This window comes from Leptopilina boulardi, unplaced genomic scaffold (genome assembly GCF_019393585.1).
Source record: "Leptopilina boulardi isolate dan_hultmark-lab unplaced genomic scaffold, ZJU_Lbou_2.1 LbouV2_64, whole genome shotgun sequence".
In the NCBI taxonomy this organism is placed as follows: domain Eukaryota; kingdom Metazoa; phylum Arthropoda; class Insecta; order Hymenoptera; family Figitidae; genus Leptopilina; species Leptopilina boulardi.
In genome coordinates this window covers 243,570-506,707 of record NW_026138010.1, presented here as the reverse complement: position 1 = coordinate 506,707, position 263,138 = coordinate 243,570, and the positions used below count along the sequence as shown (strand labels likewise).

The 263,138-nt window shown below is 29.8% G+C and overlaps 24 protein-coding genes across 57 annotated transcripts; 14 read left to right on the top strand and 10 right to left on the bottom strand.

The window, feature by feature from the left end:
* Positions 1-876: 876 nt before the first annotated feature.
* Positions 877-2,183, top strand: LOC127290398 (39S ribosomal protein L4, mitochondrial). The gene is made up of 3 exons (XM_051318922.1): positions 877-1,311; positions 1,441-1,849; positions 1,931-2,183. Exons 1-3 carry the CDS (start codon positions 1,003-1,005, stop codon positions 2,071-2,073), a joined length of 861 nt encoding a protein of 286 aa, XP_051174879.1. The 5' UTR covers positions 877-1,002; the 3' UTR covers positions 2,074-2,183.
* On the bottom strand, positions 2,176-4,770 carry LOC127290397 (centriolar and ciliogenesis-associated protein HYLS1-like). The gene is made up of 4 exons (XM_051318921.1): positions 4,510-4,770; positions 2,807-3,493; positions 2,431-2,612; positions 2,176-2,350 (listed from the first exon to the last, which is right to left on the bottom strand). The coding sequence occupies exons 1-4, from the start codon at positions 4,607-4,609 to the stop codon at positions 2,303-2,305; spliced, it is 1,017 nt and encodes a 338-aa protein (XP_051174878.1). The 5' UTR covers positions 4,610-4,770; the 3' UTR covers positions 2,176-2,302.
* A 358-nt stretch (positions 4,771-5,128) lies between these two features.
* Positions 5,129-11,319, top strand: LOC127290395 (uncharacterized). Its single transcript, XM_051318919.1, has 5 exons — positions 5,129-5,187; positions 8,747-8,911; positions 9,011-9,196; positions 10,537-10,785; positions 11,160-11,319. Coding segments are annotated over exons 1-5 (654 nt in total). The 5' UTR covers positions 5,129-5,135; the 3' UTR covers positions 11,162-11,319.
* Positions 11,167-13,482, top strand: LOC127290396 (U-scoloptoxin(20)-Cw1a). Its single transcript, XM_051318920.1, has 3 exons — positions 11,167-11,319; positions 11,584-11,661; positions 13,288-13,482. The coding sequence occupies exons 2-3, from the start codon at positions 11,613-11,615 to the stop codon at positions 13,467-13,469; spliced, it is 231 nt and encodes a 76-aa protein (XP_051174877.1). The 5' UTR covers positions 11,167-11,319; positions 11,584-11,612; the 3' UTR covers positions 13,470-13,482.
* On the bottom strand, positions 13,451-15,834 carry LOC127290394 (uncharacterized). The gene is made up of 4 exons (XM_051318917.1): positions 15,595-15,834; positions 14,878-15,307; positions 14,604-14,774; positions 13,451-14,527 (listed from the first exon to the last, which is right to left on the bottom strand). The coding sequence occupies exons 1-4, from the start codon at positions 15,668-15,670 to the stop codon at positions 13,873-13,875; spliced, it is 1,332 nt and encodes a 443-aa protein (XP_051174874.1). The 5' UTR covers positions 15,671-15,834; the 3' UTR covers positions 13,451-13,872.
* A 1,161-nt stretch (positions 15,835-16,995) lies between these two features.
* Positions 16,996-17,447, top strand: LOC127290376 (uncharacterized). Its single transcript, XM_051318881.1, has 2 exons — positions 16,996-17,162; positions 17,232-17,447. The coding sequence occupies exons 1-2, from the start codon at positions 17,097-17,099 to the stop codon at positions 17,445-17,447; spliced, it is 282 nt and encodes a 93-aa protein (XP_051174838.1). The 5' UTR covers positions 16,996-17,096.
* A 1,319-nt stretch (positions 17,448-18,766) lies between these two features.
* LOC127290409 (polycomb protein eed-B-like) lies at positions 18,767-20,871 on the top strand. The gene is made up of 3 exons (XM_051318947.1): positions 18,767-18,802; positions 18,871-18,983; positions 19,343-20,871. The coding sequence occupies exon 3, from the start codon at positions 19,356-19,358 to the stop codon at positions 20,637-20,639; it is 1,284 nt and encodes a 427-aa protein (XP_051174904.1). The 5' UTR covers positions 18,767-18,802; positions 18,871-18,983; positions 19,343-19,355; the 3' UTR covers positions 20,640-20,871.
* On the bottom strand, positions 20,831-32,404 carry LOC127290408 (sedoheptulokinase-like). Of its 6 annotated transcripts, none has more exons than XM_051318942.1 (9): positions 32,277-32,404; positions 31,939-32,071; positions 23,618-23,851; positions 23,295-23,536; positions 22,888-23,156; positions 22,679-22,816; positions 22,469-22,606; positions 22,208-22,403; positions 20,831-21,328 (listed from the first exon to the last, which is right to left on the bottom strand). In XM_051318942.1, exons 2-9 carry the CDS (start codon positions 31,978-31,980, stop codon positions 21,154-21,156), a joined length of 1,434 nt encoding a protein of 477 aa, XP_051174899.1. In that variant the 5' UTR covers positions 31,981-32,071; positions 32,277-32,404; the 3' UTR covers positions 20,831-21,153. The 6 variants fall into 6 exon arrangements, with proteins under 6 accessions (XP_051174899.1, XP_051174898.1, XP_051174901.1 ...); XM_051318941.1 differs by having other exon boundaries at positions 32,145-32,377; XM_051318944.1 differs by lacking the exons at positions 31,939-32,071; positions 32,277-32,404 and adding exons at positions 24,602-24,924; positions 25,926-26,067.
* LOC127290406 (inhibitor of nuclear factor kappa-B kinase subunit beta-like) lies at positions 28,228-31,888 on the top strand. 3 transcript variants are annotated; one of them, XM_051318934.1, is made up of 12 exons: positions 28,228-28,270; positions 28,347-28,668; positions 28,792-29,147; positions 29,376-29,593; positions 29,663-29,767; positions 29,837-29,966; positions 30,135-30,332; positions 30,404-30,615; positions 30,699-30,977; positions 31,058-31,204; positions 31,284-31,550; positions 31,618-31,888. In XM_051318934.1, the coding sequence occupies exons 2-12, from the start codon at positions 28,548-28,550 to the stop codon at positions 31,679-31,681; spliced, it is 2,097 nt and encodes a 698-aa protein (XP_051174891.1). In that variant the 5' UTR covers positions 28,228-28,270; positions 28,347-28,547; the 3' UTR covers positions 31,682-31,888. The 3 variants fall into 3 exon arrangements, with proteins under 3 accessions (XP_051174891.1, XP_051174892.1, XP_051174893.1); XM_051318935.1 differs by lacking the exon at positions 28,228-28,270 and having other exon boundaries at positions 28,302-28,668; XM_051318936.1 differs by lacking the exon at positions 28,228-28,270 and having other exon boundaries at positions 28,569-28,702; positions 31,618-31,887.
* A 119-nt stretch (positions 32,405-32,523) lies between the features above and the next one.
* Positions 32,524-36,693, bottom strand: LOC127290405 (translocation protein SEC63 homolog). The gene is made up of 12 exons (XM_051318933.1): positions 36,414-36,693; positions 35,961-36,063; positions 35,653-35,767; positions 35,458-35,563; positions 35,071-35,294; positions 34,831-34,992; positions 34,405-34,633; positions 34,181-34,326; positions 33,943-34,090; positions 33,392-33,872; positions 33,031-33,322; positions 32,524-32,951 (listed from the first exon to the last, which is right to left on the bottom strand). Exons 1-12 carry the CDS (start codon positions 36,535-36,537, stop codon positions 32,811-32,813), a joined length of 2,271 nt encoding a protein of 756 aa, XP_051174890.1. The 5' UTR covers positions 36,538-36,693; the 3' UTR covers positions 32,524-32,810.
* Positions 36,694-37,040: 347 nt separating this feature from the next.
* LOC127290407 (phosphatidylinositol 5-phosphate 4-kinase type-2 alpha) lies at positions 37,041-44,982 on the top strand. 3 transcript variants are annotated; one of them, XM_051318937.1, is made up of 9 exons: positions 37,041-37,397; positions 39,238-39,335; positions 39,797-39,907; positions 40,609-40,797; positions 42,507-42,645; positions 42,768-43,067; positions 43,157-43,335; positions 43,399-43,541; positions 43,627-44,982. In XM_051318937.1, exons 1-9 carry the CDS (start codon positions 37,263-37,265, stop codon positions 43,812-43,814), a joined length of 1,482 nt encoding a protein of 493 aa, XP_051174894.1. In that variant the 5' UTR covers positions 37,041-37,262; the 3' UTR covers positions 43,815-44,982. The 3 variants fall into 3 exon arrangements, with proteins under 3 accessions (XP_051174894.1, XP_051174896.1, XP_051174895.1); XM_051318938.1 differs by lacking the exon at positions 37,041-37,397 and adding an exon at positions 37,485-37,649; XM_051318939.1 differs by lacking the exon at positions 40,609-40,797 and having other exon boundaries at positions 37,042-37,397.
* On the bottom strand, positions 44,983-50,318 carry LOC127290404 (kinesin-like protein KIF23). Its single transcript, XM_051318932.1, has 15 exons — positions 50,118-50,318; positions 48,953-49,534; positions 48,650-48,820; positions 48,340-48,538; positions 48,076-48,214; positions 47,798-47,997; positions 47,610-47,714; positions 47,408-47,493; positions 47,185-47,315; positions 46,819-46,922; positions 46,488-46,592; positions 46,233-46,379; positions 45,950-46,126; positions 45,504-45,740; positions 44,983-45,398 (listed from the first exon to the last, which is right to left on the bottom strand). The coding sequence occupies exons 1-15, from the start codon at positions 50,126-50,128 to the stop codon at positions 45,210-45,212; spliced, it is 2,583 nt and encodes an 860-aa protein (XP_051174889.1). The 5' UTR covers positions 50,129-50,318; the 3' UTR covers positions 44,983-45,209.
* A 2,840-nt stretch (positions 50,319-53,158) lies between these two features.
* LOC127290399 (transportin-3) lies at positions 53,159-59,291 on the bottom strand. 2 transcript variants are annotated; one of them, XM_051318923.1, is made up of 17 exons: positions 59,013-59,291; positions 58,054-58,257; positions 57,814-57,971; positions 57,676-57,748; positions 57,370-57,507; positions 56,938-57,294; positions 56,622-56,768; positions 56,309-56,538; positions 56,059-56,210; positions 55,791-55,982; positions 55,487-55,728; positions 55,266-55,406; positions 54,964-55,175; positions 54,688-54,844; positions 54,442-54,609; positions 54,269-54,381; positions 53,159-54,201 (listed from the first exon to the last, which is right to left on the bottom strand). In XM_051318923.1, exons 1-17 carry the CDS (start codon positions 59,130-59,132, stop codon positions 54,141-54,143), a joined length of 2,865 nt encoding a protein of 954 aa, XP_051174880.1. In that variant the 5' UTR covers positions 59,133-59,291; the 3' UTR covers positions 53,159-54,140. The 2 variants fall into 2 exon arrangements, with proteins under 2 accessions (XP_051174880.1, XP_051174881.1); XM_051318924.1 differs by having other exon boundaries at positions 56,059-56,198.
* Positions 59,292-60,356: 1,065 nt separating this feature from the next.
* LOC127290423 (WASH complex subunit 3) lies at positions 60,357-61,203 on the top strand. The gene is given in 4 exon segments (XM_051318965.1): positions 60,357-60,581; positions 60,715-60,879; positions 60,962-61,108; positions 61,111-61,203. Coding segments are annotated over 4 exon segments (456 nt in total). The 5' UTR covers positions 60,357-60,530.
* Positions 61,204-61,419: 216 nt separating this feature from the next.
* On the bottom strand, positions 61,420-62,916 carry LOC127290426 (60S ribosomal protein L44). 2 transcript variants are annotated; one of them, XM_051318968.1, is made up of 4 exons: positions 62,757-62,916; positions 62,175-62,348; positions 61,833-61,949; positions 61,420-61,503 (listed from the first exon to the last, which is right to left on the bottom strand). In XM_051318968.1, the coding sequence occupies exons 1-4, from the start codon at positions 62,757-62,759 to the stop codon at positions 61,483-61,485; spliced, it is 315 nt and encodes a 104-aa protein (XP_051174925.1). In that variant the 5' UTR covers positions 62,760-62,916; the 3' UTR covers positions 61,420-61,482. The 2 variants fall into 2 exon arrangements, with proteins under 2 accessions (XP_051174925.1, XP_051174926.1); XM_051318969.1 differs by lacking the exon at positions 62,757-62,916 and adding an exon at positions 62,492-62,703.
* A 1,264-nt stretch (positions 62,917-64,180) lies between these two features.
* LOC127290424 (prothymosin alpha) lies at positions 64,181-70,877 on the top strand. Its single transcript, XM_051318966.1, has 3 exons — positions 64,181-64,393; positions 67,703-67,877; positions 67,955-70,877. Exons 1-3 carry the CDS (start codon positions 64,196-64,198, stop codon positions 68,017-68,019), a joined length of 438 nt encoding a protein of 145 aa, XP_051174923.1. The 5' UTR covers positions 64,181-64,195; the 3' UTR covers positions 68,020-70,877.
* Positions 70,878-71,626: 749 nt separating this feature from the next.
* LOC127290425 (CDGSH iron-sulfur domain-containing protein 3, mitochondrial) lies at positions 71,627-72,895 on the top strand. The gene is made up of 2 exons (XM_051318967.1): positions 71,627-71,990; positions 72,445-72,895. Exons 1-2 carry the CDS (start codon positions 71,922-71,924, stop codon positions 72,796-72,798), a joined length of 423 nt encoding a protein of 140 aa, XP_051174924.1. The 5' UTR covers positions 71,627-71,921; the 3' UTR covers positions 72,799-72,895.
* Positions 72,896-76,989: 4,094 nt separating this feature from the next.
* On the top strand, positions 76,990-104,211 carry LOC127290422 (histone acetyltransferase KAT7). 2 transcript variants are annotated; one of them, XM_051318963.1, is made up of 13 exons: positions 76,990-77,216; positions 77,439-77,901; positions 78,116-78,355; positions 78,427-78,672; positions 78,772-78,945; positions 79,572-79,860; positions 80,073-80,367; positions 80,457-80,701; positions 80,797-80,983; positions 91,260-91,353; positions 102,178-102,324; positions 102,403-102,509; positions 103,377-104,211. In XM_051318963.1, exons 1-13 carry the CDS (start codon positions 77,199-77,201, stop codon positions 103,497-103,499), a joined length of 2,628 nt encoding a protein of 875 aa, XP_051174920.1. In that variant the 5' UTR covers positions 76,990-77,198; the 3' UTR covers positions 103,500-104,211. The 2 variants fall into 2 exon arrangements, with proteins under 2 accessions (XP_051174920.1, XP_051174919.1); XM_051318962.1 differs by having other exon boundaries at positions 76,991-77,216; positions 78,427-78,684.
* Positions 104,212-141,892: 37,681 nt separating this feature from the next.
* Positions 141,893-150,028, bottom strand: LOC127290400 (UDP-glucose 4-epimerase). 5 transcript variants are annotated; one of them, XM_051318926.1, is made up of 8 exons: positions 145,011-145,093; positions 144,685-144,772; positions 144,315-144,446; positions 143,651-143,769; positions 143,293-143,583; positions 143,023-143,203; positions 142,656-142,940; positions 141,893-142,570 (listed from the first exon to the last, which is right to left on the bottom strand). In XM_051318926.1, exons 3-8 carry the CDS (start codon positions 144,442-144,444, stop codon positions 142,503-142,505), a joined length of 1,074 nt encoding a protein of 357 aa, XP_051174883.1. In that variant the 5' UTR covers positions 144,445-144,446; positions 144,685-144,772; positions 145,011-145,093; the 3' UTR covers positions 141,893-142,502. The 5 variants fall into 5 exon arrangements, with proteins under 5 accessions (XP_051174883.1, XP_051174884.1, XP_051174886.1 ...); XM_051318927.1 differs by having other exon boundaries at positions 145,072-145,090; XM_051318929.1 differs by lacking the exons at positions 144,315-144,446; positions 144,685-144,772 and adding an exon at positions 150,021-150,028 and having other exon boundaries at positions 145,072-145,093.
* Positions 150,029-150,703: 675 nt separating this feature from the next.
* LOC127290388 (protein 4.1 homolog) lies at positions 150,704-199,089 on the top strand. Of its 4 annotated transcripts, none has more exons than XM_051318897.1 (15): positions 150,704-150,909; positions 153,308-153,481; positions 153,590-153,737; positions 154,197-154,491; positions 154,858-155,196; positions 155,411-155,583; positions 157,116-157,249; positions 172,551-172,637; positions 173,042-173,266; positions 174,002-177,631; positions 182,080-182,190; positions 186,585-186,695; positions 190,980-191,084; positions 196,653-196,862; positions 196,938-199,089. In XM_051318897.1, exons 2-15 carry the CDS (start codon positions 153,323-153,325, stop codon positions 197,115-197,117), a joined length of 5,907 nt encoding a protein of 1,968 aa, XP_051174854.1. In that variant the 5' UTR covers positions 150,704-150,909; positions 153,308-153,322; the 3' UTR covers positions 197,118-199,089. The 4 variants fall into 4 exon arrangements, with proteins under 4 accessions (XP_051174854.1, XP_051174853.1, XP_051174855.1 ...); XM_051318896.1 differs by having other exon boundaries at positions 157,110-157,249; XM_051318898.1 differs by lacking the exon at positions 172,551-172,637 and having other exon boundaries at positions 157,110-157,249.
* Positions 198,948-205,212, bottom strand: LOC127290391 (protein phosphatase 1 regulatory subunit 42-like). 7 transcript variants are annotated; one of them, XM_051318908.1, is made up of 10 exons: positions 204,875-205,212; positions 203,781-204,485; positions 202,579-202,691; positions 201,476-201,733; positions 200,532-200,822; positions 200,103-200,408; positions 199,792-200,026; positions 199,616-199,723; positions 199,296-199,421; positions 198,948-199,220 (listed from the first exon to the last, which is right to left on the bottom strand). In XM_051318908.1, exons 5-10 carry the CDS (start codon positions 200,670-200,672, stop codon positions 199,132-199,134), a joined length of 1,005 nt encoding a protein of 334 aa, XP_051174865.1. In that variant the 5' UTR covers positions 200,673-200,822; positions 201,476-201,733; positions 202,579-202,691; positions 203,781-204,485; positions 204,875-205,212; the 3' UTR covers positions 198,948-199,131. The 7 variants fall into 7 exon arrangements, 5 of the variants coding, with proteins under 5 accessions (XP_051174865.1, XP_051174866.1, XP_051174867.1 ...); XM_051318909.1 differs by having other exon boundaries at positions 200,532-200,771; XM_051318910.1 differs by lacking the exon at positions 203,781-204,485.
* A 1,397-nt stretch (positions 205,213-206,609) lies between these two features.
* On the top strand, positions 206,610-211,104 carry LOC127290389 (lon protease homolog, mitochondrial). Of its 2 annotated transcripts, none has more exons than XM_051318900.1 (10): positions 206,610-207,161; positions 207,270-207,500; positions 207,582-207,754; positions 207,950-208,257; positions 208,338-208,529; positions 208,613-208,917; positions 208,998-209,137; positions 209,206-209,488; positions 209,556-210,459; positions 210,543-211,104. In XM_051318900.1, the coding sequence occupies exons 1-10, from the start codon at positions 206,914-206,916 to the stop codon at positions 210,765-210,767; spliced, it is 3,009 nt and encodes a 1,002-aa protein (XP_051174857.1). In that variant the 5' UTR covers positions 206,610-206,913; the 3' UTR covers positions 210,768-211,104. The 2 variants fall into 2 exon arrangements, with proteins under 2 accessions (XP_051174857.1, XP_051174858.1); XM_051318901.1 differs by having other exon boundaries at positions 206,611-207,161; positions 208,001-208,257.
* Positions 210,887-223,495, bottom strand: LOC127290392 (gonadal protein gdl). Of its 6 annotated transcripts, none has more exons than XM_051318915.1 (2): positions 223,397-223,495; positions 210,887-211,856 (listed from the first exon to the last, which is right to left on the bottom strand). In XM_051318915.1, exon 2 carries the CDS (start codon positions 211,793-211,795, stop codon positions 211,274-211,276), a length of 522 nt encoding a protein of 173 aa, XP_051174872.1. In that variant the 5' UTR covers positions 211,796-211,856; positions 223,397-223,495; the 3' UTR covers positions 210,887-211,273. The 6 variants fall into 6 exon arrangements, with proteins under 6 accessions (XP_051174872.1, XP_051174871.1, XP_051174868.1 ...); XM_051318914.1 differs by lacking the exon at positions 223,397-223,495 and adding an exon at positions 214,926-215,079; XM_051318911.1 differs by lacking the exon at positions 223,397-223,495 and adding an exon at positions 212,576-212,808.
* LOC127290390 (uncharacterized) lies at positions 215,222-258,689 on the top strand. 3 transcript variants are annotated; one of them, XM_051318903.1, is made up of 11 exons: positions 215,222-215,380; positions 227,645-227,750; positions 232,980-233,136; positions 250,604-250,768; positions 250,839-251,067; positions 251,164-251,480; positions 253,017-253,390; positions 253,504-253,695; positions 254,116-254,443; positions 254,518-254,811; positions 254,890-258,689. In XM_051318903.1, the coding sequence occupies exons 2-11, from the start codon at positions 227,674-227,676 to the stop codon at positions 255,121-255,123; spliced, it is 2,367 nt and encodes a 788-aa protein (XP_051174860.1). In that variant the 5' UTR covers positions 215,222-215,380; positions 227,645-227,673; the 3' UTR covers positions 255,124-258,689. The 3 variants fall into 3 exon arrangements, with proteins under 3 accessions (XP_051174860.1, XP_051174861.1, XP_051174859.1); XM_051318904.1 differs by lacking the exon at positions 227,645-227,750 and having other exon boundaries at positions 215,250-215,380; XM_051318902.1 differs by lacking the exon at positions 215,222-215,380 and having other exon boundaries at positions 227,062-227,750.
* Positions 258,690-263,138: the final 4,449 nt, after the last annotated feature.

Genomic DNA, 263,138 nt, shown 5'->3' with positions numbered 1-263,138 from the left:
TTGCTATCTATTTCGTCAGTGCTTTCCATTTCAATTTCATGTGAAGAAGAAGAAATAAATTTTATAAGATATTAGTAATATTAGCATACTAGTAAATGTCATCGAATAAACTTTTTATAGTTCATACATAAATACTCCTTCCAAACGTAAATATACACATTAATAAACTAAGGATTCCACTAAGAATTAAGCGGAAGTTTTTTCTTAGATTTTTTAATTTTTCTTAGTTTAGAATAAAAATAAGATTTTTTGGTTATGTTGTCATTTTTTAATTTAAAATACATGAAGAGGATTTTATTTTTTAAAATCAAAAGTATATTTTTATGAATATTTAAGATTAATAAAGATGTCAATATCATTTGTTTACACTGAAATGTAATCTTTTACATGTATTTTCAATTAAAAAATAACAAATTCATTTTTATTCAAAAACATTAAACGGACTTGCCCGGATGAAATTATGCTTGAAATGAAAAGCACTGACGAAATAGACAGCAACAGGATCCAACAGAATTGTCATATTTGTGAATGACCCTTCAAAAAATCCACTTTCCACAAGTGGCACGAACTAACGAACTTGCCACAAGTTGGACGGACTTCGTGCCACTTGTGGTACGAAACACCGCCACTTGCGTCCGAAACGCTCGTGAGCCGTACAGGCTTCCGTACTTCCGTACTTTTACCCATCTCTGCTTGTAAACATTTAGGAATCTATTGGAGAAAGGCCTTAAGGCCTAAGCAGAATAGTTTCGCGAAAGACGTTCGCGAACGTGAAACATGAGTTGGAAAAGGACAGAGATATATTTGTATCATTTTCTATCTCATGCATCTCGTTCGCGAAAATATTGTGCGTTGGCCTTTACGTACTCGACTCAGTTGTACTTAGGCCTTAAAGTGATTTAGTAATTCAAATCGTGTTTTTCATAATTGAGGTTATGTCCTTTGTGATTATATAGTTTTTCGTTTTTTATGTTTAAAATAAATATGTTATATTAAACAAAAATGTCACTACTCTATCGTAATATTTTTAATAAATTAGGAAGATGTGTAAATATAACTTCTAGATTTTGTACAGTCGTTGAAAATCAATGTTTAGAAAGAGAAAAATTTGAACCCAGAATTTCAGTAACAGAGGCTATTGAAAGTGGTAAATTTTTTCATAATCCTAGACAAGTATGGATAGAAAGTTTAAAAACAATTCCAGGCAAAAAATTTGGTATCGCGCATTTACATCCTGATGTTTTTGCTGCCCAACCTCGAGTAGATATTATTCATGAAAATATTAGATGGCAAAGAATGTTTCGATTTGTGGTAAGTCTTTGATTTCTGTTGTCAGTTATTAAAGTTTTATAATAGTAAATAATAATATTTTTCAAAAAATCTCAGCAATTGACCTACTTTATGTATGAAAAATGATATAATCCATTTAATAAATTTTAGTCTTATGCACATACGAAAACTCGAGCAGAAGTCAAAGGAGGAGGAAGAAAACCCTGGCCGCAAAAAGGCCAAGGAAAAGCTCGACATGGAAGTATACGGTCTCCTTTGTGGCGTAAAGGAGGAGTAGTTCATGGACCTCGTTCACCAACGACACATTTTTACATGTTACCTTTTTACAAAAGAGTCTATGGCCTTACATCTACACTGACGGTAAAGTTAGCTCAAGACGATTTACACATTGTAACAGATCTTGAAATTCCTTCTGAAGAAACATCCTACGTTGAGGATATTATTAATGAAAGAAATTGGGGTCCATCTGTTCTATTCGTTGACGATATGGACTTTATGCCAAGAAATATTTCCATAGCTACTGAAACTATAAAACACGTCAATTTAATGCCTGTTTATGGTACGTTCCTTTTACCTTGTTTTGCATTTATTTCAATAAGTATTATTTTTTTATTTTTTTAATCAAACTTTCTTTTTTCAGGATTAAACGTGTATAGTATGTTGAAGCATGATACTCTAGTCTTAACTGAACGAGCTGCAAGGCTCATTGAAGAGAAATTACTTTATCAGCTCAACAGAGCAGACGAAAGAAAAGTAAACTCCAAATTCAAACTTAACCAGTAATAAGGGTTCTGAAAATTTTTATACTTTAGTTTCCATTAAAAATATTGGAAAATAAAAATGTTGTAATTATTGACAATATTTTGATTTAATATAAGTTTAGTATAAGTATATGTATATGATTTATTGATTATAACAAACATTATGTAAGATTGAGCGACAATTTTGACGCATAGTTAATTCGGCTTATAAAAAATTATTAATTTACTCTAAAAAATAAACTTATCTATAGTCATCTTTTCTTCAATGCCAATAAATGGGAAGATTTATAATCAGCAGGCTGAAAAGGAAAGATTGAAATGAATAATATATACTACTTAAGAATAAGCACATTGTGAAATAGATATTCTAAAAATATACTCTAGGGTGAGGATCACAGCCCATCATTCGTTCGCGAATCGCCCATCGAACATCCAAGTGTTTATCTTCTCCCGGAAGAGGAAATTGCTTCCATTCTTCTTGATATTTTTGATAAAGTGTCACAGGATCGGATTTCTTCCAAGGTTTTTGAGCGTCTGGTTGTAGCCTCCAGGGCCTTATAACTAACGAAAAAAGTAATTATTTCATTAACAAGCAAAACATTCTTTTACATTAATTTCAAATTGAACAATCATTTATATGGACAAATAATATTGTAGTGAAAATTTGATCTTAGATTTGTGCAAATGTTGAATTTCAATTGAATCTGCCTTCATTACAAATACGAATCGAAATTTACAAATAAAAAAATTCCTACATGATTTGGGTTGCGATGAAACAGAAGTTCTTGTAACAGAGCAACTAATGCTTTCGCCAGGATCAGAAAGTGTACTTTTTGTTTTAAGATGAAGAATCTTTGGATTTGATTCAGAAGCACTTGCAGGTCTTTTTTGTGCTCGGAACTTTTCACATATGCGTGGTGTCTTTCGTTCAATCTTTTCAATTTTTTCTCTTGACTTTAGACATGAAACGCTTTCGCTGTATTCTTTGGAAGACTCCATTCGAGACTTTTTCAATCCATCCGTTGAACTTTCTTTAGATTCAGATTTTGAGCGATTAGTGTAATCTCGACTAGATGCGGTTTTACTTGATGCACATATCTGCTTATGATCATTTTGAAATAAATTTTTCATCCAGAAATCACATTCTCGTTCTTTTGGTACATCTGATCTTTGCGTATTTGAACGGCTTTGTCTGAAATTTTCTTTTTCAGCGTTTTGTGTGTCTCTAGGTGAATATTTTACCTTCACTTTAACCATTGCATCTGTTTTTCGTGGAGTTTCTGGTAAAATTGTCTTCTCTGAATGACTATACTTAGTGGACTTTTCTTGTTCTTCAATGAATTCCACAAGAGATTGTTTTTGCTTGGTTAAAATTTTCCTCTTTATTTCCTCTTTCCACGCTTCACGTTCTCTTTCTTTTATTTTTCTGTACAGTTTGAGATCTGAAAATAGTATGTTTTTTAATTTTTGTTTTGCTTCATTATCTAATTAAATTAAGTAGAGCGTTAACTTTTTAAATTATCGCCTAAATTTTTCGAGTACTTGAGTAAGCAATATAATACACGAAAAGCATTTTATAAATATCAATTAGGACTTTTACAATAATATTAAATTTTCGAAATAAACCCACCGGAATACCACAGGAGGTATCTCAAGAGAGTTCTCTACAAAATATGTACACATATAGGGCACTTTTTGATAGGATTATTATCAAATCACATGTTTGTCCTTTTTATAATAGGATATGCTATCCATTAAAAAATTAAAATCATCCTTATAATATTATGTCTTACAAGCTTTTTACTTTACCTTTCTTTTACCACCATTGGTAAAACAGTACAATAAAACCACTGCTAAGTCATACAATGAAAAAAAATGTATTTGATTCAAAAAATTGGTTACTTGACTTTCCTATATTATTAAATAAATATTTATTTGAATTCAATAAACTATACAGGGTGTTTTAAAAGTATGGAAACTTGCAAATATCTCGAAAAGTGCGCATTTTCGTGAAAAATGTTCAACACAAAAGTTGTTCCCAACAAATAAATCTACATTTTTGAACCCAAAAAATGTGAGGACCTTCAGTGAAAAAAGAAGTATCACGAAAATAAATTAAAATTTATTTTGTATCTTTTGCAAAGTAACCAAATGAACCAGTACTAAAATCAACTTCAATCCTAAATAAACATAATCTCGTCAATTATTGTATTATAATATTCAATAATATTTCTTTTATGTATTAAAAAATTTTAATGTTTAAAATCTATCTTTGAGCCATCCTGATAAAATAAGCTATACCTATTGGATCTTCTTGTTTCTTATTTTTACCAATATTTAGTTTTGGCAACTTTGCTCCCATTTTGAAATAGATAATAAAGTAAATGAAAAGAAACATTAAAAGAAGCAAAACTAATGACATAAGTACATATTTGCTTTTGTGAAATATGTTGTTTACCTTTCATAAAAGACTTCAACTGAGAAGCAGTAACACCAACAAATCCAAGAGAGTTTAAAATGGAAAGAACTTCACTTGGATCATCTTTTACTTCTGCCATTATTATTAATACACTTAAAATAATTAAATAACGTAAATTTTAAAAGTTTAAAAAACTTTTTATATCATATTTAACGCATAATAACCATTAGAAAAATCAGTGAAACTAAAACTTTAATGAACACATCATTTTAATACTTTTTAGGTTAAGTTTGCGCCCAAAGTTATAACGATCAATTTAAAAAGCGCCAAATTTAAAATACCTATATTGACGTAATATAAAATAAAAACAGTCCAACTAAAAATTATTTCTTACACCTATATTTTTATATTGATTATAAAATAGTTGAATTTAAAGTTAAGGAAATAATTTATATTATCAAAGGCAATAAAAACAAATCTTGTTATTACGAAAATTTTCAATCCAGAATAGAAAATTTTTAAAATTAATGAAGATGAAAAAAATTGAATAAAAGTCGAGTGACGTTAAATGATGAAATCATCTATTGTATAATTACAAAAATATTTTAATTCAATATAATATCCTTCAAACTTATATTTCTACCAGTTTCCACTTACTATTAGAGATGTTAACTTCAATAAATATTTATCTTTTAATAACGTCAATTATCTTGATTCGTTTGTATTACACTTTTTATTTATTTTTTTATTAATTATTAATATTAGTATTATTGATTATTTTTCTTTTAATTATGACAATATTGTGTCAATCCTTTAAAATCCACCCGTAATACTTTGAGGCTTTTTTAGAAAAATCAGATCCGTACAATTCATTTTTGGCAATTTATTATTTTATAAAATTTGTTATATTTATCTTAGAATTTGAATTTTATTTCAGTTACTAAAAATAAGGTGCAATGAATTGCAGTTTTACAAAACCACTTGCATTTTAAACTTTAAATTCTTTTTTAGAAACAAATTTTTCATATTTCTGTACTCTAAAATTAAAAATATGTTAAATTTTGACGTTTCACAGGTAAGTTCAAAAATCAATTTTCACATAAATTTTTTAACTTTTTTATCTAATAATCAATCAATATAAGTAAATTAAACTATGTCGAACAGTAATACCGAGCGCATGATTATTCCATAAAAATTATATATTAGTTATAGAATTCTCATTTTTAAATTTTTATTAGATATAAATAGATATAATTATTTTTTAGACGAATTTTTATTTCACAGAATTTCTCTTTATGCAACTTTTTATATAAAAGAATTTTAAGTTGATCGAATTTTAATTTTTCGCAAAATTTTATTTTACGGAGTGGCTATTTCGCCCGTCGCGGGCGAAATAGATACGACTGTGTGAACTGGCTATTTCGCCCGTCGAAATGAATGTGTTTTAGAAGACGGGCAAAATAAGAAAAATAGATTATTTCGCCCGTTCAAGATAAAATCGAGTATCTGGAAGACGGGCGAGTATATTATTTCGTCCGTTAAGTATAGACAGTTGTTTTTTAGATAATGAGAAAAAATAATTTTACTTTTTTTAAATATAACAAATAAGATGGATAGAAAAAAGACGTCTGAGTATAGGTCTAATATTATTTATTTATATCTTTTGGAGTATTTGGTTTAATAAAATAGAAGAAATTTAAAGAAAAAAAAAAGTTCTTAAAAATTCTTTAAATTCTTAAAATTAATACTTAATTATTTTCTATTTTTTTTCAAAAAATTTTATTAATTAAAGTTTTGAGAATATTTGTAACATAAAATTTGTTTGTAATTATTAACTTGAAGATTTTTCAAATATTTATTTTACGCGTTTTTGAGACGTGACTTTAAAGAATAATAATTATTTTATCTAAGAAATTGTATTGGAAAAAAAATTAATATATTTATAAAGGTATTAATTACTCTTATTAAATAATTTAAAAAATTTAATATTTTATAGTAATGGTAAACAAATATAATTAAAATTATAAAAAAATTAATCTAATATTAAAATTATAAATTATAATTATTAAATTTAACTAATTAAAATTACGATTTTGAAGTCGAAAACAATTAAAATTGATCGTCATCGATTTAAAAATATTAATATTTTTTCAAATAATTAATAATATTTCTTAATATTTTTTATAAATTTTTCTTTTAAAAATTGTTGACGAAAAAATTGCAAAAAATTTTTTCTTAAAAATTGAAAAAATCATTTTAAAAAATTTTTTTCATGAAAAATGAAAAAAAAAATTTTTTTAATTTTGTTTATTAAACTTTGGTAATAAAAATTGTGGATTTTAATTTTGTAATTTAAATAAGAATTCAAAAATCGACTATTTCTGAAATTTTTGTATATTTGCATCTCTAAATTCAACGAGTAAATAAAATTGAAGACTATCAAAATAAAGAATGTCATATGAACTACTTTCGATACCAAATAGATTTTCAAACAACGCACCGTCGTTTTCAATATTTAAAGAATATACTATACGGAGTATAATCTCACATTGATATATAAAACCATGATTCTGCTGAGAAAGAAATCAGAAAAACCCTTTTTTTTATCGAAACACAAAAAATTAATGAGACCATCAAATTTGTTTATCAAATATATGATATTTAACATAAATTGCAAAATAAAAGTTAAAATAATTTTAGTTTGTAAATTGAAATATACAACAGCTGTTTATACCTAGCGGGCTAAATATTGTATTTTGATTATTTCACCCGTTTTTGTTTAAACATTTCACGGACGAAATAATATACTCGCCCGTCTTCCAGATACTCGATTTTATCTTGAACGGGCGAAATAATCTATTTTTCTTATTTTGCCCGTCTTCTAAAACACATTCATTTCGACGGGCGAAATAGCCAGTTCACACAGTCGTATCTATTTCGCCCGCGACGGGCGAAATAACAGAAATGAATTAGTTCGCCCGAGCGGGCGAAATAGAAACAGCCTTTATTTTAACAGAATTTTAAGTGGTTAGAATTTTTAAATATCAGAAATTCTATAATTCATCGACTCTTTATTTCTCTATTTTGTTTCTTCGTGGAGGAAACTTTGTAGTCTTCATTTATAAAATTTTTAAAAACGGTCGAAACAAATTTTCCTCTATATACATATATAAATATGTTTGAACAATTGTCCGGATGTATGTACTCTCTAAATCTGAATTAGTAGTTTTCTACTAATGAAAGAGTGCGGGTTCGTTTAGTTTTGACTCTTTTTTAGTAGAAAACTACTAATTTATGGAGTAAGTCGTATTTTTTACTATTTCAAATTAGTAAGCCGATTTACTCCATGATTTAGTAGTTTTCTACTAGAAATTAGTAGTTTTCTACTAAAAAAGAGTCAAAACTGTTACTAATTCAATTGGTAAACGAATTCGCACTCTTTCATTAGTAGAAAAACTACTAATTCAGATTTAGAGAGTATGTGTGCGGATCCCGTTTTTGGTAAACACGATATCACTTTAACAGGTTTTAATGAATTTGGGTAAAATTTGGTAGGCTTATTTATCACTTTAATATCTCAAAATAGACACAAGGATTTTAAAAAATACGCCCCCGAAAAAATGTTATCTTTTTTTTCAAAAAATTTGTTTTTAATCAAAAAAAATTTTTAACAGCAAAATTTAAGGTGATATATAAAAAAATCTTATTCCTTACGTCAAGACGAATCGATTGGTATACCTACATAAAGTATATGTTTTACCCAAAATTAATTAAAATTTTTTTAGTTTTTAATTTTTCAAAAAATTTAATTAATTAAAACATTTTTCAACTCGAAATGTTTTACATAAACCAATTTAAATCAATGAAATGAATTAAATAAATTTTTTGCTTCACACATTATGAGGAAGCAAAATGTTGATGTTTTTAGTTGATAGAAATCTTAAAAATAACAAATCTTTATTTTTCTGAAATAATAATAATTATAACAATTCGTATAAACAAAAATCGGACAAATAAAGATTTGGTGAATTGAAAATGCTGACATTGAAAAATTCGAATCGAATTCTGTTGAATGAGAATTATCAGATTTTTTTAAAAATAGACCTCAACTAAACGACTGTGGATGATATAGTATAATTGATTGACCCTAGTGCATTTGCATTTATTTATTTGCAATTACTTTATTTTCAATGTAGTCTTCAATTAAATATAAATATATGTATAACGGATGTTTAAAAATAAATTTTTTAAATATTTTAACCACAATATTTTATAGCTGGTTATGGAATACGAATCAAAAGCCTTGAATTGCCAACTTTGCTGCAAACAGGATCACATCCCGTGAAATTTATTTGCGTCTATGAATTATTAAACACTGATTCTGGGATAGTAATAAAATGGTATCACAATGAAAAACAAATTTATGAATGGATTCCACCCTGTAAGTGTTATTTACAAGTAACAACTATGTATAATATTAAAAATAAATGTGTTTTTATATTAAACGTAAATATAGGATAAATTTTTTAAAATATTTTAGTAGCTCCTCGAGATATGGGAATTATGAATGGATTAATCGAATATCCTTGGGAAAATATTAATCGACCTCATTCTCATTCTATTTTAGAAATTAAAAATATAACAACCAATCTCTCTGGAGTATATACTTGTAAGATCAGTACTTTTCAAGATGAGGATTCAAAATCAGCAAATGTCACTGTTTATGGTAATTTATATTGTTATCTATTATGAACATGATTTTTAAAAAAATAAAAATACTTGAAACTTTTAGATCTTTAACAATAAAATTAAAAACGAACGTCAAAATCAGGAAATGAGATAATTAATATAAGGTACTTAAGTGAAGGAAGGGATAGCCCTCAAGTTAATAAAACAGTCAAGTTTTAAACAGAAAAAAAATTTAACAAATATTGTCACTCAGTAAAATGATAAGAAAAAGTTTTAGAACATGAAAAAGTAAAAAATTAGTTTTTCTACACGAATTTTTATGAAAATAGGTAAATGAATTTTAAAGATAAATATTTTGAAATTCAAATTTGATGATTATAATCATAAAATTATTTTAAAAAATTTTAATTTAATTTAAAATAAAAAATTAAATTATTTAAATTAATTACACTACCTACATTTATAATGAATTAATAGTTATTTACGTTAAATTAGTTAAATATTCAATGCTTTTGAAAAACAAAAGACGTTTTTTTACATTTTAATTTTCTGCTTAAAATGTCAACTAAAAACTTATATTTGAAAATCGAACTTCTGAAGATAGTTTAAGTGTTTCTTGAAAATCTTGCTTGACTCTTTTAAGTGATTAGGTTTATGATCCTATTGAGTTAAAAGCTCTGCCTCTGCACTATAACGGTAATCGTGAATTAAATAACCAAGGTCTGATTTATTCGCATATCTCAACAACTGCATCCGGCAAATAAATTTACACTTGTTTTCATAAAACAATTTATTAAAAACAACAAGAAATAATAATGATTCATTTTATATTATTAAATATGATCATAGTTTGAGATAACTCTCTCTTCAGATTTTATGATTATTATTAGTCACTCTTTTCTCTAAAAGGTCGTTAAGTTTTATTATAAGAATGAAAATATTTTATTTTATTATAATCAATGAAAATAATATTTAAAAAAAAAATATTATTTTAACATCTTTATGCATACATATACTCTTTACACTTATATACGTATTAAAAGTTATAAATAATATAATAAATGTATTCCTATATAGGTATAATTTATTGTTATTTGTACCACACATTTTTAACAATTCACAAAATTACAAATTTTTCTTATGGAAGTTATTTCAAAATCGAAACTATGTAGGTACTATGTATATAATCTGTGTCTTTTCAAAATATTATTTTAATTTTTCTAAAAGCACTGAGCATTCTAGAAAAAAAATTGGAAACTGCTTTTAGTCAGGTAATGCGGTAAAAAATTTGGCATAAAAATTAATATGTAAAGCAGCTAAATATAAAAATATCAAGAGGAAGGAAATGATTTATTATCTAAAATTATTCTTTAAAAGTTCCAGTAAACAAAGTGATGATAAAAACGGCTATTTACAATGAAACTCACCTGAATATTTCATGTGAAACTTTCGGTGCGCACCCTTCTCCAAAATTAAAGATTCTTATCAATGGATTAGAACTCGAGGGAGAAACTAATTATGCCAGCAACTATCATGAAAATCCCTGGACTAGTCATCATTTATTAATGAGTAATCCTAAAAATTCGTCTCTCTTCGAATGTGAAATAGAAATTCCAGAAGTAAACTGTAAGCAAGCAGAAAAACTTTTTTATCATTCCTGTGTCAAAAAGTCTTCCAATTTGATTATTTCATATGTTAACAACACAAACTCCTGTACAAAATTCTGCTGTTGAAATTGAAAATTTCAATTAATAAAAATTAGTGACAAAATGAAAAATTGTGATTTTTCAACAATAGTAATCCTAACAATAATAACATCATAGAAATAAATAATAGTTCATAAAGAATTTATTATTAATTATTCTATTCCATAAATAGTAACGTTTATTATTTATTTATGAAAAAGTAAAAATAATATTATCTGTGATAAAGTGAAAAAATATTTTAAAGTTAATTGAAACGTTAATTTCTTTAATATTGAAGAATAAATATAAATATAGGACATCAGAAGGGTTTTGCGAATGCGCCAACATCTTTCGCGATAATGCGGGGGTGAAAATCGTCTTTAAAGGCAGAGGGGGAGAATTTCTAGCTGAAGAGCAACAGGCGATTTCCTCCAGATTATCACAAACCACTCATATCATCCCCCGTTTGTACCAAGTGAGTATAAGTAATAAAAATTGTTTTTTTTAAATTTTGCAAATAATTTTTTTTTTAAATATAAATAATACCTAAAGAAATAAAATAAAAATTTAAAAAAATGAAAAAAAAGAGTACAATTAAAAAAGTAAAATGAAAAATTGTTTGAAATTTTACCTAACTATTTCAGTTCTATAAGTAATTCAAAATTGTCATATATAGTTATACATACGTATTAAATGTCACAAAGTAAAATAAAAAAAACTGTGTGCTTAATATTTTCAGTAAATTCGACAAACAAAAATAATAATTTGATGACAAGAGAAATGGGACGCACCATCTACATTATTCTATTAATTGCAGGTAAAATTCTATTAATATTATATTACTTTCCTAAATTCTAAAAGTGACAATTTGTGATAAAAAATAAATTAACATTAATAGTATAATATTTTAGAAAAGCTCGTCTATATTTAGGATTATAGTTTTTTTTATATATATATATAGATATATAAATTTCGCGGAACAAAAGAATTTCATTTTGTCGGAAGGAAACTTTAAAATCTTTATACTCAAAAATAGCTTAGATATAGAATTGATCTCATAAAATGTCTCAACTTGATTAAATTGCGTTTTTGAAGGAGGCGGAAACTCTTTCCTTCTAATATTACACGGTCTTAAGATGGATTTAAACCTTTAATTAAAAACGACGAAAAGTATATGACAAAAGATGATTTGCAAATCCACTTTTACTTTAAAGACTTGATAAAAATACCATTTTACAAATGTGTTATTAAAAATATGTACATGAAAAAATTTCAAAAACAAAAATACTTTTTAAAAAAGATTTAAAAGGAATTAAAATATTTAAATTAATACTTTTTCATACCTAGTCTGATTAAATTATTATTTTAGCAAACTATATCAGTTTAACTATCACACATTGAAGAGGAATATATAGATAATCCTCATAAGATTCTCAAAGGAACTTCTGATTATTGATATATTCTTGATTCTCTAATTATACAATAATTAGTTTAATAATTACTTCTTACTTCAACATTTATGCAAATTGTAAGAATCTGATTTAACTTTAAAAATCTATTATTCGCTTATTAATTAAATCAATTTTAATAATTTAATTATGGTTTAGGGTAAATTACTTATTTAATTATTGATAAAATAAACATTAAAAAAGAATACAATGAGGTTGAATTTTTTGTGGCATTTAGGATCATTAAAATTTCTTTTTTTGTAAGACATTTCGATCTTGTTTTGGGTCTTCTTCAGTTTTTATTATTTTCTGTAAAAGTACGTAATTTGTTTGTAATGACAAAAAATTCAACCTCATAATTAAATTGAGTGCCGCCCACAGGCTGTCACTGCTACTTGACTGGTAATAGAGCGTTCGTCCGAGCGTCGGTCGAGATATTTGATCGGGACACTCAATTGGATCAGAAAATAACGTCAAAATTTTTAAAGAATACAATCTTATATTTATCAGGGTAGATAAAAATCATACTGGCTTTTCGTACGCAATTTTTATTCAAATATTTGTGCAATTTTCTTCGAAAATAAGTTTAAAACTTAATTTTTTATTTAAATCCTTTGAGTTTCCTAAGTAATTATTAAACTATTGCTGCATAGAATATTAAGCTGAGATATAAAACATGAAATGAATAATAAATGTAACCAAGTATGATGAAGTTAAGAAAAAATGGTAAAAGTTTCCAAAGTCATGCATTGCAATGACCGGGAAGTTCGACATCAATTTGTAATCACTTGATTAGTATTTCTTATAAATCTTTAAGAATTTTGATCATGTACAAGAATACTTTACATGTCTCCCTTGAGTCTCATGACATTTATAAGCCTTGACAAACTAAACAAGAAATAGAATTTTCAATAATTTTTTATTATCAAAGTTTAATTTGGAGAAACATCTTAAATTGACATAAACCAATGCATTTGATTTTATTTATTTGACAGTTTGTGCGCTTTGGACTTTTGGTGAGGCACTTTCTTGCGATCAATGTGGCAGGGAATGTATGAAAATTTGCGGAACTCGAGGATTTCGGGCTTGTTGCTTCAACAATTTAAAAAAGAGAGTGCCCGCTGTTGGACTTTGGGTTGATCCTCCAAAACAAACAGGTCATTTTCATCTCATTTAATCACGAAAAAAGTACATTTAATATTCAACTTAAAAAATGGCCACATTGTTTTAAGAATCATTTAAAAAGAAAAATATAATCATTAAAAACTTACCGAATGAATTAATTTTCTTATCTTGCGGAAAGAACAACAATAATCTACTCTTCGAAATATTTTGCGTTCAAAAAAATATTCCTTTCTTTCAACTTGTACGTCTGAATAATCGATTATTTATCTGTATACGATTTAAAAAAATGAGATATTTCCTACTTCTCTTATTAAATTATACATGTACATGGAGTAATAATCTTTCGCTTTATGTAACAAGAGAATAAAAATATTAATTTCGAAGGCTATTTTTTATATCTCCTGTTTATTATATAATAATATTAAAAGAATTAGAAAAAAATATTCATGTGTAAGTTAACTTATCCATTCTCGTATTTTTTTAAATACCATTTTTAGTTTTTTTTTCTTCGATACTGATTCGTTACTATTATTAATATCCACTAAAAATTGTCTGACGCTTTTTTTAAGCTTTTTCCACTCAAGTTTGTCCATTCCTGGATATGATTTTTGTTTTAAAAATAAAATTAAATCATTTTCATTTTTAAAATTCTCTGGCGTTAAATTTTTTTTTCTTTTATCTAGTGGCATTTCATCACAAGAATTTAAAACGTATTTTAATTCTCTTCTTGTTTTCATATTTTGCTCACGCCTCCCTACTGATTCATCTTCACTTTGGTGCGATTTCAAATCTTCACAATCTATATTTAACTTCTTTTTTTGAGATTGTTTTTTAAGTAATGAGTTAAATGCATCGCGAGATATCTTTTGTCCTACATCAGTAACACCTAATGGAAAGGACGTTAATTCTTGTAACGATTTTCTGTTCTTAATCTTTGAAATTGAAGTTTTTTCAATTATTTCAAACTTTTTTACAGTTAAAGTTTCTTTGTTACGTTTTAAAATTTCGTCAATATTTTCAATATCAAAGATTAATTCAGTTTCAGAATCATCATCGTTAGGTTTGATTAAATTAAATATGTTTTGCTTCATTTCTTCGTGTGTCGAAATACTGAAAAAAAGTATTTTTAATTATATAAAGCTAGTTTCAGTTATAATCAATATCAAAAAGAAAATTTCTTACTTACTTTGGTAATGCTTGATCAATCCAAGGCAATTTGAGCCAACATTTTAAATCTAATGGTAGATTATAATTTTTTGGAAGCCATTCTGCACCTAAGCTCTTGAAATTGAGAGTAAATTCATGTAATGTATTGTACCAATCACAGGATTTTTTTATTAAATGTCGAGAAAGAACCCTAGAATAAAAACTAAATTTAATTCAAGATAACAGTGATAAGTGTTTATATTGCGGTGTTTTCTTATTTGAAAATAAAAATTTTATAAAATTATTATACGTACCAAATTCTACTGATGACTGATAAAGCAATCAGAGAAACTTCCCAGGAGTGTCCAGTAATGATTCTTGAGTTAAGAAAACCAGCAGCCTCTTGGGAAACACTTTCGATACGACACATCAATTTTGCAAAGCTTTGAGTTTTAACTAATGTGTATTCTATCAATTGTCGTGTTGGCAATGTAACATCATTTGAATAAGAATCAATCTCTACGCTCTCTTTAAGATATTTATAATCATTTTCTAGGCAAAGTTTTAAATAGTTTAAAAGAGCTCGATTTGTTTTTTCCATATTTTTTAAACCTTTATCGCTTCTAAATTTACATTTCATACGGTAAATTAGTCTTCCAAGAACCGCTGATTCGAAATGTAACATTTCTTGAGACTCTAAGTCTTTTATGATTTTATTTACTTTCAGCAAAAAACTTTTTGCATCTATAAAGAAAAAATTGATATATATATATATATATATATATCTATTTGCATCGATCTTTAAAAATTTATTATTTATTAACATTTTTTAAATGTTTTTCCTAATTTAAAGAAATTTCTTTGATAATAATTATAATAAAATATAGAAAGTAAAGAATAAATGAAGATAAATAAATATGTAACGTTATTAACCATAAATAGTATATTATCCAAATAAATACATTAGGAAAGTAAACAAATATTAATTGTTATTCATAAACTATAACTTAAGGTTATGTATGTAAAATTACCTATTTCACATAAAGAAACTTTAAAAGTTAAAGCAGTTGGTCGTTGTAAATCAAGTTTATTCCATAAAGCTTGCATGTTGGTATTTATTTTTCACTTTTTTATAAAAAAAGAAAATGTTTCTTTAAAACTTAAAAAATTTAAATTCGGTGCTTGCACATACATGATCACATGGAATCCGCATGGTTCGTTTTTGAGAACAGGCATGAAGGTGCTTCTACAAAAGGTGCAAAAGCCAAGTACAAGTGCAAGTCCAAGTGGCAATTTCATGAGTGAGAAAGTCTATCTATCTCTCTTGCACTCATGGGATTTGCACTATAGGTGCAAAAGACAAGTGCAAGTCCAAGAAAAACATCAGTTCAAGAGAGATAGATAGTCTAGCTATTGGGAACGGTGGTCTAGTAACAATCTAGTAACTTTGACCCATTCTCTCCCTCCATTTTGTTTTTTCTACTCTTTCTAACCTATTAGTTGAAGAGAGACAAAGAAAGAAAATGGAGGGAGAGAATGGGTCCCCACCAGATGGCGTATTGCAGTTTAGCCGATCCCAATCTATCTTGCACTTATGGACTTGTACTTGTGGTTGTAATCGTAATCGCAAACGCAACCGGAAGAATGAGTTGGAGAAGGACAAACAATATGTCTATCCTTCTCTAACTCATTCTTCCGGTTGCGTTTGCGGTTAAGTTTCTATTCTGGTCAGGCCTTTATTGTTGAAATTAAAAGTTACTATAATGCTGATTCTATACTCACCGAAAACTGAGCGAACGGTCCGCTTTTCCGTCACGCTTCCCATATTCAACTATATCTATATATATATAAAAAACGTAACGCAAGTACGGACCGCTCGCGCAGTTTTAGGTGTGTGTAGAATCAGCATAAAGTCATTAAATTTTCACTAGAGCAAGATGTGGTAGCTGACGAGAATTACGACAAATGGCGAGTGGGGACAATGGAAACCAACCTTGTCTTTTTCACCTATTGTAGAACCTCCTTGTTGAATGGGAATTGTACATACACTCGTGGACAGATATTTTTGTCCTTTTCTAACGCACTTGTTGCCATGACATTTGGGCACTTTCCGAATTGGGATTTTTAAGGTACGGTCACACGACTTTTGGAAAAACCATTCTTGTCTTTCTCTCTCCTAAGACAGAGGCATAAGATTGTCTCACTCTGCATTTTCTTACATTTCCCAAAGACGGAAAATGCAGAGTGAGACAAACTTATGCGTCTGTAATAGGAGAGAGAAAGACAAGAATGGTTTTTCCAAAAGTCGTGTGACCGTACCCTTAGTGCATACTTGATAAAGTGTTTTCTTGGACTTGCCTTTTGTGGCTATTCTGTATTCACCTTAACTGTGCAACCCTAGTTCGAACGCAATCTTTCAATTTCCGAAGTTCCCTGTGGAAGCGCCGGTCACATCTACAACATCTATTGTGGAATGAGTATTAAGTGATATGATGATGATTTAAAGCCGGTAAAATATTGGGAATTTGTAGAAATGGCGGGAGTTCTGAGAAGCTGTGGACAAAATGTAACCAGAAATGACTCTCTAATTTCCTTCTTGGTGTGTGTCTTTTTATTATTTATATATTATTTAATTAATTGATCCAGGTAAATAATTTGAATTGTTTAGGTTGTTAGTACGAGTGATTTGTGTGAGAAAGTTTCGGATGGATTGCTGCAGAGTGCAAAAGAGAGAGATCGTCGCGTAGTTGTGCATCAGTGTGAATCTATCATTCAAGTACTTCGATTTAAGCCAGACACTAGTATAGATTTTATTATTTTTGCATACGACGGACACGTTACTAATGTTCTATCAGAGGTGAGTTTGAATTTTTATTTACAGTAATTAATAAAAAAAAATTTCCAAGCACATAGTTATGCTGTCTTAACCCTTAAGTGAAGAGTCGTAAATTTGTTTGTGTTTCTCTTATTTGCCGAAACAATTGTGTATGCAATAAAATATGTATTATGCATTTCATTTTCACTTAATTTATTATTTTTTTAAGGCCCATGTTACAATTTTAAATAATTAGATACAATAACTTTTTGCTAAAATTGAAAGGTTATGTTTCTATTGTTTGGATTTAACAAACTAAAAAATATTTTGTCTCATTCAAATTTTCTCATTGTAAATATACAAAAATCTGTAATAGTATAACTTTCAATATTGAGAATTTACACAATTCACTGTAAACTTAATACTTTGAAGGTACCCCTACTGTTAATTCCCATATGAGATCCTTTGTAAGATCGCTTATGGTTTCTTATATAAGATTCTATACAAAATCTTAGAAGGACATCTCGTAAGAAGAATCTCATCAGTGTCCATATAGGATCCCATATGGGGTCGAAATTTGAAAAATAAGATTTGTTAATATCTCAAAAACGGTAAGAGATACGTAAAATCGGGCAAAATTTTGAGTTCATTTTATATAAAGCAAAAGTATTTTGTGTTTAAAACCTAAAATATGTCTCATATTCCCATGTGGGATCCTGTGGGAGATCTCATATAGTATCTCATATGAGAAACCATAAGTGATCTTATACGGGATCTCATACGGGAATTTAAAATAGGGACCAGTTTGACAACTTTTTGTAAATTTACCACTTTTAAAGTGGGTAATAAAAGGAGTCTATTATTACCTACTTTAAGAGTGATGAATTTACAGGTGCAGGACCCTCTTGAGAACCTTATTTTTATATATAAAAGAGAGACAGCATTATATGGATTAAATTTTTGTAATAGATGATCCCCCAAGAACCTTGTCTGGATCCGCCTTTGTTCTAAAGTATTAAGTTAACAATAAAACTGTGTAAATTTTCAACATTTCTATTATAGATTTCTGTAAATTTACAATTTGAAACTATGAATAAAGTAAAATATTTTTTTACAGTGCAACCTTGTGGTTTTATTATAGAAAGTTTGAAATTCTATATTTTTAATTACCTTACCTTTCTTTTCGTTGTCAAAATGTTATAAGAAATGTATCAGGAAACAAAATGATAAAATTAATATTAACTATGTTTAACTGTTTTCAGGTAGAAGAAAATATTAGTTTGATAGATGATCACTATCCAATTACTACTCGAACAATTTTGATACATTGCGACGATACTCCTAATATTCGCAGCCCTTCCTTTGATAAAGCGCGCTTGCTTTGTGACAAATTTAATTTACATTTTATGTCAGCTAATATCTTTGTAAGTTACTACAATCCTAACAAAACACTTGCTCACTGATGGTAAATAATAATTGTTAACTTGTTTAGGATCCAAATAATTGCAAGCTAGTAGGAAATAGAGTTCTTAACCTTGCTGAAGTTATCCTTGGATTTAACAACGGCATCCCTACAGTAGTTTGAATTTGAATTCAAAAATAGAGGTAATATATTCACTTGTAAATAAAGATATTGTGTTATTAATTATTTTCCAAAATACAGCTAGGTATTTTCATATTTTATTGAAATGTGTAATTTTTACCCTTTTCAAGAATAGATACTGCGATGATTATTCAAACATTCATAACTCTTGTTAACTTTTCTTTTCCCCGATAAAATGATTGACATTTCCAAAATTAAACATTTAAAATTCCATGTGTGTCGAATTTATCATTTATTTTATTCTTCTTTAGTTGTAATTTTTGAAAAAAGCAAATCTCATCTCATTGCGGGTGATTCGCTATTTTCATAAATCCTAAGAAAAATCTATAAAGATTGAAATTGAATATCACATATTTTACAGACTTAATAAAACAATGAAGAAACTGTCGACGAAATCACTGGCTTACACCTCGAGTCAGGAGGAAAGTGAAAACGACAGTGATGAAACTGAGTGCAGCATTGGAAGCAATTCAACAGCAGGCACTCATCGCAGTGACACTCCGACGCGCAGCGCTCGTTATAAACGAAAAGGTCGTCGTCGAAGTAAAACAGGTAAAACTAAAGTCAGCAATGACAAAACCCTCTATAAATATTGCTCGAGTTATAAAGAAGATCATGGACAACCGTTGTTCGGAGTGCAATTCAATCACAACTTGAAGGAAGGAGAACCAATGATATTTGCAACTGTGGGTAGTAACCGAGTCAGTATTTACGAATGCCCAGAAGAAAGTGGAATTCGATTGCGACAATGCTATGCCGACCCCGATCCCGAAGAAAATTTCTACACTTGTGCCTGGACCTATGATGATTCTGGGAAACCTTTACTTGCCGTTGCAGGATCTCGAGGTGTCATCAGGATTATCAGTCCTGCGACAATGACGTGTGTCAAACACTACATTGGTCATGGTCACGCGATCAATGAACTGAAAGTTCATCCTCGTGATCCCAATATTTTACTCTCTGCCTCGAAAGATCACGCTTTAAGACTTTGGAATATAAAATCGGACGTGTGTATTGCCATTTTTGGCGGCGTTGAAGGCCACAGAGACGAAGTACTGAGCGCAGATTTCGATATGAAGGGTCAGAGAATTATTTCTTGCGGAATGGATCATGCTTTGAAACTCTGGTCTCTCGAGAAGGCTGACATGCAAGAAGCAATCAAGCAATCGTATTTTTGTAATCCGAGTCGAAATGGCAGGCCATTTGATTCAGTTCTTCAGCATTTTCCCGACTTCACAACGAGGGATGTTCACAGGAATTATGTCGATTGCGTCAAGTGGTTCGGTGATTTCATTCTAAGCAAATCTTGTGAGAATTGTATCGTCTGTTGGAAGCCAGGGAGATTGGAAGATTCCCATCTACGAAATAATGAAACAAGTGCAACTGTTTTGCATCGGTTTGAATTTAAGGAATGCGATATCTGGTTTATTCGATTTTCCATGGACTTTTGGCTGAGAACGATTGCTCTGGGTAATCAAGTGGGTCGCACTTACGTTTGGGATCTGGAAGTCGAGGAGCCAGGTCAAGCTCGATGTTGTTCTCTTCAGCATCCTCGATGCACAGCTCCTATTCGACAGACGAGTCTCAGCAGAGATGGAACGGTCTTGCTTTGTGTATGTGACGACGCTACAATTTGGAGGTGGAATCGGGACACATGATAATATTCTTATTTTCTATTATGCTATACTGTCATATGAACAGAATTTATTTTTTTTCACAAAAACTCCACATTTTAAATTAGGTGTGTTTTAACTTTTCTTTTTAATTTCAAAAATTAATTATTTTATATTTTTATTAAAAATCTTTATTTCGTAGAGTCGATTGAAGAATTTTATTAAAAATTAAGAAATTGTCTTGAAAAAGTTGAATGTTTTATTGCGTCATTTTATACACATCACATTGCACATTTTTTAAATACGTGCAATTAAATTAAAGGACAGGTTTTTTAATATATATAATATTTTTTTATTTGTGTAATTGTAAATAATTTTGTGCTACTACGATTGGATGGTGTAGTTGATGAAAGCATGCATTGAATACGTCAATCTTTTGACCCTATGATATTTGAAAATCTTTAATTTTTTTCTAAGGCAAGAAAATAACAATACAAAAAATCTAATAAAAATTTAGAGTTTAAAAAAGAAATGTTCTTCTTTAAAAGGATTTACTATACTATAAAGTGGCAAGGGCAGCTCCTAGAGCTGCGTCTCCGGAATGACCCAATTCTAATGGTAATTGATACCACCTTGAAACTTCTTTTTGCAATACGATATTACGGACCAAACCCGATCCGTTTCCTACAATTCGAGATATTTCCATTTGCTTTAGAATTTCTTGTGGCATCATGCTGAAGATAAAAAACGAACAATTTTAATTGATGAACAGAAAAAATAAATTTATAATTTAACTGACGGATCGTAGAAGGGCACACACCTGAATTTTTAAATTTTTATCTCTTATTTACTTGCAAAAAAGTTATTTTTTGAAAACGTTAAAAAAAATTTCACAATTTTTTATTTAATAAAAATTATAGTTTCCGAAAATAACAACTGTGCTGTCGCAACGTAAAAGAATTGTGTTGTTTTTATTTTCATGACTCGGAGTGATCGTTAATTTTGCTGTTTATTGTAAAAAAATGACCGAGTGAAAAAATCATTTTTACTTGCATTATTTATATTAAGATTCAAAAAAACGAAAACTTTTCAATATTTCTAAGGGAAAAAGTTGTATTTATGTACATACATAATTTTCGTTTTAAAAGCAAGCTTTTTCAAAAAATATGAAATCGATTGAATTAAACTACAAGTTTTTCCAAAGCGAAAATTAAGTATAACTTTTTTTGTTTGCAGCTATTGAAACGTTTTTTTGTGCTTTATATTATAAGTAAATTAATAAAAATTTTATTATCCAATAAAACTTATTTATTGTTTAACAGACAGTTATTCAAATTTGTCATCAAGATTGTAATTTAATGTTTTCAAAAAGCAAATTTTTTATCATTATTCTGAAAATGATTTAATATGAGATAAATAGTACTTGCATCGACTTTGTTTTAAAATATAAAATTTCCTTTTAAATGTTCATGGGTCGATTTAATAAGTATAGAGACTCACACGTGTGCCTTTATACGTTCATTTTTTTTTTTTTTTTTTTTTTTTTAATGACTAGAAACTATTAAGGCTGTGAAATATTACAAGTTTGATAGAATATCATTTAAGAAACTTACTCGTGAAGATTTTTTATAATTCCGGAACAAAGGGAACGAAAAATTTGTCCTAAATTTAAAGTGTCTAGAGTTATTCCATTAACACTGGCAGTTTGCTCTGGTGCGAATCGTTCTCCAAGAAGTGTCGGTATTATTTTCATATCATTAATTGCAGAATCTTCTTTCCCTAATGCTATCAATTTATCCCAAACTTTAGCTGTAATAAATTTATCCTTCATTATGAGAGTTGTGTAAGATGCATAAATATAGGTATTTACTTACATTGAGGTACTGAAAATCCTAATTCCAACGTCCACTGTTGAAGGGATTTAACAAAAGCTGCCAATGTGTTTCCTCCATTCAATGAAGCTGCGACCGCAATATATTTTCCATCAAAATAGGGAAAGTACTCTATTTTACCTGATATTATTGTCAATTTTAGTTTCTATTCAGTCAAAGTCATTAATATTGTTTAAAAATTAAGTATTATACCCGATTCTAAATTTGTTTTAGGCTTGAATGTGGGATGAATATAGGCAAGTTGAGCAGATGTTGAAATATTAAGAACTGCATCTTTAGAATCTTTCAACAAGGCGTAGACAGAACTCTGTAAATCTCCTAAAGCCGCACCTAAATTATTAATTAATAATTTAAAAAGAAATTTATATACCTCTATTATTTCTTTAGCATCAAGTGTTCACCTATTGCTGTGCCCTCTGGGATTCCAAACCAACTTTTCGTTAATTTTCCTGCATTTTCTCCGGGTTTCAAAATTTTCGAAGGTAATAGTCTCAAAGGGAAGTTTCCTTTGCTTAATGCTTCTTTGTCCCATTGATTTTCTTCGGTCATGAAATATCCCCATCCTGCCGCATTTTGTGTGCTCATTTTCACTTCATTTTCCCCACACAATAAACTAACTACTAAATCTTGTACAGTTCCACATTTGTCGTATTTATTTAATTTTTCGGGTCTAAAATACAAAACAATATCCAAAAAATCTCCCCAGAAATTAGAAACATGCAGGAAAGAGAAAATCTAAAGCGATTAACATGAAATGTTCCTTTTTTAAGATTAAACGCATTTTCAAAAATGTTCTGCTAAGACTCACTTGTTTCTAGAAAACCAAAAAAGAGTGGCACAACCAAACCCTGTATGAATTGCAAGATGACTTTTGGATTTTGGTAAAGACTTCAAAAATTCTGGATCGCAGCGACCATCTTGCCAAGTGTATAAATTTGAAACTTGGTCCCTGTTGATCTCTAATTTGAAGATTCCTTCTTCTCTGCTTTTTTCTATATTTCTCCAAAAAGTCACTCCGTGCATTTGTCCACAAACTCCGATTCTTATGACCTTTGATTATAAAAACGAACAGTTACACTGAAATTAAGACTGAAATTTGAAAGTAAGAAATATACAAGATTAAACTCTGACCTGTCGAAGAAGATCCTTTGGAAGACGAGAAACACAGTTATGAACTGCAGACAGAATCTTTGGCACATCTTGTTTATTACCTTCTATTCCTAAATCACTAGGCACATTAGCTTGAGTATCTTTAGACTGTCTTGCAACTATTTCTTTCGTTTTCTTTGAAACCACGACTACTTTTACAGAAGTTGTTCCTATATCGATTCCTAAGACTAATTCTTGGTGCGTCATGATAAAGATCTATAAAAATGTTCTCATCATTATCCATTATCAGTTTTATCAGTCTCAGTTGAGATTATAATTTAAAGTTTTTAAAAATTATTTTATTATTAGATTCATTTTATGATGGTAAGTATTTTTATAAGACCTTTTACCGACATTTTCATGTTAAATACTTAAATTAAGTTTAAATTTAATCAAGAATTAAAATTAAATTAATGTTAAATTCCTCGAGTTATTAGAATGAATTGTTGATTTTTTCGTTTAAATCGCTTTAATTTATTATTTTAAAACATTAACTCGTAAAAGTTTTGAGTAACTCAAAATTTTTATTTTTAATAATTAAAAAAAATATGCACACATTCGATGATATACAGCACTGAATTATAAAAATTGTCAAAGACCTTATCATCTCTGGATTGCATCACAGTTTGGCAGTTTTTTAATGACGTTCAAGTTCTCAGCATGCACGTATACATTTATTCTTGCGATACAGTAATTTTTCTATTACGGAACATGCATTACTTGATCGGCTGAGTTAAGTAATAACTCGGTTCTCCAGCGGATCCGATTTATGCGACTCGTCACGTAACAATATGCATATTATACGGAATATCAGTTTAAAATTTTTCAAATTACCAACACTCTGAAATTCACTTTTCGCGCTTTAACACTAATTTATCTTATCTCTCTACACTAAATTATCTTTATCCCCTCCCTCAGGCAAAAGTAAATATATTTGAAGATCAATAAATCGCAATACTTTATTACCTTAAAATAATTCTTCTGTTTTTTACAGCTTTTCAAGACTCTAATTCGAAATAGCTCTGAATCTGGTATATTTAGAATTTCGCTCGCTTCGGGTTATGCATGAAATATTTAAGATTGTCTCTTGTTCTGGCCATGCGCGTTCTTCTCCAAAGTGCAATATGTAGCTTGATGAACTTTATTGCAATATGGATCTCTGAACCCTTCTTCAACGGTTACACGATTATATACTGCACTTCTATTGGTTGTGCGAATATCATATGATTTTGAAATATACCGCCAAACACTATTCTTCTCAAATAAAAGCAAGCATGTCTTCAGAGTTACTTCAAAAAATATTCAACTTGAATTATTAAAATATCCATCAGTATACTAATAAGAAATCAAATTTATTTTTCATCAAATTACTTATTAATAATAATTATTTCTTTTATATAGCAAGTACATGAAAAAGAAAATTTTATTTTAAAACTTTTACTGTTTGAGGCTCAAATTTTATTATTTTATTATATGTAATATTTTGTATGTTTACACATTTTCTTGAAATTGAAGTTGAAATGATTATTAAAATATAATTTAAATTATTTTTTTTAAATAACTTAGTTAATTAACACTGATCCAAAGACACTAATGTTTAATGTTGAATGTTGAATGTTCATTTGAACTGTGTTTTCTGCTATAGTCCTGAAAACCTCCTTTTTTCTACTCGAAAACTAAGATAAAAATGATATCTCCCTCTACTTTTTCTGAATGATTGATTTCAATAAAAACATATTAAATCGATCGTACGGTAGAGCTAAAGAAAAACAGGTTTCGTATAAAATATTAAAGAGGGGAAAAAAGATAAATAGACTGAAGGGAACAATCTTTAATTAAACTATACAAATCAGATTAATTATATTCCAGTTCGTTTTTAAGAATATGAAATAAAATTCGTTATAGGTAAGAAACCTATTTGGAAATAATATTTGTTAGTACTATTCAAGCGAAACTTCAAATTATTTTATACTCAATCAATAAAAAGGGTGTGTTTAATAGAGTGAAAAAATTCGACTGTTTTGTATATATCTGTATTTTCTTCTCAATCAAGAGGAGTAGAATAGGAAGCCTGCGGATTGAGATTTTAATAGAAATCCGTAATTCGACTTTTCTATTCAAGTGTATTTTCCAATAAAATTCATTTAAATGGGGCCACTATATAAAATCTAATTCTTTCTAAAATATGTATAATTAAATTATCCTCTTTATTTATGATGAATATTCTTAAATTTTTAAAATTCTTATTAATTACTCAATCAAAAAAAAAATTGTTTTTTTCTCTACTTACCTATAGGTATAACACAATTAATATTTTTTTAATAGAAAAAACTATCAAGTTTTATTTCACGAAACATTTTCGGAATAAAATAATTCTGAAAAATATTCATCAAATGAAAACACAGGAAATGGTATTTCCTAAAAAAAATAAACTGATCATTTGATTCTGTGAGAAATACTATTTGTTTTTATTTACATTCTTACAGAGTTAACAATTATTATTTGTTTAGAAAAGGATAGGTATTTATCAGTGAGGTAACAGATGGTTTTTTTCGAGAGAATTGTAGAATTTAACTTAAGTTCTCTCTGACCCACTGCTTCGAATTTGTGTGTATACAATTTAAATTAAATTAAATGAATAATTGTCTTTATTTTATGTTTTCAGTCCATATATGTATACGCACATAATATATTGAAGGATTTGAATTATGTACGTTGTGTAGCTTAACATTTTCAATATGTCTAGCGGTCAGGGTAGTCGAAGGGAAAAGTCAGGTTTAATTCAAATCAAGGAACTTTTAAAAATTTTTATCCGACTATAGATACTTATAAATGAGTATTTATTTCATCATTCATTACATCCAAAATGAGAAGATGCTTAAAGTTTTGACAATCGTGGTAAATTTAATTATAATTAGTAAATGTGTAAATTTTAACACGAAAAATTTACAATGGAAGAAGATATTTTGCAAAATCTCAACCATATACTAAAAAAAAAGAAGTAGGTGCTCACGAGATATCGAGCACATTGTTGTCGAAAACTTGGTCGCCATCTGCAATTGCATCTCCGTTTTTTTTTGAAATTTTTTTTTCTTTTAGTACTAATTGAGACTATCTTTCATGAATTTTTTCAAATTTTTTTAGCAAGCCGTTTTCGAGATATGAATTTTTCAAAAATTTCAGAATTTTAATGACTATTAATTTTTGAATGCTCATACCTAACTTCTTTAAAAATGCATCAATTTTAAAAGATTTTTTTTCTAAATGTGTGTTTTTAAACGTAGGTACTTTTCAAAAAAAAAAAATTGAAAATTTTTTTCAAATGATATTATCAAATTTTTAAGTTTTAAAGAAAAAAATTACTTCCTTTTACAAAATTTTTAAGTCTAGGTCCGATCGTGGGCAAGAAATTTTTTCAATATTTTTGTTATTTTTAAAAAAATTTTGAATTTTTCTAAAAATGTTTTTGGTTTTTTTCGTTTATTGGGTAAAAAATCGATCAGTACGTCAATTGAGAAAAATGACTTTTTAAAATTTGATAGTGAAATTCATATCGAAATATGAAAAATTCATATCTCGAAAATGGCTTGCTAAAAAAATTATTTGAAAATTATAATTATATTTATACAACAAAATATCCAACTTTTTATTTAGTACTAATAAAATGAACATTCCAATTAAAAATTAAAATTTCATTTCATTTTTAAACAACATTCTTTTTTTTATTAAAATCAAGGTATTTATTTTAATTGTAAAGTTTTTATAAAGAAATGTAATATTAATCAAATTATTTTTATTTCGGTTAAACTTTTGTATACAAAATGTATATTTATTAATTTTTTTTATTTATCTTACAACAAGTCTGTTTGCAAATTAATCATGAAATTCCAAACTTTATAAATATATGTAACTTTTCGTTTTCGAAGCTCTTTATTATTAAAAATAATTGTTTATTATAAAGAAATTAAAAAAATAAACGTATTCTGAATAACTATATTCAATTTTATAAACAAAAGCTGAAAGAGGATTAAGGATTGATTATCAACAAGAAAAATTTTTTGAAACAAATAGTTTATCAATTACGAATTTTTTTGTAGACGCTCGCAATTCCGTGCAATACGTCTGACTGAATATCGTGCGCAGCACCGTATACATTTTTTAATTTGTATATAATTTGGAAAGTATACTTTTTCAATTTTTTTAAATTTCGCTTGTAAATTTAAACCTATATTCAAAAAGAAAAGATGTTCATAATAATAAATGACCATCGCCAAAATCCAAATATGTATATTAAATCATTTATGATTGTTGATGGACTGATCTTCCTTTTCCCTTTCTATAAAAGGGAAAAGGAAGATCAGGCCATCAACAATCATAGACTTTTTCATGCTGATCGTTCTGTCCTTATCTAGCCTAGCGCATACAATGACGCATGAGTTGGAACTGGAAGAGGACAGAATGATCAGCATGAAAAGTCAGGGAATTTTTTTTTCTAATCGTAGATACCCCAATGGAGATCTTGATTTTTATATAGTTGGTATTTCTGACATGACTAATATACAGACAAGTTCACTTCACTTCAATTATCAAATATTATCAATTTCAATTAAACAATTTTTGATTTTATATAATTAGGTACTTAGTATATTTCTATACATTCGAAAATGACAAATTTTTATAATAAAAAAAGTAAAATTAAATTTTTATGTAGGTAGATACTTATCTTCAAGTGTTTTTTTAAGGGAAAAAATAAACTAACTTTTATACCAGTATGACATATGTATGGAATGTGTCAAATGTATACATATATATATACATAATATGTATGATCAAGTGTAAATGTTTAAATAATATATTTTTGTACTAGACTGTTATGAATTGACATATATATAAAAAAATTATTCATATACATATGATGGCTAATAAGGAAACAAATAAAAAGTATGGAGATTGGATTCATGAACGTAATTTAGGTTCTGGCGGATTTGGCATAGTCCAATTTTGGAAAAATTGTCGAACTGGTAACAAAATAGGTTCGTTTATATTATGTATTTCACTTTATAATAGGTATATAAATTTTTTAAAAGTTATATTTCAATACTTGAGATTAATAAACTAGTAATGCTAATAACAAGCTATAATACCAAAATTTCCAGCAATAAAGAAATGTAAAGCTGCATCAAGTTTGTCAGATAAGCAAAAACAAAGATGGTATCACGAAGTTTTAATAATGAATCACTTAAAACATGAAAATCTGGTAGCGAGTGTCAAGTTACCAGAGGAGTTACAGTCCATTCAAACTGTAGTGCCAGTGTTATGTATGGAATTTTGTAGCAAAGGAGATCTAAGGAAACTACTTAACAATTTTAAAAACGTTTTTGGATTCGAACAATTCAAAGCAGTGAAAATAATCTCTGACGTTTCATCCGGAGTAGAATTTTTACATCAGAATAAAATTACACACAGGGATTTAAAACCAGAAAATATTGTCATAAAAGAGCGAAACGGAGAGGTAAAATTCAAATTAATTTTTAATATATTCCAATGTCATGTTAAGTTTAGGTGTAAATAATGCTTATAATTAAGATTTCACAAAATAGTTGTACGACAATTAAAAATGTTTGTCTGGAACTATGAACTACTTTATTATGTTTTCTGAAAATACATATACAAATATAAATTTTTGTTTATTCCTCTTATTTGGAATTTGTTAACTTACCTATTTAAATGAAAATTACAGATTACTTGTAAATTAATAGATCTTGGTTACGCGAAAGAACTTGGACAAGACAGTTTATACGCTTCTTTGGTTGGAACTTTAAATTATGTGGCTCCAGAATTATTTTGGAATAAAAAGTATAGTTGTTCTGTAGATTATTGGAGCTTAGGAATTCTTTTCTATGAAGTTCTAACCGGAACGAGGCCGTTTTTGCCTTACATGAAACACACCGTGAAATGGTATAATCGAAAGTACCATTTTCTTAATATAAAAAGTTTTAATAATACAATTTCTATACATTTTTGTAGGATGGAAGCAGTTCAAAGAAAAAAGTATGATCAAATTTGCGCTCATCAAATAGGAGAACAGATTTATTTTTACTCCGAGATAGCGGATCCTACAGATTTATCAGAGTAAAATTCCATTTTGAAAGTCATTATTTTTAGAAAGCAAAATTTTTCTAAATACAATTTGTTTTTTAGATTCTTAAGGGATAATCTAGTAGAATGGTTTAGAGTTTCTTTGCAATGGGACCCGAAAAAAAGAGGAAAAATAGACAATACGAATGAAATCGTTCTGTTTGATTTATTGAAAAAGATTTTATCAAAACAGGTAATTACATAATAATCTGAGCTATGTAGTTCATTTATTCTGTGGAAATATAGTAAAGTTGAAAGCTTTTATTATAAATTTTTCAAAAGGTTATTTAGTAATGTTACAAAATTAAATAAGTAATTATTATTATAGGTAGAAATAATTATTTTCATTTTTGATGCTTAGGAGTTACATGCGTTTGTAGTATCACAATATCGAGTAGTTACCTTTCTTGTGAATGAAAAAACTACACTGGAAGATTTGCAACAATGGATTGAAGAAAAAACTGATATTCCTATTCATCAACAAACTATTACTGCTTTTGAGTGTAGAATATTAAACAACAACGAACCTGTACTCTCTCAAATTAATATTCAATCTAAGGTTTTTATTCAAAAATTAGATTATTAATTACTTATTTTGTGTTTAATTTAAAAATAAAAATAATTTTTCAGATTCCTCATATTTTAGTTTTCAAAACTGGCAATTTACACCTCGAAAAGCTTCCTAACCAAAAGTTACCAAAATCAATTGAAAGTGTTATAGAAAAACCTCATGAGAAATTTGAATATTGCCAAAGAATCAAATTCATAAAAGCTGTTATGTTCTTTATTAATCAAGAAATTAGGCTCTCTAAGTGGTATCAAATATCGTTAAGTATCAAAATGTAAGTTTCTTTCAAATTAATTTCGAAAATTAAGTTTCTAACATTCAAAATATAAATTGTTTCGATAATGTGTATTATTTTAGAGACTTATTGGATCAAAGATCGGTAGAACTTGATGAAAACTTGAAATCTGAAATAGAAAGTCTGTCAACACTAAAGTTTGCAGTCGAAGAAACTCTGAAGACAGAAACAAAATTTACGGAGAAGCAAAAATTGGCCTTTCAACAAATAATTAAAAAAATTGATGAAAAACCTTTGAGAACAATCACTCAAATGGCTAAAAGATCAAAAATATTGAATCAAGTCAACCATGAGTTGAGGACATTTTCGGAAATTAATTGGATAAATGATTTTTCCACTTTGTGAGCTTATAGAAATAAATAAATTCTACTATTTTAAATCCTTTAGTAAAATAATGATAAAATTAAAATTTCGCTTTTAGATTTGACAAAGTTGCAGACGTTTTTATTAGTGAGGATCATACTTTAATAAAAAGTGATGTTGAATCAACGACAAAAATATTTTTCCGATTTTTAGAACTTAAGTCTTTAAATATCGAAAAGAATAAAAATATTATTGAAGCCACCGAGTGAGTTTGATGTTAACAAAATTAATAATAAAAGTAACGAGTAATCAAAATATTGAATAAATAATACAAATATTTTTAGGAGAATCTCATTTCTAGAAGATGAACTATCAAAATTGGAGAAATTTTCGAATTCAGCGAATGTTTTGAAAAAACTTTATACATCTGAATTTGAAACACTAAAGAAGAGTTTAGAATCGACCCAATTGAGACATTTAAAATCTGAAGAGGAATCAAAAAAACTTAGAATTTCTAGTTTTTCTAATAATTCACTCAACACAAATTTTCAAACTCAATTATCAAATGAAAGCGATAATTTAATTCGCGATAGTTTAGTTATTCGTTACATGTAAGTATAATAATCTTGCATTAAAAAATTTGTAATCAAGTTATTTTTCATTTTACGCTTTTTTCAGGATGAGTAATTTAGTATCAAAGCTTCAAGAAGAAGTACCCATCATGTTAGATTTGGACTCATAAATTGAAAAAAAAGAATAAACGAATCTGTGATTTATGCAATTTCTTTAAAAATATTTAATGTAAAATTAATTTTATACTGCAAATATTTACTAAAATTTTAATAATAAAATTCAAAAAAAGATAAGAATTTACTTAATTTTTAATGTGAAAAAATTTGTTTAATTAAAACTAAAGAAAATAAAATGAAAATTTTATTATTTAAAAAATGAAATACATAATAAAAAAAATATATCACTCGATTTTATTAAATTTCTTACCATTGAGTTTTCGGTCTTGGAATATAATGTCTCACTCCCCATTTGATATTAGCATGATCATCAGTTTTAACAAAAGTGAATACTGGACCATTAAAAATAAGACTCGGATCCCTCAATCGTTTACCAGCGTCAGCTACAATATAAATATTATTTAAAAATGAATTTCATCAAAAACAAAATACAAAAAAAATTATGTCAAATCTCACATTTACTGTTAGCAAGTAGAAGAATTCCAAAAAGTAAAACGACTTTCACGTAACGTTTATAAATCTATAATAATTTAAGAAACTTATAAATTGACAGCATGTAAAAGATTTTTTTCTCTATTAAGTACTTACGAATTTTAGAATATCCATTCTAAAGAACCTTCTTGTCTCTTATTTACTATGTAATTGACTCAAACCTTTTGATTCGTGTCTATAAGAAAGTTCTGCTCCATAGAGTATAGGAACTTTCTCTAAACCTACTTTTGATTCGTTTTACTGTTTTTCTCTGAAATTTTTTTTCTGATAATGCGCATTCTTATAAACATATATTAATTTTCTGAAAATGTTGACTGTCGGAGAAAACCAAATTTCTGGTTAATTAAACGTATAGACAATTTCATTTTATTAAAAAGTTGTGCATGGGTAGTTTCTAAGATCAATAATCGAGCAACAATGTTAAAATAAATATCATTTTTCATTCACGATTAATGACCTTTTCTGAGAAATGCTGAATGCTGCACTAATCTCACATTATGCACCAATTATACACTATAGTTCCACATAAAAAACACCCTTTCAGTCTAATATCAGAAGTAAAAAACATAAAAATTCACAATCTGGAGGACCATTCCCAATGGAGCCTTGATAAATGTTATTTTTTTATATTTATTCATTGTCACTGACATCCTCGTCAGTTGTAAACTCGGAATGTTCATCGACGTTGTCCACATCTTCTGCCGTTTCTTCATCAGACATATCCCATTGAGGATGCTCAACCGGAACTTCGGGGGCTTCTTTTACGTCCAACTATAAATTATAACATTAGAAATAGAAATATTATTTCTTCAATATGAGAAGATTGAACGTTATGAAATGAAAATCGAACCTTGATGTCCTGAGCTTGGTCAAAACCAAGATAAGAATCACTGCGTAGACAAACTGTAAAGGTGTACAAATTTGGCCATCTTGGAGCGGTAAAACGAAGTTGAATTTCTTCAGTGTCAACTAAGGAGGTAACATGTACAGGTGCTGTCAATAGGGTGCGACTTTTTCTGTCGCAGATATAAACCCACCAATATTCCTGTTTTACATCAGGAAAATAGGGACAGTGCACTTGGTGCGATAAATTACTTCTACCTTCCAAAACTTTGTCTCTCTTCTTTGATCTCTGCTGAAATCTGTTTCAAGAATGTTTAATGTTACTACCTAAATGATTTTTACATTTCAATCGACAAATGTTTATTTACCTTTCCCACTCGATATCATCGTCATCAACAGTAGAGTCTTTCTTCTCTTGAGTACTTTCCTCATCATCGCTTCTCTCGCTGTCCGCCTCACTGTCACTGACATCGGAGCTCTTTTCCTTAAGTACTTTATTTTCAGTTTTCTTTCTTTCGTTTGGTGCACTGTTTTGCTGGCTTGTGTGATTTTCACTCGGGGCCTGTGGTACTATTTTGGCAGTGGGTACTTTCTTATTGCTTCCCTTTTTATTGTGGGATTTTTTCTGCCCCTTTTGCTGCTTAAGCCAAGCGGGACGTTTCACACTTTGATTTTGCTCGTCAGGCGTTTCTTTTTCCTTAACAACTTCCACTTTGGTTTCGTCGATTATTGTTTGCTCCTTAACTGTCTCGTCACCGAACAAATGTTTCATGTCTTTACGAGTTAGTGTCACTGTTACTGTTACTATTGCTCCAGCAGTGTAAACTGTTGGATTCTCGTCGTCAATAACTAAAATAATAAATGTCAATAAACATGAAAATAATTTGGAAAAAGAATAAGTTAAAAAGAATAATCGAACCTTCTGAACGAACTTTAAAATCGACAAAAGGCAAACTGCCGAGGACTTTCATTACGTCATTGTATTCACTTTCTGTCAAATTTCGTAACAATTGTCTCCTATCTTCTCCTTTCAATTGCGCTAATTGTTGAAGACTTTTGATTTGTCGCTGAAATAGAAAATTCCAATTAAAAACTTAACTAATTCCTTTCGTACATATATGTATAGATAATTAATTTTTAGCACAGTCTTGACAAACCTTCTTAGCTAAGAAATGTTTAAGATGTTCTTCCTTAATGTGAGGAAGTTGAAGAAGGGGATTCTTATGTTCCCAGAATCCTTGAACCACCATGGGACATAATTTCATACAATTTTCTATAGTTTCTATAGTTGGTAAATGAGCGACTGAAAACAAAAAAATTCTTAGTCATATTCTAAACTTTATTCTAAAGAATAAAATTAAATAAATTATTCGACACTTACTTCGTCTAGCGTAAGCTAAAATTATTAACTGATTAACGGCAGAAATCATTTCTTGAATTAGGTATGGACATTTTTTAATAATATACTGTCTATCTTTTTCCAAAGTTTCTGGATTAAGTGAAATGCGAGATAAGTGTGCATGCAATATTGCTCTTGCTTTTATTGAATATAAATGACAAAGTGGAGCCTCTTTATTTTTTTCTCGCAAGTCACTCAGTTGTTTAATAAGCTAGAAAGATATTTTGCCAAATTGTAACATTCATTTTACAATAAATGTTATTTATTATTGAATCAACAGAAATATTAATACTGCCCTACAACAGAAAAACATACGTTAGTGATACGTATTTACATATCACTAACGTATGCTTTTCCGTTGTAGGGCTGAATATAAATGTATATTTTTTATTTTTCTAAAATACTTACCACAGGAACTTCCTCATTGTCAGAGAGTCTTTCGACAATTTCAGCATTAAATCTCTTTGAAAACTCAAAGGAAGCTCCAAGGACCATAATTATCCTTTTTATTGACATTGTCGGGGTGTGAAAGAAAAATGAATAATAAAGCTCAGTCGTTGAGAGTAAAACCTGCGAAATAAAATATTGAGAAAGGATATGAATATTTGTTAATTTTGTTTAGCTAAGGAAAGCAGAGTATGTATTTACTTGATCGCCAGTGTAGCGAATACTTTTGTACCACCACATCCCGACAACTGTTGGTAAAGCGACCATAAAAACCAACGCATATAATCCCAAGACCCAAACTGAATTTTCTTTTTCAACAATCCAGGAAGGTAAGGCTATTCCGAAACTCATTGCACCCGGACCATCTGGATTCCCGTATTTTTCCCAATTCTTTCGTGCTTCATCATCCGTTAACGCCTGATAAGCTATTTATTTAAAAATCATGTAAAGCCTTAAACATATTAATATACTCAATGTGTGTGTGTGTGTATTATAATTATTATTATTATTATTAAGTTTTAACTACATTAGTAATTTGTGTTATGTTGCAAGCAAATGCAGCAATAGCTTAATAATCGCTTGACATACCTTTCGTTAATTTCATAAACGCCTTCTCATTCCCCGTTTCTTTGTCAGGATGCAAAATAAGTGATAATTTGCGATATGCTCTCTTTATTTCTGCTTGTGACGATCCCTACAAGAAATTTTAGGAATTTGTATTTTTCATTTATTAAATTTTCTCTTAAATTAAGAGGCATTGATTTTTGGAACATGTGTTTTTACCTGTGAAACGCCGAGAATCTCAAATGGATCAAAATTTGCCATTTCATAATCGAATTGCGATACTTTATATGCTAAGAAAAGTAATGTTATCCATCCGAATATTATTAAAACTTTTCTGAAAATTTATAATTCTATTATAGATGAACGTAAAACAATTTAATAAATAAATTATCTTATTCCTTGTTTTTTTATTATTAATAACGACTAAAATACGTAATTGGAACAAATTTTTTTTACCTTTTAGTTTTAACTAAAAAATTTGGAAAAAACTTTCCAAATGCGTACTGAAAACCACAATAATTACTTACTTGGAAAATGCTCTCGTTTCTTTCCAAGGATCATTCAATTGCAATATTTTCTTTTTCTTTTTACACCCATCGCAGTTACACTCTTTTGCCAACTGGTTTGGATCTGTAAAAATATTAAGTATTTTCAAAAAAATTACAGCATACCAATTCTAATAAGTCTTTAAACTTTACTACAATATTTGCTCTCAATAAAAAATATTTTTATTCATAAACTATAGGAATTTTTAATATACTTTTCAAAAATATTACTAATTTAAATTTAAAACATGTTCACTTTTCAATAATCAGTTGGTATTTTTTGTTTATTTTATTTTATAAGAAGGTTAAAGTACATAGGTACTAAAGCAGTAAACAATATATTAAAAACAAATTTTTAAATACTTTTTAATAAATGAAATGAAATTCACACCCATATAAACTATGGATGTGAATTGGAAATTTTAAAAATCTAACCTGGTTTTGAACAACGTGGCCACAAGTAATAAGTTGCAGGTACCAAAAGTAATGCCAAAAATGAGAGAAGAAAGTAGAAAAACGTTCCACCACTCTCGTCATATTGAAATTTTTGTCCACTCATTGCTCATAAGTATTGCTTTAACTTTACTTCAATTTTAAGTACAGGCCAAAATCTCATAGAATTTTTGTGCTTTAAATTCACCGAATATTAAGGTTATAAAATTGATGGATTGTCATCTGCCAAAGTGCCAACACACAGTCACACACAACTTACAACAATATTGCCAACGCATCAGAAACCACCGTTATAATCAACCAACAACAATGAACAACGAAAAACTTTTGTCACGTGACACATTTCTCCATCACAATTCACTTTGGCGGGAATTCAAGTATCAACACGTTTTCAAGCATATAAAAACATTTCATTACATGCTAGTTTATAAATTTTATTTTTTAAAAAATCAAACAACATTTTTTATTTTTCAAGGGATAAAAATATATATAACATATTGCATTATTAAATATAGAAAAAATAAATTTTCCACATTATTGTTTTTAAAATACCCGCGAAGAATTGTTGACGCGAAGAAACTTCAGATCGTTGATTATCGCCATTTTTAAAGGGCTTTCAGTCACTGACAAACTGTGGTTGTGCGAGGGTGGATAATCATCTTCCAAATTTTCTCTTGGAATATTTCCTGCCCGCCAATTTGCATATCGTTACATGCAAGACATTTTTCTTTTTCGCAATGAGACTCGAGTAAAGTGAGGCACGCGACAGTTAAAATCGTCCGTGGAAAAGTAAATTGCGAATTGTTGATCGATCGTTAAAAAGTAGCAAGAATGTCTAGTGCGCCGCTGTCTAGCGGATTGAGTAAGCTCAAAAAGAAACATTTTCGCGTTAAGCATCAGAAGGTTAAACTTTTTCGTGCAAATGAGCCGCTTCTCAGCGTTTTCATGTGGGGTGTCAATCACACGGTGAGGCAAATATTATTGTTACATCTTCCAGTCCGTTTAATCAAGATAAGGAAATTGAATTTTTTTTCCACTTTTCAATTTTGTGCCAGTTTCCAGTGGGAGGGGAAAAAATATTGCAGTCCAGAGATTCGTGATCGTTTTAGATTGGAAGTAATAATTTTCCTCGTACACCACAATATAGTGCATAATTAATCACTATATTCTTTCCTTATGTTGTCATGTAAAATGGACATGAATATTAGAGTGTCAAATGTATGTGAAAATTTATCTCTTAACGATATTGTTATCTCTTGTTAGAATCATATACTTATACTGATTATTTGAATGTTAATTATATATATATATTTATCAAAAAAAGTATACTGTGTTTTTAAAATTTTATACATTTGTTTGAAATTTTACAGGTAGATAAACTTAATTTATTTAAATTGCAAATTTTTTGACAATGCCAATAATTGAATAATTATTTTTTTTGTTAAAAAATCAAATGTTTTTTAATATGTAGAATATTTATTAAAGATTTAACAAGTTTAAATTTTTAACACGTTCATTGAAAACAGCCTATTTTATTTATTAGGTAATTTAACTTTCTTCAACAATAGAGAGAAGATGTCTCTTTAATTTTCTTTGTTTTTTCTGATGAGGATACAGAATACTGTGTCGAAACGCGTCCAATTTTGATGTAATTAAGTAAATATAAGCCAATAGGCCACAAAATTATAAAGACATCTTCTCTCTATTAAAAATGGCTTAAAATAAACAAGTATTTACTTCATACATTTTTTTCTTCAACAATTTTCATTATTAGGCACAACTATATAAATACTTTAGTGGACATAAATATGCTGACATCTCATTTATATTTCTAATTGCCAATTCTTGTTTTTACTTATAGGTATAAGCTGGCATACTTATTCAATGTTTTGCAAAAAGTTTATTGCCTTAATTATTTTAGATTTGTATACAATAAATCTAGAATTATAATAATATAATTTTGTATATTAAAAATGGAGATTTAATAGGAACATGTTTAAGTAAAATCAATTTTTTCATTATTATCATAACTTCAAATTTTAATGTTCATAAATAGTCCTATACTTTTCTATGACACATTCATGACTGTTAATATTGAACTGATCGTAGTTGTTTCGTCTTTTTAAATCTTTCTAAACTAAAAAAATCCAAAATTATCCAAACTTACTTTTGTCACATATCGAGAATATCTCTTTTTTATATCATATTTTCAAATTTAAATTCGCATCATTTATTTCATTATAATAAATAGCATTATAAAAGTAGAAATACATATTAATTTGTTTTTAACTATTTGGAATGGTTATCATCTTTTTTCATTGCCAAAATTGAAAAAAATATAAATTTTTTAACTTTACCAATTTTGAGCATATTGTGATATTTTTCTGAAAATTTTTACTAATTTTTTTTAATACTTTTATTGACTTTTAAATTGTGTCTTTCAGGAAAAAATAGAATAGTTTTAGTAAAACTTTATTATTGGGATTATTCGTAAATATTTTATAGATCTAAAGTTACATTTTAAGTTATTATTGAATAATTAAGCTATTTAAATACAATTTAGAGAATAAAGTTTTTAGCAATTTTTGATAAATCGTTAAATGTTTATAAAATATACATGGGTTTTTTTCCTAGTTTTTAATTTCCTAAATTAAAAGTTTTTATAAAAATAGTGTGTATATAAGTAAATTTATGAAGAACATTATGAAAATTTGACAAATTTGATAACTTTTAAAACGATAAAATGTTATATTTATTACTTGTAATCTTTACTGTATATCTATACTGGAATTATTTTTTGTTGCAGATAAATGAACTCAGTCATGTCAACATACCAGTGATGCTGTTGCCAGATGACTTCAGAGCGTACAGTAAATTAAAAGTTGATAACCACCTCTTTAATAAGTGAGTCAGTATGTCATTTACTAACAAGTCTCTCCTTATTTAAAGTGAATTTATTTTTCTTCTGCTGCACAGTAAATAATTGAACAGAGTCCAACAATGAAGCTGCCCTAAACTCGTATTTCATAGGAAATGCATATTCCAATTAAATAAAATTGTAATTAATTGTAATTGCGAAAAAAATTTATTTGTTGGTTTACGAAAAAACAAGAAACTGAAAATCATTTATTTCAAATAAAAGAAATAAAGTATTGTAGTTGATATTCTAAATATAAATCAGGATTGATGGACGGTCACTGTTTTTAATAATAGAATCAATGAAGGTCTTTTTGGCATCTGTTTGTGGTGGTCTAACTAAATAAAAACAATAATCATTTCCTCATTCTCGAGAAAATGCAATCCATTCAAAAAGATGAATATTATTTAATTACAATTATAATGAAAGTTTTTTAATTCTTTTCTAGGGAAAATATGCCTTCACATTTCAAAATAAAAGAATATTGTCCTCTGGTTTTTCGAAATTTACGTGAAAGATTCGGCATCGATGACTTGGATTACAAAGAATCAATGACCAGGTAATTTTAATTTAACATTGTTTAATATAATATAATATATTATATGTATATGTATAGACAAGATCCGATTTTTATCAAATTTAATTGGATAACTTCTCTTTATAGAAGTTTTATATATCTATTTCATATATTTTTAATTACATTTTGAAGATAATTTCACCTGCGTAAGTCTCTGTCAAAAGTTAATTCTGAAAATTAAATATATTTAAAAAAAAAAAAATTAATTTAACTTAATTTTTAACAAGTAAAAATTGTTGCAATCTACAGTATTAAATTTTATCAGAAACTAATGCAGGTACCTGAAGTATGCACTTTTCTTTTTCTATGATAGATTTAAGGGAATGAAATTCTCGATGTTTTTATTTGAATGCACAAATTGCTTGCATGATGTTTTAAGAAATGATAGTGGACAAAAAATATTAGTTTTGCGGTGTTTATTTATGCTAGTACAAAAATCGAACTGAGCCGAATAAAATAAGAAAAGGAAAGAAAAGAAAAGAAAAGAAAAAAAACTAATGTTGCAGATGCTTTTGCTTCATATATTATTGTTGTGCTAGTGTAAATGAATGCTTATTCGTAGGATTGGGAAGTATAGAAGAAATCGCAAATTGGAATTAGAAAATCTTAACTCGCACCGAATTAATTAAAGAAAAAAAAAGTAATTGGGATGGGTATCCGTAATACGAGAATTTTGCCAATAGATGTCGAGCATTTAATCCTTCAAGAGCAAAAAGGCGTTCAAATTTAATGGCTACTTCTGGAAGGAATCATCATTTGGTACAACGTTCTGCCACTGTTCCTTCGATAACAATATCCCCTCCTACTATTTCTCAAATTCCAGTTTCAAATAAGCAGCATCGAACCTACAGTTTTAAGCCAAAGCGACTGAGGTTAGATAGATTTGATTTTCTCAAGTCTGTGCGTGTCGTTTGTGGCTAACACAATAATTAAGGATCCGGGAGAAACAACTCGCCGAGCGCTCGGCTGGACGCTCTAAAGCCAGTCAAACGACCCAACATGTTCGAAAAATTGAAATTCGAAATTTTGATATTTAAAATATATTACCCTGTTTTATATAAAAAGGCCCATCTTTTTTTCCTTTGACTTTTTTTCATAGGACAAAAACCTTGGATATTAAATACAAAAAACTGAAAAAAATTTTTTCACGAATTTCATTAAATTTTTAAACTTAAATCGTCGTATCTTTGACAAATGTTAATGAAATCACTTGTCATTTCGTATACACACTTATTAGGGTACATAGAAGACGATAGCATAATTGTTGTGTTGTCCTTGAGCTGACCTTAAATGTAAACAAACGTTTTTAACTGTTCATTTTTCATTTTACGTGTCGTTTAAACTTATTCATTATGAGAAAATATATTTATATATTATATATATTTATAAATTATATTTATAAATTTCTTTCAAGCGACTGTAAATGATTCTTTCCGCGTGGCGTCTCGCTAGCGCGTTGCCACTTTTTGGAAAAACACTTATATTTTTAAAACTTATAAATGAATCGATTTGAAAATTACCAGAAAACTTCCTTATATTATGATAAACAAATGTCTCACTGGAAGTTTTAAAAATTTTAAAGTTCCCCACAGACTTTTTATGGAAAAAGGTTAGAAAACGCGATTACCGACTGTTCACTATTTATAATTAATTATTATTAAAAAATAAATAATTCTTTAATTTTTTATTATGCTATCGTCTTCTATGTACCCTAATAAGTGTGTATACGAAATGACAAGTGATTTCATTAACATTTGTCAAAGATACGACGATTTAAGTTTAAAAATTTAATGAAATTCGTGAAAAAATTTTTTTCAGTTTTTTGTATTTAATATCCAAGGTTTTTGTCCTATGAAAAAAAGTCAAAGGAAAAAAAGATATGGGCCTTTTTATATAAAACAGGGTAATATATTTTAAATATCAAAATTTCGAATTTCAATTTTTCGAACATGTTGGGTCGTTTGACTGGCTTTAGAGCGTCCAGCCGAGCGCTCGGCGAGTTGTTTCTCCTGGCTCCTCAATTGTACCATTTTTCTATATTATAAAAAAACAAAACAGTTTGTCGACAACTTTGGTCTTTTACAATTCACACTCCTTTTTATTCAACTAACACTTGAAAAATTTCAAATGATACTTTTGTCATTTTAAATTCTCCTTTTTCGTTTGTTTAGAAAAAAAACTGATTTTTTTTAAATAAAAAAAATATACAATACATATAGGTATATGTTGTATATTAATTTCAAAAAGACTGGAAATATTCCAAAAAATGTGTTTAAAAACAGATGTACCTAAATGAATTTTTTTTTATTTGAATTTACTCGATAATTTTGTTTTTAACTTATTTCATATACATATTAAAAGTTTGTCAGTGTTGTATTTCCTTTTTAATATAATTTTTTATTCTGTGTTGTGTATGCCATTTTTGACACTTGGATTTCAATGTGCTTTCATTGGTAGTATGTATGTATTTTAGGAAGTGATTGTTCGCCATTGCTGTTTTTATTACTGACATTTTTTATAAAGGATAATAAATTTTGAGAGTAATAGAGCAAAGGGAAGTAAAATTGTATTTTCATTTTAGATCTCAACCTACTCTGGATGATTCTTCAGGGAAAAGTGGCGCCAAATTCTACCAGTCGTATGACAAATTGTTCATTATCAAAACACTCACGAGTGAAGAGGTCGAAAGGATGCACTCCTTTTTGAAGCACTATCATCCAGTGAGAATTATCACTTATTAATGATGTTACATTATTTTACGTTTTCTTCAGTTTCTTTTAAAAATAAATACTTTTTAAAATAAACCTTAAAAATTGAAATGTACTTGAAAACATGATTGCAGTACATAGTGGAGCGACATGGAAAAACACTTTTACCACAGTATCTTGGAATGTATCGACTTACTGTTGATGGGGTGGAACATTATGTTGTTGCGATCAGAAACGTTTTTTCAAATCATCTGACCACCCACAAAAAATTTGATTTGAAAGGATCTACTGTAGATAGGGAAGCTTCTGACAAGGAGAAGGAGAAAGATCTTCCTACATACAAAGATAATGATTTTGTAAAAGAAGGAATGAAAATTTACATTGGCGAGGAGGCGAAAGAGAAACTCATAGAAACATTAACCGCTGATGTGGATGTAGGATAAAAGTTTAATTACTTGATAGCACAATTAAAAAACAATAAAATTGAGATAATAAATTTTGTTTTTCAATGTTTTAATTGCAGTTCTTAACGCGATTACATTTAATGGACTATTCCTTACTTCTTGGATTACACGATTGTGTACGAGCTGAACAAGAAAATCGAGAACGGGCTGAAAGGGAGGAAGATGAGGATAATCATGACGACGAGGACGACAGTGAATCTGGCAGTGGATTAGACTCTCGGGGTAACGCTGTCGGAGAGTAAGTAAATGAATCAACTTATTTAAAATGCAGATAATATTCTTATTTTTATTTCGCTTTTAGTCGCTTATGGGGCTGGGGTGGTATTATAGGAATGGCGACACCCCCAGAATCTCCTCACGCGGCCCTTATGCGTGAAACAAGCTTGCAGTATGAAGATGCAATAATCCCAGAACTAGATATTTATGCCATTCCAAGTAAAGAAGGCAAGTAAATTAAAATGTTATATTATTTTGCCATTTATTTCACAAAACAAGTTTCAATGTAATTTCTTTCTATGAAAATTTGCAGGTGCACCTACGAAAGAAATATATTTCCTTGCTATAATTGATGTCTTGACTCATTATGGTGTCCGTAAGCAGGCAGCGAAAGCTGCTAAAACTGTCAAATATGGCGCAAATGTTGATGGAATTTCTACCTGTGATCCTGAACAGTATGGAAAACGATTCATAGAATTTATGAGCAAAGCAATAGAATAAATAAATTTCGTGTTTTTAATATCAGAGACTCTTGACGTATAGGAAACAACGCAGTTCTACGTCCAGTTCGTTTCGTAGTCACTATAGAATGATATTTGGCAAGACTGGAAAATATATAGCAATTAGGCAGATTACAACTTTTTTCGGTCTGCCCGATTCTAAATAATTCACGACACTTTCTTCGAGACCCAATACTAGTCAAAATCACTTCTCCCAAAAACAAAAAAAAACTTTATTCAAATTAACACTGCAAAACAATTCTGTCGACGAAATCAAACGCTCTTTAAAAACTAATACGTTCAAAACTAAACAAGTTCTTCGAAATGGAACATTTCACTTTTAAACACAAAACACTTGGAATAGCGATGAAACTAGAAAACTATTCTAGTGGGTTCCAACATAGTTTTAAATGAATGAATTTATTGATGTTGTGTATTTGTAGTGCTTTCAGAAAGACTACTTGTAAATCTTATTAAAAACTGAATCAAACACAACATCTCTTTTTAAAAAAAATTATATTTGGATTGTTTTGTCGAATTATTCTCCGAATTTTTTAAATTTGCTTTAAAAAGAATGAAATGATCGAATGTCAAGTACTCGCATATCTCAAACAGAAAGCATGGCTTTAAATAAGTAAAAAATTTCGGTGAATAATTGTAAGAAAAAAATGAAATATTTGAAAGGGGTTTTCGAGTTATAATTCTTTGGAAAAATTTTTTGCTTTCCTATTTTTTTTAAGGATAACTGTTATTTTTATCTGGAAAGCGTAAATTAGGAGAAAGAGGTAGATATTGCTTGCTAAAATATTTAGCGAGTGTTTTAGAATTGTGAATTCTGTCCGGTTAAAAAAAGCTCAATGAGAGACTGGTTTTGCCAATAACAATCTTTTGAAAAGCGAACTTTTCTGCTGGTTCCAGAAATGCCAGCGGCACTTGATTATTAATCACATTTTTCGATTAATCAAAAGCAATTGTACTACAATTGATAATTATTAGTTTTACCTATGAAAGGTACTCGTCTAGTCTCGATTCAAATACTTTGTATGATTTTCTATGTTGCCAATGTATTGAATAAACTCGAAGCGAAAAAGAAATATCACTTGTCAATAGCAGTGTATTATAATTGTATGGTTTTTATTTTAATTAAAGTGAAAATGCGCTCAACAAAATGGTCTTTTTAATTCATCAAAGTGAATTTATTTAGTTTTTACTTTTTCCTTAATTTAAGAAAAATTTATAATTAAATATTTTCTAGAGTTAATTAATATCGACTTTCCTTGCGGAAGTTAAGATCCTATTCTTCTTGACTTGATTAAAAAAATATAAAAAATTTTAAAAAACGATTGAACAAATCGTTGAGAAATTCATCAGTACTAAAGCTGGTTAATAAATAAGTTTACACCCGTGGTTTCTTAGAATTAGACTCAATAGTAAAGCACTGTTCGGAATTAGATTGAGTATTTGTCTGAGAAGACGTTGGAGGTACACTGCGTTTCCTGTTGCCCGTTGGAGACATTTGCTTTAGACATTCAACATCGTTGAAAACTACTTGAGCTCCTCCACCACTTGTTGGAACAATGTCCCCCTAAAGAAGGAAATTTCACATTGAATTAAAAAAATTTCGTCTATGATTTCAATAATTGTATTTAAATTTAAAAACCCTAAAAGTATTTCAAGAAAAAATACATACTTTGTAGAGCTTAGTTTCAAGTTCTCCTTCAGAATCATGATTTTGAGCGATAAGACAATATTTAGAGGCGCCTTCTGTTATTTCTTTAGGACTCGTTAGTTTTGTTATACTTCTTCTTCTCCGCATTAGAGGCTGAAGAACCGTGTCGACAGGAACTAAAGCTCCAGGTCGGTGATCCACCCACCTGTCTGCACTCTGAGATCTTCGATATCTTGGATTTGCAACTGGATATTTATCCTATCAAGAAATTACAGAAACATATTATTTTAATAAAAATATAATTAAGCAAGAAACTATGCGTTCTCTCAGAGAAAAAAAATGAAATGTAGTTAAAAATTAATCTATTCCTTTTGAATCAAGGAATTATGTCTTTTGTCGTTATCACTATAAAGTTTCCTTTACGAGGAAGAAAAATTAATAAATTCATATTAAGTTTCATCACGTACTCTTCTTGATCGAACGTCTTTTCCACCGGGAGTTTTTATAGATAAAACATCTCCTGCTTCACTTGGGAGAACTGGAATTATATCTTTTTGTTCACTTCTGGCTGAACTCAATCCATTATCGTCAACTAAAATTTTCGTCACAAGTCGTAATTTATCTTCTTTTTCTTTCATTTGATTCTATGAACAAACGTTTAATAAATTTGAGTACTTCTTAAAAGAAATCTTTCTGTTTTTACTAAATATTTAATATTATTTAATTATTTATTTTGAATATTCAACTCACTTGAAGATGCTCGCGCTGTGCTCGTAACTTTATTTCTAGTTCTCTAGTCATATGATCCTTCTCTTGCTGAAATTTCGTGTTGTATTTTTGTTTTACTCTCTGTTTATCAATGATTCGTTGATTAAGCGCCATATCTCTGTCTCTCAACTGCGAAAAATAATCTCGAATTAATTAATTATCTTGAAAACAATAGTAATTAAAAAGCTTATAGTTCTTTATTTAATTATTTTTTATTACAAAAAATGAAAATCTTACCTCCTGTTGTAAACCTCTAATCGTATCATTGGCGTTGTTCAATTTACGAAGTAAACTATCAATCTGCGTTTCTGTTTTACACAAATGTCCTTCCAGAGCAGAAACCTAAAGACAATAATTCGTAAATTTTAGAATAATTCAAAACTATTGTCTAGTTTTAATATTTGAATACCCGGATCAAATAAGTCGACCGACGCTCGGACGAACGCTCTATTACCAGTCAAGTAGCAGTGACAGCCTGTGGGCGGCTTACTGCTACCCGACTACCATTAGAGCGTGCGTCCGAGCGTCGGTCGAGTTATTTGATCCGGGTATTCATTTATAGAAATACCTTTTTCTTTTGCTGTGCATGAGAGGCTTTTATAGACGCGTTATCCACTTTTAAACTCATATTTTCTTGTTCCATTGATAACAGAAGTTTCCTGAAGTCAGTTTCTAAAAACGAAAACAAAATAAATATTGCTAAATTACATCAATTGGTTAATTTATATGTTGTAAATACATAATAAATAACATATTGAAAAAAGACTAATAAACAGTTACATTTTTTTAATTACTTTTTCGGTTTTTTATGATAATGTGTGTAAAATTTTGTTTTATTAAAGTTGCCTGATGATATGAAGTGTTATCATCTTTCAAAATCGAAAAAATAATTCCATTTAGTTAATAGATATATATTAAATAAATAAAGATTTACGTTTTTGTTGAAGATCTGCACGAAGTATATTTCGCTTATTAATTCTCTGCTCCAGAAAGTGCATTAAGCCTGTGATAATTTGATCATTATGAGGATTATTAACTTCCAATTCCGGGAAAGAACCTCCAAGACTATTAAAAAAAAGCAAAAAAGAAATTAATGAAATTAACAGAATTATAATGTAACAATATTTTGTTAAAAATACAACTTTCGAGAAACAAACCTGTAAACAAGACCTAAGTCAACTTCCAAATCAGCTGCTTCTGCTTTTCCTTCCTTCTCTAACCGACTGCGCGCTTCTTTAAATAACTAAAAAGAATATTCAACTTTTAAATTCATACATAAGTATAATGAATACTTATTTTATAAATAGAATTAAATAAAGACAAATCCTTGAAAATAAGTTTTAATGCAAGAATAGTTACTTTATTTGCTTGGCGTCTGCCAGGTGTAAAGCCTAAATCAAATTTCGTAACTTGCGCTCTTGCAACTTGAACTTCCTGAGTTATTTCCGCAAACTTCATCACTTGCTGTAAGTAGATAAAAAATAAATTAGTTGTCGAAATTCGTAGGATATTTGAATTTTTTAAAAAAAAAATGTAACAATTCTTACTATTGTCTCGTCATAATCGTCTGCTCTTGGACTAACACACACTATCATTCTGACTTGCCCTTCTCCATCAAAGTAATTTTTAAAAAGGTGCGTCAGTTTTGAATCACGATATGGTACCATTTTACTTGTACTTTGTGTCTGATTTTCTCGTAAAATCTCTAAACATGATCTTAGAGTCATCAGGGAATTATTAATGTTTCCTGAAAGAAAACATGAGTTGACTATTGTGATGGAAATTTATTCTAGAATTTTAAATGAACAAATTATTATTGACAAACCTGCTTCTCGTAAACGTTGTCCTGTATTTTTTGTGCGATTCGTTCGCTCACTTCCAGCTAAATCTACTAATGACAACTGACTTATACAAACAACGCGCTTGTCTTGAATCGCTTGCTCGCCTTCACAATCCAAAGGAGCCTTAGAGACAGAAATTAATTAACAATTATAATTGAATTTAGATCAACTGTTTGGATTTATTCAGAGTAAAAGATGGTGAATTTCAAATTAATTTGAGAATTTTTGCTTTCAATAAGGAATATTACCTGCACAAGTCTAATAGTGAAGACACTGTGAGATCTGCTTGACTCGGCATTAAGTGCGGTGTGAGCGACTCGCCGCCTTCGTTGTCCCCTTTGAAAAACTTCGAAAGCTTCTTCTGTACTTTTTACTTCAACTTCAGTCACAGCATGAACATACATGTTTTTATTGCCATCTTCTCGGACGATTTTACTTTGTAGAGTTCTAGCATTTTAAAAATACAATTCATTTTTTAATATTTCGATTGTCTTGACAATTTCAGATAAAATGTATTCAAAAATGTTTAAATTAGAAATATAAGTTAGGTATACTTACTTTGCTCTAACTTCATCTTCTTCCAATAGATCGTATACGCTATTATTGTAAATTTCCACATATGTAACGAAAACCGAGTAAACGTTATCAGGATCCACCTGTATTATTTGAGATTCTTCAGCGGATCGAAAAATCATTGGATTACTGTCACTATCACTATCGGCTTTACGTCTGAAATATTTTAATAAATGGATTAAGTTCATGAAATTATATTTTCTTTACCTTTTTTCTCTTAAGATATTTTTTAAAGAAAAAAAATTAATGAAAGGAGAATATAAAAATGTTATCAATCAAGATACCAACGTTTTAATCTTCCCATTTCGTGGAGTCGTCAATCCCGCGTGCAGTTCATTTTGCCTGTCCAGCATGGCATCAGTTTCGCTTTGTACGTCAAATCCGTTGAGTTTGTCAGGTTTAAAAACGAATTTTTTTGCCTGATAATTAGCAATACTATTGAAAATAACATCCAAAGATCGAGGCATTATTCCACTTTCTTGTGGTTCTCCTGTCATTGTGTAAGTCTTCCCGCTTCCAGTAACTCCGTACGTAAAGAGTAAACTATTTCTGCCTTGAATTAGATTTTCGACAAGAGGAAGGGCAACTATATTAAAGACTTCTCGCTGAGGTACATCGGAATGAAAGACACGGGTAAAGGTTGTTTGTATTTCTTTGCAAGTTGTCGAGCGAAAGTTTGTCGCTGACTCTGGAGGAGTAATTACTATTGTTGATTCTGAAATGGCTTTCATGCAAGATATGTCTGTTGGAAATTGCATTGGACGCAAACGACAATAAACTTGCACAGGATCTTTGCATTGCATGTTGTTATTGTTGTTGAACCGGGTTCGACTGATTGGCTTTCGAGCCGATGTCGGTGGTTTAGAGCGCCTAAAACATTCATTTTAGTTTTAAAAATACGAACCAAAGAAATTTCATTTTTTTTATATTTTTAAAAATAATAAATTATTTTCGATACACAATTTTTGCCTAAAAAACTTTTTCAAATTTTTATTTGACAATAATTTTTTAAATAAAAAATTTTTTGTTTTAAATACTTGATCATAAACATTTAGAACTTTATCACCGAATATTATTCACAATTATTATATAAAAAAATTTACATGTTAAATCTCTAAAATAGAAAATTACTTTACATTAATAATGATTAAAAAATTAAAATTAAAAAATAGAACATTGTTTTAATGTCTAAAAATGTTTAAAAAAAAATAAATAAACTGACACTTATGATATACATCAAGTTAAAATAAAATTATATCTAAAGAATTGTTAAAATTATGAAAAGAAAATTAAAGAGTATGATAAAGCAAAGAAAAAGTAAATAGTAATAAAATTCTGGCTTTCCGAACTTTTTTTAAACGAAATACTCATATTTGCTTATATTTCATTAACTGTCATATAGCATTTTTAAAGGTTAAGTGACATAAAAGTAATATTTTCCCTGTGTACTTACGCGGATTTCATTTTTTCTAATTTTACTCCTTGCAAATACAAAGAAATATTTTAGTCACCCCTATATTGTTTATTAATTTAAAATATATTGTTCACTCTTTTAAGTATTACTCCATTATCCGGATGTATAAAAGTCGTTACACGTAAACAAACGGCTTCAAATTTTTAAAATGTGAGGAGTAGCCCTATAAACAGGTATGGGTAACTATAGTACTGGAATTCGTACGGTGTCAAGCTACTTCTACAACAACTTTCTTTTTCATATATGTGCATCAACGACTTATAACGTTGTAACTACACCATAAGTGCAAAAATGACAAACAAACGTCCTTTTCTAACACACGTGTTTTCATGGCAACACGTGCGTTAGAAAAGAACAGAAAAGGAAAAGCAGCACATTTGTTAGCACACTGTTCATTTCATGGATTAATTTATTATTAATAGCAAATTAAATTAACTTTATCACAAATGTTTTTCACAATATTTTATTCAATAACTTATGTTTTTTCATATTCTACAACATTATATCTTTCAATAATAGATATTTAAATCATCCCGCCAAGAAAACAATTTTCTAACATGGTTTCCAAGTTAAGGTGCTTTTATACCTCCAGTATTTTGATCGAGCAATTGGGATCTGAAATACTGCGATACGCCATCTGGTGAGAGCCTTGTTGTGGTGGCCATGTTTTCATTCCGTGTTTCTCTAACATATACAAAAGAAAGAGATAAAAAACCAAGATGGTTGTCACAAGAAGGCTCAGGGGTGGGTCAGTTTCGCGTGATTTCTGATCCCAATCGGCTGGATTAGATGTTCACGGTAGTATCACTGAATTTGATTGGCTCTGACAAATATTACTTTTTCACCGTGAAAATTGAATTTTGTTAGAGCCAATCAAATTCAGTGATTCTTCGTGAAAATTCTATCCAGCCGATTGCTTGACCAAAATACTGGAGGTATAAAAGCACCTTAACTTGGCCTTTACACCTATTGTAGAGCCTCCATGAAGGTGGTTCCAGAATAGGTGCAAAAACCAAGTGCTAGTGCTAATGGCCGTTTCCGAAATGGGATTTTTAGCTTACTTTTGATAAAGTGTATACTCGGGAAGTATATAGTGCCCTTGTTTTTCCGTGTGAAAAAAAAGGACACTGCATACTTCCCAAGTATAAGACCAACACACAATGAGTCGCGAACGAGATGCATGAGATAGAAAAGGATACGAATATAGCTCTGTCCTTTTCTAACTCATGTTTCACGTTAGCGAACGTCTTTCGCGAAGCTATTAAGGTACGGTCACACGACTTTTGGAAAAACCATTATTGTCTTTCTCTCTCCTAAGACAGAGGCATAAGATTGTCTCACTCTGCATTTTCTTACATTTCCCAAAGACGGAAAATGCAGAGTGAGACAAACTTATGCGTCTGTAATAGGAGAGAGAAAGACTAGAATGGTTTTTCCAAAAGTCCTGTGACCGTACTCTTATTCTGCTTAGGCCTATATACTTTATCAAAAGTTGCCGCAAAGTGCAGGAGTAAGAGAGAGATAGTAAATTCAAATTTTCTCTCTCTCTCTCTCTCTTACTCCTACACGTTGCCATGACAACTACTGCAGGCAGGCAGGAAACCACCGAGGTGTGAGTGTGCCATTTTTAAACTAAATACCTTTAATAACAATAAGAATTAAATAATATTACTAATATACGGGGCATTCCACGTAAGATTTTCATTAAAAAAAAGTTTTTTTTTGACTTGAACATTTTCTTCAAAATCTTCACATGAAAAATAATAAAATACGTTTTTATTTTTTTCTTTGATAAAAATTATGGAAGCTATGATATTTTAAAGTTTAAAGTCGTCAGAAGCAGAGTACTTTTGAAATGCGTTTATCTCTGTCGATTCTGTTAATAGATAAAAAATAATATACATATATGAAATTTGTTGTATTTTTCTTCAATATTTTAAATATGAAGTAAAAAAAATAACATAACTACTGCAGAAGCATCTTAAAAATTGAAATTAAATCTGAAAAGTTACTTATCTTAAAAACGAAGTGGTCTATTTTTAATTTTTTAAATTGCAAAGATTTACCAGATGTATTTCTGAAAATAGAATATAAACAAATTGTAATGATAAAAGGAAAAGGTTATACATTTGAATATGAGTATTTTTAAAAAACTGTAAATAGTATTTTAATTGCAAAAATTACCACTTTTGTATAAAAGGGGAAAAAATCCTTATTTTTCAGAGAATAAATTTTAAAAAAACTCAAAAATCAATCACTTCGGTTTTGAGAAAAGTCACTTTGTAGACTTAATTTCAATTTTTTAGATGCTTCCGCAGTAGTTACGTTATTTCTTACTTCATATTTAAAATATTGAAGAAATATCCAACAAATGAGGGGCTGATAGTAAAAATGGTTTAAAATAACATTGGGAGCAAAAGTGGGATAAGTGACTTGGGAGCAAAAACGGGTTAAAATGATTCGTGTAATTTATTGATAAATTCATTATATTATCGATTAAAAAATATTAATTATAATAAAATATGCATTTTTTCCTATTGTTAATATTTTTTAATCGATAATATAATGAATTTATCAATAAATTAAACGAATCATTTTAACCCGTTTTTGCTCCCAAGTCACTTATCCCACTTTTGCTCCCAATGTTATTTTAAACCATTTTTACTATCAGCCCCTCAAATTTTATATATATTTTTTATCTGCAGCAGGACAGAAAAAAAGCATTTAAAAAGTAGTCTGCTTCTGACGACGTTAAACTTTAAAAAATCAACTTAAATAATTTTTATCAAATAAAAAAATAAATACACTATTTTCTTATTTTTCATGAAGATTTTTAAGAAAAATGTTCAAGTCAAAAATACTTTTTTTAATGAAAATCTCACGTGGAATGCCTAATATAAGCAAATATAAAATTATATTAAATCATTTTCATCAAAAAGAAAATTGTTATATAAAAATAAAATAAACTATTTTCATCAATAAGGAATAGAAGAACATGTAAGTCATTTTAAAAAGAGAAATCAATTGTTATTGAATTTTATATTAATAATTGCAAAAAGCGATAAAAAAGACGCCTTATCGCACGATACCTATATCTTAATGATTTTTTTTACATTATATAATACAGTCACAGACAAATTCATTCATACATTCGATACTTACAATACAGTTCATTCATTCTCATTAATGTTTTCTGTACATGCAGGTTTTCTGAGCTCTACCAATTTGACATTCATATAATACAATGGAGCTTCTTGAAATTAATAAATGACAAAGAAATCTGAGATATCTGTAATAAAATGAACCTATATTATGTGAATTAAAATCGTATGTAAAATACTCAGTGTTAACAACTATAATAGTTAGTTGTTAATATTGAATTTAAGTAAAATTTGCAACTAGTAAGCAGAAAGTAATAAAATCAGTTAAATTGTGTAATTAAGACAATTTTAATTTTAAGTAGGCAATACTAAATTTAATGGTTCGCTTTTATTCAGTCCCATGTCGAAAGATTCTACTTTAAGCAAATGTTGTTCTATCAATTAGTTTCGATAATTTAAAATCAGTGACAGCTTTTGTTTTTCTTGAAAAGAAAATAATAAATATATTTCATAGGTGATATTTGCTTAGCAGCAGAATCTGTGAGAAATAAAAAAATAGTTTGGAAGTGATTGTCTGAATAAAATATTAAAGTGTCTTACATACCTCATATTGTTTACTCTTTGTTTCATTACCTAAAGAGAAAATAGGTAAAATTGAAATCCAGCAGAGCTACACTATAAATTTCATATATAGTTAGTTACCCATAGAAATTTCAGTATAAATCATTTGAATTAAATAGAGTAAATGGTAAACAATATGGTATTAGTCCTTTTGCAATTATTGCACTTCTGGCACGAAAATATTTCGTTTAAAGAACCAGAAATGTATTAACTTTAATGTTTGTGACGTTCAACATTTTTGTGATTGCAATTTAACTTTTCCAGTTAATTTTTCTTGTTTTCAACGATATAGCCGTGCAAAATTCCTTAAAGAATGAGTTACTGTCTTTGGATTTTCTACCCTGTAAAAATGAATTTATTTTTAGAATAATTTTCCTAAGAAAAAAGCAAAAAAAAAAAAAAACACACCTTGTTACAGTATTAACGAATTCCATGAGTTGCTCTGGTGTCGCTGTTGGTGAACCTCCAGCATTTTGAGCGGGCATTGATTTTATTGCTTCTTCTAACCAAGTTGATACCGTCTAAAAGAATGAAATGATGTTATAATCTTTGTAGGTAGGCTAAAATCGGGCATAAATTACCTCTCTGCTTGTCAGTGCAAGTTCAACGAAAACATCTGCTAAATCCGATAACATGTATGTCGAGAGTGAAAATACAGCTGCATGCAGAAGTCTTGCTACTAATGTTTGACCCTTCTCTCGCACAATTTCTTGAACCAATTGGCGTCTTATCGTAAAATCTGAACGATTCTGGAAATATAATTGAAATTATCATTTAATAATCCATTCACATCGAGATAAGTTGAAATAAAGATTTTTTAACAATACCTCAATATTACGACCACTATGAAGAAGATCATAGAAAAATTTCATAACTGAAGCATTTGCATCTCGGTGATCGAGACTACAAGCAACTAAAGCGCAATCAACAATACTACCAATTGTTGCCGAGTTTAAAAATGGTACCGGTGCTTTTCGTAAAAATCTGTAGAATACATAAAACACATTTTAATTAAAATATTGTCTCTGATTAAAATTTTAAAAATTTGACATTATTTGACGCAAAAATTTACTTGATGTATATTGTCAATTATAAATACTTGCCTTGCACATAAACGAAAGAGGTCATCAACAGTGTCAGGGTGATTTTTAAGCCCATCTGGTTCTTGAAGAATTGTGAACGTTGGCTCAATAAAAGCTTCCAACATACTCAAAAGTCCCGACACAGCATCAATTTCAGATGCGTACTCGTCTACGAGTATAGATCCCAAATAAAGAAAGCAACTGTGTTGATATACTGCATATAATTGGACAATCTAAAGTAACAAATTAGCACAAGTTTTGTTTTTTGCTTTATCCTATAGTGGAAAAAGTATTTTTTTTTAAATAAAACAAAGAAAATTAACCTGTTTCACTAACGGTTCCAGAAGATGGGCCGAATATTTTCCTACACAACGTACAGCATACCGTAAGCAGCGACAACACCTTTCCATAATTCTGAAATCATGCTGATAAGTCGAGCAAACATTTGATAATACTGGCCACATCTGGAAATTAAGAAGAAATTTTCATTAATTTTTTAAATATGTATTACTTCTTCTGTTAATATTTTTTGCAAGCTTCTCACTTCAGTGATGGCTCCTTGACAAGGATGTGATTCATTAGTATCATCAACTTGAGGACTCGTGTTTTTAAATATAGCCGCTAATCGGTCAAGCCAAGTGACTGGATCAGTCTTTGTACCTCTGTCCACAGGAATTGCTCTATTCTCCATAAGTTCGCACAATGGCCTTGCTTGAAACCAGCATAATTCCTTCATAGAACGGTCTATTTCTTCTTGGGGTAATCTTGAAAGTATTTTTGCCACTCCTAATAATACAAAGCGTTCATCATTTCTGTTAAACATTCAGTAAAACAATAAAAGCACATACCTTTCAAAAGACCTATAGAAGCTTCGTTGCTAATGGCGAAACCATCTAGTGAACGAGCAATTTGTAAAAGTCCAGGGAAATGTGAAGCCATGTGAGCTGGACAGGCTGAACATATACTTTGCAATGCACCTGAGGCAGCACCGCCTAGTCCCCTTTGACTTAAACTGGCCAAGAGAAAATTCAATATTGGTTCTGTAAGAATGCGTTGATTTTAACTTTTTTATGAGTCCTGATCTTTTACACTACATTTTAGAGATAAAGTTCCTACCTAGCGACTGAGGATGACTATCAATCCATTCACAAAGCTCTCCAAGTAAAAGTATACTTGTATGTCGCACTGCAATATGCGTATTCTCCGGCAAGTGCAGAATAGCCTCTACCACCTTTGGAACCACTTCATTCTCCTCTCTAAAATGCGAACTTTAGCTATGAATTAATGCGCCGGCAAAAAAAAGTATGACTCAAACTCAAATTACAGAAATGACTAAACATTTGAAAAATAATGTACAAGTACTTACGGTAAAATGTTTTTAGCAACTGCTTGCATGACAAAGAGAGCAGCTTCCGTTGAATCCCAAGTTGGAGTCGGTTGATTTTGGTCTCCGGCTCCTCCAGTTAAAGTGAAAAACATTTGACGAAAACAATGGCTACTTCCAACAACGAACACAACATCTTTTATTAATTCAGATACACGTATTCGAAAATCAGCAAACTCTTCTCCGCCGCTAATATCTTCCACAAGACCAAGCTGTTAAATGTTCAACAGTGTCATTCTTTTTTCCCTTAGCTGATTCTATTGATTAAATAATTCTGGAAATGAAGCTAACTTACGTGATCAGGCTCCATTTGACAATGCTTGCAAAGAGCTCTGATAAGTCTCTCAATATAAGGCCTAAAAACTGCATTCAAATCATCGTTATTTCTCTGGTACAGGACTTCTGATAATCGATACCAAAGATTAAAAGTTATTTGGGCCACCTAAAATGGTTTTATTATTTGCTAATTACAATAAAATAAATAGACGACAAGCTAAAATAATTCTAAGGTTAATTAATGTCCCAGTTTGTAACTCTATGCTCGTTACAAATAGGCACATTTACCGTACTTTCAAATACATTCATTTTCAGTAATTATAATTACGATGTACCTCATAATCATGATGACCAACACATGTCAGTACAAAATCTAATATTTTAATGGCATAGTGCTGTCTTTCACCACTACAACCAGTAACAATCGTTTCTAAAAAAGTTTCGGCCAGTTCAGTAAAGATTCGACAATAATTAATAGATTTTTCCAAATATTCATGAGCCACAGACAAGTGGAAGGGTTGCTCTAATCCCATGACACTTGTAAAGAGGCACAATTGTAATTGTTGTAACTGAATACTATTATTTTGTCCACTTCTGGTATTACTATTTTCCTCTAATGCTAGCAATATAACACAAATACAATCAGTGGCTGCTTCATGCAATTGCGATCCTGTCTCATAATTGCCTAACATCTGTAAAAGAATTAAAAAAATTATCGTTTCAAGTTCAAAATTAAATATTAAACTTATTCAAAATAATTAACTCACTTGAAATGCATAAGCTACCACCTCACTCACAGGTACAGATTCTAAAGATATCGCATGGACTGTAATCCAACTTGTAAAACATCTTAAAACTCGTATGTGGATTTGAATATTTTCACTACCACTGTTAAGACAAACTTTCTGAAAATTGTTTAATACACATCAAATACTTAACATATATTAAACAATCAATATTCTCATTCTTAATTAAATCGTAATCAATTTATAAAAACGTTATCTCTAAAGTAAATGTATTTTTAAAAAAATCTCCAAATAAATTCTAGAATATTAATTAATTTCCAAATTTACCAAAAATTCCGATACAGCTTCACCAATCGCAGTGAGTTCTGAAAGGACTTGTTGTCGTCGGTTAGAGCCTAGTCTGAAACGAAAAATATTATAACGGCAACAATAAATCACATACTTATGTGTTTATAAAGTATTTACCTAAGACTCCTGGAATTAACTTCTTCTGGAAGGACAGTCATTATTTCTAATAAAGGCCACCAACTTGTAGCGTTTCCACCGTACCTATTTATTAAATCTATAACCGGTGATTGCCAACTTGGCATTTGGAGAGCCAAATCTGCCAAAGCTAAACATAACTGAAAAGAATAAATTAAAAAATTGAATAATCATCAAAAATATTATTCTAGATAAATTTAAATAATGATAATTGATAATTACTTGAGTAACTATAGCTGTATTAGTATTTTCGTTAATTTGTGATAAATGCTCCATTAAAGAATCCCTTAAAGAAGAATGAGCATCTACAGGCAATTCATGAAATGATAATTGAATTTTTGAACGCATTGTTTGCGCTGCAAAGTAACAAGAGATTAAGTCTCGTTTTTGTTGCAACATTTGATCTGCTATTTTCCAAGCATACACCTAAAAATATACAAAATTTTAAAAATTCTTTTCATTAAACAAATAAAGATTTTTAACAATTTATTTAACGAATTTTAATTTTATATGTAAATTAATCATTAAACATATATTATAATAAATTGTATGAAAAATAATTATTATTTATTTAACAAAATGCTCAATTCTAAACATTGTGAGATATGAATTTAACCTCTTTACTCGGCCTTATAAATTAACGAATCCATCAAGTCCATAAGTCTTAAAAAATATACTCGAAGGATATACGAAAACACTTTGCTTTAAATAACTACCTTTTTATCCAATCAATATAAGAGAATTTCAAATTTGTTTCATGATTTCAATTGTATTTGTACTTCAATTTTTTACATATTGAGATAATAGTTAATAAAATTCTTGGAGGATATTCTAAAAGTAGCTAAATATTTTGATTTTGTTTATAGTTTTAATAAAGCATTACATTCTCCGATAATTTAAGTGTTTTTTTTTAAATTTTATATATTAATGAATAAAAAGACTTGAATTTATTTTACATAATAATGTAAAAATGAAAAAAAAGAATAATATTGGAATATTCTATATTATCGAGAAAATCAACATTTGACCCAAGAATTTCGATACATGACAGTTTGGAGTATGGAACAAGTATAGGTTAGGTTTTAAAATAATAATATTCACATTATGAAAGCTACAAATGTTTTCTTGAATGTTGCTTTAAAAAGTGTATGTAGTATATGAAAAATAAATAAACAACTTACAGATTTTTGTAGTTCGTCGAGCCATGATAACGAAGTTTTCTGTTGCTCTGTACTATTTGGCTGATTGTGGGAAGAATATATTGCCTGGTAAACAGTTTCTAGCGCGGGCGGGGTATCCATCTTTTATAAATTATTGACGATTAAACTTGTTGTCATACAGGCAGAAATATATCAAGAAATTAAACTTATTGCAATAAACTGCTTAACTTATTAAGTAGTAGTAGGCCATAATCGCCATAATGCACTGAAGTAGATTCCGGCTCTCTGATTGGTTATATGATGCATTTGAACTTAAACCGGAAATTAGAATGTTTCTCTACTTTTTTAATTTTATGACACTCTTTTGTCCTTTTCTAACGCATATGTTGCCATGACAACATGTGTGTTAAAAAAGGATGAAATAGTGTAGGCATATCTGGCCACGAGTGGTCATTGATGCCTTCCCTTTTTCTGTCCTTGTCTTAAACAAGTGTTGTCATGGCAACATATGCGTTAGAACAGGACAAAATATTATTGGCATAACTGGCCACGAGTCACAGCTCTGTTGCCCGCACAGGCAGTAGATGGAGCAAAGGCGCTTGTATACCTCACCGATCCCGAGTATACTTCCGTCGTGTACCATTGGAGTAAAAGAGACAAAAGATATTTCCATCTCTTTTACTCCAATGGTACACGACGCAAGTATACTTAGGATCGGTGAGGTATACAAGCGTTTTAAGAGAGTAAAAAGTTCAAATGTCAATTTTCTGAGCCCTTTTGCGAATTGGGATTTTTGACGCATACTTAATAAAGTGTACACTATGGAAGTATTCAGTGTCCTTGTTTTACCGTGCGAAAAAAAGGACACTACATATTTCCCAAGTACACACTTTATCAAAAATGTGCTAAAAATCCCAATTCGGAAACGACCTGACTCTCTGACTCTTGTACGTTACCATGACAACCTGTAGGCAGACCACGAGACAGGCTTTAGACTTCTTAAGGCCTTTCTTCAATAGCATCCTTTTCGAAAAAGACCTTTATGTGTGACTGACAAATATTTCATTTCCACTGTGAAAATTGAATATTTTTAGAGCCAATCAAATTCAATCCAGTCGATTGATTGACCAAAATACTGGAGGTATAAAAGCACCTTAGGGTACGGTCACACCTCGGTAGATAGCGAGGCTACTTGTCTATCATGTAATATAACGTATAAGAGTGAGAGAAATAAAAAATGTTCTTATTTCTCTCACTCTTATACGTTATATTACATGATAGACAGGTAGCCTCGTTATCTACCGAGGTGTGACCGTGCCCTTAATTTTGGATCGTGTTTTGGACTATTGAAAATAGTGGCGCGCGCAACGCGTCAACACGGACCAACAAAAAAAAGTTGTAGAAGCAGCTTTATAGTGTTGTTTACTTTTATAAATAGATGAAAAATTGTGAAAAATTTCTCAATTTTCTCGTCAATTTGAAATATTAATCAAAATGAAGTTAAGATTATAAAAAAGAATTGAAACAATTGTTTACAATATGGCTGAGTACAATATTCCTATAATTGAACCTACAATTGATTACACAAAGGTTAAATATTTTTTATTTCCGTAAAATATCTAAAGTAGTTTACATTTGTTAAAATATAATTTAGTTTTGTAACTTTTATTGAATTAGAATAATTTTGAAACCATCTTAAAATTCAAAAATATTTTTATTGTAGGTTCCACCCATCAATCAAAAAAGAACGATAACATTTATTAATCACTTTGTAGCGCATACAGTCACTTTTTTGAATAAATTTACTTTAACGTGTGAAGAAAAGCTTTTTGAATTTGAAAATAAACTGCAAAGGGTACAAGCTTCGCTAGAAATTCTGGAGTCCCGGGTGATTAGCATTTTTACTAAATTGATAATTAACAATTAATTGATTTTAAATATGAAAATTGACTATTTTTAAATAAATTTAGTTATCTTCGGTACCAGGACTTGTTGACAAAACACAAACCGCAGAAGAAATTCAAAAACAAGAAGTCGTAAATCAAAAAGATACACCTCATAATCAAGTATCTGAAGAAAAGGAAAATCCAATTAAACCTCCGACATTGAGTGTCGATTCAAAGTACTAAAAATGTTGCAAGTTGGAATTCCTAAACCAGCAGTTAAAATAAAAATGGAACTAGAAGGTTTAGATTCATCCGTATTAGAGTAAGTTTCATAATGTATTCAATAATTCAAAATTATTTGCTTTCAATTTCACAATTTGTTTAAAATACACATTATTTTTTTAGTTCTCAATCGTAACCATTATTCCCAAAGAATAAATTTGATATAGATGACGTTTTTAATGGAAAAAGTTAACAGTGATAATGAATTTACTTATTAAAAATGTATACGCTGCCAAGGATTATTTAAATAATACAAATCATTAGTAAAAATCAAAAGATTTTTATTTTTTATAATTACAGTTAGAATAAAGATGAGAAACGGCTTAAAATTGGATCATTTGTCCCTGAAACAAAAATTTTATAATATTAAATTAAAAAACTTTAAATATTTAGAATATCTGATTTCGTTGAATTAGCTGGAATTATTTATTAACTTGATTGATAAAAAAACATTTACTTTTAAATATTAAAATAAAATTTTTAATATTAAAACGTGTAGGTATATTCTTTTTTTAATGTGATTCTTTTAAAATTTATTGACAGTGGTTATTGTTCAATTCAAGGTTATGTTAAGATGCATTTTAAATATCTTTAAATTAAAAATTTAACTATTTTATAATCGTACAATTTAAAATAAAATGTTATCAACGTAATTAAAATACTTATAACGTACCTTTCTCTTTTTATCACCACCCAGCTCGAAATGTTTGCAACGTTTTAAAGGTATTTGTTTCCTGTACTTGCACTCTGTGCATTCCATCCTTAAAACAATTTTTTTCGTGGTCTTAGCCTGAAATTAAAAACATAAATATTTTTAATAAATTTAGATTTTTTTTAGTTATTAAGCAACAAAATTTAAATTTCACAAACAAAATATTAAATTAAAACAAAATTAATCTACAGTAGTTAAATACAGAAATTCTAAAAGCAAGATTTTTATTTCTAATAAATTATTTAAAAACAAATTTGATAATGAAAATAAAATAATATGAAATAATATTGAATTTTTTTGTACCTTCTTTCTGAAAATGGGTTTTGTTTGTCCTCCAAAACCTTGTTGCTTACGGTCGTAACGTCTTCTACCCTGGGCAGCATGCCTTTCTTTACTTTTTTTATATTGAGTAACTTTGTGCGGTTTATGCACTTTGCACTTTTTACAAAAAGTGCGTCTTTGCTTTGGCACGTTCACCTATAACCCAAAATTACTAACTTGTAAATATAGTAACGAAAGTGAAATTTTTTCCAATTACCATAATATTAATTCTTCAACACTTTTAATTAAAATAATACAAAACAATTATTTACAAGTAAAAAATAATACTAAATTTATACCATTGTCGCCTATTTGTATTTTATAAATGCTTTTAACTTTAACAATCCGAAAATTACTATAATAGTATGTCACAGAAATTGAAGGTTATGTTTTCGAGTTTATGTCAAGGCAATGTGAATTTTAACAAAAGTAAAAAATATGTTATTAATATTACATAAGAATGTTTTAGAAAGTAGTATGACAAATTTAAACATAAAAACTTTTTAGGATGACGAAAGTAACAAAAGATTAAAATTTATTTCTGAAAAATATAAAATCACCTACCATCTTGAATGTTTGGAAAGAAAGGTAGAATTTAACCGGAAATGAACTGGTAATGTAGAATACGCATGCGCACCCTAACTAGATGTTCACGAAATTTGTAATTTTATTTTTCTGTCTACATGTGTATAAAGAGATTCCTCTTTACACATGCTTTAACACTGTATGATGTGCATCAGACATACGTCGTTTCCTATGTTGGGAAGCTGTAACTGAAATGAAATTACAACATTTCCAGCAAACATAAATAAAATATACTTAAGAAAAAAGAAATAGTCTTAAAATATAAATCACAATAATATATCTCATATCTCAATTTACTTGACAATAGCCATTGTAATTGTCATCACTTGACCGCGACTAATCAATATAGAATTAAAACAAATTTTTCTTTTTTATTGCAAACATATAGAAAAAAAATTATTATTTTACAAATTATAACAATTGGTAATTTGCGTTCAACAAATAACCTAAAATAACCACAGAATGTTTCATGGAGTTAATTATTGTTATTGAGAATTGTAAATATAAAAAAAATGTCAATATACTGCAATGTAATATAATGTAAAAAAATATATATATATAAGTATAATAAAATTTAAGCATGATAATATAAAAATCATATTAAACATATACATGTCTTATAAGATTTTTACAGTTAGGGTAAATAAATGAAATGAAACAAAAGATGAGAATCATTTGTAAATTTGTGCACAATTTGATACCGACGCCTGAAAGCTAACCTCAAATGAAAAATAACTTGAAAATTACAAGTAAAAGCTGTTTGATGTAGATGTTTAAATATAAATATATAATAATATAAAAAAATCTATTAGATAATAAATTTAAGTAAGTTTATTAATAGATTAGTGCAAAGAATTTAAATAAATTTTGATTTGAAATTTGAATCAAGCGACATAATCTCAAACCCAGACGTGAATTGGATGCCGCGTACTCTCGAACCCCTCGTCCGACTTGGAAAATCATTTTACATAGACAATTAAAAACCTTGTTTGTAAGGAAAATGGGTTTAAAAATCCAAAAATAATTAAAGCAATAATGTGTTAGTTAATATGCTGTAGTTAATTGTAAAATTAATACAATACATTCCAGACCAATCAGGTATTTATCGAGTTTCAAACCCGCGCCATCTTTATTTTTGAACAAAGCCAGGTATTCAGGATTGTGTATTTATAAACTTTTTTAATGATTTGTTGAGTTAAATAAGTGTTTTGATAATTAAATAAAAAGTAAATTTCAAACTACACATCTCATTTTATTTTTAAGTTACATCATATAAATATTAAAAGACATAATTTATGTGATAAATTGAATTAGAAAGTTGAATAAATTGCGGAGTGTGTTTATTGTTCCCACCCCTGAAGCGCAGATTAGACTTGCGCTGAAAGCAATCTCCCTCTCTCTCTCTTGTACCCCGCTATATGCCTGACGACGCCGCCGCCGCGCGAGGACATCAGAGACCAGAGTTTATCTTTTCCCTTCGTGCAAGTAACACGAGAAATCAAACTACAATGAGTACCAAGGAAAACAACGAGGTCGTCGTCGAAAAGGCCAACACAGACGCGAAGGTGAATGCAGATGCAAAATGTGAAATCAAAGGCATCAAGAGGTCAGCTGAGGTAAGTCCAAGAAAAGAAAAATAGATGAAAAAATTCGTCCCAGTTTCCCAACCGCAATCGCCTACACGCGTCCATTTTTTTTCCTTTCCCAGAGAGTATTGTGTTTGTGTTAACATGCAATAATTGTTGATAAATTCAGTGGAGTTTGTGGTTATGACTTGCGAAAGGGGTTTTTCGGTGGTGAAAACGCCGGCCGGCATTTTCCACCCGGTGGACTCAGGACGACGCCATAACGACGGGTCGAGAACTTAAAGATATTGATATTAAAAAAGTGTTACTTTCATTTGCCTCTTATAAACTTATAACTCTTCTAACTAGTAATTTTTAATACCTAATTACGATTTTTCAGTTTCTTGAAATTGCAACTTTCAAAAAATTATAGATTCGGTTTAAAGAATTCAGTGGCATTGATGCATTTCTTTCGAGTAGAGACGCCATTTTGGCTGTCACGGTTTTCTCAGGAAAAACCCTCCCGCGCATTTTTCCAAACCTCGTCACAGATATGAACTACTATATGGCGTCTTTTGACATTATTAGTACTAATAAATAAGTGATTAAGAGAAATGTGTAGAAAGTTATCATTTTGGATAGTCAAGTTTTAAATATAAAGTTCGCGATTGATGATGTATGTACCCAGTTATTCATCATCTACTTATATACACTTGAAAAGGGAAGCTTGTCTTGGATTGGTAGAACCAACGCCGCGTAATACGGCCCTGGTCCGCGTGTCTCCTCTCCCTACTTTTCAATTTTGCGTGCTTTGAAATGTTAGGAACTTTCTAGAAAACATTTCATTTTTCTATTTATCTTATAAAATAATATTTTATTGATTAGTTATTGTAAACAAAGTTTTGGTGAAATGTGAAAATTAAAGAATATAAAAGACGCTTATAGCTGAGAAGCATATACGTCACGTGGAAAGTAGATGGTAAATAGAGAACACAGAATACGATAGTCATAAATAATTAACTATAAAAGTTTATATTTTAATGTGTTTGATTATTCTTTCTTCGCATAAAATTTTAATCATACTTGGATACCTCATTTTTTTCTTATTAATGAAAAGCAATTTATTAGGCAAGAACAGCAGTGGATGATTGGTCATTGATTTTTCTCGGCATCTGAGGTCAGGGGCGGATACTTGCCGGGAATTTCAAACTTGTAAAACAAATTTTAATAATTTCTTTAATAAATATTAAAAACACGATATAATATTCTATTTGTATCTACACTTGAACCGACTAAAATTAATTAATTGCTTAATGAATAATTGTTTGTCAAATATTGTTCACATAAAAAGTGTTATATTTCACGTTCAGAAAAATTAAAACATACTTTTTATTTATCCTAAAAAGCATATATTTTTCTTAAATACTACTTTTTTACATTCATTCATGAAAATTACAACTTTTTAATGAATTATTGTTTTTATGCTCCATTACTCTTAGTCAATCGATCGTACTCGTAATTAAAAATAGATAGTTGATTACGAAACTTTTTTATCCATTACTTGTTATAATTATAACATGTTTGGATTTACATTGTCAATGTAAATATTAATGTTATTAAAAAGATTGATTCATCTTGAAAAGTCACGTTTATAGAAAAGATAATGGCGAAGCATGTGAAATGTGACTTATGCGTTAATAACTAGTACAGCTACATCTATTGTAGTAACAGAGACTGAAATACGGGAGAGGGGGTTTCCTTATTTTTACAATAACTGGTAACGAGTATAGGAGGTCAAGAGATGGAGTTTTGTTTCAAATATGTAACTTGCTCCTAAAGATAATAAAGATTTCTCTTTTACCTACTCATATAAGTATAGGCATTAAAAGTTTAGCTGTTAAATTAAACAAATTTTTAATTATTTTTAAAGTTTACAATTAACTATTCAAATATGACATTTTTGTTGAAACTTTCTTTCGATTTATATTTAGTGGTTAATACTTTGCACCAATACACCCATTTGAAGAGAAAATGGCGGGAAACTTTTTTATTTTGGTTACACATGGTTATGGATCGATTAACATCCGAGTTAAAAATACACAATTTTTTATAAACACGCGTATATTTAAGGCATCTTCAAAGAAATTAAGACTCATACTTGAAATTTATTTAACTCCAGCGTACTAATTTCAGGCTAATTAAAATGAAAAACATTTTAATAAATGCTATACTTTTGTGGAATGTCGTTTAAAGAAAAAAAATTATTGAAATGATTGTTTTTATTACAACACTCGATTTCATTGTACTTTACTAAAATATAGTTGTGAAGTATTTTTGAATATTACAAATAGTAGAAAAATTTGATAGCTGAGATGTAATATTATTTGGGTTCCGCTAAGTCATCGATTTAGAATGCTCCATTTCATCTAATCGAAGACCTCGTGTCCCGCAGGTGCGCAAGACTCGCGCCATCATGAATCGAAAAACTCGCGCCGTTTCTCTTGCTCAAAGAGAACTGAGCAGTTTCCTTGGATTATAATTTTTTCTATAATATTAAACAAGAAGATGGTGTTTAAGAACACTGGGTTATATGTATATCTGCGAGACCTTGAAATTAGTAATTGGTTAAATAATGATAGATAATTATTTTTGTTACACAATATATGTAGAATATTGTTGGATATACCAGCGATGTTGTATTGCTGAAATGGCTAACTAGAAAGATTGAACTCTAAATTCACTATAGCCGAATTGGCTAAACTTTTGGCTACTGCAGTAAACTTATTCACAGCGTTGGATGTTTCGTTCCTTCATATTAATTATATTTCCAAATAGCTCGTTCTCGTCGTAACATTTTTTTCCGTGTTACGTTTCTATAGGGTCTTGAAAAAGTATGGAAACTTGCAAACATCTCGAAAAGTACGCATTTTCGTGAAAAATATTCAACACAAAAGTATCACGAAAATGTGTACTTTTCGAGATGTTTGCAAGTTTCCATACTTTTTCAACACAATTATTAGTAATTGCATATTAACTCATTATTTTTATGATTTCAAGTGCTGCTAAAGAAATTTAATGGAGATGAAATTGAGAAAATACAGTAAATTTCGAATAAATGTTAATAAGTTATGTTTTGAATTGGCGATAATACATAGAATGAAATCGAGCCTAGAGTCACCTACTTTGTTACATGTGCATAGATGGTGCTACAGGAACTCGAAAAGCAAACTAGATCACACTTATGCCCTGACTTAAATATAATATTTAATTTAGGTACCGAGTGTTGATACATATTAATGAAAACACAGCTGTTATGTTGATTAATTGAAATAATATACATAATATACATTTGTTTTACAGGAGAAAAATGAAGAGCCTAAGAAACAAAAGAAGGAAGAAAATGGCGATGGTGAAGTTGAAGATGAAGAAGGTGATGAGGAAGTAGATGGAGAGGAAGAAGAAGTAGACGGCGAAGGTGAAGATGATGAAGAGGACGAGGAAGTTGAGGGTGAAGAAGATGTAGATGAAGGAGATGGTTAGTAATTGTTGAAAGCATTATCGTTTTATAGAAATTATAATAGAAGATATTTAGAAAAAATGTGTAATTTTCAGAAGACGAAGAAGACGATGCGGAGGCAGATGCAGAAGGTATAGACGATGATGACGATGACGCATAATGAAAGAAGGGTGATCAGCATGTAAGTAAAAAGGGAGAAAGGCAGTTGGTGTTTTCACCATAGATCGTCAGCAGACTTTTCAGCAAACACTTGCTCTCATATTGAGTGGTTTAGTAGCAATGTTGGCGGTCATCATGCCCATTTAAAGACTGTCATATCCTCCCAATCTGCAACTTGAAGTTGTGTGTCATCTTGCCAGAATTGCATTGAGCCGACGTTTTTGTTATGTGCAATCACAAACTTACATCCTTGGTTCCTTGCAATTCTGGCCTTTTACCTAGCCTTCACCAAATACTATTAGGTTGTTTTATGGAAAACTATAAATTCGTTTTGAGAAAGCAAACTCCTGGGAAGCACCCTCAATCGCAACAACTGAAAAGAGTCAAGTGAGCCCTCAAAGAGAGATAAAAAAAAAAAAAGAAAAGCGGCGAATCTATTGTTCTGTCCAAACTACCTATTAACTGGTATTTGCCGTCATCTGGCTTTCTTCGCGGGACAGTTTTATAATGAAAACTTATTTAAGATGAAAAAGCTCTATTGTATTTAAATAGTGTAAAATGAACATTTGTGGGTGATGATTTTTTTTACATTTAAAATCAAATTTACGTTTGTAGTTCGGTGAATGTCTCTCACCTAATGCGCGTGACTGAGTTTTTTTTCCGACCAATACGATGTGTAATGCAAGTGTCACATAACAAATGCGGAAGCGAGGAATTGACCAACAAAGTTAATTAACTTGTAATATTAAATGTTATTAATATTAAATTAATTATTATTAAATAAAGAAAAGTAATTAAGATATCTTGATTGAAATTGAAATATTCCTCGCTCCCGGGCGCTACAAAGGTATAAAAACACGAAAATATCTTATGCAATGTTCGCGCCAAATTTGTGTGGATGAGAATTGTGTGACTTTAACATTGCATAATAATTATACATAGCATGTATAAAGTTATGAACTAAGGAACATTTTATTATTAACGATACTATGTAACGTAATATAATGTGGAAAGGTTGTTACTCTTCTACTACTACTACAGTTGGGCATAAACACATAGGGAGAGTTCTCAGATAATGCATTCTTAGGGTTTGTTTTGCCAGAAAGTACTTTATTCATTTCTTCAATGCATTATTTTATTTTACTTCTTTCTGCATTTTTCCTTAGTTGGACAAAAATTGTACATTTTTCAATTAATCGTCGAAATTTATAGACGAACAAGATCAAATTATATATTGTCGACAAATGATTAATATTAATATTACAGGTGTAATACAGGATCTCCCTATTCGATATGCAGTTATCGACATTTGATTTTTTAATTTTTGACTTGCTCCTAGACCTCGCACGAAGCAACGATACCTCTAGAATTTTTGTCTCTCCAAATGGCATTTCACTACAAATTATAATAATTGTTAGCAAATGAAAAAGTTGAACTAATTTTGACACAAATATTAATATGTATTTAGACAAATGCACTAATTACCGGACAGCCGACGCGACGGGAGGTCGTTGCGACTGAGAGGTCAGTCTTAACAATATTCCAGGGGACTTGTGGGCAAAAATAAAACAAAGAAAAATGGGTGATGAGACATTGCGGTTACGATACCATTGTACCATAGCTGCGTTATAATGAAATAAAAATAACGATTTTTCAAGAATGAACGAGACGATGTCCCACGTTTTAATGTACAAATATTTTCGAAGGAGATAGTTAAATAAAAAAAGAAAAAAAAGAAAAAAACTCAGATGGATCGGAGATAATGATTCGTTTCTCGCAAACAGTGATGGGTTTTCAACGTTTTAATAGAATTTTTCAGCTCTTTTTTTGTAAATTCATTACAATACAAACAATCTACTTTGTATTATCGCCGAGTGGAGGATAATACAAACCGAAAAACCTAATCTTCATGCGTATCAAATTCAGAGATGTTGGAAAATTCTTAGAAAGTTATTGAAATGCTGCTTTTCAATCAGTGAAATATTCTTTCTGAAACAATTTTCCTCTAAAATCGATTACCTACTATAGAAAAGAAAAGAAAAGAAAAGAATTAATTTTCGAAATTCTTCGCGCATGCATAATGCATCGCTATCAATTACTATGCATTGTGCATGTGCGATATATCTTTTTATTTATTTTTTTTTTAACAATTCCATATACATATATTTTTATTCTCGGACAATAAATTGAAATTCAATTTATTTATTTATTATGAAATTTAGCTAAATTTTTAGCAGATTTTGTTTTTATTAGTACATATGTAATTAATATTTTTCGAAGAAGGAATAAAGTTTTGAATGATATTTTCAAAGAAATTTATCTAGAAAAAAAGCGTCAAGAATTAAATCATCTCGATATTTATATAAACATCTGATACATTGGTGTGCGTCAATTTGAAGATAGTAATGATGAGAAATATTACCTTAAAGTACTTTAGACACATATATTATGCGTTTCATTTTATTATTCTTACAATGACAGAGAGAGACCCCATTTGTATAACTCCTCGTTTTTGATTATACCTTCTTTAATAAGTTTTTTTTATTGAAAAGGACATCAAAAGTGAGGCATATTCAACCAGATACATACTCGTTTATTTTATTATTGTCAAAAGTTACAAAAATTAAGTAAGAAAAAGTATACATTGATTATTTATTGTACGACTTATCGTTGAACGTGAATTCTTAGAATAAGAATTTAATTTGTGTGTTTAATGAGGTCTTATTAAAAACATTATTTGTACTATATAATTGTACCCTTTTCGACGAGAAAGCAATGTAATCGATCCATTCATTCTGCCCATTCCATCGAATCTGAATCTTTCATTGTATTTTTAAGTAAATACATTTTGAAAAACAATTAGTTTATTATTTAATATCTTTCCTAAACTAGAAACATAGAAAAATCCATGAGTGTGAGAGAATCTACTGTCTGTATAACTCACGCTTACTATTATGTGTGCTGACATTATTCTCTTTTTATATTGGTAGAATTTGTTAATTTATACATAAACTATTTCATTTTACAAAATAAAAGAGCAAGAAATATTTTACTTATAAAACCATATAGTGTGTACTGCCCTACAACGAAAGAAAACACATAAGCCACATTGTCGCTTCAGTCGCTCTTCTGCAGTGTTTATATACAGAACTCGACCAAAGCGACAATGTGGCTTATGTGTGTTCTTCCGTTGTAGGGCAGTGTAGGTAACTGAATCTTATATGCAAATGCTAAGTAATAAAGATGCTCTTTGCAATTATTAATTTTCAATTTTTTTTTAAAGTTTCTACAGGAATTTCTGAATTTACATTTATTTATTTCCTCTTCAGGTGAAACATATATTATGAAAATTTTAAATTTTACAACATAACTTCAAAAATAAAAAAACAAATGATAATTTTTAAAAAATTCACCAGATTTATATATAAATGAAAATTTTAATTATAATTATTTTTATGTGTAATATAATATATGTATATAAATACAAAAATTCCTGAAGGAAATTTTACGTTTAAAAATTATCACTGGATTATACTATTTCTTATTATAATTAAATTTAAATTATTTCTGTACTATGTATATGAGACTAAATACTTTTTTTTGTATAATGCTTATTTAACGAATTTATCATCAAACTTACATTGAAAAATATGAAGGGAAGCAATTTTATTATAATTATACATTGAATGGGTATGCCTTATCCTAACCTATAATTAAAGGTCTGCACTAAATAATTACCTGCACTACTTTATACGTAAAGTTTTTACTACAATCTTTTGAATTTTTTAAATTACACGATTTAAGGTAGCAAAGATTGAACGAGTCAGTAAAACACATATTTATAAGTAGTGGTATTTTATTTTACGTTTGTACTATACCTGCTAAATCTCTGGAAATTTAAAAATGAATTTAACAATAGTTTCCACTAAACTACAACGGTGTAGTCGCTTTGTATCATTGAACAAACGATCTGTAAGTATTTTAACAATAAACACAAATATTTAAACTTTTAATCTTTATGTAAATTTATTAAAATGCAAAATATATTGAACATATAACCTAAAAACTTTAACTGATTCTTACTTTATGGTCATAATCTATTTATTCAATCCAAGTACCTACTAAATATATTCTAAATATAACTTGAAATGTTTTTAATACATGATTGCAATGTAAAAAATGTTTTTTTATAACCATCAACATATACGAACAAATTATATTTGTAAAATTATGATTCAATACGCTATCATTAATGTCAAATTTGCGCAGTAATATTACTACTAGGAAAGTGGTAATTTTATTTATTTTTAAAGTTAATTTACATTTTCTGAAAATTTACCAATTTCAAAGCAGGGGTCATAATTGGTCAAATTTACTGGACCTATTTATTTTTATTCTGACTTATTTATTATTATCTGAATTTCAGATTGCACGATTTTCAAGTGAATCCGAAGAGCCGAATGTGCCCAGAAATCCTTTACAGGATGTTTACAGTGCATCTCAACAAAAAGAAAATGGTGTAATGTATGATAAAAAGCCATTTAAATTGCGCTTAGAAGCTGGAAAGAATTATTCCTGGTGTCTTTGTGGACAGAGTAAAAGTCAACCGCTGTGTGATGGAACACATAAAAATGTTTTTTTAAAAATTAATCTTAAACCAATACGCTTTGTAGTTCCCGAGACAAAAGAATATTGGCTCTGTAACTGTAAGCAAACTTTGAATAGGCCATTTTGCGACGGTACCCATAAACGACCAGATATACAGGAATTAAAAAGATAATTTTTATTTAGATCTGTGTTTTCTAAGAATTTATACTTGTAGAATATAAATAAATAAATTCCTCAATTTTTGTTATCAAAAATTATAACAATTAAAAGTGATAGATTTTTTATTCAAGATATCTGAATCATTCTTCCCTTTTAATGACTTCTTATCGGAGAAAATTGTCAAAACAATAAAAATTGTGTCATCAATATAAAAAACAACTGAAAAAAGTTCCATTAAGGCGCTTCTATAACAACTTCTTCTGTTGGGCCTAGGATAAGAATCGTTAGGGCACACTCTCACTTCTTGGCTCCCTGCCTGCCTGCAGGAGTTGTCATGGCAACGTGTAGGAGTAATGGAGATAGTAAATTTAAATTCTCTCTCTCTCTTACTCCTGCACGTTGCCATGACAACTCCTGCAGGCAGGCAGGCAGCTAAAAAGGTGTGAGTGCGCCCTTAAGCTACGGTCACACCTCGATAGATATCAAGGCTACCTACACTGTAAAAAGTCGAAAAAAAAATTTTCCAGCGACGGCAATTTTCCTTTTAAATTCTCTAGTAATAATACTACTTTTAATGTGGGGAAAATACGAATTGAGATTTTTGTCGCACTTTTGATAAAGTGTATATTCGGGAAGTATGCAGTGTCCTTTTTTTCGCACGGAAAAACAAGGACACTGCATACTTCCCGAGTATACCCTTTATCAAAAATGCGACCAAATTCCCAATTCGGAAACGGCCTTAAGGCCTAAGCACAATAGAAACGTACCGAATTCGAAATCGCCAACGGAAGAATTAGTAAGAGAAGAACAACAATATATGTATGACTATTCTTCTGTAACCCATTCTTCCGTTTATGATTGCGATTGCGATTATGGTTACGTTTTCTATTCTGCTCAGGCCTTTAGCACGAGTTTCGATAAAATTTGTTCAGTACAAAGTTGTAAACAAAACAAGTTTCTAAAAAACGACAGAACAAACACACCTATTTTAGTCAAAAACATGAAAAACTATAGCCTGTTTCACGTGCACCTCTTAATTGCAATTTTTTAACCAATTAAATTTAATGTTAAATGTTAAAATGTTGAAATTAAATGTTTAATGTTAATTTAAATTTAAATTTAATGTTTTGATCAATAAAACTAAACTATACTTTTATAAACAGGTTGAGAACCTTTTCGTGCTAACTGAGCGCTCATGAAGCATTTAAGGCCTGAGCAGAATAGAAACGTAACCGGAATCGTAATCGTAAACGCAACTGCAAGAATGAGTTAGAGAAGGACAAACAATATGTCTATCCTTCTCTAACTTATTCTTCCGGTTGCGTTTACGATTACGTTTCCAGTAACGTTTCCATTCTGTTCAGGCCTTTACACCTTCGGTAGAAAATTTTCTTCATTTTGCATTTTCCGAACTACAGTTATTTGATTTATTGTGGACAACCAATCAGGTAAGTGTATTTCGGAAAATGCGAAGTGAAGAAATTTTTTTACTTAAGATGTAAATACTCAGAGATGGGTAAAAGTGCTTTTCTGGAGGTTTTCTACGTATAATACATAAATGACATATTATACGTTTAATATTATAGAAAACCAGGTTTTCGATATTGTAGCTGCATCATTGGCAACATAACCTCTTTTTCTTATTTACTTTCTGGTTTATTGTTGGTAAATAAGTATTAATTAATAAATAAACTATTTAAATATTGGTCAATTGAGAACTTTCAGTTAAGTCAAATAATATTATCTTATTTGCAATAATTTTGTAAAAAATTTTAACATTTTAAATGTGCTTCCGTTCCCAATTTAGAACAGAAATACTAATATAATTTAAATTTTATCAAAGCATCGATAATTAAGGTGGTTTTTATACCTCCAGTATTTTGGTCAAGGAAACGGCTGGATTGAAATTTCACTGAGAATCACTGAATTTGATTGACTCTAAAAATATTCAATTTTCACGGTGGAAATGGAATATTAGTCAGAGCCAATTAAATTCAGTGATACAACCGTGAAAATTCAATCCAGCCGATTGCTTTACCAAAATACTGAAGGTATAAAAGCACCTTTAATTTTTGCCAATATCAGAACTTTTGAAAATTGGAAATTCGAAACAAGCAGATTTAGGGTTGTTTCTCAAAATTAGCCGTATGTATAATGCACATGTAGAAAACTCATGTATAATACGTGTATATTACATGTAAAATACCTTGTATTATACTCGAGGTTTTCTACATACCCATCACTGTAAATGCTCCATCATAGCGAGAATCTGGAAAACGCCTTATATTATTACGGAAGCTTCTACATATATGGAAGCTTCTATGCGCCACCACTAAGCACTCACTCGCTTTATGGTGTACTCACACGTCTTTTTGGCTGTCTGCCTGCCTGCAGGTTACCATGGCAATGCACGGGTTTGAGTGAGACAGAAAATTTGAATATTCAAATTTTCCATTTTTCTGTCGCACTCACTCTCATGCGTTGCCATGGTAACCTGCAGGCAGCCCAAAAGGTGTGAGAGCACCTTTACTTACGAGGCACATATCGAGGCACGATTGAATCGACCCACCCGTGCGTGCCTCGTAGTGTGCTCCGTATCCGTATCTCACTGAAGCTTTTTGACGATGCTTATTTGTTTTGATTGTAAACCTAGTATAATTATTTTATTGTTATTACCGTGTTTTAATAAATGAAATGATATCAAACAATTTAATAAAAATTAATTTATAATCATAAATAGATTTTTATAGGTACTGGTTAACATTATCGATAGAACATTATTTATAGTGATTAAGTAATAATAAGTGCAAAATTTTTTACGTTTATCCATTTGTTTAAATCTTAAAATTTAAATTCGTTTCTACATAAATTACAAGTTAAAAATCGAAGAATAATTTCATTTCTTTATGTTTAAAAGTTGTTAAATATACATATATTGTTATTATTTAAAACTTGATAAATATTGTTATTTTTTATTTAACGTATTAAAAGTCAACTTTATCTTGAAACCTTTTTATCAGTAACATATTTCTCTATTTTTTAATATTTTCTTTGTATATAATTTGTATCAGCAGATATATGTATATAATATAACAAAATAAGTATAAAATTTTCAGAAACAATTTTTTTATTTTGTTTTTAACAAAACGATTATACATTAACCTTAAACTAATAAAACGAGAGCACATGTAAAATCCAATTGTTTAATAAAATCTATCAAGAATATGAATATTGTTTGATTAAGTATATCAGATAATTTTACATTTGATGTCATTTCATTTATTAAAACACGGTAATAACAATAAAATAATTATATTGGGTTTGCAATCAAAACAAATAAGCATCGTCAAAGCTTCCGTAAGACACGGATTGACGCGTTGGTTTGCAAGCGAAGCGACGTCGTCAAAGCATTGATACCAATTGCGAACAAAACAAGTTGTAAATTCAGATGTTCATTACATGAACATTTTGTTTCCTCTTTACGATCAGCAAAAAAATTTGCTTCCTCGTGGAGAAAGCAAAATTTTATTGCCAAAATGTGAATTTTACATATTTAAACAATTATTTAATATTATATTTCTTTAAAAAACATTCTTTGTTTAAAACAATTCAAAAATACCCGCCGTGAAATTGGCTTTTCACGCATTTTCACGGTCAAGAAATAATGTTCATCTGATCGAAATTTGAGGTATAAAGGCGCATTCAGACCTCTCGGCTGCCTGCCTGCCTGCTGTAGTTACCATGGTAACATGATAAGAGTGAGTGAAGCAGAAAATTTAGATTTTTCGTCTGTTTCACTCACTCCCATTATGTTACCATGGCAACTGCAGCAGGCAGGCAGCCGAGAGGTCTGAATGCGCCTTAAAAGCACCATTATAGGTAGCCTCGCTATCTATCGAGGTGTGACCGCACCCTTATTGTTAAAATTAAAAGTTACTATAAAGTTACTAAATTTTCACTAGAAAGGGTGCGGTAGTTGACGAGAATTATGACAAATTTGCGAGTGGAGACAATGTAAATCAACCAGTATATCGCATATGTGAACATGATATATTGTTTTGAACAGTAAACTTTTGGAACGTATTGTACTACGCTTGCGCAGTTTAGCAAGAGAAGGAGAGATATACCAAAATCAACCAATCATATATATATATATATATATATTTGTGTTCCCATCTATGTCATGCATGCAGTGCAGGCATGCATCTCGTTTACGAAATATGCGTTGGCCCATAATTATGTGCAATGGCACGATTGTAGAAGCACCTTTTAATTGTTGTGTACAATACATATATATATATATATATAGTATAAAGTATTTACATGTAAAATGCACAAATGACGGTTCTTAGTGGTCAATTGCTTGTTTATAGTATTGTAAAATTGTAAAAATAATGTACTCTAATAACAAACATGACTCCCAAACGTAAAGTAAGTAGACTATTTAAAAATTTACATACTTTTAATAACTATAGTTAACAATGGCTGAAAGTTGAATATTCATTGGTTATATTTTGACAACAGTTTAATCAAAGTAGTTTGTTTTTAAAATATTTATGAATGAGTGATAAGCCTGTATTTTGATATTATTATAGTAATGGCAATATTAAATTATTTTTTTAAAACGCTTATAATAAACTTGTACATTTTTAGACTGCAAGTTCTGAATCGACCTCCACGTCAAGTTCAAACTCTTCATCGTCAACTTCATCGACATCGGGCAGTGAATCTAGTTCTTCTGAATCTGAAAATTCTACTACTTCAGCAAACAGTCAAAAGGCATCTGATTCAGATAAAGTTAAAAAAAAAGTGCCTGTAAATGCAGTTCGTCATGTCAAGAGTAAAAGTGATACGAATACTTGTATACTATCATCAGAAAGTAAAGTCAAAGATAAAGCAACTCCTAAAATTCGTCCAGTTGTTTACTCTTCAGAGTCCGAAGAATCTCCAAATAAAACAAAACCTGTGAAGAGAAAACCACCTACAAAACCAAAGGCTACTGCTACAGTTGCTCCAGTTTTAAAGTCACAAAGACCTGTCAACAAAACTGCCCCTTTAATTCAACAAAAACAGTCTTCGAGTTCAAAGCCTGTAAATAAGCAAATCAAATTTCCTAGTAAGTATATAGTTAATAGTTCTTCTAGTTTGGTAATAAGTAAAGTTAACCTTTTTGGGAAATTCCTTTCTATTTTTTATGTATCTCAAAAAGAACTATACAAAAGAAATATTTTTCAAGAATATCACATTTTCTGAGGATGAATTGAAAAAAATTTTCCTTCTGTTTAAGAATGGTATTTAAAATATAAACCTTAATTTATTTTTATTTAAAGCTTCAACAACTGGAAAAGCTTTAATAGAAAAAGCTTCTAAAACGGTGTCTGAGCCAATTCAGAAAAAACTGAAAAAGAAAAGTATATTCAGTCCAGAAAATAGTAGTGAAAGTGACACTGCAACATTGAATAAGTCTTCTATTTCTAAAGTAACATCTCCTGTTAAATCTCCGAAACCTCAAAGCGTTAAAACAAGACCTGGAGCTCCTAAGCCTCGTCCTCCAATAAATAATAGACCAAGTTTGTATAATTTGTTTTTTTAACAAAATAATTGATGCATTTACATTTTCTATGTGGGATTATTTTTCTAGATATTTCTCGAAAGCCATCTCTTAAATCAGATAGTTCTATAAGTTCCAAAAGTTGCTCTGCAGGATCAGGAGCTTCAGGATCCTCCGAAACCTCCGACAGTAGTTCCGAGTCTGAATCATCGGAAAGTGTTGCCAGTCCACCTCCATCGAAGAAGAAGGAAAATCATTTGAATAGTTCTTCAAGTTCAAATCCTTCTCAGAAAAGGCCTTTAACATCTGTTGCTGCTGTCAAACCTCAAAGAAATTGTAAACGTCAAGGTTATTACAATTGAAAAAGATTAATTACTTCAGTAAGAAAATAATGTCTCTTAATATTCATTACTTTGAAAAATATTTATTTTTTAGTTAAAAGTGAAGATGACGTCGATGCTTCTGAAACTGATAAAGAATTAGAAGAACATGGAGAACAATCGCCCGTAAAAAACTCTGTCAAAGGAAAACGAAAATTGCAAGCTCGAAAAGAATGTAAACAATTTCAGACGCTACCCAAAGTTGGTAGTGACTCTGAATCGGATGTGGGTAAGCAAGATATTTTAATTAAAAGAAAACACTATTGATTCCACAATTCATTCTCTACTTGTTTGTTGATTTTAATATATGTATTTTAAATTATTTTCTTACATGTTTTGAAATTAGTAAAAGAAGAATACTTTATTATGTCACTTGTCGCAACCAGTTTAAGTAGTTTTTGGTGGGAAGTTTAGTCGTTATTACCCTAGGAAAACTATTATTGTCTGGCTTGGAGGTTAATAATGGGTTCATTACTGCCCAAGGGAAATAATGAGTCTACTTCCCGCCTTGACTACTCGAACGGTGAGTGATGACAATTTAAAAAAAAGTTGTTTTAAAGTTCAGTTGAATAATTGTTTCGAAACTATTGCATACAAATTTTGGCTCCAAAGCTTTTTTATTTAAAATTGGAATAAATTAAAATTGCTGGGACTATGTTTAAAAAATAAACCGAGTTTTAAAATTTTTTAAACGTGTGTAATTTGTAGCAAATAGAAAAAGATTATATTGTGAAATTACTGATAGAACTCTATGCTGTTCCATTAATGAAAAAAGCAGTATTGCATTTTTAGTTAGAACACCGCATAAGCATGTTTTATAAAATTCATTGATTTGATGTGATTTGTCGGGAGCAGCGGAGAACAAGAGAAGCTGCAGTACCAAATCCCCAGCTAAAAGATGTGCATCAAGTATTGGACCAAAACACTCATCTAGCCTTAGTAAATCTGGTCAACTTTGTGGAAGTGGAAATAACACAAACAACAAAGGCAATCAGGGCAACTCTTCTAGAATCCTTTCAAAAGAACGAGAGTGTCCGCTCACTACCTCTTGTGAATCTCATGGTCATCTTTCAGGAAAATTTGATACTCATTTCACCTTAGAAGCATGTCCTCTGTATCACAATACGACTCAACAAGCTTGTGTGTAAGGCTGCAATATTGAAAGTTATTTCTTTCTACTTGACACTAGTAGAAAATTAAATGTCATCTGCGTAGATAAAATAAGATTTATTTGCTTCGTGATAGAGGCTAAAGTCTCTAATGCAAGTCTGCAATAAAAGTCTAATTTTATTTACAAAGACAGATTATTATTTCTTTTTTTGTTGAAATATTTTTTCAATTCCCTTTTATTTCTAGAGAGTTTTACAAAGACAGGAAAAAGCGAGAAGACGATCGCAAAAAAGCCATGTCAAATTTAGGGAAAAAGTCTCCAAAGGGAGTTCATCAAACAAATGAGCAACGCAACCATCAGTTAAAAGTTAAAGAATTAAGAAGTAAGTGGAAAGGCCCATCTGGAGATATGAACGAGAGTGACAGTGGAGGTGAAAATCTTGGAATAGAAAAAGATAGGCAACCACGTCTTATGAATCTTACTTCCGATTATGATCTCAAATTATTCATGGAAGCTCAGGCTATTGCTAGTGAAAAAATTGTAAGCCATATTCAATTATTTATTTTATGTTTATGTTTTAATGTCAATATAAATGATAGAAAAAAACATTTTTAAATTATGTATTAAAGGAAAAGGAGTTGAAAGAATTAGATTTTGATGGCGATAGCAAAAATGTCGGCGGAACACGTCTTGTCGAAATGGGAAAATGGGAGATGGAAGTCTGGTATCAAAGTCCGTATCCAGAAGAATATAGTCGTGCTCCAAAGCTATATTTATGTGAATTTTGTTTGAGGTACGCAAAAAGCCGCCAGGTTTTAAGAAGGCATCGCGAAAAATGTCTGTGGCGACATCCTCCAGGCCATGAAGTTTACAGGTAAAAACTGTTTGGTAAAATTGAAATTTTTTATTTTTTTCACAACTTTCTCAACAGCTAATTTGAATCTAAATAACAAGTTTCTTTTAATGCAGAAAAGAAAAGATTGGTGTTTGGGAAGTAGATGGAAAGCGTTACAAGCAATATTGTCAAAACCTTTGTTTACTCGCAAAATTTTTCTTGGACCATAAAACTCTTTACTATGATGTTGAGCCCTTTCTCTTTTACGTCATGACAATTGGAGATTCTGAGGGATGTCATACCGTCGGTTATTTCAGCAAGGTAAATACTTGAAATTCATTTCTATTTGTTCTTAACACGAATTTTGAATTACGTATTTTTTAATAAAGTGAGAGTACTGTGACATACTATAGCGGAATGGTTTGTCGCAGAATGGTTATTCAAGTACTAAACATGCGACAGTTTTAGGTTGTATCATTCAAAGGTCAAAAACGTTGAAATTAATTTTTGAAACAATAAACATATTGCTTATTTATTGATTTGTACTTATATCGGGGTAAATTGGTTAAACAGGAGGGGTATAAAAAAGTAATTAATAATAATAATAATGACATACTATTGGGATTAGAAATCTAGTGACTTTTACCTACTTTGTCAAATTTTTTTTCTCTTATCGCGTTAATTAAATAAAGATGAAATGGGAAAATGGTTGATAAAAGTAGGTAACTGCTTACTGCAGTTTAGCCAATCTCAATTTATTCAAGTATCTAATCATAATGTTGGTGGAAGAAATTTTCGCTTAATAATAGTATTATTAGCTATTTTTTAAAACACTTGCTGTCGATTAACTCGCAAATTTTGCGACAAATCACGACAATTAAACTGATTTGATAAAAACAAATTATGTTCAATAATGGACGCATGAATAAGCTCTAAAAAATGTTTTTATAATTATGATTTGATAGAATCTTATTTTGTAGAATATTAATTTTACAGAAATATTTATTTCTTTGAATTAGTGTTTTAGAAAATGCAAATGGTCGAAAATCAATTTGACATAATTTTTATTTAGACGAAAATTAATTTAAGGTATTAGTCGCGTAAAGTAATTTACGTCAGATTTTTTTCAAAATTTGCATGAGTGTTCCTGAAGTGTTTATCTAAAAAATGAGACCAATTTCTAAGCTTCAAAATATTATTTCGAAATTCATACGTTTTACATGGATGAAGCCCTCAAGGCATACAAGGAATTGTAAAAAAAAATTCTAAAAAATTTTTTTTTAGAGTTTATTAATGCGTCTCGAACATACCACAGTCAAACAATTGTTTCGTAAATAGTTTTTATTTTTCTGATGAGGATAGTTGAGCTTATGCTTAAAATTTGTCTTTTGATGGACTGATAATCATATTATATCGTATTCATTTAGTTCTTTTAAAATCAGTTTTGGTCTCGTAAGTAGTAAAAAATTGATAGATCTAAAATTTGCTTCTTTTTAATAATATATTAATCATTCTGAGAAAAATTGTTCCTTTTATCCAAGTGCAGTTGGTTAAAATAGTTGAGAATACCGAGTATAGTATTATTCAAAGCGTTCGAGGTGGAAGGTTTGACGTCAACTCTCTAAATCTGAATTAGTAAAAATGTTTACTAATTTAAATTAGTAACTCACTTTTTGCTTTAGAATTAGTTAGATTTTACTAATAGAGAAGCAAAAAGTGAGTCACTAATTCAAATTAGTAAACTTTTTTACTAATTCAGATTTAGAGAGAAGGATGAGTTGTGCATTTGTGGAAACCTAGGAACTTGCTATTTTTTAAATAAATAAATTTTAATGGTGTCAATGAAGCTTTGTGGCGTTTTCACCAAAATATTGATAATAATCGAATAAACAATTATCATAAATTTTTACAGCCTAAAATTTCTTTAAACACATTTTTAATTTTTCCGAACAATCATTCGCCATAAGCATTTTAGAGTAAATTTTAAAAATAACCAGTTACAATTTTGTTGATAATAATTTTTGATTGGTTAATTTTGAAATTCTTATGGCGGATGATTGTTCGGATAAATGAAAATTCTGTTTTAATTGAAATTTCAGTTTGATATGAAATGCATGTTTTTTATTTTTTGTATATCGTGATCCAAATTATGACCTTTTAATAATACTATGTTAATCGTCTTATGTACTGATGGTCTATGCGGCAACTTCGAGTTACCGTATTGCAGAAGGGTGAAGATAAAGATACGTCTTTAGTCCGGGTAGATTTCTCTGCATCTCAGTTATGTCGCGCATACCTATTTACTGCAGTAGAGCTGCAAAATCTTTACCGACGTTCAACGACCTCTGACCCTGGCAAGACAAGCTGGCGTCTCCTGTTAGAGTTTTCAGTCAAAGCTTGATTTGTATTACATATCAATGTAAAAGATAGGCTATGTTTGAGGGTATCGGTTATTGAAGTTAAGTTTTTTTATTGAATTCTAGTTTTTGATTCAACATTTTTGCCTCTTTCTCGAAAACTGTAATTCACAGAAATTTGACATGAGAAGAAAAAAAGAGCAATAATATCTCTTGGTAGATAGTAGTAAAAAAAGAATTATTCAAAAACTAATTTTCAAGTTATCGAGGGTTAACGCTAAAGGCCGGGTGTAGCAACTCATTGTTAAAAGTCAATTTTTTTGTCTTCTTGTTTATTATTCAAAGAAAATCGTAATACTAATGAAATTATAGAAAATATAGAAGCAGGTAGAGTGCTTACAATAATTATTGAAAATGATGGATAAAAGTCTCTTTCATCCACACCGCAATTGCAAAGAAAAAAAAGTGTTGAAATAGGAGCATGTTGTGCTGCAGTGGTCGCTTCCTGCAGACCTGCAAATCTTTATCGACGTTCAATGACCCCGACCCTGGCTAGACGCTTAGGGGTGTAGTGGTGCAGTGAGTAGCAGAGGCGAGGCGAGGCGAGGCGGCTGGGTCTGGCTGGGCGCAGGATACGCAGTCGAATTGGGATCGGGGATGCGGGTGGTAGCTGATGGTAGCGTACACCAACACCAGTCAGTCTCTGTAATAGGTGAGAGGGTTGGTGAGGTTGGCAGGAGTCCCGGCGCGACGCGGTGAGGGAATCGACTCACCTCACCTCGTCTCGCCTTGCCTCGTCGGGTCGTCAACCTTTCTGTAGCGCACTGCGACGTCGGGGTCGTTATTACTTCCCTCTCTGCACCATGAAGCTGGCTTAAATCGCGGCGTCGGCGCCAATCCCTGCACCCCACCGAAAGAACAAGTTGCTGGGCGAGGTGCAACCCGCAGAACCAATGGCCCCTCGAGTTGCTTCCATTCTCGAGGATCTACCTCTAAGGTAACAACTGGAAGGGCCTGGAGGATGCCACCAGTCTCGTAGGGTGCCACTTTTTCCTTCTTTTTTTCCTTTACGAGGAAGGAATAAAGACCCCGGGAAGAACCAAATCCCCGGGACCGATCTACGCCGAAGGGCAACAAACTCGTCATTCGTACCTTACGATTGATCGTGTCTCCTTCACCCTCATACTCTTGTTTCATTCGTCACTTTGCTTTGCTTTTTTCTACAACCACTACTACATAAAGCTACAATTTTATACGTTTTCATCTTATACAATTTCATTGAATTGTCTCAATGGATATTCATGGAAAAAATTAATCACTTTTACACAAATAACTTTAGCTGCACAGAAAAACATTGAATAATGGGACGAAATTGTTACTATTTAAGCAATTCTAAGCAAACCCACTGGCACTGTAAAAAGAAAGTCTTATTTTAAGGCCGAAAAGAGGGCTTATTTTAAGAGGCAAAATTTTTAAGGCAGCTTTGCTGAATTTACGCAATGCAATTTTCATTAGAGCTATTAGCGCTGCTTTTAAGACTCATCTGAAAATAAGATTTTCTTTTTACTGTGCCGACTTAATCGATACTTGAATTTCCACGCATGCCAAGTTTAATCCATGATAATTTTGTAAAATTGTAAAAAAAACGTTTTCAAATTCAATTTATAAAGATGAGTGTAAGTTAAAAATGGTCTGGCAATATGGTATGTGCTTGAAACGATAGTAATTTTTTCGAATGTCTTTGCACTTGAAATTCTCATTGAAAACTAAAAAAATGGGATTGAAATTGCTTGCGAATTAGGAAATTGAGTTTGAGTTTAAACATGATTAAATGTTAAGTTGGGGCTTTCTACAACTGCAGAAGCAACTCTTTTGTATCGCATGTGAGTTGCCATAGCGAAGCTTCAATCAGTATTTTCAATCGATCGACTATTGTCACGGTTGTATCAATACAACTCGGGGGAAATAAAAGTAGGAGACCTACTGTGTGGCCAAATACTATGAAAATGAAAATATTTATTAGTAACAGAGAGTATTGTTTAAAGTGAAATTTTCCAAATGAAAATCGCATTATTATTTGAATACGCATAAAAGTATTGACCTTCCTTTAGAGAAGTTTTTCCTGATGATAAGGGGGGTGCTGTGTCTGAGGATAAGGAGTGGATGAGAAAACGTTGATAGAATGAACTGAGGGCTAAGGGATGAAATTTTCTTGAAATATCCAAGGAGACAGACGTCTTGAGGGTGAGACACATACATATAGCAGAAACAGACTGAGATAGATGTAGAGTGGTATAAAGGGGAGAAACAGAGGGCGAATGACGTAGACTGTAGGTACAAGGTGAACTGGTAGTCGTCGATGGTACAGGCTCATACACAGAGGTTGGGGTAGGTTTCATCAACCCTCCTCAATTCCTGTAGAACTCCTGCTGGAGCCGATCGATGCCAGACAGCAGCAATCCTGTTCACCAACATTCACACAACCAAATTCAGTCCTTTTACCTAGCAGCCTCTCTCACACTCGCTTGCCGCACCAACCTATATACCACGCCACACCGTATACCCAAAACTTCCTCAACCTCTTTTGCGCCCTTGCTGCGCTATCCCATTCGTTGATCCTATAGGTTTCTCGTGACAAAGAGACGCAAGTGCCGCGACGAGGTCGCTGTACGGACTATACGAACAGTTATCGCTATCTGTGTTGGTTTGTACAATATACAATACTTATACACATACGAGGCATTGAAATTCTTCATTATTTTCAGGGAAACTTAGGTGAACATACTTCTTGCATTAGCTCATCCTAAGTTCAAGGCGAATAAGCATTAATGTAGGAAATAAATATTATATTTACAGTTTAAAAATTAAACACTTCTTTCTTCATTGAAAACTTGAAAGAATTCAAATTTCAAAAACTGAGTATTTGAACGGTAGTTTCTTTGATTACAAGTTTTTCTTTAATATTGGAAGAATTAATCTCAGAGGTTTTTTTAAAATAGTTGATAAAAGGAATAGTTTTATCAAATTGAGAGGGATCGATAAAAAATAAAAAATGCGTTCTCATTGCTTATATATAACTAAACAGTTATTATATTACTGGAAGCCAAATAAAACATTTGTAGGATTGATGAGTTTTATATATGGCATTTAGACGATATATTTAGCATGGATATATAGAGGGTGAGGGTCACAGAGTTTAACTATTTGAACACCACGTATTCAAAGCTAAGAGGATTGCTTTGTAGCTTTGTTGAGCTTGACGATAATGAAGGAGAAAATTCGGTTCATCTAATTCTAAATATAGAAAATACTATCAGAATTTATTCTACGATTAATCGTGTATATATATATACCTATACCACTTATACACTCTTTAAACTTGAATAAGTGCATGATTTCAATTCAGCGACTCACTTTTCAATTTTTCAGCCAGTGATTTTCTTTGAAAATAAGTGAAATTTAATGGATTATCAATAGAAATCCTTATAGAGAGATAAAATATGCGCGTAGAAAGTGCGCACAAGAGATTATATTGTAAGCAATAATTGAGAGGCTGATAGTAAAAATGATTTAAAATAACATTGGGAGCAAAAGTGGGATAAGTGACTTGGGAGCAAAAACGGGTTAAAATGATTCGTGTAATTTATTGATAAATTCATTATATTATCGATTAAAAAATATTAATTATAATAAAATATGCATTTTTTCCTATTGTTAATATTTTTTAATCGATAATATAATGAATTTATCAATAAATTACACGAATCATTTTAACCCGTTTTTGCTCCCAAGTCACTTATCCCACTTTTGCTCCCAATGTTATTTTAAACCATTTTTACTATCAGCCCCTCAATTATTATTGATGACAAACTTTCAAGGCCTTTGACGGTTCAAGTTGTTTATTATTGCTTATAAAATTTTTGCTATATGTTTCGGCTTGATGAAGCCCTCATCAGGCAATTACAATTTACAAAGAAAAACGCAGTTGAAATACAAACATTTATTTTTATTTCTATTTGATCATATTTTTATTTATTATAAAGATGGATTAACCATGTCAATCTTATTTAAGGCTTGTTAAATTTATAGTTCAAAAAATCACTTTCATCATGTAGTGAATTTTTTTAGGTAAAATATTAACAATAAAAAAAACCTAAAAGAAATTGACGGTTGACAATATAATCTTCACCATGTTGAAATTGATTTTTTATTCTTATATTTTAAACTTCAAATTGTGAATAAACCTTAAATGAACCTCCCAATTCTATAACTCGTTTAGCGCTCGGCCGGACGCTCTATTGGTAGTCGGGTAGCAGCGAGGGAGCCATTGACGCTCGCTGCTACCCGACTACTAATAGAGCATCCGTCCGAGCGCTAAACGAGTTACAGAATTGGGAGGTTCAAATAGGATTGACTCCATGTTTATAATCCTTATAATAATTGGAAATATATGATCAAATATAAATAAAAAGAAATGTTTGTATTTTAACTTAGTTTTTCTTTATAAATTATATTAAAAAAATTTTTGCCTGAGAACAGTAACCGAAAATCAGTATTTTTTTTAGAGATTTTGACATGGAACCGGGCCTTAATAAACGATTCATAGTTAATCGTGCGTGTATGTGTTAAGTGTATAGGCCAACGCACAACTAATTCTTGAACGGGAACGCAAACGGAATGGAATGAGTAAGAGAAGGACAAACATTATGTCTATCCTTCTCTTACTCATTCCATTACGTTTGCGTTCCCGTTCAAGAATTAGTTCTGCTTAGGCCTTATTATGCGCATATGGATCATAGTATAAGTTTCCAATGAGAAATTTACCACCGAGCTAAACATTTGACTAATATTGGGGGCCAATGATTGGCAACGGTATAGACAACTCAAGGTTTAGCCAATGATTTGCCAAGAATCATATTGGCTGAATATTGGACCATTATTGACAGTCAATATTGCCTTATTTTTGCAATTTTTCCACTGGGTTATATGCGTTAATGTAGATAAAAAAGTCAAATATTGAACTTTGTGCAGTTATAAAATTTGTGTAAGTGTCAATCAGTGCAAAAAATTACTGCAATAATTGTGAACAAAATGAAAAATTTTGTTCTTTTCATTGCAATTTAAATATTTTTGGACTTTCCTCGAAAATTTGATGAACAGTTTTCTGAATATTAGTGAAAGTATTTTATATTTTGGTTACTTTCTAAAGAATCAGTAAAAAGTAACTGATTCGAAAGCAAAAAGTCAGTCACTGTTAAAAATTGTAATATTTCTACTAATCTTTTAGTTTAAAATATATAATTATTAGTTATATTTATTTTTAGGTTCTGTAAAAATAACCGAACTTTTTGTGAAACTTCTATTAATAATTTCAATTAGTAAGTAAAATACCTCGCACTATTGTATTAAAAAAGGCTTTTGGTTACTTTTCTTGATATTTTTAAAATTTTTAGTCGAAAGTGTCCCGAATAATAAAAAGTAAATAAAGCGAAGATCAAGAAAAAAATAGTTTAGCTATAAACAAGGGTTGAAACTACCACCTCCCACGTATATTTATATACTATATTATAAATCTATGTTATTTATGACAAATTTCCACACGAGTGTTAGTTTTATATAAACAATCCAATCTTTTTTTCCAATTCAAATTAATTAAGAATTTAAAACAGACAGCAGTTTCATAATTATAACAATTAACTATATTCTTTCTCATAGTCTATAGGTAAAATAAGGTAGACATATTAGGAGCATAAAATATATTAATTATCTGTACCTAATATAATTTGAAATCTTATATTGAAGACAAAATCGAAAGTTTGTTATAGTATCTAATTTAAAAAAAAGTTTAATTTTCTTGTAAAAATTTTAAGTGAAAGTGAAAAAGATGTAGTTGGATTTACATATATAGATAAATTATGAAGGAGTAAGATGAGTACCTTGGAATCCAGGGACATCAGACGATCTTTTATGTTTCGAGTGGAAGGGTTACGAGGACAAGGACAAGCAACACTAAGGCCGTTTCTCTTGCCACCTAGTTAAAATTGAAATATTCCAGTGACATTAAGGGGATATTCAGGTGATATTGTGGAAATATTCCAGTGATATTGAGGGAATATTCCACGGTTACATTGAATTTTTTTTAAAATGTGTTTTTAATCTTCCTGCTTATTCAAATAACAATTTATAACACATTTCTATTATTTCAACATTTAAAAAAAATTCAATATAACCGTGGAATATTCCCTCAATATCACTGGAATATTCCTTTAATGTTACCCTCAATATCACTGGAATATACCCTGAATGTTACTATGGAATATTCCCATGATGCGGACATTTTGATTTTCCTGGAAGATCATGGGAATATTCCACGGTGGTATTCAAGGGTATTCAGGGGATATACCGTGCTGCTTGGGAATATTTTGAGTATAAGACTTAAATATTTAGTTGATCCCTTTTGTTTATTTTTATTTTAAATTTCAAATTATAACCTAAAATTTTTTGCTTCTTTATGTACCTTTCTTCGGAGTATATATGTGTCCTTGATTAAGAAGTAGACGCCGTGGTTTCTTAGTCTTTTGTCTTGAACTTTAACTAATTTTTTTGCGTCTCTCAATATAAGTTTATTCCAAACTTTTTATTCATCACTCTAAGAATTTAAACTCATTTAAATTCTGAAATTTTTCATTAACTAGTCAATCACTTTTAGATGCGGCATTGAAAAAAGTAAGTCCAAGTTGTAAAATGTAAACAAACATGAAAATGTAAGCAATTATTGACTAATTTGTGGCAGCATTTTTTTAAATACAAAGTACAAATTTTTCTTTCTCTATGTGGAAATCTGAAATTAATATATAAAACTACTGAAGATGACAATATAATGAAAAATTAAAAAATCACTAATTGTCTATTAATTTTTTAATATAAATAGAGACCTGTCGGAAATCACGTTTTCTTACATTCGGCGACAAAAAGTCTGTAGGGAAGTTTACAGTTGAGATAACTTCCAGTGAGACATTTGTTTATTACTATATAAGGAAGTTTTTTGGAAAATTTTAAGCCGTTTCATTGAAAACTTTGGAAAATATTGAAGTTTTAAGAAAGCGCGTGCGGCACCCTAGCGCGTCACCCGGCTCTGTGCATTTAATATAACCAGCTTTCCACAAGTTTAATATTAATTTAATTAAAATAATTAAATTAATAATTAATTTTACTTGATAATTAATTTATTGTTATTAAATATTAAATTAATAAAGTTATATTACATAAAATATTTCATACACAAAATTACCAATTAAACAATTTTTATATACATATTTAATACTTTTTAAAATTCATACTTCTATTTTTAGGTATGTAGGTAATTAATAATAAACATAAAATTATAATTGTTTTCAAAATTGCACATTACGTAAAAATTTAATTTTTTCTTAACATATTGAAAAACATTTGAACATCTTTGAGTACACATATTACTATAAATTTATTTATAACAAATGTTGATAACCAATGATTGGCTTCTAATACTGGCCCAATCTTTGTAGCCAATTAATAATCAAGCTTGTAAGAATCCGTTTTTTGCCTTGGTAGCCAATGATGGAACAATATTGGCTACTAATGATTGGCAACGGCGTGATCATCCCAAGACTTTACCATTCGCGGTCTAATATTGGGTGGTGGGGTGCCAATAGTTTTACCAAGAAAAACAGATTGGCTGCCAATCGCGGACCAATATTGAACTAATCGTAAGCATTGGCAAATTTCTCATTGGGTATAATAAAATGAAAAGTACACTGAAATATAGCAATTTTCACAAGTTTTGAAACAATTTTAAATTTGTTTTTTTGCAATGGACCGACAAAGTGGAACGTCTTCTGTATTTTAAAAAACAATGAAATAAAATACAAATTACAAAAACAAAAAAATTGTGTCAGGTGAATTTTTCGACTTGTAAGATTCTGTATAGATTGATCTAAAAATTTTTTTTTTAAATCAAGATTGTTGGTCGAAATTAGTAAAAACAACACAGTAAAAACAAAGTCTTAAACCGTTTACACCTTAAATTAAGTCCATATATTTTGCATAAGTCTTTCCTTTTTTAATTGGTCTGACTCCGTTTACACCTTAAATTCAGCCTCAAAAATAGGCTGAAATCAAGATTTCTTTTTTAGTGTGAACAATACGCTTCATTTATATCTACCATTAAAACTGTTTAATGGAGTTAATTTTTTGTATTTCAGGAAAAGAATTCTTTTTTAAATTACAATGTTTCTTGTATTCTGACATTACCACCATATCAACGTCAAGGTTATGGTCGACTTCTAATTGACTTCAGTGAGTAAAATATAAATATTCAATTTTTATTCTTTTAATCGATCAGTTTTGAAATTCGATTTTGGCAAATTTGTCGAATGCAATAATTAAGGGCCTGGATAGCATGTAACAACCTTCATGATCAAAATTGAAGCTGTGAGTAGTGCGTGTGGTTATAACTACACGCACTAGGGTGTAACTAGCGGGGCTAGTTGAGCATAGGTGTAAGTTGGGCAATCGAAATATCTCAGAAACTATGAACTTCTCACTAAACAAAATTGGTATCTAGGAAGGATTTGGGTTTAATTCAAACAGTTTTTTCATAACTTCACTTTTCTTCCAAATATTTGGGTTGGGGTTATAGTTGAACAATAGTTGCTCAATCACTGCGACAATGATAATTAAGTTCATATCGCATTAGGGGCCATTCATTAATTATGTAAGAACGATTTTGGCTAATATCCTACCTCCATGTAAGGACACAAAAGAAATTTCAGACCCCTCTGCCCCTTCTTAAGTATGTTTTTAAAAATCCTAATGTAATTAAAAGAATTAATTGCATCAATACAAATGAAAAATACTTGGAAACATTTTACGTAATAATAGCTTCTACCCCCCCCCCCCCCCATCCCCCGACATAAGACCTTGTAGAGATTTTATGAACCCCCCTCCCCCTAAGGATCCTTACGTAATTAATGAATGGCCCCTTGTACAATCAGCACGAAAATTAGCAGCAAACTTGCAAAAAGCTAGCCGTGCAAGATTGCTGTGCAAACATGTAGCAAGTTTGGTGCAAGTAACAAAATGTCCTCTTGTGGCAAGCTTGCAGGACAACGTTGGCGCAAGCTTGCTGCAAGTTTGCAAAACTTAATACGATGCGTAGTTTTAAACGGAAGCTCCTACGGCGGCGCAATAAATTTTTTAACCTCCAGAGCAGGGTGCCCTTTATGTGTATTTAGTAACAAATTGTTTCGAAATTTTTTTTTTTAGTATTATATACAAGCTTGCTTACAGCAAGCTTTTTGCAACTTCGCTGTAAGCTTGCTTAACTACCTTGCCACAAGAGGACATGTTGCTTGCACCAAACTTGCTACATGTTTGCACTCCAATCTTGCACGACAAACTTCCTGCAAGTTTTCGTGCTGATTGGGTACTGTCGTTTTTAATTTTAAATTTAATCGATCTGATGACTAACCATAAGTGTTTATTAATGTGAATGTGATTTAAAAGAGAAAGACTGAGTCGATTCCAAAAATTAAACTAAATTTAAGTTGAGGTTTTGTTAATTCTATATTTATTGTTAATCAGGGACTTTCACGGAATCAAAACAAAATTCCAAAACACTTTTGTTTTGATTCTGATCAGGATATCCCCGGCTGAAAAAACTTGTACAAGAAAATGTGCAAGTTCATTAATGAACATATATAAGAACTTGTACCGTTTTTTGTACAAGTTTTTTTAGCCGGGTCGGAATCAGAAGTCAAGTTTGTTTAGTTTTGATTCCGAAATCAGAATCAAAAGTCAAGTTTGTTCGGATTTGATTGCGAAATCATAATTCAAAAGTTAACTTATTTCCGATTCGGTTTAGTGAACGAAACGTATGTAGAATGTACTTATGATTTCGTTTTTTAAAAGAAACGCAAGTTTGCCAGATTACTTCCGATTCTCTAACTGAATCAAGTCATATGTCTTAAATTATTACGTCCTAAGTCTTACGTTTTAAGTCTCAAGTTTAGAGTCACATAGTGACGGATACTATCGGAATTAAAAGTCAACATTATACTTTCGTTTCGATTTACCAAACCGAATCAAAAGTACATTTTCATTTCATTTCGTTTACCAAACCAAATGAAAAGTCTATTCGATTTTCGTTTCGTTTACCATACCGAATTAAAAGCACATTCTACTTTCGTTTCGTTATAATTATCGAAACGAAATCAAAATTCGACTTTCGTGAATGTCCTTCACAGTAAAAACAAAGACTCAAACAGTTTATACCTTAAATTAAGCTCGTGTATTTTGCATAAGTCTGTCTTTGTCTAGTTGGTTTGACTCAGTTTAAATCCTTAATTTCAGCCTCAAAAATAGACTGAAATCAAGATTTCTTTTTTAATGTGCTGTTATCAATATTTAAAAGAAAATTGCTTTATATTTCATTGTAATGACACTGAAAAATTATAAATAAAAAATTGACAAAAAATAGTCATGGTTTGGCTAGAATTTCTAACTGCTCAATTTGCCCCATACCATTGCCCAACTTATCTCACCTGTGGGGAACGTTGAGCATGCTTGAAATACTTTAGTTAAACGAATCTAGCTCTTAAATTTGACATATTAGAAGTAAATTACTATAGAGATTTTTAAAAAGAGATAGATTACTTATCCATCAGTATGCATAGCAAGCAATTTGGACTTTTCGTTGAGAAGCTATGACCTATAAAGTAAAAAAATGATCAACTATCCCCGCTCTACTTCGTTATGCCATCCAGATCCTCAATTGCAATAAACTTACAAATTACATCATTAGTACGTACATATTTAGAATTTCAGTAAATGTTTCAATACACAATTTATTTATGTCTGTGTCAATTTGTCTTCGGCTTGGTGGAAAACCCTACCATTTCAGTTAAGTGTTGTAAACCATACCATATTTCGCGTAATTAAAAATGAAAAACATGCCATCTTGGTCGACAATGACTGAGATGGTATGTTTCATAACACTTATCTGAAATATGGTAGGGTTTTCCATCAAGTTGACGTTATGTTACAGTAATAACCATTTAGAACACATCTAGCATAATTAATTTTGATTTTATGTTACAGAAATAAACTTATGTTCAATTTATTGTTGATTTATGTTACAAATCAGTTTTTCAGTAAAAATTAACCATTCTGAATAAATGAGAATGAAAATAGACTTATTAAGGTGATTTGGTTAAAATATAATTCAATGAACTTGTCTATTTCACAAAGTTAATTAATTAATTCTTCAAGAATATGTCATTCAAAGACTCCGTTAAATGTTTGCTTTTAATTAATAATACAAAAGATGTATCAAAAAACTGAAGTCTCCGTCGCATCAAGGCTAACTGAAACATTTGGAAATTTTTTATTCACTTTACAGACATACATATATTTGCATATGCAATATGAATACATGTAGCTAAGGTCGCGTGTCAACTGTAGTTACTTTACGCGGCACAACTTGAACCTGAAATGAAATGCATCGTGCTGCACAGAGTCTTCATAGTAGTAATTAAAGGTGCACTTTTTCGCCATGACGTAATTTTCATTGATGTCGACCTTGAGAGTCAGTGGGTGATTCTGAACAAGACGGATAGGTCGCAAGTGCACGGATTAACTGTGGACGATGCAATTTTGTTTTTTGTATTCTCTCTCTCTCTTTTGCAATGCTGGATGATATCAAGATCAGATAGGATTCGCTGGAAGGCAGTGAATAACAGAAAATTCGGAGCTCGACTCTCAATGGGATGCTGCGCGGTACGGCGCGGCGTACCGTGGCATATCGTGGCGTCTCGCCACATCGATCGACTTTGCTTTGCAGTTCATGTGGTCCATACTATACACATACACCTTGCTACTGATGCCGTCCAGCCACGCTGTCCGATGAGAGTCCTCTCTTGCTTAGTTGTATTAGTATGTGACCCCACGTGACCTCGCAAAGGGTGTCGGCTTCCTCATCCTTTTCATCCTTCTGGCTTTGGTTCTGTTCAGCCGTATCGTCTCGGGTTAGGCTCCAAATCTAAGTTGAAATTTCGAGTTAAATGTAAAATGATCGTAACTAGCCTTTCTGTCACGGATCCTCATCCACAAACTGAACGAATGAGTGCGTTCAGCCTTTGTCAGTAATCGCACCTGATCTTTTGTCTCCCTCACCTCTAATTTTCGCCTCTAGTTAGATCTTTCTTTTTTCTTTCCCTTCTATCTGTCTGATTTGACTTTTAGTCTTCCAAAGAGTCTTTCACTTCCTCTTATCGTTGCTCGCCGTTTAGCTGGTGAACGCTAGTATCCTACATACATCTTCCGCTACCCTCATACCTGAGTCTCCTTGTCTAGCTCTCATCTTTTTATCTTCTGTCCTCTGAGTCTCTCCACCCTCGACGAGCTCGTCTGGCAGAGGCTTGGCTGGGAGTGGGTCGTTGAACTCCGCGTGGAGCGTTGCTTTGCGGCAAGGCGCACTATAGCTGCTGCCGGTGATTCGGATTCATTACAGAATAGAATCCTGCGTTGTGCGTTTGCATATATCGAATCGAAACATTATACCTTGAGAGAATTAGAGGGTGGGTCGTACATTTTTCTATGACAACTGACTAAGCTAGACAAGGGCAGAGTTATGCAAAACATAGGGGTTGAATTTAAGTTTTAGACTTTATTTTTACTATACACATCAAACAAAATTACGTAAGGTGCATTTCCTTATATTAGGTACTCAGGAGATTTAAAAAATTTCAGTTAGCAATAAATTACGTATGACTGAGGGTGGGTAGGTCTAAAACTTACAATCCCTTACAGATGTGGGTACAAGGGTCAAAATTTCTCAAAACCACTGAAATATATATATATATATATATATATATATATATATATTACTGGAACAGGTACTACGCTGCTAAAAACTAGCCTGCGACAGACTAGTTAGGAGCTCGCTTTCTCTCTCAGTACCATGTGATGACGCGTTTTGCGCCTGCGTACAAACGCAGTGAGAGAGACACCATACTCCTAACTATAGTCTGTCGCAGAATCATTTTCCTCTTACAGGCACAGGTGGAACTGCTTGTTTCAGTAGTATAATCTCTCTATATTATAAAAAGATTTCGTCGCTGTATTCCATGTCAAGTGTGCCAAAACCATGTTTTTGACAAGGTTAGGATAAGTTAGGTTATGAATGGGTCATTTTATATCAAGTGTAACCAACCATTGTACTAGCCATGTAAAAAACATGGGTTGGTTTATAATCTTTATGAATTTATGATCTTAAGATGGTAAAAAGTAGATGTTATCCAGTACTATCATTATACTACTCGGTACTATCAAAGATGTTACAAAAAGTATGGTTATGTTACCATGATGAATCATGATGTTACTCCATACAATCTGGATAGTAACTGATAGAATCTAGATTGCTGTCCGTATATGTAAGATCAAATATGGTACCTGGTTCTATCTAGATAGTACCCCGTACCATCTATTTCTCTCCGTGCATTTGCTTCGCATTAATGACTATTGACCATGACAACTTTAAATCTAGTCAGCTTAATGAAGAATCCTAATCAATTCAGTTATGTAGCTAAGGTTAATATTTCCCAAGTCGATTTAGTAGAATTGACCCCTTGTTTCCTAGTTAGATTAACTAAGATTTTTGGTTAATATACACGGAAAGAAATCTTGTTATAATATTTAATAAATCTGAATAGAAATTTTGATATTTTTGTTTTTCAATTGCGAAACATTCTGGTTTGATAATAAAAGTTGGTATAGTTTTACGAATTCCTTTAACTGGAAACATTTTACGAAAACAAATTATTATTTCTTAATTCAAATCTAGAATTTTCGAATATTGAAAAAACTATAGGAAAAAACAGTATAGGAAGTAAACAGTCTTGTTATTTACTAAATTTATACGAAAAATCAGAACCAACATTTCGTAATTTGCTAAAACTATACGAAAAAGCAGGAGCCGTGAAAAAAAGAAGAACATCGGAACCACCAATGGCTCTTTTCTCAGGTTTTCTCTCCTTTTCTATTCGAGGGTAGTGGGGGTCTTTCTTAATACACACACATAACTGGTACGCTTTGATTGGCTTAAAATTAATTCTAACACATCCTAACTTCAATACGCATACATAAACGCAGAATAACGCAACGCATATAGATACATAATTCACGCTGAAATGAGAAATTCTGAACTACTTTATATACTAAATAGACAGATTTTTCTGCACTTGTGAGAAGCTTAATATTACATTGTTAAATATTTAAAAATGAAATTAAAAACAATTATTTATCAAAACTTTTTCTAGTCTATATTGCAGAAATAAAAATTACATAAAAATTATGATCAAACAAATGAAGTATTTTATTATTAAATATTAATTAAAATTATTTTTAATTCATATTGCAGTATTAAAAATTATTTTAAAATCAGGATGTCCAGTAAGGCTGAAAGAAAAAAATTCCCTGACTTTTCTCTGACATTTTTTTTCGTGACTACTCGTTAGTGATCGGACTCACTCGCTTAACTTCGTCAAACTTTGGTGATTTTTGATAATTTTCTATCATTTTTTGAAAGAAAAAGTTTCTATTAGTATTATATAAATATAAGGATTTAACACCAATCCACTTTCTTATCGACTATATCAAAATGTAAAATGATTATAGGTACCAGTTAACGGAATTCTAAATACAGAAAATGAAATATTTTATTCTAATACTTGTTACAGGGCGTATTAGAATTTAACATTTGGAGTTTTCATAATACAATTATGAATTTCGCAAAAACTACTCTAATTTTTGTTTCTAAAATATATTAAACTTTATTATTTTTATTTTAGGCATTCTTAAAAAATAGTAATGAAATCTATAAACACCCCAAAATCTGCAAAATCTTTCGCAATTGTAACTTAATATACTAAATATGAGTGTCAAAATATTAAATATTCTAACAAGATTTCTTTCCATGTATGACATGTATCTATAACCAATTTTGCTAAAGTTTATTCAGTAAAAGTAATTCTAGCCAAGGTAACTAAGATACCTAGTTATTCTGATAAGGTTTCCTAGTCATTCCGACTAATTGACAAAATCAACTTTGACCAAGATTGCCTAGTGGGTTCCTCTCGTAACTAGGCAAATTAGTCAATTCCTGGTATAGGGGTGTTAGGAATTTTTTTCAAGATTGCGTCTCCATTCTGGAAGCGGCCTATACTAGGGGGGCTGCGCCCAGGGATGCGCAGTTACGCGTAACTGAGAGTTTTTGACGTAATTTACGTCAAAAACGTAATATACGTATAAATCGTATGAAATGTATGAAACTAAATCAAGATGGCGGATTTAAATTTAAATCATTTACAAACATAACCTGATAACCAAACATAACCTTTTAATATATTATATATACACTGTAAAAAAAATTTTGTGTCGATTTACACGCCGAATGTAAAATAACTTATTCAACAATGTTAATTTATTATGCTTTGTAAATTTATAACGTTAAACATTTTAATTTTACACTGCTGAACGTTGTGAATTCACACGGTTGTGTAATTTTACAATGTTGGACATTGGAAAGTATGGCCACATATGTATGGCCATACTTTCCAATGTCCAACTTTGTAAAATTACACAACCGTGTGAATTCACAACGTTCAGCAGTGTAAAATTAAAATGTAATCATATAACTCTCATCTAATTCTAATCTTTGTTTAATGTTCTGACAGTTTGCTAAGACAAGAAGTCACACAAAGAGAAGAAGAAGAAGAAGAAAATTAAAATGTTTAACGTTATAAATTTACAAAGCATAATAAATTAACATTGTTGAATAAGTTATTTTACATTCGGCGTGTAAATCGACACAAAATTTTTTTTACAGTGCATGAATACTAAAGAAAGGTTATGTTTACATATATCACAAATTCACAAATCGCCGCCATATTGAAAACGTAAATTACGTTTTGTAGAAAACGAGTGACGTATATAACGTACGTTATATACGTATGAAACTACACGTAATCTACACTACGTTTATTACGTGCGCATCCCTGGCTGCGCCCCCTACGCGCCTCGCGCGCGAACCCCCATGATTGGGGGGTCATAATCGGTTTGTCATCGCATAACATATATATATATATATATGTGCCATTACATGAGTCTTTTAGCACTTTTCGGAGTAACCTTTCCAAATTAAATGAAACATTTTTTTTATAATATTTATTAATATAAAGGTCCAAAATAATCACTTTTTAAGTAAAAACAATTGTTTATTTAAAAAATACAATAATAAATAATGAAAAAAATTCACTTTTTTTCTGCAACACCAAATAAATTGATTTAAAGATAAAAATTTTCCTTATTTTTCAAGCTTTAATACCGTACAAGAAAAATAATGTATTTCAAAATAGTTAACTCACAATTTATTAAACAATTTTTGTTTTCTTTTTTGTATTTTATTTATTGTGAAACGTCTGCTATAATTGCGCGCGACGTTCGGAAGTTGTCGCTCTCGTTATTGAGCAGAAGCTCATTACACTAGCGTAGTAGAAAGCATGTTGTGCGAAAAGTGAGGTTATGTTGTCATTAAACGAAACGTAAACATTCCTGCACTGAGAGAAGAAAAGCACAGAATCCGTACTGTGACGAACGCCGGCCGTGTAAAATGGGTGTCAGTATCCGTTCTTTAGTTTTGTTCAGTTAGTGTCGTTCATAGTTCAGATACTAAGCTCTAGCAGCGCGGCAGCGGTGTGAACTAAGTTATACGGAATCTGTCTCATAGCGACCGACAGATACTGTACTTCTGAACAGTTCATATCTGTGTACAGTATCTATACTCAAGCCAAGCACAACATCCATTTCACATTTTAGTACGGCATCTACCACACAGTGACGCTGCTGCTGCGCTCAACTTGGTGTACAGATGCTTAACTTCTCCATTTTAGATTCCGTGCTTTTCTTCTCTCAGTGTGGTTATCACATTGAATGGTTTTTAATTATCTACTTTGCAGTAAATCATATAGTATATATATGTATATATATATATAGATATACACATAATAAAAATAAAAAATATTGTATAGTAAAATTAGATTATAATTTATTTTATATTTATAATGATGGACACATTTGAACCCCCACCCACACAGACATTTTTTAAATTTACACATTGATTAAAATATTTTTTTTTGATAAAAAAGTGTATTAGTATTAAATAATTTAGTTGACTTGAATCAGTTACATAAATTTATTGTATCAAATACTTTTTATTTGTATCAAATAAACGAAATATTTAAGTGAAATAAATGAATGAATAGTTTCAAATAACTCATTATTTGTATTAAATAAATTCATTTATTCAATTCAATTAATTTTTTAATTGAACCAAATACGATTTATTTGATTCAAATAAATGCGATTCAAATAATTCAAGTTATTTGAATCAAATACATATTTTTTTGATCCAAATAAAATATTTTTAAAATAATTTGAAGTATTTGAATCAAATAAATTTTTTTTTCAGAGTAGATTTCCAGGATTCAAGACCTAAGTTAAAACATAACCTTAAAATTCAAGGACATAGTCATGGAACCGTTGAGTTTGAGACTAAGTCCGATAAACAAAACTTCAAATTCCCCTAACCATGAAACGAACATAACCTCAACATTTAGAAAAATTTTTAATAATTTTAATATATGCAAGCCTTAAAAAATTTATCATTATAGTGGAAAATTTAAATTCTTGTATTAATTGAGGGTTCCGATCAAACAACTCGACCGACGCTCGGACGAACGCTCTATTACCAGTCAAGTAGCAGTGACAGCCTGTGGGCGACTCATTACTACCCGACTAGCATTAGAGCGTTCGTCCGAGCGTCGGTCGAGTTATTTGATCGGAACCCTGAATTAATATCCGGGGCGTAATAGAATGCTCAAATCGAACAGCTTCCATGCAGTCAAAAAGAGATAAAAAGTATTTTTGCCACGATTATATTTTTTCAGTTTTTAATTAAGGTAGTTCTCCGGCTAATCAATTTTCTATGAATTTTTCTTAAACTTTGCAAAAATATTCCTTTTTGTGTACTTTATAAGTGGTAAAAAACTCAGTACCTCTATCCATGGTAGAAACTGAGATATTCGGGTTCAAAGTTGGAACAATTAACATAGGATTCCTATCTTAAACATGCAACAGTGATACATTTAATTTCTTAAAACGTTTTCTATCAATTTTCTTTAAAAACTAGTATATTCTAGAATGGAATTAATAAAATAATATAAAAAAAAATTTAGTAGGGGTATCTATGCTAATTTTTGAATTACAACGTTTTAAAATAGAAAAGTTAGGTTCCTTGCGAGTAGTTTATACTAATTAACAGCTTACTTCACTTTTGTACTTTCTCTCTCATTCTCAAGCGAGTAATATACTTGACTCTCTTGAAAAATGTATAAATAACCTAACTTTTCTATTTTAAAACGTTGTAATTCAAAAATTAGCATAGATACCCCTACTAAATTTTTTTTTATATTATTTTATTAATTCCATTCTAGAATATACTAGTTTTTAAAGAAAATTGATAGAAAACGTTTTAAGAAATTAAATGTATCACTGTTGCATGTTTAAGATAGGAATCCTATGTTAATTGTTCCAACTTTGAACCCGAATATCTCAGTTTCTACCATGGATAGAGGTACTGAGTTTTTTACCACTTATAAAGTACACAAAAAGGAATATTTTTGCAAAGTTTAAGAAAAATTCATAGAAAATTGATTAGCCGGAGAACTACCTTAAATATAGTTTACGATAAATTTTATTTTAATCTTTAATCCGTTTCAAATAGAACACTTGCATTACTTGAAAAAAACGATTCTTGAAAAAAGTATAAGAGATATTCGAACGTTTTTTTATAATTATAAAGATAATATATTGGACTAAGTTTTCTGTATGCTAAACTTTTAATTAATGTGAAAATGACGACGCTAATCAATAAATAGTGGAAAGTGTTTTATAACGATCCGTCTCTTCTACTTATTTTTCAACATAATATATATATATATATATAAAAATAAACTTTTGTAACAATACAATAAAAATTAAAAAATAGTTTCTTTTTCTTCATAGGCTACTTACTTACGAGAGTTGAGAAAAAAATTGGTTCTCCAGAAAAGCCTCTGTCTGATTTAGGTCTAATTTCTTATCGAAGTTACTGGAAAGATGTGTTACTGCAATATCTGTGTAATTTCGGGGGAAAGGAACTTTCGGTGAAAGGTACAAATATAAAAATATTTTTTTAATACATTATATAGATTCATTTTTTCAACTAACAAAGTTTTCCACTGGTTATAGATATCAGTAAGGAGATGGCGATTGATTCTTATGATATAGTTAGTACTCTTCAAGCATTAGGAATGATGAAATATTGGAAAGGAAAACACATTATTTTGAAAAAACAGGTTAATACGATTTTTAAATTAATAAATTGAAGTGCATGTTTTTTTTATTAGAAATGAACAAATATTAATGTTAATATTATTAACTAATTATTCTTGTTGAATCCGATGTGCAGCCATGCACACATATAAGCTATAAAGAACCAGATTCCATAAAAGTTAAACCAATTTTGAATTGAACAAATTACATTAAATTTGCCAAGTTCTTTTATTTATTTATAAACGGGACAGGCCCTTTTGTACACAATATGTGATCTTAAAACTTGAAGTAGTACTATAAGGAGACATATCGCTGTATATTAAAGGTGGCCTTGTTTTCGGTATTCACGGTTCTCAAATTTTCACCAATCTACAATTATCTAATTATCGACTGCTATATTGAGAAAACAAACTGACATGTTGTTTATTTACCGTTTATTAAAGAAAATCAATTAATATTATATTAAAATATACGTTAAACAAAAAATTAGAGTAACCGTGAATACCGAAAACGGGGCTATCCGTTAGAACCGGCCATAGGTGATATGTCACCTTATACATACTACTTCGTGTCTGCAACATATTTAACCTTCGGAGCACACAGCTCTTTTTTCAATCAAGTTCACTTTTCCAACCTCTGCCATTTCTAAAATACTCAGTAGATTGCCTTAAAATTGATGGGTGTGGGTTTTCATTTTTGACGAGAGCAAGGTTACACAGACCTTGTATGTGCTCCGAGGGTTAAATATCAGATATCTCTAACAGTTAAGTATCCGCAATTTTTAAATTATTATAACCTTCTTTTTAAATAATAATTTCATGTCTTTATACGCATAGTTAATAAAATGTCTTATAAAAATTACATTTTAAAAACTTTAGTATTCGTTTTAGGATGTAATCGACGATTACAAAGAAAGGGTGAAGCGTCGTGGACCTGTGTACAAAGAAATCGATCCCGAGTGTCTTAAATGGAACCCTTTCCAGACTCCTAAGACGCCTTCAGCCTCAAACTAATGTCTGTAAACTTCAGCCATTGCTTTTTATAGGAACAAATTCATTAATGGCGACCAATACATTTAATACTGTTCATACTTTACGTATAGTCTAATTTCACTTTTTTAAATTACAGATATTAATTGCTTTTTTTCTTTTTATATTTTTTATTTAATCGATTTTTGAATTTAAATTGTCATTTTACGTCTACTTTTGAGCTAGCGGTATGTCATTTTTTTTTATTTCGAACCAAATCGTTGCTCAAGTAATTTATTTTGTGCAACACTTGCAAGAAAAGCGCTACTTTACTTTAACGTAAATGAAGCACAAAATTGTTGATTTCTGCATTCTGATAAAGTGTGCAGCAAAGTACACTTTTCTGCACACTTTCAGGCATATTAGGCAACATAACCTTAAATTTATTCTTTAAAACAGCATATAAAATAGCAGATGTTGCACAAAGCACTGTGTGCTATTCGAGCGGGAAGTAGCATTTTCCGCTCTCGTTGCACAATGTACAATTACATGTAAAAAAGATAAATTGAAGATTTTTGATTTTTTTTTTAATTATTGAGAAGAAATTGAGAAAAACATTAGTAACATATAAATATCAAATCTTTGTATATATTGTATATATATATATTTTATTTCTTTTATATGTATAAAAGGCATTTATTAAATCTGCCCAGTATGTATTTTTCTATTTACAAAAATAAATATAAACTCATGATAATTGTTTCTGTGTAAATTTTTTTTTATTTATAACCAATGCAACAATTGCCTTTTCTTTACTGCTTTTGCTACACGGCAAATATTGCATTATAAGAATATATTTTAAATTATTTTTTTCAGTTAAAAAAGACTTACCTTAAATTTATAAGTAAATAGAATTATTTGTTGTTGTTATACACATTTGTTATAATTATGCGGATTTGAAAATGACCGTTTCAGTTAAAAAGCCAAGAATTCAACTCATATTATTTTTTAAAATTCTTTTTTTTTAATGAGCTAATCTTATAGGAATCTGTTATTCGTAGGTCAACAATTGGGATAGTTCATAAATAATGCCCCTTGTGAAATGTAAACAAACCGAAAATGTATAAGCAATTATTGGCTAATTTGTGGCCGACTTTTTTTTAATATAAAAATTTTCCTTTCTCTGTGTGAAAATGGAAAATTAATATTGCATTTAAATAACAATTTTATTGAAGTAACAATTTTTAAAAGTTTCAAAAAATTTAACAGTATGATTATATATGCCACACGGACCGAGAAGACCCAGGTGGCAGAGATTCGAACGATTTACATTAACAAATAATTTATGCGCAGTAATTTTCTATGACATCTACTGCTGCGCAATTAATTTTAATAAAATTAATCTTACATATGTCTGTTCAACAATATAACAAAAATACATCACTGTCTAATAAAAATAAATTATATTGTTTAAAAAGTAATTGTAATTATATTTATGGAAACATAAAGTTTTCTTGTAAGCTTACAGTGAACTTACAACAATCTTATAATAAGATCACTTTAAGCTTATATTGTAAATTCAAGATAAGGATACCTTAAACTTACAATGTTAGCTTACAGTGAAAGGGACATACAATGATTGCTGTGAGGTTATCTAGAGCTTACATGTGAACTTAATGAATATACATATGTGACCGTCCACGACAAAACAAGGCTTATCTCCCAAAAAATCAATTTTGAGTTTTTGATGCTAATCGATAGATTTTAAGTTGCTCTTTCACATGCAAAAGTCAGAAATTGTTTATGTCAATTACTTTTGACACTATAACGTTCTAAAGACGGGCATTTCAAGCGTGTTCCTTGTTTCTGCTTCTACCTCGGCTTCTACTTCAATAGGTTGCCCTGTGAAATTACTTTTGGGAGCTAAGCCTTGTTTTGTCGTGGACGGTCACATATATTGTATGCTTAAGGAGTTAAATCACTCTAGAATTTTCAAAAAGTCAAAAAAAATTTTTTACTATAAAACGTGTCTAAGAGTATATAAAATAAGAAACAATATCAATTATAAGTAGAGTGCTTGAATTTGATCTCGATCGTGGTCTTGAACTGCGTGCTTGGGAGATGTATTTTCTTATATAATCTAATGCAGTGAAACTTCCACTTCATTTTAAATCCTGGCAAGCTCCTTCAGTAAAATTTAATTAATTTTCACAACTATAGTGAAGTTCCATTGACTATATGGCGCTAGTTTTACAGATTAAAGGTATATCTAACAAATCATAACTAAAACTTTAAACGCGATTTTCTCAAAACTACTTTTTTGAAATGAACGGAAACATAACTTTCACAAATGACAAATTTTAACCGATTTACCTGAAAATTTTTTTTTTTTTAAATTTAACTGTAGCCTCTTAATAACATTATCTAGAGAAAGACGTACGGCTTTTTTTAAGTTGCATATTTTTAAAGTTATAAACAATTTAGTGCCTATGTTTTAGGAAAAAACTCTGTTTTTCCAAAAAATGTTCTCGATTTTTGCAAAAATAAAAAAAAATCCTCTATGTTCTTCTCTACACGGAAAGAAATCTTGTTAGAATATTTAATAAATCTGAATAGAAATTTTGATATTTTTGTTTTTCAATTGCGAAACATTCTGGTTTGATAATAAAAGTTGGTATAGTTTAACGAATTCCTTTAACTGGAAACATTTTACGAAAACTGAAATTATTATTTCTTAATTCAAATCTATTTTCAAATATTGAAAAAACTATAGGAAAAAACAGTACATATAGGAAGTAAACAGTCTAGCACTTTGTTATTTACTAAATTTATACGAAAAATCAGAACCAACATTTCGTAATTTGCTAAAACTATACGAAAAAGTAGGAGTGGTGTTATAAAATAAAGCACGTTTCAATATTTGCTAAAACTATACGAAAAAGCAGGAGCCGTGAAAAAAAGAAGAACGTCGGAACCACCAATGGCTCTTTTCTAAGATTTCCTCTCCTTTTCTATTCGAGGGTATAGTGAAAACGCTTTGATTGGCTTAAAATTATTCCTAACACATCCTAACTACAATACGCATATGAGAGATTCTTTTTCAATCGCCCCAGCCCAAAAAGTCAATGTTCTGGGATTGGCTTCATACTTTGGTATTGATTGTCATGAAGAGAGTGATGAACGTTTGTGAAATCTTGGAAAAAGTTAATGAAAGATTTTCAAACTTTGGGCCCGTCCAAAAGTGAACAACTAGTTTACGAAACTTTCACGAACTATTTTTTTCCGTGTATCGGCACCGCCTACATTAATATTCTGTTTCTCACAAAATTATTGTTGTCCCATTTTCATATTTACATAGCTCATGGGAAAAAACCTCAGCTTTTCAATGAAAATAAAAAAAAAAAAAAAATACCCGAAGGGGTGAAAACCGAGAAATAAGGGTTGATTTTGAAAAAAAGGGGTCAAAAAATTTTTTTTTAATTTTGTATACATTTTTGAAAAGTACGTGAAAAATGCATTAAAATTCATTATGGATAAATTTAAATCCATTAACTTTTGTCAAAGTTATACGGATTTGAAAATGACAATGTTACCCTTAACGTCCAAACTTCAACCCCCTCTACTTTCTACAAATATTTTTTTAATGAGTTTATATTTTAGGGATTTATTACTATCATATAGGACAACAATTTACCAAAGTATGAAGCCAATCCCAGAACATTGACTTTTTGGGCTGGGGCGATTGAAAAAGAATCTCTCATATATAAACGAAGAATAACGCAACTGGGATCTGACATGGGGGCGGGGCCTAAAGCAATATGGCGTAAATTGGGTAACACTTTTAGTGAATTTACATGGGAATAACATGGGATGCAGAAAATGTTCATTTCTATGGACAGTATTTGCGCATGGGCAGGTACAAATCCTGCTCAACGAAAATTTATTGAAGGTGAACGCGTTTTGCAAGCCGGGCACATTATAAAGTGTGGTGTAAATCGTGTAATTTTGGTTTTGGTTTCGGAAATTTATGGAAAATTACGCTTAAATTTTTCTCTACAGTACTGCCACAGCCCCTCAAAGAACACTTAATTCTGCAGGAAGATTTCTCACGCGGTAAAAATGTAGCTTCATTCATAATGATAAAATAATTAACAATGACAGCGGAACTACAATTGCAAGTGACACAAACAGTTATCCAAAACTAGTTACATTTTTCAACACCAGATGGCATGTGTACGAATGTCAGATCCCACACGCTGAAATGAGAAATTCTGAACTTCTTTATGTACTAAATAGACAGATTTTTCTGCACTTGTGAGAAGCTTAATATTACATTGTTAAATATTTAAAAATGAAAATAAAAATAATTATTTATTAAGAAATAATAAAATATTTTATTACCTTTCAAAGAACAATCTTTATTATAAAATCATTTAATTTAATTATAGAATCAAACTTATAACAAATATTCTATAATTATATTTAGAAAAAGAAATATAGAATAATTAAAAACAATTATTTATCAAAACTTTTTCTAGTCTATATTGCAGAAATAAAAATTATATAAAAATTATGAGCAAACAAATGAAGTATTTTATTATTAAATATTAATTAAAATTATTTTTAATTCATATTGCAGTATTAAAAATTATTTTAAAATCAGGATGTCCAGTAAGGCTGAAAGAAAAAAATTCCCTGACTTTTCTCTGACTTTTTTTTTCGTGACTATACTCGTTAGAGATCGGACTCACTCGCTTAACTTCGTCAAACTTTGGTGATTTTTGATATTTTTCTATCATTTTTTGAAAGAAAAAGTTTCTATTAGTATTATATGTAAATATAAGGATTTAACACCAATCCACTTTCTTATCGACTATATCAAAATGTAAAATGATTATAGGTACCAGTTAACGGAATTCTAAATACAGAAAATGAAATATTTTATTCTAATACTGGTTACAGGGCGTGTTAGAATTTAACATTTGGAGATTTCATAATACAATTATGAATTTCGCAAAAACTATATTCTAATTTTTGTTTCTAAATATATTAAACTTTATTATTTTTATTTTAGGCATTCTTAAAAAATAGTAATGAAATCTATAAACACCCCAAAATCTGCAAAATCTTTCGCAATTGTAACTTAATATACTAAATATGAGTGTCAAAATATTAAATATTCTAACAAGATTTCTTTATTAATTTATTTTCACAGGGCAGACTACCATGACTTTTTGCATCCAGATGATTTGAAATAGTATTATGTACCTACAAATATTATTATTTATTCCATGATGACTTCGTCACTTTGAAATACATGTTTTTAAGTTTTCAATATATTTTGTGTAGAATTTTACCATTTTGGGTACACTGAAAAAAAAGTTAATTGAATCAAGTAAATGCATTTACTTGAGGTACTTTACTTGAAACAAGACGATATTTTTTATTGGAACAAATTTATTTTCTTGAGTCAAGTAATTTTGAGCATTGAGCAATGTTCTTGAAATAAGAAAATATGAGTTTCATGCAAGTAAATATATCTTACTGTTTCAAGCGAACTGTTTTACTTGCGTCAAGAATCGAAAAAGTATTGAGTCAAGAATATTATTTTCTCATGTCAAGTGATTTACCTTGAGTATTTTTATTTTATTGGGTCAAATCGTTTTGTTGTTTCCTTCAAAACATCTTTTTACTTAATCTAATACTCATAGTCTTGATCCAAGAAAATGGGAAGATTAATAGAAGTAGATACTTGTTTCAACTTGATTAAAAATTATATTGTTTGAGTTAAACATTAATCAATCCAAGTGTTTAATATACTTGAAGCATTTTCATATTATATTGTTTCAAGAACATTCAATTTCTAGAAATAATATTATATTATCTTAAATGAAATAATTTATTTTTTCAGTTGAAATATAGTGATATAATCTTGAATGAAATCCTTTTTTTGTTTCCTTGAAAATATTTTTTATTTAATTCAACGCTAATATAGTCTTGAGTCAAGAAAATGCGAATATTAATATAAGTAAATACTTGTTTTAACTTGATTAACGCATAGTTCTTGAATTAAGAATTTAGTATTTGGCAGAAGTAAATATGTATGTTATTATCGCAACCCAATATTTTATTTTCCCGAAGTACCAAAAAGTATTTAATCAAGAATATTATGTTCTTAAGCAAAATAATAAAATTTGTCTGAAGAATTTTCATTTCTTGAATCAAATAGTTTTATTAATTTATTTATTTCATTTCATATAACACTAATAAATAATTGCAAAATAATACATTAAATCAAGGCGGGGAACGGACTCTTTAATAGATGCGCTACTGCGTGCAGAAATACTTCTCTTTTCTCCTCACCCTGTTTTAGCGCCTAAGCTTTCCAAATAATCCAGTGTCCGAATAACCGGCGTTCCAGTGTAATAGCGACCTAATAAAAGGCAAGTTTCAAAAAAAGTATGGCACAGTCATATGAATTGCGCTCCAACAGGTGCCGGGTTTCAAATTCACCAGAGCACCTGATGAAGTACAATTAATATGCGGCCTCCTGGAAAATCTTGAGGCAGGCAATCGAAAGAGCTGTGGTTAATTTCCTTCATTATTTGGTTATCCTTTTGGAAAATGTAATACATTATTGTTAGACATCATATAAATCTAAAACTATTGTAGAGTCGACGAATATTGATATTCGCAGCGCGCGCTACTTCTGGTACCTGACTGCTTGAAAAGTATCACAGCCATAAGCACCGGAGTAGCGCGTGTTGCAAACAGCACTCACCATCGTTATTCTTCTGTCAATTTATGTGAACCTGTTGAATAAGTCAAAACACACTGAAAAAATGTCTTGATTTCAGCTCATTTTTGAGGCTGAATTTAAAGGGGCTGTTGCTTGTTTGCTATTAACAATATTATATATAATTAATAATTAGCTGGCTCAGCAAAACATGCTAACTATGAAGACTAATTATTAGCTGTAACAATAATTGCAATCCATAGAATATAAATTGGGGTTCGCTAAATTTTAACTGAGATATTCTCCGTGAAGAAAAAGATTTCATAAAGAAAGAATCGAAAAATATCTCTTTAAACATATCAAACATCAGTACAATTGATGTGAACTCTGACACTTTATGGTATATGATAGTTTTTATAGTAATTTTCCTACAATTTTACAAATTAAAAAAAAGTTTAATTAATTATGTTTATTTTTCAATATTTTTATACTGAAGTTACTGTATAAACCTTAACATAATACATATATTTTACATTTGCACTGCTCCAGAAAAAGTATATAGAAAAAAATAATAAATGATATCGAAACATTCTTTATTTACAAAATGAAAGCTGATATATTGGACTAAGTTTTCTGTACGATAAAATTTAATTAATGTGAAAATGATCAAGCTAATCAACAAAGAGGGAAAAGTGTTCCATAACGCCCCGGTTACCCTACTTTAATTTTCTTGAGTATGTTAATTAATAAAGATTGCTTCTCTTACAAATAAACATAATGAGAATTAAATAAATAACAAAGAAAAGAGTAAACATAAAGGAAAAAAATCGTACGTGAAAGTTATAATACTCGTATTATACATACATATACATCAATATACATATGTATATTGAAGTGCTAATTTAAATACCCTGACCTTTAGCAAAATCACGTTTGCCTCAGCTGCAAAATTGTTGGTGACATTTTATGATAAGATAAATGTGTTAACAGTTATAAGAGGTAAAAAAATAGTTCATTGTTACTATCACCGATGACGTGGAGGCTTTATAATGTACCGGAAAATACATAATTTGCATAAAGTAGTTTAATTTTTAACATTTATTGCAAATCAAACATTTATTACAACTCTGGTTAAAGTTGGTCCAATCTATCGTTGGCTTAATGATAGAACGTTCAAGGGACCTGCCGGCAGGTCAACTTGACCTTCCGGAAGCCTGTATTTCAAGACGTTATAAAATTAATACGGATTTAGTTTAAAACAAAGGTAAATACATATATGATTGGAAATGTAATTAAAAAAGCTTTTTATCGCACAAAATATCAAAACTCTAAATTGAGATGTCAGGGCTGGGTAGCTGAAAGAATTTTTGAAGTCTATTTACATGCTTTCGAAACGACTGTTATGGCCTTCCAGCAGGCCATAGCAATACGCGGAAACGTCTGTTCACTTGGCCTTCTAGCAGGCCAATGCCAAAGCAAATGTTTCTTGCAGACAAAATTTCTTACATTTTCCTTGTATTTTGAAATTTATTATTATTATGTATTATCATTTATTATTTATCATTAATATATTGAAAATAGATAATTAAACATATTTAGATTGTTTATTCTTAAAATTGGGCTTTCGGCAGGCCAAGCGCTTGGACGTTCTATCATTAACTCTGTATGCCATTGCTGGCTTGCAAAGTCAGACCAACCGTGAGTACTTGTAATTGCCTAAGTTTGGCCAATCTTGGTCCAACCATTTAACTCTGGCCGAGCTGGCGGTCAACCAAAATTATACAGAAAAGTTATACTCCAGTATCTCAGCTTTAATGTTTAAAAAAGAATGTTCCGATATCTCTTATTTTTTTCTAGAACAGTTTTTGTGGGCATATTGTGCAAGAGGCATATTAAGACAGTAATAAAATTACCATTTAAAATTTTTAAAAATTTTGATAAATTGTTAATTATAGATTCCTTTTAAGAACAAATATTCATAAGTAAAAACATGATATTAATTAATGTTTATACATATTTTTGAAATAAATATTACAAAAAAGTGAAAATTTTTAAAAATTACTTTCAAGTGTCAAAATCAGTGAATGTAATATATTTTCTACAATAATGAATGAATAACAATGAAACTTGGTAAAAACTTACAGTACTTCAAGTACATATTAATTAGAGGGGAGAGCGAAATTATTTTGTTTTAACACTTTTGAGTCGTTTCAAGAGGTTCATTACGCCCCGGCCTCCCTTATTGTATATTAAACAGATATTACAGACTCTTAGTGAAAATGTTGACTGAATGAATTAGTTAACGCCTTACCATTATTTCATCAGTAAAATTTCACTGATTCAAATTTAGAATGTACAGTGTTAAAATTATCAAAAACTTGGTTCAAGTTCATTTTCGGATTCAAATCCGTAGTAATACACCCTAAATCAGTGGCTCGTTTTCTTTAATTCAACAGTGGAATTAAAGAAAACTGAGCCACTAATTCAGATTTAGTGTAGATATATATATATTTTTTTAAATCGAAACTTATGAAAAATTTAGCATTAAACAAACTCTTAAATTAAACAAGAATAAGATATTATCAAATATATTATAGCAGTCTAGAAAGAAATTGGCATAAAATCAAACTGCTACTCAAGACTTTTCTTTAAAATTCTATTTTTAACTTAACTGCAATGCAGTTTACAGGATGCAGCTGACGCGTGTATTCGTCGAATCGTGCAAAAGTCAAGTAAAAAGAAAAGGGAATGAGTGCAGAAAACCGTAAAGATAGGAGTGGGGAGGAATCTTGAGAATGGTGGGGAGAGACGATAAAAGAATAGGGCTTCAAGGCCTCAAGTTGTCTTTACAATGGACACGTTCCAATGTGGACGTATGTCGTCACACTACACGCACCCATAAGATTAGCATTGGTGACGTCATACGTCCACGTACGAACGTGCCCATTGTAGAACCAACTTGACAGCGGTTCCAGATGTATGCGAAATCGCAAGTTTTAGAGACTGTCATACCCCCACCAGCAACTGTGTGTCCAACGCTGCCAGTGGTTCTCTGGGCTACGGTTAGATATAGAAATTTCATGCATTCGGTCCCTTTCATGAAATAGTATACACCAATAAAATGGAATAATAAAAAAGAAATAAAATGAAGTTAAGTCAGTTTTATTTTTAAACAGCAGTTTCATATTGTGTACACTAATTATTTACATGTCCCCATTTATGAAACATGCAGCAAACATCCCAGTGAGAAGCAAGAAATTAAGAACTGAAAATTTGTAACTCGCTTTTGAATTCCATTTCTGTCCAATTCTTTTTTATTCATTTGGAACAATGGAAAGTAAGGACTGTCATGAATATTCCCCAAATCTAATTTGATATAAATCTCATTTATCATAAAAATTGCATTATCTGTTCTTAATCTTATGTGCAAGACAAGGACAGAGAATGCAATTTTTATGTCAAAAGAACTTTATGTTAACCTTCGCGCTTCCTTCCTCTCGTAAATTACTTTTGTATTTTATTGTCAATTTACGAATATTCATTTACAAAACAGAGGATTTTTTTCTTTATTTCAGAATATTTTGATTTAAAAATAACTTTTAATCTTTTTTCTTCGATTGAAATTATTTATTTACATTTAAGGTGGTTCACCGGCTAATCAATTTTCTATGAATTTTTCTTAAACTTTGCAAAAATATTCCTTTTGTGTACTTTATAAGTGGTAAAAAACTCAGTACTTCTATCCATGGTAGAAACTGAGATATTCGGGTTCAAAGTTGGAACAATTAACATAGGATTCCTATATCTTAAACATGCAACAGTGATACATTTAATTTAATTTCTTAAAAAGTTTTCTGTCAATATTTTTTAAAAACTAGTATATTGTAGAATGGAATTAATCGAATAATATAAAAAAAATTTAGTAGGGGTATCCATGCTAATTTTTGAATTATAACGTTTTAAAATAGAAAAGTTAGGTTATTTATACATTTTTCAAGAGAGTCAATTATATCACTCGCTTGAGAATGAGAGAGAAAGCACGAAAGTGAAGTAAGCTGTTAATTAGTATAAACTACTCGCAAGGAACTGAGCACCACTGGAGCCGGAGAACCTCCTTAAGATTTTTATTTTATAATTGGAATTTTCCCAGTCAGCACAAAAGCTTGCAACAAACTTGCAGGAAGCTTGCCGTGCAAGTTGTGCAAGATTTGAACAGTAGCAAGTTTGGTGCAAGTAACAAAATGTCCTCTTATAGCAAGCTTGCAGGGCAAACTTCGTGCAAGTTTGCAAAGCTTAATATGATGCGCAATTGTAAACGGAAGTTCCTACGGCTGCGCAATAAATTTTTAAACCTCCAAAGCAGGGTGCCCTTTATGTTTAGAAATAAATGGTTTCTAAAATATTTTTTTTTTTAAATATTATACAAGCTTACAGCAAAAGCTTGCTTAACTACCTTGCCGTGAGTGGGCATTTTGTAAATTGTTAATGTAGAATATTAATATAATATAGAATACAAAATACAGAAATAATACATAATTGTCGGTCAGCTCACGGGTGCGACTAGGACGTCGTTCAATGAGCGTTTCTCTCGAGCTTTCGCTTACCAATGACCGATAGTTAAGTATTCTTCCTCTGTATATCTATATTAAATTTCCCCTACTGCGCTATCTTCCATCACAGTGCCGAGAACCACTGACGTCGTTCGACACACAGTCGGTGGTGGGGATACGTCAGTCGCAAAGACCACTGACTTCGCATACATGTGGAACCCCTGTAAAAGACGAACTAAGATTCAAAAATCAAATAGAATCAGTAACCAAGCCCCTGACTGGCTGATGATTTTCGCAGAAACTTCCCAACCTGCATTCCAGTTCTTTCTTTAAGTATTTATTTGCACTCAAAAAACATAAAGCACAACATCTTACGGTTAGCTTAAATGTAAGATTTATAAGTTACCTTGAACATTACAGAATACTTATGCAAATAATATTTTAAACTTTTCATACAGATAACGATAACAAAACTACTGATAATTATATATTTTTATAACAAATAGGGGAAACCGGGGTTATACTAAACTTTTCACTCTTTCTTGTTCGATTTGGTAATTTTCACATTAATTAAAAGTCTATCGTTCAGTAAACTTATATTTTAATATTGAACAATATGTTACGCTATCACTCTAGAAGAGTTCTTTTTAGTATATATTAGTGCAAATTTACCGATACGCCTTTGATATGGGCGTATTTGCATAGGAGTAAAATTATATAGGATTTAAAAGACCAAACATTGTCAATATATTTGAATTAAGAGTTCACGGAGAGAAATTTATGCTACTGGGTAACATAATGATGTTAAGGGCAACCATATTTAGTGCTAAATATACAGACAGCGATATAGATTGTAGTATTTACTATCAGATGATTATAGAAATTTGATTGTACAATTTACAATCTTTGATGTTAAAAATTTTATACGATCTCTTTACGTTCTCGAGTGGCAAATATACACGACCCTAACCTCGCTTTTTTTGTAAACTTAAATAATTTCATTTTATTTTAATAAGACATTTCGATAAGAATTTAAACTTTAAACTTTTTACATAAAAAAGAGTATGTCTATTTTTTCACTCCGTCTATAAAAAGGACTTGCTTAAACATAAATATATTTATCAAACGGTATATTTTTTTCACAGAGTCAATTGAATTTGTATTATTTTACTAATTTTTAAGTTTAAAAAAAGTAAGAAAAAATATGAAAAAGTTTTTTTTCCAAAAAAAAAATTTCAATAAACACATGTACATTTATACAAACGAAAAAAAAACTTACTTGATTTTTGTAATCTTGAAATTTTTTAAAAAATTTTAAGCGAGGTTCTGGTTTTGGTATAATGAGTGATATTGTATCATTGTCCAGTAAGTAAAACGATTCTTCATCAATTTCACCGTCTAAACAACGCAAAATTGTTTTGAGGTTATAAACACGTTCACACTTCAGTCTTCGCTAATTCAATCAAAATAATAAACCTACCTCCAAAAGATGGAATCAAAGATTCCATATTCCACGACATTAATAAATTTTTAACAAACTCGTCCATTTTTTTATTCACAACTTTTTTCACTATATATAAACACGTGCGTGAAAACACAAGGACAGCAATTGAATAGGCGAAGTATACACCACAATCAGCGCATGCGCTCACATTTAATTTTTACAATATTTGATAGTAGTGACTACAATCCAAAAGCTAACATATTTTACGTCTTTGGGTAACATCTTGGGTAGTAAAATGTTGATAGTAGATTCTTGTCAGTAACACAATGATAGTACCTTGTACAATCTTTCTTTTTACTATCAAATTCTTACTATCCATTTCTCTCAGTGAATTGTGTTGTAATTTTATTATAAAACATACTGAAAAATATTTAAAAAAATATCCGGAGAATGTATCTGTACATAGTTTTTATTTGGCTATATAATTTTTTATAATTTTACGATTTTATAAATAATTTAAAAAAAGTACATAATTTCATATTCAGTTAAGGGTTTTCCATAGTACCTATAAATATTATGTAAATTATGAAAAATTAAACTTTTCCTTGAATTTTGTTTTAAAACAAAAAAAAGGGTTAAATTTGTTGCCTATAGTTTATACATGTAATTTTAACACCGCACATTTAATGCTAAAAAATGATTCTTTTTTTCTATGTATTTATTAATCATTAAAGTTACAGATTAAAATATTGATGATTTCAATTTGAATACGACATTATGAACTATACTCGAAAAGTTTACGTAAAATTTGAAAAAAATATCAAATTGTATGTAAAATAAATGGACTTTAAACAAATGTGTGGTATACTGTTCAGATATATGCCTTACTTTGACAAACACGATTGTCGAAATCACAAATATAAATTTAATGAGCCATTTTTTACACAGTGTTCTGCGGAAGATCCTCAGAAAATGTCAAAAAGATATGAACGAAATATTTTTTTTTAATCTATAAATTATTAAAATTTGAAATGTCAATGTAACATAAAACAGTAAGCTTATTAAATTAAATAACTTTTTTAAAATATTTAAAGCTATATTTTGTAATAAAATTCGTACTTAAAGAAGTTGCAAAAAAATTTGTTCATTTGAACGTTCAAAACTTTTGGCTCGTAAAAAGATTACGTTTTTTTGTGTACATGCCTGGAAATAAATAAGACCCAGAGTAAATTGATAAAATATATATTATACAATACTGAGTTTAGAGATGAAGAATGTTCTGCGATTTCACGAAATTCAAGGACGTTTCTGATGACTTGACTTCAAGGTAAAATATATAAAACAGAAAAGAAAGTACATCAGATAAAGAATTCACGATTATAAATGACGTCATGTAGAATAGTATATAATTTCAATTTGCATAAAATATGCCAAAAATTATTGTAAATTATATTTTTTTCACTGCAAAAACGAGCATCATCGAAATGTTTCAAAAGAAAACACTATGAAATATTTGCAAATCTCTTTTGTAAATAAATAACTATAATTTACGAAAAAAAATTCAAATTTGGAAAAAACAACATTTTTCCAAATTTAAATTTTTTATCTTGCGTATATGGGTCTTAGAATGTATACTATTTAAAATTTAATTTAAGTCTATTTAGACCCTGGAATCCCCGAGAGACAAGTTTCAACGGAACCTATTAATTTTTTCAAACGCAAACTTCAAACAAGGATATCACATACAAAAATAAATATTTTTAAATGTTCTAAATTGAAAATTGTTTAGGAAGATATGAGCTTTTAAATGCATATCACGAAAACTCCATTATAAAAACTTTTTGTTCCATTGTAAAAAATCAAAAAGTACCCTAAAAACGGCATTTTTTGAATTTTCAAAGTCAGTTTTCTCGAAAACTTAAGGTGATGAAACAATTCTGAGTTCGGATTCGTGTTCAGCGTCAAAAAACTTGTCAGAATCACCTTATGCGATTCCAGAAATAAAAATGCTGTTGTACTGTGTAATAGTAACTATATAGGAATGAGAACAAATTTTTAAGAAAAATTCATTCGTCAGAAAAATATGCGTGAAATGTTGATGGTTAGTAAGTAGTCTAACTGTCCAGTTACTTTTTTTTTTGCTTATCAGGATAAAAATTCGGGTGTCTCGCATTATTACGGCTTTGAGGATATATGAGCCGCTGGATTCTAGAAGGCCATGTAAATTTTTTCGGCCGGAAAACGAAGTCCCCTGGACACTCAAAATTCATTTTTCGAATTTTAATATTTTTCGAGCATATTCTTATACAGGATTCGATTGCGCATCTTTTTTTCTTAATAAGAAATTTTCCATCTTTTTCCGTTTTCGAAATATAATGCATGACTTATGATAATAATTTTATATCAATGTAATGATGTTTAATTTTCTGACGCGACATACACTGTTCAAAAAAGGTGAATGAATCGGAAGTTTTTTCTATTCATGGAAATGAATTTTGAAGAACATTGAATGAAAATTAAGTTATAATAACTGAAAATTCATGTGTTATAGTCGTTAACGCATGCGCATACATGCCTAGAAAAAACCTAGTCTCATTTTTGTTGCAAATCAAAATGAGCCAATGCGCCACCAACCTGGTTCATTTTTGTTGCACATCAAAATGAATTTTTGTTGCACACGACTCATTCTGAGTTCAGTTTTTTCTGTGTGAATTTTCAGTTACTATAACTAATTTTCATTCAATGTTCTTCAAAATTCATTTACACATAGAAAAAACACTGTACACTTTTTTAGAATACAAACCGAAAGAAAATGTTTAAAATAACTATATATTAAGTTGCGATTAAACTTAAACCAATTTGACAACTTATTACTTTTCTTTAAAAACACAAAATAAAATTTTGTATTAAATTATACTTAAATACAATATCTTCGCACTTTTAGTGTCTATTTCATTATATGCAATCTTTTAATGTAAAATGTTTCTTCCATAATATCCATTCTTGACTAATTGTAAATAATTTTCAATATATTTATTTTTAATATTCCACAGACATCCTCTATGGACATCTTATAGAGACGTCTTATGGGTCGTGCACATAATACGTCACGTAATTTTTACCCTTTTTTGACCCCCCCCCCCATTTCACACTTGGTTCCATATACATTAGCGTCATTTTTTCTATGGGTCGTCACAAATCTCTAGACCTCCCCCCCCTCCCCCTGTTCGCGTGACGTATTATGTGCACGACCCCTTAGCAGAAGGAAGAAATATTTTTTTGATTCACAGAAATTTTTCTTTAAGGTTAAAAACTTAAAAATATCATTTCAAGAATAAATTTCTTCAACTCAAACACTTCAAAATTTTGTTTCGTAAAAGCACAAAAACTTTTTTTTTTTAATTCAAACTACAGTCGTGTCTCCGTACCGTGCGATTCCATACCATGCACCTTCTAACCACTGCCGTGATTTCATAGCGTGCAATGACGTCACCAACTTTCAGGGCCGTATTCGAAAGACCGATCCTAAAGCAAAAAATATAAATAATTAAAAATTTGTATTTATTTGTTAATTAAAAAAATAAAGATGCATTGATCTATTTGTTAAAAACGTGAAATTATTTTATAATACAAAAATCCCTTTTCAATAAAATTGAAGTTATTTGTGTGGCACCCGCAAAGTACCTTCTCAAGACGAGCCTGAAAAGGTGTGTAGTAGGGGTGATTTTAGAGCCGCACGGTACGGAATCATGAAGAGAGGGAAATTTCAGAAATCTGCACGGTACGGAGACACGACTGTAATTTTATTTTTGATTCAAAAAGTGATTTAAAAAACGATTTCTTTGTTTCAAAATCTTTTTTCTAGGTGTATAATATTTTTACGGCAATATATATTGTGCTACGTGAGTAGGTGGATTTGGGATCTCTTATTGAGAATTATGTGTCGAAAATTAATTTCCAAGTTTTTAACCCCTTCACTGTGAGCGACACATACGTTGTGTCGTGATCATCTTAACACAAAATAAATGAAATTTTCTATTTTAATTGTAAAATAAATTCTTTTATATCATTATTCGCACACTACAGGTTTCAATGATATTTGGTTAAGTAATAATAATAATAATTATTTATTATTTTTAACTAATATAACAATTGAAAAACAAATAAAGTAGTAGTAGATTCAAGTAGATTTTACTACCAAAAATAATTCAATGGGTTTTAAGAACATTTTTGTTGTATAATGTAACTTCACTAGTAAAAGTCCGTATCAAATGAATTAAATGTCTTTCAAATATACATTTCAAAGTAGGTATTTCACAGATATTTAATTAATTTAATACTTTAAAATTATATTTTGATCAAGATACGAAACGTATATACAATTTCAAAATGAAGTAAATCTTTTTAATTTAAAAAATTTGTGCATTAAAATAAATAATTATTTCTTTCATTCAAATAAAAAATTTCATAAAATCAAAGAAATATTTCTTTGAGGCAACAAAAAACAAGTAAAGAAATAATTTCTTTAAATGAAAGAAATTTTTCTTTGACCCTATATAACAAAGCAGCACAAATTTCTTTGATTCAAAGAAACGTTCTTTGAAATAACAAAGACTCTTTTCTCTTGGTGCGAAATAAGAAGAATAGGAAATTTCCCGAATTTTAGCCTTGTTACCGCGTGTATTATACTAGCACTGGTAAAAAGTCTGTTTAACTTTCTACATATATACGAATCCTGCAGTGAAGAGAAGATATTTAATTATTTTTATTGAGTCAAGTGGAGATATTCCAACAATAAGAGAGGTATATGAGTAAATTAAACAACTGTAATAAAATTATGATTAATGTAAAGATATAAGTATAAATAGAACTACTTAACTCAAAAGAAGACTTACTGAATAAGATTTGACTTGTAATTTATTTTTACGTTGCCTCACCTAAGAGATTTGCAAGTGATTTCTGAAAGACGAAAAAAATATCACATCATTCGGATCTTTCGACCCCGATTTCTCTGAAAATTTCTCGCTCGTCTGTTTCGCAGTAACCTTGAATTCGTTGACAAGGAACGATTCGCGAAGAGAGGAAACTGAACGGTTGAACAGCATAGTTAGGCGAAATATTCTTTGGTGACCGAGCGAGACGAAGCGAGACCGTCTAGGCTGTCTGTTAATGGATGAAATGGGAAAGATATATCCCAGAGGTATTGAGTGGGGTGAAGAGACCTCGTGGCAAAGAGAGCAAGAAGTGAGGACATGGGGAAAACAGACTGAGGCGGGGCACGTAACAGGGGCCTCGTGGGGGAGGGGGCACCTAGCAACAGGCCTGACTGTGGCCGCACCGACCATCCAGAACAGTATGATTAAATAAAATGCGTCAAGCACGACGACCTACCAAACGTTGACATCAGTACATGTATGTGGATCTATACTACTCCTCAAATTTTTCGTATACACAGATTCTGTCTTTGTCGTGATATGTAATTACAAAGATCATATGTATACACATGCCTTGAGAAGTTCGTCTGACACTCACCGACATTTGCCCACATGACTAACCGTGTAGACGGCGCGACCGGCGAATCTAACCTTCTTGATAACTCACATGTCTTCTACATAGTACATACACTATCTGAATACAAAGCTTTTTTAAAAGTAGTGTCATTTTTAGAGTTCACAAAAATTCACAAAAACATCTGACCATAACCTACATTGGAAAAAATTCGATGACGAATACCTTCTGTCTTATCCAAACATGTAATTATTATTAAGATTGTTCAATAGCATTTTCTTGGTTAAAAGGCTACAAAATTAGAATTTTACACATATTTGTTTTAATTTAAGCTTTTTGAACTATTAATTTTAAAGTTCCCCAAGGAACGCAAAGACCAAAATATGTATTACATATTCAACATAAATTTATTAAGCATATTTAAAAACTGCACTTCTAATAGAATAAATATTCATCTATACATTCTTCCTAGAATTTAGATTTACTTTTTTATCTAAATACATAGAATTTAAGTAGAAAAATTGTTTGTCGTTGAAGGCAAAGGCGATAGAAAAATATTTCGTTAAAAACAGTTGAATATATTATAACCTTTGGATTTTTCGTATTTTTGTTTATAGTATTATTATTATTATTATTATTATTGTTTATTACTGTGGTTTTATTTAAAACAGTGTAATGGCTATAAAATCAACATTAATTTTTAATAATTATTTTCGCATTAAAATTTTGTTTTATTTCTGTATAGTCTGCAAAATAGACTTTTGAGGTTAAAAATAGAAGTAAGAATTATTTTCCATAAAATACCCACATAGCACAGTAATATTGCAGTAAGCTTATTCCCTTCAGTATATATATATATATATATATATATATATCAGATTCTTAAACTTACAGTGCAAACTTCAGATGAGGTTAAGGTGAGTTGCAAATCTCCGCTATACAGCAAACTTATACTGTAAAATTGTGATAATCTTCCACCATAAGTTTGCACCACATAAGGTGCCAGTGAGATTCTTTAAAGTTTACAAAGTGTTGAAAAAAATTTTAACAATTATTTATGCGAATTAGTTTTCTGCAGCTTTTAAGGCTAACGCTGTAAATTTTATTCAAATATTAACCGTATAGGACTCTCGGGGGCCGCAACGTTTTCAAAAACGAAAAATTAAAATAGAATTATATTTTCAAGACAATTTATTTCTAATTTTGATTTGCACAAACTTTCAAGAAATTAATACTTTTATAGTAGCCAGTTATCCCCGAATAACTTTAATTCTAAGCCAAAGTAATACATATCGTCTCATTATTTTTTCGTTTTCGTTTATAAAAACGTTGCGGACTTTAATATCATCACAATTGAACTGCATACAGGAAAACTGCATACAAAAAAAGTGCATACAAGTTATTTTAAAAAAAAATTTTGAATTAAAATTATAAACTAAATACAATTAAAATGCGCACCGTTAAACTGCATACGGCAAAACTGCACAAATTAAATAATTATTTACGACTGAACTGCACACCGTCAAACTGCATACAGCAAAAATGCTTACAAATTTATTAATGTAGATAAATTTGTAAAATTAAATTAAAAACAGTATACGGTTAAAATGCATACTGTTAAACTGCATACAAAAAAACTGCACACGAATTAAAATATTAATATTTTATTTAAAAAATGATTACCGATTAAACTGCATACTGTATAAACCTACATACAGTAAAAGATCCTACAAATTAAATTAATTCAATTTTATTAAAAAATTATATACGATTAAATTGTATACCGTTAAACTGCATACAAAAAAATGTATTCAAATTAATTTAAAAATGAATTAAAAACAAATGACTTAAATTGCACGCCTTTAAACTGCACACAAATCAACTGTATATACATAGCCAAATCTAATCTAATTTTATTTGTGGGATCTTTTGCTGTATGCAGTTTTATACAGTATGCAGTTTAATCGGTAATCATTTTTTAAATAAAATATTAATATTTTAATTCGTGTGCAGTTTTTTTGTATGCAGTTTAACAGTATGCATTTTAACCGTATACTGTTTTTTTAATTCAATTTTACAAATTTATCTACATTAAAAAATTTGTAAGCATTTTTGCTGTATCGAAATTTAGACTCTCTATAAGTTCTCTAAAAACCTCCTTTTATTCTCCTTTTATTCTCTCCAACACTTTCATACCCTCTTTTCGACCTCGAATTTGCAAAAGTGGAAATATCTGCTACATTGGAGGCTGAAAGGAGGGTTTAAAGATGACTAGAGAGGCGTAAAAGAGGTTAAAAAAACAAAAAAAACGAAAAAATAAAATTAAAAAATGTAAAAATTGGATTTTTTTTCTTATGGACATTATTTATTGACTCTATTGAAGATATATTTATTGGTCTTTGTCGTAATACTACACTGAGAAAAAAGGTTTGAGCTGACAACCAAATATTTCATTCAATATATGTGCAACTAAAATTTTTTGGTTGACACAACTAAACTTTAGTTGACAACAACCAAAGTTTGTTTCAGACGACTAAATAAGAAAATGAAAAAGAATTTGGTAGTCTCAACCAAACTTTGGTTGATGTCAACTAAAGTTTAGTTGTGTCAACCAAAAAATTTTAGTTGCACATATATTAAATGAAATATTTGGTTGTCAGCTCAAACCTTTTTTCTCAGTGTATAAAACTTTTAGGAGGAATAAAACTTGGAAAAATTCAAATTAAGAAAAAATTCCAAAACCTCTTTTCAACCTCTAAACATGCAGATTTGGAAATAAGCGCATGATTTCAGGCTGAAAAGAGGCTGAGAAAATCGAGGGTGAAAAGAGGGAAAAATTTCGACTCGGGAATATATTCACAGAAAAAACCTAGCCTCATTTTTGTTGCAAATCAAAATGAGCAAATGCTAAACGACATAGACAGTGGCGCCACCAACCTGGCTCATTTTTGTTGCACTTCAAAATGAGTAGCGTACGCTACCATAGGTTTTTTCTGTGTTTTCAATCTCGAAAAGTGTGAATGTTTGCATGTCATTGGTTGGACAAAAAACTTTAGGCCAATGAACTAAAAACATTCGCACACGGAGAGAAATAGATGGTACGGCGGGTACTATCTAGATAGTACTAGGTACCATATTTGATCTTACATATACGGACAGCAATCTAGATTCTATCAGTTACTATCCAGATTGTACGGGGTAACATCATGATTGTAATGGGTAACATAACCATACTTTTTGTAACATCTTTGATAGTACCGAGTAGCATAACGATAGTACCGGATAACATCTACTTTTTACCATCTTAAGATCATAAATTCTTACCATCTATTTCTCTCCGTGCACTTTTCGAGATTATGAAACTATATGTACACTAAAAAAATTGTATTCTAAATTAAGAATATCTTCTAGGCGCCTATTCAAGAATATTTGCCATGCATTTTATTCTTAAAGTTAGAATATAATATTCTTAAAATAAGAAACATTTTCTAAATTAAGAAATATTCTACGGACAAAAGAAAAAATTCGTAATTTAAGAAATGTTTCTTATTTTAAGAATATTATGAGGCATTCTATCTCAAACCGTTCCCCCTTCAAAAGACGATCGCTATAGCTGAGGGTTTTTTAAGTTAATTTTTCTATATAAAAAATAAATAATTTATGTAATGTTACACACTATTTCGAAAGAGAATTTAACGACCTTTCGATTGGTCCTAACATTTTTCTTAATTTCCCACTATTTCATAAAGAAATTCCGTTTTGAAATATTGAACACTTGATATCTTAAAAAAACCCCACTTAAATTTTCTTGTAACTCACGTGAAAATAAAGCTTTATTTTTTCTACTTTCCAACTCCCTGTGATTTATTATGGACATCATTGAGGATTTTTGGATAAACGTGATTTGAAATGTGTGTTTTTGAAAAATTTGACACGAAGCAAAAAAGTTGAATACGCAACCTTCATCAGAAACGAATTTCATTGTTTTAAAACAATAATAAAAACCTAAAGGTTTTTCCCGATAATAATTATTTAATTTTGAAAAAAATAAATTTAAATAATTTGAAAATTAATAATATATAAAAATCACTTTAAAGCACTTTATTAAAATAAACATGATTTTATTTATCTCTGTTTAGAAAATTTTTATTCCTGTATAGGTTGTTGTTTCTTTCATAATGAAAACGATGAAATTAGTTTGTAACGTAAACTGGATGGGTTAGGATTCAACTTCATACTGCGTGTCAAATTTTTCAAAAACACACATTTTGAATTTATATTATCCAAAAATTCTCAAAGATATCCATAATAAATCACAGGGAATTGGAAAATATTCTAAAATCTTAGTTATTTCTTTTTCTACTAGAGGGGAGTGAATAGTTCAATGCATGTCATTTTAAGCAGCACATTTTACAGAACTCGTTGTAAAGTTCAACGACTGCAGTAGTAGAATGCTCGGAGAAAAAGAGTGTATACAATTTGTTGGACTCTGGAACGCGATCCAATAAATAGAATAAGTTATCTATTTCTTGTATAGCGTATCTAGTCTGTCAGATGTTTTAACTCTGGGATATAGATAGAATATCTTAGGGTTTGTATAAAGCATCCAATAGTTGTATCCCTTAAGTAATTTATTGGATTGCGCTTCAGAGTCTACTATAGCAGACTCTCGACACAATGTCAGCATAGTACCAGTACCCAAATTTGATTGGAATAAAAATTATTAGGTTCAAATAAATATTTGTTTGATAATAGACAAGTAACTGATTCTTTGAACCAAATAAATATTTTACAGTGACACGCATTCTAGAGTCTATCACTTGGGAAGGTATACTCCGTACATTTTAAGAAACAAAATAATTTTATATTTTTTTATTGTATATATTGTATATTTGCAACATTTTGCAAGGAAAGCATTAACCGAACCATGTAAAGTTCATTTCGGCTGTAAGATATTTTAATATTTTCCAGTTTATAAAGAGGTTGGACACAAAATACGTAACGTTTTTTTTTGGAAATTTCAACCCCCTCGCCCCTTCTTCCATGTAACGCACAGTTACATACATTAGCGCCATTTTTTTATCTGACCGTAACAAATAGCTTGACCCCCCTCCCCCTAGAAGCGTTACGTATTTTGTGAACAGTCCCAAATCTCTTGCATGCTCAAAATAAAAATTCAACAATGTCGTTCCAGCTAGTTTCATATACACTTGTTTCATGATATATTTCATTTTATATGTATTCACGTGAATCACATCGCGCATGAGCACGATAAAAAATTTAAATAATTAAAATTTTTTTATATTTGTACGTAAGCATCTTACCATATTTGAAATTTTCTACAATGATTCATTGACATTACTATGGATTTATAAATCTAATTGTAAGAGTGTTACCTTTGAAGCACGTGCTCGGATCTTTTTTCCATGAAGAGGTTAGAAAAGTGAAGCCGGTTACGTCTCTATATATACTTTGTATTGCTTGAGTGAAATTTCCAGTCTTATCATTCACCAACACCACACTTGAACTTTTATGTAAATAAGCAGAAAATTTAATTTAGAAATTTTAAACAAATTATGTATCATTTTGATAATTTTCAAGCTCAGAACAAATGAATTTCACGTATAAATTTACTGTCATATTGCCGTCTGCTTTAACCACTTTTGATAAATTTGATTATTCTCAAACATGCACCCATGAATTTCTTATATGTATACACATTTCTTTTAGCTTTCTTCGTGTTACAGTTGTTTCTTTTTTATTTTCAGGACTTTCTCCCGTTATACAACACATCCTTAAAATATAGTTTCTAATGTATTCAACGAATCTATAAATTCTTATATGTTTGTATTCGTTTAGAAAATACTTATCTAGCGTGTGGACACATAACAATTCATGGCTGTTTCAGGTCAGCCTTTTCGGATTTAGTAATTTTTTGCAAACACTCACCCGTCTTCCAAAATTGAAAAATGCTTTAAAAATTACGACTATTTTGCGATAATTATCTTTTCTTAAATCTGCAAATCTAAAATGCGACCCGGTTTCATTCCCCATATGAGATGTTCTTATAGTAAACATATAATACATAACATTTTTCAAGTCAAATATAATACTTTCTCATACATATATGATGAGAATATAAAAACTTTTTTAGCATAACAATACAGTGATAATTTTCCAATTTTTGATAAGGTGACTACATTTTCAGCAAAATAATACGAAATCTGTTATCAATAAGACAGACCGCGAAATATCATTAAGCATATACTTACCGTATATATTCGCCTACGAAAATTCCAAACTAAAAATTTAAATAGGAAATTAGTTTGTTCCGTTTTTGAAATAACCTAGACAATAAATAGAAAGTGAAAGGTTTAAAATTTCAATTAAACATATTTGTTATAATTGAATACAGTTCCCGCAAGGTATAAGTATTTTCTAAACAGACACCCCTATAATTGTTCAACGCTTCATCTTAATTGATTTAAATCCATTTTTGCAAATTAATATTCCTGTTAACAGAACATAATACATCTCTTAACCGACAAAAATATTTTATCTTCCCATCAGTTACAAAAAAATGGCGTATTATTCACCAAGCACTCGACCATTAACTCGCGCGAAAGAGACTGATTCATAATCCGTAAGAATATAATATTCTTAAAACATTAGTAGAGAACGTTAAAAAAATTGGGTTTCATTTAAGAATTACAAAACAGAGAAACAATTTTTTCAATAAAAAAAGATAGCAATAGTTGAAAAGTCTGAATGTATTTAATTGATAGGCAATAGTTGAAAAAGTACAAAAAGACAAAAGTTCTCCTTTACGCGAGAAACCGGCAGCAAATTGGCATGAGCTCGACCGAATGGTAGTTGCTACTGACGAACAGTTCACGGCGCGAATTCGCCAGACTTTGCACGACTTGGCAAATCGAGTCTGCTACGCTGATAGGACGAGTTTCGCCGATCCCACACGAGAAAAGGCGATTATATTCGGGAACGCCCGATCTTCATCGGGGCTTTGTACTTTCATCGAATCATCGGACATTCTTGATTATTCCTGACAATCTGAAAAAGCTGTTGATGCATGTATGCATATATGTATAGTGTTAAATAAATAAAATACTATTTCATACTTTAGAGTTTTGAATTAATAAAACTGAACGTAATTCAACTCAATGTCAAACACCTAGATTTATATAGAATAATTCCTATTAGAGCTTTTGAACCTCTATTCATAGTAAATAAAAAAGAATGTATTTTTATAATTCGATCTTGATTTTAAGACTTTAACATTAATAATTTAAAAAAAGAAAGAAAACAATTTTTGAAATGCCTTATAAAACAATAAGGTGGTATGAGTTGAGAAATATTTTATCTCGTCGTAGGTATAATGATGTTATACAATATGAAGATGTAAAAAAATCACATTTTCCTTCCCTTTCAATGTACCTATCAACATTATCATGCATATAAAGATTATAAATCCGTGTTTAAAATAACTCCACTGCAATCTAGACTTCCGGCGAGAAACATGATCGTGTCGATACGACTTGGAATATTTTTTGAGGCGTTAAAAATAAGACAACGTAATGTAACTAACGGGCGTTGTTCGCAAAGAGTATAATCAAGTAGGTTGATAGTCAGGAGTCTCATCATCAATTTTTAGTACAAATAAAAAAATATATAAACTTTTTGACTAAAACCTAGCCGAAGTAGGAAAGGAATAGAAAAATAGACATGTTAACAAAATTATATAAATTAGTTCACTTTCTTAGTGCATAATTTTATGTGATAAATGAATTTGAACTTTGCTTTGAGATTAAGGTGGTCAGGTATATAAGTATCATTTGATATATGCTTTATAAATCATGAATCAAGAAGTTGGGAAGCAAAAGAGAAAGATAGATGAATATACGCTGTAAGCGGATGAACAAGGGAAGAACGATGGAGAAACGAGAGACAGAGGAAATCCGCAAGGGTCGATCTGTGGGTGGGAAGAGAGTTAAAGGGGGCTCAACGGACGCAGACAGAAAGAGATAGAAAGTCTGTTAAAGATAAAGACAGAAATAAACGGAGAGAGGGTCCTTCACCCGAACCCTGCAGTCTGACCGCTTGTCTGGCATGTGTGCCTATATGTATAATGTAAGGATGGGCAAATCTGAATCGACCTTTAACGTATCGATATTTTTAAAATCATCAAACTGTATACTTTGCATTGCAAATCAATAAACCTTGATTGCGATTTAGCTTTAGATAATGAAAGTTGATAAAAAAAATTTAGAATGAAGACTTAAACACTAAATATTGTAGACAAAACTTGATAGTTTTTTGTCTGATGGAACTCTCACATTGAAAAACTCCTACACAACAATCGCAAATACACATCAGTAGTCAGGCGAGGCCAATAACGTTCGGAGCGAGTTCTGTGTGTGTGTGTGTGTGTGTGTATACTCCGCGTACTTGACCGTCATGCAATGTTCTGATAACGACTTTTTTATGACTCTCGAAAAAAGGGAGGGGAAAGAAGAACGGACCTTTTACTTCAAATAAAAACGCTCAAAATATACATACATATGTAAATTTAGAGCATCATGTATAAGTTGTCCAACTTACAATTAGTCTAAAACGATTAATGTACAAAAGAAAAAGATATTTTAAAGTTATCTTTCTTTTCCATTGAGACAAATGTAATGTTCACAAATCACAATCGCACTATCGTCTCTCATTCTCATATGGTCAGATACTTGAATACTCGCTTTATTCGATAGAACACCATAGCTGTTTAATGCTTATACCATTTTAACGAAACATCAACTTCACGTTATGCACTGAAAAAACTATATTCTAATTTTAAGAATATCTTCTTGGCGCCTATTTAAGAATATTTCCCATGCATTTTACTCTTAAATTTAGAATATATATAATATTCTTAAAAAAAGAAACATTTCTTAAATTAAGAAAAAAAAATTCTAAATTTAAGAATAAAATGCATGGTAAATATTCTTTAAATAGGCGCCAAGAAGATATTCCTAAATTTAGAATATAATTTTTTTAGTGTGTACACGGAAAAAAATTTGCTTCGCATTAATGACTATTAACCATAGTAACTTTAAATCTAGTCAGCGTAACCAAGCATCTTATATATAGTTAATTCAGTTATGTAGCTTGGTTAATATTGTCAAAGTCGATTTAGTAGAATTGACTCCTTGTTTACTAGTTATATTAACTATAAGATGTTTGGTTAATATGACATGTATCTATAGTCAATTTTGCTAAAGTTTATTTAGTCAAAGTGATTCTAGCCAATGTAACTAAGATACCTGGTTATTCTGACAAGCTGCCCTAGTCATTCCGACTAATTGTCGAAATCAACTTTAACCAAGATTGCCTAGTGGGTTCCTCTCGTAACCAGGCAAATTAGTCAATTCCTGGTATACGGGGGTTAGGAATTTTTTTAAATAAAATTTTTTTAAAAAAATAGTATTTAACCAAGAAAATTTTACTTGGTTCAAGAAAATCGTGGGACAGAATATACGGTCAAATCAATTATGCTACTGTTTCAAGAAAACCATTTACTTGGTGCAGTATATTTTAAAGAATAACATATGTTCTTGATCCAAGAAAATATGGAATTCGATAAAAAGTTAATCGACTTCTACGAGTAAAATATTTTCTTGTTCTAAGAATATATTATGTAGTCAAATCAATTATTGCATTTGATTCATTTAAATCTTTGTAATGTTGGTTCAAGTAAGTAAAGATTTAAATCAAAATATTATTTACGTTGTCAGAAGAACGCATGTTCTTGGTCCAAAAAAATATGGAATTCCTCTAAGAAGATAATTGACTTCTAAGAAATGTAAAATATATTAAGACAAGATCATATATGGGCATATCTCTAGAACTTTTAAACTTTATGTTATCGCTCATTATGATACCTTAAGAATTTTTTAAATAATTTTTCAATACCATAATTTGACCAATTATAGGGCTTTTTATATGTATCATGCGTTATATAATTTTTTTAATTATGTAGGAAATGACGAACGTAAGTTAAAGTGGTGAAATCGACAGTTTCTAGTGTGTGATATTGACTGGTTTTTTTAGTTTATAGACTGTAACTTTTTTAACGAAACATTGTGTGTCTTGTGGCTTGCAATAGGAGTCGGTGGGAGTGTAAAGAACTAAAAAATCCATGAAACAATGATGTGCCTCAAATTGAATAAAAACTATGTAGCTTCAAACTTGCGAGACAACTTTTTCAAAATTTCTACAAGTTAGCAGTTAAACTGATATAACTTTTTTAACGAAGGTTTTTGAGTAACGGCACAACGGGATTATATTATCTACCTAATAAGAAGTAATTTAAACCCATACAGGAATGTGTGCCTCCTTTACACAAAGAATGCAATGACTTCAAACATTAAATTTTAAAACGTAACTCAAATCAAAATACCACATATTTGAAAAGCACATGTTGAATTTTGCTTCTAAATGCTCCCAACTCATTGTAATCTCTTCTCATGCATTATAAAAGTATACAGAAAAATAGTTAACCTTTGCACACTTCATTAAAACTGTATAATTAATAATGAATATAAACCTAAACTGTCCGACGCATAGTTTGTGAAGAAAAGTAAGTATTAACCAATAGATGCGTTTAAATCTGGCTGATATTTCTCACTCGAAGGTTTTTGGGGTTGCTGCGACTACTAATCTGAATTTTAAATTTTCCAAAATTCAAAATGGCGAATCCAATATGGCGGACGACTTTTTAAAAAAGTGATCCCATTGGCCTAAAATTTGTTACTCGGGGGTTTATGGGGTCGCTGATTACGAATCTGAACTTAATTTTTAAAAATTGAAAATGGTGGATCCAAAATTGCAAACAAAATTTTTTAAAAAATTTTTAAAAAATTAAATTTTTAAAAATTCAAAAATTGTTATAAACTACATTTACTTATGACTTAATAAGCAATAGGCCATAAAATTTTCGAAACTGTAGCATTAAATCATTTTAAAGGTGGTAGCGACCCAAAAAACCCCCGAGTAACAAATTTCAGACAAATTCGATCAATTTTTTTAAAAGTCGTCCGCCATATTGGATCCGCCATTTTGAATTTTGAAAAACTAACGTCGCATTTGTAATCAGCGACCAAAAAAATCCGCGAGTATCAAATTTCAGTCAGTTTTAAACACATCTAGAGATTTTGGGCAGGTTTTTTTGCAATAAGGCCCACTGTGATGCGTAACAATGTGTAAAAATGAGTTACGCAAATTTTTTTATAGTATTTGATCAATACTGAAGACAATAAAATTTGTTTCACGAATGTGCCCTGAAAAAAAAATTAATTTTTCTAATATCTCAAAGTTTAAAAGTTCTAGAGATATGCCCATATATATATATATTAAATCAAGAAAATATTTTCTTGACTCGAGAAAACTTATGGAGTTCAGCAAAAAAAATATTTTTCCAATACAAGTAAATATTTACTTGAATTACCCCCCCCCCTCCTATACCCCTTCCTCATCCCACCATGTCTAATTCTTAAGTCAAACATTTCAAAAACTCCTATATTTAAGTTTCATATCCATTTGGAGAGAAATATTTTCTTGGATCAAGAATACAGGATTTGTATTAAGTAAAAAAATGAATTCAAAGCAAATGAATAAAACTATTTGATTCAAGAAATGAAAATTCTTCAGACAAATTTTATTATTTTGCTTAAGAACATAATATTCTTGATTCTTGACTCAAGAAAATAAAGAACCCCGCACCATTTACATGAGAATTTGGGGTCCGGTGAAATTTTCTGCAACTTTGAACTTTTGTAGTTTTTGACCTCCTGAACAATAAATGTAAATGGCAAAATTCCAAAAAATGGACAGATTTTTTTAAAAATTGAGGTTTAAGTTTAAAAAATAGTGTTACAAGCGAAAAAAATTCAAAAATGAGTAAAACCAAAAGAAGTAAACAAACGGTCTTAAAACTCGCTACTCGAGGGTTTTCGGGGTCGCTCATTACGAATTCGATGTCAATTTTTGAAAATCCAAAATGGCGGATCCAAAATGGCCGACGATTTTTTTAAATACATTGAATTCCCTTAAATCTTGTTACTCGGGGGTTTTCGGGGTCGCTAATTACAAATTCGATGTTAGTTTTTCAAAATTCAAAATACCGGATGCCAAAAAAGTTTTAAAAATTATTTTTTTAACGAGTTTTAAGAAAGTTTGTTTAGTTGTTTTGGTTTTACTCATTTTTGAATTTTTTTTCGCTTTTAACATAATTTTTTAAACTTAAACCTCAATTTTTAAAAAAATCTGTCCATTTTTCGGAATTTTGCCATTTACATTTATTGTTCAGGAGGTCAAAAACTACAAAAGTTCAAAGTTGCAGAAAATTTCACCGGACCCCAAATTCTCATGTAAATGGTGCGGGGTTCTTTCTTCCAATAAAAAAATATCGTCTTGTTTCAAGTAAAGTACCTCAAGTAAATGCATTTACTTGATTCAATTAACTTTTTTCAATGTATAAATCGAAGATATAATGTTTAATCATAAGGAAGACCAAGGCCAATAGATACAAGTGGAAAATTTCAGGAGCGGTTTCTTATACAGAGATGGCCGAGTCTAAAAGGAAAAATTATCAGTTTCCATGTTTTAACATGTTTAAATCATTAGAATTAGTTCTCTGGTGTCAAAACTACAAATTTTGCTGTTTGATATTTTGTAAATAATTAAAAAAATAAAAATTATCTAACATAACCTAAACTTTTATGAAACCTGTCAACACCATATTATTGAAATTTTACACAAGTTTTGAAACATCAATATTCTATTAATATAAATCATACTGTATATATAAAACATAAAGAGACCAATTTATTTTTGTGTATAATTTATATATTTTTATATTTGTGAGAAAATTGTAATAAAATTATGTTGTATATATAACATTATTTTCACACTCATAACAAATAAAGCTAAATTTATAGGACATAAACAATTCATGATATGAAAATGTTTTATAAACATAGTTTTTAAATTTTTTATACAGGAATGAATATGTAAGTCTTTTGAATTAATTCTTTTAGTTCCGATTAACTATAGACGCGTCACATTTTTGGAAAGGCGTCCATGACACTTTACACTCTGGCACTTTCGTTGTACGTCTAGTTACAACTCACTAGTATCTAGACCTCGTGGGCTTGATTGAAGACTTGTATCGTCTCATTTCTAGCGAATAAAATTTTGTATTGAGTCCAAGACCACAAAGGCTTGTTTTGAATCTAATAGAACTAAATATTTGTCATATTAATATCTCGTTTTTCATTAAGACCTCAACGGCTTATTTTTAGACCATTATTTGTGATGAATATTAGTTATCGGCTACTTTCTAATCAAAATCAAAAATTAGACTATGCTGGGAGTAAGACTTTTTTTTCCTGTGCGACACCACAAAAATTCCGGTCAGTCTAATTTGGGAAATATTCATGCGTCCCTTAATTTAAGGTTCTTGTAACCAAATTTTGGTTGGCTGAAACATTTTGAAATTCCAACCAAAATTTGGTTACGACAACAAAATAATTTGGTTAACACAACAAAATAGTTTGGTCTAAAAAAGCAAAATCTCTCACAAGGATGGGTAGTCCAGTGGTCAGAGCTCTCGACCTACAGTTTTAAAACAGTGGTTCGATCCCAGGCGGAGATGAGATTTTTCAAAGTCCACAAATATTTCAATTCGATAAATATAAATTCAATGTTAAATTGATAATAAATAAATAATGAAATAAATAAAAAAGATAAAAAGAAAAGAAATAAGGTAGAATAAAATTTTTAATTTTACAAAAAAAACTGTTTGTTTGATCAACCAAACATTTTTGTTGACCTAACAAAAAAAATTTGGTTGAGCTAACCAACCATTTTTGTTATGTCAACAAAAAATACTGAACCAAATTTTTTGGTTGACTCAAACAAATAGTTTGGTTGCTTAAATACCAACAAAATTATTTTGTTGGCCCAACCAAATTTTGGTTGCTCTGACTAAACATTTTTCTCAGTGTATTTGATATGTATTTAATAAAAAATTCGGCTATACACAAACCATTTGTAAGAGATGTCGCGTATCGACCGACGCCTACTCATATATATACTATGAAAACATTCCGGTAAATGATTCCTCAGACTCAATGTACCTCCATGTGTGAGTCATAAATATAAAAAACTAAAGGTGTGACTCATAAGTGGAACTTGTCAAAAATGTCCTGAAAAGCAGAATATTTATAAGTATATGATAAAAGCAGAAAGGTGACGATAATTTCGAAAAATAATTCTATTCTTTATAATGTGGAAAATTAAAATTAAATTACATACTTTAAAAATACGAATCCTATAAAATAGCAAAAAAAAAAAATGAGTGACAGTGTAATTATAGATTCACAATACGAAATGGGATTTTACTTTTTTCACTGGTTCTTTAAAAATTGCATAACTTTTTTATTTTTTAATAAATTTTGTTGAAATTTTCCAGAAAACTTCCTTGAATACCGAGGAACAACTTTCTCACTGGAAGTTTGATCAATTCAAAACTTCACCACAGAGTTTTCCTCATCGAAAGTAAGAAAAATAAATTACTGACAGGTCATTGTTTACAATAAAAAATAATTAAACAATAAATACTTTTTAAAGTTTTTATGATTTTTTCGGTTTCAGCAGACCCAAATGAACTTGTATAAAAAATTGCAAGTTAATTCATTAACATTTGACTTCAAAACAACGATTAATGTTTAAAAATTAAATTAAATTTGAAAAAAAAATTTTTTGTGTTTTTAATTTTTAATTTAATTAATATTGGTTCTACAAAAAAAAGTACCATAAGGGCGATGTTTCGAACGCGAATCGAGTTATTTGATTGACCTCCTCATATATACCATTCTCGCAAAAAAAATTAAAATATTTTATTTTATATTCAAATGGCAAGTGCAACAAATTTCCATGGATTGTTTATACATTTTATAACTTGGACATACCTTGGCAAACAATTTTTCTAATTGTTCTATTTAAAACGAATTATGTTCGTGAAAAACAAATGAATTTGACCTAGGATGTAAGAATGTTACATTCTGACTTCATATTCAATATGAAATTCATTAAAAGTATACTTTATAATTCAATTTTTTTATGATTAAGTTTATTTTAGACCTTTACCCAGATAGCACTGAAGTTTGCAGGAAGTTAACAGCCATAAGTTCGAAGATTAACACTGTTAACTTCCCGTTAACTTTCCAGAAGTTTAAAATGTCCTCAGAGTTTAAGTTAACACTGTTAATTTGCTGGAATTTGTTAAGCTAAATTTGCTGAATGTTTTTTTTAATAAGTTTGCATAAATTTTGCAAGATGTTTTTTCTGATAAGTTCAAAATTGAAAAAAATTTTTTTTTCAATTTTATTACATCCATACCTTCACAAGTTTACCATAAAAATTTTGTATAAAATTACAACTCTGAGGACATTTAAAACTTCTGTGAAGTTAACAATGTTAACTTCTGAACTTATCAGCGTTAACTTCCTGTAAATTTGGGTAATGGTTCAAAAATATAATGTGTGTGAGATGCTTCAGCTTCAATCTTATAAAAGTCCTTGTCCGGTCTTATAATTTGCAACTAGTAACTCATAATTCACAAACCACTTAATTCTATCTATGAGTTACAAATTGTTAGTTGTAAGATTTGAAGAGGAACTTTTGAACTATTAAAGGTTTCTAAATTAAACTTTATCGTCAATAATTAAATTAAATCTTTTGTAAAAAATACTCGTATCCAAAATTAATATTCCCAACAAAAGCCGCAGGTACAAATTTATTGAAATTATTAAATAAATAAGTTCGAAAGTCGATAGATCCGATCAAACGATTTTTACCCTTACGGAAAAGCGACTTACTAGGTTTTTACTTTGGATAGTATAGATATAATAGAATTTGCCACATGGTTTTTATTTTAGTAAAATATTCATAATTACTATAATTATTATTTTTCTATTAAAAAAAATTACCAAATATTCTTCTTCAAATGTTATTTGAAATGGCGAGCAAAAGTTTCTGAATAAAATTATTTCACTCGTTTATGTTATAAAAGGTTGGAGACAAATTTTTATTTTTTCGACCTTTTGACTTCATGCCTCCTTAAATGAAATCAGTATCAAGTAATTTTTATTTTTCGTTTCTACCGTTAAATTTTTAATATTTTTAAGATATTTTTTACTAAATAAAACTGACAAAAAAGAGTAAAAATTAACTAATTGATATTAATCTTAAACAAAAATTTACATTAAAGGAAAAATCAAATTGAATGATTGTAAACTCATTTTTAATCTTATACTATTTTAATAATTAAGAAGTATGTAATTAGATTTTACTTACTTGACAAAAAAAGAGCTGACATAACCTCATTTTTAACACCTACCTGCATGCCACTCCCAGCATGAATGTTAACCTCCAGTATTGCAAAAATAAATTTCTGACCTACCTTACACAAGAAATTTTTTCGCCGGTTGTTCAGCAGTATTAAAGAGAACATTATTACTTTATTGTAATAATTGTTATTGACATTAATAATTTATATATACTTTTCCTCCTTCTAATATAAGTTTTTTTTCCTTTTCTTCTACAGTTTGGTGACTTCAACAAATCAAGATTTAAGTAACAATTATATTACTTAAAATATTGTAAATTTTTTTGCACGTATTCAAGAGTGAAGTTAGTAACATTCTTAAAGCTGATTCAACAATGGATTGGTTTTGAAATAGTCGTTTTCCAGATTCTCGCTATGAACGCTCAGCGAGCACGAAAATGTTCTCAACCTGTTTATAAAATTAGTTTAGTTTCATTGATTCTGATTGGTTAAAACATTGCAATTAAGAGATGCACGTGAAACAAGCTACAATTTTACATGTTTTTGACCAAAACAGGAGAGCTTATTCTGACGATTGGGTTTTAAATGTGCTTTTGAATGATGGTTTGAGGTTAATGTATATGGTCCTTTTGTTAAAAACAAAATAAAATAGTACGAAATAATATATACAATATAATAATATGAAAGCACATTTAAAATCCAATCGTTCGATAAAATCTATCAAGAATATAAGAATTGTCTAATTATACTATCAGATAATATTACATTTCATGCCATTTCACTTATAAAAAAAAACACGGGAATAACAATAAAATAATTATACTGTGTTTGCATTAAAAGCAAAGCACGCATCAAAACATACGTTAAAGCTTGCGTAAAATACGGAGATAGAACACATATTGATGCTCCCTATAAAGGCCTTTTTCCAATATGTTCCTAAATGTTTGCGTTGAGTGACTGACGCGATGATTCGCAAGCGCAGTGACGTCATTAAAGCAGCATTGATATCAATCGCGATAAAAAGTTTGGTTTATGATTTTAAGACACTGAATTTTTTAATTATAAATATTTTGTTCATTAATTGTTCTTTAATTCAATTAAAATTATTAAAAGCCGTCGCGAAACACGTGTGCATTAAAAATTGGTAAGTTGGAACTCAGGGATAAGAGGAACATAAAGGTGCTTGTATACCTCACCGATCCCGAGTATACTTCTGTCGTATACCATTGGAGTAAAAGAGACAAAAGATATTTCTGTCTCTTTTACTCCAATGGTACACGACGCAAGTATACCCCGCATCGGTAAGGTATACAAGTGCCTTAAAACGGAAAAACCAGGACACTGCATACTTCCCGAGTATACACTTTATCAAGTATGCGCTAAAAATCCCAATTAATAAAAACGGCCTTGCTTTCCATTTGTCACTACACGCCATTTGTCATAATTCTCGACAACTACCACACCCTGCTCTAGTGAAGTGATTTTTTCGTTAAAACATTAGGACCAACGCACAATAGCTTTGCGAATGTCGTTCGCGAACAAGATGCATGCGTTAGAAAAGTACAGAGATATATTTGTGTCCTTTTCTATCTCATGAACCAAGTTCGCGAACGACTTTTGAGCAGAGTTGCCAATGACCTTACCTAAACGCTACTGCGCTTGCGCTACGACAACTCTCTTATGAGGTTATTCAAGTTGGGTGTGGGAAAGCCAAGATGGATGATGGCTGGTGCACAAACATCAGAATGCTGATAGGCTGATAGGCCGGATGTTTGTGCACCAGCCATCATCCATCTTGGATTCTTGGCTTTCCCACACCCAACTTGAATAACCTAAGGCTGCAGTCCCATGGCAGCGTTTTGCGTTGCGTTTTGTCACTAGACCCTGAGTGTAAACATAGCAAACATATATCTGCATCTCTTTTACACTCATGGTCTAGTGACAAAACGCAACGCAAAACGCTGCCATGGGACTGCAGCCTAATAGGTCGAAAAAAGTGCGTTCATATAAAATGCTTAAAAATAAGAAAACCAATATAAAAATATTTCCACTACTGAATTTATTTTTTTTTGTTAATTATATTGCTGCCTAATAAAAAAATACTAACTTCCTTAATATACTTAAGTATTTAATAATAATAATAATTTTATTATATTTATATCATTATTGTAATTATTTTTTAAATAAAATATTTATAATCTATTATTATTATCATCAATATAATATTAATTAATTAATTAATATATTATTTATTATTATTATCAATATTTTCAATAAATTATTATTAATTAATTATCTATGAATGTATTACATCTATATATTTCAAAAAAATGAATCGAATTTTTGTAAAAATATATACAGGGTGTTCCAAAAGTATGAAAACTTGCAAATATCTCGAAAAGTACGGATTTTCGTAAAAAATGTTCAAGATAAAAGTTGTTCCAAACAAAAAGATCTACATATTTGATACCAAAAAATTGGGCCAGTAGCCCAATGTTGGGCCCTACAATGAAAAAATGGTTTTCTTAAATGAGACCATTAATTTTCAGTATCAAATTCGTAATCCCCATGAAATTCTACGTTCAGACATGTAGTAAAAATGACATAAATGTTGGGCCCAATGTCTGGGATTAGGCCCAACATTTTTCGTTAAGTAAATAAATTTAAAAAATCGCATCTTGGAGGGATTAGTTGTTTTATTATTGTATATTAAATTGATAATAATAATAATAGATTATATATTTTATAAATAAATAATAACAATAATGATATAAACATAATAAAATTATTAATATCCTATTATTATTATTTTTTTTACATACTTAAGTACATTAAGTAAATTAATATTTTTTTATTAGGAAGCAATATAATTAACAAAAAAAAATAAATTCAATAGTGAAAATATTTTTATATTGTTTTATTAACTTTTTCTTATTATTAAGCATTTTATATAAGCGTGCTTTTTTCGACCTATAAGAGAGTTGTCGTAGCACTCATAGACTGCCTATCTCTTTCGCACTCATGAGATTGGCACTTGGACTTGCACCTATTCTGGAACCACATTTCTGCTATTTGGCATTAAGTAGTTTAAGTTGGGTGGGGGAAAATCCAAGATGGCGATTATCTGGTGCACAATTTTATATTGGAACTACATAGGTATATGGGATAAAGTCTAATTTTTTAAATATCCCGCACTCAAATTAAATTTTCGAACCTAAGTATATTAGGATTTTATTTATTATTTTAAATTTATGTCGCTTTTTGTTAATGCATTAAATAGTTCTTTAAAAATAAAATTCTAATACACTTAGGTTCGACAATTTCATTTGAGGAAGATATTTAAAAAATTCAGGACACATACTATTTTTCAGATTTTGCGAAAAAAATTCTTAAAATTAAGTAAACGAATTGGCAGCTATTTTTAAAGTGCTTAAAATTTATGCAAACAATCGTAATTTACACGCTGGAAAGGATTGTTAAATTGAAGACCGGATTATATTCAGATCTAACACAAATGGTTTGTTGCAACAAATCTTTTTTTCCCTGACATTAAAATTGTATGTTTATTAGCAATTCGTTTTTAATTGAAACAATTAGTTTTTCTTCGTGTATGTATAATCGTTTCCGTTAATTATAATTGATCGCGATGGAATTCTAAACTTATTATTACTTATCTATAAATTAGGAAAAATTTATTGGAAGAATGTTAAGAAACCCATGCGCACTGCATGGAGAAAAGATCGATTGTTATTAGATAGGGATAGCAGTTAATATTAGTTAACATACAGCTAATATGTATATTTATCAGCTTTATTTTTGTGCTTAAGCTTAATACAAAAACACTCGCAAATATGGCATATCTATAATTTTTGTACGCTGCATGATCATCTCCTGGAATGCAAATTTCACCTTGAAATAATTTGAAGACATTGCCATTTTCATTCCACAATAACGATGATTGCTATTCGAGCAGCGATATATTGTTATGATTATTGAATGGAATGTTAAGTTTTTTTAATTTAAAAAATAATAATATAAATCAAGTGGACCTTCTTTCGAAAATTGGAAAAACATAGTAATGCCACTCGTGAAAAAGGAATGCACTCAATGAGAGTGAATGTTACTGCAGAAATGAACTTTGGCACTCATAAAATAATTACTGGCTTTCCACATTTGTAGTATATTGGACTATTCGTAAAAGTGTTTCTATTGTAATACTGCAACAACGCGATTATTTGTTATTATCAAAATAGTGAGAGGAATCTTTTTATAAATGCAAAGTTGAATGACGTAAAATTATGAAGCAATTAATTCTGCACGTAAGTCTTTTTGTTTGATTTGGTTTTTCCTTTGGTAACTGAAAACCACCGTGGTTTAAATGCTCTATTTTAGGATTAAATTAAAATTTCGATTCTATAGTCTTGTAACCATTTGGATTATTCTGTTGCCAATTCCATGTGTCAGTACCTGGAAGAGACAAAGTCTAAGTAAATAATAATTACCAAAGAACTTATTGATAGGTTAGTTTTTAAATTTCTAGCAATTAACTAACACATATCGTTAATGTTTCTTGTAGCGTGCCAGTGTAATTCCGAGTTTGCCAAACTTGCATCTGCATAACTAGCAGAAATATCTCCAGGTCTACGTTCCACAATTCTGTAAGAAATTTTTTTGCCTGAAGCGTTTTCAAAGGCTCGAATAATTTCCAAAACAGAATAGCCTTTTCCGGTGCCTAAGTTTATTGCCATAAAACGTTGACATTCTTTTTCTTTTAAATATATAAGAGCTTTAACGTGACCACTTGCTAAATCCATAATATGGATGTAGTCTCGTACTCCTATCCATAAATACACATGAAATAATAATTTTGCGTAATAAAAGTATGTTAATTTTTTCATTTTTGACATATCAGAACTTACCAGTTCCATCAGGGGTATCATAATCATCGCCATAAACGTAAAGGGTATCCCTTTTTCCAACAGCGACTTGAGCAATGTAAGGCATAAGATTATTTGGTATTCCATTTGGATCTTCTCCTATAATTCCCGAAGGATGAGCACCAACTGGGTTGAAGTACCTTAATGATATAACGGACCATGTCTACAAGAAATTAAAACATTACTTTAAAGACAACTCTTGGATTAATAAATAAAAAATATCTGAAGGTTTTAGAAAAAATATTAGAAAACCTTATTAGAGTTGCAGAGATCTTGTAAAATTTCTTCTACTACAAACTTAGTTTTTCCATATGGATTAGTGCAGTCTCCTATTTTCATGTTTTCGACTAGAGGTAATTTTTCAGGTACACCATAAATAGTAGCACTGCTTGAATAAATCAAACATTTAACACAATTTTCATTCATCACTTCTAACAAATTTAGTGTTCCACCAACATTGATTTTATAATATTCCAAAGGAATTTCACAAGATTCTCCCACTGCTTTCAGGGCGGCAAAATGAATTACACAATGAAAATTATACTGAAATCAACAAAGGTTGTACAATAATTATTTCTTTTATTACATCGCAGTACTTTATTTTAACTACCTTCTTAAAAATTTCGTTTAAATTGTGTTTGTCTGTAATATCACAATTTATAAATGTCACTTGTTTTTTAGTTAATTTCTCAATACGCAAAAGGCATTCCGGTTTCTCCACAGCTTTATCTAAATCAACAGGACAGAAAATAAAACTTTTTAATCTAACATCATTACCGTGAAAAATATTTCTAAATTAAAACATCTAAAGAATGCTATTATCTACGAAATAACGATTTCAAATAATAGATAACAAATCTCTAACATATGCGCATGTTAGTCACAAATTATTTTACAACTTGCACTTAAAAAAATGTTAGAACTTTACAAAAATTAGAGATAAAGAATACGGTTAAATACGTAATAATAAAACTCAAATAATAACAGAAGGACGTTTTCCAACAACAATAGTGCTCAATTGAAAGCCAATATCTACATACGTAATGTTTGCTTTGTTGGCAAATTCCACGTCAATTGAACATAAAATAGTCTTTAATTTTTTTTATTTAGATTGTTATTTGGCAACTATAAAATATTAGTATGTATCAAGTTTTAATAAATTAATAAAAGATTATAATATTAATGATTATAGTCCTAGAAACTTTAAATATTTAAATAAATTCTATTTTTCCAAATAAGCTTGCTTCATTTTAAAGTTCCAGTATTTATCTCACCTTTAAAAGAATTGCTAAGGTTGTCTATTACCACCACCTGAAAATCCGAATTAAGAAGTTCCAAAACAGTGTGAGACCCAATATAACCAGCACCCCCCGTCACCAAAACGTTCCATTTTGCGCTTGACATTTCTATTATTTGCAATAACAAACTTTATGAAGTAAATAGTAATTTAAAAAATGTTTTATTAAATTTTTAAAATCGCTTCTTCGATATAACCATTAGATGAAATATTCTAAACAATTTAAAAATTATAGAAAATAATATTAGCACATTTGTAATAAATCTATGATAAAAATATATATATATAGCTATAAATAAATAGAGAAAGAGAAATAAGTAGTATTACAAGAACAATTGATAACTAACCTCTTCAGAAAGCGATTTCAGAGTAACTAAATCTGATTCTTCACAGCTTAATGTAAATATTTATCAGTGTTTCTTCATTACGTAACATCTATGTATTAATGTAAACGAATTTAAAAAATAAATAAAGTGTTATTCAATTCATAACGTATATACATGATAACAATATCAAAAAAAAAAAAAAAAAAAAAAACTTTCCACATTTTTTATTGACATTGTATACAGTATATATGTTCATCATTAATTGTACATATAATTAATAAAAACCAATTTATCATCATTTTATTTAAATTTGGTTTTACAATTCTAAAATTTATTTCTCTAAATACCATTGTATTTCTACTTCTCTTTTTTCTACAAACAATAGTTTGGGAGGTTTGGGCTACTCACACATATTAATGATATATATATATATATATATAAGGGTACGGTCACAGCCAAGAAGACTAGAAAGAGAAGATCAAACTTGCCTGTTTCTACAAAGGGTGCAGTGAGTCAAAAGTTGACATTCTAAATGGGCTTAACGTCGACGAGTTTCTTGCGCGGAAATCTACTGCGCATCCGGCTTCTACGGAAGCCTGTACGGCTCACGAGCGTCTCGGACGCAAGTGGCGGTGTTTCGTACCACAAGTGGTACGAAGTCCGTCCAACTTGTGGCAAGTTCGTTAGTTCGTGCCACTTGTGGAAAGTGGATTTTTTGAAGGGTCATTCACAAATATGACAATTCCGTTGGATCCTGTTGCTATCTATTTCGTCAGTGCTTTCCATTTCAATTTCATGTGAAGAAGAAGAAATAAATTTTATAAGATATTAGTAATATTAGCATATTAGTAAATGTCATCGAACAAACTTTTTATAGTTCACACATAAATACTCCTTCCAAACGTAAATATACATATTAATAAACTAAGGATTCCACTAAGAATTAAGCGAAAGTTTTTTCTTAGATTTTTTAATTTTTCTTAGTTTAGAATAAAAATAAGATTTTTTGGTTATGTTGTCATTTTTTAATTTAAAATACATGAAGAGGATTTTATTTTTTAAAATCAAAAGTATATTTTTATGAATATTTAAGATTAATAAAGATGTCAATATCATTTGTTTACACTGAAATGTAATCTTTTACATGTATTTTCAATTAAAAAATAACAAATTCATTTTTATTCAAAAACAGTAAACGGACTTGTCCGGATGAAATTATACTTGAAATGAAAAGCACTGACGAAATAGACAGCAACAGGATCCAACGGAATTGTTATATTTGTGAATGACCCTTCAAAACAACAAGTGGCACGAACTAACGAACTTGCCACAAGTTGGACAGACTTCGTGCCACTTGTGGTACGAAACACCGCCACTTGCGTCCGAGACGCTCGTTAGCCGTACAGGCTTTCGTACCTTACCCCTACAGCCCCGCTCCTATAATCACAAAACGTATACATAATGGCCTAAGCACAACTAAGTCGGGTACGCAAGTTGGATACGGGATATGTAAGTTCCCGAAACTGTCTTTAATTGTGCGTTGAAAAAACGGATCCGCCAATGTTTCGCGCAACCGTTTTTCAACGCACAATTAAAGACAGTTGCGGGAACTTACATATCCTGTATCCGACTTGCGTACCCGACTCAGTTGTGCTTAGGCCTTAACGGATTTGCCCTTGCCTTCAAAAAAGCAATGCCAGAAGAGAGCAAGGTTTGTCTACGCAGTAAAATAATTTTAGGTATCGGAGGAAGAAACTCTACTCCTCTTTTTTTGTCACAATCTGACTCACCTCCACCACCGTAGTTTGACCTCCTGTTTCTAGTCTTTTAGGTCACAGCATGAGAACGAAAGAGATGAAGATATCTCACTATCTCTTTCGTTCTCATGCTTCCGCTTTCACGCTGTCGTTTCATGCTTTCATGGGACGGCGCCTTAAAAGGCCTTTCTCCAATAGGAATCTAAACTTTTGCGTTGCGTGACTGACGCGTTGATTTTAGCATTGGTTGCCAATAGCAACCGACGCAATGCATACGCAACGCAAGAGTTTAGGATCCTATTCCCACACAGCACAACATCTTACACTAGGCCTACAGCCAGGGTTGCGTACGTAATATACTCAGGGTTGCACAGTGACGCGTCACTCGAGGTTTTTGACGTATATTACGTAAAAAATGTAATATACGTAAAAAACCTGTAATAAATGTAAAAAAATATGGCGGCGGTCTGGCGATCAATAAAAAATATGTAAACAAATATTAGTATCACAGAAAAGCAACAAATTAATTATTTTAAAACTTTTAAAAAATAAGTATATGGATATGAATCCACAAAATCGAAAACGCCAAGCAATTCCTTGGCAAAGTTTAAAATTTTCACGCTTGAAAACTGATGAAAAAGGAGTAACCAATGCGAAATGTTTATTATGCGACAAAATAGTGCAAAACACTGGTTATGATCGTCTTTTAGGCCATACGTATGTAAACTTTATTATTAACAATCATTTTTAGATTATATGTGTTTCATCAAAAAAAATTTAGTTGCTGACAATCAACAACTTGAATATGATTAAATCCATGCAAAAATTACATAACCTATAATTTAAATAAAGTATACTTATTTCATATATTATTTTACTATATTTAAAATATATGAAATGAAATTCCTTCCAAAAAGAATTTCGCGGCCTTCCACCTCTACGCATTTTATTTTTCGCAATTTGCAATTGTGCCACTCAATTTTATTTTCAGGATCACGGAGTTTAAGCGGCCATTTTGAAAAAGTAAATTACGTAAAAAACTAAGCACGTAAATTACATACGTAATATACATGTAAAAAACCATGTAATTTACGTCAAGTATATTCAGGGTTGCGTACGTAATATACTTGACGTAAATTACATGGTTTTTTACATGTATATTACGTATGTAATTTACGTGCTTAGTTTTTTACGTAATTTACTTTTTCAAAATGGCCGCTTAAACTCCGTGATCCTGAAAATAAAATTGAGTGGCACAATTGCAAATTGCGAAAAATAAAATGCGTAGAGGTGGAAGGCCGCGAAATTCTTTTTGGAAGGAATTTCATTTCATATATTTTAAATATAGTAAAATAATATATGAAATAAGTATACTTTATTTAAATTATAGGTTATGTAATTTTTGCATGGATTTAATCATATTCAAGTTGTTGATTGTCAGCAACTAAATTTTTTTTGATGAAACACATATAATCTAAAAATGATTGTTAATAATAAAGTTTACATACGTATGGCCTAAAAGACGATCATAACCAGTGTTTTGCACTATTTTGTCGCATAATAAACATTTCGCATTGGTTACTCCTTTTTCATCAGTTTTCAAGCGTGAAAATTTTAAACTTTGCCAAGGAATTGCTTGGCGTTTTCGATTTTGTGGATTCATATCCATATACTTATTTTTTAAAAGTTTTAAAATAATTAATTTGTTGCTTTTCTGTGATACTAATATTTGTTTACATATTTTTTATTGATCGCCAGACCGCCGCCATATTTTTTTACATTTATTACAGGTTTTTTACGTATATTACATTTTTTACGTAATATACGTCAAAAACCTCGAGTGACGCGTCACTGTGCAACCCTGCCTACAGCAGGCTTACATGTAAGGTTTGTAAGGTAACATCGTAAGCCCATAGTAGACTTACAGTAAACCAAAAATGTCCGCCTTACAGTAAGCTTACATGGTAGGGTCGAGGTAAGCTTACATGGTAGGGTCGAGGTAAGCTTACATGGTAGGGTCGAGGTAAGCTTACACGGTAAGGTCGAGGTAAGCTTATGAGTAAAGGCTGTGGTAAGGTTATTATTAAGTTGTAAGGTTGAGGTAAGGTTGTGGTAAGCTTACAAGGTAAGGCAAGTTATATTCAAATAATAATATTAATAATAAATAAATATTCAATAAAAAAATTTTTCTTTTGCCTTATTCTATTTTGGGAACCTATCATTTCGCAGAAAGTTTTGAAAACAAATTTGGGAGGAGTAGGATTCGAACCCGGGACCGAAGTATACACCTAACAACCTAACCAACTGAGCTAAACGGGGAACTGACAATGAGAAAAGTAATCTTACTTTTAAAGTGGAACCAAGAAGATAATCAACTCCTTAAAAGCAAGATTACTTTTCTCATTGTCAGTTCCCCGTTTAGCTCAGTTGGTTAGGTTGTTAGGTATATACTTCGGTCCCGGGTTCGAATCCTACTCCTCCCAAATTTATTTTCAAAACTTTCTGCGAAATGATAGGTTCCCAAAATAGAATAAGGCAAAAGAAAAATTTTTTTATTGAATATTTATTTATTATTAATATTATTATTTGAATATAACTTGCCTTACCTTGTAAGCTTACCACAACCTTACCTCAACCTTACAACTTAATAATAACCTTACCACAGCCTTTACTCATAAGCTTACCTCGACCTTACCGTGTAAGCTTACCTCGACCCTACCATGTAAGCTTACCTCGACCCTACCATGTAAGCTTACCTCGACCCTACCATGTAAGCTTACCTCGACCTTACCGTGTAAGCTTACCTCGACCTCACCGTGTAAGCTTACCTCGACCCTACCATGTAAGCTTACCTCGACCCTACCATGTAAGCTTACCTCGACCCTACCATGTAAGCTTACTGTAAGGCGGACATTTTAGGTTTACTGTAAGTCTACTATGGGCTTACGATGTTACCTTACAAACCTTACATGTAAGCCTGCTGTAGGCCTGGTGTAAGATGTTGTGCTGTGTGGGTTGGAGAAAGGCCTTGCGGCCTTTCTCCAATATGTTCCTAAATGTTTGCGTTGCGTGATAGACGCTTGGTTTGCAAGCGCAGTGACATCATCAAAGCATTGACACCGTCGAGAAACATTTGCATTAAAAATTGTAAACTTGGAAATCAAGGATAAGAGGAACATAAACCAAACTTTTTGTTCGCGATAGGTATCAATGTTTTGGTAACGTCACATTTTACATTTTAACAACATTATTAAACAATATCCAGTATGCATGTTATTAAAAAGATATAAAATATATATTTTAAGTGGGAATTACTACAGCAATAAAAGATTTCAAGTTAGTAAACAAACACCCCTAACCTCAAAATTTATATTTTATCTCGAATTCAGAGAATCTATAAATGCAATTGAATCAAATATTTAACAAAATTAATTATCAACACACATTTTAATTTTATTAGATGTCAACAAGCGTTTTCCATGTTTAAAGTATGAATAAAATTGATGAAAGTGGAAACTAATTTTCTTCCCCATAAGAATAACATTGTGTCGTCCGTTTGTTGTCCCTCCAGGCCTCTGACGTCACACGTGACAGAGTCTAAGGGTACGGTCACACTATCTCATGCATGCATTGTGCATGCATGCAGAAACATTTGGCCGGTCACACTTCAACGAAATCTAGTGAATGTTTAGTAACTTTCTAGTAATTTTTCATAAAATTTCGGTTGTAACTAGAAAATTACTAAACATTTACTAGATTTTGTTGAAGTGTGACCGGACAAATGTTTCTGCATGCATGCACAGTAGATGCATGAGATAGTGTGACCGTACCCTAATACCGTACCAGAAAAATTTTGTTGACAGGTTTCCATGGTAACTTTTGAGGAGAGAGACAAAACGATCGTCTATCTCTTGTACTCTTGAAACTTACCGTGGAAACCCGCCAGCAAAATTTTTACTGACGATGGTATGAAGGTGGTTCCACAACAACTTGCATTTGTAGATATACTTATTTTGCTTCTGCTTTACATTTCATGTGAATTGATTGTTGCTCGCGCAATGTGCCGATCAGTAATTATAAGAATCTAAATGAAATATTACCTTCCTGTGTTATAAATATATTATAATGTTAAAATTATATATATATATATAACATGCAAATGCAGAACAGAATCAAAGTAACTTGTTGTGGAATCTCCTTTAAAGTATGCCAGTTGTGAAACGTAAAAGTGGGGATGTTCCACCCAATAGACGTTCCACATTTCCGATGTTCTACTTTATGATGAATTTCTGGAGATCTGTGTAGTGACTAAGTGAGCGTCACTGTCGGTGGAATTGGAACGTTGTTTACGGTTTACATTGCCCTGCCCATTTACTAAAAAGAAAATACGTAGTGCTTTTGTGAATAGTGTTTTTTTTTTACATAATTTTGATTGGAATTTCTTCAGTTATTGTTTTGTTAATAGATTTATCATTACCGGTGTAAGCAGGTAAGTTTTAACGACAAAAAAATAATTGAGGTAAAGCTAAGATATATTAAAAAAATTTGTGTCAAAGATAACACACCCGAATCCAATACCACTACAAACTTAGACAGTTGTCGGAAAGTGACAAAAGGCTTGAGGGTGGTTAATTTTTTGTTATTTTTCTTTATTATTGTCAGAGATTAAGTAAGCAGTATAAGTCTACAAAAATTGTTTTATAGTCATGTGTAGGGTTTATTTTGAAACTTATTAAGTTTTTAGGAACATTTTGATGTTACTAAAAACTGTCAAAATTGTACCAAATAAAACTTAATGTTTAATTTTTATAAAAAATACAGTTATACAATAAATTGAGTTTATTACATACTAAACATTTGAAAATGCAAGTAAATTTATGATGGGAACAAAATTCATAACACTATTAACAATGTTTATAACACATTGTATGGATGAAATAGAAAGTTTGAGTGATATCAACATGGTTATAATTATGACAAGAATTCAATATTAAAACAATTCGTTATTGTATGTAGAATTTCTGAATTCAAGTAACCAATATGTAATTTTAATTTCATAATATTGTACTTAATTACCTAGTTTTTATTTTATACTTGACGATTTGAAAGCGAAACTTTAGGGAATGAATCGAATAAATGTTTGTTTATTATATTTTCTGGACTATTTAAAAATTTGAACCATTATTGAACAGTAAACATAATGATTGATAATAATGGGAAAAGTAAAGTTATGGCACTTATAAGAAGATGAAATTTACTGTGACATTATTATCTAAACATGGAAAACATACCTACCTAATTGCACCTTTACAACTCTGTAAATGTGTGCGTATTGACTGAAGGCTCATGCATGAAAAGTAGGTGTGCCGGAATCGTGATTGTATGCAATCTATTCAAGATATTCTTGGAGAATGATTATATTATTATAGATGAGGCGACTATGTGAAAAAGACTAAAAGTGATTATTTACTGAAAAGTTAATAATATGTCAATCGTCAAGTTTGCATGAATAATAACTATAACATTTGGGCGTTCTTTAACGTATGTGATTTCCCAAGTCAATACCTCAGATCGATGTGATACTTGGAGTAGGGGAAGATAGAGCACATTCGTATTAATTTAATATAAAAAAAAGAATACTAACAGGTTCATTTTTGAATGAAGCAATTTACTCAAAAAGTAAGATTGAATTCGAAACTATAAATAATTAGTTATATAATTTTAAATAAATATATGTATATCATTCCACAATTTAATTTTTAGAGCAAAGATTAGGTTTAGGTTTACTTCACATCAGAAGTAAATCAAATGTATAACAATTAAAAACTTAGATAATTTATCTACAACATTCAGCAATACTTTATCTGACTATCGACCAAACAATTATCAAATGTACTTGGGTGTAATACATAAACTCTTTCCCTTAAAAAATGTTCTTTTTTTGGTATAAAAAAGAAAATGAATTTTCTTTCCTTCTTGAATAATTGTTTCAGTACACAAAATTGCAATTTTATGTTTGAAGAAGATTCACATAGATACGTTTTATTAGTCTTTTTCATATTCAATGTGGGCGTGTGGTAAATATGTGACCCTCATTGACAATTTGCCCTTTGACACAAGAATAAGAGTACCCGAGTCGCTTCTGAAAGGCGTGTCAAAGAAAAGAAAATTTTAGAATTAAAAAGTTTAATCTCTGTGTTTTTAAAGATTTCAAAGGTTAAAATGCTTCCTAAGCAAAAGAATTTATTAATTACTGCAATTTAATACTTGATTATTTACATGCGCATGTGCTGAATTTAGCTGTCTTAAAAATGTATTGCATTTTGAATATTCACTAATAAGTACAGGTTGTTTATCATTACTTTCTCTTACTTACATATATTGAAATAAAAACATTGTAAAACTAAAGGCGAAATGTATATAGAGGTTTAAGTCGAAACTTCCTGAAACATAGTACATACTATATTGAAGTAACGTCATCATAGCATTCACGGCGAAGGCATTAGATCATCAACATGAACCATGCAAATAAAGTACTATAGTACTAATTGCAACATTACATAGCAGTTTGCAAATTTGTCAATCTTGCATAGAAAGGTTGCTGTAAGCTTTCCGCGAGTATTTTCCTTATGTTGCAATTTGTTAATTTAAATATTGGTATTCTGTATTAAAAAACTCATATATTTTAAACAAAATGCTTATTTAATGAGAAATAAAATGTTAAAAATGTTTTGACGCTAATGAATAGACCGTTACATACGAATATTACTGTTTCGAAAAGTTGATATGTATTTTTATGGCACTAATTAAAAAGACATTTCTTTAAATATATTAGTTTTACTTGAACTCCAGGACGGCAGAGTAATACTAATATTTATTTGTTTTAGTGTAATAGCTGAAAGATGCCCGAGGAACGAAAAACAAGTAGCGGAACAGTAGAAGTGACTACAGAAAATGGAACAGGGAGTAGTTCGCCCAATAAAAGTCCCGTTAACAGAGGAAAAATGGCTGTAACGAAAATCACTTTCTTGGATGGCACTGTCAAAGACTTTTCAATTGAAGTAATACAACAAAAAATTTTTTTCTGAGACTATAAAATACAAGGGTTATTTAAATATGTAAAAAAGAAGCGTAACAGTTTAAGAATTGTATTATTTACATTTTTTCAGAGGAAAGCAAAAGGCCAAGAGCTTTTGGATAAGATATGTCAGAGTATGAACCTCTTAGAAAAAGATTACTTTGGTCTCATTTACGAAGATAAACACGATCCAAGAAATTGGCTGGACCTAGACCGGAGAATTTCCAAATTTCTAAAAAGTACATACCAAACTCTTCTAACACACAATAATATTAATTTCCAATTAATCCATAAAAAGTATAAATCATACTTGAATATTTAGACTTACTTTATACATTACAGTGAATATCTTATTCAAATTAATTAAGAGGGTTAATTAAAGGTTTTTAAAAAGTTAACCTTCATAAAATTACCTGACCATGTTGACTTATATGGCGAACAACTTACATTACTAGTTTAATAAATAAATGTAATGGTAATCATTTTTTTATAAGCAATTTTATTTGAACAAAGTATTCCAATTACGTAAAATTAAACATTTACATTTAACTGTCTACTTTAATTTATCATAGGTTTTGGGATACATGTCAATTCAGGTTTTATATTAACTTAATTTTTAAAATTCATTAATTTACCTGCGCCGAATCACTTTTCGATCTTTTAATTATAATTTCATATTTTTTCTAATTTTATTACAGATGATCCTTGGAAGTTTAATTTTGAAGTTAAGTTTTATCCGCCGGATCCAGCACAGTTGCAAGAAGATATCACGCGTTATCAATTATGTCTTCAAATCAGAAATGACATTATGACTGGTCGCTTGCCATGTTCCTTTGTTACTCACGCTCTTCTCGGGTCTTATTTAGTACAATCAGAATTGGGAGATTATGACCTTGAAGAACATGGAAGATCATATCTAAAAGATTTTAAGTTTGCTCCCAAACAAACACCAGAGCTGGTTGAAAAAGTAATGGATCTTCATAAAACTCACAAGTAGGCATTATTTCATTTTCAAGTTGACATGCATATTTTTACTTCTTCTGCTTTTTTAACTAACAATAAGAAAAAAATGCTCATATTTATATTCATCTTATACAAACATACACGGAAAGAAAATAAATATCAAATATAGTAAAAAGCAAAATTTTCATATAAGAAATTCTAAACTTTAGATCATCATAATTTAGTCAAATACATTTCACCAAATTTTAATATAACTGTTGTAAATTTTATTTAAGTTTTTTTACAGACTAGTATTTCTTGTATATAAAAAATTACGCTTTTTACCATATTTTCCATGATTTGAAAATATTTTTATAAAATTTGATATTTATTTTCTTTCTGTGTATATATATTCAGGGGTCAAACACCAGCGGAAGCAGAACTCCATTACTTGGAAAATGCGAAAAAATTAGCAATGTATGGTGTTGATTTGCATCCTGCAAAGGATTCCGAAGGTGTCGATATTATGCTAGGTGTTTGTTCATCAGGTCTTCTCGTCTTCAGAGATAAATTGCGAATAAATAGGTTTGCTTGGCCCAAAATTCTCAAAATTTCCTATAAAAGACACAACTTTTATCTGAAAATTCGACCTGGAGAATTTGAGCAATTTGAATCGACTATTGGTTTCAAGCTTGCAAATCATAGAGCAGCTAAAAAATTATGGAAAGTTTGTGTCGAACACCATACTTTCTTTAGGTAAGATATGTGAAATAATATTTATAATATTTAATTTTTTATTATATTCGTCGATAATTAAGAATTTTATAAGACGACTGCATTTTATGATGGTAAACGCTTGATAATAATATAAATAAGATAATATATAAAATATTTACCATAATATTTTTAATAAATTATAAAAAAAATGAAATCTTTTGTTAAACTATTGTAATGATGATGTTTCATGCAGGCTCACCAGCCCAGAGCCTGTAAAGAAGGTGGGACTGATACCACATTTGGGGTCAAATTTTCGATTTTCGGGCAGAACCCACTACGAAACAAAAAAGGTGCCTATTGACAGACAGCCCCCGAAGTTTGAAAGATTTCTTAGTGGTCGAAGAATCACATCACGTAGCATGGATGGTATAAATTGGTTTTTCTTATTTTAAATTACAAAATAAAAGCTGTTAAAATCACGCTCTTATGGCTGACCTTAATTTTGCTTATCTATTTAAATTTTAAAATTTGACTGAATACTGAAAATGTAATTTTTACTTATTTTAAAATTGGAAAAAAATTGAAAATTTTTAGTGTTTTAAGTAAATGGTCCAGCGTGATATATTTTTTACTATGTTATTAAACTATAAAGATAAAGTCTCTGATATATGACGTATTTAGAATACCATTGTGACAATCAAAAGGTTCGTTTTCGTTGCCGTAGAAAGTGTACCGAAATACATGGTGATCAAAAAGTACAGAAACCTGCAAGTATCTCGAAAAGTACGCATTTTCGTGATACTTATTTTTTCACTGTTGGGTCCCGGGACCAATTCTTTGGGTTCAAAAATATACATCTTTTTCTTAGGAAGAACTTTTGTGTTGAATATTTTTCACGAAAATGCGTACTTTTCGAGATATTTGCAAGTTTCCATACTTTTTGAACACCCTGGCATATTGATTCGGCGCGTCACTTTCTGTTAAGAGAACACGGTAGTGTAAAACAAACCTATAGGAAACATGCGTGGGGCTCTGATAGTTAATGTCGTAATTTAACAGGGTCACCTCTGACCGGGAAAACCAGAAATTAGCCTGGAATTTTGTTGACTGGGAAAAAGCCGGGATTTTATTAACATTTAAGAACGGTCAGTTCATTGACTTTCGTCTAAAGTCTGTTGTGGGAATGTTTACGTGGAAACAATTTATTTATTATTAATAATATTACTTTGAAATAATAATTAAAATTAATTATATTTACTTGGAACAATTTTAAAACTTTTTTAATAATTTGTTATTAAGACTTGAAATATATAATTTTTTGAAGATATTAAATTTCTCAATTTTTTAAAGGTTAATTATTGTAGGACTTGAACTTAATAAATACATCAAATTTGAATGAACTTGAAAAAATTCCAAAAAATTTACTAAGTTAAAATTTCTTTTATTCTTTTATTATGTGTGCTTGTATTTAATTATTTCTACGTACAGAATTGAGAAACTTATCTTTTTGGTAAGTTACAGTAAATGAATTAAAAAATTCAGGTTACGAAATAGCATGAACGTTTTACTTTTGATTAAAATAGCATTTAAGGAACATTAAACAGTCCTCAGACAAAATGTTAATGGACTGACACACTTATTTTATAAAAATTAAAACAATCGTAAATCTCTTTAATTTACAACTTTTTCTTGAAATTATATATGTATTGTTATATATAAGTATCAGCAGATTTAAAATAATTGAAACAACTAAAATTATCAATAAGATCAATAAATTAATACATAATATACTTTATAGTAAAAACTAAAAGTTATTGAACACTAACCGGGAAGTAGCCAGGAACTTTTTTTCAGTTTTAGTGGCCACCCTGTTTAAGAAATTTTTTATGATATGTTAAAGTACTGAATACTTTTAAATTTCAGTATTAATATAATGTGACCCTTTTGCTCAGCTTTAGGTGGTTCAAAGCAATTAGAACCCTATGGTTCAGAACCAAGTAAACGCCACACTATGAGTTACGAGCCTGATACGATTCCCGATATGGAACATATAGACCAACGACCTAGTCCCATCAAGAAGCAAAAAGATAAGGTATGGTTTTATGTCTATCTTGTTTTTACTTTAAATACTAAAGTTGAGAAACCGGTTTATCAATCATGCACCAATCGAAAGACATATCACCGATAATATCGTTAGATTTCCATCCCTCTCTCCTCTTTCTCCTGATGTCCTATATTTCAATCAATTTAATTTCGCATTAAGAATATATTCTTAATTTCAGTTTAAGGGTATGTGGGCAAAGGACATTTTTTGTGGTTTGAAACTTTCTCTGAAATAAAAAATGATTTCGGGTTAAAATTTTGGAAAAATAATTTAGTTTGGTACAAGAAATCTCGCTATTCTTCTCATTTACTATAACTTAACGCGAAAATAATAAAAATAAAACGATAAATAGTAACCCAAGAAGCACGTAATATGAGTCGCCGGAAAGTAAAACCACACATAAAATTCTGACGGCCATGTTAATTCAATGGGAGTCAAAATTTTATGTGTGGTTTTACTTTCCGGCGACTCATATATCCTTAATATCAAGGTAATATTACACGTGAGATTCGTAATATAACGCTGTAATATTACAGTAATCTTACAGTGATCTTAAAATGTCCGCCTCAAGGTAATATTACCGGGAATATTACTGTAATATTAACAGTAATATTACAGTAATATTACAGTAATATTACAGACTGATTTGAGTTATTCATAAAGCATAAAAAACGTAAATATATTATAAGTCAATTTGGCTTGTTGGTAAAACTCTGGACTCGTGTGCTTTGAGTTCGGGGTTCGATTCCCTGGATGGGTAGATTTTTTCGTAAAGAAATGTTCCCATAATATTACTGTAATATTCTCTTGTAATATCACCTTAATATTACGGTATAATATTACTGCAATATTACTGTAATATTACCTTAATATTAGCGCGTAATATTACAGTAACATTACCGGTAATATTACCTTGAGGCGGGTATTTTAAGATCACTGTAAGATTACTGTAATATTACAACGTTATATTACGAATCTTACATGTAATATTACCTTGATATTGAGGTTATATTACGTGCTTCTTGGGAAAATAATGTGTTTTATCATAGTTCATTCAGCGGCCACTCGCTCAAATTGGCGCTGTTTACTGGAGCACTGACACTCAAGCAACGACTGTGTATGCGACGCCATGTTTCTTTTCATTTTCGTTTAAAAATTAAACTTTTTAAACATCATTTTTTAATAATTTAACTCAAAATTATGTATTTTTCGGAGAACAGCGAGATTCCTTGTACCCTAATCTATCATCCCTCAAAATTTTAGACAGAAATCTTTTCTCATTTTAGAGTGAAATGTATACTACCAAAACACATTTTCCCATAGTATGTCACGTGGGAGGTTCCCACATACCCTTAAGGGTTTTTCTGTTTACATTTTTGACGTATTGTTCATAATTTAAAAAAAAACAAAAAAACATTTTTTTCTTTTTTATACAAAGAAACTACATAAAAGTGATAAACTTATTTCGTATATGGAATGCGAATTAGGATGTATTGTTGCATTGTGTATGTGTCATATTTACATGCAATACTGTTACTGATTCAAACCATCGTTTTGTTACTTAATATTCCTTATCTTTAACACACTTACACACACATATATAGGTATGGGGCATTCCACGGGAAATTTTTTTTCGAAATCTATATGAAAAATAAAGAAAATACGTATTTTTTTATTTGATAAAAATGAAAAAAGTTAAATTATTTTTAAAAATTTAACGTCATCAAAGGCAGTGTATTTTTGAAATTTTTTTTTATCTATTGTTCTAATGAATAACAAATTATGCTGTATATAAAATTTGTTCACTTTTTCTCAAATTTTTCAAATATGTGCACAAAAATAACGTACCTACCTATAACAGAAGCAACAAAAAAGTTGAAAGAGTTGAAATTAAATTAAATAGTGAGTTTTCTCAAAGAAGGACACTTTAGGTTTTTAATTTTTTTTTGCACTGCAATCTTTGATTCCCTGTCTGTAAAAGGGGTGTTTTTAGTTTTTAAATTAATATTTACAATTTTTAAGCTGGACGCAAAGATTTAATGTACGTATTTTTGAAAATTAAAAAAACAAATGTATGATAAAACTAAAAAATAGTAATTTAAAAACTAAAAACACCACTTTTGCGCAGATAGGGGAAAAATTCTTCAGTCATTAGAGACTCAGGGTGTCTAACGCTCTGACTCGGAAAGTCAGAGAAAAGTCAGGGAATTTTGTTGGTCAGGGAAATGTCAGGGAATTTCAGAAAATTTCATTCAAAGTCAGGAAAATTTCTGTAAATTTCTACAAAAATTAAATTTTTTTGGAAATTTAAAAATTTGTTAATCTAATAAAACTTGAATGGTTTTTATTACCATTTGTTACTACCATTAGAAATTAATTTATTGTTAAATATGTCAGTAACCATATTTTTGTCCAAAAAAAGCAGAAATAAGGTTATTAAAAGGTCAGGCAAAAATCAAAAAATATCAGGGAGGATTCAGGGAAAAGTCAGGGAATTTTTTTCTCAATCCTTGTTAGACACCCTGAGACTGCAGTGCAAAAAAAATAAAAATCTAAAGTGTGCATCTTTAAGAAAACTCACTTTTTAAATTTAATTTCAACTTTTTTATTGCTTCCGTTATAGGCATGAAATAGTATAAGGAGCACTCACTCTATAGGCCGTTTCGGAAATTCTTGCCCCAGCATTTCCGGATTTAATAAAAACATTATTTTACATATCGCCGATACTTTCAAAAATACACTGCCTTTGATGACGTTAAATTTTAAAAAATCATAACTTCCTTCATTTTTATCAAATAAAAGAATACACATTTCTTATTTATTTTATATATCAATCCATTATATTTCATCCAAAGTCCCCACACAGCACCGAAAGTTTCCTAAACCTGTATTAAAGCTGTGCGTGCCAAGTTGGAAAAATTTACCGTAAAGCTTAGCACAGGTTGTGTAAATATGTAAATGTCCGCAATTGAGTAAATGTTTAGCGTAAAACTGTACTGAATCTTTAAATTACGTATTTAGTACAGGTTTAGCGTAAAACTGTACTGAATCTTTAAATTACATATTTAGTACAGGTTTAGCGCAAAACTGTACTGAATCTTTAAATTACATATTTGGTACAGGTTTAGCGTAAAACTGTACTGAATCTTTAAATTACATATTTGGTACAGGTTTAGCGTAAAAGTTGCCTGAACATTTAAAATAAATCTTTTGTAAAGTTTTATCATAAAATTTGCTTAAAAATTAAAATTAAATCTTTATTACAGTTTTAGTGTAGAAATTGTCTATAAATTTAAATTAAAGCTTTATTAAATATTTAGTGCGAAATTAAACTACAAAAGTGTTCATTACATTTTCGTTAAATTTTTGATATTGAGAAATTGTTAACTGTAAATGATGCAGACAATTGAAATAAACAAAAAAATAACTAATTAGAAAAGGTATAATTAAATGAAACTTCAAATACAGTGTACACAAATATATTTATTAAAATTTTGCATTTTCCAAAACAATTATACAAACAAATTTAAATTTGTTTGTATAATTGTTATAGATTGTTATTATTGTTATTAATTGTTATTATTTATAGACAATTTCTACACTAAAACTGTAATAAAGATTTAATTTTAATTTTTAAGCAAATTTTATGATAAAACTTTACAAAAGATTTATTTTAAATGTTCAGGCAACTTTTACGCTAAACCTGTACCAAATATGTAATTTAAAGATTCAGTACAGTTTTACGCTAAACCTGTACCAAATATGTAATTTAAAGATTCAGTACAGTTTTGCGCTAAACATTTACTCAATTGCGGACATTTACATATTTACACAAACTGTGCTAAGCTTTACGGTAAATTTTTCCAACTTGGCACGCACAGCTTTAATACAGGTTTAGGAAACTTTCGGTGCTGTGTGGGTCGTTGTGACCTTTTCTTAGAAAAATCTTATAATTCCTAAAAATAAAATTTGATATCCGTATAACTAATTTTTGACAATTATTTTACAAAAATTTTATTTATTTATCTGAAAATTTGAATTTTAAAATTGAGTTGCACGGGAAAAAGGTTATTTTGACAGGTTAATATTAAATATTTTTAATCTACTTTCATATGATGTACTGACTTTTAATTTGTAGTATAGGTCCATGAAAATGCTCAAAACCCCAACCTTATTTCTTGCATTGAAATGAATCGATTAACCTCACTGTTAATTTGAAAGTATTGAATTGCAACGAATTGATTCCAATATTTGGATCAAAATATAATTTGATTCAAATATTGGGATCAATTTGATCCAATTCGGTACTTTTAACCATCTAAAATTGCGTGTTAATTATTATGTAAAATATATGACCAATTCCACGTGAGATTGAGGGGTCTATCCTCCGTTTCCTTCTATACTACGTTTTTTGGTTGACGTTATGGGTCTATTTGAAAGGTCATCTAATTCTGTGTCAAAAAAAGAATATTAAGTATTACTAAAAACGACCTTAAAATCGAAAATTAATTATAAAATATTATTTAGAGAAAGACTAAAAAATACAGTGCCGAGAAGGTAGGAAACCACCGCTAAGTAAACGGAGCCCGATAATAAGTTTACAAATTAAAAACAAATTTTATTTTTTCAATAAATAAATAAATTAAAAAATTTTAATTTTTCAAAATTATTTTTTTTCTTAAACTTCAATATTTTTTGAGCAAAAAACGTTTAGGAAACTTTTTTCTAGGACTAAAAGTGAAAAAGTTATGAGTAATTGAAAAAAAGTTGCACTAATTTTTTAATGCAAATATCTCGAAAGATAATAAAAGAAATACTTTTTTTTCACAATTTTTTTTACTCAATTAGACCCATAATAATTAAAATATAAAAACATTAATGAAATAAAAAACTAATTTTTTAAGATTTCTTTAAAATAAATTTTGTTAATTTGCTTTGAAAAATTGAATCAATTCGTTTTTTAGCGAAATTTGAATGATGGAATTTTAAAAATGAAAAAGAATATAAAAATTAAATTTTTAAATTCGGAAAGGCACAAAAAAGTACGAGTAATCGAGGTTCCACTGTATTCGGTTAGCGCTCAGTTCTACGCTTATAAAATGTAAAGAAATGCGAATTTCACTTTAAAACTTTGAGAGCGTATTCTTCAATATAGTTAACCTAACGATTTATGCAATAAAAAAATCGATTTTTTCAACCTCCTAATGTTGTTTTCCCTCTTAAGGCCAGGTGCAACTCGTCAAATGTAAACAAACATGAAAATGTACGTAATTATTGACAAATTTGCGACAGCCTTTTTTTAAATAGAAAATAAAAATTGTTCTTTCTCTATGTGAAAATGGAAAATTCATATATAAAACTACAGCCTGACACCGTATTTGACTAATAATATAAAAAATATTAATAATTATAATAAAATGAAAATTACACTGAAACAACAATTTTCTAAAGCGAAAAAAAAACCATTTGAGTATATCTGAGGCACGGACGTTGTGAACCTAGGTGGGAGAAAGAGTTGAGCGATTGGACGGTCACATCTTGGAAAGGGTAAATTTCTGAAATTATACCCCCACCAGAGGACAAAAACTAGGTCTTTTACCCCTTTCCACACTATTTCTCCCACCTAGGTTCTCAACGTCCGTGCCTCAGATATACTCAAATGGTTTTTTTTTCGCTTAAGAAAATTGTTGTTTCAGTGTAATTTTCATTTTATTATAATTATTAATATTATTCATATTATTAGTCAAATAAGGTGTCAGGCTGTAGTTTTATATATGAATTTTCCATTTTCACATAGAGAAAGAACAATTTTTATTTTCTATTTAAAAAAAGGCTGTCGCAAATTTGTCAATAATTACGTACATTTTCATGTTTGTTTACATTTGACGAGTTGCACCTGGCCTTAATTAAAAAATATTTAAAAATTTTCTAGACAATTAACTAAAATTTATTACATTTTGACATTTTACGAATAATTTAAAAAAAAAATTTTTAGGTTAATATAACTATTTTGAGCAATTACCAATGAAGACATTTATATTATCCTATAAATTATTTGTGCGTTTTTATTAATTTTTCACAGCTGTTAAATTAACCTTTTTTCCGTGCAACTCAACTTTAAATTTTCAATTCTATGGTAAATAAATAAAATTTTATAAATTAATTGCAAAAGAAATTTTCAGATTTCTTTAAAAATAGGCTTTGGGTGAAATATAACCCAGACAGCACGTCAGCTTGCAGCAAGCTTTAAATGTCCCACCTAACCCAAGCTTGCATGGTAAGCTTGCCGAAAGATTGCAGTGTAAGGTTACTGCAAGATTGCATGATAAGATTATCGCAAGCTTGCATAGTAAGCTTGCACGGTAAGCTTGTGTCAAGGTTGGTGCAAGGTTGCCAATAACCTTGCCCAATCAGCACAGAAGTTTGCATTGAAAATGAGCACTATGCGCACTTGCAATCATAAGCACTAACGGCTGCGCAGTAAATTTTTTTGACCTCCCAGGAACTGGTGCTGAATGTATGTGGGGGCATTCTATAGGAAATTTTCATTGAAAATTTTTTTTTGTCTGAAACATTTTTTTCGAAATCTATATGAAAAATAAGGAAATGCGTATTTTTTTATTTTTTTATTTGATGAAAATGAAGGAAGTTATGATTTTTTGAAATTTAACGTCAACGAAGAAAGTGTGTTTTTGGAACATTTTTTAATCTATTGTACTAATAAATTAAAAATTATGCTATATATGAAATTTGTTCATTTTTTCTCAAATTTTTCAAATATGTGCTCAAAAATAACATACCTATAACAGAAGCAACAAAAAAGTTGAAATTAAACTTATAAAGTGAGTTTTCTCAAAAGAGACACTTTCGATTTTTAATTTTTTTTTTTTTTTGCATTACAATCTCTGATGACTGAAAAAATTTTTTCCCCTATCTGCGAAAGTGGTACTTTTAGTTTTTAAATTACTATTTACAATTTTTAAGCTTGACGCAACGATTTTTAGTATGTTTTTATGAAAATTAAAAAAAAACAAATGAATGTTAATGAAAAAGGTTATATTTGTAGAAAAAATGCTTAAATTCTGTGAGCCGTACTAAAAAAATTATAAATAGTAATTTAAAAACTAAAAATACCATTTTCGCAGATAGGTGAAAAAATTCTTCAATCATCAGAGATTGTAATGCAAAAAAAAATTAAAAATCGAAAGTGTCTCTTTTGAGAAAACTCACTTTATAAGTTTAATTTCAACTTTTTGTTGCTTCTGTTATAGGTATGTTATTTTTGAGCACATATTTGAAAAATTTGAGAAAAAATGAACAAATTTCATATATAGCATAATTTTTAATTTATTAGTACAATAGATTAATAAATGTTCCAAACAAATCATAACTTCCTTCATTTTCATCAAATGAAAAAATTAAAAAATACGTATTTCCTTATTTTTCATATAGATTTCGAAAAAGAATATTTCGGACAAAAAAAAAAATTTCCCATAGAATGCCCCATGTACAAAAATAAATTTCCTCCCCCCAAAAATTTTTTTGTTATATTCCGCAAGCTTGTGCCAAGCTTGCCATAAGGTTGCCGAGCAAACTTGCATGGCAAGCTTGCTACAAGTTTGCTGCAACCTTCTGTGCTGATTGGCAAGGTTATTTGGCAACTTTGCACCAATCTTGCGACAAGCTTACCGTGCAAGCTTACTGAGCAATCTTGCGATAATCTTACTGTGCAATCTTGCAGTAACCTTACACTACAATCTTTCAGGAAGCTTACCATGCATTTGGGTTAGGTGGGACATTTGAAGCTTGCTGCAAGCTTACGTGCTATCTGGGAATAGATTGGCTATATGAAAAGGTGGTTATGCTAAATTATGAAAATGCAAAACACCAATTGGCTCACTTTTATGTAATTATTAAGGAAGTTCTCTCGATAATATAAAAAATAGACCGATTCTGATAAAACTTGGTATTATATACTGCTAGATATTACTTTAAAAAAGGTGTAGTTAAATTTTTAGGGATCTTGGGTAGATATGAAAAAAGTTATGAATGATTTTGTTTTTTAACATTTTATACATTTTTAGAAATTTAACTCTCAGATATTACCAAAGTTTTTTATAATTAAAATTAAATAACTAATTTGCTTTTCTTGTTAAAATCGTTAATATATGTGGCCGTCCGCATGAAAAGGGTCAACTTTGTCGATTTCAAAAAGGATTATTTTGGCGTGAATATTAATCCGAATGAATATAGCTCTTATAAATGAAACTAAAGTGGTCCCTTTTCATGCGGACGGAAAGATAATTATAATAATTTTTGAATGAAAAGGCTTAATACGGATATTATGGTTTTAATAAAGATGAAAATTTATTAAAACTATCATAATTAGGCCTTCTCATTCCGAAATTATTAAATAACTAATGTTCACATAGGTACCAAAAAACTGATCAATTGGGAATTTTATGAATAAGCAATTTTACAATAACGCTTGGCAACATTGTTTTTTATAGGATATAGCCAAGCGTTGCGTTAGAACTCAGTGATTAAAATGAAAACTTAAGGCCAGGTCCATATAAGGCAGCGTCATCTACATCGAAACTAAAATATCGAAAAACTTTTAACAGAACTTACTCGAAAACAAGAAAATAAAATTCTTTGTCTTTTAGAATAATCACGACAATAACAATAATCACATTTTTTTAACATAACATATTGACAATATTTTACTGATTTTGACAGCCATTCGGTAGGTATAATATAATTGTCATTAGATAGATGTTTCGCGATTTAGCCTAGCTGTCAAAATCAGTAAAATAGTGTCAATATGTTACGTTTTTGTTATTTTCGTGACTGATGAATCGTAGGCGGTGTATTTTTTTGCGTTTATTAATTCTCGAAATGAAAATGCATTCTTATTTGTTATTTGAGAGAAAGTATTGTTCACTTTATGTGAAAAAGTGCTCATACCTTTTTAATTTATCGTCATTATATTTTTCATTATTTTAACTCAAATGATGTTTTTGCTAATGTATTTCTTGCAAATAATCAATTATCCTAAGGGACGAAGCATTTTATTTTCTTATTTTTGAATAATTTCTGTTAAAAATTTTCCGAAATTTTAGTTTCGATGTAGATGGCGCTGCCTTACAAGGATCTGGCTTTAAATGGTTGTTATTTTGACTAACTATGCAGAGAGAGAAAGAGAGAGAGTTCTTCCTTAAATGACAAACTTTATTATTTGTTACATGAAGAAAACTCTGTGGCGATTATTATACTAAACATAACTCCAACTGATATTCAGGCAGAGTTTATACAACACAAGCCAACCTGCGTGTACACACAGTGATGCACACACCACCATGTTTACGTGTGTACGTCAGTTTGTGTATACGCCGGTTAGCTTGTGTTAGTTAGCAAAAGTTGCTACGACTACTTTCACATGATTAATCTAGGTTATGTTTCGTATAATAATCACCACAAAGTTCTCTCCGTGTACATATATTTTTGCACAATTATCGAAACTATTTTTTAATTATACCTAGAGTGAAATTCAAAAAATCAGTTTTTTTTATTATTAGTGATGTCGCAAGACTCAAGATAGACGCGAAAACCAAACAATGTTGGTACAATTGTCTTGTTTGTTCTAAATAAGATAAGATTCAAATGTATTAAATACCACCATGGTGATAAAAAATATTATTTATTTATTATAGAGTAAGTGACCCAGCAGTTGGCACCCATAATATTGTTTTCCTTAAATTACAAATATTTAGCTTACTTTGCGTGCACTTATTCAATTCTGAAATAATAAATAATTGGGCGCACGAATATTCGCCAAATGACAAGTAACCGAATTGCATGTTAACTATAATACACTAGCGCCTCCGTAGTCTTCGTTACTTCAGTTCCTTTTTCAATTTCCATTTTATTCATTTCACTTTAAAAAAAAATTGATTTCTTCTTGCTTTTTTTATCCCATATCGATTCAAAATGTAAAAAAAAAATTTATGAATATGAAATAAGAAAGAGTGATTTACGCTATAATCTATCTCTTGCACTAATCATTTTCTGCTTTTTTATTTTTAAATTATATTCATCTTTATGGTACTATGTCCTAATTTGCTTATAATTGATTATATTCTGTTGATAAAATACTTTATCAATGGATTTTATTAAAGGTCTTTATTTTATAAACTTTTTAGATAAATAATTTAAATTTCTGATAAATTGGTAATTATAATGTGAAGTTAGTGAAAAGAAATTTTTCAGTCTTTTAAGATATCACATCGGTAAAACCGTTTTCTATAGATTTTCTTGAAAATTTTACCATATGTTCTTATTATCATTCTTGACAAATTTGCAAAATATGAAGAATTTTCGCCGTTCGAAACCAGAGATATTAGCAATCAAAGTTGCTTATTTTGCATGGGAGACGGGACTAATGTATGGGGGAGAAGTACATTTTCATAAATATCATCAGAAGTTTTCTATAAATTTTTTTCAAAAACTAATGTTGAATTCACGAATAAATTTGGAACTAAAATATACAAAGAAATTTATAATTTACCGTGCCGTTTATTTGTAATTATAAATTAAAAATTCTATTTCATGACGTCATTTGCAATATATAGCACACCCGCCACTTTGATGTGGCAACATCGCAGGATGGTAACATTAGTTAGAGAGAGACAGTAGTCCACAGTAGTCAAAGCGAGACTTATAGCGACGTTGTCAAACCTCCTACTCCTTCTAATCGCTGCTAGTGTGGGGTATACGTGTACGAGTGTATTTGTAGAAGTAGGTACAGTATGGGCTGAGAGTATAGGGAGTTGAGGGCGAAAGTATAGTGCGGGAAGTAGTAATGCGAGCTACAAACTTTTGACTCCGATTAGTGCCGATGTGATACCTTAAAATAGTCACTGAAATGGTAATTTAAAAAATTACATTCTGTAAATCATGAATTTAAAACAAACCTTCAAAAACAATATTTTTCACTACCTACAGTTGAAATTATGTTTATTTTTCTTTTTTATAAATTATTTATTAATAACAAAGGAAAATAATGTATTACACGGAGAGAAATAGATGGTAAGAAATTATGATCTTAAGATGGTAAAAAGTAGATGGTATCCGGTACAATCTATATTCTACTCGGTACCATCTAGATGTTAAAAAAGTGAGGTTATGTTACCCACTTTACAATCAAGATGGTACTCCGTACAATATGTATAGTATCCCGTACAATATAGATTCCTGTCCGTATATGTAAGATCAAATATGATACCTGATACTATCTAGATAGTACCCCGTACCATCTATTTCTCTCCGTGTATAATATTTAAGTATTATTAGGTTGAATGACATATTTTAAAATTATTGCGCGCTAATTATTTTGACCAATCAAGTGGCTTTAACTCAATAGGTTATGTTCATTTCTACAACGTAAGAGCTGTTATAATCTACATGCATGATAAAAAAGTAAAAGGAGATCCGAAAATAATTTCCGCTTTGTGTAAAATAGTGTTGTACTTATTAATTTTTTTGTATAATACAATTTAAGAGCAAGTCCAACATGTGAAATGTAAACAAACATAAAATGGAAAAAAACCATGCACATTTTTTCGCACTTCTCATTTGGGTAGAAAATAAAAATTTGTCGTTTTCTTTATAAAAATGGTAAATTAATGTATTAAACTTGGTAACTATACTTTATTTAACTAATTATATGAAAAAATAAGTACAATTATAATGAAATGAAAAGTACACTGAATTAGCAATTTTTTCAAGGTTTCGAAAAAAAAACAATTTGAGTATATCTGAGGCACGGACGTTGAGCACCTAGGTGGGAGAAAGAGTTGAGCCATTGGACGGTCACATCTTGGAAAGGGTAAAATTCTGAAATTTTACCCCTTCTTTAACTTTCTCCCACCTAGGTCCTCAACGTCCGTGCCTCAGATATACTCAAATTGTTTTTTTTTCGAAATCTTGAAAAAATTGCTAATTCAGTGTACTTTTCATTTCATTATAATTGTACTTATTTTTTCATATAATTAGTTAAATAAAGTATAGTTACCAAGTTTAATACATTAATTTACCATTTTCATAAAGAAATTAACAAATTTTTATTTTATTATCTACCCAAATGAGAAGTGCGAAAAATGTAAGAAAATTGGTAATTCAGTAAACTTTTCAGTTTATAATAATTATACTTATTTGTTCAGAAAAGTTGTTAAAAGAAGTATAGTTACCTAGTATAATGTATCAATTTACCATTTTCACAAAGAAATTAACAAATTTTTATTTTCTACACAAATGAGAAGTGCGAAAAAATGTGCATGGTTTGTTTACATTTCACATGTTGGACATACCCTTTTGTGTTTAATGACAAATGAGATTTGTATATAATTTAAATATTAGCGCTTATTTTTGACGGAATCAACTGCAGCTCCACCTGTACATTTGAACCTCCCAATTCTATAACTCGTTTAGCGCTCGGCCAGACGCTCTATTGGTAGTCGGGTAGCAGCGAGGGAGCCATTGACGCTCGCTGCTACCCGACTACTAATAGACCGTTCGTCCGAGCGCTAAACGAGTTACAGAATTGGGAGGTTCATTTCTAATCTTGAAATATGTTTCGCCCTTCTATTTACATTTTTCATTCTCAATGCACATTTCTTATTTCGATAGTTTTTCGAGTTTGATTTTTTTCTATTCGACCTTTTATCGCAATGTTGTTTTTTAGAAAGAGAAAACCCAACTAGCACGTAATATTACTGTAATATTACTGTAAAATTACCCAGTAATATAACTGGAATATTACAGTGATATTAAAATGTCCGCCTGATGGTGATGTTACCGGGTAATATTGATGTAATATTACTGTAATATTACGTGCTACTTGGGAAACGACATGACTTGCAACCGAATTGTCATTTGACCGACCTGACATTCGAGAGAACTATCATTTAACAGTCCTATTTTAATGCGAATAAGAATAACAAGAATAATTTCGGTTACATGTCAGATCGGTCAAATGACAATTCTGTTACATACAATTCGGTTACTTGTCAGATGGGGAGTATTCATGCGCCTCTTATATAATTTATTATTCATAAGTAAATATTAAACTTTGAAATAATTAAATAGAATTTTATCCAGTGGCCTACGATTGGGAAAGTAGACTTTTATATGTTAATTTAATTCATTAAGTCGAAAATTCGTGTGCTGGGTCAATTACTCTATTTCAGCCAAAGTCGTTGTAGTTTATTTAAAATTTTTTGTTGCAACACTAACCTCTAAAGTTAAATTTTACACACCGAAAACTCCGAAAAGTGTGTGTAAAGAAGCTCTTTTTCAAACGGTGTGTAAAGTGATTCACTTTACGCACTGAAATTTACTTTACGCACCTAATTTTTTCTCACATAATATAAGGATTGTTTTAGACCATACAAAACCACAAAATTAAAAAAAGAACTTTACTTTTAAATTTATACACTCCTGCTTAATGATATTTTTCCTGATCTTCGATTGTTTTATTTAATTCTATACAATCGAAATTATTCTAATAGAGAGTTGTAATTCTTCATAATAGGTACTTAACTTTAGAGGTGGGTGTTGCAAAAAATGTTGTATGATACACGTGCGTAAATCTGATTATACTCGTGCTGCAAACGTCACACTCGTATAATCACTCACTTTACGCACTTGTATCATAATTAACTATTTCATGTCTCATTGAAATTCGTTAAAAGTTATTTAAAAAGTAACCTTAGATTCTATAGTTTCTAGTATGATTATAATGGTTTTTTCAGTGGAAAAAATTAAAATATGAAATCGTTTTAATGAATATCATTAGTATAACTTATATGTAATTATTATATTGTATAATTCATATCTATATTTTCCAAATTATTTAAGTCCTGTTTTATTCAATTTTGTCATCTGTTAAAATAACCTTTTTTCTTACAAATCAACTTCAAAATTAAGGGGAAGCACCACCTTTATTTTGACCCCTTTAAATTTTAATGATCGCACTATGTTATTTTTTTGTTATTGCATCATTTGGGTCCTAAAAACGTACTAGTTGGTAAAAAAGAAAATTTTAATTTTTCATCATTCTAGAGTACCTATATAGTTTTGAAAAAATTACGATTTTTCAAGATGGAACTACTTTCACAATTTTAACTAATTTTATCGACAATTTTTTAAAAAGCTTTCTTAATAGTTTTTTAGAATCTCTCCATGGATTTTCAAAAATTTTAATTTTTAACAAAAAGGAAAAAATGAGTTGAAATTTCATTAATAAAAAAATTTTTTTTTTAAAATGGTTAAAAATTAACATTTTCTTTTTTTGACCACCTTGCATGTTTTTAGGACCCATATGATAAAATAAAAAAAATATAACATCGTGCAATCATTAACATTTAAAGAAGTCAAAATAATGGCGGTACCTTCCATTAAAATATCAAGATAGATTCAGAATTTTTTTAAAAATAATTGCTACAAATATATGGAAAGGGCATCTTGGTTCATTTCTAAAAAGTTTCAGAATTTTATGAAAATAAGCCGCAACGACTCAAAATGAAATAGGTCTATTGGAATATTCGAATATTACCTATTACATATATATTTTTTATCATTTAAATTTAAAAATCATCGATCATCGATCATTTAAAAATGTTTAATTTATAGAATTTTGACATAGGGGAGAGTGGGGAATATAGACAGATTTCAAGTAAATTCAATCGATTTTTGAAAAAATTGTCTGCCGTATTGAATATTTCATTTTGAATTTTGTATTCAATCATAAAAACAAACATTTATATTAATATGTATTTTAAAAATAACAATCTTAAACTCTCCCCTACATATTTTTAATTTTTAAGGAATGTTATAATTATTTAATTGCTGCAAGGTTAATAAAATTTTACATTTCATTATTAAGTATTGAAAAATGACAAATTTTCGTGTATTAGAGAATTTAATCCGGTTATAATATACTTGCGCGCAAACTCGATATACATAGTTATGAAGTACATATATATTTTCAAACTTAGTAAATTAGAATTGAGTTGATTTTAGTTAATTAATTCAATTAATGTAGAATAAATTTAGCTCTATAGAAGGAGAGAAGTGAAGAGTGTGGAAATATTTAAGTAATATTATATTACTCAAATTGTTTTTAATAATGCACTTTAAAGTTTCTATTCGTTCGCATCTTCGGTCTAAAGAGCTTTGACAACTATTATAAAAAAAAATAACTGACACATGTCGTAACTAACACCAATAGCTCACTCGAAAAACAAGCACTGGAACAACCTCCGCTAGCAGTACCAGTAGTCTGGAAGGAGAATACGATGCTAACCGTGGCAATAAGGTATAAAAGTACATAGAAATTAGAAAGTATATTATTATTACTCCTCCATTGTAATATGCGTTTTAAATAGTCAGTGGCCATTTGGTGTTCTCATTTCCATCGATGCATGTTGCTTTTTTTAAATATTTTTTTTATTGTAATATATATTACAACTCTCTCAGTCCGTACTGAAAATTTGAGTATCTATATTCAAACAGGAACCTAGAGCTTTAATTATGTATTTCTAAAGTTTCAACATAATTTACAAATGGCATGATTATTCAACATGATTGTCGTTTTATTTTTTATTTACTGATTATAGCTTAGACGATATTTAAATAGATTAATGGTAAAATAGTCAGGAATATGTTGATGCTTATCGCTTATTGCATGATGTGAAGCGTGATTGTGTACTTTAATTGTAGAAACCGGTGGGAGGGATTGCAGTCCTACCGCCTGGTAGTATTTCCAAAAAGGAGTCGAAACATGAAAGTGAGAAGGAAAACCGTAATGATCTCAATAATTCTGATTTAATTAACGAAAGCACCGGGCTCGAGAGTATAGATGAAAACTCACCAAGCGTAAGAGATAAAATAAAAAACAAAAACTCACCTGCCAAATCTGAAAAGGATAAGAAAGAAAAAATTAAGGTAAGCTTGCTTTAAGCATGTATTTTGGTGCTATTTACTTGAATAATTCTAGGTTTGAATTTATGAATGCATATGCTGTATAGGTAAAGAAACAACGCTTAAACAAAATATGATTATATACAGGAAATTGTACAATTTATTCAAGTATTCTCTTTTTATTAAGACTTTATTATCATCATAAACTATTCTGTCAATTTCATCTTATTTTCATTTAGCATATTAAATCAACAGTTTAAAAATCTTGAAATCTTGAAAAGTAAAGACAGTGTTATGCTGCAAAAGCTTTATTTTTCCTCTCTGTATAATATAATTTAAAGAATAGTGTTATAGAGTTATGGAGAAAAAACAACAATCATAACTGGAGACTCCAGTAGTAGCTTTCAAGTCAACACAACTTGGGCACAGGTAGTATTTGCCTGGACTCAAATTGCGTTGACTTGAATGCTACTACTTAAGTCTCCGGTTTCTTTTTCTCCTTGTAAGCAAAGTGACCACGGGTCAAGAAGAAGTCATAAATTTTGTATAGTCAATTAAAGTTACTTTAACTGGCACGAAATAAATTACAATAAAATAAACAAAATATTTGATAAATTTATGATAACCTATATGTATTTGAATTTTGTATTGAGCCTCAGCAAATTATTTCTTTTACATTTAATTTTACTACGCATTTTAATTAATATGCTTTTAGTTTTGTAATTTGACAATTTCTTTTTTCTATTTCCTTATGAAAAGAGTCCAGTGGGTGGCTTTCTGTTTGGTAAGAAAGATAAGGAGGAAAAGCAGAAGAAGCCAAAGAAAAATAAAGTTCTCGATAACACGAAAGATAAATCAGATGTTGAATTGAATCTTTCGATTTCTGACAAAACAACAACAACAACAACTGAAAAAACACTAAATGACAAGTCTGATGATAAGAAATCATCTGGTTCCTCCGATTTACCAGCTTTTATTAAACCATATGAATATGAGGAGACTGCATCCTCTCCAACCAAAAAACCACCTACTTCTCATGGATTTTCTTATGAAGAAAGGCCTGCCTCTCCAGGCGTTCTAAATCAACAATCTCCAACTGGTACTGGGAAGAAAGCGACGGGTCTCGCTTTTAATTATGCACCAGGACAAACGCAAAAAGTTGCTGAATCTGCTGAGAAAAGAAAAACAAAAGATGAATGCAAAAATATTGAGAATAAAATTCCTATTGAATTGAAACCAATTGGTTTAAAGACTCCAGGCCTTAATTATGTAGAGTCAGCAAGTTTAAAAGAACAGCAAAAGGATAAAGACAAACAATTACCTCCTTCAAGTGCTGATATGAAAGATGTCAATACTCCTTTTCTTAATCAAGAGCGACAGAGTCAACTGACAACTGTTCCTTTGATGTCTGATACCAGTCCAGAGAAAGAAGAGCTACAATATTATCTTCTTCCACTGCCAGATGGTTCAAGAATAATTGGTGGGGTAATATTTAGCAAGGAAGGTAAACCTCTTGACCAAAGTAGTTTGGGTCCAGAAGGTAGTAAAATAATAGAAGGCAAAGTGTGCGGCAAAAACGATAATCCTGTCAAGAAGGGAGATTTCGGACCCCATGGAATGCATATTTCCAATGGACTTATTGTCGGAAAAGATAATAAAGCCATTAATCAACTAGTGGTTGGAATTGATAACTGTTCGATAGTAAATGGCGTGGTAAACGGCCCTGACGGTAAGCCGTTAAGTAAAAGACTCATTTGTCCAGACAATGCATTCATTAAAGATGGCAAGCTTATTTTGAAAAATGGCAAACTTTACCAGAAAAATCATTTGGGACCTGATGGTAGTTTTGTGAAAGAGGGTCTTATATTCTCAAACGATGGAAGACCATTGACTCAAGGCTCATACGGAACGGACGGAAACTACATCGTCAATGGAGTCGTTTGCAACAACGTCGGAAAACCGTCAAATCAAAATGCTGTCTTACCTGATCCGACGTATGTAAATGATGGTTTAATACACGGAAGAGATGGAAGACCTCTGTCAAGTGGAGAACTCGGACATGAGGGTCTCTACATAAATGAGGGAAAAGTGTACTCTAAAGAAGGAAAACCTGTGAAGCACGTTACTTTCAGTTCGGACGGTTCGTCAATTAAAGATGGAATGATTTATGGTAAGGAAGGAAAGTTTCTCAATCAAGGATCCCTTTTACCACATGGAGCCCATCTGAAAGATGGAAAGATTGTTAGCAAAGACGGAAAGTCGATAAAACATGCGTACTACAAGCCTGACGGTACTTTCGTCAAGGATGGAGTTCTTCATGGAAAAGATGGTCGACTCCTCAGTCAAATTCCATTTATTGTGGATGGTGCTTTTATTAAAGAAGGTTTAATTTTTAAAAAAAATGGAACACCATTGAACCAAAGTCTTTTCAAGGCTGACAATACTGTTGTTAAAGACGGAATTATTTGCGATGCGAACGGCTCACCATTGGTCAACGGAATTCTCGGTCACGATGGACTTGTCATTAGAGAAGGAATGGTCTTAGGAAAGGATGGGAAGCCAGTAAAGCAGGAATCTTTTGGATCAAATGGAAGTTACGTTAAAAAGGGAGTGGTTTATGCGAAAAACGGAAAGCTTCTAAATCAGGATTCCTTTATTCCTGAAGGAACTTGCATTAAAGACGGAAAGCTCTGCATCAAGGATGGAAAGCCTCTAAAATCTGCTTTCTTTAAACCAGATGGCAGTTATATTAAGGATGGACTCGTCAATGGGCAGGATGGTAAACTTTTAAATCTTAGTTCTGCTTTGCCAGAAGATAGTTTTATTACGAATGGAGTAATTTTCGATCAATTCGGCAAACCGTTGAACAAAGATACTTTTGGATCTGATGGATCTTATGTAACTGGAGGTTTAGTTTACAGTAAAGATGGAATTATTGTCACGGAAGGAATCTTTGGACCAGATGGAAATCAAATAAAGAATGGGTTAATCGTTGGAATTGATGGAAATCCCATAACTCAAGATGATAAAGGTCCTGACAATCTTGCGCTAAAGGAAGGTAAGATCGTTGATGCTGTACTGGCTAAGTCCAAGAATCAGGGATCCCTTCTGCCTGATGGATGCTACATTCAAGATGGGGTCGTTTACGATAGTAATGAACAACTTGTCAAGCAGGGAGCTTTCAGGCCGGATGGAAGTTACATAAAGGATGGATTGATCTACGGATGGGGAGGACAGTTGCTCAATGCGGGCTCTCAACTCCCAAATGGATCCTATGTTGAGGATGGACGACTTTTTGGAGAAGATGGTCAGCCTTTAAACCACAGCTCATTTGGAACAAATGGAGGATACATTCAAAATGGGTTTATTTATGGAAAAGATATGAAGCCTTTAAGCAGAGGTGTCTTTGGGATCGAAGGAAACTATATTCAAAATGGTTCCATCTGTGGACCTAATGGAAAGCCACTTAATAAAAAGATGTCAGTGGTTAGCATTAATTTTGTTAGATATGGTTTAGTTTGTGGAGAAGATGGCAAACCTTTACAGAGTGGAAGTTTCGACAGCAAGGGTAACGTGATTAAAAATGGAAAGATCTACGACAGCAAAGGGCATCCACTTAATGAAAAGGACATTCATGAATCTCATGGAGGAGATGGCTCTTTTGTTAAAGAAGGTCTTATTTATGGAGCGAATGAAAAACCATTAACGAAAGGAATTCTCAATCCTGAAACAAGTTTCATTAAAAATGGAAAAATCTACGATGTGAATGGACAACCATTAAGTCAAGAAGCTTTTGGACCTGAAGGTCTACGAGTTCTTCAAGGAGTTGTCGTTGACAAAGCAGGCAAACTCTTGAAACAAGGAATTTTTGATTCCGAAGGAAATATGGTTAAAGACGGAATTGTTCAGACAAAAAGTGGCAAGCCCTTGGATAAGCATTATTCTGTGATTATAATTACCTTGGTAAAGAAAGGTTTGATTTGCGGTAAGGATGGAAAGCCTATTGCCAATGCTCCTTTTGGCAATGATGGAAGCTTTATAAAAGACGGCAAAATTTATGATAAAACGAGCAATCCTTTGAGTCAACAAGTATTTGGTGATGATAATGGATTTATTAAAGGTGGTATTATTTATTCTGAAAATGGAAAGCCCATGGACAAAGAAATTCCTCAAGGTTTATCAAGAGAAATGATGAGTTCTTCTAAAATTGCTCCCCAAAAATCGAAGAAAGCAATTATTCCAGTTACAACGCCAATGATTGTCAAATCTACAACAAAACACTCAGTAGTCAAGGATTTAGACGGAGTGACTCAAAATATCGAGGAAAAAGTTGAGGATCTCACACCTGGTGGAAGTGGACAAGTCGTGGTCAATACACATGTTAATAAGGTGATTTTCAAGACATAAATCTTCAAAATTGGGAGATACTAATTGGTTGTGGTGATAAAATTCTTTTAATTGCACATCATTTTTGAATATATATCATATATTAAACTAGCTGCCATGATTGTCTTCAACTGCCTTTTATGTAGTACTTAATGTATTGCTACTCAAGTGAATGTACTTGTAAGTTTTAAATCAATTCTCAAACTACTCACATGTAAAAATTAATTAAGTGTATTTCGTAGAAAAATTACCGTGCTGACATCTTAAAGCGAGTACAAAGTGAATTCTATAATCTATATATACATGCAATATTTAAGAGGGCAGCACGTTCATTTTTCTAAGAAATTTTTATCAGATTAATTGGGTTGAAGACAGTGACGGCAGGTTATTAGTAATTTTATTTAAACTTTCAATTAGAATATATCGTAGTTTTTATATACTTTCTTAAAAATTTATGTTTTATTTTGATTGACTTGATATTTTATACTATCATTTGTTGCATGCTTCTTTAACAATTATACGTCTTAGTAAATATAATATAAGACTAAATCCACAATAGGCTCCTTATTTTAACGTAATATGTATATATAGAACTACAATTCATAACGAGAGCAATAGATTTCTTGAGTATTCGATGTATTATGTTAACATAAGGAGATCATTCTGGACTCAGCCTAACAAAATTAATATCGAAAGTTAATACATACACATTATATTGAAGGTGAGGATATTACGTTTTCATAATATTTTTTGCATATTTTTGTAATATAAAAATAGATAATTTATTTGTACATAGTATGTACTCTATTAGAATCAAAGATAAAATTGAAAAACAAATTTTGAATCAATTTTTCAAATATTTTGACCATTTTTAAAATTCTTTTAGATTTTGTATACCAAATTGTAAAATGGCATTTTTAATGGTTTGAAAGTTATTTAATTTACAAAAACTTCACGTCGCTAACCACAATTCGACCTGCACTATTTTTTTTACATTAAATAACTTTTAAATTATTAAAGATGATGCCATTTTACAATTTGGCATACAAAATCTACAAAATTTAAGCTATTGTTTAAGGGGACATCCGTAAACTACGTTACCAATTTTTCATTCATTTCATACCCCCTCCCCCCTCGTTACCATTGCGTTATACCATGAGGTTTGACTAATATTTTGATTTGATAAACAAATAAGTATAATAATAACCATTTGAGTATATCTGACACATGGATGAAAAAGACCTAGGCGGGAGAAGAGTTGAGAGATTCGACAGTCACATGTGGGAAGGGGTGAAATAGCTAGTCACAGTCTTCCGGTAGATGTATTATTTCAAACTTTCACCCTTTCCAACTATCGAGACTAGCTATTTTACCCTTCCCACATCTGACCGTCGAATCGCTCAACTCTTTTCCCGCCTAGGTCTTCTTCGTCCGTGCGTCAGATATAATCAAATAGCCATTTTTTAGTAACCTTGAGAAAATTGCTAATTCAGTGTAATTTTAATTGTATTATAATTATTAATATTATTCATATTATTAGTCAAATAAATAGAGATACTTTAGATTTGTAGATGAATTTTCCATTTTCACATATAGACAAAGAACAATTTTTATTTCTTATTTAAAAAAGGCAGTCACAAATTAGTCAATAATTACGTACATTTTCATGTTTGTTTACATTTTGACGAGTTGCACCAGGCCTTTACAGCTAACATCGGTCCATAGACTGCTATACTTGATATTTTTACTTATATTACAAAATTTAACGAATTCTAAACTTTAAAACAATTGAATTCGAGTCGAGTCGAGTTATTTGATCCGGGTATTCAATTGTCATCTAATAGATGTTTATAAAATATGAAGAAAAAAAGTAATTAGCAAAATAATTTTAGATAGTGTTCTCACAAACCACTAAAGAAAAATGGTCGAAATATATATAAAATTGATTTAAAATTTGTTTTTCAATTTTTCAAGTTAAAATTTATCTAACCTTCAAAATTAATACCATGATGTCTAACGACATTAGATTTACTACGAAATTCACACCTATTTTCTTTCGTTTAATGGGTTTTTAATAAAATTGAAATATTTAAAAGTACGGTTTTAACATAAACTCATTAATAGTTTATACTAAAATTTGGAATTTAATAATTAAATAAATTGAATCATCAATAACTGACCTTCCCCAAGTAGCACGTAATATTACTAAAAATTTCAAAAACCACTTAAAAATTATTATCTTTTTCTGTTTTATCATAAAAAACCTAAAAATTGTTATGTATTTGAAATAAGCGTATAATATTATAATAATATTATTATATTATAATTCTGTAACTAAGACGCACACTATATCGTATACTGTGTACATATATATATAGATATATGTAGTTCAACACCTCTGTTAATTTTAAGAGGGACAGGGAAACCGGCTTCAACTTTGTGGGGTCTCCTTATACTACTTCGTGAATATTACTGTAATATTTGGGACAGGTCAGTTAGTTTATACCTAGTTATTAAAAATTTTTTTATGTATATACAATAAATTTTATTTATTCTAAACAATCATGAAAAAGATATTTGATTCTTGAACAATGTAAATAAGGGGAGTTTCAGATTTTCCTTAACTTTTAGGTTTTGAGAGACATTTTGATGCTAAAGGTGCTTTTATACCTCCAGTATTTTGGTCAAGCAATCGGCTGGATTGAATTTTCACTGAGAATCACTGAATTTGATTGGCTCTAAAAATATTCAATTTTTACGGTGGAAATGGAATATTAGTCAGAGCCAATCAAATTCAGTAATACAACCGTGAAAATTCAATTCAGCCGATTGCTTTATCAAAATAATGGAGGTATAAAAGCACCTCAAACAAGGGTGAAGTTACATGTTAATGTAAATGCAGAATGCAAAACCAAAAGTTAATAGATTCTAAAGTTTTACCAAACGAATCTTAAAGATTATTTGCGTTCTCATCCTTGTTCGCCAAACAAAAGTTTCCCCCTCTGGTTTACCAGCACCGGTGCGGATAGTTGCCGGGTTATCATCTATGATCAAAATCATTCCTGCAAAGAATTTATAATTTTTAAAAATTAGTCACCAACGACTTTAGTCGAAATATAATGGTTTTACCCTTAAGGTTCGTTTGGTGAAACTTTAGAATCTAGTAACTTTCGGTTTTGCATTCTGCATTTATATCAACATATGTAACATTTTTTTCTTTTTCTTATAATTTTTGTTCTTTTGATCATAAAAAAACATTCCAAATGTTTTTTACGCTAAAAATGTTGAAATTTATGAAAAAAATTATTAAATTTTAATTAATTTGATTAAAAAATAAAATTTGATTTTGAGTTTTCAACATGAGCCAAAAGTATTGAACGTTCAAATTAACAAAATTTTCTTTGTAACTTCTTTAAGTACGAATTTTATTACAAAATATTTTTTTAAATATCTAAAAAGAAGTTATTAATTTAATATTTGTTTAATTTACTCGAGGGGGAATTTACTCAGGTAGTCAAGTGTACACTCTTCCTGTAATACTTGTGTAATAACGTGTAATACCGTGTAATAATGCGTTATTACGGTGCTGTAATAACGCAAAAAAATCTGTAATATCTCTGTAATAATGTGTAATACTCTGTAATAACGTGTAATAACTTAGTAATAAGGGTAATATGAGGTGTAATACCGGTAGTCAAGTGTACACGTTTTTAACTAGTAAATTCCCCCTCGAATTTACTGTTTTATTTTACATTGACATTATAATTTCTAATAATTTATAGATTCAAAAAAATATTTTCTTCATTTGAACGTTTAAAACTTTTGGCTCATTTTTCAACTCGTTCTCCCAATGCGGTGCGGGTTCTCGAAGGGCCCAAGTATGGATGTTACAATGATCATTTTGCGCACCGAGCCCATGCATTACAATGTTTAATGAGTTTTATCTCGAAAACAAATAATAATGCCAAACTGAAAATTTCAAAAATCTTCATTACATTGAACTTCATTCATGATTTTTTCAGAGTTGAGAAACAGAAAGAACAAGTTGAAAATTCAAAATCAAATTTTATTTTTTAATCAAATTAATTAAAATTAAATCATTTTTTTCATAAATTTCATCATTTTTAGAGTAGAAAACATTTAGAACTTTTTTTGTAGGATCAAAAGAACAAAAGTTATAAGAAAAAAAAAACTGTAGCAATAATTTTTAATGCAAATATCACTAAAAATATTTAAAAATTTTAATTCAAAATTTACATACTTATTTAGTATCAAAATGTCTCAAAACCTAAAAGTTGAGGAAAATCTGAGACATCATAGATAATTCTCTTATGAAACGCCCCATAATTACATATAGTTTAAAATTATTCAAAGTTTTCAAAGTAGCCTTTTTTTGCATAAACAGTATTTTTGATTTAAAAAAGCACTAGTTTACCAGTAGTTATATTCAGGCAGAGGCAACGCCAGATGATGGTAAACCACCATACATGACGGCTACTGCAGTTACAACCCGTACTGCAACCATGCATGAAGATTTGGGAAAAAATAAAAAAACCAGCCAGGTCAGTATATTTCTAACATTCTTTTTCAATAGATATATATTTATTAAAATGGAATATCAACACGATTGTTTTTAATTTTGTTATGTTCAGTTATATGTTACTGGTAAAACCCGAAGTCGCAAAATAACCACGCCGCTTTGAGTAAATTGGAAAAGTGATTAAAAAGTTTACTTCGAACATAATATTTAACATATAAGTATATTTAGTAATTAAAAAGTGACATTTAGAATTACAAAGCACGCCTTTCTTTTTGCAAAGGCATCTCCTTTGTTTTACGCGGTGTTTGACATTGACAATAACATCGGGGAAATCCTTGTCCATCAGTGTTAGACATGCTGTGTCGCAATTATAAATCAATCAAATCCACTTTCATTTCATCATGCAAAATTGGTTTGGAAACAAAATCGCGCTTCCCCTTAACTATTTTTAAATGATATATTTCGCGAAATGACTATTAGATAATCTACGAAATGCCTAAAATTTACAGGTAAAACTTGAAGTTCCTGACCACTGTTAGGTATTTCCGGATTTGCCTAGGTATTTCGTGAAATGACTTCGGGTTTTACCGGTAACATATATATGTACATTACTGTAGTGTTTCGGATATACGGAAAAAAATATATGGTTTATAAATATTTTATAAACCGCTAAGTTAAAGTATATGAATTTTTATGTTCATTTTACGAAATCTTTTGCATCCTCATGACAATTTTCATTATTTATGAAGCATAAAAGTTTCATAATGATATCACGTTACAAAGGTAAATTTAACTTAAAAAATTAAATTGATGCAGTTTTAAAACATGTGTTACTCCACGAGAGAAGGGACCTGACATCTAAAACATTTTAGATTATTTCAATAATATTGAATTTATCACTTGGTGAGTGTATATTAAAGGTGTTAAAGTTTATCAATCTTACAAGTCAATTGTCCTCATCAGAAACGAAAAAAGAAAGTCCGTGACTTCTGCACGGTATATTCCCTGAATATCCGTTGAATACCACAGTGGAATATTCTCATTATCTTCTGGGAAAATCAAAATGTCCGCATCATGGGAATATTCCATAGTGACATTCAGGGTATATTCCAGTGACATTGAGGGAATATTCCTCGGTGACATTCATGGAATATTCCAGTGACATTAAGGGGATATTTAGGTGATATTGTGGAAATATTCCAGTGATATTGAGGGAATATTCCACGGTTACATTGAATTTTTTTTAAAATGTGTTTTTAATCTTCCTGCTTATTCAAATAACAATTTATAACACATTTCTATTATTTCAACACTTAAAAAAAAATTCAATATAACCGTGGAATATTCCCTCAGTATCACTGGAATATTCCTTTAATATTACCCTCAATGTCACTGTGGAATATTCCCATGATGCGGACATTTTGATTTTCCTGAAAGATCATGGCAATATTCCACGGTGGTATTTAAGGGATATTCAGCGGATATACCGTGCTGCTTGGGTGTTCAGTGTTCACTGACAAACTGTTTGACAGTGAACACTGAACAGAAGTCACAAACTTTCTTTTTTCGTTTCTAATGAGGACAGCTGTGCTGTCAAAACGTTAAGAAAAGGGATCGTGTTTTATTTTTATTTTCCTTTTTTTTTAAATATTACAATTGACTTGGAAGATTGATAAACTTTAACACCTTTAACATTTTAGATTATGTTTGTAATTTTTGAAGTGAAATTTCACAGGGAGTCAACTCTTAATACAATAAACTTCTCCAGTACTTTCTAAAATTAAAAAAAAAACTAATTTTTATTTTACCTAATTAAAAAGAAACTTTTTATCAAGATAAAACTTTTTTTGACGTAAGGTCCCTTCACTTGTGGAGCGTCACATATGTAGGTAACGTATAATGGTGCGACATTAGAATTTAAGGTATATCTCCGGCTCCAGTGGTCGTAATTCAAAAATTAGCATGGATACTCCTACTAAAACTTTTTTCATATTATTCTATTAATTCCATTCTACAATATACTTGTTTTTAAAAAAAATCTATCGATAACTTTTTAAATAATTCAATAAAATGTGTGAGTTTTGCATGTTCAGATTAGGAATCCTATGTTAACTAGTGCAACTTTGAACCCAGATTTCTCAGTTCGAAATCGAAAATCGATCTGCCGGAGAAATACCTTAAACAAGAAGTAAAAACTAAAACTCTCACAAATTCTAGTTTTTTAAAAAAATTTGAATTTTTAAAATGTCAATAAATTTTTAATTTCAGATTTATATAAGTTTTGCAAATAGGTCAATCGATGCGTTTTTAAATGTATACTTTAAGCAAATTATGATAATTTAAAGATTACATAATGATTATTCAGTAAAAGATTTTGAAATCTTTTTTTATTTTTAATTCTACTAACGTTAATAACTATGGATAAAATGACTAGATTTTTGTTATTTAAGTCAAAAGGGTATGTCCAATTTGGGAAATGTAAACAATTTTTGCGAACGGCTTTTTAGAATAAAAAATACAAATCTTTCATTATTTTTTTTTATTTTTTTTTTTTGTGAAAATGGTAAATCGAAATATAATACCAGGTAATTGTATACCTTATTTTTACCATTTTGGTAAAATTACAGTGATTAATTTAAAAAAATATATACATATAGGGGAGACTGGGGCAAACCGGCCATGTGGGTAAACCGGCCATAGGTGTTAGTTTCTCAGAATTGGTCAGACTTTGACATATCGACGCCTCCCGTTGATAAGATGACCGTTCATTTGTCAGAATAATAAAATGCCAACTCGAGCTCAGTTCAATATGAAGCTAGTTCAATTGTCAAAATAATAAAAGGCTAACTCAGTTTCCGTATAATATAATCCTATCTCGCATTAAATTCGAATTCAAGTCTTCGTAAATTAAAAAAGAAGTTTAAGTCGATCAGAATACTAATTCATACTTTTTAATGATTAATTAGTGATTAACAATTATTAATAAAATAAGAAATAGAATAAAAAACAAATAATAAAATAAATGAAAATAAAAAATATTATTAAAAAAGAAAAAAATTAATTTAGCCTTGAATTATTTATTACTAATATTATTTTTTTTATTGTAATTTTGTTATTAACTTTTTTATTTTGTTAATCATTAATTAATCATTACAAAATATTAAATAATATTCCGATCGATTTAAAAATTTTTTATTTTACGAAAACTTGAATATTTTTAAATCGATCGGAATATTATTTAATATTTTGTAATGATTAATTAATGATTAACAAAATAAAAAAGTTAATAACAAAATTACAATAAAAAAAATAATATTAGTAATAAATAATTCAAGGCTAAATTAATTTTTTTCTTTTTTAATAATATTTTTTATTTTCATTTATTTTATTATTTGTTTTTTATTCTATTTCTTATTTTATTAATAATTGTTAATCACTAATTAATCATTAAAAAGTATGAATTAGTATTCTGATCGACTTAAACTTCTTTTTTAATTTACGAAGACTTGAATTCGAATTTAATGCGAGATAGGATTATATTATACGGAAACTGAGTTAGCCTTTTATTATTTTGACAATTGAACTAGCTTCATATTGAACTGAGCTCGAGTTGGCATTTTATTATTCTGACAAATTAACGGGCATCTTATCAACGGGAGGCGTCGATATGTCAATTATAAATTTGAAAAGACTATATTAAGAATAACTTATTTCTTCAGTTTTACATTTTTTAACTGTGCTTATTAATTTGTGCCAATATTTTTTTCTTGGTAAAACTATTGGCACCCAATATTTGACCGTGAATGGTAAAATCTTGGGATGATCACGCCGTTGCCAATTATTGGTAGCCAATATGAATGTTTTTTCATTCATTATAATCATTTTTTTTGTCATTTTAAAAAATGATGGAAGGAATCCATGTGCGAAGGAAAACCAAAAAAGTTTTTACTTCTGAAGAGGCCTAATATTTTTAGGCGAAAAGCTTTATGTAAATAGAAAATTATGAAGCTTAAAAATGTGTACTTTTTTATAAAAAACTTGACATCATACTATATATATTATGATCCAACCAACCAAAAACATCAGAACAATATATATTTTAGTCGCGCCTGTTACTTTTGGTTGTCGTTTGATAACTGGTTAAAATGGCGCGTTTCTTCTTTATCGCTACTGTTCATATTTTATTTGATGGTACATACGTGTAGATCGCAGTAATTTCAAATTGAACAAGATTCAACAGTTTGATATAGTCAATGAGAAAAAATTTGTATTCATTGTTTACAATTTCACAACTTGGAGATACTCATAATATTATGTGAATTTATCAATAGCCTCATGTCCTCGATTGACATTATATATATTTGAAAAAACATTTATTTAATGTAGCAGCTTGTTATCATTAGTATGTTACATTAGGTTGAAGAAAAAACAGTAGCCCATACAACGGCAACAAGTGCAACCCGACAAGAGCAACGAACAGTAACGCAGGAAGTAAAAACAACGAGTCACATTCTTGCCGGAGACCAGGTAATTAAATGAGAAAATAAAAAATCAATTTTAATTTACAATCTTCCCTAATGATTGATCAATGTTTAAAGCATTTTTGAGACATGAACAGCCTTATATTACTACGTGTATGTGTTTGTTCTGTTATATAAGTATTTTTCAAAAAGTTTATTTTTAGATTTGCAAGTTTTTTATATAATTTAAATTTCACAATAATTTACTTCATAATAATAATAAATATTAATTTTAATTGCATTCCATTAATATTAGTATAACTTGTACCTAGTTAAAAATCTTGGTTCAACATTGGTGCCCAAGACTAAATCAATCTGAAGGGAATTCTGATTCTAGCTTGGTCAATCCTGTTCCATTGTTACGAACAAATCGTTAACTATTTATTAATAATATATTAATATTATTACTGTATTAGATTGTTATTAAGAATAATAATACAATTACAATTAACAATAATACAAAAGTCTATGAACAATATAATAGTATTTATTATTAATACTACAGTTTAATTTAGATTGTTAATATTAAAGAATAATAAAAATGATTATTATATTACCTTATAACTTTAATTAAAATTTTTTTAACATACACTGAGAAAAATGTTTAGTCAGAGCAACCAAAATTTGGTTGGGCCAACAACAAAATTTTGTTGGTATTTAAGCAACCAAACTATTTGTTTGAGTCAACTAAAAAATTTGTTTGAGTGTTTTTTGTTGGCATAACAAAAATGTTTGGTTAGCTCAACCAAATTTTTTTTATTAGGTCAACAAAAATGTTTGGTTAATCAAACAAACAGTTTTTTTTGTAAAATTAAAAATTTTATTCTACCTTATTTCTTTTCTTTTTATCATTTTTATTTATTTCATTATTTATTTATTATCAATTTAACATTGAATTTATATTTATCCAATTGAAATATTTGTGGACTTTGAAAAATCTCATCTCCGTCTGGGATCAAACCTCTGTTTTAAAACTGAAGATCGGGGGCACTGACCACTGGACTACCCATCCTTGTGAGAGATTTAAACTAACTGTTCTCTTAAGCTATGAACTGAGAGCGAATCAAATTATTTGGTTGTCGCAACCAAATTTTGGTTAGGACAACAAACCATCATTTGGTTTATTAGGCCAAACTATTTTGTTATGTTAACCAAATTATTTTGTTGTTGTAACCAAATTTTGGTTGGAATTTAAAAATGTTCAACCAAATAATTTTGTTGGCCTAACCAAATGTTTGGTTGAGATAACTCTACAACTTTGTTTCAGCCAACCAAAATTTGGTTACAAGAACCAAAATTGCCTAATCAAACAATTTTGTTGCAAAGACTAAATTTTTTTTTCTCAGTGTATAAACGCTTAAGCTATAAGAATTAAAATCTCGCACACTTATTAGAGGCAGATCGAACCAATAATGAACGATAGTGTGGTAAGGCTGATTTTAGTCTGAGTCTGAGTTACAGACGATGGGGGTCCAAGCTAGAATCAAGATTCAACTTATCATCTGCATGGGTTACTCGCGCCTGGGGACTCATCGACGTAGTCCCTTAACGTGCGCGCCCCCTTATCAAAGATGTCTGTTGGCGGACATTTATAACACCGCTCATCTATGAGTGTCTTAACTGTTCCGCCGAACCTTTTTCAGTGTAGTTTCCGTATAACCGACGTTCCAGTGTAGTTTTAATTTTTATGAAATAGTAATAAATTAGAGTAGAGTGTGGTAAGAAAGACACTTTTTTACTTTATACATCATAAAATAGGTAGGGTAAGTGCATCAATTACGGCGTGTTCATAAAAAATAACTATTATTACTCTTATATATAATATAACTGTTGCAAAACAATTTAAAAAAATTATTTTAATTTTTTTTGATACAATTACTAATAAAGATTCACATTTAAACAATTATTAATTTAATTATTTGAGATCAAATTTTTTCCCTCGCCGTAATTGAAACATTTTTAAGATTTCCATTGGCTTCAATTACTACAGAATTTTTATTTCACCGACAAATCATTAAACAGAATTTCTAATTGATAGAATTTTCATTTGTCCGAAATTGCAAATGGCCGAACAAACAATCGACAGAAAGATTTCGGCGCGATTCTTAAAAATCAACCAATCAAAAATTGTGATTGCGGTTACACTAGAACGTCAATCGAGAACACGTCAGTCGAGAACAGAGCAAGGGAACACTTGAAGGGAAGTGGGGAAGCGGGTAGAATTTAGGTTATGACTGACGCCAAAGTCGTACTTGTGATTTTTAAATTTAAGGTGGATTCAGTGCCCCACTAGTGAAAATCCCCTAGATAGAATTCACATTGTTGCGTAAGGCCCTTCATACGGCCCTGAGTGTTTTTATTTTCGAGCGTTAAAGATCGCGTCAATCGAGAACAGCACTGCACATTCGTCTGTTCTCGATTGACGTTTTAGTGTACTTTTAAAAATTGCACCGAAATCTTTCTGTCGATTGTTCGTTTGGTCATTTGCAATTTCGGACAAATGAAATTTCTATGAATTAGAAATTCTTCTAAATGATTCGTAGGTTAAGTAAAATTCTGTAGTATGAAAAATCTGTTATATGGAAATTATATAAAATAATAATTCGAACAAATGAAAATTCATCTGAAAGAAAATTTTATGCAATGAAATTGTACCCAATAAAAGTTCTTTAAAATGTCTATTATGTTAAATAAAAATTCGATCAAATAAAAATTTGAACAAATAAAAATTCGGCTCAAAAATAATTATGACAATGAAATTCCATAAATTGAAAATTCTAACTAATGATTTTTAGAACATAATCATGCATCCCATTGAAGTCATATATTTTAAATGGCTGATAAAATAGTTGAGTAGTTTTAGTATAAGACTTAAATATCTTTTTCACCCCACTCTACTCTAATAATAATTTCTGTTTATATTATTTTCTAATTATTTTGTCTGTCTAATATTAAACTCCACAAAATAAATTTTATTTATTAGTGAATTGTGGTGTGAATCAAGGTACTGAATCACTTCAGTACAATATTGAGGACCCCGATTCTATAAGGCGCTCTACGCTTGAGGCAGCCGCCTTGCAACCAGTCAGGTGGTCCAAAAATGGAAAAAAATAAAATTCAAAATTAAGATTTTTTAAAAACGCTATCCCTTAAAAAATAAAAATCCGCACCTATTTTCCTTTGAGATTTTTTTATAAAACGAATATTAAAATTAATGAAGGCAAAAAAAGTAGACAAATTTTTTACGACTACTGAAAATTCTCATATAGGATCTTATATAGGATCTCACATAAATTCATATATTAAAATCCACATAAAATCCTATGTGTCATGTAAGAAACTATATAGGATCCTATGAAAAATCATATAGGAAATTAAGACATGATTTGAAGTAGGATTCGATGTAAATTCTTATAAACGTATTCTTAGGTAATAAATTATGTAAATTTCTATGTGAAATCCTACAATTTTTTCCTTCAATTTCTTATTTCAATTTCCTTCGTGTTTTCTCACTAAAAAACATACCAAAATTCATTACTCAATCCTTAACCAGAAATTTTCCTATATCAAATCATACATCAAATCTTTTTTCGATTCTTGAATAAAAAATTATTACAAATAATCTGACATGAAATCATATTGAAAATCCTCAAGTGGGATCATATATATATGATTAATTTGAACATAAGAAATGTCATCTACTTTTTTTGCCTTTATTAATTTTAATATTCGTTTTATAAAAAAATCTCAAAGGAAAAGAAGGTGCGGATTTTCATTTCCTACAGGAAAGCGTTTTTAAAAAATTTTAACTTTGAATTTTATTTGTTTCCATTTTTGGACCACCAGACTGGTCGCAAGGCGGCTGCCTCAAGCGTAGAAGGCCTTATAGAATCGGGATCCTCAATTCATTGCTAATACAATTTTTACTTTCAAAAAGTTTAATTGTATTTATTGTCTTTGGGCGTAGAGTTGCTTAATAAAAGCTAAAAGTTTTTTTTACATCACACTTGAAAATTACATTGCTTTCACTTGTGTAACACAATTATTCAAAAGTATTTGACAATGAAATAATTAATCGCTTATTCAATCTAATATAAAACAAAATTAATTTTTATAGTTTAATGTTGCATATATGTATATATAATACATATACTATACTAATCAACAAAAATTAATCTTCTAATTATAATATTTTTTATAACAATGTTTTAATATATTTTTATGTCAAAATAAAGAAATTTCTTTTATTTATGATTAATTTCTGCTGCTTGATTAACCGTTGCATGCGTAGCTATACTCACGGCGGCACAGTACATCAAGCTCAAGCAGTGGGAACTCAGGTACGCCCATTGATCTTGACGATGATCATCAGGCTTTCTACAATAAATACTATCAGGTAATCCCGGATCGCTTGTTTTTAACAATTCATTTAACAAAAATTATTGTTAATTGTTACATATTTTCATAAATGCAATACATTATTAATTATTCCTAAGAATCGTATTAATGAAGGAAGCCTAACATATTTCTTTAAGAATATATATGTCGAAGGCCAGTAGAAAGAAATTTAATTTTTTTCTACTGGCCTGGCCGATTTTCTAGTGGCCGGCCAGTAGACGAAATCGAATTTATATACGACTAGTAATAATTTCGTATGGTATAAGGTGCACGAATTAAGTGTCATTAAATGTCTTTCGGAAAGTGAAGTTCAAAACGGGAAAAAAGTCATTATTTTAAAACGTATGAGCTTGTAAAAATTGGTGGAAACTCGCTCGTAATTTTAAAAAGAAAAAACCCAAGTGATCCCTTGATATTCATGGTGGCGAACATGTTGTGCAATTCTCGCTGCCACTTAAGTTCTGCGTGTTTCAACAAATAAAATCAATTGAATAGAATTGAACCTCCCAATTCTGTAACTCGTTTAGCGCTCGGTCGGACACTCTATTGGTAGTCGGGTAGCAGCGAGGGAGCCATTGACGCTCACTGCTAACCGACTACCAATAGAGCGTCCGGCCGAGCGCTAAACGAGTTATAGAATTGGAGGTTCAATTTAAATAAATTACTTTTTAAATAACATGTAACATGTAATAATTAGAAAATGTTTTTCCTACTGGCCTAAAAATGGTCAGGCTAGTAGTCAACAGCGAGTTCCTCGGCTACTGTCCGGCTAGTAGAAAATAAATTAAATTTTGGTTCTACTCACTGCAAAAATAAGTGACTTATGGTATTTTACAATAAGATGTAATATGGAAAAATCGTATCTTCCATCTTAAAAAAAGATATTTTGTAAAGTATCTTATTAATATTTAAGATGCTTTTTGCGTTTTAAGAAGAATTAAAATATTTCTTCCATCTTAAAATGTAAGTTACTTCGGTAAGTTTCTATAAGTAACTTGAATTAAGATATTTGTAGAGTCATAAGATGTTTAGAAAAAAGATGCTTGTAAATTCTAAGATACGTCAGAATTTGAAGTTACTAAAATATAAAATACATTAAGCATCTTACATAAGAGGCCATAGTTAACCTCAAAATTTTTTTCATCAAAAATATGTAAAGCACTTTGGCAAAGATACTATAAACATCTTAAAATAAGATATTTCAAATAACTAAGAAGTTACTAGCAAAACATCTTAAAAATGACTACCAAAATATCTTATATATTAAGATACTTCTTTTTGCAGTGATGACCTTCGACATATACATTTAAAAATCTTGCCTGATTCTAGCCCTGCAAATTTCGCAATATTGCCTGAAGTTACCGTGCAATATTCAGGAAATATTTCGCAAAAATTAAAAAAAAATTTATTTGCAATCAATTAAAATTTTGTGTCACGTTTGGCAGCTGTAGTATTTCAGAAAATTAAACATTACTGCGCAACTGTACAGGCCGTGGAAACCAAGATCGACCAGTGCGCATTATTATCTAACGTTGAAAATATCCTAAATATTTAAATGAAATATTCCCTCAAGTTTTGCGTCAATATTTCTTCACATGCAAACATTTTAGTACTTGCATTAATGTTGCTTGAACATCAATAATTTCAATATTGATAAACTTGTAAATTTTGGGTCAGGCAAGGTTTACGAAATATCTTGTGCTGTGTGGGATATATTGTTTTTTTAAACGAAATTAGAGGTTCATGATAATTTATTTCGCACAATGTGGTGTTACGTATACAGGGTGTTCCAAAATTATGGAAACTTGCAAATATCTCGAAAAGTACGCATTTTCGTGACACTTCTTTTTTCACTGTTGGGTTCCGGGACCAATTTTTTGGCTTCAAAAATGTAGATCTTTCTTTTGGGAACAACTTTTGTTTTGAATATTTTTGACGAAAATGCGTACTTTTTGAGATATTTGCAAGTTTCCATACTTTTGGAACACCCTGTATATAAACAAATATAGCAACTTCTGAAAAGGTAAGATTATTTAAAGAGTATTTTGCAACAAGTACTTATGCACTTTATTTTTAAACTCTACCATACACCCTTTATGCCTAAATACGACTATGAATGTTCAATTAAAAATTGTTCAAACTTGTTTGAAAAATAAAATTTGTACACGCGGATCAAAGAACTTACTTATTTGCTTGGAATAGTAAGGCCCCTGGACAGGTGGAGGGAGGGCGAATTGAAAAACCTTATGGATTTACAGGCATGGTGGGGGGGGGGGTGATGTTTGAGAAATTGATTTCTATTGGAATTTACTTAATTTCTATATCTAAAACTGAATTTTTGCTTCTCCTGCTCTCTAAATTTGAATCAGCGGAATCTCGCTGATTCTCAGCTATAAGTATACCACTGATTCCAATCAGCTTATATGCACTGATGAATTAGTGAAATTTCACTGATTTTTCAGCGTATATCCGCTGATTGGTACCAGTGGTATACTTATCGCTGATTCAAATTTAGAGAGTGAATGTTGATTTGGATTCAGTGACTTTAATAACATAAAAATTGGATATATAAAAAAAATTAAAAATGGTGTTTTTTTTCAAAAAATTGTTCGGATTTCCTTGAAACTTGCTACTTGGGGGTTTTTGGGGTCGTTGGTTACATTATAAAAATTCAAAATGTCGGACAAAAAAACCGATTTTTTAATTTTAATCGTGCAAATCATTGCGGTTGAATGATGACTACGCCTACGGTCCTGCTTTCTCAAACTGACCGCCAACACCACGGGGAGGTGTTCTTGTCGCAAAAATAAAAAAAAAGAAAATAAATAAATACGGAAACTAAAGTTTTACAGGTCAAAAATAACTTGTGATTGTATTATCAAAGAAATGCGATTAAATTCTAGTAAATCATTTCTGGATTATGAAAAATTCAGATTTCAAATTAGCGACTCGAGGAAACACCTAAGTAACAAGAACCAAAAAAATCTGAAATCAATTTCATTGTAAGCCGTATTGGATACGCTATTTTGAATTTTTTAAATCTAACATTGCAGATGCGTATCCAGCGACCTCGAAAACCCCCACCGAGTAACAAGTTTCAATCAATTTCATTCATTTCAAAAAATTTTTTTTTCCGACAAATTGGATCCGACATTTTGAATTTTAATAAACGAACATTATGTTTGTAACCAACGACCCCAAAAACCCCCAAGTAGCAAGTTTCAAGGAAATCCGAACAATTTTTTGAAAAAATCCACCATTTTTAATTTTTTTTATATATCCAATTTTTATGTTATTAAAGTCACTGAATCCAAATCAACATTCAGGAGAAGTAAAAATTCAGTTTTAGATATAGAAATTAAGTAAATTCCAATAGAAATCAATTTCTCAAAAATCACCCTCCCCCCTCCACCATGCCTGGAAAAAGAGAACACGAACTAATTTTGAGGTCGGACTACGTTTTTCTCTTTAGATACATATTAAGGAAGAGAAACTACCACATGGCAGTCCATGCAATCGAAATTTTTTTTGTGTGCCAGTATAATTTTACGTAAAAAACTTTGTAGTTTGATTTTCAACAATAAAATTAATAAAAAATCTGAACCACTTTTAGAAAATTGCGACTATTTCCTAAAATAAAATCGACAAAGTGGTCCCTTTTTATGCGGACGTACACGGAGAGAAGAGTTATAGTGCATTCGACTATTACGCGTTTAGTAAGCAAAATTGTGTTATGAGAAATGAATATTCAGTATATAGGTTACTACTATCGGTCCAAAAAGTATAGACCCCTGTCTTTAAATGCTTATAACTCAGGCAAAAAAAATCGCATTTCATTGAGACAACTAGGAGTCAGTAGCTACACTATTCCTACATTACTATACGAAATTGCAAAAAGACGAAAAAATTTTTGCATCACTTATGGATTTTAGAAGATAAAAAATACATGGTTTTTTACACCATTTTGACAACGGTCTACTTTGATACCTTATTCAATAAAAATCCTATCAGTATGCGAAATTTTTTCTATAATATTTGAACCCTTCTGAAACATAATATTAAAAAATATTTCGCTTATTTCATTAACTTTTCGAGATTATTTAAAACAAAGTTAAAAATTTATCTTTTTGACGAATAAACGCACAGATTTGAAACAAATTGCAAATTGTGTAATAAAAGATTCTTTTAACGAAATAAAAATAAAAAATTGTTTAAAAAATCAATATTTTTCAAAACTTACTATACTTATTTATGTTATAATATTTTTTACGATATTGTCACGATTATAAATTTTTATTCTTTACTTTTTATTTGAAGATAATAAATATATTTTCTAGAAACTATGAAAATAAATCCTGTAAGCTTTTCATTCTCCTAAAGTATTATATAAAATACTTTTTATACTAATTTAATATTTCAAACCCACCAATCCGTATTTTTTATAAAATTCTTTTTGACGATTTGCACCATGATAACCATATAACAAAATCTTGGAAAAATACTGAATATAAAATATGAAAATATTATTAACAATACAAATGCGATATTTTTATTGAATTATAAGACGTTAACCGTTAATGCATATTTAAATAAATTATAAACAAAGTTGTAGAGATGACAGTTTATTCCGTGCACGTTACTTAACAAGTGAGTAATCGTGATAACTAAACGGACGTTTAGTGCATCTGACAGTTTGTTTTGTTAATCGAAAAAGTCACTATATTGTTTAGTAACCATGACTGAAGGTTAAGTATGAACCACTATACTCTTCTCTCCGTGTACATTGTTAGTTACGTATTTGTTTCAACAAATTTATCAAAAATTAAACATACACTGGAATCTGGATCGGTGAGACTACGTTTGTGGGCGAGGAAAGGTGGCAGGCGTAGTGGGGACTAAGTGTCGACCAATCCGCTTGATCGGTGAGAAGCCACCCCCGAAAAGTCTCACCGATCCACACGGAAAAAATTTTAGTGCACCGGTTGTACTGGTTAGTTAAAAAAATTTTATACTTCAAAAACGGACATCAGTTATCCCGGTTTGGTGCAACCTATGTCCCCTACAGTGCGTCTGATGTCCTTCTGACGCACCAAATCAGGATAACAGTTGCCCTCAACCCATAGTACAACAGTTCTACCGTAGATTGCGCATCTGATGCACCAAAAATTTTTCCGTGCAGATTCCAATGTAGACTTAAATTTTTTTAAACCTAGCTTAGGTAAGAGGAGGGAGGGCTGAACAAAGTGTTACTGTACACTTTACTACTTTAAAGTTATGTAACAAAATTTAGAGACGCATATAGGGATTCGTGGCCAAGATGCATGGTAATTTTTACCATTACTGCACAAGTGTTGTACGACGGACGGATGTATTTGGCTTTGTTAGTGAAATGAATTAAAATGCATGTGGAATTAGTATTATAGTATATTAATTGATATTAAAATTAAACAGGTCTTATAATAATTCTAAACGTGGACATCAGAATAATTATTGGAAAACTAATGAAAATAAAATAATTCTCATATTATAAAAAGATATAATAATAATAATTATTATTGTTTTAAAGGGTGATCCAGCTGGTATAGTTGCAACTGAATCTCACGTCTTTGCTGGTGAACCAGAAAATAATGTTACTACAACAACTACAGTACCAGTTGTAGCTACGGAGACAAGAAAAGTAGCTCTTGAGAGTGAGGATGGAAATTATACTGCGAAAGGAGAAATCGTCAGTTCTCAAACGATTTCCAGTAAAACGCGCACCGTTGAGACGATTACGGTTAGGATTATGAATAATACTTAATTTATTGTTTTAAAAGATGTTTGTATAATTTTTCTAAACTTTTATTTTTAGTACAAAACGGAACGAGATGGAGTTGTGGAAACGAGAGTCGAACAGAAAATAACGATACAGTCTGATGGTGACCCTGTCGATCACGATAAGGCCCTGGCCGAAGCGATTCAACAAGCAACTGCAATGAATCCTGATATGACAGTAGAAAAAATAGAAATTCAGCAACAAACAGCTCAATAAGGACACAAACATTATTTGAAATGAAAGTCGAACACTCTGTCTTATGTAATAACTTTTTCTAAACAATTAATCTAGTAAGTTTGTATATTTTTTTTACTTAAACCTATAAAACTAAAATTAGGTGTTTTGTACAAATTGTATGTACCAGACTGATTACATTCAGGTATGAGCACTGTATTTTGCTCTTATTATTAAATTGATCGATTAAAATATTTGATCGCAATTGATTGCAATTGATAAATTGCTTTTTTATTGAAATAAACAAGTTAAAAACAGAAAGAAGCATAATAAAATAAGCAAACACGTAGATCGTGTAAAACTGGTATTAAAGACAGAGGGCTTGACTAAGAATAAAAAAAAAGTTCTTTTCTGATGTAAAAATCTCAATGAGGAATAATTTTTGTATAAAATACAGTTTATTCAACACTTTTGTCATGTTATTAATGTTCACAGTAAAATACATATTATAGCTTTGTCGCAATATTACCTGTATAGTACGAAACAAGTACATTAGAGGATATTTTATTATGTTAAGCAAACTATAACTATATGCCAACTGGATAAAAATATTAATATATTATGTACCTATACGTATAATGAACTATAGATCTACTTACGAAACAAGCAATTAAAATCGAGACAGCTTTCGAAGGATCAAAGATATGTAAATCTATAAAAATGACAAAAGCTTTGTCGCGATTTTAATAGTTTGTGTGTTTTAATGAGATGATTATTGAAAGTAGATTAATAATTTATATAATTATATCACATGCCAAGAGCAACGATGCTTTGGTCGGCGTATATGATGTCTAAATTTAGCAATAGCACGTAGCTTTTTATGTCTACAAGAAACAATGTTTCATTAACTTGGATTCTTCTGGGTTTCGCCTAAATAATAACAGCTCGTATCCCTGAATTAATTAGGAGGAGCAGATGAGTACTTTTCTATTTTTATTCATAACAATAATAATAATAATAATAATAATAATGTAACTTTTATACACTCTTGGTCTGTCGAGTTTTTTTTATCAATACTGAAAGTAAATTGTTATCTATCTTAAAAATTCAAGGTAGCTTTGATCAATATATAGGATTATATACTACGTCAACTAGTTCTAAACTAGTTAACTGACCAGCTCCCTGTTTAACTCCAAATTATATGCTTTCAAAAAGTTATATGTTCCATGCTTTTTTACATAGTTAGAAATTAAATTTAACTGTCTTATTCAAAAACGTATTTTTTATATTTCATTTAACATTAGTAATTTAGAGAAATCTATAGATTTATACATTAACAACGAACCATGTATGTATTAATAACATTTTAATTTTATTTTGTGAAATATTTATATACACTTATTAAAATTTGTTTTTTGGTAATTGGTAACTATCTCTAAGAATTTTAATTTGCAATCATGTAATTATATTCACATACTTTTCTAGTAAGAAAAATTCTAGTGAATTTGTACTTTAGAAATTTGCGTTTTTTAATTCTTAAAAATAAAAAAAAGTTGTATCGAATTTATTTCTCACTGGTAGAGTAAAGATTATTAGGTATCTATATTATCATTATTAATCAAAGCTATACACATTTAAAACATAAGTTATTTCATCCGTTTTAATCACATTATAGCATATGTAGTTTAAACTTGCAGTGATTGTTTTATATGAAAATCTGTTTATAAAATATTCTTTTAATATTTTGACACATTACTTTTTTATACTGTTTTCTATCAAATTGAAATTTTTATACTAAGATATTTTTTGTGCCACTGTATTATGGCTATTATTATAAAGATTTGGTGTTTAAAAATTTATTATTGCAAGTACTTGAGTGTAAATCATAAAATTATTTATCAATGTATTAAATACATTGTGATTGTAGCGAATTGGAAAATGATATTTTATAAATTATCACTTACTGCAAGTGAAACTGTGTGAACAAATTGAAATAAAATAATTTTTAAAAATATTTGTTTTCTGTTTAAATTTCTTTTTAGTGCAACTTTTAATGTTAAATAAACGGAAGCGTAAGTTGTCGGCTATATTCACACTTTGATTTAGAAAAACTTATCCAAAATGGTCTGGGTAATGTATTTATACCTGTAAATTATACTCATATAGATTCATCATTTAATAATTGAATTTTCATAATATTCGTTAAAAATTGGCATTTACTTGCTTTCCAAGATTGAAATTGCATTGTAGATGTATTTGATAATGGAAATAATTCGGAACCAACATGTTGAGATACCACTGCTTTCGAAGTTGACTGCTTCAGTACAGGTGATGTATTTGAACAACCTTGTTATATAAAAAAATATTTAAAACACTATTTTTATTAAAATTATACCGATGGTATCCTAATTTGGGCGACTACCGCTTTAATATTTTTCACTGATGTTGTCAAGCGATATATCAAGCGGGAAAATTTGACTTTGATGATAAATTTTTTAATTTTTAACATTTTGAAAAAATAATTCTTCATAAAACCCTACCTTCTATTATTTTAAATTTTTTCTTCGTTTCTTGTAATTGTTTTTCAATTTTTAATTTTTTCATAAAATTTCTACTATTTTCGCTAACTATCTTTCCGTCCAGAAGTGCTAAAATAAAATTATTTACACGCATAATTATTAAAAAAAATACTACATTTCAATTACAATATGCATACCTAATTTATCATGATTTCCTATTATATTTGCTCTATATCTGAATATTGTGGTCACTGGATTCCCTTGCAGAAATAATTCTTGTAAATATGGCAGATTTTTAATTGAATCAATTAAATCTTTAATACTTTTAAGTAAATTATATTTAGCTTCAAGAACTTGTAATTTTGTTAAATTTCTTATGTCGTTGAAATGATAAATTCTGTTGCCGGAAACATTAAGAATCTGCAAACATGTCTTAAAAAAAATAGCATTAAAATTGTAGGTAATTGAATAAATAATATTAATAATAATAATAAGAGTAATATATTACTGCTAAAGTAAGACAACTTCTCGGTTCGAAGCAGAGAGATTCTCCTGGACTTAATCTTTGTTTTTCTATGTATAATTCTCTCAGAGATGCCAAGTTTTCTAATCCCTCAACAATAGCAATTTTATTGTAACCCAGGTACAACTTTTTCAAATTTCGAAGTGAATCCAAATTTTCGATTTTAGTTAAATTATTATGTTGTAGATATAACTCAGACAAATTGTTTGCAAAATGTAAGTTTTCAATTTTATTAATCTCATTGTTCTGAAGATAGATTATTTTTAAATTTTCACAAGAAACAAAATTTCCCTGAAAATATAATATTTTAAAATAAATTTTATATTTACTGCATAGAGAAGATAAAAAATAAATCATTTCAAATTAATATATTCAATAATAAGGGATTTATGAATTTTATAAATGTATACGTACAATGTCAGTGATGGATTTATAATTCATAAACAAATGTGTCATTTTTTTGACATGATCCTTGTCAATTTCTTTTGTAAGAGACTTATTTGATTGTGTCTCTGAACATTTTTTTTCTACAAAAGCTGTTGTTAATGTTACCATTTTTAATAGAGAAAACTTTCTACATAAATTAGTTTTTAAACTTTTCTTATATAGAGATTATTGATCAAACAAAGCATTCAATTTCAAATCGCGTTTCACCTGCAAAAGACGATCGCAAGGAGAGCATAATATATCAAGTGAATATTTTTTCTGAAAAAATAAAATTATATACAATATAAAAAATTTGAAGTTGCATATATTCTTCATATATATTGTTGATAATTTTTTTGAATCAAATATATATATTATATATATATATATATATATATATATCCCAGATAGCACGTAAGCTTCAAATGTCCCACCTGGCCCAAGTTTGCATTGTAAGCTTACTGAAAGATTGCAGTGTAAGATTGCTGCAAAAATGCGGTGTAAGGTTACTGCAAGATTGAACAATAAGATTATCGCAAGATTGCTCAGTAAGCTTGCACGGTAAGCTTGTAGCAAGGTTGGTGCAAGGTTGCTAAATAACCTTACTTTGAAACTAAAAAAAATTTTTTTTAAATGTTTCGTTTAATTTATAAAATAAAATTTATATAATAAAAATAAATAAATAAATTTTAGGTTCTAAGTAAGGTTATTGGGCAACCTTGCACCAACCTTACCGTGCAATGCTTACTGAGCAATCTTGCGACAATCTTATTGTGTAATCTTACAGTAACCTTACACCGCAATCTTTCGGTAAACTTACCATGTAAGCTTGGGTCAGATGGGACATTTGAAGCTTGCCGCAAGGTTGCTGCAAGCTTACGTGCTATCTGGGATATGGTCAAAATTTTGTCTAGCGTAACCTTGCTAATTACCTTTTTTGCAAGTGGGGGACAGTTATCATCAAATCGGTATCCTGAATTCTTCAACTTTTATTTGCGCCCAAGAAATTAAAAATTTCTTCGTATTTCACAACATATAATAATGTATATTTTTCCCCATATAGCACAACATATTGCAGTAAAGTACATTTATACGGTTGTAAGGTTACACTGTATAAGCCTGTAGTAATTAAGGTGCGGGCTTAAAATTCCGCCCTGATTGTAAGATTACATGTAAAGATTGTTGCCTACCTAGATTTAGTTAATATTTTATATTTTGTATTGTTACTTACGTAACTATTAGAATTTAGGAGTACTTTTGTACGAAAGGGCATGTCCCGTTAATAAATGAAATTGAAATTGAAATTGAAATTAATAAATTAACTAACAAATTATTCATGTGCAGTAGTTTTCTATGACACCTAATATACGCAGTAAAGTTTTATTATTAATGGTTGCCCTGTTATATAAGTATTATATGGAACTACAATTTCCCATTTCAAATGATGATGAATAAGTTCACAACGTTTATGATCAACGATTTTAAAAAAACTGTTTACATAAAAAATTATATAAATTAAATTTTAGATAAACTTTTTATAATTTTCAGTCTTAAAAAATTTGTTTTATCATCACCGTTTTGAACCTTAGCATCGTAAATTCCTTGATCAATTTAACTTTTTTATTTTCAAATTCAAAGACATTCTATCGACTAAATTGTCTAAAAAAATTTGTTTGAAAAATTTTATTTTTAACACAAAACTTGTATCCGATTACAACTTTTAATTATCCTTAAATTTAATTACTCTGTCGATAGATACATGGATATACAGATACTAAATTCAAGTATGAGTTAAATATCTTAACACTTATCAGTATTTTTTGAACAATAAAGTAACACAGTTGATACTAAAATAAAATACTTTTCTTTATATAAATAATCTTAATATTTTAATAAAAAAGGTGTAATGGAAAATTTATTTTTGAAACTTGAGTTTTTCGAATGACAATTTCTCGTGAATATTGCACTGAATTTGATACGGTCATAGTTGAATTGACTTGATCTTGAAAATGGTTAAAATTTCGTGTGGTAATACCTTTTTCGTCAACTGTTGTTGGATCTTTTCTAGAATCATCAGAATATCTTTGTGGTTTGAGAACAAGGTTTTTGCATTCTGGAATTTGTTTCATCCGAGTTTTTTCGTCGAAACTAAATGTAGATAAAAAAATTTAATTATTATTTAAGACTTTATATACTTAAATGTATAACATTTTGTTTACTATGAAAAAGAAATAAACATTTGAACCACGGTAAAAGAAGTTAATATGCCTGCATAAAAATGTTTTTATAAACTCATTCAATTAAATAAAATAACATGTTAACATAAATAACAATATTTGTTTAAAATTCAACTATTTATTTTTAATCCTTTTAATTTATCTCAATTAACTTCTTCTTAGTGATTTTTTTATATATAAGGGGTTTCAGGTGAAATGATCAAGGTGGTAAAATGCATTAAAAAAGAATTCATCAAAAAGAAAAAATGTAAATAAAAATAAATTTACTTTTTTTGGGTGAAACACGACTTTTTCTTAAACAAAAGCTGAGTTTTTTCCTCTAGGGACATAAATATGAAAAATGGAGCTAGAATGTTTAATCCTTGAAAATTAACATTTTTTACTAATGAGAACCATTTTATTGTCTTCAGCGTTCTAGTGAGTAAAAAATGTTAATTTTTAAGGATTAAACCTTCTAGGCTCATTTTTCATCTATATGTCCGTATAGAAAAAAACCTCAGTTTTCGTTTAAGAAAAAAATCCTGTCTCTCACCCGAAAAAAGTCAAACTTATTTTTCGTTTTCATTTTGTTTTCAAAAATGCATTTTATCAATCTAAAGTCGGTCAAAAAATCTGTTGAAACTAATATTGAAATAATTTGTTAATGTATTTATTTAATTGAGAAAATCAGTTTTTATTAAATATTTTGAATGTATAATGAAGATTTATCCCTCCCTCAGTCGCATCAAATTTGTAGACAAGGAAACTCTTCACCTTTATAAATTAATTCAGTATTACAAAATGACAATTTTTTCTTAAATGTTTATTAGAGCTTATAAATTGACAATTAAAGGTAAAATTATTCTTCGTTAATTACATTAATAATTATAAAAATAAAATTGACCACACACGGATAGTCTCATATGGTGAGAATGCAACTGAGTGAGGAGTTCCTCACCATGCGACTAACGGAGGGTTATCATACATTAATGGTTTTTTGCAAACTAAAAATATTAGTTACTTGTTATTAATGTTTTTGTTTCGTTTTACAACTTCTCCTTTAACCCAGTCAGCTGTAATATCAGTTTTCATTTCATGTTTTTTGCATGATTCTGCTGCACAATTTATTACACCAGTAAAGAAAGATGTTTTAACATATTTAAAGGGCGTAATAATTGTTTTATTGTCTGGTTTCTTATTTAAAATTAAAGAACAGTTGTCATGTTTTATACTTTTTTTTGCTTGCATAATTTTTTCATATTTGTCCTTAAACTCAATAGATTCGACAAATTTTTTTTTATTTTTCACTCTTTTTACTGCAGATATTTTAGGAGGAAATAAATGATATAACATGTTATTCTGTTCTTTATCAAAAAGTTTTTCATTCTTTCTAACTGAGTCACTTAAATCATCATTGCAAGTTGAATTATCTTCAACTTTTGTAGCTATTTGTCCTGGTACCCAATTTCGATTGTGTAACGAATATTCATTTGTATTATTTTGGTGATCTTTCATAGAATGAATAGTAGTCAAGTATTTGTCTGCAGAACTCATTTGTACTTTATATTTCTCTTCACTGTTATTATTCAGATTGCCCATCAATGAAGTCTGGTAAATTCGGGTTTCCGTTTCAAAACGTTTCTTGACATTGTCAAATTTATTATCAAAACTTCTTCTTTTGTTAAAGAACTTATTATTCAGTTTTAGTTTATTATTTACGTCATTCCTATATTGCATGTAAAAACAAAACGAAATATATATTTAGCTAAAAATGTATTAAAATTTTAGTGTTTTCGATGAGGTGTATCGCCCTTAAAATAAATTTTATAAAAAGGACAAAATAATACATATCTTGACGCGGTGAAAGGGACCTTGCGGCGAACAAAACTTTAGGTTATGTTTGTGATTTTTCCAGTGAAAATACACGAAAAGACTGATATTTAAGTCTTTATTAGATCAAAAATATTGAATAAAAACTGATTTTCATTTTACATACTGATAAAAATGAACGTTTAATCAACGTAAAACTATCACTCAACATAACCTAAAATTCAGTTCACCGTAAGATCCCTTTTACCGCGTCGGGACACTTATATAATACAAATTGAATCTTACTTAATTTTCCTGTGTGTTTGATAGTCTAAGTTTTTCAAAAAGTCGTCATTTATTTCATCAACTTTTTGTTCTTGATCAGCTTCATTGTTTTGTAAATTACTGTCAAGTTTATTTCGAGAAATTAAAGAAGACGTTACTATCCTCAAAGGTGTATACATTGTCAATTGTCACTTGCAGGTAGGGTCCTACGGAAGCCTGTTGTGCACTTTTGGCCCTATATGCCTCCTACACTTTCCTATCCTTGTTTTACGCACGTGTTGTCATGTCAATCCATGAGTTAGAAGAAGATGAAAAATGTAGGCATATCTGACCACGAGTTTACTGTGGTTTACTGCTCAATGAGCTGGATTCTTGTACTTTATTAGGGCGCACTCACACCTTTTGGCTGCCTGTCTGCCTGCAGGAGTTGTCATGGCAACGTGAAGGAGTAACAGAGATAGTAAATTCAAATTTGAATTATCTCTCTCTCTGTTAATCCTACACGTTGCCATGACAACCCCTGCAGGCAGGCAGCCAAAAGGTGTGAGTGCGCCCTTATCCGCTTAAAAGCGGGCACTGAATTTAAATTCAAAATAAAATTTGAATCTTTATAATATTATTTATTATAAATAATAAATAAATTGTAGGATAATAAATAAATAAACACTTATTTGATTGGAAAAACCCCTCTTAAGTAAAAAACCAATTTTATTCAGTTTGAAGATTGAAAAATTAACAAATTTAATAATTTTCAGTTGAATTGTAGAATTATCATTATTGTTTTGTTAATTTAAATAAAATTGCAATTTATTTGATAATTCTCAATAGTTAATTATTATAACAATTAAAGAATTGTTATTCGTCTTTAAATGTTTGAATATTGTTCACAATACTTAATTAAAATTATTTACAATATAATATTTATTGTAATTACTCTAAGTTAATTACAATACTTAGTTTGAGAATCAGAAGATACGCGTAACACTTCTTGCTTCTAACAATTCTCAAAATGTTCTGAAATTCAAGCCGAAGATGCTCGCTTTATATACTTTCGTTAGAGGGAGGAGTTTTATCCCCTCTTACTCATTCAACCAATCTGAGCGCTCATGTCGTGCATTTCGACCAATAAATCTCAACGGCTCAAGGTCAACTTCTGAATAGTCATTACGATCTATGCTACGTAGTTAACGAGTAAAATCAAAATTTGCTATTTTTAGATTAAAAGACGTCTCGCATGAGTCATTGCATTACTGCGTAGAAAAATCGCCGCCATATTGAATTTTAATACCAAAACTCCTAAATATTAAAATATTAGAATTTTCAATAACTTTAAATTATAAATAAACATTTTGTTTATTTATTTACAATTTTTTTATAAATATAATTTTAATTGCATAATTAATATTATTATAAAATACTTTTACGCTCATATTAATATCATTTAAAATTATTAACGATAATTTTACATGATTTAAAAATATTTACTAATTATAATCAATATCAAATAATATTTATTGGATTTTTCAATAAATATTTAGCTTATATTTTCTTTTCGTTAAATAACAAATATCAATTTATAATAACAATTACTATATATATATATGTTTCATAATGAAAGACAAAGAGAAAATCTATTTCAATTAAATAACTTAAAATTTCATCTGAGTCTAAATTTTTTAATTTGGATTGAAATTTCTCGACTCATTTGATTCATTTTCGAGTTCCCTAGAAATTTTTACTAGAAGCAGACGCCAGACGTCACACACTTTATCAAAAATGCGCTAAAAATTCCAATTCGGAAACGGCCCTAGACTTGAACCTATTCTGGAACCGCCTTGAAGTTAAGGCTTGTCGGTTAAATCGACTTTCGCCGAATCTCACGCTTCCGACTGCTGACAGTGGTGCGATTCAATTCTATAATTTTAATATGTCGATGGTTATGTGATATATCATGTTTAAAAAAAGTTTCCTGTTTTTAGAAAAGTGTGGTTATTATGGGTCTATAGAGTATCGTTTATAAACATTGTTTTTTTATTTAAAAAAATAAATTTAGGGCAAATATGTTTAAATTAAAATTACTAACAGTTTCTCGGCCCCGAGTAACAATTAATCGGTTATTTACCAAAAATTATTTGTGTCAACGTCAGGAAGTAACAGGTTTACCGGTTAGACTTAGAATTTTATCAGAATCTAAAGTAGTAAATTTGTGCACATCTAGAGAAAAAATTGGAGGATATTGTCAGAATTTAATGATTATTTCAACAAGGACATTTTCTACCAAAAAACCCTTTGACAAAAGTTCTTCGAGGTTAGTTTCAGTTCATAACTTGTATACTTTAGTTGACTGTTTTAAAATAATATCGATCCATAATGTAAGTATAATAAAACTTGAATTGTTTAATTTGAAAACGGATAGTTCCAGTGAAGATGGAGATCAATCGGATGAATATCCTGCTACTTTACCAGCAACAGTAGTTGTTCCAGAAATTTGGCCTCACGTTCCAGTTATAGCAATCAATAGACATCCAGTCTTTCCTCGTTTTGTAAAACTTATTGAAATAACAAATCCAATTCTTATTGACTTGATTAGACGAAAAGTGAAATTAAATCAACCATATATAGGAATATTCTTAAAAAAGAACGAAGAGTAAGTTTGTCTCTTAGATTATAAAAAATTACATTTTAACTAGTACTAAGTAATTGTCTTTGGTTTAATGATTTTTAATAGAAATGAATCGGAAGTGGTTCAGAATTTAGATGACGTTTATTCAGTTGGAACTTTTGCACAAATTCATGAAGCTCAAGATTTGGGGGATCGTTTAAAACTCGTTGTAATGGCTCATAGGCGAATAAAAATTGTGGGCCAGATATTAGAGGAAATAACTCCCAAGTCTACACATGGTAAGAAGAAGAATTTTTGAATGCATAATATTATTATCATCATGCGAGAATGTGGTTGGACATGGTTGGTATGTCATGCCCAACCACATACTCTCTCATATGTAATTATTTATTTCTTTTTAAATTTTAAAAGGAAAGTAAATTTTTAACTTACATAATGTTAAATATATTCTTGGAATGATCTACTTTACACAGAGATGAAACTGACGTTTCCTATATTAAATACGACAATTACCGTTCCTGTAGACGATGCAATGAGCGGTGGCAGTAAGAAAGCTCGTAGGCCTTTTCTGCGAAAGAAAGTGGAGCAGAAACACACTGACGATGTAAAAACAGAGCCTGTGGAAGAAACTATCTCAGAAGTAGCCGTTGCAGAAGAAAAATCGATTGACGAAACACAGAAAGTAAATCCACAACTTGCTGAGCATTCTGCGCAACCATTTTTGATGGCTGAAGTTGTAAATATTACACATGAGAAATTTAGACAAACCGAGGAAATTAAGGTAGAAAATGTAGCATAATGTAAGCATAATTAATTGCATGTCCTTACATACTATCAATATATGTTACATACTGTTTTTAGGCATTGACCCAAGAATTAATTAAAACTATTAGAGATATAATTAGCATGAATCCTTTATATCGCGAATCTCTGCAACAAATGTTACATCAAGGACAAAGAGTAGTTGACAATCCAGTTTATCTCAGTGATTTGGGGGCCGCTTTAACAGGTGCTGATGCTCAAGAGCTCCAGCAAGTTCTTGAAGAAATGGATGTAGGCCTTGTTTACTTTTAAATCAATATTTTTCATTTAATGTAATTACATTTTAAACAAATTTATTTTCAATAATAATTTAGATTCTTAAAAGACTTCGATTGTCTTTAGCGCTTTTAAAAAAAGAGTATGACCTGTGTAAACTTCAACAAAAAATTGGAAGAGAAGTTGAAGAGAAAGTCAAGCAGCAACATAGAAAGTACATACTTCACGAACAAATGAAAGCAATAAAGAAGGAATTGGGACTTGAGAAAGATGACAAGGATGCTATTGAAGAAAAGTTTAGAGAAAGAATTCGACAGAAAGTAGTTCCAAAACCGGTTATGGATGTTTTGGAAGAAGAATTGAATAAATTAAGTTTCTTGGAAAGTCACAGCAGCGAATTCAAGTTAGTGACAAAGTTTTATTATTTTTGGAGAAAAAATTATTCTAACCTGAACTTAATAATGAAATTGATTACTTTTCTAGTGTGACAAGAAATTATTTAGACTGGTTAACTTCTATGCCTTGGGGAGTAACAAGTCCGGAAAATTTAAATCTGCAACGGGCTGTCGAAATTTTAAATAACGATCATTACGGAATGGAGGATGTCAAGAAATTAATACATGGTGAATAATAAAAATAAACATATATTAAAATGTACAAGAGTAACATTGTTTGAATAAATTGCTTTTAGAATTTATTGCCGTCAGTCAATTGAAAGGATCGACACAAGGAACAATTTTATGCTTTCATGGTCCACCTGGAGTGGGAAAAACTTCAATAGCAAAGTCAATTTCAAAAGCCTTAAATAGAGAGTATTTTCGGTTCAGTGTCGGAGGAATGACTGATGTTGCCGAAATTAAAGGACACAGAAGAACCTACGTAGGCGCTATGCCTGGTAAAGTGATTCAGTGCTTGAAAAAAACAAAAACCGAAAATCCATTAATTTTGATTGATGAAGTTGACAAGATAGGAAAGTATGTATACCCTTTCGATTGCGTGCAGATGTTTGCAATTTAATGAAATTAATTTAATTCTTTTCAGAGGTCATCAAGGAGACCCAGCATCGGCTCTTTTAGAATTGTTGGACCCGGAGCAGAACGCAAACTTTTTAGATCACTATCTTGATGTTGCGGTTGATTTATCAAAAGTGCTCTTCATTTGCACAGCAAATGTCATTGACACGATTCCGGGACCTCTCAAAGATAGAATGGAAATGATTGAAATGTCCGGATATGTTGCCGAGGAGAAGCTCGCTATAGCACAACAATATTTGGTCCCACAAGCAATGAAAGACTCTGGCCTTTCAAATGAACAGATAGTAATTCATGACAACGCTTTGAACTCACTGATTAAGTCTTATTGTCGAGAATCCGGAGTTAGGAATTTGCAAAAATATATCGGTAAAGTACATAGGAATGTAGCTTACAAAATTGTGACGAAAGAAACAGAAAAAATTCATGTCTTGTGCGATAATCTCGAAGACTTTGTGGGAAAACCATTATTTATGCACGACAGAATGTATCAAGTTACTCCTCCAGGTGTAGTTATGGGGCTTGCATGGACAGCTATGGGAGGATCAACTCTTTTTATAGAAACCAGAACAAAATTTATGGAAACCACGAAAAAATATAAAGGTTCTTTGAATTACACAGGGCATCTTGGAGATGTGATGAAAGAATCAATCAGCATTTCAAAAATTGTAGCAGAAAGCTTTTTAAGCACTGTTGATCCTTCTAATGAATTTTTTCAACATGCGCATCTTCACTTGCATGTACCTGAAGGTGCTACTCCTAAAGATGGACCCAGTGCTGGAGTCACGATTGCAACTGCCCTTATTTCTCTAGCGAAAAATCAGGCAATTAGACAAGATGTTGCCATGACAGGGGAACTCAGCTTAACGGGAAAAGTTCTCCCAGTTGGGGGAATTAAAGAAAAAACAATTGCTGTAAGCACTTTAAAGCTAAATTTTCAATGGACCCTTCGCATTTATTCTTTTCCTTTAATACTAAATAAAAAAATATTTTTCAGGCGAAACGTGTTGGAGCTAAATGTATAATTTTGCCAGAAGGAAATGAGAGAGATTTCAATAATCTTGCAAAATATATCACCGAAGGTCTAGAAGTGCACTTTGTTTCTTCCTTTAAAGAAGTATACAGGATATGTTTTGAAAATGGCACCGACCAATTCCATGGCTCTTTCCAGACTCCACAAATTCAACAGTCACCTCTTTTTTCCGAGCCAGAAAAAACATAAATGAATATGCATCAAACCTTTACCTCCAGAAACAAGTTTCAATAGAAATTTAAAAATTATTATCAAGATTGTTAATTTTTATATGAATTGGGTATTCAGAATGTTGAAACTACTTTGAATACACTGTAGCGTAGAAAAATATATTTTTCAATTCTGATAAAGAAGATTACATTGTAAATATGTACAGCATTTTTTGTTCATTTTACTTATTTTTTGCCAACTGCAACTGCAAATTTTTAGTGGTTAAACATTCAAGATAAGAATATATTATGGAAGTGTTGATTAAAAATTGTATTTGAAACAGTTATAATTGTAATAAATCGATAATACAGCCTTATCCTTATTTTCAAAGTTGCAAACAATGAGGATATTTTTCAATACAAATTTAAATTTCGACTACCAAAACAAAACAAATTTTTATTATAGTACACACATTCATTCCTTATAATTATAAATAAACGATCTGATACTTTTCAATAAATTGATTTTAAAATCAACTACAATTGTTATCTAGGAATATCCATTTTGCTTAATCGAATAATAAAGTCACAAAGTCGCATTTGCACCTGAATTTCCACTGGATTGGTTGTAACATAAAAACCAGGTACACCGGCTTTTTCAAGAATACTCTGTTGATCAGAAACTTTTTGATCTAATTGCAAAACTAATTTCATGTCAGTTGTTTTTAATTCTTCCTTATGTTTTTTATTCAGCGCATCTTTTGCAGACGCTCGATCTTCTTCAATAATTAATGTGGACATTGTTTCCTGTACTTCAATTTTATGATGATTCAATAACTGTAATCGTTGCTGAAAAAGATGTTTTTCTGTAACGTGCTGAATTTCCATAAGCCCTTTGACAATTTCAAAAATAGTATCGTTTAAAAGAGAATTTGCTAATCCCGACAATAACTCATATGGAAGTCGCATTTGATATTTTGGAGGCAGTGTGGAAGCCATTTGTTGAAGTTGCTCAACTAGGAAGTATAGTTTTCTTTGTAAATCATGAGGAGTTGGATCTGCATCCATTATTTACTTCTTGTTATTTCAAACTGTCAACAAAATACGCAGCAAACACCATAACACTGCACTGAAAAAAAAAGGAAACTTTTTAACATATTACAACTCTAAAATTATTACCATTTTCTGTACTTTTACAATTGAATTGTCTTGCATGCTTTAATTGCACTTATGTTTATGTGGATTTTATACAAATACAAATTGGAAATGTATACATTTTTTTTCTCACTAGGGGAAGTGTCACGTATAGGGGTTTCTCTGTTCTGCATTTTACATTTTGACAGTAATCAGTATATATATTCCTCTTATATATTTTTTATACGCTGGCTCTATACCTACGCTAACGTAAACTGATTTCCAAAACTATAGTTACGCGAAGTGTAAATACACTTCATCATTACACTAGCGTAGTAAAAAACATGTGAATGCAAAATAGTAAACACGGCCTTCGGCCGCGTAAGGTACTGCTCGCTTTTCTTTTTAAAAAAACCTTGGCGAGAGGGGGTGGATATGGCCGAAAGTATTTTGCGAAATTCGTTGGATCCTGAATAATGGTGAATTTTTTTTTTTTTTACGATAAGTGAAAAGTGAAACTTACCCCACGGGTGTCACTTTTCGAAACTTTTTTCATTTCGCGTAGGTTTAGTTTTGGGAGATCGGTTTACGTTAATTTTTCATTTCGCTGTCACTTCGCGTAGGTTTAGTTTTGAAATATCAGCTTACGTTAGCGTAGAAATAGGCACTTCGTTTTTTATATACTATAATATATAGTAAACAAACAGGCCTAACCTCACTATAAAGTATTTAATCGTAAATCTGTAGATTTCGCAAATGCAACTGAGTCAAATGTCTAATACAATTAACAATGTATACTTTATAGTTCTTTCATGTCCATAAGCGTTTCAAGGGCTCAAAATATCTGAATAAATATGAAAAAGGTGCCTTTGAATTTAATTCTAGATTTCGATTATAACGTGTCGTCTGCTTTGTTTACGGTCGTATGGGCCAACGCACAATAGTACGCGAACAAGATACATGCGTTAGAAAAGGACAGAGATATATTTGTGTCCTTTTCTATCTCATGAACCACGTTCGTCAAGCTGTTCTGCTTTGGCCTTAGGCTGTGTCTGTGCCAGGCCAGTTCATCGAGATATTTCGAGTTCATGATATGACGTCAGAGGCTTGGAGGGACAATAAACAGACGACACAATGTTATTCTTATGGGGAAGAAAATTTGTTTCCACTTTCATCAATTTTATGCATATTTTAAACGTGACAAACGCTTGTTGACATATAATAAAATTAAAATGTGTGTTGATAATTAGTTTTGTTATATATTTGATTCAATTGCATTGATAGATTCTCTGAATTCGTGATAAAATATAAATTTTGAGGTTAGGGGTGTTTGTTTACTAATCACATTTTATGTGATTACATAATATATCACATAATATTTTATATCTTTTTAATAACATACATCTCGATGAACTGACACAGCCTAATATACAGGTCCCGAAACTCCCATTCATGGGATGAACGTCAGATAGCGTGACCAAAAGTTTCTCGTATAGGCCGCAATAAAGACGAGGGCGTAATAATCGAGTTGTGTTCAAATGTAAACAAATGTCTTTAACCTCTAAATACATTGGCTGAGTGTAAAATTTTTTTGTAATATTAAGAAAAGTAAAAGAAATAAATAAAAAAGTTCATGCAGTTATTTTTTTCTATTATTATTTCTAAATATAAATTGAATATTAGTACAACCATTTTATACTTCTTATGGAGCGTTCACAGCTCGGCTGCCTGTGCAGGCATCAGTTAGAGTAAGAGAGACACAAATATGTTTCTTCTTTTTCTTCTTAAGCCCTTTCTCCAATATGTTCCTAAATGTTTGCGTTGCGTGATTGACGCGTTGGTTCGCAAGCGCAGTGACGTCATCAAAGCATTGATACCAATCGCGAGCAAAAAGTCCTTAACATCGTCGGAAAGCAAAACCATAAAGGAGCTTCTACAATAGGTCCAAGAAGCAAGTCGAACTTCAAGGCCTTTTCCGAATTGGGATTTTTGTCGCACTTTTGATAAAGTGTATACTCGGGAAGTATGCAGTTTCCTTGTTTTTCCATGCGAAAACAAGGAAACTGCATACTTCCCGAGTATACACTTTATCAAAAGTGCGACAAAAATCCCAATTCGGAAAAGGCCTTGAAGTTCGACTTGCTTCTTGGACCTATTGTAGAAGCTCCTTAATGGGTGTTTTCGGGAGTTGCTGACAGTAAAAAATTACCAAATCAGAATAAACATGCTGATGGATCTGCCAATCACAACATACTGACAGTATACTTACAGTTACAGCAACTCCCGAAAACACCGAATATGAGTGAGAGAAAGTGATATCAGTTCATCTCTTTCGATTTCTCCTCAGCTTTTATTTCACGTCGACATGGGACAGAACACGAAAATTATGTAGTTTATGGTCACAAGGTAGTCCTCACATGATTTAATCCAAGGGGAATAGACTAAAGGAGACTAATTATACTCATACATCCCCATAGGTGGCGAAAAAAACAGATAGATACCACCAACGTACGCACGTCAAGAAATATCTGTTTTGATCTGTTAGCTGTGTTATTCTTTTGAATAACATAACATAAATTTAGGTATATTTCTATAACATATTAAATAATTTAATCACTGTCTATTTAGCAAGCTTATTTTAAAAAATATGGTTATATATACATAGCACAGGTATTTATCATTTCCCAAAATATATACCTAAGTATTTACAAAATAAAAACAATTGATTTGCATTAATAACATTAATTTTTATTTGGAAATGTAAAGTTTAAATATAATTTTAAATATATCTATAGTTATAAAGTTTTTTCATAATGGTATAAAAAAAAGATTTTTGACACAACTTTAATTAAATAATATAATAAATACAATATTAAATAATATTTCATAAATTAACGAACCTTATAAACTGGCAAAAATTTTAATCATCATTTATATAATAACGGTAACTTATATTAAATTTTAAATAATGAAATATATTTCATTATATCATAATATATAAATAAAAATTTAAAACACATAATTTAAACTAAAAAATTTACACTTTGGCGAATTCTAAACTTACCTCATACATTATTTATTTATTTCACCGAAAACATGTGATTCTGACGGAAAACCATATATCACGATGTATGCTATTAACTAAGAAGCACATGTTCATTTTAGAACTTCTGGTATCTATCTGTTTGCAACGCAGCGCGTGAGAAGTTTCGGAACTAACAGCTTCCGACAAAAATTGACCGTTTTCGTATACACTACATTGGTCTCCTGTAGTCTATCCTCTCTGATTTAATCGAAAGACCATGAAAGGAAAGATCGTTCTAGACTTCTAGAAATAGCACCAACCGATAAATAAAAAAGCCGGTCACTTTGTAAATTCTAATTGCGCCGGTAATTACATGACGAACTTCTGTAGTATTTCCTTTTCATATTTCCATTAATTTGGTTTCCTTATTTCATCGGCAAGATTTTGTCTACAGAAGTAGATAATAATTAAATTTATAAGTCTATATTTATACAGTGAGTAAAGTGAAATTATTTTCACATTTTTATTTCAAATTGAATTTGATGTGATTTTTTTCTTGATATAAATATATACATTACTGTAGTTTAAGAAGTAGTAAAAGTATATTGATTATTAATTTGGTAAGATTTACTTATTAATTTTGTCAAGTTTAATCAAATTAAAATAAATTTTAAATTATGTAAACTATAAAGATGTGAAAGTGAAATAATCTCACGAGCTTTGTCTTAAGAAAATTTAAGGTAAATGTTATTTAATGGGTTTTATAATGTTATCCTGTTTACATAAATATGAAGTAATAAATTAGAAAAATTAATTAATGTTAAGTTGTTTACTAACAATAATTGTATTAATTAACAAATCTTTTGAATATAATGATAATTAATTTTTACAGGATCTACACTAGTGAATAATGTTGAATGTTTAAATTTAGCATCATTTACTGCTGTAGCTTCCGTAAAAATGAATTATTATTTATCATTATATAATATAATCAGTATTAAAATATTATTCGTCGATTGATTAATTATAATGATATATGCATAATATTTTAATGATCTTTTGTTTCAAAAATTATTTTATTTCTGAACCAAAGGTTTCAAAACTCGCATTGTTAAATAAAATACTAACATTTATTGTTCATTAAAGGCTTTAATGAATTTTCATAATAAAAATTATTGGATTAGTTTTATTTATGCGTAAAAAACAATGTCTGTCAGAAGTGATCAGTTGCACGTAATTTCCAAGTTGAAAGTGCAAAATGTACCGTTAAAAAGTTTTATTTAATGAAAATGAATACTACTGATCACGTCTGTCAGTAACTAGGTATATTGCTGTCACAGTATGTTTCGAAAAAAATTTATTAATTTTTGAATTTCTTCTGAAATTTTAAAGGATGACAGATATTTGAGAAAATGAAAAAATATTATTATTATAAGAAGATGTTGATGATAAATGTTTATATATTATGTTAATATATGATAATTTATTACGGTTCCAATTAAATAATACAATTTATTGTTTAAATTGCTTTTAATACAAAAAAATATATTATTTAGAAAGAGACGTTTGAAAATTAAACTAACGTGATAAGAAAAGCAGTAAAATGGAAAAGATTTGTAGACGCTATTAATTTAATTGTTATCAGCAAAGCAGCAGCTTTACTTAAGTTACGTTTTAAAGCAATTTTTTTACTGAATGTGTTTGTTTCAGAACAAAACAGGTTGCATAATAAATGAGACGAGAAACAAGTTACACATACCAATATATTAATTTTCATGTAAGAAGTTCGAGCGCTTTATCAAAAGTTTGCTCTAGATAATATAATAAACATTTGTTGTCATATGTGAACACTACTTAGACTCTAAAGCTTAATTATAATCAAGGTGTACTTTGCATATGAATGTATATATAAGCATTTCCAGGTGCAACTGGTGTCTCTGGATTTTTTAAACGATACATATAGGGTAAATGCACCAGTGGTGGATCAGGTACCAATGGTGGATCAACAGCGTTAAAAAGGTTAAAATAAGCTATTTCTAATTGAACTAAATGTTTCTATCGTTTAGGGGAGGTGTATAGATAAGTTTTATGAAATAAAATCATTTGAAAATATTTAGGAAAACAAAGCAATACAACAATTGTTGATTTTATGCTTTTTCACATGAAATCTTAAAAAATAATTGTTTAGTCTAAATTTTTTTAATTTTTAGAGTAGAAAGTAATCAATTCTTTCGATATAGAATACTTTTGAAAAAAAATTTACATCATTAAGTTATTTTTGTGTAGTGTAAAGGGGTAAATGATCCACGACTGGAGCAATGTCATTTTATTGTTGAATGGGGGTGTGAGGGGGTGTAAACGTTACAAGCAGGTCGAAAACTACACGATAGTGTCCTTGAAGACTTGTTAATTCATACTATTGTAAAGATTACCCTATATTTTTCATTTGAAAAAATCTGTACACCTTTAAAGTCAAAATAATAAATTTAGTAGGCTTAATTGATCCACCACTGGTGCAGTTACCCTATATGCAGAAATATTTTACGTCTTATTAAAATTAATAAGCAAGTGTTTATTATCCTAGCTTTAAAAGTATTAAGCAGTGTGATCCTTTTCTTAATAGCCGCAAAAAAGGTTCCATGTAAATTTATATAATGTTTCAGTTAAGGATATTTCATTGCAATACATATAAATAATCATTAGTTTATTAAAAATGTCAAATCTTGTACAGAAAATCCAATTTTATTATTCATTTTTTGGAAAAGATAAAATTAATCGCTGGGTTTAGTACTGAGTCTTCCTTTTGCGAGTTTGCAACGAATAAGTAAGATTTATGAAAAGTTTTAAAAATAATTTGTGGAAAATTTTCACAAATTTTGAGAAGCAATTTTTAGGAAAATCAAATTTTTAAGTTTTCTTAAAAATTACTTTGGTCATTTTTTTGTAAATTGAAGTAATTAAATCACAGGATAAAAAAGAAGAAATTGTAAAAATATAAAAAGAAAACAAATATATACGATTTCATTTGGCAATTATCAGTTGGCTGCTTTATGTAAACGACAGTTTAAAAAAATTAAAAATCAAATAATATTACTGCGATCCATCTTAAAAAAAAAACAACTTTGTGCTTTGCAATACATCTTTTGTTTACGTTTAAGTTTAAAATTTACTGTGACAACTCGCATCTTGGCATTGTAAACTTGCTGCAAACAGTTATGCTATCTGGGAAAAATTTAATAACAAGTGCGAAATGCCAGGACTGCCCCCAGTATTGTCTGTCGAAGTACGGCAAATATGTTACTAGGTCAGTATTGGTGAGCAATTCGTCTCATTACTGGGCTATATTGGCACCGGTTCTCAGAAATTTTAATTTGACAAATCATCTTTCCAATGTTGAGACAAATTTCGGTCCATTAATGGCGCATCAATGGCGAAAGATTTGAGTCTTTTACGTTAAATTCTTTTTACCAATGATGAGTCGAATCTCGTCCCCATAATGGCGCATCAGTGGCAGAAGTGTTTAATCTTTTGCGGCAAATTACCTTTTATAATAGGGTCAAACCATTATATTTCAACTAAAGTGGTCGCTGACTAATTTTTAAAAATTATAATACTTTGCAGGAATGATTTTGAAGTTATCAAGATCACGAAATGAAAAGAATTTTATTAAAAATTTAAATATTTATTGTAAAATATGAATTTAAAGTATATGAGGTGCTAAAAACTGTCAATTTTTTAGCCATTAGAAAATATGCAAAAAAACATAGAATTTACCATAAAAATAAAAAAAAATTATTGGAATTTACTAAGAATGAATAAATTTATCATTATCAATTGATATAATTATTTAAAGATGTGAAGTAATATATAAAATATGATTTCCAAGTGCACCTGTCAAATAACCTAATTTTGCGATTTTTATTCATTAATTATAAAAAATAGAAAACATTAAATTAAATAAAAACTTACCAAATATGAAGTTCTTGCCATAAACTTTTAGAATTTCTTTGCACTTTTCTTCTTTTCTATTCATAAGTATGAAAAATTTAAAAAATAAAATAGCTACTTTGTCTATTTTCACTATTTTTGAAAGTCAATAACTTTCTTGGAGAAAAATGAAAAAATATGGGGTTTCGAAAATTATTTAAATACACACTACATATACATTCACTGAAAATTTCGCCTAAAAAATACGAAATTTTTAATCTACTTTATCTTCGAAAATAGCTTCGGGACCAATGCGAAATTTTCAGTGAATGTATATGTAGTGTGTATTTAAATAATTTTCGAAACCCCATATTTTTTCATTTTTCTCCAAGAAAGTTATTGACTTTCAAAAATAGTGAAAATAGACAAAGTAGCTATTTTATTTTTTAAATTTTTCATACTTATGAATAGAAAAGAAGAAAAGTGCAAAGAAATTCTAAAAGTTTATGGCAAGAACTTCATATTTGGTAAGTTTTTATTTAATTTAATGTTTTCTATTTTTTATAATTAATGAATAAAAATCGCAAAATTAGGTTATTTGACAGGTGCACTTGGAAATCATATTTTATATATTACTTCACATCTTTAAATAATTATATCAATTGATAATGATAAATTTATTCATTCTTAGTAAATTCCAATAATTTTTTTTTATTTTTATGGTAAATTCTATGTTTTTTTGCATATTTTCTAATGGCTAAAAAATTGACAGTTTTTAGCACCTCATATACTTTAAATTCATATTTTACAATAAATATTTAAATTTTTAATAAAATTCTTTTCATTTCGTGATCTTGATAACTTCAAAATCATTCCTGCAAAGTATTATAATTTTTAAAAATTAGTCAGCGACCACTTTAGTTGAAATATAATGGTTTGACCCAATAATGAGACGAATCTCGGCCTAGTAATGACGCATTAACGGCTGAAATGTTTTTTTAGATCAAAACATTTTTGCGTAGTGTAGTGGTTGACGTGTTAGACTTCGACACGTTAGTTTGCGAGTTCGATCCCCGCGAGCGTTAGAATTTTTAAATGTTTAAAAGATTGCGTTTTCTGCACGGAGAAAACTGGAGTGTTAAATTTTCAATGTTAAAAATTTATTTAGTCAATCTGATCTTCTTAAGGGGTTAAACCACTCTCGAATTTTCAAAAAAGCAAAAAAAATTTTTTCCTCTAAAAGGTGTTTAAGGGTATATAAAATACGAATCAATATCAATTATAAGTAGAAACACTTTTTAAGTGCTTGAATTTGAACCCGATCGTGGTACACGGAAAAAAATAGTTCACGAAACTTTCGTAAACTATAGTTTTTCACTTTTGGACGGTCCCAAAGTTTGGAAATCTTTCATTAACTTTTTCCGAGATTTCACGAACGTTCATCACTCTCTTCATAACAATCAATGTCTGCGCACGCGCACAAAAAAAGTTCGTAAAATCTTGAAAAAAATTAATGACAGGGTTGCCAGATTGGGCTACAAAGCGCGATTTGGGCTATTTTTTGGGAATGTTTCGCGGCTTAAATTTCAGTTTCGCTAAAAGTAGCAATTTGGGCTATTTTTTCTTATAAAATTGCTTTTTTGGGCTACTAGGACATTTTTTTTAACAATACTAGAAAATCGAATAGTAAATCATTAAAAGTATGAAAACTGTCAATTGGCGCCTTGTAGTGAATTTGTTTGAAAATCACTTCGAAAAGTGTTCATCGGTTGCCAGTGCTACGTTTTTCTAAATTTACGTTCCTGTTCATGTTAAAATGTTGTTTCAGTTTTTATTGAAAAATTTTAATACCTGCGATACCTGTATATTAAAGTTATTTAATATATAAAAATAAAAATTTTATTAGCATAATAATAAAAAGAAATAAAAAAAGTAACTTTTAAATTAGTCTTACATCTATTTTTTCATATATATATATAAAATTGTTATTAACAAAAAATTATTTACAAATTTTTTATAAATTTGTAAATATTTGAAGCTTCCCGCGGTTTTTGGGCTACGTCAGTGCCGTCTATCCGCGGTTCGGCGCGTTGAAACTCTGGCAACCCTGATTAATGAAAGATTTCCAAACTATTTTTTTCCGTGTACTGTACTGGGTGCTCGGCTAAGGTATTTTTCTATAGGGTAAGTCCCAGGGAGATGGCCAACTCAAATATTTTCCAGAATTTGTTACTAACTGTCACTTATTATCGATATTCAAACTTGATTTAATGACAGAATGTAAATAAAAGCAAAAAATATGTCGAAAAAAATGTTGTATGAAATATAAACCTTCTTTATTGGTGTGCCTAGTTCTGAAAACAGGTGTTATGTTCACGTTTTTTATTGTAGTAGTGTATTTTTTTGGAATAATTGTTAATTTTTTGTTTTCTTGAACAGTACACGACCTAAGCTTTGTAATAACCTAGAAATTAGATACTAATTTTTTCTATTTATTTAAATAATATATGTGTCTTTCTGTCTTATGACTTCGGGAGAGATGGCCATGCTATGATAATGTGAAGCGGGCACTCTTTTTTTCGTTACCAGCTCCTCTTAAATTCCGTAATTTACTAAATAAAACATTAAATCAATGAAAAATGTTATTTTATTTTCATTACAATTATTGACAATTGGATTTACTTTAATATTTGTCATTTTTAACTTGATGAATATTATTCTGAATTTAATAAAAAATGTTCGAAAATTGTTTTTAGAAGAAGATAAGAGCTCTATAAATGATTTCAAAGCAAAATCTGCGGTAAACCAAAAGCCAAAATTAATTTAAAGCATTGGCCATCTGTCTCAGACACCTATAGCCATCTTACCTGTATATTTCGGGAGAGATGGCCAATTGCAGTTTTTTAAGAAACATTAGTTTTCAAATTGTTATCATTAAATATTTTAAATATTTTTTTGTTTTTTCAAAATATAGTCTTCACTGTTTAATAAGCAATAAAAATTAATACATAAATTGCTTCTGTTTTATTTTTACGGATATTTAAAAAAACTATGGCCACCTATCCCGGACTTACCCTATATATAATCTAATGCAGTAACATTTCTACTTTATTTTAAATCTTCGCTATTAATTTTTACAACTAGTCAGTGAAATTCCACTGATTATATGGCGCTGGTATTGCAGATTAAAGGTATATCCAATAAATCATAATTAAAACTTTAAACGCATTTTTCTTAAAACAACTTTTGTTAGTAAATAAAAATTCGTATAATTATATTAAAATTTAGTATAACATAACTCAAATAAGATATTTATAAATAGTTAAATTATTTTGTGCAACACCTGTAAATGAAGCACAAAGTTGTTGATTTCTGCATTCTGATAAAGTGTGCAGCAAAGTACATTTTGATGCACACTTTCAAGCATATTAGACAACATAACCTTAAATTTATTCTTCAAAACAGCATATAAAATAGCTTTTTTCTTGCAGATGTTGCACAAAGCACTGTGTGCAACTCGAGCGGAAAGTAGCATTTTCCTACGAGATTTCAATCTCGTCGGAAAACAGCTTCTTTCCGCTCTCGTTGCACAATGTACTATTTCTCTTCGAAAAAATTGTCTTTTTATACGAATTATTACAAGGATAGCTGACAAATAAAACTTCTTAATTACTGAAAATTTAAAAACCATATGTAATGAAATGAAAAATGTTCTAATTTAATTCTTATAATATATAAATTAAATATTTTTAATCGTTTATATTAATTTTTTTTGCAATTAAACATTTCTTGTCAAAAAATTGAAAAAAACGATAAATTTTGACTAGTTTTACACTCCTCATAGTAAGTTTAATTATCCTGTTTTCTCTGTGTGTCAGGACTTGTGTTATAAATGTATTATGAATTAATTAGTTAATTAATAATTAAATCTTTTTTAACTTTTGCAATACTGGGTCGCAATCGGCCCACTATTGTCTGCCCAGACTCGGTGTCAGTTTTGCCAATACTATATGCCAGCATTGGGCCGTGTTGATTTTGCACTTGGGATACAATAAAAGAATTTAAAGTATACTGCCTTTTCAATAAGAAACTTGATGAACTTGGTGAAAATTCAAAATACGTGTATGAAATGTGCAATAGTAGGTACTGTAAAGTTTAAACAAAGAATATATATACAATGTTCAATGTATGTATTTGATTCCATACTCAATACTAAGATGAAATAATAATACATATATGATATGAAAAATTATTATTTGATGACTTGTTTTGATGTTTGTTAAACTACAGTTATTGCACGTGTTTGCTTTTCTGCGCGTCAAATTCAAAAATGACATTTGCGCACATGACAAACGCGTGCAATATATTTAAGATTCCTTTTATAACAACAAAATATCACTCAATAGATTTTCTAGTAAAAATTAGAGAGAGAGAGAGAGAGAGAGAGAGAGAGGGGGGGGGTAGGACTCTGACACCTCAGAAGTAAATTAAAGAAGAAAATATTCCAATTAAAATTCATTTGCCTCAGTATATGTATATTCATTAGATTATGATGTTTGAAAGACAACATCGTGCATACTTACGAAACTAACCGTGCACTCTTCGTGATTCACTGATTCCGGAAACTGTTACTATACTGATAATCTATAGTTCCACGATTTTTCGCTTTTGCATACACTATTATAAATAATAATCTAAAATTAAATAGTCTTATCAGAAAAAAGTTTTATTGGCTTTGAAAAAGATTATTGAGGTAATAAATATAGACAAGCAACAAAACTCAAAAGCTTTTAAAGCAAAAAGCAAAATTTTAAATAATTTTCGTTTTCTATGACTACTAAAAACTGAACACAGTTCAGTTCCTATATGATTAATTCTTATATGAGATCATATATATGATCCCACGTGAGGATTTTTAATATGATTTCATGGCAGATTTTTTGTAATAATTTTTTATTTAAGAATCGAAAAAGATTTGATGTATGATTTGATATAGGAAAATTTATGGTTAAGGATTGAGCAATGAATTTTAGTATATGTTTTTTAATGAGAAAACACGAAGGAAATTGACATAAGAAATTGAAGGAAAAAATGGGACCAGAAAAAATTGTAGGATTTCACATAGGAATTTACATAATTTATTACTTAAGAATACGTTTATAAAAATTTACATCGAATCCCACTTCAAATCATGTCTCAATTTTCTATATGATTTTTCATAAGATCCTATATAGTTTCTTACATGACACATAGGATAGGATAATCCTATATAAGATCCTACATGAGAATTTTCAGTAGGGTTAGAAGCAAGTTGTTAAAAACATCTACAAAAAGCTATACCAAAGTACATATCTTATAAATAAGATGCTGTTAAAAAGACTTAAAATTATCATTCTTTATAAAGTTTAATCATTTAAAGCGTGGAAAATTATTTGTTGAAAATCACATGAAAAATGAAATAATTCTGTATCTCTACATAATAAACTACACTGACAAAAAAGTAGATTTTTTTTGTACACGCTTCAGAGATTGAACCCTGCAGACGCTATACGCATATACTTTACCACGGAATCACGGCGTCTTGATAATTGAGACTCATATCCCGATTCATGAACCGGTCGGCCACTCGGGACTCACCTTCTCAAATCTGTCAAACCACAAAAATGTCATAAACTTAATAATCAAAATTTTGATTTTTTGTATAAAATAGTATTTTCAGAAATCAAAATATTTGACTTAAGTGTAATTGACATTTTTGTGCAGTGCCTGATTTGAGGAACTACATGTGTAGAAAAATCTTCTGGCGCTGGCCTGATTCTAGCCAGACCGCCTAGTTTCCAAACTAGCAGCTGCCCAGAAACTCTGTCCAGCGGCTGGCCAAAAGTGTAACGCTAGAAGCGGTCAGACGCTGGCCAGACGGGCTTTTCAGGCGGTCTGACCTGGCGCTGGACAGATGACCAGCATTTTCTATTGAATTTAATTGATTTAACTTATAAGAACAATTCGTTATATTTCTGAACTTAAAAAAATTGCGCATACAATAAAAATTAATATTATCCACACTTCTTATTAACTCAGTAAAATTGCACGATTAACATTAAATTTCAAGAATTAAATTAAAATTTACCACCCACGGGGATCGAACCCACGACCCTATACCTAACCTAAGGTTGTGTCCACAATAGACCAAAAACATTAACGTGAACGTAACGTATCCATTTAAAATACATTGTAAGGTTACTTATACGTTCATGTTTTTGGTCTATTCTGGACAGGCCCTAATGCTGACTCTACATTGGTTGCGCAAACGTGTACCAGACCAGCATCGCTAGACACAGTCTAGAAATTACAAAATAAAAATTTTTAGTTATCTAAACTTTCTGTCTAGCATCAGATCTGGGTCTGACTAGTGTCTGAGTAGCACCAGAACTGAGCCAAGCTAGTTCTTCCAGACTAGCGATGCTAGACGCTTTCTGGATTGCGCCAGGCTTGACTCTAGACGTTCTACACTGAATGAAATTTTTCGTAATTACTGCCATAATTCTTGCTGTTTCTGTCATATCGTATAACTGAATTAACATGGCACTGTTACTGCCATACAGTTTGGGTAATCCAACCAAACGAATAGTACTTCCAAAGAGCAAGATGTCTGAATCAGACTTCACATGGCTAATACAACCTAACTTACCTGCCAATTTGACAAACTATAACCAATTCAACCAGAAATCTCAACCATAAGTTTATGACTGAAATTTCGATAGCATTTCTTTCCGTTTAGAAGATTTTTCTACATGGGTACGTCCCGAGCGTCAAACCGGTTTTTGAATCGGGAGCCTCAATTTATCTTTACTACCAATTAAAGAAATGAAGTTCTTTTTCCGATTTTGAGCAGATTTTGTGGTCAGTGTCTTGATGTAATATAGATAGTGTCTTTTTTAAAAAGTACTGATAGAAAAATGCCAATATAAGTAAAACTTCTCTGATATATACTGGATAATTTATATAATTCTGTTAATAGAATATGTTAATTATTTTTCCTTAGTATGATTGTTTATATTCGATTTTTGTATTCAGCGACTGGTCAGTTTCTGAAACGAAGTTCTTATTTCGATTGTTATGTAAGAATTTCATAACAAAGACGTAAAAAATTTAGAATAATCCTCTTAGCAGAATTTGCTAAGTATTTCCTGTCAGTATAGTGGACCAGTTATTCTAAGTGGATTTTTAATTAACTGAGGTTATATAGTTTTTGGCCAGTCTCTGACTTGAAGTTCTAATTACGATAGTGAAAATATTATCTGGTCTTGACAAACTCTGACTGATCATAAAACATGTCCTGTTATTAAACTGGCCTGTCACGTGGATGAAGTTCTAATTACAATTTTGGCCAGCGACTCGATAGACCTGTTCAGACGATGACTATAGCCAGATTATCGTGTCAAGTAAAACTCTCCCCAACTCCAAAGCCGGATACTGGACAGAGTCTAGTATTACTGGAGAAATTTCTACCTGAGTCGTAAACAGATTACACAATATTTGTAGTTGATTAATTACGTGTGGTGATAGTCTCTCCTTTAGATGGAAAAATTGAAGACAATTCTTTGAAGTAAGACTCATCATCAACCGAAATCTTTATAAGATAAAATTATTATTTCTACTTTTGAACGTATTACTAAACTTGTTTGCATTTGCAAGTGCAGCATCACTAGAAATTCGTTTCAATTTCAAAATTTTAAACGCGATAAGTAATAGTAAAGACTTCTAAGTTATAAATCGTGGTCTTTGAAAAGATACCTTATCACGTTTATCGCAGGCAATTTAAACAAAGTTTTTAAACCTTTACAGGTATTAAAATCAGTTGATTTTTAAGGTTTGAAACTATATAGCAGATGAGAAATATAATGCTATATCCCACAAGTATATATATATCTCTTTGTTCTCTTTTAAAGTATTTGGAAATTGAAACCTTTATCATAAGTCGCAGATCGTTGAAAGTTAAGATAGGGGTAAAGGATTATGTTGTTACTTGTTTTTGATTGAAAAGTACGATCATTTTATAATCCTTCCTCTGTGTGTAAATTAGAAATATCTTATAGGGTAAAACTTTTCTGTGGTGGGGTGTTAGGAACAACAACACAACAACATAACTATACATCGATAAGAAATAAGATAACCTTTAACAGACCTACATGGAACCGCGTTTCTCATTCTCAGAGGTCGCGGCCCTCCAATGATTGTGGGACCGCAAAGGCCGCACTTTGGACCGCAATAGGTCTCAGAACTTAAGTCTAACAAATCGATAGGACTGGAGCTTCTAACTTCAGTGCCACTTTAGCTTTGAACCGCACTGCAATACCTACTCTGTTCTCTCACAAGATATCATGGATGTTTAATTAAAGAAAACATATAACATTATAAAAGTGGATAAACAGAATAAAAAGACCCAAAGAAGGAAAGAACACTAAAAACAACACTTTAGAAGATTAAACTCTAAAAATCTGTCAAATTGGAAAATATTTTTGAAAAATCTTATATCCAAAATAATTTGAATAACAAGTAGGATTCAAGATTCTGGAAGTTATTACTATTTAAAAAAATACATGTTTGTCAGTTATTTAATATTTGAAGAAATACATAAAGCTAATAACAAAAAGAAGCTATCATATGGTCCAATGGACTGTATCTAATTACAAACGATATCAGCGAAGTGGTTGGTGAAGGGGTTAAGGGACTAGAGGGCGACTGATATAATTATTTACTGTTTATAGTAACATTACTATTAAAAAATTTAAGCAAATAATTTGTGTAACAAGTCGGTATAATGTCTACAGAGCCAGGTAGCTTTTCCTCCAATGGAAGCATGATCGTCGTCAGCAACCGATTACCTTTTGTTTTAAAGAGAAATGAATCAACAGGAAAGTTGGAACGCAAGGCCAGGTTGGTACACTTCTTAACAATTTACTTTATTAGTATTTTATAAAATTCCATGAGATACACGTGTGCACTATGTTACACTAATAAAATCTAAGAAAATCCTTTATATTTTTCACCTTGGATTATTTTTAAAATAGAGACATAAAATAAACACAGAACTATATTCTAAAATTTGTTTTTCGATATTTTTCTTATAGTTTTTATGGTTGTTGCCAAATTCAAATTATCCTTCTTAAAAACTGTTAACATATGCAAGAAAGTTTAAAAATTTATAAGGTATTATTATTATTATTATTATATATTATATAATAATATTATTTTTAAAGTCAAACTATAAATAAAGGCTATTAATAGAGGGAAAACTAATCAAATAATCTATTAACAAATTTTTAACCACATTCTGAATCGTAAATAATTTAATAATAGGTATATATTATCCATTTTTGTCAGTGTACATTTTTTGTTTGATAATCTATTAATTTTTTATATATAAGCAAGTATTTCTTTTTCTTTTAATTCTCAATAAAATAAAAGGAAAATTAAAATTTTCATTCTATATATAGATTACAATTACAATAAATAAATAATAGGGGAGAATGGGGAGTTGTGCACCGGGGGTTTTGTTTTTCGATCAAAACTATTATATAAATTTTTTTTGACTATTCTATTATGTAGAACTTTTAGTACCTACACGTACAAACACAACTTTTGGCATGATCAATTAATTAAAATTCGAAACATATATAGAAATTTTGCTTGTTTTTCGAAAATACTGATTTTATGACTTTTGAAAAAACGTGGGGAGTTGTGCTCCTCTATGTTGAAAATTGAAGAAAAAACCATATTTTTTAGAATATTCTTTATTTAAATTATAGAACGTGAAAAAGTAAAATAATTTACATAAAATAAAGTAATAGATAAGATAATAAAAGATTAATTTTAGATAATTTAGATAAAATTAAATTATTTTCAAAAAATTTAATTTTACTAGGAAATTAATTTTATTTACAATGAATACAGATGTAAAAAGTCTTATCTCACTAAAGAACAATATTTAAATTGCATAAAACATAAAACAATAATTGACACATCGAATGTTTATACGAAATTTTGTCTGTACGCCGAAACGTTCTTAACGAGAAAAAATATGACAGTAGTTGAAATTTGTCATATTAATTGCTATAATAAAAAAATTATCGTGGAGCACGACTCCCCATGAGGCACAAATCCCCATTTTATATATATATATATATATTTTTTTTTTTTCGTTCACTTTGAAAAATGGTCAAAGTTTAAAAAAGCATAGAGAAAAATTAATATATAAAGGTTTAAATAATTTTTATTTGTTTCTGTTACCTTATTTCATTATATGGCTAAAAAATACTAGTTACAATTTTTATTCTCTAATAAACTATTGTTTAAACATTTATATATATATATATATATATATTGACAAACAAATATGATTGTGTAAAATGAAACTCGTGATCTTGTGAATTATGGATTGATAATCTTTATTGTGTCTGTGTAATCATTTTCGCGTCGTTCTTGTCGTATCTCAAAATGACATTAGCTATTATGATGACTATGAGAATAATATTTGTAAAGTAATTATTTTTTTCACTGTTTTATACTTTATAATAACTCAAAAGATATAAATGAATAAAGAAATATTTATTATTTGAAACGATTTTATATATTCCATTAAGTCATTTTGATAAAAAAATTTAAATTTTCATGAAAATTTTGTTGTAAACTTAACATAAGAAAGAGATTTTTTATTTGATAAACGGAAAGAAAGTAAATAAAAAATTTTACACGTTGAAAATATGATAAAAAGCAAAATTTTCATATACACTGGAAAAAAATATAGTATTTAATCAAGAAAACCCATTTACTTCACTGAAAAAGTCTTGGGCGTTCAGACTTCCCAACGCATGTATGAGAAGCACCAAATAAAGGGGTTCTGCGCGCAACTTCATTGTGGGGCTAACTGTTTCCCAACTTGGGTGCTCTGAGTGCCCAAGTCTGATGCTGCAGCATCTGCTCGCCCAACATTGAGCATAGAGGTCGCTCAAAATCATGCTCCGGACACTCCAAAGCAAAGAGCTGCTGCACTTCCGCTGTTGGAACTGCTGATCGCCCAAGACTTTTTGAGTGTTGTCCGTATTTGATTTAATATTTTCTTGATCCAAGAAAATTTTACTAGTTTGAAGTAAATTTTCTGGAATTAAGAAAATTAGTGAATGAAATAGGGACAAGTACATGATTTTTTTGAATCAATGATAATTTTTTCCAGTGTAAGAAATTCTAAATTTTATAAAAAGGAATTAACCCGTCAGCACTGCCGTGCAAATCGAAATAAGCGTATCTGCATCGGGGATAAGTCACTTATTCGCCACTATTGGCAGTAGTGACAAGGTGACTCCCCCTCAATGCAGATACGCTTATTTCGATTTGCACGGCAGAGCAGTCGCGCTATTTTTAGTTTCTCACTTGCACTACAACATAGCGTCCTATATAGGTTGAGCAGTGTTGCGTGAGACTTTTTCTCACGGAGCGATCGCTGACGGGTTAATGAAATTTCTTATCATTTAGTAATGAATCAAATACGTTTACCAAATTTTAATATATACGAAGAGAAGGACATATAAGATACATGATAATAAAATCTACTAAACAGAATTGTTAATTTTGACTGACTCAATGGGCAGTAGGTATTACTAAACAGGCATTTTGTTACTTGGACTAGTCAGAAGAAAGTAACCCTAACTACGCAGATTCTGTTTAGTAAAATGTAAGGCAACATTTATATCTCTGCCTGAAGAAAAATATTTACCGACAGAGTTATAAAGTCTCACAGACTTCATTGTACAATGTAGTGTAAATTTTTTAAAGATTAATATTTCTTAATAAGAAATTTCTCTTTTTAGCATATATTTTTGACAACTTGCATAATACTTTTATTAAATTTTTAAGAAATCGGTTTATTGATTATACTGAAAAAAATTTATTTGATTCAAATAATCGGTTACTTGTCTTATCAAATAAATATTTATTTGTATAAAATAATTATTATTTGAGTCAATTAAATAGTGTTTGTTTCAAGTACAGGTCCAAATACATACCTTCCGCTTGATATGTCTTAACCGCAGCGAGAAACATTCAGTGTCAAGTAGGTTCTACAAATCGAGAACGTGTGACGTCAGCACGTTTACGTACACGTCCACGTCCGACGCGCTTATTGTAGAACCAACTTCAAATCCAGAGAGGAGGCGCGATCACCCGTCTATAAGTGTTAACCGAACTCATCGGTGCTTAACCATGACGATAGCAAACCATGGAGTAGTATAAGGAGACCGAACGACCATGTTAAATCTGCATTATAAGTGGACCACTTTTCGGTACCCGCTAAACCGCAAAAAAATACGGAATGGAACACTAGCGCCACTGATTGTGTCAAACTCAGCTGGACAGTCAGCCATTGTAAAAGTTTTAAAAATAAGGAGCAATGTATTTTTGGGTTATGTTCAACGTACTTCCAATTTTTCCCATTGTTTACATACTTCCCACAAGAGCGCTTGTGTTCCATTTCGTATTTTCATGACACTAAGCGGGTACCAAAATTTGGTCCACTTCCAATGTACGTCGTTCGGTCTCCTTATACTATATTCCATGTCGCAAACCAAGGCGCTTCACCGCCTGAGCTATATTATCGGTTATAAAAGGTTATATTTATAGTAAGTAAACATAGGTTTAGGTGATTATAATGCATTAGAGGTTATAACTATGATGTAGCTTCTGAAAAAAATGAGTTTTAAAACTTAAAAAAATATCTTAGCTATGTATAAAACTAAAAATGAAAGAGAAATTAAATTTCAAAATAGATAATATTGTACTCTAAAAATATATAAAAGAAACATTTAAATGCATATCGAATAAAGGGTAGGGAGTACGGTCATAAAGGTTATCTCTTTAACGTGTAGTATTGATTAAATATGAATTAAGAACAAAACAAAGTTATTTGGTATATGTATAGGAGAAGTAAATCTTATCACAGACAAAGGATGACAAGTAAAGGCATTGGATTTGTAAACTAGGTCATTCTGAAAAATTAAAAAACAAACTTCATTTTAAATATTCAAAACAATTAAATTGATGATGATTGTCAAAATTTGTAATTCAAAGGTATACTTGATAAAATGATAAAGTATATTTTTTTAACTCCCGATGAAGAAATAATTGTCAGGTATAGGTATAGGCTTTTTCAAATTGAAACGCTGCTGTATGGTTTTTTGGTGTAAAATGACAATTTTAGTTTGCGAAATGTACATATGATTGGTTTTGTTCCAGACATTTTTCTATGCACATTGTATTTTGTTTCCGTCTGGAGTCATCAATATTTCAAAAATTAAAAATGTTTTAAAACGTGGTTTTTCAAATATTTTTTTACTGACTTTCAAATATTAAAAAAATTAAGCAATATGCTTCATTTTTTTTTCATTAAATTGTGTGACTTTTTAAAAATCTAGTTTTAATATTTATTAGGAGTTGTCAATATGTAATAAATTCGGATTTAGTTTCTCAAATAGTCAAATATGTATCCAATAGACTAATTACAGACAATCTTTTAGAAAAATTTCTTTACACACAGAGGCAAAAGAAATGTTAGAATAACAAACCTTGCCTAAGCCCTCTTGGTCGCCGGCGGTTCAATTGATAGTTCAGGATACTTTTCAATTTATTTTAATAAAATTATATTTATTTTTTCATGTTATTATTCAAATAAGGTTTATGTATCAATTTTCCAATAGAAAAAGAAAAATGTTTATTTTGTATTCAAAAATAGTCTGTTACAAATTAGTTATTATTTGTATCTTCTCGCTTCTAAAATAAATATTTCCCAACGAAAGAGACAACGACCCTCTTTGGCTGCTTTGGATATGCGCAAATTTCCCTTTTTCCACTTTTGTATTGAAAGGAGGGTCTAGACATACATCCAAAAAAAGGCCTTATTCAGGTTCTAGGAGGAGCTAAAGAGGATTCAAATTTCGAGTTGGGTTTATTCAAATTTCGCGTGAAGATAAAGAACTAAATATCTAAATAGTATACGAATATAGAGTCATATTTTACAAAGAGTGTTGGTTTTTTAAGAACAATCGACTTTACAAAAAAAAACACAACCTTATACTTATTCGTCATATAAAACGATATTTTTTCTCTATATTTTAGTGCTGGAGGTCTCGTAACAGCAGTAGCGCCTGTGGTTATCAATGGAAACGGTGTATGGGTAGGATGGCCTGGAATGCACATGGAAGATCCTAATGAACCAATTCCAGAATCTGATCCAAATGATAGAACACCGACTGCTGGTCTTCTTTCTCGAAAAGTTAGTAAAAAATTTATTAAATATAGTACTAAAAAGTGATTCAACAGATATAGATAAAATATTTAAAAATAAATGAAATATATATGTGCCATTCCATGAGTTTTTTTTATCACTTTTCGGAGTAACTTCACAAAATTAAATGAAACTTTTTTTAATAATATTTATTGATATAATGGTTCAAAATAATCACTTTTTAAGTTAAAACAATTGTTTATTCAAAAGATACAACAATAAATAATAAAAAATTCACTTTTTTCTGCTTCACCAAATGAATTGGTTTAAAGATCAAAATTTCCCTTATACTTTTCAAGCTTTAATACCGTACAAAAAAATTAAGCACTTCGAAATGTTCGAAATAGTTAACTCACAATTTATGAAATAATTTCTGTTTTCTTTTTTGTATTAAAAAATAAAATAAAATAAAAATTTGATACATAGAAATTCTGTTAAGTATAAATTCAGGTTAATTTAAATTCTATTAAACATTAACTCGAAAAACACAAATTCGAATAAAAGGGACTTTCTAGTTTAGAATTGACAAAAAGACATGTTTTAAAACTTTTGTTGTAAGAAAAGTATTAAATAAATTGCAAAAATTCTTTTTAGACATTGTTGAACATTACATAGAGAAAATTAAAAATTTTTTTTTGAGTGTATTTAGTTCAATTTCTTAGCTGTAGGTGGCGTCTTCTAAAAGGCACCTTTTTTTTAGTGCACGTGATTGCGGACAACCTGTAATATAAAAAAAACTGCCAAATTCTCATTTGTCTGGCACTTTTGAGACAGGATATATACATTAAGGGAGCGTTCACAAATTACGTAACGTTTTTTTTTTTAATTTTGACCCCCCCCCCCTCCCCATGTAACACGTTATTGCATTGATTAGCGCCATTTTTTCTGCTGTCCGTAACAAAGTGCTTGATCCCCCCCCCTCCCCCAAAAAATGTTACGTAATTTTTGAACGCTCCCTAAGCACTAAAAACAGCGTAAAACTAATAATTTTTTAACATTTTTCGATTTTCTTGACTTAAAATAATCCTCACTAAATTTTTAAGATATTGCTAAACCCCAATCTTTAATTTTCATTTTGTATATATAATTATATTAATATAAATAAACAAATAAAAAGTACCCTTTTCCTGTGAATCGTATGAATATCACAACAAAATCGAAATATTTTTTATTATTAGACACTTAAAGTACTCCTACAGATTTGTGATTTGTAAAATTATGTTCTAGTAGAACACACGTAATTTGTTATAAACAAATTATATAAACAAATTACTAATTAAACCGATACCTTTTATTGATCCTTGTAAAATTCTTTACTTGGGGGTTTTCTGGGTCGCTGATTACGAATCCGACGTCAGTTTTTCAAAATTCAAAATGGCGGATACAATATGGCGGACGACTTTTGGAAAAACTTAATATATTTGTCTGAAAATAATTACTCGGGGGTTTTCGGGGTCGCTGTTTACGAATCAGAGGTCAGTTTTTCAAAATTAAAAATGGCGGATCCAATATGGCGGACAACTTTTGAAAAAACTTAATATATTCGTTTGAAGTAAGTAGTTTCCAGTGATTTTAAATATTTGTCCGCCATTTTGAATTTTGAAAAACTGACTCCGGATTTATTTTCAGCGACCCCAAAAACCCCCCAGTAAAGAGTTTCAAGCAAAACCAAACGATTTTTTAAAAAAAGTCCGCCGTATTGGATCCGCCCTTTTGAATTTTAAAAAACTGACCTCGGATTCGTAATCAGCGACCCCAAAAACCCTCGAGTAGAGAGTTTCAAGCAAATCCAAACGATTTTAAAAAAAAATCCGCCATATTGGATCCGCCATTTTGAATTTTGAAAAACTGACCTCGGATTCGTAATCAGCGACCCCGAAAACCCCCGAGCAATAAATTTTGTATAACCCTGCTTAAAACGTCTGATAAGAACCGGACACAAATACCGGATAACTTTTCGAACAAGATCTTTTAGGATTCGGATAAGAAACGTATAGATTTCGGACAAGGTCGTATAAGCTGCGGTTATTTTCGGATAAATACCGTTTCATTCGTTTTTTCAAATTTTACTTACGGATAAAATTCGTAAAAAATCGTACGAATTTCGTTTGTACAAATTAATTTCTATTCTTTTTACCAGATTGAAAGCAGTCGAAACCAGACACAAAACGGACAAATTTCGGATTATTTCATACGGTTCTGTCTGAAATGTTATCCGACTTTTGTGTCCGGTTTTTATCGGACATTTTAAGCAGGGAAATCCATCTATTATTTTTTGTGTTAATGTGAATTTTCTATGCACGATCTTAATTTCCTGGATAAATTGTTTATAAACAACCATAATTTTTGTAATTTTCAATATTTTGTCTGACCGCTTTCAGATATCTTTTTTAGTGTCATTAACTTGAAGTTAAAGTACTTTTCAGACCTTAAATGAGAAAAAAATGTTGTGTCCATATTTTCTTCATTTTCTTCCTTCGTTTGTAGAATCACCCATAACCTATATACAATTATGTTAGGAGTAAACGGGAAAAAGTGGATAAGTCAATTTTTTAGTATTTTGAGAAATAGCGCGCTGAAACTAGCAGCCGCGCTCAGCACCCTTCCATAGGCGTCGCCACAGCTACTCTATAAGAGGGCTCCCGTCATAAAATAAATCAATACAAACAACTTAGGAACATAAAATTCAATAAGAAGATCAATAACAACAAAAAATCATGTAAACACACACAGTAAATAATAACAATTCTTATAAATAATATTAAAGAATAGCATGACAATATTTTTTATTAAAAAAAACAGAAGACCTAGAAAACGTATATATTTTCGGACCTTAAAATGTATGTATTTTTTTAAACAAATTAAATTCTTTTATATATGGAACATGTTTGGTAACATATACTGAGTGCCCCCCAAAAATATAGACGTTTTCTACCCCCCTAAATTTTTTTTTATTTAAATTTTTCTGAAAAAAATTAAAATTTTTGAGAATAAAGTTTGGCTGCTATGTATTTTTTTAAACAAATTAAATTCTTTTATATATGGAATATGTTTGGAAACATATACTGAGTGCCCCCCAAAAATATAGACGTTTTCTACCCCCCTAAATTTTTTTTTATTTAACTTTTTCTGAAAAAAATTAAAATTTTTGAGAATAAAGTTTGGCTGCTATGTATTTTTTTAAACAAATTAAATTCTTTTATATATGGAATATGTTTGGCAACATATACTGAGTGCCCCCCAAAAATATAGACGTTTTCTACCCCCCTAAAATTTTTTTTATTTAACTTTTTCTGAAAAAAATTCAAATTTTTGAGAATAAAGTTTGGCTGCTATGTATTTTTTTAAACAAATTAAATTCTTTTATATATGGAATATGTTTGGCAACATATACTGAGTGCCCCCTAAAAATATAGACGTTTTCTACCCCCCTAAATTTTTTTTTATTTAACTTTTTCTGAAAAAAATTAAAATTTTTGAGAATAAAGTTTGGCTGCTATGTATTTTTTTAAACAAATTAAATTCTTTTATATATGGAGCATGTGTAGGAACATATACTGAGTGCCCCCCAAAAATATAGACGTTTTCTACCCCCCTAAATTTTTTTTTATTTAACTTTTTCTGAAAAAAATTCAAGTTTTTGAGAATAAAGTTTGGCTGCTATGTATTTTTTTAAACAAATTAAATTCTTTTATATATGGAGCATGTGTAGGAACATATACTGAGTGCCCCCCAAAAATATAGACGTTTTCTACCCCCCTAAAATTTTTTTTATTTAACTTTTTCTGAAAAAAATTTAAATTTTTGAGAATAAAGTTTGGCTGCTATGTATTTTTTTAAACAAATTAAATTCTTTTATATATGGAGCATGTGTAGGAACATATACTGAGTGCCCCCCAAAAATATAGACGTTTTCTACCCCCCTAAATTTTTTTTTATTTAACTTTTTCTGAAAAAAATTCAAGTTTTTGAGAATAAAGTTTGGCTGCTATGTATTTTTTTAAACAAATTAAATTCTTTTATATATGGAGCATGTGTAGGAACATATACTGAGTGCCCCCCAAAAATATTGACGTTTTCTACCCCCCTAAATTTTTTTTTATTTAACTTTTTCTGAAAAAAATTCAAGTTTTTGAGAATAAAGTTTGGCTGCTATGTATTTTTTTAAACAAATTAAATTCTTCTATATATGGAATATGTTTGGCTACATATACTGAGTGCCCCCCAAAAATATAGACGTTTTCTACCCCCATAAATTTTTTTTTATTTAACTTTTTTTGAAAAAAATTAAAATTTTTGAGAATAAAGTTTGGCTGCTATGTATTTTTTTAAACAAATTAAATTCTTTTATATATGGAATATGTTTGGCAACATATACTGAGTGCCCCCCAAAAATATAGACGTTTTCTACCCCCCTAAAATTTTTTTTATTTAACTTTTTCTGAAAAAAATTCAAATTTTTGAGAATAAAGTTTGGCTGCTATGTATTTTTTTAAACAAATTAAATTCTTTTATATATGGAACATGTTTGGCAACATATACTGAGTGCCCCCCAAAAATATAGACGTTTTCTACCTCCCTAAATTTTTTTTTATTTAACTTTTTCTGAAAAAAATTCAAGTTTTTGAGAATAAAGTTTGGCTGCTATGTATTTTTTTAAACAAATTAAATTCTTTTATATATGGAACATGTTTGGCAACATATACTGAGTGCCCCCCAAAAATATAGACGTTTTCTACCCCCCTAAATTTTTTTTATTTAACTTTTTCTGAAAAAAATTCAAGTTTTTGAGAACAAAGTTTGGCTGCTATGTATTTTTTTAAACAAATTAAATTCTTTTATATATGGAATATGTTTGGCAACATATACTGAGTGCCCCCCAAAAATATAGACGTTTTCTACCCCCCTAAATTTTTTTTTATTTAACTTTTTCTGAAAAAAATTAAAATTTTTGAGAATAAAGTTTGGCTGCTATGTATTTTTTTAAACAAATTAAATTCTTTTATATATGGAATATGTTTGGCAACATATACTGAGTGCCCCCCAAAAATATAGACGTTTTCTACCCCCCTAAATTTTTTTTTATTTAACTTTTTCTGAAAAAAATTCAAATTTTTGAGAATAAAGTTTGGCTGCTATGTATTTTTTTAAACAAATTAAATTCTTTTATATATGGAACATGTTTGGCAACATATACTGAGTGCCCCCCAAAAATATAGACGATTTCTACCCCCCTAAATTTTTTTTTATTTAACTTTTTCTAAAAAAAATTCAAGTTTTTGAGAATAAAGTTTGGCTGCTATGTATTTTTTTAAACAAATTAAATTCTTTTATATATGGAGCATGTGTAGGAACATATATTGAGTGCCCCCCAAAAATATAGACGTTTTCTACCCCCCTAAATTTTTTTTATTTAACTTTTTCTGAAAAAAATTCAAGTTTTTGAGAACAAAGTTTGGCTGCTATGTATTTTTTTAAACAAATTAAATTCTTTTATATATGGAATATGTTTGGCAACATATACTGAGTGCCCCCCAAAAATATAGACGTTTTCTACCCCCCTAAATTTTTTTTTATTTAACTTTTTCTGAAAAAAATTAAAATTTTTGAGAATAAAGTTTGGCTGCTATGTATTTTTTTAAACAAATTAAATTCTTTTATATATGGAATATGTTTGGCAACATATACTGAGTGCCCCCCAAAAATATAGACGTTTTCTACCCCCCTAAATTTTTTTTTATTTAACTTTTTCTGAAAAAAATTCAAATTTTTGAGAATAAAGTTTGGCTGCTATGTATTTTTTTAAACAAATTAAATTCTTTTATATATGGAGCATGTGTAGGAACATATACTGAGTGCCCCCCAAAAATATAGACGTTTTCTACCCCCCTAAAATTTTTTTTATTTAACTTTTTCTGAAAAAAATTTAAATTTTTGAGAATAAAGTTTGGCTGCTATGTATTTTTTTAAACAAATTAAATTCTTTTATATATGGCGCATGTGTAGGAACATATACTGAGTGCCCCCCAAAAATATAGACGTTTTATACCCCCCTAGATTTTTTTTTATTTAACTTTTTCTGAAAAAAATTCAAATTTTTGAGAATAAAGTTTGGCTGCTATGTATTTTTTTAAACAAATTAAATTCTTTTATATATGGAGCATTTGTAGGAACATATACTGAGTGCCCCCCTAAAATATAGACGTTTTCTACCCCCCTAAATTTATTTTTATTAACTTTTTCTGAAAAAACTAAAATTTTTGAGAATAAAGTTTGGCTGCTATGTATTTTTTTAAACAAATTAAATTCTTTTATATATGGAGCATGTGTAGGAACATATACTGAGTGCCCCCCAAAAATATAGTCTTTTTCTACCCCCCTAAAATTTTTTTTATTTAACTTTTTCTGAAAAAAATTCAAATTTTTGAGAATAAAGTTTGGCTGCTATGTATTTTTTTAAACAAATTAAATTCTTTTATATATGGAGCATATGTAGGAACATATACTGAGTGCCCCCCAAAAATATAGACGTTTTATGCCCCCCTAGATTTTTTTTTATTCAACTTTTTCTGAAAAAAATTCAAATTTTTGAGAATAAAGTTTGGCTGCTATGTATTTTTTTAAACAAATTAAATTCTTTTATATATGGAATATGTTTGGCAACATATACTGAGTGCCCCCCAAAAATATAGACGTTTTCTACCCCCCTAAATTTTTTTTTATTTAACTTTTTCTAAAAAAAATTCAAGTTTTTGAGAATAAAGTTTGGCTGCTATGTATTTTTTTAAACAAATTAAATTCTTTTATATATGGAGCATGTGTAGGAACATATACTGAGTGCCCCCCAAAAATATAGACGTTTTCTACCCCCCTAAATTTTTTTTTATTTAACTTTTTCTGAAAAAAATTCAAGTTTTTGAGAATAAAGTTTGGCTGCTATGTATTTTTTTAAACAAATTAAATTCTTTTATATATGGAATATGTTTGGCTACATATACTGAGTGCCCCCCAAAAATATAGACGTTTTCTACCCCCATAAATTTTTTTTTATTTAACTTTTTCTGAAAAAAATTAAAATTTTTGAGAATAAAGTTTGGCTGCTATGTATTTTTTTAAACAAATTAAATTCTTTTATATATGGAATATGTTTGGCAACATATACTGAGTGCCCCCCAAAAATATAGACGTTTTCTACCCCCCTAAATTTTTTTTTATTTAACTTTTTCTGAAAAAAATTCAAATTTTTGAGAATAAAGTTTGGCTGCTATGTATTTTTTTAAACAAATTAAATTCTTTTATATATGGAATATGTTTAGAAACATATACTGAGTGCCCCCCAAAAATATAGACGTTTTCTACCCCCCTAAATTTTTTTTTATTTAACTTTTTCTGAAAAAAATTAAAATTTTTGAGAATAAAGTTTGGCTGCTATGTATTTTTTTAAACAAATTAAATTCTTTTATATATGGAATATGTTTGGCAACATATACTGAGTGCCCCCCAAAAATATAGACGTTTTCTACCCCCCTAAAATTTTTTTTATTTAACTTTTTCTGAAAAAAATTCAAATTTTTGAGAATAAAGTTTGGCTGCTATGTATTTTTTTAAACAAATTAAATTCTTTTATATATGGAATATGTTTGGCAACATATACTGAGTGCCCACTAAAAATATAGACGTTTTCTACCCCCCTAAATTTTTTTTTATTTAACTTTTTCTGAAAAAAATTAAAATTTTTGAGAATAAAGTTTGGCTGCTATGTATTTTTTTAAACAAATTAAATTCTTTTATATATGGAGCATGTGTAGGAACATATACTGAGTGCCCCCCAAAAATATAGACGTTTTCTACCCCCCTAAATTTTTTTTTATTTAACTTTTTCTGAAAAAAATTCAAATTTTTGAGAATAAAGTTTGGCTGCTATGTATTTTTTTAAACAAATTAAATTCTTTTATATATGGAGCATGTTTGGCTACATATACTGAGTGCCCCCCAAAAATATAGACGTTTTCTACCCCCCTAAAATTTTTTTTATTTAACTTTTTCTGAAAAAAATTCAAATTTTTGAGAATAAAGTTTGGCTGCTATGTATTTTTTAAAACAAATTAAATTCTTTTATATATGGAACATGTTTGGCAACATATACTGAGTGCCCCCCAAAAATATAGACGTTTTCTACCCCCCTAAAATTTTTTTTATTTAACTTTTTCTGAAAAAAATTTAAATTTTTGAGAATAAAGTTTGGCTGCTATGTATTTTTTTAAACAAATTAAATTCTTTTATATATGGAGCATGTGTAGGAACATATACTGAGTGCCCCCCAAAAATATAGACGTTTTCTACCCCCCTAAATTTTTTTTTATTTAACTTTTTCTGAAAAAAATTCAAGTTTTTGAGAATAAAGTTTGGCTGCTATGTATTTTTTTAAACAAATTAAATTCTTTTATATATGGAGCATGTGTAGGAACATATACTGAGTGCCCCCCAAAAATATTGACGTTTTCTACCCCCCTAAATTTTTTTTTATTTAACTTTTTCTGAAAAAAATTCAAGTTTTTGAGAATAAAGTTTGGCTGCTATGTATTTTTTTAAACAAATTAAATTCTTCTATATATGGAATATGTTTGGCTACATATACTGAGTGCCCCCCAAAAATATAGACGTTTTCTACCCCCATAAATTTTTTTTTATTTAACTTTTTTTGAAAAAAATTAAAATTTTTGAGAATAAAGTTTGGCTGCTATGTATTTTTTTAAACAAATTAAATTCTTTTATATATGGAATATGTTTGGCAACATATACTGAGTGCCCCCCAAAAATATAGACGTTTTCTACCCCCCTAAAATTTTTTTTATTTAACTTTTTCTGAAAAAAATTCAAATTTTTGAGAATAAAGTTTGGCTGCTATGTATTTTTTTAAACAAATTAAATTCTTTTATATATGGAACATGTTTGGCAACATATACTGAGTGCCCCCCAAAAATATAGACGTTTTCTACCTCCCTAAATTTTTTTTTATTTAACTTTTTCTGAAAAAAATTCAAGTTTTTGAGAATAAAGTTTGGCTGCTATGTATTTTTTTAAACAAATTAAATTCTTTTATATATGGAACATGTTTGGCAACATATACTGAGTGCCCCCCAAAAATATAGACGTTTTCTACCCCCCTAAATTTTTTTTATTTAACTTTTTCTGAAAAAAATTCAAGTTTTTGAGAACAAAGTTTGGCTGCTATGTATTTTTTTAAACAAATTAAATTCTTTTATATATGGAATATGTTTGGCAACATATACTGAGTGCCCCCCAAAAATATAGACGTTTTCTACCCCCCTAAATTTTTTTTTATTTAACTTTTTCTGAAAAAAATTAAAATTTTTGAGAATAAAGTTTGGCTGCTATGTATTTTTTTAAACAAATTAAATTCTTTTATATATGGAATATGTTTGGCAACATATACTGAGTGCCCCCCAAAAATATAGACGTTTTCTACCCCCCTAAATTTTTTTTTATTTAACTTTTTCTGAAAAAAATTAAAATTTTTGAGAATAAAGTTTGGCTGCTATGTATTTTTTTAAACAAATTAAATTCTTTTATATATGGAATATGTTTGGCAACATATACTGAGTGCCCCCCAAAAATATAGACGTTTTCTACCCCCCTAAATTTTTTTTTATTTAACTTTTTCTGAAAAAAATTCAAATTTTTGAGAATAAAGTTTGGCTGCTATGTATTTTTTTAAACAAATTAAATTCTTTTATATATGGAGCATGTGTAGGAACATATACTGAGTGCCCCCCAAAAATATAGACGTTTTCTACCCCCCTAAAATTTTTTTTATTTAACTTTTTCTGAAAAAAATTTAAATTTTTGAGAATAAAGTTTGGCTGCTATGTATTTTTTTAAACAAATTAAATTCTTTTATATATGGCGCATGTGTAGGAACATATACTGAGTGCCCCCCAAAAATATAGACGTTTTATACCCCCCTAGATTTTTTTTTATTTAACTTTTTCTGAAAAAAATTCAAATTTTTGAGAATAAAGTTTGGCTGCTATGTATTTTTTTAAACAAATTAAATTCTTTTATATATGGAGCATTTGTAGGAACATATACTGAGTGCCCCCCTAAAATATAGACGTTTTCTACCCCCCTAAATTTATTTTTATTAACTTTTTCTGAAAAAACTAAAATTTTTGAGAATAAAGTTTGGCTGCTATGTATTTTTTTAAACAAATTAAATTCTTTTATATATGGAGCATGTGTAGGAACATATACTGAGTGCCCCCCAAAAATATAGACGTTTTCTACCCCCCTAAAATTTTTTTTATTTAACTTTTTCTGAAAAAAATTCAAATTTTTGAGAATAAAGTTTGGCTGCTATGTATTTTTTTAAACAAATTAAATTCTTTTATATATGGAGCATGTGTAGGAACATATATTGAGTGCCCCCCTAAAATATAGACGTTTTCTACCCCCCTAAATTTATTTTTATTAACTTTTTCTGAAAAAACTAAAATTTTTGAGAATAAAGTTTGGCTGCTATGTATTTTTTTAAACAAATTAAATTCTTTTATATATGGAGCATGTGTAGGAACATATACTGAGTGCCCCCCAAAAATATAGTCTTTTTCTACCCCCCTAAAATTTTTTTTATTTAACTTTTTCTGAAAAAAATTCAAATTTTTGAGAATAAAGTTTGGCTGCTATGTATTTTTTTAAACAAATTAAATTCTTTTATATATGGAGCATATGTAGGAACATATACTGAGTGCCCCCCAAAAATATAGACGTTTTATGCCCCCCTAGATTTTTTTTTATTTAACTTTTTCTGAAAAAAATTCAAATTTTTGAGAATAAAGTTTGGCTGCTATGTATTTTTTTAAACAAATTAAATTCTTTTATATATGGAGCATGTGTAGGAACATATACTGAGTGCCCCCGAAAAATATAGACGTTTTATACCCCCCTAAATTTTTTTTTATTTAACTTTTTCTGAAAAAAATTCAAGTTTTTGAGAACAAAGTTTGGCTGCTATGTATTTTTTTAAACAAATTAAATTCTTTTATATATGGAATATGTTTGGCAACATATACTGAGTGCCCCCCAAAAATATAGACGTTTTATACCCCCCTAGATTTTTTTTTATTTAACTTTTTCTGAAAAAAATTCAAATTTTTGAGAATAAAGTTTGGCTGCTATGTATTTTTTTTGAACAAAGTAAATTGTTTAATATATGGAGCATGTGTAGGAACATATACTGAGTGCCCCCCAAAAATATAGACGTTTTATACCCCCCTAGATTTTTTTTTATTTAACTTTTTCTGAAAAAAATTCAAATTTTTGAGAATAAAGTTTGGCTGCTATGTATTTTTTTTGAACAAAGTAAATTGTTTAATATTTAAAATATGTTTAGGAACATTTGTACAGACACTTAAAAAAATATGGATGTGTTATGCGTTTTCAAAGTATTTTTAAATGATGAATATTGTCAAAAAATCACAATTCAGCCTAGGGTGCTGAAAATTTGTTATTACAAAAAATATTGTTAAACTTTTTTTATAACCTTGGAAACATATTTTTTGCTTTAAAAATGAATATACTATTTATGTATTCTCAAAAAACACTAAATTGTCGAAATAAATTTGTAGGACTAAGAATTGTTTATAATTTTTTTTTCTAACATTATTTATAATAATTGTTGTTATTTACTGTGTGTGTTTACATGATTTTTTGTTGTTATTGATCTTCTTATTGAATTTTATGTTCCTAAGTTGTTTGTATTGATTTATTTTATGACGGGAGCCCTCTTATAGAGTAGCTATGGCGACGCCTATGGAAGGGTGCTGAGCGCGGCTGCTAGTTTCAGCGCGCTTGAGAAATTTAAACAAATGCAATTTGTCACATAACCATTAAAGTTTATTTCAAAGTAGAAAAAATGTACTGATTTATTTATATATATGACGCTTCACGGGAAAGGAAGCTAACGCGGCAAATACATTAGGCTCATTTCTCCCTGCACATTCACGGAAAAATGGGCCTAAAATATTTGCTGCGTTAGGTTCCTTTCACCGTGAAGCGTCACATATACATATAAGAATATATTTTTGGACTTGGAAGTCTTATTATTAATTAAAGTGGATCATAATAAATAATGAATTTTAAAGATTTGGGTATTTTTCTAATTCAAAAAACTAAAATTTTAAATCTTGTTGGTTAAGTCCAAATATTTTTTAATTAATATAATTCTATATCAACAATTTTTTTAATGAATCAGTGATTTTTTTGGAAGTTTATTCAATTACCATTCGTGGAAAATGCAAAGTGAAAGTTTTTTAGAAAATGGACTTATCAACAATTTTCTTTCATTTCATTCTTTCATCAATTTTTTTTAAATAAGCTAATATTTTAGGGATTGGTTATTTTCATATAGAGCAACAATTTACCAAAGTTACAAGCCAGTTCAATAACTTGTAACTTTTGACCTGGACAGTTCAGTAATTTTCCCCCATATATTTGATCCATTTCATTATTTTCATGTCAGCCTCGAGACAATATCTTATTTTTAATCTCTGTCTTTCTCATATTATTCACAATAGTTTATTAAAAACAAATGTATATAAAGAGTTTAAAAATTGTAAATTTAACAAAATGTATGACTGTAAGTATACTTATCATTTTTTCTTTAATGCACAGCTTTTGAAATAGATTAGCTTGTTTGTAATCCAGTTTGTCTGCTTAGATCAGGATGTGACTGGCTCAAGTCAATTTATTGCTCAACACGTTAACTGTTGCTGTTATTTATGTCACGTCAGGCGAAAAGTGCTTCTCGTCCAATCACGATTTTTCTTGCTACCCTAAATGAAACAATAAAAAGGTTTTAAAAAGTTTTCGCGCATTTCATTATAGTTAAAAAAAATATTCAGTAAAAACTTGACTCTGATATGATTTCAGTAAGTATATACTTACAGTAGAAATTTTAGTAGAAAAATTTTTTTAATTTTCCTACTTTGACACTTTTTCCCTAAATTAAAAAATATTTACTAAAATTTTTACTATACTTATTTAAATTTAATATATGTTTTCTTTCAGTGTATCTATACGCAGTGTAAATAAAAAGTCAGATTAACAAAAGATTGTTTATTTAGGTATAAGTTTATTTTAAATTGGGTGCAAAATTCCAAATTGTTTGGCTACATCTTTTTTTGCTCTACCACTTTCTACGATATTGATAATTTGTTTTCCAAAATCGTTAAACATTTGTGTGATCTCGGAGAGTCCTTTTAAACTTGAAGAAGAAACGAGACAAGTCTTAAACTGAATTTAACAGTAAATTAATGATTACATTAACAGGAATGAGTAAAAAAAATTATCAAGAAACCCAAAACAATGAGTTTTTTTCAATTTATCCAGAGTTTTTGAAGGGACCCGAAGAACGCTACAATTTACCGAGAGATTCAATTTATCGAATGTGGCAATTTTTGTTTTTAAATTATTATTTATTGTTTTCAGAGGGAGCCAAAGTAAAATTTGTAATTTTTAACGGTGCCCCCGATTGCAAATAATCTAATTGAGATTTTGACTTTAAGTTTTTTTCATGTTGTTGAAAAACATGTTTCTTAGAGAACTTGTACTTAAAATATTAAAAATTTAATCGTGTACAAATCTTTTATAACCAAACCCAAAAAAACATGGCATTTTTTAACGATATGCCATTTTATTTATTTTTTTTACATTTTTTCAATTCTATCTTATATACGTCCACTAGATATAGATGTATACTAAAAAATGCACTTTGATTTTTGATTGTCAGGAATAATGGATCTATTGGGAACACCGCAAAAAATTATAAATTTTACATTTTGACTTTGGCGCCATCTGGAAACAACAAATAATAATTTAAAAACTAAACAAAAATTGTCCCTTTTAGTTAAAATATGATATTTTTAAGTGTAAAAAGTTTCTTCTATTTAGAATAAAAATGAGTGAGAAAAAAATTAGTAAAGATCTGCCTATTTTTCGCGTTTGCAAACGTACGTCTGCTTTAGGGGTATGTCCAACATGTGACATGTAAACAAACATGAAAATGTAAAAAATTACTGACTTATCTTGTACACGCCTTTTTTTGAAATGAAATAACAATTTTTCTTTCTCTATGCAGAAATGGAATATTTTATGTATTTTATGTATTTATATAAAACTATAAAATGACATCTTATTTAACTAATCATATAAATAACTATGTATATTTATAATAAAATGAAAATTAAATTGTATTAGAAATTTTCTCAAGGTTACGAAAGAATTGAGCGATTGGTCGCTCACATGTTGGAAAGGGTAAAATTCTGAATTTATACCCCCACCAGAGGACAGAGACTATAGGTCTTTTACCCCTTCCCACATTATTTCTCCCACCTAGGTCCTCTCCGTCCGTGCGTCTGATATACACAAATGGTTATTTTTTCGTAACCTTGAGAAAATGATTGTTTTAGCGTAATTTTCATTTTATTATAATTATTAATATTATTCATATTATTAGTCAAATAAGGTGTGAGGCTGTAGTTTTATATATGAATTTTCCATCTTCACATAGAGAAAGAACAATTTTTATTTTCTATTTAAAAAAAGGCTGTCGCAAATTTGTCAATAATTACGTACATTTTCATGTTTGTTTACATTTGACAAGTTCCACCTGGTCTTAAATAAAAACATTAATTATTCGTAACTATTATCGTGTAAATAATAAATAAATATTACATAAATGACTTTCGTCGATATTCTTTTCTTTGCTCGTTTCTTATTTCTCATTTTTCTGCTTCCTTTTTTCGCTTTTTCCTCATTCTTTCACGTTTAATTATTTTTATTTCTTTTCTGCCTCCACTTCTTCTTGTCAATATTTTGGTTAATTCGAGATAAACGTTATAAAACAAGTAAATGCGCAACTTCAGGTTGATCTAAAAATGATTGATCTGACCAAGCGACAAATTTGACGAGCGAAAAATTAAATATCTACGTAAAATAAATAATTAAATAAGAATTTAAATAATTGAAACCATATGTGCAGTTTTAAGTACATCAAAATGAATATGTGCCTCAATTTTGGTGCTGATTTGATTTTAGATTGTTTAGTTTTTCAATACATACTTATTTTTTAAAGAACTAGCTGATTTGACCAGCGACACAAAAACGGAGGGACACTTTTCAAACCATTAAATCTTTTACAGTGAAATAATATACACTTTTTTCTTTGTTTATGAAATTTTTAAATAGTTTAAAACAATAAAAAATTTTTTTAAAAAAGAAACTAGGGTAAATGCAATAATTACAGCGCGGTTAAATTCAAAACACCTTCGAAGTAAAAAATGCGTCATTTCTATTTTATAAAGTCAATTTAAGACTTATTAAACTAAAAGCTTATGTTATTTAGATATTTCGGTTGGCTGAAACTAACTCGTACAGTTATCTCAACCAAACATTTGGTTAGGCCAACCAAATTATTTGGTTGAACATTTTTAAATTCCAAAAAAAATTTGGTTACAACAACAAAATAATTTGGTTAACATAACAAAATAGTTTGGCCTAAAAAACCAAATGATGGTTTGTTGTCCTAACCAAAATTTGGTTGCGACAACCAAATAATTTGATTCGCTCTCAGTTCATAGCTTAAGAGAACAGTTAGTTTAAATCTCTCACAAGGATGGGTAGTCCAGTGGTCAGAGCTCCCGATCTTCAGTTTTAAAACAGAGGTTCGATCCCAGGCGGAGATGAGATTTTTCAAAGTCCACAAATATTTCAATTGGATAAATATAAATTCAATGTTAAATTGATAATAAATAAATAACGAAATAAATAAAAATGATAAAAAGAAAAGAGATAAGGTAGAATAAAAATTTTAATTTTACAAAAAAAACTGTTTGATCAAACAATCATTTTTGTTCACCTAACAAACAACATACATTTGTATTGACAATATTCCGAATTGTAATATCAACAAATCTACTGACAACAATCCAAAAACTGTTTGCACAACAATCCCATTTTTCTCCGTGGGGGTATTACTGTATAAGACTAGGGGTCGTGCACATAACCCAAATAGCACGGAAACTTCAGCAAGTTTGCTGCAAGTTTGTAGTGCAAGGTTTGAAAGTTTGTAAGGTAAGTTTGCAGCAAACTTGTGGCAAATATTGCAAACTTGCTGCAAGTTTCCGTGCTATTTGGGAATATGTCACGCGAACAAGGGAAGGGGGGTCTAGAGATTTGTAATGACCCATAGAAAAAATGGCGCTAATGTATGGAACCAAGTGTGACATGGGGGGAGGGGGGATAAAAAAAGTGTAAAAATTGCGTGACGTATTATGTGCACGACCCCCTAGGTAACTATACTTTATTTTGCTAATTATATGAACAAATAAGTATATTATATTAAAATGAAAGGTACACTGAAACAGCAATTTTCTCAAGGTTACGAAAAATTTTATCGTTTGAGTATATGTATAGCGATAAAAGACATAGTCTCTGTCCTCTGGTGGGAGTATAATTTTTCAGAATTTTACCCTTTCCAGGTCCTCACCGTCCGTGCCTCAGATATGCTCAAGTGGTTATTTTTTTCGTCCCCTTGAGAAAATTGCCAATTCAGTGTAATTTTCATTTTATTATAATTATTAATTATACCTATTTGTTTATATAGGGTAAAGTGTCTTAAGAGTACGCGCAGTTAATTCTGTTTTTGGAATTAACTTTCAAACTTAAAAGTAAAAACTCACAAATAAATTATCCAATTATAGTGAAACATCTATAGAATGGATATTATATGTTGAAAGTACAAATATTATTTATTTTTTTCGCAAATTAAATATTTTAAAAGAAAAGTTATTTGCGTACTCTTATAGACATGACCTGCCTAAGAGTCTAGATGACTAGATCTGCCATGGTTTAGACTTTTAAAGAGAATCAATATTTATAAATAAATAGAGGCAAAAATATTTTTCTAATATTATTAATTTATGAAAATTAAATATATATTTTTTATTTAGTCACATAAATCACAATTAATTGAAACCTTCCTAAGAGTACGTAAATTAACCTACCAATTTACTATTTTTGTATTATTAAGCAATTATTTCCTTATTTATTAACATAAATTACAGTTAAATTGATCACATTTTCAAAAGTACGGTAAATACTCTTAAAAAATTATTACTGCATACTCTTGGGCAGTACGGAGAAGAATTTAATAATAATAAAAAAAATACTTAACTATAAAAATTTAAGTTCAGAATTCTTTTATTACATTTAACGGGTTTCATATTTGTGAAAATTTCATTCTTAATAATTCGTTTATCATGACATTTTGATCATGTGTACTTTCTGACACTGACAGCTGATAATCCTCGTAATATTCCATAGACTTTGCCCCTGTCTGTTCTTTAATCGAATTGTATTTCAAATTACATTTTAGGTTGTAGCTGTACATGTTGAATCTGGAGTTTTTGACTCTTATTATAATGGCTGTTGCAACGGAACTTTTTGGCCCTTATTTCATTCTATGCCAGATAGAGCAACATTTATCGCAGATCATTGGCGTGCTTATAGCAGAGTCAATGAAGAATTTGCTGCAAAAACCGTAAGTCAGACAGTTCAAATTAGAAATGATACTACTACTAAAGATGATGACAAAATAATTAATATTTTAGGTCCAAGCATTGGAACTTATACACAAAGAACAAGAAGGAAAAGGCAATGGAACACCTCTTGTTTGGGTGCACGATTATCATCTCATGCTCGCAGCCAATTGGATACGACAAGCAGCTGATGAAAAAAAATTGAAACTGAAATTAGGATTCTTCTTACATATTCCATTCCCCCCTTGGGATATATTTCGATTGTTCCCTTGGGCCGATGAAATACTTCAAGGCATGCTAGGTACCTTATTATTTATATAACTGTACATTATTACACTTGACATTCAAATATAAGTTGCTCAATTAAAGAAGTTTTTTTTTGTTCCTATAATTTCAGGTTGTGACATGGTTGGATTTCACATTCAAGACTACTGTTTAAATTTTGTTGATTGCTGTCAAAGAAGTTTGGGTGGCAGAGTGGATCGTAAAAATCTCCTTGTTGAACATGGAGGTCGTACTGTACGAGTTCGACCTCTTCCTATTGGAATTCCATTTGACAGATTTGTATCGTTAGCTGAAACTGCACCCAAAGTTATGCTTACAAATCAAAAAGTTGTCCTAGGAGTGGATCGTCTAGACTATACTAAAGGTCTCGTTAATAGGTTAAAGGCGTTTGAAATGTTGTTGGAAAAACATCCCGAGCACAGAGAAGAGGTTTGTAGAAAATAATTATTTTGCAAAAAGTCCAACATGTGAAATGTAAACAAACATGAAAACGTAAGAAATGACTGACTATCTAGTTGTGCACACCTTTTTTTTAAAACGAAATATCAATTTTTTTTTCTCCATGCAGAAATGGAAAATTGATATATAAAACTATAAAATGACATCTTATTTAACTAATTATATGAAAAAATAATTATAATTATAATAAAATGAAATTTAAATTGTATTAGCAATGATTTCAAGGTTACGAAAAAAAACCATTTGAGTATATCTGATGACGCATGGACGTTGAGAATCTAGGTGGGAGAAAGAATTGAGCGATTGGACGGTCACATGTTAGAAAGGGTAAAATTCTGAAATTTTACCCCTTCTCTCACTTTCTCCCACCTAGGTCCTCAACGTCCGTGCCTTTTTTATTTTCTACTCAAATGAGAAGTGCGAAAAAATGTAAAAAAATTGGAAATTCAGTGAACTTTTCATTTTATAATAATTATACTTATTTGTTTAGAAAAGTTGTCAAGAAGTATAGTTACCTAGTATAATATATCAATTAACATTTTCACAAAGAAATTAACAAATTTTTATTTTCTATTCAAATGAGAAGTGCGAAAAAACTGTTCAAAATCTAAACAAATCATGCCCATTTTTTCGCACTTCTCATTTGAATAGAAAATAAAAATTTGTAACTTTCTTTGTAAAAAAGGTAAATTTATATATTAGACTAGGTAACTATACTATAATGAACTAATTATGTGAAGAAATAAGTATAATTATGATGAAATGAAAAGTACACTGAAATATCAATTTTCTCAAGGTTACGAAAAATTTAAGCTTTCGAGTATATCTGAGGCTCGGACGTTGAGGACCTAGGTGGGAGAAAGTGAGAGAAGGGGTAAAATTTCCGAATTTTACCCTTTCCAAGATGTGACCGTCCAATGGCTCAACTCTTTCTCCCACCTAGGTGCACAACGTCCGTGCCTCAGATATACTCAAATGGTTTTTTTTTTTAGAAACCTTGAAAAAACTAGTTTAAGTCAACAAACTAAGCAGGTTTTCAAAAATTTTCCTGTTTCATTCATTTAAAATTTTTCTTAAAAATTATGTTTAATAAATAAATAAAATAATATTTTTATATATATGGATAAGTCGCACAGACAGGAGCCATAGGTTAAGTTTCATTATGTTAATACAAATGTTATAACTTTTGTAAAACTTTAATTGATATCAATAAACAAATTCTAATACTAAAATTTAATTAGAAACCTTGAAAAAATTGCTAATTCAGTGTACTTTTCATTTCATTATAATTGTACTTATTTTTTCATATAATTAGTTAAATAAAGTATGGTTACCAAATTTAATACATTAATTTACCATTTTCATGAAGAAAACGACAAATTTTTATTTTCTACACAAATGAGAAGTGCGAAAAAATGTGCATGGTTTCTTTACATTTCACATGTTAAACTTGCCCTTAAATTCTTAATGTCAGAAATAGTGAATGATTTTTAATAACATGTATAGGTGACAATGTTGCAAATAGCTGTGCCATCACGAACAGATGTTCGTGAATATCAGGATTTAAAGCTGGAAATGGATCAATTAATTGGCTGCATAAATGGTCGCTTCACAACTCCAAATTGGTCACCAATCCGCTATATTTACGGCTGTGTTAGTCAGGATGAATTGGCTGCCTTTTATCGGGACGCAGCCGTGGCTTTGGTCACTCCTTTGAGAGATGGAATGAACTTGGTCGCCAAAGAGTTTGTTGCCTGCCAAATAAATAAGCCACCTGGAGTTTTAATTGTTTCGCCATTTGCTGGAGCTGGAGAAATGATGCACGAAGCTTTGATTTGTAATCCATATGAAATTGATGAAGCAGCCGAAGTGATTCACAGGTCTGTGAAAATGATAGTTTCTTAGAGAACAAGTAAAATAAGTTTTTTTGTTTCAATTTTATTTTGTAGATTCATATGACTTGATATTTGAAAAGATGAATATATTAATTTAGAGCTTTGACGATGCCTGAAGACGAGAGAACTTTGCGAATGAATCACCTTCGTCGTAGAGAAAGAATTTATGATGTGAATCACTGGATGAAGTCTTTTCTTCAGGTAATGGGTTCACTTGAAGAGAGAGATTCGGTTGGTGCTACCACGATGCAGCCAGTAACAATGGATGATTTTGATGATTATTTGAGCAAGTAAGCATTATTATATTAAAGGAATGTGCATGTCTGGGCCCGACCAGTGCATGTGCTACCATCAAATATTTTTTTACAATAATAAAGTAATTATATATTTCCTCTGGTTTAAATGTAGATGTGTATATTTACGAAATGCAAAAAAGCATGAGTTTGGGTACGTCGCCTCGTGGGTGCAGTCATTCTGCATGATGTTTAAGACAAAGCTTATGATGCTTCAAGTCATTGGTTATGTGTCGGAGTAAAAAGAAGACGCGTTCTTAAAAAATAATGATTACTGAGGGGGAACTATTTTAATGTGCAAGACGGTGAAAATAAAAAATAAAGCTTTCGGAAGCAGGCGGGCCCCGCGCGAGCGATTGCGACCTAACTCATGATGAAAGCCGGGTAACGATCAAATGAATGGCGTATGTCCCCTAGGTACATTGGCGACGATCACAAATTAGCTCTTCTCTTGGACTACGATGGTACTCTTGCTCCGATCGCAACGCACCCAGACTTGGCGATTCTTCCCTTGGAAACAAAAAACGTCTTACAAAGACTGTCAAACATGCCCGACGTTTATATTGCAATCATATCGGGCAGAAATGTGAATAATGTCAAAACTATGGTTGGAATTGATGGAATAACATACGCTGGCAATCACGGACTAGAAATTTTACATCCTGACGGAAGCAAATTTGTTCATCCCATGCCTGCAGAATATGAGGGCAAGGTCGCTGGATTAATGCAAGCTCTCCAAGACCAGGTGGATTTTTTTAAGTCTTTCAGGATATAAGCAATAGTATTATGATAATTATGAATTTTCCTCTTATCTTTCAGTTGTGCAAGGATGGTGCTTGGGTAGAGAATAAAGGAGCTTTGTTAACTTTCCACTATCGGGAGACTCCAATGGAAGGTCGGTTGGAAATGATTGAGAGTGTCAAAAAGCTGATTGAAAACGTCGGGTTTAAGGCTTGTTCTGCACACTGTGCAATCGAAGCTAAACCTCCTGTTGAATGGAATAAAGGCCGGGCCTCTATTTATATTCTCAGAACTGCCTTTGGACTCGACTGGAGTGAAAGAATCCGAATTATTTATGCAGGAGATGACGTTACCGATGAAGACGCCATGCGAGTGAGTAATAATAGGTTTTTGAAAAAACACATCAACAATTTGCTTTCTATTCCATTTTTTACTCGAGTCTCATTTTAGGCATTGAAAGGTATGGCAGCGACATTCCGCGTTGCTTCCTCCCATATAATTCGTACATCAGCTGAGCGCCGTTTGCCTAGTACAGATTCTGTCTTGACGATGCTGAAATGGGTCGAGAGGCATCTTAGTAGACGTAAGCCACGAGAAAATAATGAATCATGTAGATTTCGTCGCAGCAGTCCAAGTACAGGAATTACGATGGAGATGTGTTTCACTGAAAAGCCAAAGTCGTAGAAAATATATTCCAGCAAAGAAACATATTTTAATTTTTGTTCCAAATATTAAGATACAATAATACAATATTACTAAAATCATTACTTTAGTGTAGGTAATAACTCCGTGTTACAGTTGTACAATAGTTTGAAAACCAATGAAATGACCTCATGATGTAGTGTAAAAAAATAATTCTTCTCTTTGTTATCTTCTTCTTTCATACAACAAATGTAGGTATTTATATATTTATAAATTTCTCAATTTTAAAAGACTAAAATACTTTTTATACTTGTACTTTATACTTGTAAAACAAAATCTAATGACACCAGGTTACGAAAAATTGCGTTCCAAATTTTTGCAATTGTAACTTGTAATTTTTTAAATAAATATTAACTATTTATCATTTTTTGAGGTAAAAATTAAAAATAAGACATTCGTGCATACAATATATTTCAAGTATTACACAATTTTGTAATATTTTTCTAAAAAGGTTACATTGGGACTCACGGAATCTTTCACGGCAGCCTTCATGTAATATTCATGAAAGTAACAAAATATTCTACTGTCACGCAGTAGTATTTTTCAATCTTCTTTTCAAATTGAGTCTTATAAATAATAGAATGTTTAAACGCAAACTATATTGCACAAAATAAAAGTTTTAAGCATTTGTCTCAAACTTTATATGCGAGTAATTACATTTCCTGCACTAGGTATGTGATGGACTTTTAAATACTCAATCATATCAAATTTTGATATAATAACTATATAGGATTTCGCTTATAGAATTGAAAAATTAAAATAAGAGCGGCGACGATTGTACTCTAATTATAGTGATTTTAGATTGTTTTAATTATTTGATTAATTTATTCATTAAACATTTTTATGTTTAAAATGTAAAACGTTAATAATGTACAGATAGATAAATACTTTAGGTTGACAAAAATCAGTTATTAAATTTTACAAAAGTATATGATATGATTTTAGAAAACAGTTTTAATAAATTAAATTTCCATGTAAGAATAAATATTAAACTTTGATAATAGAATGTGAGGCTTAGTGTGCTTTTTTAAACTCAAATTTTGTAGTAATTTTCATAACAAAAATTTCTACCACACATACGCGAAAACATCACGTTTTTGTGCCCCTGAAGCGAGACAGCTAGAACTTGAAGTTTTCTTGTTAGTAACACGTCAGAACGAAATATACTAACCTGAAAACTTGGCACATAAACAGGGTCTTCCCTTCCTTGATACATAATATACTATTTTAAATGGTTGACATTTTTTCTCTGGAGTTTATAAAATACTTTGAAATGTCTTAATAAACTTTTTTTTTAATATGTTGAAACACTGAACAAAAATTTATTTTTTTTCAAATACATTTTTTCAGTGTACATTCAGATATACGCACAATCATCATTATAAGTTGAATTAATAATACAGTTAACAATAAAAATACTTTAAAACGCATCAATTAATTTTTGTAAACAATTTATATACGGTTTGTAAAAATAAACTTTCAGAAATTAGATTAAAATTTTAATAAATTTCATACCAGCTTCTTTTAGCCTTCAACATTATACAGTAAGAACGATTGACTATGAATCAGCTCAGGCTCATGAGTGCGACTCACACTTACCTATGATCAGTAGTTAACCATTTTTACGGTATACATATATATGTATTCCACGCCAAATTAGAAGTCCATCTGCAATTGCGTCTCCGATGTTTTTGAAACTTTTTTTTCTTTTAGTAGCAACAGACACTTTTGAGCAAAAATCAAAATAATATAATTACATGAGTCTCGCATGATATTCAGTTGGACTGTATGATTTTTGCTTATTGGAAGTGTCCATTCTATATTCCTAAGGACATGCTCATGCGCAAATCGCAGAAGATTTCTCTCCGTGCATATTTTACTCAATACACGAAAAAAACCAGAAATTTAGTACCTTTTTATGGTTTTCATCATAAAAATGAAATTTTCGATTATTGTCACTATATGATTTTCGGAATCAGCGCACCAAAATACATAAATGTATGTACACTGAAAAAAAATAGTATTGAATCAAGAAAATCTATGTACTTGACCGTATTTTATACCAATATTTTCTTGATCCAAGAAAATTTACTTCAAACTAATAAAAATTTCTTGGATCAAGAAAATATTGGTATAAAATACGGTCAAGTACATCGGTTTTCTTGATTCAATACGATTTTTTTTCAGTGTATAGTATAAAAAACCCGGAAATATTTAAGGAAGTTATGAGCATTCAAAAATAAAGAAACATTGAAATTCTGAAATTTTGAAAAAATCATTTCTCGTAACGGCTTGCCAAACAAAATTGAAAAAAATCATGAAAGCTAGTGTCAATTAGTACTAAAAGAAAAACAAGTTTCAAAAAAATCGTAGATGCAATTGCAGATGGACTTATAATTTGGCGTGGATACATGTATAATGCTCTGAATATTTAACGTCAATAAAATAATTTTTAAAATTAAACAAGAAAAGACTATAAAATAGGGGAGACCGAGGAGGAAAGTAACAGAGGAGGAAAGTAACAAAGCTTATAACTTTTAAACAAATTATCGGATAGACATGGTTCAAACATATTTTTAGTCGGCACTGTTCCCCCTTCCTCCTCCATAGTGTGTCCGAGCCTGACAGGAAAGGTTAGGTCTGATTCCGGTGTGACGTGCAGAAAAAACGTCAAAAGTAAGTTTTCGTTCAAATTTTCAAATTCTCGTATTTCTTAAATTTTATTGTTTTTCAAAATGTGCCTTTCGTTATTTTGTAGCCTTATTATCTGTCTTTAAGTTGTGCTTAAACAAACAATTTAACAGTTGTGTAGTTTTAACTTTTTTGTTGACATACAAGAAAAAATCGACCGAGGAGGAAAGTAACACGCTACTTTTCTCCTGTTGTCGATATTGTCCATGTTTTAATTAATGATTGAAGCAAATCGTATTTAATTTTACGAATAACAGAGATTTATTTAAGAAAAACCTGTGATCTAGGTAAGCATAAAATATCTTTAAGAAAAAAAATGAGCTAAATTCATAAAATGTTCGATATATGTGCTAAATATGTCCCATATATGTGCCAAATAAGTATAAAGTGTACTTAAACTTTTATGTGTTCCTAATAAAAATATTTCTAATTAATAATAGTCATTAGTCTAAAGAATTTTACATAATTTTATATTGTTACTTTCCTCCTAGGAGCTTGTTACTTTCCTCCTCGGGGGTGAGGAGGAAAGTAACAGATGAAGAGCTTGCGTAAAAGTTATACTGTGAACTGTCAATTTATTATAAATGTTTAATTCAAATTTTATTTAAAAGGTGAATGTCCAAGCTTTCATTTAATATATTGGACAAATTTATCCGACAAATATTTTTAATGCTAGCATAAAAAAACTGATTTTTGTTACTTTCCTCCTCGGTCTCCCCTATTATAAAAATACAATATATGAATATTATTGCATAATATATGGACAAAGAAAGACTGCCTTGCAAGTTAAAAATGATTGAAAATGTAAATTGATGAGAAATATGTATTAATAAAGTGCTCTGAAGAAGCATATTTAAGACACGATATTTTATTATTAGTCACAAAGTATATGTGTAATATAAAACGTATCAAAAAAATGTAATATATATAAGACGTTTTAATTTAGAAATCCAAACTATACACATATATATATATATATATATATATATAATAACACTTTTAGTTGTATATGTATATGATTAAATATACAATGATTGAAACTTTGTGTTCACATTAAATCAATAAAACTTCTTTCATTTGAATATTAATTTTCAATAATAAAATTAATGAACAATAGTATTATAATGTATCTATACTCCGTAAAAAAGAAATAATATTAGTAACGCGTAATAGGAGGTACGAAGGAAACGATTGTTAATACATATTGTAAGCAGTATTAATAAGGGAGACTTTTTCGCAGCGTAAATAATTCATTACACTGTATAATATAAAGATCATAAATACTTGATAGCAGAATATAAGGTACATACCTATATTTGCGTAATTTTAAAAAGTTTTAGAGCTATTTTTATTTGTTAAAGTTCTGCAGTCGCAATTAATAAATGTATTTAAAAAACAATTTAAAAAGTTTAAAACAATTAAAAGTTGATCAATTTTAAAGAAATTCCGATGTCGTGATTTTTTACCGCGAAACTCGCGAAATCATTTTATGATTATTTTTAACATAGAAAGTCGTTTAGAACTGTTTTTAAAATAAATATGTCTATAATAAAATCCATAATTTAATGTTATAAATGTTTATTAAAATTTAATAGATTTAAGCTCGCTGTATGGGGCTATCGGATGATCGCACTTTAAATCTCGAAAAGGAGTATCTTAAAATACATTGTAGACGCACTTTTAAAACGTTTAAAACATCTTCTGTAACGATTTTACATTTTCAAAATTAATGCATTTTAGGATGATTTTCATACCTTTTTGGGGGCCGTCCATATATAACGTAGAAACTTGGGGGGGGAGGTTTAAAAATATCTAAAAATGTCCACGATTCAATGTATTTTGGTGTCCACAATGGGGGGTCAAAAATCAGTAAAAAATTGTCCACGTGGTATATGAACGCGGCCCCTTGGAAACGCATCTTAAAAGTGACTATCAATGCCCCATGTAGAAATTTCCCTACCAGGGACATGGTAGTGAATAATATAATCTGGCCCCGAACAGGGACAGATCAGGGCCACGAGAAAATGTGGATTTCCTAATCAGGGCCACATCAGGCCTGGCGTTGCATTACCATCCCATCAGGCCCCGATCCGAGCCATGACAAAATTTTCACACGGTTTAATAAGATGCCTATACTTTCTGTAGTGATGGGCGCGCGTGCATCTATATTGTTTTCGACATCATTTCTATAAAATTTCAATTTCAATATTATCTTATATTGAAATTTCTTTAAATAGATTTTGAGAAGGTCCAGACTATTAAGAAGTCACTTGTTTATAACTAATTTATTAAATATCAATAAAATTTTAAAAGTTTTGAAATAATAAAGAAACGTCTATTTTATTATACATGTGTATATAACAATATAATATTTGGATGTTTTTCAGTGGATGCATTCATGTGAAATCTAGCAAGTCAGAGTTTCAAACAGGCTTTTTACTTTTTAAAAATGAAAATGTCAATGAATCTTTTTAAAAAGAGAATTAGCGTGAAAGGATTATAGATTTCTAGGAAAATTGGCAGTGAAGATTCCGGCGTGGTTGAGAGCAGTATAGTGCGAGGGCAAAAATTCGCACAGATCTTGTGAATGCTTCAGAATACAATGAAACAGTTTTGGCTGAAAAGAAGAAAGCCTTTTTAAAAATATCCAAATATTTTCATTGCTGGAGTCTTTTCCTGAATCCGAAGAGTTTTGAAAATGATACTCTTTATGAACTATAAAGGAAAGATATTTTTCAATTTTTCTTACTATATCGACACTTTTGTTTTCTATTGTTATTAGTAGTGACTTGCCTGCAATAATCAAGTTCATTAAACGGAATCAGTTTCAATCAAGTTTTGCTCTTCTAAAAAATGGTGTTTTTATCAGTTTTTGTTATCAATTTAAAATATTTATATGACAGACATGTAGAAGCAAAATATTTACATTTGCATATATTGTTCAACTTGGAAAATGATTGTTTGTTTATCTGTAAATATAATAGTGAAATTTATTCTATTTTGTAAAATAGTTTTGGGAAATGTTGGTCCTTATTTGTAAATGCAAGATAATAAATACACGGGAAAATACATATAATAGACTGAGAAGTATAAAGAAGCGATTACACACATATAATAGTGTACCCAACTTTCTGAGACGTGCGGCCATAAACCGATGTAGTGCCATACCGGTGTGGTGCGGTGATCCGCCTCTAAAGCCGGATAGGTATTATTTTCGCTCTTTTGCCGATTCAATGGAGTGTGCAAAGAAATAAGAAAGGCAGTAGTGTAGTAGCGTTTAACAAGACTTTAATAAAAGGTAAACAGTTCTCCTTCAGCCTGTATTATATCTGCCACGGCTTCTATTGCTTCGGAATTTTTTGTTATTGATTTACCAATTTACATTCAAGACTGATTAATTTCTAATTTAGCAGTGGTAAAAGTTTAAGACTTAATGCAATTCCCTCTAACAGCATATTTCCTCTTGGATGGCACTGGATATTTAGGAAATATCCATTAAAATGTTCCATGATATGAATATAGATAAGTAAAAAACAGTTTTTTCAGTAAATGCAGTACAGTATTTTTACACACTCGCTGGTGTAATTGATTGTGAGTTCTGCACTGTTTCAACTCAGTTTTTTATTTTTCTCAAAGAACGAGAAATATATATCGCTATAGTTCAAATTTCATAAAAACAATTTTTTTTATAGAATTATAGAACTTTTTATGTTGATTTTACCTTAAAAATTATTATTCTTGTATAAATTTTTAATCTTTTAAATAATTTCTTTACACAAGTGTATCGCCTAGATAATGTATGCGTTTCTATTTGCCTCCTAGTGTATTTATGCCCCTTTCACCCCCAATCTACAGATTATTCTATTACGAGAAATGTCAACAGAACATAACGAAAGGGAGCTTGCGTGTTGGGCTTGTTTGTTCTGAAAATACGTCTTTGTTTCAGAACGATAAAAAATTCAACGATTGGATAATTACATCTGAATCGATTACAGCCCGAGGCAGTAGGTTTGGAGTCAAACGAAGCAAAATAGATATATTGAAGGAAACACACACTACTATTTTGTTCTTATGATAAAATAATTTGTTGTAATCAAAATTTACAACATACAGTCAAACGAAAACTGACAATGATTCATAGAAAAAAAGTCGTCAGACAGCATATTTTTTAACCCTCTGTCAGTCGCATGGTGAGAGAATCCCTCACCCTAGTTGCATTTTTCATTTATTTCTCTTAAATCACATACAATTATCATTCCATAATTTCAGTACCTTTCACAGCACTCTTCTTTTATACATTAAAACAGTTTTTACGTTTTTATTCAGTGTTATTTTTATATTATTGAATTTAAAGTCAACAATTGTCACGATTTCGTGAGGGATTCTTTCATCGTGTGACCAATCATGCATATATATAGTCGATTTCACCCCAGACAGCACGTAAGCTTGCAGCAACCTTGCCGCGCAACATTACCACCCTTGCTCGGAGAGCTTGCCGCAAGCTTCAAATGTCCCACCTTACCCAAGCTTGCATGGTAAGCTTGCCGAAAGATTGCAGTGTAAGGTTAATGCAAGATTGCACAATAAGATTATCGCAAGATTGCATGGTAAGCTTACCAAAAGATTGCATTATAAGATTATCGCAAGCTTGCATAGTAAGCTTGCACGGTAAGCTTGTGGCAAGGTTGGTGCAAGGTTTCCAATAACCTTGCCCAATAAGCACAGAAGTTTGCATTGAAAATGAGCACTATGCGCACTTGCAATCACAAGCACTTACGGCTGCGCAGTAAATTTTTTTGACTTCCCAGGAACTGGTGCTCAATATCCCGTGCAGAAATTTCCCTACTTAGTTCTACTTTAAGTAAGGTTCTCTCATGGCCCTTGCCAGTTTTTCCACAAGTCCGGCATTTCCCAGATTAAACGACAGTTACTTGGTTATGCCATGTTTACAATATAACCTAGAAAACTACATATCAAGGCAGTGGAAAGGCCCTTGCCAGTTAGTCCACAAGTATGGCATTCCTTAGAGCAACTCGGTCTTGCCATGGTTTTATGACATAACCTCAAAATAAAAAGTAATTTTTAACACCAAATAAAACTATAATAAAATTAAATTTACATGCAAAATATTTTATCAAGTAATAATTATTAAATAATAATAATTATGAATTTTAAATTATTTAAATAACAATTAATTAATTTAATTAATTAAAATATTTTATTTATTAAAATTATTAATTTATTAAAATTCACAGAAAATTAAAAGGTATTAAAATAAGCGTTGCAGCTTATTTTAATACCTTTTA

Excerpts from the sequence above, each read along its gene's own strand:
- LOC127290399 (XM_051318923.1), bottom strand. The coding sequence starts at position 59,132 with ATGGATACCCCGCCCGCGCTAGAAACTGTTTACCAGGCAATATATTCT. Across the intron at positions 56,211-56,308 it reads GTTGCTAAAAACATTTTACC|TTCGCATTTTAGAGAGGAGA; the intron begins GTAAGTACTTGT and ends TCATAGCTAAAG. Across the intron at positions 55,729-55,790 it reads TTCTATAGGTCTTTTGAAAG|GAGTGGCAAAAATACTTTCA; the intron begins GTATGTGCTTTT and ends TTGTATTATTAG.
- LOC127290398 (XM_051318922.1), top strand. The coding sequence starts at position 1,003 with ATGTCACTACTCTATCGTAATATTTTTAATAAATTAGGAAGATGTGTA. Across the intron at positions 1,312-1,440 it reads AAAGAATGTTTCGATTTGTG|TCTTATGCACATACGAAAAC; the intron begins GTAAGTCTTTGA and ends AATAAATTTTAG. Across the intron at positions 1,850-1,930 it reads CAATTTAATGCCTGTTTATG|GATTAAACGTGTATAGTATG; the intron begins GTACGTTCCTTT and ends TTCTTTTTTCAG.
- LOC127290425 (XM_051318967.1), top strand. The coding sequence starts at position 71,922 with ATGAATTTAACAATAGTTTCCACTAAACTACAACGGTGTAGTCGCTTT. Across the intron at positions 71,991-72,444 it reads TATCATTGAACAAACGATCT|ATTGCACGATTTTCAAGTGA; the intron begins GTAAGTATTTTA and ends TCTGAATTTCAG.
- LOC127290376 (XM_051318881.1), top strand. The coding sequence starts at position 17,097 with ATGGCGGGAGTTCTGAGAAGCTGTGGACAAAATGTAACCAGAAATGAC. Across the intron at positions 17,163-17,231 it reads ACTCTCTAATTTCCTTCTTG|GTTGTTAGTACGAGTGATTT; the intron begins GTGTGTGTCTTT and ends TGAATTGTTTAG.
- LOC127290404 (XM_051318932.1), bottom strand. Across the intron at positions 46,127-46,232 it reads CACAGCGCGAGCATCTTCAA|AATCAAATGAAAGAAAAAGA; the intron begins GTGAGTTGAATA and ends GTTTGTTCATAG. Across the intron at positions 45,399-45,503 it reads TTGAAACTAAGCTCTACAAA|GGGGACATTGTTCCAACAAG; the intron begins GTATGTATTTTT and ends TTCCTTCTTTAG.
- LOC127290391 (XM_051318906.1), bottom strand. The coding sequence starts at position 205,032 with ATGTATACACCTTTGAGGATAGTAACGTCTTCTTTAATTTCTCGAAAT. Across the intron at positions 204,486-204,874 it reads CAAACACACAGGAAAATTAA|GAATGACGTAAATAATAAAC; the intron begins GTAAGATTCAAT and ends CATGCAATATAG. Across the intron at positions 202,692-203,780 it reads AACAAAAACATTAATAACAA|TTTCGACGAAAAAACTCGGA; the intron begins GTAACTAATATT and ends ATCTACATTTAG.
- LOC127290424 (XM_051318966.1), top strand. The coding sequence starts at position 64,196 with ATGCCTGACGACGCCGCCGCCGCGCGAGGACATCAGAGACCAGAGTTT. Across the intron at positions 64,394-67,702 it reads GCATCAAGAGGTCAGCTGAG|GAGAAAAATGAAGAGCCTAA; the intron begins GTAAGTCCAAGA and ends TTTGTTTTACAG. Across the intron at positions 67,878-67,954 it reads AGATGTAGATGAAGGAGATG|AAGACGAAGAAGACGATGCG; the intron begins GTTAGTAATTGT and ends TGTAATTTTCAG.
- LOC127290394 (XM_051318917.1), bottom strand. The coding sequence starts at position 15,670 with ATGCAAGCTTTATGGAATAAACTTGATTTACAACGACCAACTGCTTTA. Across the intron at positions 15,308-15,594 it reads AGTTTCTTTATGTGAAATAG|ATGCAAAAAGTTTTTTGCTG; the intron begins GTAATTTTACAT and ends TTTTCTTTATAG. Across the intron at positions 14,775-14,877 it reads TCAGTCATCAGTAGAATTTG|GGTTCTTTCTCGACATTTAA; the intron begins GTACGTATAATA and ends TTTTTATTCTAG.
- LOC127290392 (XM_051318915.1), bottom strand. The coding sequence starts at position 211,795 with ATGGATGCAGATCCAACTCCTCATGATTTACAAAGAAAACTATACTTC.
- LOC127290395 (XM_051318919.1), top strand. The coding sequence starts at position 5,136 with ATGTTAACTTCAATAAATATTTATCTTTTAATAACGTCAATTATCTTG. Across the intron at positions 8,912-9,010 it reads TTATGAATGGATTCCACCCT|TAGCTCCTCGAGATATGGGA; the intron begins GTAAGTGTTATT and ends AAAATATTTTAG. Across the intron at positions 9,197-10,536 it reads AGCAAATGTCACTGTTTATG|TTCCAGTAAACAAAGTGATG; the intron begins GTAATTTATATT and ends ATTCTTTAAAAG.
- LOC127290397 (XM_051318921.1), bottom strand. The coding sequence starts at position 4,609 with ATGGCAGAAGTAAAAGATGATCCAAGTGAAGTTCTTTCCATTTTAAAC. Across the intron at positions 3,494-4,509 it reads GTTGAAGTCTTTTATGAAAG|ATCTCAAACTGTACAGAAAA; the intron begins GTAAACAACATA and ends TACTATTTTCAG. Across the intron at positions 2,351-2,430 it reads GCTGTGATCCTCACCCTAGA|CCTGCTGATTATAAATCTTC; the intron begins GTATATTTTTAG and ends TTTCCTTTTCAG.
- LOC127290408 (XM_051318942.1), bottom strand. The coding sequence starts at position 31,980 with ATGGGGAGTGAGACATTATATTCCAAGACCGAAAACTCAATG. Across the intron at positions 23,537-23,617 it reads CAAAGGATCTTCTTCGACAG|GTCATAAGAATCGGAGTTTG; the intron begins GTCAGAGTTTAA and ends TTATAATCAAAG. Across the intron at positions 22,607-22,678 it reads TAAAACAAATTTAGAATCGG|GTAAAATAGAGTACTTTCCC; the intron begins GTATAATACTTA and ends CAATAATATCAG.
- LOC127290409 (XM_051318947.1), top strand. The coding sequence starts at position 19,356 with ATGAAGAAACTGTCGACGAAATCACTGGCTTACACCTCGAGTCAGGAG.
- LOC127290388 (XM_051318896.1), top strand. The coding sequence starts at position 153,323 with ATGCCCGAGGAACGAAAAACAAGTAGCGGAACAGTAGAAGTGACTACA. Across the intron at positions 154,492-154,857 it reads GATCTTCATAAAACTCACAA|GGGTCAAACACCAGCGGAAG; the intron begins GTAGGCATTATT and ends ATATATATTCAG. Across the intron at positions 155,197-155,410 it reads GAACACCATACTTTCTTTAG|GCTCACCAGCCCAGAGCCTG; the intron begins GTAAGATATGTG and ends TGTTTCATGCAG.
- LOC127290389 (XM_051318900.1), top strand. The coding sequence starts at position 206,914 with ATGTTTAAATTAAAATTACTAACAGTTTCTCGGCCCCGAGTAACAATT. Across the intron at positions 207,755-207,949 it reads AACTCCCAAGTCTACACATG|AGATGAAACTGACGTTTCCT; the intron begins GTAAGAAGAAGA and ends TACTTTACACAG. Across the intron at positions 209,489-209,555 it reads GAAGTTGACAAGATAGGAAA|AGGTCATCAAGGAGACCCAG; the intron begins GTATGTATACCC and ends AATTCTTTTCAG.
- LOC127290422 (XM_051318962.1), top strand. Across the intron at positions 78,685-78,771 it reads AAGAAATTGTAAACGTCAAG|TTAAAAGTGAAGATGACGTC; the intron begins GTTATTACAATT and ends TTTATTTTTTAG. Across the intron at positions 80,368-80,456 it reads CTATTGCTAGTGAAAAAATT|GAAAAGGAGTTGAAAGAATT; the intron begins GTAAGCCATATT and ends TATGTATTAAAG.
- LOC127290406 (XM_051318934.1), top strand. The coding sequence starts at position 28,548 with ATGATGGCTAATAAGGAAACAAATAAAAAGTATGGAGATTGGATTCAT. Across the intron at positions 30,616-30,698 it reads ATATCGTTAAGTATCAAAAT|AGACTTATTGGATCAAAGAT; the intron begins GTAAGTTTCTTT and ends GTATTATTTTAG. Across the intron at positions 31,551-31,617 it reads AGTTTAGTTATTCGTTACAT|GATGAGTAATTTAGTATCAA; the intron begins GTAAGTATAATA and ends CGCTTTTTTCAG.
- LOC127290400 (XM_051318926.1), bottom strand. The coding sequence starts at position 144,444 with ATGTCAAGCGCAAAATGGAACGTTTTGGTGACGGGGGGTGCTGGTTAT. Across the intron at positions 143,584-143,650 it reads TAAACGAAATTTTTAAGAAG|TATAATTTTCATTGTGTAAT; the intron begins GTAGTTAAAATA and ends TGTTGATTTCAG. Across the intron at positions 142,571-142,655 it reads AAGAAACATTAACGATATGT|GTACTGACACATGGAATTGG; the intron begins GTTAGTTAATTG and ends TGTCTCTTCCAG.
- LOC127290396 (XM_051318920.1), top strand. The coding sequence starts at position 11,613 with ATGACAAGAGAAATGGGACGCACCATCTACATTATTCTATTAATTGCA. Across the intron at positions 11,662-13,287 it reads CATTATTCTATTAATTGCAG|TTTGTGCGCTTTGGACTTTT; the intron begins GTAAAATTCTAT and ends TTTATTTGACAG.
- LOC127290405 (XM_051318933.1), bottom strand. The coding sequence starts at position 36,537 with ATGAGTGGACAAAAATTTCAATATGACGAGAGTGGTGGAACGTTTTTC. Across the intron at positions 35,768-35,960 it reads GAAACGAGAGCATTTTCCAA|AAAAGTTTTAATAATATTCG; the intron begins GTAAGTAATTAT and ends ATAAATTTTCAG. Across the intron at positions 33,873-33,942 it reads TTTTAAAGTTCGTTCAGAAG|TTATTGACGACGAGAATCCA; the intron begins GTTCGATTATTC and ends TTATTATTTTAG.
- LOC127290407 (XM_051318937.1), top strand. The coding sequence starts at position 37,263 with ATGTCTAGTGCGCCGCTGTCTAGCGGATTGAGTAAGCTCAAAAAGAAA. Across the intron at positions 39,336-39,796 it reads GATAACCACCTCTTTAATAA|GGAAAATATGCCTTCACATT; the intron begins GTGAGTCAGTAT and ends ATTCTTTTCTAG. Across the intron at positions 43,068-43,156 it reads CATTAACCGCTGATGTGGAT|TTCTTAACGCGATTACATTT; the intron begins GTAGGATAAAAG and ends TTTTAATTGCAG.
- LOC127290426 (XM_051318968.1), bottom strand. Across the intron at positions 61,950-62,174 it reads AACCCATTTTCAGAAAGAAG|GCTAAGACCACGAAAAAAAT; the intron begins GTACAAAAAAAT and ends TTTTAATTTCAG. Across the intron at positions 61,504-61,832 it reads GTGGTGATAAAAAGAGAAAG|GGACAAATGATCCAATTTTA; the intron begins GTACGTTATAAG and ends TTTTTGTTTCAG.
- LOC127290390 (XM_051318902.1), top strand. The coding sequence starts at position 227,635 with ATGTCTACAGAGCCAGGTAGCTTTTCCTCCAATGGAAGCATGATCGTC. Across the intron at positions 253,391-253,503 it reads GCAGCCGAAGTGATTCACAG|AGCTTTGACGATGCCTGAAG; the intron begins GTCTGTGAAAAT and ends ATATTAATTTAG. Across the intron at positions 253,696-254,115 it reads TTTGATGATTATTTGAGCAA|GTACATTGGCGACGATCACA; the intron begins GTAAGCATTATT and ends TATGTCCCCTAG.